This window comes from Rhinolophus hipposideros, assembly GCF_964194185.1.
Source record: "Rhinolophus hipposideros genome assembly, chromosome: 11".
In the NCBI taxonomy this organism is placed as follows: domain Eukaryota; kingdom Metazoa; phylum Chordata; class Mammalia; order Chiroptera; family Rhinolophidae; genus Rhinolophus; species Rhinolophus hipposideros.
This window is the reverse complement of record NC_138057.1, coordinates 64,981,980-65,218,827: the sequence shown is the minus strand read 5'-3', so window position 1 is coordinate 65,218,827 and position 236,848 is coordinate 64,981,980. Positions and strand designations below refer to the sequence as shown.

At 41.9% G+C, this 236,848-nt stretch overlaps 8 protein-coding genes across 27 annotated transcripts; 5 read left to right on the top strand and 3 right to left on the bottom strand.

The window, feature by feature from the left end:
- Positions 1-642: 642 nt before the first annotated feature.
- On the top strand, positions 643-15,711 carry WDR31 (WD repeat domain 31). Of its 7 annotated transcripts, none has more exons than XM_081065585.1 (11): positions 643-779; positions 3,344-3,439; positions 5,903-6,043; positions 6,499-6,631; positions 8,135-8,209; positions 8,904-9,048; positions 9,152-9,252; positions 10,448-10,515; positions 11,489-11,630; positions 13,042-13,204; positions 14,716-15,711. In XM_081065585.1, exons 3-11 carry the CDS (start codon positions 5,931-5,933, stop codon positions 14,874-14,876), a joined length of 1,101 nt encoding a protein of 366 aa, XP_080921711.1. In that variant the 5' UTR covers positions 643-779; positions 3,344-3,439; positions 5,903-5,930; the 3' UTR covers positions 14,877-15,711. The 7 variants fall into 7 exon arrangements, with proteins under 7 accessions (XP_080921711.1, XP_080921710.1, XP_080921712.1 ...); XM_081065584.1 differs by having other exon boundaries at positions 661-779; positions 6,502-6,631; XM_081065586.1 differs by having other exon boundaries at positions 661-779; positions 5,880-6,043.
- An 11,812-nt stretch (positions 15,712-27,523) lies between these two features.
- RNF183 (ring finger protein 183) lies at positions 27,524-37,186 on the top strand. Of its 2 annotated transcripts, none has more exons than XM_081066140.1 (2): positions 27,524-27,568; positions 34,148-37,186. In XM_081066140.1, the coding sequence occupies exon 2, from the start codon at positions 34,171-34,173 to the stop codon at positions 34,744-34,746; it is 576 nt and encodes a 191-aa protein (XP_080922266.1). In that variant the 5' UTR covers positions 27,524-27,568; positions 34,148-34,170; the 3' UTR covers positions 34,747-37,186. The 2 variants fall into 2 exon arrangements, with proteins under 2 accessions (XP_080922266.1, XP_080922265.1); XM_081066139.1 differs by lacking the exon at positions 27,524-27,568 and adding an exon at positions 31,091-31,289 and having other exon boundaries at positions 34,148-35,244.
- On the bottom strand, positions 36,099-52,780 carry PRPF4 (pre-mRNA splicing tri-snRNP complex factor PRPF4). Of its 2 annotated transcripts, none has more exons than XM_081066137.1 (14): positions 52,636-52,780; positions 51,722-51,902; positions 49,364-49,550; positions 47,976-48,063; positions 47,492-47,571; positions 47,223-47,316; positions 46,639-46,733; positions 45,411-45,469; positions 44,904-45,027; positions 43,444-43,533; positions 40,539-40,661; positions 40,321-40,428; positions 40,112-40,230; positions 36,099-39,590 (listed from the first exon to the last, which is right to left on the bottom strand). In XM_081066137.1, the coding sequence occupies exons 1-14, from the start codon at positions 52,660-52,662 to the stop codon at positions 39,397-39,399; spliced, it is 1,569 nt and encodes a 522-aa protein (XP_080922263.1). In that variant the 5' UTR covers positions 52,663-52,780; the 3' UTR covers positions 36,099-39,396. The 2 variants fall into 2 exon arrangements, with proteins under 2 accessions (XP_080922263.1, XP_080922264.1); XM_081066138.1 differs by having other exon boundaries at positions 51,722-51,899.
- Positions 52,781-52,808: 28 nt separating this feature from the next.
- CDC26 (cell division cycle 26) lies at positions 52,809-60,423 on the top strand. Of its 3 annotated transcripts, none has more exons than XM_081066141.1 (4): positions 52,809-52,997; positions 54,689-54,798; positions 55,310-55,403; positions 59,989-60,305. In XM_081066141.1, exons 2-4 carry the CDS (start codon positions 54,746-54,748, stop codon positions 60,163-60,165), a joined length of 324 nt encoding a protein of 107 aa, XP_080922267.1. In that variant the 5' UTR covers positions 52,809-52,997; positions 54,689-54,745; the 3' UTR covers positions 60,166-60,305. The 3 variants fall into 3 exon arrangements, with proteins under 3 accessions (XP_080922267.1, XP_080922269.1, XP_080922268.1); XM_081066143.1 differs by having other exon boundaries at positions 52,980-52,997; positions 55,282-55,403; positions 59,989-60,423; XM_081066142.1 differs by lacking the exon at positions 52,809-52,997 and adding an exon at positions 53,113-53,231.
- Positions 60,424-61,551: 1,128 nt separating this feature from the next.
- SLC31A1 (solute carrier family 31 member 1) lies at positions 61,552-93,078 on the bottom strand. Of its 2 annotated transcripts, none has more exons than XM_081067198.1 (5): positions 93,006-93,078; positions 67,964-68,126; positions 67,390-67,462; positions 66,234-66,402; positions 61,552-64,981 (listed from the first exon to the last, which is right to left on the bottom strand). In XM_081067198.1, exons 2-5 carry the CDS (start codon positions 68,090-68,092, stop codon positions 64,780-64,782), a joined length of 573 nt encoding a protein of 190 aa, XP_080923324.1. In that variant the 5' UTR covers positions 68,093-68,126; positions 93,006-93,078; the 3' UTR covers positions 61,552-64,779. The 2 variants fall into 2 exon arrangements, with proteins under 2 accessions (XP_080923324.1, XP_080923325.1); XM_081067199.1 differs by having other exon boundaries at positions 92,771-93,053.
- FKBP15 (FKBP prolyl isomerase family member 15) lies at positions 92,965-144,123 on the top strand. 8 transcript variants are annotated; one of them, XM_081067196.1, is made up of 29 exons: positions 93,079-93,265; positions 100,681-100,796; positions 106,129-106,213; positions 106,650-106,719; positions 110,078-110,152; positions 110,489-110,587; positions 112,225-112,374; positions 113,518-113,586; positions 115,272-115,418; positions 117,891-118,033; positions 118,538-118,595; positions 119,970-120,077; positions 122,628-122,730; positions 123,200-123,306; positions 124,854-124,959; positions 126,379-126,488; positions 126,792-126,899; positions 127,354-127,448; positions 128,527-128,629; positions 132,262-132,433; positions 134,102-134,238; positions 135,601-135,756; positions 136,645-136,725; positions 137,716-137,841; positions 138,431-138,538; positions 138,810-138,986; positions 139,291-139,480; positions 140,305-140,401; positions 143,003-144,123. In XM_081067196.1, coding segments are annotated over exons 1-29 (3,150 nt in total). In that variant the 5' UTR covers positions 93,079-93,212; the 3' UTR covers positions 143,004-144,123. The 8 variants fall into 8 exon arrangements, with proteins under 8 accessions (XP_080923318.1, XP_080923322.1, XP_080923321.1 ...); XM_081067195.1 differs by having other exon boundaries at positions 136,573-136,725; XM_081067192.1 differs by having other exon boundaries at positions 92,965-93,265; positions 136,573-136,725; positions 138,810-139,480.
- Positions 144,124-145,358: 1,235 nt separating this feature from the next.
- Positions 145,359-154,262, bottom strand: SLC31A2 (solute carrier family 31 member 2). Of its 2 annotated transcripts, none has more exons than XM_081067187.1 (4): positions 154,158-154,262; positions 150,582-150,648; positions 148,033-148,222; positions 145,359-146,930 (listed from the first exon to the last, which is right to left on the bottom strand). In XM_081067187.1, exons 1-4 carry the CDS (start codon positions 154,161-154,163, stop codon positions 146,762-146,764), a joined length of 432 nt encoding a protein of 143 aa, XP_080923313.1. In that variant the 5' UTR covers positions 154,164-154,262; the 3' UTR covers positions 145,359-146,761. The 2 variants fall into 2 exon arrangements, with proteins under 2 accessions (XP_080923313.1, XP_080923314.1); XM_081067188.1 differs by having other exon boundaries at positions 145,769-146,642.
- A 32,994-nt stretch (positions 154,263-187,256) lies between these two features.
- ZFP37 (ZFP37 zinc finger protein) lies at positions 187,257-198,310 on the top strand. The gene is made up of 4 exons (XM_081067463.1): positions 187,257-187,415; positions 189,729-189,855; positions 190,164-190,295; positions 195,555-198,310. Exons 1-4 carry the CDS (start codon positions 187,383-187,385, stop codon positions 197,102-197,104), a joined length of 1,842 nt encoding a protein of 613 aa, XP_080923589.1. The 5' UTR covers positions 187,257-187,382; the 3' UTR covers positions 197,105-198,310.
- Positions 198,311-236,848: the final 38,538 nt, after the last annotated feature.

The window sequence follows — 236,848 nt, the reverse complement described above, 5'->3', positions numbered from 1 at the left end:
ACTAGGGTGCAAAAGAAATGTTGGCTAGGATCCCTGCATTCATTCATTCATTCATTCATTCATTCATTCAACAAACACTCAACAAGCCCCTACTGTACACCAAGTCCTGTGCTATGCACTAGGACTAGAGAGATGAATGGACTCTAGTCTGGAAGCAATGTGACTGAAACTGCAAAAACTTTCTTTTGTAGCTGCTGTTGGTTTCCAGAACTGTCTTTGCATTGGATCGCAAAAAGGTATTAAAATGCTATGGTGGTGGCTGTAAAGGTTTGATGAAAGGAATAGGGGAATGGGGGCTCCGAGGAAGTGTCCAAAGGCGGGCTCTCTGCCTGGGTGGAATCAGGGAAAAGTTCGAAGAAATAAAGCAACACCTTTATCTGGGCGAATAACAATCTAAAAAGGTGACATTTGTTTCTTTTTCCGTGACTATTACGGTGGTACCCGCTTCCTTTCATTATATAGATTCTCTGGCAGCGTGGTCTTGAGCACATCTGCCCTCTTCTCTGGAACCTCATCAAGGCAATATTAACAATAAGAAGCAGGGCGAGGCGCTCTCATCTCGGCCCCTGGCAGACGTCAGGAGAGCGGAACCAAGGTTTCGCAGCAGGCGGGGGCCTCCGGAGGCTTTTCGCCGAGACTCCCACACTAGCAACGCGCGCCTCGTTGCTAGGGGCGGAGGCAAAGGAGGCTGTGGGGCATAGAGGCTGCAGAGGCTGCGGACGCCCTGCGGCTCCGCGACCCCGCCGGCCTCAGCTCCGGGCTGGGCAGCCTGCGGATGGGTATGGAGCCCGACGGGGAGGAGGGGCCCAGCGGGCGGGCGGGAACGGGAGAGTCCTCGCGGTCCAAGCGAGGAGAGAGTTCCGGAGGCCAGCCTTGGGTTGGGTCGCGCTAGATTCCCATCTTGGTCGCCCACCCCCCCAACACACATCAAAAATAAGCTTTGGCGGTCCGCCTGGACAGGGCGAGGGGGGTTTGTGATCTGAAGAACCACAAAGGAAAAACTGAATACAGGTTATCTCCAAAGCTGGTGGCAACGTTGGGATTCTGGCCTAGTGCTGACTCCCTGTACGACTCTGGACGGACCTTATTATTCTCTGGGCCTTGGTTTCACCTATCTGTGCTATTAGAGTGTTGAATCAGATCATCTCCTAGGTGCTTCTGTGATTTTGTGTTTGAGTTTTGGTTATATGCCTTGGTCTCCCAGAGTGTGGGTTAAAAGTGTGCAGAGGGAGATATGGGGAGAGGGGTTGCAACGTGAAATAAGCATTTACATCAACAATGGACCAAGAGACCAGGGAAATAAGGTCCGGTTCCCCAGCTCCGCCTCTGTGTGATCTTTAGCAGCACAACTCTGAGTCCCGGTTTCTTCATGGAAAATAATAGTTGGATCTGTGCTGAAACATATCAGGGAATACGACACTGGAAAGTTAAAAGAGAATTCTCTGAGTTATGTTTAGGGTGATATTGGGTATCTCAAGGTCTTTGGAAAGCAAATTGGGGCAGAAATGGATCCTGGGATTCAGATTTAGGCCCAGTTCCATTAGGAACCAACAAGGATATTCAGAGCCATAATTGAGTTTATGGTTTTCTCAAGTTCTCTCCATCCTTTCCAGGCCTGAAATTGGATGGGGCAGGGTAACTGCTCCATGAAAGATTTGCTGTTGAGCAGTTTTCAAAGACTCTTACCTATATTGTTGGGTCCTTACAAAGCTTCTTGTCGAGGAGACTCTTCACCTTAGAATGCCATTCATTTATTCATCCATTCGACAGACATTTCCTTTGCATCCATTCTCTGAGGCTATGCTTAAAGCACAGATAAAAAAATGAACAAGACGCTATTATTCCCTCCTCTCAAGTATATTACATGTTCACAATATAAACAGTGGAAGATAACTGAATAATATTTTCATTTCTTAGGGTAGTCAACACATAATAAATTACAACATGGACGTTATCGAAGTATATGTACTTTGTTCACGATATTTTTAAATTGCGTTGGTATACAATATAATAAATTCTTAGCCTTAGTGTAATCAATCACTCTGGTCAGGACAAAATTGGCTTCAGTTTAATGTCCTCCCCATTCTCATATATCTGTTTGTGTATTTTCTCTGTGTGTATTTGTTACGTATGTTTAATATATGTGTGTTAAGACCAGTAGTAATAAGGATGAAATTGCTACTTTGAATATTGCAATCACTGTTAATCTAGCAATCATATTAGTAACCATCATTCACTATCAACTGTTCGCCAGGTTGAACCGAGGGCTTTATATACACTACCTTTTGTAGAGGTGCAGTACAGTATGCCGGCCAAGAGCAAGGCCTCTGCTATCAGACTGCCTGGGTTCCAGTTTCAGCCCTGCCACTTTATTTGCAACTTATTTATAAACTTGGGCAAGTTATTTAACATCTCTGTGCCTCACTCTTCTCATCTGCAAAATGAGAATAGTGACTATCTTAGAGGCTATGGAATAGATTAAATGAATTAATAAACATAAAGCACTTAAAATAGTCCTTGGCACATCTTAAGTGCTATTTTTAATCTTCACAGAAGCCCAATTATAGAGTTATTATCCTATTTTACACATAGGAAACTGAGACTTCGAGAGGTTCAACAACTTGCCCAAGGCCACTATAGAACTGTAACTCAGACCTAGCCCTAATAACAATGTCAATGCACTTAGTCAAATGTTATTCTGATTATTCTGTGCTGCTCTTAATTCTTAGAATGCGCTACACTGTTGGTCAATTATTAGAATTTATTTATTTGAATTCTTGAAATAGAGTTGTTAAAATGCAATAAAACTGTTTTCTTTTTTGTGGATGTTTATAATGGAAATTTTGGACTAGAAGTCAAGAGGACTCCCTCGTTAAATTTTGAGTACATGGTGTTTCTGTCCTCATTCTCCAGATTTGACATGTGATTTTGAAAAGTTCTTCCATCTCAAATTCTATGATTCATACTTATTAAAATGTTATTTTAAGCAGGAGAAATTGTCTTTCTCACAAAAACGGTAACCTCTGAAGTAAGAAGTCACGTCTCATGATTTTTTTAACAGAAGTACTATGAATAAAATAAAAATATTTAATGATGCATTTAAACAGACTCTATTTTGCACGTTTAAAAACAGATGTACAATTAACATGGTATAGTTTCCCTAATTATTGAAATATGCAAGTTATAAAATTTTGGAATTTTCCAAGATATCTCTTTGTGAGGGAAAACTACTACGCTTAGTCTTTAATTAATAAGGTCCATTATTTATCTTTTAAATCTTTCATTGCAAACATATTTTAAGACTGAGAAGAGATTAATTTAAGCATCTTTTCATTAATTACAGAGATTAGGAAGTGGCTGCCTGAACTATTTTGCAAAGGATAAACATTACAAAGCATTGAATACAGCAGTTCACCAAGAAGAGCCTGTTGGTTTGGGGGTAAGTTATTCTAAAAGTCATTTTTTCATTAGAATGTCTCATGAATACTGTTCAAGGGGGAAGTATGGCTCTCTGAAGATACCAGCTAAGAATCTCATCAGTTTTTAGCAGAGCTAATCCATTTATAGCATCCGCAATTTCCAGTGACCTAGATCTATGGATGGCATCTGTCCTTAGTTTGATGACAATGTTGAATAATGGGTTAGGCTGGCAGATGGGACACCCTACTATCCTGGAATTTTTCCTGTCAGCACATCTGGTTCTTATTATAGAGAATCCTAGAATGTCTGAACTGGAAGAGACGTTAGAGTCACTACTTCACAGCAAATGTTTTGTCACACTGTGCAAGCCACTTGAGGTACAAAGATGAATATGACAGAGTCCTTACTCTTAGAGAGCACATAGTCTACTAAAATCCATTAGTCTGATGTCACATTGTATCGATGGGGACGCTGAGGAGCAGAGCAGGGAATGGAGGAACTCAAGGACACACAGTGAGATGAGGCAGAGCTGGGGCTAGAGCCCAGGGCTCTTGATGGCCACTCACAGTATTCCTTCCATTGCACTGCACTTCTGTACTGGTTACCTGTTCTTGGCAGGTAGTCAATTCTGGAAACTCCTCATTATGTAGGTTGAAATTCTTCTGGAAAACTCTATTTGTTAATGGTAATGACATGATTGAGAATACCGTGTTTCCCCGGAAATAAGACCAGGTTTTGTACAGTATTTCCTCGAAAATAAGACCGGGTCTCATAATAATTTTTGCTCCAAAAGATGCATTAAGGTGTATTTTCAGGGGATGTCTTATTTTTTCACATACAGCAATCTACATTTATTCAAAGACAGTCATGTCATCTTCTTCTGGAACATCGTCATAGTGTACTAAATGCGTCCATCTGGCTGATGATCTTAACTGGGGCTTATCTTTGGGGTAGGCCTTATTTGCGGGGAAACATGGTAGTTGGTGAGTTTTAGCCGCTGTTCTCCCTGTAGACTGCTCTTTCTAGAACTAGGCTGGTCATGCCCGTAAGAAACTCACTGCCTAGAACTTCTTTAAGCAGAACTCCAGAAGACATGGGACTGATTGCTCCCACCTCCCCAGTTATTTCCCACTACTCTCTGGCATCTCTGGAACGGCTAGTTGCAGAGGACACAGAGTAGCAGAGGTTAGCCCCTAGTCACATACCTTTCATCCCAGCAGATGTCCACATTGCCTACATCTTCCGGTGTCTATTTTTTCTGTCTCTGTTTAACCAGTATAGGACCTACACAAATTAGGTTCAGGATTCCCCATTATCAGATTTGGCCTTTCTGAGCATTTATTGGGTTAATAACACCACTTCTGGCAATGTCAGGGGGTCTCCTTTCTCTGCTCCTTTTCCATCTTTCTCCTCAGCCTGTTTCCTGAATGAGAGTATGGATGAGCACCTGTCTTTCTCTTTAATTCTAGCCTTGTTAATCATTGGGGACAACATAAATAAATCTGGAAAACATTTAAAAATTCTTTGTATTATTACTTTTTTTTTTTTTTCAAAGGATGGTGCAGCTCACAGTGGCCCATGCGGGGATCAAACTGGCAACCCTGGTGTTATCAGCACCACGCTCTAACCAACTGAGCTAACCGGCCACTCCCTCTTTGTATTCTTATATAGAATATCATGCATTATTGACATTATTTCAGTTCTGGGTCAGTGGTTCTCAAAGTTTTTAGCCTCAGGACTGCCTTTCACTCTTAAAAATTATTGGCCACCTCACAGAGCTTTTGTATTAGTTTTGTTTTTGTTTATCTGCTAATGCTTTATTGTAGGGTGCATTCCCAGGGCCATAGCGTGAGAAAGGGAAAGGAGGAAAAGCAGATGTATGCAATTAGTCTTTTTCCAAAAAAGGATGTTTTTACATGACCAGTGTTGTGGAGGAACAAACTTTCCTTTACCTTCAAGGTTCTTTTGGCTGGTTGAATAATCAAATAGACATGCGGCCAATTAGCAAGAGAAAATAACCAAATTTAATACATACACCTGTATAGGAACCCCTTATACACGAGTTAGAGAGCCCACATGCAGAAAGCTTCAGAGAGGTTCAGAAATGGAAAGGAGGATTGAAGTATATAAGACATCCTGAACTAGGAATGAAGTAAGGTGCCTTGGGGGTTTCAAATACTCATTACAGGATGATAAGAAAAGCAGATATTTGGTAAATAGAAATTTGCCCTGCCCTATAGGTAGATCAGAAGAAGTTATCTCTGATAATCTCTCATAGGCAAGACCTCTCATTCAAGTTCTTCTAGGTAGTTAAAGGGAGGGGCAGAAGTTTCTCTTGAACCTGCAGGTAAAGTTGCCTTTTGCTTGGAGTAATCTGCATACCACTGAGGCACATCTTGGGATGGCTCCTCTGAACCCCCATATCATACTACCATCACTGTGCCTAACAAAATGAACAGTTTGTATTCTTTTTACTGAACAGGGAACACAGCTTTCAGCGGCCACAAGGTATGCTGCTACTCAGGTGCCATCTGCAACGAGCTCCTCCTCAGGTTTTGTGTCGGTTCTGTGCTGTGATGGGGAAACTGCAAAGCAAACTGAAACACAGCACTTACAAATACAGGTAACACAGTCCTACCTTGGGATCCCAAGTGTTACCATGCCCCACTGAAATTCTCCACTAAAGAAAGAGAAGGCCCAGAGCAAGTATTGATGACCTTCCCTGAACAGTTACTGGTAGTTTGGTCTGTATTTTTCCGGATAAGAAATAGTCAACTTAGTAGCTAGTGTCTGCAGCCACACAGAGAGGCGTCTTACATCTTTGGAATGATCTTTAAATGAGCAAAGACTCCTGGCTTCTTGGCTTCAGGATTCCCCGTTATCAGATTCGGCCTTTCTGAGCATTTATTGGGTTAATAACACCACTTCTGACAATGTCAGGGGGTCTCCTTTCTCTGTTCCTTTTCCATCTTTCTCCTCAGCCTAGCCTGAATTGCTACCTTGGCTCACACTCTTCTTCCTCTTGCTCCACTGTGCACTCTCATGCCATGGGCCTCTCATTTTCCATCCTCTCTTTAGCAGGCCTGATGGAATTATAGAAGACAGAATTCAAACTAAAGCTTTTCAACAGTATACCCCAGCTCACGTGGATTCCGTCTCTGTTGTTGCTGCTCTGAACTCAGACCTTTGTGTCTCTGGAGGAAAAGATAAGGTGGGGTTTGCAGTACTTCCCAGGGAACCAACTTATTGCAGAGAAGGGAAGATGTGTGGGAAGGAAGTGCTGGTTTTGTATTTCTGGCAGCAGTGTTGAGTAGTGTGAATATGGGCTTAGGGTTAGACAGACTGGGTTTAAGTCCCTGCTCTGTCACTTCCTATCACTTTGGGCAAGTCTTTTAATTTTCTTGCACTTCAGTCTCTTATCTATTAAATGGGTATAATAATGCCAACCTCACAGGACAGTTGTGAGGATTAAATGGTAAGATCCTTAGCTTTATGCCAGGCCACTTACATGCTTTTTATAAATGACAAGTGTTATTCCAGCCAATCCATTTTTACACCTACATACAGACACAGGAGTTATTTGTCAGCAAAAGGAGCCTTCTAGTCTTCTTTTATGCAGCTCTTTTGCCAAAATCTCTACCTCAGTGTGCATCGTGATTCCAACCTTCTCTGTTTTTGTGCTTCCTCCAACTGTCATTTTTTGTCTCACTCATATTTGGATCTATCATAGCTAGGATATTGGTAGCAAAAATGTTGATTCTTTTGTAGTAAATAATGCCTCTCATTTTCAATAGCTTTTTAGAATGTTCAAATTCCATTCTCACACTGTCTTTCACTGATTCTCAGATGCACATGTATTCACATTTTAACACCTCTGAAATCAGTATGTATCTACAAATTGATAATAAAGCATGGTATCATGCTTTATTGGCAGTATTTTATCTTAAAATCCGTATCATCTTAGACATATGAAATTTTATTTATATGTTCCTTAGCTGCTGAGGTAGATGAGCAAAGATTAGCATCTCCATTTTGCAGATTAAGAAACTAGGATTTATGCAGGTCAAGTGCTAACATGCTTCGAGACTGGGCCAGAGAATGGTTTTGAAATCCTGTTTCGGGGGAGAAATGCTTACAACAAAATATTAAAGTATATACCTAGAAAAAGGATGGAAAAGAAATTTTAACAATGGTTCTCTCTGGTAGATGGGATATGGATGAAGTTTTTTGAAATTAAAAAAAAGTGCAGTGAGTTTCACAACATTTTGAATATACCTAACACTAATGAACTGTACACCTAAAAATAATTAAGATGGTAAACTAAAAAAAAACCAAAACTAAAATAAAAGTACGGTATAGTTAGGAGAAAAAACCCTAATCCCATGTAGAATTCTCCTTCAGCACCTACAACCAGAACCTCAAGCTGAATCAATTCTCTTTGTGGAGTGTTATCCCAAACTCATCAGTAAGGCTCAGAGAGGTGGCCCAGGGTAGGAGGAGAGACAGAGGAACAATCAGGAAGAAACAAAGAAACTCTAAGTGGGGGGTGGGGGTATGTGAGAAGGGGTGCAATAGAACCCTAGTACTGATGCAAGTCTCTTGACAGAGAGGGATAAATTAGGTAGAGAATGAAGTAAAGGCTTATTGTTTTCATTAAAGAAAAATATACAAAAATATTTTAGTTCAACTAAAATATACTAATGACTCTCTGCAGACAGTTGTGGCCTACGATTGGAAAACCGGAAACGTGGTAAAAAGGTTCAGAGGACATGAACGTGAAATCACCAAGGTAATTGTCAAATGATTATTATCATGGAGGGAATTTGTAACTGAATAAAGGAATATCCAATAGGTTCAGACAGTAAGAGTGATTGAATATTCAGTCTTAAGGAAAAATGCAACGGCTTTATTTGATACTGTGAAGTCCTACTCCAGGAAGAGCAGAGGCAAACCATTCACTTAGCTATTGGTACAGGTATGTTATTAAGCCCTTAATAAGTCAGGTGGTAGAGAATAACTCTCCCTGACTGATCCTAACTCATCGGGGAGATGTATTGAAGGCTTACTGTGTGTTTACTATAGTTAGAAAAATGACAAAATATCTGTGCTTAGGAATCGTCTAGTCTACTTGGAGACATTTTTTAAAAGCCAGCAATAGTTAACTAAAAATTAATTTGTGAAATAGCTTTACAGAGTAGAGTGAGTTTGCAGGAAATGATAGAGAACGCTATTTTATACGACTCTGCTCTCTGAAGTCCACCTAAATGAACCAAAAATTTGGCTGCGAACTCCATCATAATGAAAGTCTGCATTGGCTACGATCCCACAGCGTGGAATGGGATATTTGCCTGCCAGACGCAGTGCCCACATCGGGCACTTTGAACCACACTTAGAACACCAGGCTCAAACACTTAACCCCCGGTCTTTTTCCCATTTTAAAGTCCAGTCAAGCAGGCACACCGGAGTTTCTTTTTCTTGAGCAGATAGCCTGTGTTCACAAGTCAAACCAGTTCTTCAGCGCCTCTCGGGACAGGATGGTCATGATGTGGGACTTGCACGGTTCTTCACAACCAAGGCAGCAGTTCTCCGGCCATGCCATGGTGGTCACCGGATTGGCTGTGAGTCCAGGTAAAGTACCGCAGAGCTCTTCCCAACGCCATCCATTGTACTTTCTGAAAAGCCCTGTTTCAAGTCCATCTGATGGACCATCTTCCTGCCATTGTTTCCAAAGACTCGTCACAGCTATGCACTGGCTCTCGGGACAACACCCTGCTTCTGTGGGATGTGGGGACCGGACAGTGTGTGGAGAGAGCTTCAGTCTCCAGGAACCTGGTACGAACTCAAACTTGCTACAGAGCAGGGCAGCAGAAGGGAGCATGGGGTGAGGGAAAGGGCCTGGGTGAGAGATCAGGAGACCCACAACCAGGCATTAGAGGCTTGGGTCCTCATTTACTGCTCACCCTTAACTCTCTGTCACACCTGGGCCTCTCAGGCTTATCAGATTAAATGATCTCTTAAGGTCTGTTCCAGAGAACAATTCCACTAGTTGATATTGGAATTTTAAGTTGTGTCCTCACTAAATCCTTCAAAATATAGTTATTCTATTTCCTCTGTGGGCCAGACACTGTGCTAGGAATAGGGTTAATGACTAGGGACACGGTCCCTGTCCTTCAGGAGCCCCCAGTGTATGCTCTGTTCTCTCTATATAAAATTATGCAGAGAAGTAAGTATTACCGTTTGCTTTCTGTATAACTTGCTGTTTATGAAGCCAGCGTTTTCTGGTAGCAGACTGATATGTAAACTCCACAGCCTTTGGGGTCAGTCATACCTGGTTTCAAATCATGGATCCATCACATTTTAGCTGTGTTATGCTGAGAAGTTACTTAGAATCTCAATGTCTTCATTTATAGATGGGGTGAATTATATCACCTGACCTGGTAGCTGTTCCTTTAGTGGTCATCAAATGTCGGTTATAGTCATCTTTTCCAATTTTGAAGACCACTGTCCATGGCAAGATGTGCTTGCCCCATGCCCTCCTTATTTGTGGAGGTTCCTGGAAGAAAAGAAAATCCTGTTACCTTGGGTTGTTTTGAAAACTGTCTCATGCCTGTCCAGCAGGGGGCTGCAGGGATAAAGTGAAAGAACACTTCCTGAACCCTACTTGCCTCTGACTAGGGTTTCAGTGGTCCCACTTTAGAAAAGGGACCACTGCTCCCCTTAGCTGCCACCAGCCAGCAGTTCTCTGCCGCATGTTTGGGGTTCAGGCACTCTTAGAGTATTTGGGTACTGATAGCTGCATTTGGGTACTGATAGCTGGCCCAGTCGCTACCATGGGCGCTGATAATCTAGGAAATGGAAGTAGAACATGACTGGTGGGTATTTGCAAAACATAAAATCCCTCTAAGTCAAATTTCCTAGTTCAGCATCCTTGAAAAGTGGTACAGAGATGCTATTTAGCACAGTTTACAGGAATTCCAGCAGAGGAATGGCTTAGTATGGAGACATTTTGAAATTGTGCTTCTTCGAGGTCACGCACCTGTGCTGGGTCCCCAGAGAACCATATATACTACAGACTTCTGAAGATAAAACCATCAGGTGGGCTCACTGAGCAGCAGTGAAGGTGTTTCTGGTGAAGGTTTGTGGATCCCATGCTTACACCACTCTCTTCCCACTCTGCTTCCCTACACTGCTGTGCCCCTTCCCAGGACCTTCTCCCCTTGCTGGGGCTGCGGCCTCCCTGATCTGGCCCCACAGATCACCTGGGTAGAAGCGGAATGCCAGGAAGTCGGGCCAGGAAAAAAACCCTGTTCTGATTGGTTTCAAAGCAGCTGATTCTGCCCGCCCCTGCTGGGTGAACTGTTCAGATTAACCTCACGATCAGTTACTTGCTCATCCCACCCCTATTGCTGCCAGGCTCCACTTGCTATCCCTGTGCAGCTCCCGATGTTCTCAATCCCCAGCCCTCAGGTGACACTTTCCCTGGGCAAGCAGGGTCAGAGTCACCATGAGGGGGGTCACATGAGTAAATCATTCTTAGACTAGAAAATGCAACTAGAAACTTTGACTCTCAGAAGAGATTCTATTTAGAAAATGGTAGGAAAGAAGCAAGGTGAAATAAAACACTTTCCACTGGACCCCATGGCCCAGGTTGGCCGAGGCCTGTAAATCTTTTGAATCCGATTCTGGAATGATGACTGCTCCTGTATCAAAATAAGTAGCTTAAAACTTTTTTTAAAAATCAGGCACAGAAATATCCTCTTGTCGATTGAAAGCAGTATCCCTAAGGACCAAATTAACAAATTAGCTTGCACAATTAAGATGCTTGGTCTAAATTCCTATTAACTAGATCTCAAAATAGAAAGAATTCAGATGTCATTTGGTTACTTCCTGCCGGCTTAGGAGTCTCTGAGATTGATCTGGTTCATGCTGCTGTTTTTAGGTAAATCATGACTTTCTATTCTGATTGGCTGAAGCAGCAAAGAACCAAGGTGTTTCTGTTCACAGGTGATTACAGGTGTATTTCCAGCACATTTACGACAAACTCATTTCCTGCTGTAATTTCTTTCAGATTATGGGACAGTCGGGGGCTACAGGTGGCTCATATATTTCCCACAAAGCAACACATTCAGACCTACTGCGAGGTCAGTGAGGATGGACACAAGTGTATCTCTTGCAGCAACGGCTTTGGAGGGGAAGGCTGTGAAGCCACGGTGAGAGCGGGCTCCAGGTGTCTGGTTGCTGATGAGCAAATAACTGCCTCTGACCTCATGCCTGCACTGGGCGACACAGGCAGGTCTCCTAATGACTTGGGCCTATTCTATGTACATGCTGGGAGTGATCCTTTGCATTCCAGATGCTTCTTTCAAGAAACATCTATTAGTCTAGGGCTCTTTGAATTAACCACAGGAAAGAGAAATGGGATGAGAGTCTAGATAGGAAGGCCGCTGTCAGAGAAGCAGCCTGCTAATGTCCCTCCTCCCAGCAGAGCTGAGAAAAGTGAAGGACTCTTTGAAGAACCAAGTGTTTCCTGTCGTATGTGTGGTTACAGTAAAGGAGGTTCAAGTTCCTTAGGAAGCTTGGAGTTCCAGGCTTTGTGGAGGGTCCACTGTATCCCTCTCCCATATACCTTTCCTTACAGTTCATGTTGGGATAGATTGCCGAGGCTCCTCCAAAGTACCTTGGATTCCTAATTGTAGAATATCAATTAAAAGGGTAATCTAGTGTCCAAATAGAACCACTACAGCTCCCATTTTATCAAACATGTATTATGTGCTAGGCACTGGGCTAAGCACATTACATGCATTTATCTCATTTACTCCTTAAAACAACCATGTGATTTAACTTCATTATAATTCCCATTTTACAGATGAGGAAATAGAGGCATGGCAAGTTGAAATCTCTTGTACAAGACCACACCTCTAGGAAGTGGTAGGTCAAGGTGTTAAATCCCAGGCTGTTGATATAGCATCTCTTCTCCAAGCTGAGCATTTCCAGCTCTGACGACTGTTCCTTAGATGACATGGGGCTTACAGATTTCGTTATTTTTTGGATACAGTTCAGTTTGCTCTCCTCCCTGAACATTATTCTCCAGGTGTGGTCTGATCTGTATCAGCAGGAGTGGGACAGGCAGACTGGCGCCTTCCTTATGGCAGACTCTAGTCTTCATATATCAAGGTTCAGACTAGTCATTAAATCAGAAGGTCTGTGCCTATATGTACTTATGAGAAGGTGCTTCTAACTCTGGGGTCCCCACAGGACCCACAGATACCAAAAGCTGATATAAAGCAGCTCTGGAGCTGTCACAGAAAGCAGGCTGTACTGTCCCGTCATGTGGCAGGACTTGGAGCTTCACTTCTCTAACCATGAGGGTAATGACAAATGTAACAGGCCTTCTGGCACACCTTAAAGGGTTGTTTGAGACATAGTAAATGCTTAGAATAATCACTGGATGGGGGGATGGTTAGGTGTGTGGACGGTATAGATGAAGAGGTGGCTACATGAGTAGGTAAGTAGAGGCAGCAGGTGGGTCATGAGACGGTGGGGAGATGGATGTCACGGAATGGCGTATGTGTGAAGCTGGAGAGGTGTGTGAATGAGCTAGCCTGTGTCGTTCCTTGGCAGCTGTGGGACCTACGGCAGACACGGACCAGAATATGCGAGTATAAGGGGCATTTCCAGACTATTGCATCCGGCGTCTTTCTCCCCAGAGCATTGGCTCTGATGCCTGTCATTGCTACCTCCTCACATGACAGCAAGGTGAAGATTTGGAACCAGGACACCGGAGGTAAGGAGCTCGCTCTTAGTGCTTCTCAAAGACACATGGAGTCCTAAAGGCTTCCTTAAAACTTCCTTTTTATTGCTCAGCAAAGCCACCCCTGTCCTGCCACTGTCCAGTCCCCTGGTGGTTAAGAGATGATACAAAGGTACCAGGATCTCTGCTTAACCTCTGGCTAGAAGCTATCTCCATGTCACCACTGGTACCATGTTGTACAGACGCGCTCCTGAGAGCTCAAATATATTTAGCTTTTATGTTCTTTCTGCCTGATGCCCCTCCTCAGGTTTAAATGTGTGATGCTCAAAGTGTCTGGGAAAAAGAACAGGAATTGCCATTTTGAATTCCTTTTCCCAGGACTAAAATGAGAGCCTCCACTCTTGGTGGGGTAAGGGGGAGTAAAGACAGCTTCAGAAAGACCCTGGCCTGTTTTCACTGTGCTGCCAAGCTTTGAGATCACAGTTAAACCATGATACTTCAAGCTACCAGAGTAAAAGACGCTTTAAGGAACACAGCTCCCCAGAGTTCTCGATGCACTGTGCTGGATCCAGCTCCTACTGCCTGATTGTTAAATATTTGGGAATATTTAATACGATGACAGTGGGAGTATTTACACCACAAAATTTGGCAAATGCTGTGAATAAAGGTCATTGGTATTTTCTTCCAGAAAGCTGATTTACCAGCACCCCACTGCCTCCATGCTCTTCTGTCCTGGGCATGGGGTTCTGCCACACACAGGAATAGCATTCATTTAGAGAATCTCAAAGCAAATCCCTCCTACAGTAAGCTTCCAGAAACTCAAGTCCCAGCATGGGAGGATATGGTAGCTCCCTCAGAAAAAACGTGGGATCATGTCAAGTGGCACACAAGCCAATCTTTCACAGTGAGGGCAGCCCTGCTGTACCCTCACCTGGCATGGCATTCTCCAGCCGCCCAGGTATAATACTTGTGGGAGATGGGGGAATAGCTTTTTAGATTCAATGATCATAAGCCCGATAGCAGGGAGAGCAAGGTCTGAAGCACTGCCTTGCCCACCAGATGTGTGCCTGTAGTTCTGAGACGGATAGAGGGAGACTGGGTCAGTTGGAATCCCCCAGACTATCCTTTAGATTCCCCCATTGTCTTTTGTCTTGAAGGGAGCAACACAAGGGGTATGCAGCAGCTGAAGATCAGTATCCTTGTCTGTTTTCCTCTGCCCTGGTCCTGCTTTGTTCTGGGGGGAAGTAACAGAGGGCAGCTTGTTAGCATGCCCTTGCTGGTGAGGCCCAAGTGTCTGAACATACTTCCCAGTGACATGTATCCAGCCTGTTTGGTCCGCACGCCATTCTCCATAGTTGCAGTCTTGGGGTTGACCCAAGTTCTGACTTCCCCGCTGGTGCACATTTTTCTGAAGCATGCGCTGCCTCTCTCATCCGGGTTAGACGCATACAGCACATGCTTTAATTACGTGGATTTCTCACAAGGACATTGCATTTCATGATGTCGCACTTTTGGCCTAAGCTGGTTCCCCTTTGCTCCTCTAGCCTGCCTGTTCACCTTGTCGCTGGATGGATCAGGACCTTTGACTTCCCTGGCCGTTGGCGACACCATCTCCTTATTGTGTGCAAGTTTCCGCAGAGGAATTCACTTACTCAGGGTGGACCACAGCCGAGGACTGGAGCTGCGGGAAGTGGCAGCATTCTGAGGCCAAGAGACATTTGCTGGATAATATCATCCCACGGCCCCTCCTTTCTCAGTGTGGCACTGTGTTTTCCCTTATTATCTTGTGGGGAGGGTGATGTGGGGCTCATGTCCCTTGCTTAGGTTCACTTAGAAAGTATATTAGTGTTAGAAATCAATTCAAGTCCAGTGTTTCAAAATCAGGTGCAGAGTTTAGAAACATGGACTAAGCATAAGGTTTTCATTCTAAGTTAAATCCAAATGAAATTTTTAGTGAGCTTTTGGGACTGCTCTTCCAAACAAACAAACAAACAAACAGAAATTTATGGCTCGAAATGATGACCTACAGGTATAAGTGTGATAGGCTTCTGTCTGAGTAGGAATGGTACCAGAGAGTGGGCCCTTCTCGGCATGATGTCCAGGTTCTTGGCGTATCGACCAAAGAATTGAACGAGGTATAAAGGTAACGTAGTGAAAAAGCAGCTTATCAGAAGAAAAAATACAGTTCAAAAAGTGGGCCCGAGCAGAAAGCAGTGGCTCAAGGCCAGTATTAGAAGAGAAAGTACAGTTCAAAGGGTTTGGAGCGGCCCAGAGCAAAGGGAAGGCACAAAGAGGCATGACTTGCAGGGGCCTAGGGATTCTTATCTGGGATGGGCTGTTCCTTTCCAGGTGTGGGACCATTTGATTGACACCTGTGATTGACAAGGGGCCTTATCTCTTCAGACTGCACACGTTATCTGCAGTTTGAAGTTGTTGACTTCAAGCTGATTGGCCCTCACCCCCTACACCTGAGCTGATAGTTTTAGCGGGCTCTGTAGCTTGAATCTATTTTGTTAGCTATTAAAATTATTTGCTCTGGCTTTGTTATGGTCTCTGCCTTAATCCCCTCCACCGTGGCCTTCTCCCTGACGCCTATAATTTTTCTATCTCAGGAACACAGGGACTGAGTTTATTAAACTGACTTTTTTGATGCTTCCGCAACAGAAAAAAATTCAAGGGGAAGAGAATCTCTGTTTTGGTTGCCTCGAAATGATCTAGGTGGAAAAGAATAGTGCAGCTCCATAGAGGAAATAGATTGTAGACATGAGATTAAGCTCCAATCACTGCTCCTCAGCAATGTGAAGAATGGAATTTAGGACAAGAAAGTGAAACCTTGACTTCTACTCAAAGCAGTAGCAGAGAGGGAGGTGGTGAATTCCTGCCAGGTCTTGTGGGGATAGAGCCAGGAGTGCAGTTTCCAGGCTCTTGGCCTCACGTGGAAAGGTGCTGGCTCAGGTAGTAAATGGCCATCAACTGTGATTGGATGGCCATCAGCTGTGGCTAGTTGGCCGTCAGCTGTAACCAGTGAGCCATTGGCCACGAATATAACTGCGGTGGCTACGCTAGCAGCAAATGGGGGCTAGCAAGAAGATGGGGGCTGAACCTGCAAGTGGTGGAATGTGGATTGTGAATTGCAGAGAGGCGGATTGTAGCTAGCAAATGAGTCATCCGTCGGTTGGCAGAAAAGCGGACAGTAGGTCGCGTGTCGTGTGAATCCAGCCTCCGGTGAGACTATAGTGGTGTGACTCCCCTACCTATGGCTCCATGGGTGTTCCTTTTCAGCCTCACCACATCCTGCGTTCTTGTGTGGGGAGCGGGAGCTGAGACACCCCCACACACACACAGGCCGCCCCGCGTGACAAATGGCGCAGAGACACCCCCCTCCCCCCCCCCCCCCCCCGCTGAAAATAGGACCTGATGTGGCTGAAGAGGCTGACAACCACAATTATAGGAGTTACCAAACCAGTTCTGTGGATAAGAAAATATAGAGATAGTGAGATTAAGGCTAAAAAAGGTCATTTGTACATTTTAACATTTTCATTTAGTTTTATGTAAACTTTCTAGGGAATGGCCAGAGTGAGGCAAAGAGAATGTCTACTATAACAATAGAACATACAGAAAAGAGTAGAGGCATGGACTCAATCTTGCCAGCCACTGAGCCCCCACCTCAGTGAGGAGGGGCAGGGTGCTCAGGTCTCCCTGTGTGGCCTCCAGGAAATCAGTCCCCACCTGGTGCTCACATGCCCATTTTCCTCCAGGGAAAATAGAGCCCTCCTGCCTGGAGGCAAGCCCATGTATAAGGTACCTGAGGCCGTGGGATTCCCTTTCTGATGAGTCCCAGCCCAGGAGAGATTTTGCCTTTGTCCTCTCTGGCCCCGGCCTGGCCCGTCAGATACCAGTGGCTGACAGCCATCTTCATGTCTCCCTCCGGCTTCTTTTTAGGCCAGCTTCCTCATGCCATTTCCACTGACTGGGGAGGAGAATCTGAAGCTAATGCAAAGCGTCAGACCTGAGTTTGAATCTCTAGTTAGGTCTCCATTTAGCTGGATGACCTTGGGTAAGATAAAATCTCAGTTTCTTCACTTACTACATGTATGAGGTTTATAACCATGCGTTGCTCACAGGACTGTTCTGAGGACTGCATAGAACTACATTAAATGCCAAAGCAGGGTAGCTTATAAAGGGTAGCCATTGTTGTATACTGCCCCCTCTGTACAGACTAAATGCTCTCCTTTCCCCATGAAACGTTTATCATGCCTTCATCCATTCTTAGATCTTATTTTCTAAGCCTTTAGCCATTGTTCAGCTTCCCTTTGATTCCTTAAGTTATAGATCTTTGCACTCTGGAAGCACAGCAGGTTAGTGGGAGTGGAAGCTACTCCATTGAGCACCTGCAGATGGCTGAATACATGTATTCTCACTATAGTTCTCATTGTTATTCCCATTTCACAGATGAGGAAGCTGAGGCCCAGGGACAGCTAATCCTTTGCCCAAGGTGACGCACATAGGTAGGAAGGGAAAGAACTGAGATTTGAATCTGGGTCTGCCTGATTCCAAGCCGGAATACTTTCCTCCCTTTACCTTTGCCTTTGCATGGTGTCACAAAGTTCGTTTTAGAAATTTATGGACCAGGACATTGTGCATTTTCTAGCCCAGTTACTAACTTTTTGGCTCCAAGGAGCTCCTCCTGGCCAGATAACCAGGAGCAGTAGATGGGTGTCTCAGGGAAAGTCCTAGAGCATCCTGAGCTAGTAGTGCTCCAGCCGACCCTTTCTTCTAGAAGGAAGATGGACAGTGAGTCAGAAAAGCCCGGGGAGTGAGTTGGGAGGGGATTCCAGAGAAGGGGAACAGGCTGCTGTGAGAGGGAACATACCTGGGAGGAAACAGCAGGCCTCTGATGAGTTAGCAGTGTTCTGGTACCGGCAGCACTGTTTCGCTAAACTCTACACACGTGCTTGATGTGCACAGTCCTTATCGGTGCATTTTAAGTGAAAATAGATTAACAAATGCAAATGTTTTTATAGGACTTTTTAATGTTATGCACCCAGAACCCATACTCTCAGGCTGCGAAAATGCACTCATTTGTTCACTGAACACGCCATTTCAGAGGCTGCCCCTCTAAAACCATATTAAGGAATTTTCCAAAGACAGTTGACTTTTCTCCAGAAAAATATATAAGCCTTTGGAACCTGGCCAATTATATATTTAAAATTTAAGTAAATTTGTATATTTACTTATATATTTCTAATTTAAGTGTATTTTTGTATTTAAGGAAATGAGCAATGAGTATTAATGGCCTTTATTTTGACACTGGAATTACAAGTATAACACTTAGGTCACTTGGTGTTTTTAATCTTTTAGCACCGAGAAAAGGGAACTTAGCTAGTTCTGAGTAGCCTTTGAAAATGTAATTATTAAAGGACAGCTTCATCCTAAAAAGTGCAGCAGACTGCTAGTCATTTCCTGAAATTGGCATTTGTTTCTTCTTTGGCACAGGCTGCCAAGCTAAGACTACGTGGCCGGTGAGGCACGGCTGTGAGGAAAGTTCTTGTCGGTGAATGGGGAGGGGCAGTGATATGGGTAACTCCACCTTACTAGCTGGACAGGAACCTACTTGTCCAGGATTACCCCTTTGAGTCCCTTCCCACTGGCCGGAATGCACAGCTTCAACTATTCTGCTGAGGACAAGATAACAAAACAGCAAGAGAGAAGGAACCTGGGGCCCCGGAAAACCTCAAGGAGCTGAGCTGCTCCAACAGCCTGACCAGCGGGCCTACGATCTGAAAGAGAAATGAACTTCATTCTTTTTCATCTATTATATATTTTTTTAACTTTCAATTCAAGTATGCAATCATAAACCGTTTGAGACATCTTATGTTCACAGCTTGCTGAATTTTCATAGACAACACATTTGAGTAACCAGTACCTAGATGAAGAAGTGTAACACATTCAGGAACCCAGATGCCCTCCCTGGTCTGTCTGCCAAGGAATGTGGAACAGCATCAATAGCTTTTGTCTGCTGTTCTACTTTGTAGGAATGGAATCACACTGTGTTGTAGTAGATGGAAAATATGGCCACAAATATCTCCTATCTCTGAATGTCTGACCCTTTGCAATGTGACTTCTCCTAATCTATTTCCCCTCCCCTTGGATCTGAACTGATCTTTTGACTTGTTTTGACAGATAGAATCCAGGGGAATGAACGCTATGCAACTTGGGAGGCTGGGCCTTCAGAGGCCTTGCAGCTTCACTTTTACCCTCTTGGAAGGCTGCCCTGAGACCCCCATGTCAGAGTGGTGGAGCACGGGGGCACGTGGAGAAGAACTGAGCCGCACCAGATGTGTGAACAAGGTCACCTTGGACCTCCAACCCCACCAACTCTGCAGCCAAATGTAGCCATAGATAAAATCAGAAAAGAAACTGCAGCTATGGTACACAATCATAGGCAGTTTGTCAGGCAGCAGTAGATTTGACTGAAACAAGTCCATGCTCTTGTTTTGGTCAGGTTTCTTTTGCTCACCGTGTTTGTGAGATTGATTCATGCTGTTGTATGTAGTTATCATACCTTCTAATTGCTGTATACTATTCTAATGTGACACGATATTATAATTTACCCATCTAACTACTGATGGTCTAGCTTCTAGTTTGGGGCTCTTACAAACAGTGCTGCTATGAACATTCTACTATGTCATATGGTGAATGCATGCATGCATTTGAGTTCATTATGTAACTAGCGGAGGCCTCTTGGGGCTGCTACACAACTTGTACAATCGGCTTTAGCAGATACCACACCTTTTCCAAAAGAGGTTGTCTCAGGTCACATTCCCACCCCTTAGCAGGAGAGTTAGCAGAGTTTCAGTGGTTCCTTGCTAGCACCCTCAGCTTTTTTTTTTTTTTTTTGAATTAAAGTTCATTGGGGTGACAATTGTTAGTAAAGTTACATAGGTTTCGGATGACAATTCTGTATTACATCATCTATATATCACATTGTGTGTTCACCACCCAGAGTCAGTTCTTCCATCATCATATACTGTGTTTCCCCGAAAATAAGACCTAGCCGGACAATCAGCTCTAAAGCATCTTTTGGAGCAAAAATTAATGTGAGACCCAGTATTATACCCAGATTATATTATATATTTATTATATATTAAAGACTCGGTCTTATATTAAAATAAGACCGGGTCTTCTATTAATTTTTGCTTCAAAAGACGCGTTAGAGCTGAGGGTCCGTCTAGGTCTTATTTTCGGGGAAACATGATATTTGACCACAACCCTCAGTTTTAAAGATGAGTATGTACCAGGGAAGTGTTAACCATGAGCCAATGTTATAAAGAAGCTGGACCAACTGGTTTTGATGTCTATCTTCCTGACGCTTCTAGTTAAAAGGCTGGAATTGAATATGCACACAGTGCTCTATATTTTACTTACTACTTTCACAATCATGATTTCATCCGAGTCTTCCAATAAGAAAACACTGTAAAAGAGGCAACGTGGAGATTATTACTTCTGTTCTGCAGAGAAGGAAGGTGACTTGCCAAAGATCACACAGCATGTGGCAGAACCCAGATGGGAGCCCAAGTCTGGACACACAGTAGAAAGCTCTCTACTTTCAACGGCATTGTCCTTGTGGTTTTGGGTACGAAAGCTGGGGGGAGAGGGCGGATCGGAAGTATTTCTCCTAGGGAATAAGTGACATAGCTTAAACATGACAGAAGGAACGTCCAGCCTATTCTCAGATGTTATCTCCCCAGGGCCTGGAACACAGCATCCTGCTTATTCAAGATTTTGCACACAGCACATTGAAAAGTCACGATTTGGGGTGATGGGGATCGGTGTCAGCTAGCACTGTATGTCCACATGCTGGACTGTCTCAGTCCAGCCAGAAATAGCCTTTTGGAAACTGGGCAATTTTACGTGACTGATAACCATGCAGACATTTAAAATGAAGCTACACAGAATGCTGTCCTCAATTCACCCTACGTGAAATATACAGGTAACAAAACGGCCCCGGGCAGCATTGTCCCATTTTGGTAACAATACATCTGCACACACGTTCATAGATAAAGGTCTGGAAGAAACAGAACAAAAATGTTGACGGTGTTTTCTCTGGGTATTAACTTTAAAGATCAATTTATTTTCTACTTGATGCCTTTCTGTATTTATTTTTTGCACTGAGAATGAATCAGTTTCATTTTTAAAATTTACTTATTGTTGAAATAGATAAGGCGTTCACACTGTCACCGTCAAGAGTACAGAGGTAATATTAGGTTGGTGCAAAAGTAATTGCAGTTTTTGTAATTATTTTCAACCTTTTAAACCGCAACGACTTTTGCACCAACCTGATACAGTAACCTCCCCGCCTCTGTCTGGCTCCCTCCAGAGGGAACCAGTGTGGTCAGCATCTAGTGCACGCTTTCAGAGACCTGTGATGCACACATGCGCACACGCATAGATTTATTTCCTTTACGATCAAAAGACAAGACCACTTTCATTAAATTTCTTTTTTCAATTACAGTTCACATTCAATATTAGTTTTGGGTGTACAGCATAGACAACTACCTTCGTTTTGAAGACAAGGTTGTAGAAGACTTCCACAATGTAGAAAGTGGAAAAAAGCTACAAACTACATAGAGTATGACATTTTAAAACAATTTATGAAAAAATATTTTGTACTTAAAATACTGTCCTTATAAGTAAAAGACTGAGAGGCTCTTATCCAAATGTGTCAGCAGTTTTCTCAGCATGCAGGATTTTGGGTGAGTTTACGTTCTCCTTATAGGTGTCAGTATGCCTGACGGTTTAGGGGAAGGACTCTTAACATCAGGCTGCCGGGTTCAAACCCCAGTTTGCCACTTGCTAGCCCTGTGACCTTGGGCAGGTGACTTCATCTCTCTGTGTCTCAGTGTCCTCATCTGTAACATGGAGATGATGATGATTGCATCTACCCATAGAGTTGAGTTGTCATCAGCGATAAGTTATAAAATTCAGATATAGCCCCTGGAATAGTGTGTAAGTGTCATTAATTACATTCATTTGAATTCTCTAATGTTTCTATATTGGACATGTATTCCCATGAAGGTTCGGTAATAAACACCCAGGAGAAGGGAAGCTATGCAGATACAGAGAGGGGCACGGATGAGAGAGTGTGGCCGAAGAGAAGACCCCCCCCCCCCGAGGCCCCAGGAAGAACAGAGAGACCCTGCAGACCCAGAGAGGAGGGAGGTGTCTGGCTTCCTGATTTTGACACTCTAGAAGCCCTGTGAGAGGATCCTTGCCAGTGTTGCCAGCTGAACATTACAAGAGCAGAGATGGATCCTGGCCCAGGAGCCTTCTCGCCTGGCATTTGAAGATGGCCTTGGAGATCTTCATAGAAACTCCCCGGACTTTCCTCGTACAAATAGCCTTCAGCCAGCACTTGGCCACTATCTTCCTGGCAGGGCTCATGTGGAGAAAGCTTTCAGAGTAAGTGTGATGACTCCCCTGGTCGTGCCTGGACCAATTCACACCAAGGTCCTTCTGAGGGTCAATTACTGCCCCCTTGACATCGCTAAACTACTTTATATTTGAAAGAATATCTGGATCTTGTGGTTAGTTCTTGTTAAGTCTGAGGTGAACAAGGGCTGGGAAATAGTACCACATCAGTGTTTCTAACTTGATTCAATTCACACATTCTACAAATAAAATACTTCCTTACCCTTATCCACAATTCTAAAATCCTTACATTCTGCAGTTTTTTCATTGAATTTGGTGCCAAAATTGACCTGACCTTATGGTGTTTATTCTTTTTGGTGTTAATATTTATAAGAAATTGCAGAATATTCATGTGTTTGATAGGGTGCTGCCCCAGATCCCACTGGGAGAGTCACTTAATATATAGTAAATGCAAATTACCTACCTAAAATATGAAAAATTCTGAAACCCATCTGGCCCTACCATTTTTTTTTTAAAGATTTTATTGGGGAAGGGGAACAGGACTTTTTTGGGGAATAGTGTGTACTTCCAGGACTTTTTTTCCAAGTCAAGTTGTTCCAAGTCAAGTTGTCCTTTCAATCTTAGTTTTTTGAGGAACCTCCATGATGTTTTCAATAGTGGCTGCGCCACTTTGAAATCCCACCAACAGTGCATGAGGGTTCCCTTTTCTCCACATTCTGGCCCACATTTGCTCATTGTTGATTTATTAATAACGGCGATTCTGACAGGTGTGAGGTGATTATCTCATTGCGATTTTAATTTGCATTTCTTGGATGATTAGTGATACTGAGCATCTTCTCATGTCTATTGGCCATCTGCATGTCCTCTTTGGAGAAATGTTTATTCAGGTCTTCTACCCATTTCTTAACTGGATTGTTTGTTTTTTTGGTGTTGAGTTGTATGAGTTCTTTATAAATTTTGGATTTTAACCCCTTATCAGATGTATCTTTGGTGACTATCTTCTCCCACTCAGTAGCCTCTCTTTTTGTTTTGTTGATAGTTTCCTTTGTTGTGCAAAAACTTTTTAGTTTGATGTAATCCGATTTGTTTATTTTCTTCTTTTTGTTGCCCTTGACTGAGGAGATATATCAAAAAAAAAAATCACTAAGAGTAATGTCAGAGAGTTTACTGCCTATGTTTTCTTCTAGGAGTTTTATGGTTTTAGTCTTACATTAAAGTCTTTAATCTTTGAGTTTATTCTTGTATATGGTGTAAGAAGGTGGTCTAAGGTATTTTTGTTTTTGTTTTTTTTGTTTTTTTGCATTTATCTGTCCAGCTTTCTCAGCACCATTTACTGAATAAACTGTCTTTATCCCACTGTGTGTTCGCACCTCCGTTATCATAGATTAAATGACCATATAGGCATGTGTTTATTTCTGGGCTCTCTATTCTGTTCCATTGATCTATGTGTGTTTTATGCCAGAGCCATGCTGTTTGGATTACTATGAGTGCTCCTCACATTTTAGTGTGTTTCCTGATCTCTTAGGGATCTTGTAATAATGCAAATTCTGACTCGGTAGGTCTGGAGAGGGCCTGCAGTTCTGCGTCCCTAATACCGTCCAGGTGACACCGGTGGTGCTGGGACGGTCCTGCGCTCTGGAAAGGCCTAAAACAAGGTTCTGAGTAATAAGTGTGGTGCCCCACAGCGGGAGGTGCCCCTTACCCTTGGTGGGGGCACTTGCTAAAACATTGATCATCACCCGACCAAAACCTGACTCCTCATGGCCTTTTCTCCATCCTCCACTGCCTTCTGTGCCTCTTCCGCCCCAGATGGGTTCAACCACCTTGCCCTCCACTCCAGACCTTGGCTGGGCTCCACCAAGTCTCAAGATTCTCACTCACTCAGTTCCAAGGTACTGCTTAGTTGAGGTGCTTTTTCGGCTGGCTGACCTCAGCCCCGAAGCATGAACTAAATTAGTTCAACTCTCAGATTCCTTGGATGACTCACTATCTCTCCTGGGTATCTCCCCCAGAAAATTTTTCCACTGTTTCCACTAGCCTCCATCACCCAGAGATGTGATGATAATGCATTTGCTCACTAAACAATTAGTGACCTGGAAAGGGCCATGGTTTATTTTATTTTTATACCAATGCTTGCAATACCCTGAGAGATTTCTTATACACCCTGCTTTTCTTTTCAAGTTCTAGATTCCCTGGTTGTAGAAACTCAGATTTACGTACGTTCCAAATGAATTTTCCTACTATAAAAGTAATACATATTTGTTAATGGAAATTTAGAAAATATAGATAAGAAGAAAATGGCAACGCCAGTAAGCCCACCATCCAGAGATAACCGTTGTAACATTTGTCTCATGGCTTTTCAGCCTTTATATGTAAATCCTGTTTTACAACATCTGCCTCATACTACACATACCGTTTTGTAGACTGCATTCACCCATTTCCAGTACATTGTGACATTTTCACAAGTCAATCAAAATTCTCCCATACATCATTTTAAATGATTATGTAATTTGCCACTTAATCGATGTGCTACAGTTGGGCTTTCACATTTTTTTCCTCAATCATTTGCGGCTAAAATAAAACTGATGAACGTCCTTACTTAGCAAAAGATATAAGCATGTTCCGATTCTGACACCAAGTCCAAGGTGTGTGTAATTTTCAACACCATTAAGTAATTCTCCAACACTAGCTGGGCGTCCTACCATTTAACTCAATTCTGACACGACTTCCCTGGAGAGAGCATCAGCCCCAGAGGTGACGGGTTCAGTCCCACAAGACTGCCTCTTCCCCACCCACGCTTCAGACACCAAGTGCAAGTCCAGGGTGTCACCTGTGCTTCCCAGCCACTGGCTTAGGTCAGAGGTCCTCACCACCCCCTCTTTGGGCTTGATTAATTTGCTAGAGTAGCTCACAGAACTCAGAGAAACGTGTACTCATGTTTACCAGCTCATTACAAAGGATACAGATGAACAGGCAGATGGAAGAGACGCATGGGGCGGGCGGGCGTGTGGGAAGGGGCGCGGGGCTTCCATGCCCTCCATGCTGGGCGCTCTCCCAGCACTGCCATGTGTCCGTCAACCCGGAAGCTCTCGGAACCCCATCCTTTGGAGTTTTTATGGATGGAGCCTCGTGATACAGGCATGCTAACTGTTCTGTTTCGTTTGGGGGAGGCAGCAAAAGTTATACGCAGGCTGGTTTCTGTCTTCGCCGGCAATGTATTTAGCACATGTTCACTGTGGGAATTATAATTTCATAAGCCAATAGCACACAGGAGCTCTCGTAAGCTGAATAAAGAAATAACATACTCCCAACCAATGACAGTGTAATCACACTATTGTTCCAAGCCAGGGGAGGTGAAGGAATAAAGTCCAAATTTAATAGGAAGTATTCCTTTATATACAAGTAGGAGAGTCAGTGACCAACCAAAGAGCTGATTTCCAGCTGCCAGAGCCAAAGTTCCCTGTTGCTAGAGCACGTTGCTAGGGAACAGAGATGCCAGTGTTGGTGGTGGGCAGGGTGATCCCTTTCCTGGACGCTGCTCCATGTATCACCATGGTCTTTACCAGCAGTCTTTCAGCAACGCCTTGCTAAGGTGGGAGTGAATGCCCCAAGGGTCTTCGGAAAGTTTTTAAGGTTAGAGCAGAGTCCCCTCACCCAAACCCAAACTCTCAAATAGTCCTCACAAACTCTCAGTATTTCTCGTCTACATGTTTCCTTGGTACTATTGCTTCTCCCACATATCGATCAGCCCCCCGACTGCTAATCAACAGCAGATGTAGAATGATGACATCTTGGCATGACATTTCATTCTTGTAACAAAAGCAATTTTTTTCTTTGTCACAAACAAGTGGATTAAAACAACTTCACTTCCGTGATAAGCTGCTGTATGTAAAATCTTATTAAACGTATCTGTACACAACACTAGGTACACAATACTAGCAAGTCCAGACTGGATTCTGAGCGAGACCTTGACTCTGACCTGAAAGTCTGACTTGATTAAGAACCCCGGCTCTGTTAGAGCTCCATGCTCCTAACTCCGAAGACTGCCGGTTCGATTCCCACATGGGCCAGTGGGCTCTCAACCACAAGGTTGTCAGTTCAACTCCTGGAGTCCCCCAAGGGATGGTGGGCTCCGCCCCCTGCAACTAAGATTGAACATGGCACCTTGAGCTGAGCTGCCTCCCGGATGGCTCAGTTGGCTGGAACGTGGGCTCTCAACCACAAGGTTGCCAGTTCAATTCCTCAAGTCCCACAAGGGATGGTAGGCTGCGCCCCCTGCAACTAGAAAACTGGACCTGGAGCTGAGCTGCGCCCTCCACAACTAAGACTGAAAGGACAACAACTTGACTTGGAAAAAAGGCCTGGAAGTACACACTATTCCCCAATAAAGTCCTGTTCCCCTTCCCCAATAAAATCTTCAAAAAGAACCCCGGCTCTTCATGCTATGCTGAAATTCCTCTCCGTGAATGCTTCTCTGTTGCATTATTGGCTTTTTTCACAATATTTTGCAAGAACTCTTTGCATTTTGGTGGTAGGGCTCAGAGTAGGGAAGTGTCTACTTGGGCTGAATAGCAGAAATGGTGTGAACAGATACCCTACCTTCCTGTGAAGGCAGTCAGCGCGTCGAGGGCAACTGCAATCCCAGATGGCGGGCGACCAACCCCACGCAGAACAGAGGCCTGCAAGGTGAATGGGCTTCCACCCTCTTCTGAGAAAAAGCAAGAGCAACTCATAGGAGGAAGATGAAACCAAAACTTCCAGAATGTCCCCTGTAAGCACAGACAGTCCAAAGTCATCAGAAGGAAGAGGAGAACCTGAGATAGAGCTGGCCGGGAGCGGCCTGAAAACTCATGCAAATGAGACCCGCCCACAACTGACTGGAAACCAGTCCAGAAGTCAGAGCACATGCTGCAGAGCCGCACTCCTGAAAGGAGAAGCAGGAGGACGGAAGCTGTGACAGAGAAGGTAAGCAGCCAGGGAAGGCCATGGAGGGCTGGGTCACAGGGTCCCAAGCAGCAGCACAGCCCAGGGGAACACTGGCCTGGGAGACAGGACTCCTGGGATCATTCAAACTCAGCCATTCTTCAGCTGTGAGGCCTTCCAAGCCTTGGCTGCCTCTATAACACAGGTATAAAAATATCGCGCTGACTAGGTGTTACTTCAGTGCCTGCTGTGCCTCGCTGGCCATATTCTGACATTATGCCTTCCTCACAGCAACCCTGTAAAGTGGGACTATTAGCCTATTTGACACAGGAAAATGAAGCTCAGAGAGGTTAAGCCATTAGTTCAAGACCTCGCAGCAAACACATCTGGTTCCAAAGACGGCATACTTTCTCTTCCCCGCCTCCCTCCTTCACAGGGTGGTTTTGAAGAATCAAATGGCCTTATGCAAGTGGAAAAAAAGCTGTAAAAGGCATTTACCATCTATGTGTGAGTCACCACCCTTAGACCCTTAGCAAGAACTGGGGCTCTCTGTAAACGGTGAAGTGCTGTAAAATGCTATCTCTCCAGGTTGAAAATGTTTGGGTGATGCGACAGACAATATCTGGCAAACTGACTTGGTCATAGACAGAGGCGATGCCTTTGGGGTTCTGTTTAGGACTTGCTGTAGCTGAGGTGTCTTTGCTTGGGGGTGAGTGATGGGTGGATACTCCTCCAGAGTCTCCTGCAGAGGCTGGGTTCTGACCAGCTGATCCTGAACCACAGTGGATGCCTGAGGGTACCACAGCAGATAAGGGCTAAGATGTTGATACAACCTTGATCTTCCCTCCAGAAAATATAGCTCGGCTTTGAGGGGAAGAGGAGGTCCTGAAGAGGAGCAATACAAACTTACTGTAGTCAAGTTAGAATTTTCAGATAAGATCATTAAAAAAAAAAAATCACAAACACCCATAATCTTATCCTCAAAGGTAACCATTGTTGACATTTTGATGTTTGTTATTCCAGACATTTTTTCCATTGGGCACATATATGGGAAAATTGTATTATATTCTAACATGGTTTTATTAATAGTTCTTTTCACTTAATGACAAATCATGAACATATTTCCATATGAATAGATGTTTTATCACATTATTTTAAAGGTTGCAGAATGTCTCTGCATATGGATGGAGCAGAATTTATTTAATCAATGTCTATCTATTAGATAATTAAGTAGTTTTCCATTCTTCACCATCAGAGCCTGCTCTGATGGGTATCTCTGCAATGGAATCTTTGCACAGCCCCCTAGTATTTCCATGGGATAGATTCCCAGTGGGGGAACTGCTGAATCAAGGCAACGTACATTTTAAGGCTTTTGATGAAGCACTACAGGTCTGCTTCTGGAATTCTGGGAAGGAGGAAGAGGAGGAGTGGCTCCTCAAAGCTCAGTGCAGAAAACGTTTTATAGCCTCTAAGTTGGCCTTCCCCTTCCTCTTTCTCAAATCTTTTGGCAATGATAATGCCAACCACCTCATATATGGTTGTTCCTGGGTGCCAGGCTCTATCTGAGACCTTTACCCTCTGATGTACTATCATATATTTCTAGCTTCCTTTTCAGAAGAAGAAAAAGAGGTGCGTAATAGTTAAGCAATTCAACTGGAATCGTGGCCCTAGTAAGCAGTGGATTTGGGGTCACGAGCCTTGACAACGAAGTTCCAGAATCTATGCTGTCGAGTTTCTTGGGAAGTGCGTTTGATTCTCTCTCAAAGATATCAATTACCTCATGCCTTTGATCCTCCTGCCATCAGCTGACCTACTCAGGCACCCACATACCATCTTGGAGCACTGCTGGAGACCCACGGCTGGGCTTCTCCTTCCACTCTGTCCCTTCAGTCCGTCCTCTGCTCTGCCATGGAATGAAATGGAAACAGGATCAGGTCGCCCTCCCCCCATGACACCTCCCTGCCCGTCTGGAATAAATCCAGATGCATTCCCCAGCTTGCAGGGCTGGCCTCCTCTCTCTCTGGCTTCATCCGGAGCCACTTTCCCACCCCAGCTCCACTGGTTACACCTCAGTTACGCTGGCCTCATTTCAATCCCTCAATTTGGCAGAACTTTTCTCACCTTATGGCTTCGGTACATGTTGTTCCCTTGACTTAGAATATTCTTCCTCTGCTCTGCACTGCCAGACTCTTCTCATCCTTCAGTCTCAGCGTTCATGTCACTTCTTTGGAAAAATCTTCCCTGGTACTCTAATCTGAGGCAGCCATCCCCTCGCCCACCCAAACTCATTTTCCTTGTTGTCCTTTATAGCAGTCTTTAAACTTATACATTTATTTAGTGCCCTTTAGTCATGAAATGTCTCTTTCCCTCACTAGACTTTAAAGACCATGAGGTCAAAGACCACGTCCATTTTGTTCACCATTATTGACCCCATGCCTCACACAGCACCTGGCATACAGTGAGCACTCAGTAATTCGGTAACTTTATAGAATGGATGAATCGTTCACAGAATAAGGTGTTCATTGGTAAGGATCCTTGGTAAATTATCCCATCTTTGGTCAGAGCTGTTCCATCCTCCTTCTGCGGGTCTTCATTTCCTCTCCCCTATATGGAACGGTAACAGGTCTAGAAGAAAACCAGGAAGCCATACGTGAGAGAGTGCAAGCAGGTTTTGCTTCAGGTATCAACTCAGTCAGGGTAGATAACGTCATAGCAGCGGCACAAGGGAGACTCACTGCCCCCAAGTGCCCCCTGCAGTTCCTGGATTCCTACCACAAGAGACCTGTGGCCAAGAGGAATCTCCTGAGAAAATACAAACACATCTAGTTAATAAGACACATCCAGCATGGTTGCGTGTTCTGCCTTTATGATGGCACATGGTGGTGAACTGGCAGTCCTAGTGTCACTAGCTGGGGGACCTTGGGTGAGAGTCACTTTTTGCCTTCCATCTGCAAAGTGTGTTGTTAGGACAGAGAAGTGGTTTTTAAACTTTTTTTTCTCTCAGCAGTTCAACTCTTCAATTTATTCAAATAATCAATATGAGAAAAGCTAAGTGCTTCTGGTTGAAATGGGGAATTAGGGCCGGAGCCCCCCTCCTTCCTAACTCCCCTTTTAAGTCCCCAAGGGTGGTGGGGTAGCCAATCCTTGGACTCTAAGATCTCAGCGCTCAGTGCCTGCTGGAATGGCTGGCTGTGTTCTGGCTGAAGCTCCTTGGGCATATGAAATGATCAGACTGGACAGGACTTGCTGAATCTGATAGCTGAGATTTTAGACAGTGCAGTAGTGAATTTGAAGAGCAGGGCAGGCAGCCCCTTTGTGCGAAAAGGAGGTTTCAGCCATTTTAGAAAAGGAGGAGGGCCCAGGAGAGAGGAAGCCCAGAAGGCTCAGTAACCCTCTGCACAATCTAGAAAAAGGCAGTTGCCACCTCTACCTTTGCAGCCAGTGATCCCAGGTCTTGAAGGGACCGCCCACATACATAGCTTCCTTGGTTGTATGCCAAGCCCTGGGGGAACTCGCTCCCCCACCTCCCCACCCCACCACCACCTGGGCAGCTCTCTGGCCTTTATTGCAGGCAGGTGTGCTCTAGAGGCTGCAGCCTGGGCCACCTGGCAGCTCCAGGTGCTGCGCTGCCATGGAGATGGGCCCCAGGGTTGGCGGTGAGAAGGCAATCTCCCAAAGCTTTGTGGATTCAGCAGAGGGAAAGACTGGAGCCTCAGGCCTTTCTGGGTAGTCTGCTGACCACATCCCCACCCAGGAAGCCCAGGTGGGTGCCCTGAGGGTTCCCCCCCAACAAAGGGAGGTAGGAGAAGAGGTGTGGGGGAGGCCAAGTAGTGGGAGGAGGCTCTAGAAGGGCTGATCTGGGGACCTGGGCAGGGGAGCCTCTCCAAGCTTCCTGGTCAAGGGGCCCCCTTCAGGCCAATGCAGTGCCCTGCATGAAGACCGGGCAAATGGGCTCTGGAGGGTTGGCCCTGTAGCCCAAAGGGAGAAGAGAAAGAGGGCCTGGCATTTGTTCCCAGAGAGGGGACAGACCATCTCTGCACTAGTCAGGGATTTGCACAGTAGGGAAGGAAATCACTGCCTTCTAGCACAAACCACTGACTGTGTGTGTGGACAAAACCCCAAAAAACAGTTTCCAGGCTCTCGGCCTCACATAGAAAGGTGCTGGCTCGGGTAGTAAATGGCCATCAACTGTGATCAGATGCCAGCAGCTGTGGCTAGTTGGCCGTCAGCTGTAACCCGTAAGCCATTGGCCACTAATATAACGGCTGTGGCTACGCTAGCAGAGAGAGGAATGGGGGCTAGCAAGAAGATGGTGGCTGGCAAGCGCGGACTGCTGTTAGACAGATTATGTAGATCCTGCTTCCTGTGTCTCCAGCCCAGCCGCCAGCGAGAATATATTGGTTTGACTGCCCTACCTATGGCTCCGTGGGTGTTCCTTTTTGGCCTTACCGTGTCCTGCATTCTTGGGCGGGGAGTGGGAGCTGAGACCCTGCACGACAAATGGCGCAGCGAGCAGGGTCCCCCGCACGACACATGGCGTGGTCGGCAGGATACGGTGCTGGCCAAAGCTTTCCGAAGGGCAGTGGAGCAGTTTGTGCGTATGAAAGCTCAGTCTGAGGAAGACCAGGAGGAGCAGCTACCGGAGAGCTCGATTTCCGTGGAGCGGTGGGAAGATGTGGATGGTTCCCCAACCAGCAGAGGCCGGAGAAAGCGGAGAAAGCGAAGGTTGTTGCGGCCCTGTGGGCTGGGAACTGCTTGCTGATGCAGCCTGGATGCAGGACTTTTAGTCCCAGGAGGAAACGCTTGCTGAGTCCTCCTTGGGAGATGACGGTGAGGTCAAGGTCATCCCTCACCCCCAGGACAGCCCTGGTGAATGACTATGGACTATGGGGAATTGCCTTCCATCCCTAATTTATTGGACGCTTGACTGTTTGGGAACATACCACCATGTAGTGGGACTGGTTTGATGTTTGCTTTTGTGTCTTGACTGGCCGCCATTGATAATATGTAAGCACCTTGATGTGAGCCGCTGTTGTTCCAGCACAGTACCCCGAGAGGCCCAGAGAGAGAGTGGCAGTGCCCTGAGAGCCCTGGCTGTGTCCAGGAAGTCTGGCTGTGTCCAGAATGGCAGTGCCCTGAGAGGCCCTGGTTGTGTCCAGGAAGTCTGGCTGTGCCCAGAGAGAGTGGCAATGCCCTGTGAGCCCTGGCTGTGTCCAGGAAGTCTGGCTGTGTCCAGAGAGAGTGGCAGTGCCCTGAGGCCCTGGCTGTGTCCAGGAAGTCTGGCTGTGTCCAGAGAGAGTGGCAGTGCCCTGAGAAACTCTGGCTGTGCCCGGGGAGACAGGTGGTACCCTAAGAAGCCCAGGAAGTCTGGCTGTGCCCAGAAGTACTGTGGTGGTGCCCTGAGAAAAACTGGCTGTGCCCGGGGAAACAGGTGGTACCCTAAGAAGCCCACGATGTCTGGCTGTGCCCAGAAGTACTGGTGGTGCCCTGAGAAACCCTGGCTGTGCCCAGAGAGCCTGGCTGTGTTCAGGATAGTGCATTCACCTCCAGGCTCCTTGCACAGGGCCCCTCGCAGAAGACGCTTGTTGCGTAGATTGTGAGGCGAGACCCTGTAGGGGTGGAGTGTGTGGACAAAACCCCAAAAAACAGTTTCCAGGCTCTCGGCCTCACATAGAAAGGTGCTGGCTCGGGTAGTAAATGGCCATCAACTGTGATCAGATGGCCAGCAGCTGTGGCTATTTGGCCGTCAGCTGTAACCCGTAGGCCATTGGCCACTAATATAACGGCTGTGGCTACGCTAGCAGGAGAGGAATGGGGGCTAGCAAGAAGATGGTGGCTGGCAAGCGCGGACTGCTGTTAGACAGATTATGTAGATCCTGCTTCCTGTGTCTCCAGCCCAGCCGCCAGCGAGAATATATTGGTTTGACTTCCCTACCTATGGCTCCGTGGGTGTTCCTTTTTGGCCTCACCGTGTCCTGCGTTCTTGGGCGGGGAGTGGGAGCTGAGACCCTGCACGACAAATGGCGCAGTGAGCAGGGTCCCCAGCACGACACTGTGGCTCCCCTCCCTCTCCCTGGAGTCAGAATCCAAGGGCAATTGTATGGAGCATAAGGAGCACCTTTATCCTTTCCAAGGCTGGGGTAGTCTCCTCCAATGGCAGCTCATTAATAGTGGGGTGGCTCTGACCTACGCCCCAAGAGAAGGGATACTGCAGGAGCACTGGACAACTATGGCTTAGGACTGAGTGATCTGGAACAAATCACTTCATTTTCTTTTCTTTTTTTAAATTTTTTGTTGGGAAATGTTGGGGAACTGTGTTTCTCCAGGGCCCATTAGCTCCAAGTCGTTGTTCTTCAATCTAGTTGTGGAGGGCGCAGCGCAGCTCCAAGTCCAGTTGCTGTTTTCAATCTTTAGTTGCAGGGGGAGCAGCCCACCATCCCATGGAGGGAATTGAATCAGAAACCTTATTGTAGAGATCTCATGCTCTATCCAACTGAGCCATCTGGCCGCCCTCACTTCATCTTTTCGAACCTAAGTTTTTTTCATCTGTGAAATGTGGGTGATAATACCTTTTAACGGAGCTTCATGAGTGTTCCTTTGCTTCTTTTCCCTCTCTGCCAGGCCTCCTGGCATCTGGTCTGAGGATGGCCGAGAAGCAGCAGGACTGGGAGCCTGAATGCCCTGTCTGCTGGAACCCCTTCAACAACACGTTCCACACCCCCAAAGTGTTGGACTGCTGCCACTCCTTCTGTGTGGAATGCCTGGCCCACCTAAGCCTGATGGCCCCAGCCCGACGCCGGCTGCTGTGCCCCCTCTGTCGCCAGCCCACTGTGCTGGCCTCCGGGCAGCCTGTCACTGACTTGCCCACAGATACGGCTATGCTCTCCCTGCTCCGCCTGGAGCCCCACCATGTCATCCTGGAAGGCCATCATCTCTTTCTCAAGGACCAACCCAAGAGCCACTACTTCCTGCGCCAACCCCGGGTCTACACGCTGGATGTAGGCCCCGAGCCTGGGAGCCAGACTGACACCCGCCAGGCCACGGCCCCCACCAGCACGCCTCTGCCCATTCCCATTTCCAGCCACTACTCTCTGAGGGACTGTTTCCGTAATCCTGAGTTCCGGATGTTTGCCTACCTGATGGCTGTCATCCTCAGCGTCACTCTGTTGCTCATCTTCTCCATCTTTTGGACCAAGCAGTTCCTTTGGGGTGTGGGGTGAGCATCTGTTCTGGACAGAACAAAGACTCTCAGCTGCTGCTGGGCACGGGGCATTCAGAGCCTCGTGGGGTCGTCTTCTTTGTAGTATTGTTCATTTTTACAACCTATGGGTCACTTAGGCCATGTGCTTGCTTCTGAGAAACAGATCCTACTATAACGAGAAGCTCTGAAAGTGAAAGGGCTGGGAAAACATGTGAAGAGACTTCTGGTGTGAACCACAGGGTCATGGAAGGTAGAGCAGATCTGTGATTACAAGTAGCAAGTTGTGCCAAAGGACTGGACACGTCTCCAGGAAGGTGACTAGCCCAAATAGGTGACAAGCTGCATTTCTCCCCGGAGCTGCTTTTGAACTTGGTTCACCTTTTTTGAGTTGTTTTTTTGTGCTGCTAAAAATGTTGGAAAGTGAGCTTCAATTCTGTGATTACGTCTTTCTTCCCCTTGCAGTTTTTTCTTTGGATGTGCTGCTACCAGTCCTAGTAAAAATGGTCTGCATTCATCCATCCCTTCACTTATTCATTTAATCATTTATTTGGCTAGTGCCATGTCAGAACTAGGGGAAGGGAAAGGTAGGATTCTCCAGGGGTGGCAAAGAGCCCTTACTAGCATGGAGGGCGTGCTCTTACAGCACAAGACAACCTCTTGTCAGTATGTAGTTTATGGAGTGTTAAGCGTCTGAAAATTTAAAGGTGAAAAGACAGGTCAGTGGATCAGAAGAAATCTGGGATTTGGAGGAAAAGGTTTTTATTCCTCCTGGTAGGTGCAGAGGCCTTGATGAGAAGACAGTGCAGGGTGGAGCTGACTTCCCACCTCCAAGCATTGAAATTTCTGCCCCGAGAGGTAAGGCAGAAACCCTGGATAGAGTAAAAACCTTAGCTCCCATCTCAAGCAGGGGACTCTGGTTCTCCTTTTACATGAGTCTAGGAACCAAAGAAAACTGGTCAAATTTAGATGCTCGGGCTGCTGCTTGACGAGTTGCCACCTCTTGTGCCTAAAACCCTGAGTCTGCTTCTCCAGTTTTAATATCGTGTTTCCCTGAAATTAAGACCGAGCCAGACCATTAGCTCTAATGTCTTTTGGAGCAAAAATTAATATAAGACCTGGTCTTGTATTATAGTAAAATAAGACCTGGTCTTACATTATAGTAAAATAAGACCGGTCTTATATTAATTTTTGCTCCAAAAGACTCATTAGAGCTGATGGTCTGGCTAGGTCTTATTTTCGGGGAAACACGGTATTGCCTGGTGGCCCAGGGCTCTAAAACAATCTCAAAGTGGTTAACACACAATCACAATTATGAACAGGTAACATTTTGAGTTCCGGTTTCTTTTGATTTGTAGAAGAAGCTTTCAGAAGCCGAAAACAGAGTTGGTTTTATTTGCTCTTAAGTAACATTTTGAGTTCAGTGGAATGAACTTCTATAAATTCTTAGGGATCTTAAAATGTACAAGATATTCCAAAATAGCCAAGACATGTATTTCACATTTAGTAAAACCAAACTGTCTCAAAGACGTGAAGAAAACGTTTTCCAGTACAAAATTGGACAGTCATCTACGTATCCTGCCAGGGGCTAGCATCTACCTTTCCATTGCACCATCAAATAATTCCACTAAAGCCGGGACTCAAGCTCTCCCCACTGACTTCATATCTTTACACATCCTTGCTCTTAACCTTATGGTAGGTAAGTTAGGCAATGAGCTCACCATGTTCTCAGAGCCATGAGAAACAGGAAGAGGAGCTGGGGGAAGCTCGGGAAGGAACACTTGCTTCTGGGCTGAGAAACCTTCATCACTATTCACAGATGAAACCGAGGCTCCACAAGTCTAGCTACCTTGTCCCAGATCACCACACTAGTAAGTGGTGGATTCTCAGTAAAAACAGAAATCAGACTCGTGAAGTGGCTAATACACCATCCAAATAAGATACAGGTTTGAATTTTTGGGAGACAGGGCAACATTTTAGTGTCTTCTATCCTTACATTTAGTAGTTCTAACCTTGGGGCAGTGCCATCCTCCTAGTGGGCACCTAGAAAAGTCTGGGAGCACCTTCGATACTCCAGTGAAGGGAGTGGGTTGTGCTTCTGGCTTTTAGTTCTCCAGAGGTCAGACATGCTGCAATGCTGAAGACCCTTCCACTCAACAAAGTATCACCTATCCGAAAATGCAAATCATTTCCTGTTGGACACTATAGGCTCAGTTAAGTTCATGAGGTAGAAGTGGTGAAATTAACTCTCTCTGGCATCGAGTCAGCCTAAGAGTTGCTGTAACTCATCAAAAAGGCAACGTAGGGTGGCGGCTGGTTAACTCAGCTGGTTAGAGCGCTGTGCTCATAACACTAGGGTTCCTGGTTTGATCCCCGCGTGGGCCACTGTAAGCCGCGCCCTCCACAACTAGATTGAAACAACTATTTGACTTGGAGCTGATGGGTCCTGGAAAAACACACTTAAAATAAATAAAAGTTTAAAACAAAAAAACAAAGAAAAAGGAAGAAAAAAAAGGCAACATAAAACGAGGAGTGATGGAAAAGATCCGGCTTTGTACAGGAAACAGGCCATGCTGGCTGGTCTGATATTTTTGTCTGGCCGGTGCTGACAACGTACTCAGTGAAGCCCTATGAAATCTCTTCATAAGGTCACACACAGACAGGCCAGAATCAGACACTTACTAACTGGGTAACCCTGAGCAAGTTACTTAACTTCTTTAAATTTTAGTTCTCTGTAAAAAAGGAATAATTAACTCCTAAGATTGTGAGGATTAAACGAAATGTCTGAATGTGCCTGGCCCAGTGTCTAGGCAGAGTCAGTGTTGTTAAGCGGAGGCTGCATTTCTCTCACCATAATCGTAAAATGCCACACTTGATTTATGCACCTCAGCTAACTGCTTTCTTACAAAGATGTTTTCAGTGAAGAAATGCATATTCCATGAGGTATTTGTTTTGCCAAAGGTTTAGATAAAATGTTTCCATCCAGTTGTTACTTCTAAATCTCTTGGAACACCCCTTCCCTAACAAAAAAATACAAGGTTAACGGAATAAAATTTAAACTTGAAAGACTAAAACCTTAACACATTATACACATTATACACAAATTGCATGCTAATACACTAACATTCATTATTAGTTTACACATAATGCATAGGTAGTAATGAAAATCATTTCTTTTTGTGGCTAAGTATGGAAGGAGTAAAGCCCGTTAATACTTAACCAACAGTGAAGTGCCCAACAGAGGGTAGAACTGAGAATTCACGAGCTTAACAGGTACACAGGATATGCGACAATTTGCTTATAATTGGAATCAGGGTAAACCGAGTATTCAGCCATATGTCATACAATCACAGTTTGAAGAATACAGCTACACAAGCAACTCTCAGCCTTTCTTGAATAGCAAGTGCAAGTGTTTTAAACATTTAAGAAGTCATCCTATAAGCCCTTCTTGAATTCTCTATACACAATCCTTTATTCTTCTAAATTCCTGTATTTTTGTATGAATTTACTGTGTATTTTCAGAGTTCAGTGGTTGTATACTTAGGGTGGAAAAAGGTAACTGGTGGGAGGCCAATGAGTAAATATTATAGAGTCTCGGGAAGTCTGGCCCACAATGCAATAGCTTTCTATTTTCTATTTTTAAAAAAATTACTAATTATTACGGAGACAGAAATGGGAGTAAGCCATATGTGAGACCATGTGTTGTATCTCAAACCAAAAAAAAGGGACCTCTGTGGATCAAAGCCTGGGATTCAGAAAATACTTAACTATGCAAAGTTAATTCTTTGAAGGAGTTTCTATGATAGGATTTTACTCTGTAGCAAGTGTGTAATAAACAAAAAATAAGTCTTTAGAAATACCCATTATGGATTTTTCCCCGAGTTTCCTTGACATGAAGGGGTACATCCTTTAAATAAACAACAGAAAGGAGGTTGCACAATGGAGACATCATGTTTGCTTTCTGGAAATTTCACTGACTTTTGACACAATGGCCAAGCTTTGTGGTAACATGAAGGATGCCAAACTTCAAAGACATTTTCTGACAAGGCGAATGTTCTGTTCTGAGCTTCCTGATGTTCTCTGATGCAGGCAGCATTCCAAGCGAACCCAACAGGAAGAGGTAAAATCTTCTTTACTGCATAACCCTGAGCGTGGCTGTGGGTCTACCGCTTCACTTCCATTCTCAAGGTAGAGCAAGGGTTCTTGCTCTGTCAGCCACTGTTTGACCAGTGCGTGCTGGACGTGCTTCTTTACTTGAGGGCTTCCAGACTCCAGTCCAGCCACTTTGCTCTCCGGGTCAAATGTAGTCCTGAAGCATGTACGAGTAATGGAAAGCCAAGTTTCAAGAATTAAAAATGGAGTCAGTCACAATCCTGAGTGCTGTGAGGAAGGCAACAGGGCATTTAAACCAAAGATTAATAAAAACAATGTCTACACAGTTCTTGGCAGGGCTTGAAGATGAAATTAAAATTGCAACTATGAAAGGGGTTCGCCAACACCCAGGGAGTGGGCTGCCTGCCTGAAGTGGGGGCTGACACAGAAACCCAATCTACTGAGGGTCTATACATGGTAACTAGAAAAAAACATGATAGAACAAAACTCATCAATTTTTCTTTTGAAAATGGCTCTTAAGGGAGAGCTTGAGGTTAGAGTCCTTTTCCCAGGGTCCTGCCTATTCAGCCATCCAGAGCTTGAAGGTCCTGTCATATGAGCAAGTAGCTATGAGCTGTCCGTCAGCAGAAATGTCTAGGCCCATAACTTTGCCTTCATGGCCAGCCAGAGTCTTCAGCGGGGACCAGCCTGGGTGGGTCCAAATCTTGGCTGTGTTATCATAGGCACCAGTGAGCAAGAAATTCCCATGGATAGCTACGAGAGAAAAGGGGAGTTCAAGTATTCAAAAAAGTATCAGAAAATAAAAGCACATAAATCTGCTAGAACATACTATTTTCAAAAAGAAGGTATTTCCACATTCAGAAAAACCCAATGCTCTGATCTGTATTCCAACTAGGATTCTAGGAAAAAGGGACAACTACAGGAAGGCTTACAGTATTAACAAATAACATTATTAAGATCTTTTGGCTTTCCCCGATAGACAACCTATTCAGAATAACACTAAGGATTCAGTGCTTAGAATTTCTATGAAGAAAAAGATGAAACAAAGCATTCAGGAAATCTTTACTTCCTATCAACGAGAAGCAAGCTGTGCTATAGCTCTGTCTGAAGGCACAGTAGAAGGAAGGAAATTAAAATCTGCTCCTTCAACAGAGTCCAAATTCTCTCCTGTTCCACTTCCACGTTAAGCTAAAGCCGGGCCCACATTCCATGGAAGTGCGAAGCCTGGCCCACATTCTGTATCAAGAGTAGGCCTAAAACTGGAGGAAGCTTACGCTCAAACTTGACACCAGTCACCAAGTTCTGATGGGCGGGGATGGTATAGACACAGCGCCGCTGTCGAAGGTCCCACACTTTGCAGGTGTTGTCACCACTGCCAGTTGCGATGTGGTAGCTGTGGATCAGATGTGGTATTGAGTTAGAAACAAAGAGGACCTCCCGACCAAGAACCCTCTCCACCCCTCATCCAACGAGCTTCTCTTACCCATTGGGAGAGAAATTTACTCCATAGATTTCCTTCAGGTGCCCTTCTAGGAACATGATACAACGTCCTGTGCGCAGGTCCCAAACTCGACCAAATGCATCCAGGCCCCTGATAAAGTAATTCACAAATGAGCAGTTTTGAATTCAGTTGTGTGCAGAAGCAGGCATGTGTGAGGTGAGACCGCGGAGCTGCCCCTGACTGTATGGAAGAAGGCTTACCCAGTGCCAGCCAAAGAGCCATCTTGATGGAAGGCAATGTCATACACACCCATGCTGTGGCCTTCCTGATGCAGGATCTCCTCTTGAGCTTCCAAATCCCATAAGCGCCATGAGCGGTCATAGCTACAAAATCAAACTAATAATTACCCAGAAGAAATTTATTCAGTTTCTACAATGTGCAGGGTATTATATGAATAGCTGTAGTTTCAGTTAGGCTTCTCAAACTATTCATGTAACCATATTAACAAGAAATTCTTTTCTGGCATAAACAATGTCTTAATAACTAAGCATATATATCTTGGGTACTAACTGGGAAACTATCACTTCCTATAAACCTATTTTAGAGGCGATTTTAAGTACAGAATTCCATAAGAATGACTCAGCCAAGATTCTGTTGCCTTCATTCACCGAGTGATTATATACTGGGGGTGCCAAAGAAATGTATACAAGCGGACACTTTGTGGTCAGCGTTGCTCAAGCAGTAGTTCGCAGTAATCAAAAGTGTCTGGATACTGATGGTAACCACTTTGAGCACCTCTTGTAATTGCATGAATCAAATGTGACTTGTATTCATCTTTCGTTATCAGTGCATATTGAGTATTACAATATTAATACTTTTTCCTTTCTTAAAATGTGTACACTTTTTTTTTTTGGCACCCTCTGTATTTACTGGGTCCTACACTGGATGTTGGGGTTACAAAAATCAATCACTGAGAAATAGATCAATGGAACAGAGACTAGAAATAGACCCCCACACATATTACAGTCAAATGGTTTTCAGAGGGTGTCAAAGCAATTTCGACAGGGGAAAGAAAGTGTCTTCCCTAAATGATGGTAGAATTGTCTATGTGCATGGAAATAAAGAGACAAAAAAGGACAAACATTACAAGGGTAAAGGGGGTCAAATATATGGTGACGGAAGGAGATTTGACTTTGGGTGGTGAACACACAATGTAATATACAGATGACGTATTAGAGAATTGTATACTTGAAACCTATGTCATTTTATTAACCAGTCACCCCAATAAATTTAATTTAAAAAAAGGACAAACATTAAAAGATTGGGGAAAAGCACCTGAAAACTGCACAAAGGAGGATACACAAATGGTCAATAAGCATATGACAAAGTCCTCAATACCAACAACAATACCTCAACAGTCTTTAGGTTTTATAACAGTCTTTAGGGTTATAAAAAATGAAATCCATGAGATTTCATTGCACACTTGCTAGACTGGGCGGAATGATAAGACTGACAACACCAAATGTTGGCAAGCATGTGAAGCAACCAGAATTCTGGGAATGTAAAATGATCTGACCACTTTGGAAAACCATATGGAAAATTTTAAAGTTAAATAGATATCTACCCTATGACCTAGCATTCCTAGGTATTTATGTGTAGTCAAGAGAAAAGAAAGAAAAACATGCCCACAAGAAAAGCCCTGTATAAGAATGTTTATGGTAGCTTTATTCTCACTAGCCAAAACTTGGAAACAACCGAACCGTCCACCAAGAGGAAAATGGATAAATAAATGGTGGCACCGTAATACAATTGAATACTCCTCGGCAACGAAAAGGACTATGGATACATGCACCAACATGAATAAATCTTTAAAATGTTGGCTGAGTGAAAGAAGCCAGACACAAATGAGTTCATACAGTAGGAACAGACAGAATTTATGGTGATAGAGACCAGCTCAGTGGTTGCTTTGGAAGGGGAAGCTGATTGGGAAGGGGCATAAAGGAACTCTGTGGGATGATGGAAACGTTCTTTCCATCGAAAGGGATGTGGGTCACACAAGCATATGCCTTTGTCAAGACTGATTGACTAGCACACTTAAAACAAATCCATTCCTCTTCATGTAAATGTGACCTCAGTTAATTAATTCTTTAACAGATTCTGGGCTTATAAAACTTATAGAACCAGAAAGGGGAACCAATTTATAAGCAGAGAGATTATAATACAATATGTAACAAAACAAATACTTCTGGCATTGTTCAAGAAAGAACAGTGTGAAAATTCTAGTTTTCTGGTAATCAGTGATTTTAAAATTTCAGATGAACTAGGGTGGCCAGTTAGCTCAGTTGGTTAGAGCGCAGCGCTCTTAATAACAGGTTGCCGGTTCGATCCCCACATGCGCCACTGTGAGCTGCGCACTCCACAACTAGATTGAAATATCTACTTGACTTGGACCTGATGGGTCCTGGAAAAACACACTTAAAATTAAAAAAAATAATAATAGGGGCTGGCCCGGTGGCTCAGGAGGTTAGAGCTCCATGCTCCTAACTCCGAAGGCTGCCGGTTCGATTCCCACATGGGCCAGTGGGCTCTCAACCACAAGGTTTCCAGTTCAATTCCTTGAGTCCCGCAAGGGATGGTGGGCAGCGACCCCTGCAACTAAAATTGAACACAGCACCTTGAGCTGAGCTGCTGCTGAGCACCCAGATGGCTCAGTTGGTTGGAGTGTGTCCTCTCAACCACAAGGTTGCCAGTTCGATTCCTTGACTCTCGCAAGGGATGGTGGGCTGCGCCCTCTGCAACTAGCAATGGCAAGTGGACCTGGAGCTGAGCTGCACCCTCCACAACTAAGACTGAAAGGACAACAACTTGACTTGGAAAAAAGGCCTGGAAGTACACACTGTTCCCCAATAAAGTCCTGTTCCCCTTCCCCAATCAAATCTTTAAAAAAATAAAATAAAATAAAAAAATAAATTTCAGATTAACTGCAGTTTGAAAACAAATATACTTGGCCCTAACTAGACCATATACTCTTCTGATTCTGATTCATTGCTGTCCAAGAAAATCCTACTTGAAGATCTGTTCTAAAAGTTTACTTGGCAATTAGCCATGAAGGGTTAACAAGATGCCATAAACCCATATGGATAGAACAGGAACAGGAAGGCTTACCAGGTGGTACCCAAGAAACGTCCTGATGGATGCCACATTACACGGGCCACACGTACTGTATGGCCTTCAATATCTGCCACTGGTTCGTCACTGAAAAGCAATCAAATACATGTGAGTTAACTATTTTATACTCATGTAAATATTCATTGAACTTATAAACTGTACACAGATGCACCAATTCTGTATGACTTGAGAAGCCAAATTATAACTAAACTTGTAATTTGTTAAAACTTTAGGGCTAACAAAAATTTAAGTCACTTCCCAAGGATTTAAAAAATTTAGGACTACTTCATGTGCCCACAGAGCAAAACTGCCCATAGTACTTCAATAAACACCCTCTTTGTACTTCAATTCACCATGTTAATAACTTTTTAATGCTGTACCACTTAGAGTTAGAGAAAAATAAAAAATAAGCAAAATAGTCTCTCTGCACGAAAGTAGTGCTGAGATTCCAGAAAGAAAACATACTTTGACAGAGATATGAGGCAATCAGTTTTGGTGCAAATGGATTACAGATAAAATTATCTCAAACTTTAGCTTGTTCAAAGATCCACATGGAAAAAAGAACTAAACATACAGAGGCTTAGCTTTCTTTTGGAGCCATTAAATTCTACCACCCAGCAATCACAGAAAGAAGATCTGAAACACTAGAGGAAGAAAATAAACATGAACCCTAAAGAGGGCAATTAAAAAGGAAACTTTGTCAATGTGCATACATGGAACTAATCAAAGCCCTAGGGGAGCAAATACTGCTAAGTATTACCAAAGCCAATTAAAACTTGCTGTGCTCACAGGTAAGACCCTGTCTAGTCAAGAGCAGAGACACTAATTAGCTCTTTACAAAACCCTAGAATAAAAGCCTCATGTGCTTTCCCAAAGAAAGAAAACGAAGCAATTGAATTCAGATGTCTTTTAACCAACAACATACTTGCAAAAATTTCTTGGAAAACAATAATCATAAACACATTAAAAAGAACAAACCTGTTGTAACTGGAAAATATGGTCTCGGTAAAGGACGATGCTATAGGGAGGAGACCTCACTTCCTTGGCCCTACTGCCAGACAGAACCTCACTTTCCTCTCCCCTGTGGCTGTTTGCTAAGAATCAACATGCTGCCGAGAATATTATCTTTAGTTAATCTACCAAAATGCACTTCTCCAAAGTCAACCTATTGCATAGGAGGTAAAACAGATCTTTCCAGAATAATTGGAGCCAGGAAACAGTGGCCACTATGTTAAAAGCAAAACTCAAGGTCTAAAGTTAACAAACAAGAAGAAACCTGTTACAACTCCTCTGGTGAGAAAAGGTGTAAGACAGAAATCCTCCATTCTATTTTTATACCAAGTTACCTCGACTCTTGGAGCATCTCTGGGGTTAAATGCCAGATTTTTGGGTGCCAAGGCCAACTAACCAACTATTTACTTTAGTGATTACAGTATAAAGAGAATAATAGTGTTCACCTGTCAAGGCTCCAAAGCTTCACAGAACCATCAGCAGCACAAGAAGCTAGATTTACATCTTTTTGGTCCAAGGAGACAGTGGATTTTGGATGAAATACAATTGCTCCTACGTTTGTGTTATGTCCTGAAGGAGTATGAGAGATGAAAGTTAAAGAGTTCCCGCCCCCTTATAACCTATGTGCAAACACAGACTCAATGACTACTATAGGGAGATATTAGGGAATATGTGGACATGTTAATTTAAACAAACATTTTAATCATATTTTAAAAAGCAAAACACAAAAACCTTTGTTTTTTGGTTTAGAGACTGGACATGAGAGAAGAGTGGCATGTGTATGAAGTCGTCATCTTGGAGCTTTGCGGTCAAGAAAACCAAACCAAGTCAAGTCAAGAATTAATCTTGTGTGTACTGGGTCGGAGTACAGGCAGTATTTTGGAGTTGTACTGCTGACACTGACACAGTTTACCCGGGGAAAAGATGAAGATTTACACAAGAGTGTATCTCACCTCGAAGAGTGTGAAGGAGGTTGCAATCAGGAATAGACCAGAGCTTGCAAAGCCCACTCCTGTCAAATACAAAGGAAAGCATGTCAGCCATGTTGGTCTGGGAAGGAAATGGTCCTTGGTAACATTACAGGAGGACAATCTCTTCTCACCCCAAATCCACTTTACAGAGGCAGACAGAAAACGAAAAAGAAAAGGCTGATCATTTCAAGTGTTAGAGAAGAAAGCTGCATGCAGGCCTCATGCAACCAGGGGACTCTACTGGACTATAATTGATGCGGCCCAAGCTGCTGTTCTTCTTAATTTTGGGATCAATTTGTGAGGGAAGGCAGGCCAAATCAAACTCTTCAATAATAATATTAATATCGACACCATCTCCTTAAATATGAAGAGCATTTTGCAGCTTACAAAGTACTTCAATTTTTTAAAAAGACTTTTTATATCAGAAAATCTCCTATCAATTACTTTTACATCTATCGTCTCAAATGATCCTTCATCTGTGAGGACGTAAACTGGGAATAATTTCTGCTTTACAATGAAGGAAACTGAGGCTTGGAGAGGTGGAGAGATTTGTGCAGGTCCTTGGCTTTCTCCTGACCCATGGTCTCAGCTTCGGCCTAGTCAAGTAGTTCCTGTGCATACAATGTAAGGAAGTTTCCCCTCTTACAAGATGGCCATGTCCCATAAAAATAACTAAGTAACGAAATAGAACAAACCGTTATTACATCCTAGGAGTTTTCTGCAAATGTGGTGGTAAGTTAAAAATAAAGATTAAAAACAGTAATTCATGTTTACTGAGTCCTTACCAAACACCAGGCACTATCAAGGCAAAAAGTTTTACAAACATCTCGTCCTACTTTACAGATAAGAAAACTGAAGCTTACCGAGATTAAGTATTTTGCCTAGGTCACATAACTGAAAAAGAAAAGCTATACTGAAGCGTGGATACTAGTTTATAAGCTCACTACGTGACCTGCTCCAAAATACTCATGCCAAGAACATGACACACTGCTACATGTCATGGACCCCTGGGGTCCCTTGTAAACAGTCAGAACTGTTCACCAAGACTTCATTGTATAATAGCATGGGGAAAGCAGTAGCACCTCTAGTTTGGTGTGATCATGAGGAGCAGAGGAAGAGGATATAGAAAGACATCTAAGCCAAATGCTGACTTTTTTCCTGAACTTGTTCCCTATTTAGAAAAAGAAAGTCACAGTAAGATGTAACTTACCAACAAGCTGTGGCCAGCATTTTGGAATTGGGACTAAAATGGCAGTAGGAGATAGGCCGATCATCCCCAATCTGACTGCAGAAATTATTCAAAGACTTAAAAAAAAAAAAGACAAATGGTGATCATCAATGGGCTAATCCAAGAGTTTCTTGGCTTTTCTGCTATAAAAAAGCAACTTTACAGTTTTAATAAAACCCAAAATTCTGTTATGCTTCCCCACCCATTATTAGGAGACAGTTATAGGGATGAATGAATGGAGTTACGGCTGATCTGAAACCCCAGAAGGTTGTCTTCTACAGTTTTAGTATCACTAGCTTCTGTGCCAGCTAAATATAAACAGGAAAACTGGAGAGATCTAAGGCACAACTTTGACACATTAAAAGGAAGAATTAAAGAGGAGAATCACAGGCCTCTGCTGAGTACAAAGTACAGTAGGTTCCTGCCACCTAAACTGAAGACTCCTCCCAAAGGGCAACAGGGAGGAAAAACTGTAACTGCCTTTACCCTCCTAGAGGTGGGCCAAAGGAGCAAATCTAATATTTAAGAACCTTTAAGAGATTGGACAATCGCTGAGAGCGTCTTACCCGGAGAGATTTGTGCAGTTCTTGCACCTGGGAGGTCCTGGTTGTCTCAGGAATCTCTTTATGGAGACGGGCCTCTTCCAAGCGTTTCATTGCCCTGTGACACACGAACATTACCATCATGAGCAAATGGGTTGGAGACAAGGGGTCCACACAAGTACCTTACAATTAAATTTCATTTAACAAACACAGTCATTATAAAGCAGATCCTCAGTCCTTGAGAGGAAGCAAGAACAAATATGATTCTTTCTCCTTCTAGAGGCTCTCCTTACCTGGGCAGTGAAAAATTAGCAATCCACAGTCTAGCAACCTTCAGGCTATTTGGTCCTTCATGGTACCAGGTTTGATGATACTGAAAGTTAAATTAAGAGTAGAAATATTAAGTCTGAAGCATTCTTGCCCCACTGATAGCTGTCAATTCCCTATTCTAACTGCCCAGAAAAAAAGGTGGATTAGTACAATGATAGGATGAAATCAGGCATATATGCTTCCTATTGTGTTTTTTTCTGTGAGGTCTTATTAGATGGTTTCTGGTTCCTTATTATAAGTTATGCAAGGAATGCGATGGTTCTTTCCTGAATGGGAAATTCCCTAATCTCCATTTATACCTACACAGAAGCCACAAACTATCGCCACCAACTACTCCTAAATGGTAGAGTCTTCAAAAACAGCCCTCCACGCCCATCCACATCCTATGAGAGAACTATTCCCTCATTTCCTTCATGTTTATATTATGAAGGCAAAGACGTATCTTACCTCTTCTTTGGACTTCTTAGATTTCTCATCATCTTTTTTGGTCTTTTTTAAAGCATCAGTACCGACCACTGAGAGGATATTTCTTAACCTGTAACAAAAAGATCGAAATTTTAACAGAGTGACATTTTGAAAAGTACATCTAAGAAGGGAGACAAGCTTCCCCTGCTCACTCACCATTCAAACTGCAAGCAACCTTCTTTAAGAGTCAAGATGTCATGCCTACACTTCCAATGTGATTTCTTTCACTCAATCTTTTTTTATTTGAAGATTCCCTAAATTGAACTATACACAATTACCCTATTCAATGTAGCACTAACTAGCCAAAACATTGCTATCCCTCGCTCTGTGGAAAGAGCCAACCTTCACTCAATGCCACACGTGCTGGATACTGATTCAGGTGCTCAACATCAACACTGACTAAGAAAACAGTTTTAGATTTCAAGTAGAAGAGTTCTAGAGAGCGGGGTTAGGGAATGGGGACAGAAAGTAACGGAACCATAATACATTGTGCTAAGTATCATGACAGTGGTTAAGTATAGGGTACTAAGGGCGAACATAAAAGGCGTACCTCGCCTAGGTTTGGAGGGAGGATCAGAGAAGGCTTCACAGAAGTGTTACCTAACCTGAGTAATCATTTAGTTGGGGCAACAGGCCAAGAATGGGAGAGGACTGTTGAGGCAGAGGGTTCAACATACTATGTAAAGATCTGAAGGTAAGAAAAGTGTGTTGAGCTTGGAATCACAAATAGTTCAGTGTGGCTAAAGCATGGCATAGGAAAGAAGTGGTACTTTTCCCCCTGTAATTTAACCAGGCCAAGCATTGTTGGTTCTATTTAACGGACATGAGAGAATGCTAAAGGTTTTGAAGTGATTAAACACACAGACTATGCAAACCAAGAAAACAAAAATGATAATGGGGAGAGTAGGACAGTGGCTAGAAAGACAAGAGAGGGACCTCATAACTACATATGACTAGCCTGTCACCAAGAGCTTTGCAACGTTAAAATCACAAGCGGAGCATTATCTGAATACAATGCCCCTTTTCAGTAATATCCAAAAACCACTTGTCATTATGTTTTATGTCATTGACAAGGAATGCATTTGTTGTCTAAATCTTCAAAGTTCAACTACAAAATTCCACTTTGGGAAGGGGAGAGTGAAACATGTTAACACCCTCTTCGCAGTTTATAAAGGAAAATTAGCAGTGGAGTAAAAATTGGCCTAAGACTCAGATTATGGGTTGAACTATATAAACACAACTTAAAAGATATTCCGTTAACAATAGCTGAGACATTCTATTAAAAGTTTTTGCTACAAATAACAACATGAATTTAGAACTAGAACCCTGTGATCAAAGAAAAGAAGAGAATAGATGTTTAGAAAGGGTACCTTTCTCTTCTTTCAGCAGGACCCTCTCCAAAAAGTGTGATGGGCTCTCCCAAGGCTCTAAGGCAAGCCTTGACCTCTGAGTCATCCGTGGAAACATTGATTTGCCGGGCTCGCTTCCTTCTCTCAAACTCAGCTAACACTTCCGCCTGTCGCTCACTGATGTGCTCTTCAATTTCAAACACTTCTCCTATAAAGAGAATAGGCAACATCAGCATAATCACCAGATCTTCTTCAAATAAAAAAAAAAAGAAATAATTTCTTACAATTGGAGCCTGCGTATGCCCTTAGTGAAAGTTAACTGTCTAATCTATTATACACTTAGTTTCTCAGCTTATTAACTTACGCCACACACAAAAAACTAAATGACACAGCTTTAAAAGGCAGCAAAATGGTTCAAACCATCTTGTTTCCTCTGGCAACCTTAAACCTATAAATACCTATATGAACAAACACATAGCTTAGATGAGATAAAAAAATAAGGAGTATGGGGCATCATTAGCAAATGAGTTAACTAGGCCTTCTATGCAAAACACAAAAGAGAAACATCCTTTTAACAATTGCCAAAGCTATTCTCTAAAACAGTTCCAGTATGGGGACACTTAGAAATGAAACTAGTAAATTGAAAATAATTACCATGTAAATGATATTCCTTGACTAGAAAACTTTTTGGATACTCTAGCAGCTAGTTAAAAAACTCACACTAAACACAAGCATTTGTATGAAAAATGGTAAGTATAGTGGTGATGCAGTCATGCTTAAAAAAGCATAAAAGGTTAAAAAAAGTCACTAAAGTGCATGTGTATAGAAAAAAAAAATCTGTGGAAGGATCAATGAGAAACTTGACAGAAGTCCTTTCTGCGGAGAAGTCTTTTCATTTTATACCCTTCTGTAACTGTTTGAATTTCTTATTATAAACATGTATAATTTTATTTTAAAAATATAGTGGAAGATAGTTACTGACTTGGAAAGATATCCTTAATAGTACAGAATAAAAAAATGTAGCTTACAAAACAATCTGTATATCTTCCTTTATGGAAAAAATTATGTGTTTTTATAGCTTTACTAAATTCTTGGAAAGATACAGATCCAAGTAATAAGTATGAAAGGTTTTACTACTTCACACATTTCTACACTGATTATTTTTCAAAATAAAAATAACTAATATTTTTTTTAATTAAAAAAATATGTTTCCTGGGTCGGCCTGGTGGCTCAGGCGGTTAGAGCTCCATGCTCCTAACTTCAAAGGCTGCCGGTTCGATTCCCACATGGGCCAGTGGGCTCTCAACCACAAGGTTGCCAGTTCAATTCCTGGAGTCCGGCAAGGGATGGTGGGCTCCGCCCCCTGCAACTAAGATTGAACACGGCACCTTGAGCTGAGCTGCCGCTGAGCTCCTGGATGGCTCAGTTGGTTGGAGCACATCCTCTCAACCACAAGGTTGCCAGTTTGATTCCTCGACTCCCGCAAGGGATGGTGGGCTGTGGCCCCTGCAGCTAGAAAATGGCAACTGGACCTGGAGCTGAGCTGCGCCCTCCACAACTAAGATTGAAAGGACAACAACTTGACTTGGAAAAAAGACCTGGAAGTACACACTGTTCCCCAATAAAGTCCTGTTCCCCTTCCCCAATAAAAAAAATCTTAAAAAAAAAAAAGTTTCCTTTTGGGAGAAAAATAATTGGGAAACTAAAAAGAGAATATTATGAACCACAGTAGTTCCAAACCAATGCCAGAGCTGTGCTAGATCTCCAGAAGATAAATGGAATCAATTTGAGTCCAAATATAGTTGACTACTGAACGTCACCGGGTGGGATTGCATTGTGGGGGGAACCCCTTGTGCAGTTGAAAATCCACACAGAACTTTTGACTTCCCACAAATCTTAACTACTAATAGCCTACTGTTGACTGGAAGCCTTACCGATAACATAAACAGTTGATTAGCACATATTTTGTATGTTATGTGTACTCGTACTGTATTCTTGTAATAGTCTGGAGAAGGAAAATGTTATTAAGAAAATCATAAGAAAAATACATTTACAGTATTTATTGAAAAAAACCCTGCATATAAGTGGACCCGGCACAGTTCAAACCTGTGTTGTTCAAGGGTCAGCTATACACACTGAATTAACTCCTGGCAAAATCACTAACAATTCATGGAAGGAAAAACTCTTTAAAAGGTGTTAAGCAAAAGGCTCTCTGGACGATGCTAAGCAGCGTAGGCAACGTATGGCCAGATACAGATGTAAGTTTAAAAACTGAACACTTTGACACATTATTAATAGTGATATTTAAGTCTAGGAAGATAGTCATTGCAGAAAATCTGAGCACCAAAGATAAAGATGGATTCACAATTTGCCTCTTACCAGAGGTTATGTTGATATTTCCTGCTTCAATTCCTGCTTTAAGTCCTTCTTTCCCCAAAATCCCAGACTCTCCTTTGGCCAGCCGCTCCCTCTCCTTCTCTTCCAAACTTCCATAATAGATGTGTGGTTTCTTCACAAGAGGCGCGACTAAGTCATCAGGTCCCTTAGTTTTGGCTGCCTGCTAAATCACAGACCTGGATTAACCTACGGCTCAATCTTGGCAACGTGCTAGGTTTCCCCCAAAGGATGAAGCTCCTCTTGAGCTTCAGTTCTATTCCCCCCCCCCCCGAAAGGACAAGGACAAGGAGGGCACCCGTTAAGATGTGTCTTCACTGATGGGGGTTGGTGTAGGGGTGTTCAGTGTCTCAGACAGAAAGAGGCTGATAAAATTCCTGAATTTCTCTCGGTGATTTTTCTGTCAAAGGTTTGTTTGCTTTGGAATTTAATTCAATTCAATCGGTTGGAAGCGCAATTTCTTGTCGGGTTTTACGAAACTTCCAGGGTTACTGCTCATCACAAGGGAACTATCAGGGATAACTGGAATAACCCACGCGGGGTTAAGGGGAGCAGGTTACCAAGTTACTGGGCTATACGTTTCAAACGTTTTCAGACGAGATGCACGAGATACCCGTGGGTAGTTTGGAGGCCTCGCTACAGTTAAGAGGTCTGACACAGACATCCATCTTGGCCAGGACGCTACTTCCTGGGGCTCCGTTTCTGGACCAGCCGGAAGAGGTGTTTACCACGCGGCGGTACGAGAGGAGAGGTGCAATGGAGCAGGAAAACGCTGCTCGGCTCTCGAAGACCGAGTCTCGCAGCCTTCCTCCTCGGCCCCCCATCGCCTTACCCCACCCCATTCCGCAGGGACCGCCACCCGCTCCGCGCTCCCTGCGAGGCTGAGCTCAGATCTGTACCGTGGAGGTCGCTCGTGAGGAAGACATGCTGGGCTCCGGGGCCGCGAAGTCCCAGCGAAAGCTGCACGCTACGTTTCAGACCATCCAACGCGCGCCCAGCAAAGCGGAAGTGTGTCCCCCACCGGAAGTGGGCCGACGGGACTCAACGTCCGGGGCGGCGTGGAGCATGTTGGGAATCGTAGTAGGGAAGACTGTGGCCGTGTCCGAGCGGTGTGACTCGCACAGCCTCCGAGAAACGCACGCGAAGGTCGAGGTTCTGCGAGGAGAGAGGCTCAGAGCAGTCTGGGAAGTGTAGTCCAGGTGGCATAGATTCGTGGTGGGCACTGAGGTTCCGCGCAGGGGCTGAGCAGGCTTGTAAAGAGGTAGGTGCATCGAGCCGCGCGGCTCCGGGCTGCACTCCGGAGCGAATGGAGGGCTTCCGGGGCCTGCTGTCCCTCCCTCCCGGCCCTACGAGAGGCTTTACGTCGTCCTGGAGCTGGGACGATGTTGCTATGGAAACCTTTGCGGTAGACTTGTGCGTGCTCCCTTGGAGCTGCGGCGGGAGAGCTGTTCTCCTCTGCAGGGCGGTTCTCACCCAGGGGCTCCCTCTGAGCTGGGTGAGTTTGGGCAGCAGCCAGAGATTAAGCTCGAAGAGCCCTCTAGCGCCAAAGTAAAATAAGGACCTGGCGGAGGAGCCACGGCCTGATTTTCTTGTCTTTAGCCTGGTCTTTGTATCAGATTTAGAGAGAGATGATGGATGTGAGTCGTTATGCACGCAAACAACGTTGCCACGGCCCTGTGGTCCGCTGGGTGCTGGGGCATCAGAGACGAACAAGACGAGGTTTTTGCCCTCCTGTCGGGGGGTGGAGATGCTCAAAATCCTGGTGATTCCCAGAGCTGGACAGAGGTGTTTCCTGGCTCTCGCCACAGAACAGTTAAAATAATAATAATGGCTGTTATTTATTGAGCATTTACTGAATGCCAAATTACATTCCAGGAACTTACTTCAATCCGTACAATAACAGGACAAATACGGAAACTAAGATCTAGTGAAAGATGAAGCTAATAGTTTAAAATAAACAGATTATTATTAAAACCTCTGCCCTTTGCCTCAAGAGTAAAGTACCTTTACTCCATACCGCTACCTTGTGACGAGCTTTTCAGTTTGCAGAAAAGATAAGACAGTGCAAAGTAGTGTTTTTCTTTTAAACATCTCCACCTCCCCTGAACTTTGGCTTCCGGTACCATTTATCTACATTGGAATCAAAATAGTATCTGATTTAGTACAAAGCAATTTGAAATGTAATGTGCTAGTGTTTTGGGTTGATCATACCACCTGTACGTATCCCAAGCTTCCTGGGAGGAAGAGGGAAACACTTTCTTTTTATATTTCAGTGCCTAGCTACATCCTTGATACATGTAATAATAATTTATATCTATAAATAAAGGAGTTTTCACTTAGAGTATCATTCTCATTTATTAACCAAACCGAGCAGCTTTGGCTTCACCTGTAAAATGGGTCGTTTTGCCAGCCTCACAGGGTTTCTGTGTTAAAATAAAAGTGTAAAGAATGGGAATGGAAAAGCATACCACAGTGCTCAAGGAAAGTTCATTTCACTTTATTTGGATCTTTGGTTTATTCAACAAAATATTGGCTAGTTATTATACTGCCTAGTTATATTACTGCCTAGTTATTATAGATACACTCTACTGGATTTGGTGGAGAATATAAAGATGTCATCAACAGATTTTAAACTCAGTGCGGGCGTTATATCTGTTTTCTCCAAAAAATGTTTTTGTTAGTGTCAGCATTACCTTGGGTTTTCAGACTGGTGTGGACTCTTGAGCCCCTTTTTATCCTTGTTCTCTCTGCCTGGTAGGCCCTTAATCCCCTTTCCCTACCTGCCATTCCCAAGCCTAGCAAGATATCATCTCCTCCAGGAAATCCTCCATGTCTCCCCCCCATGCTCAGCCCAGAGTGGATTCGGCCTGTGTGATGCCATTGCATTTCCTGCACCAGAGTTCTTAGTACACTATATGCCCTTTTCTTTTTACATGTTTGTTTTCCCCACAGACTGTGACTGTGCCTTTTAACGCTGCAGCTGGAGCACAAGAAGTATTTGTTTAATGAATGCTCCATACATGTAGGACCTACTTTGACCCTCAAGATAACCCTGTGAATTGGTGAGTTAGAGGGAGTTTTCACAAGATTTGGTAAACTGATTTTAGCATTCAGGAGTGATCACAAATCTCTTACAATTCTCATGTAGAGTTGATCAAATTTAATGGCTTGTATGCTCTCCCACTAATAGTACTACATTAAGATGTGATATTTTAATGTTATTCTCTTAGCTAGAATATGTCTTTGAATGTGACTGGAGCATGAGATTAAAGTGACTGTTGCCTAGAATTCTTTTATAGGCAGCTTGCTATTTAAATATTTAAAATTCTTGAAGAAACAGTTTTTTTGAATTACAGAGTTTTGGATCTCCATCATGTAATAAAAATATAATATTCAGACACCTAAAGACTTAGAAGTCTATGTGTGAATCACAATGAGTCTTTTATTTGCCATTCATTTTAGCGTGCGTGCTTACAAATTGATCTGATATTTGTAGCGGAGATTTATCCCCTTCGGGTTTTCCTCCTCTCTGCCATTTGTAACAGCTAAGAGTTCACTGGTTCTGGCTCTTAGTGTTGATTTCAGTATGCTGCGACGAAAACCAACCCGCCTGGAGCTGAAGCTTGATGACATTGAAGAGTTTGAAAACATTCGAAAGGACCTAGAGGTAAGAGTACAACTTTCAAATCCTTAGGAATATTTAAAACAATAACTCTTTTGAACTACAGATTCTTATTCCAACAGCTTACTTGAAATCTCTATTTAGATTCTTTACAGGCATTTCCTATTTATTGTATTAGTTTTCTGTGGCTGCTGTAACAAATTACCACAAACTTGGTGGTTTAAGACAACAGAAACTTATTCTTTCAGTTCTGTAGGTCAGAAATCCGAAATCAGTATCACTGGACCAAAATCAAGGTGTCAGCAGGACCACGCCCCCTCCAGAGGCTCTAGAGGAAAATCTGTTCCTTGACTCTTCCAGCTTCTGGTGGCCCCTGTATCTCAAACCTCTGCCTCCATGATCACACTGCCTTCTTCTCTTATGTCTGTGAAATCTCTCTCTGCCCTCTTATCAGGACACATCTGAGGGCATTTAGGGTAAACTCAGATAATTCAGGATCTCAAGATCCTTAATCACATCTGCAAAGACCCTTTTCCCATATTAGACAACATTTACAGATTTCTAGGATTAGGATCTGATAGCTTTGGGGGTTATCATTCAGCCTCCGACATTTAACAAGTTAAAACAAAATCTCTTGATTTCTTCCTCAAGCCAATTTCACCTGAGTGTTCCCCATGTCAGTATCTATTCAATCACTCAACCCAGAAACACCTAGGAATCATTCTTGAGTTCTCCCTTTCTCTCACCTTTTATATACAAAATGTCTGTAAACCTTTTGATTCTACCTTTTTAAAAAATTTTTTTTTATTGGGGAACAGTGTGTACTTCCAGGACTTTTTCCCAGTCAGTGTTGTTGTCCTTTCAGTTTCAGTTGCAGAGGGCGCAGCCCACCATCCCTTGCAGGAGTTGAACCTGCAACCTTGTGGTTGAGAGGCTCCAACCGACTGAGCCATCCCGGAGTTCAGCGGCATCTCAGCTCAAGGCACCGTGTTCAATCTTAGTTGCAGGGGGTGTAGCCCACCATCCCTTGTGGGAGTGAGGAATCAAATGGCAACCTTGTGGTTGAGAGCCCACTGGCCCATGTGGGAATTGAACCTGCAGCCTTCGGTGTTAGGAGCATGGAACTCCAACCGCCCGAGCCACTGGGCCGGCCCCAGATTATTTCTAGAACCTACCCATACTTTTCATCTCCACTGGTAACAGCGCTAGTCCAATTAACCATCATTTCTCTCTGTATAATTTCAGTAGCATCCTAAGTGGTCTTTCTACTTCCATTTTTGTCTCTTCAATCCATTCTCCATCAGGTATCTAGAATGACTTTAAGAATTTTAAGATCATGTCATTCCCCTGCTTAAACTGTTTCAATGGTTTGCTGCACCGAGAATAAAATCTCAGTTCCTTATTATGGCCCACAAGATTTTGTATTTTCTGACCCCTTTCAGCTTTTATCTCCTGCTACCTGTTGCCTTGCCCTCTCTACCCCAGACATACTGGCTTTCTTACATTTCCTTGAACATGCAAAACTATCAATGACCTTTGCACATACGGTGTTTCCCTAAAAATAAGACCTAGCCGGACAATCAGCTCTAATGTGTCTTTTGGAGCAAAAATTAATATAAGAACCAATCTTATTTTTTGGGAAACACGGTACTCATCTTTTGACTCAGCTCCTTTTAGAAGTCTTCCTTGACTACATGCCCCCAGCTGGTTAGGTTCAACCTCTTCCGCCTGTACTGACCTCTCTCATAGTACCATCTGTCATTTTCTGTTTTTCTGCCCCCCCGCCCCCATATGCTCCTTGAAGTCAGGAATTAGTACATTCTTTTTGCCTCCATATCCTGCAATACCAGGCCCAGTGGAGGTGCTCAACACAAGCCGATTTTCATTTGCTGTCCTATGGTGGTAGATATTTTTTATTGTCTGGCAGAGGACAGTACATCTTGTACACATCCATGAACAGGATGGCTCTACCATGTATTGTATATGCTTCTTCTTCTTCTTTTTTTTAAAGATTTTATTGGGGAAGGGGAACAGGACTTTATTGGGGGAACAGTGTGTACTTCCAGGACTTGTTTTTTAGTTGTGGAGGGCGCAGCTCAGCTCCAGGTCAAGTTGCCGTTTCTAGTTGCAGGGGGCACAGCCCACCATCCCTTATGGGAGTCGAAACCGCAGCCTTGTGGTTGAGAGGACGGGCTCCAACCAACTGAGCCATCCGGGAGCTCAGCGGCAGCTCAGCTCAAGGTGCCATGTTCGATCTTAGTTGCAGGGGGCTGAGCCCACCATCCCTTGCAGGACTTGAGGAGTTGAACTGGCAACCTTGTGGTTGAGAGCCCACTGGCCCATGTGGGAATCGAACCGGCAGCCTTCAGAGTTAGGAGAGTGGAGCACTAACTGCCTGAGCCACGGGGCCGGCCTGTATATGCTTCTTATTAAGACAGATAACTTGTATTTCTTTTCCCTCTTCCTCACCCCAGGAGACTTTAGTGTTCTCTAAGCATCATAATTTTTTGCTTTTTACAAGCTCACATTTGATAGTGTCTTATTAAGGATAAACTTTAAGTATGGTTTAAACTTCGGCTGTAATGAGTCTCATAAAGTGCTCGCATACTGAACTTTGACTCTGCAGAGTCAGCTCGCTTTTGAGTTAGTCTTTCTCCTCAAGGTAGTTGCCCAGTGGGTTTGCTGTTTTAGAGCTACTGAGGAGGGAAGGATAACATTGCCCTAAACTAAAATTAAACCAGTTGAAAACTGGCATTTCATTTGTTATTGAAATTAGTTTGATTGCATTTTGGTGGCTGGATTCTGAAACAGCAGTTGTTCATGCTTGGAAGCCTTTTAAATGATTTCATTTCATTTGGATATTCTCAAGAGTTTCTCATGGCTTTTAAAGGGATAGCAAGCATCTTTTGTCTTTTAGAACTTGTGATCACAAAGTTATTTGGGGAGAACCTTCTAATGTTACTTATTGGTAATGTAGATTAACTGGAAAGTCATTAAGCACGCGCGCGCGCGCACGCACAAAGGTTGGACAATTAAGTTGAACTTTCCACCGTGTGTGTTGTGTGTGTATTTGATTCACTATACCATGTTTCCCTGAAAATAAGACCTAACCAGAAAATAAGCCCTACCATGATTTTTCAGGATGACATCCTCTGAACATAAGCCCTAGTGCGTCTTTTGGAGCAAAAATTAATATAAGACCTGGTCTTATTTTCGGGGAAACACGGTAGTACTTTGACATTGGCATTTAAATGCTCACAGTTCAGTAAGTGGTGAGGTATGGCAGCAATTCCAGTGATGAGTAGTGAGCCATTCTTCTAGTAGGGAGCTCTAGATGAAACATGTTCACGCTCTCCTAGAAAGTTGTCATCATCTAGTATCTTTACAGTTAGGTAGTGGTAGTTATGGGACCTCTTTGTGAAAATGACCAAACTGAGACTTAGATTTTGTGAATTCTGTCGTCACTTGTGATTTAAGAGCCAAACCTTTTATCTGAAAATAAAATGAAACCCCAGTCCTTTGAATAAGACAGCACAAAATCTTCTATTCCTGTTACATTTAATCTCATGGTGTCAGTCAAGCTGTTAATTTTTGGTGGTTATTGTTTTACCAGTCACTTTATTTTTCCGTATGTTCTCTTGAATAATACCCTTCTCTCCCTTTTCTGCCAGCTCTTATTTATCTTTCTAATTGCAGCTTCCTGCTCTGAACCTTCACTCCTCCCCAACTCTTCACCTCTTGTCTCTTTGGCAGTGTGTGCTTTCCTTTGTCATAGCTCTGATCACCCTATGTTGTAATTGTCTATTTACCTGTTTCCTTGGTAGACTGTGACATCTTGAAGGGTAAGGGTTATATCTTTTGTCATTATACAGTAGTCCCCCCTTATCTGAGTGGGATATGTTCCAAGACCCCTACGGGATGCCTGAAACCACGGATAGTGGTGAACCTATATATAGGATGTTTTTTCCTATACATATATACCTATGATAGTTTAATTTACAAATTAAGCACAGTAAGAGATTTGTAACAATAAAATAGAGCAGTTATATCAATATGGTTTCTTTCTTAAAATAATCTTATTGTACTGTACCCACCCTTCTTGTGACGACCTGAGATGATACAATGCCAGCATGAGGTGAAGGGAGGGACACGGCATTGTGACATAGCATTACGCTATTATAAGGGTGACTTGAACACATGCCTCACGATACTGCAGCAATCTGATAACTGAGACGGCTACCAAGTGGGCCGGGAGTGTCTACAGTGTTGGGCCGCTGGACAGAGGTGAGTCATGTTCCAGGTGGGATGGAACCAGATTTCACCACACTACTCAGAACAGCATGCGATTAAAACTTGTGAATTATCTATTCCTAGAATTTTCCATTGACTATTTTTGGACCTCGGTTGACCACGGTAACTGAAACCTTAGAAAGCCAAACTGCGGATAAGGGGGGCTACTGTCAATCCCTTGTATTACTAACCATCGAAACCTAGGATTTCAGTTTATTGTTCTAAAGAGCCTAACCCTTGAGTCTAATCCTTTACACTTTGCTAAGTACACGGTAATGCCAAATAACTATTTGCTAATGCAAAGAATGTTGCCTTAATCCGAAAATGTTTGTACTTTCAGACCCGTAAGAAGCAAAAGGAAGATGTGGATGTCGTAGGAGGCAGTGATGGAGAAGGTGCCCTTGCGCTCAGCAGTGACCCCAAGAGCCGTGAACAGATGATTAACGAGCGAATTGGTTATAAACCCCAAGCCAAGCCCAATAATCGTTCTTCTCAATTTGGCAGTTTTGAATTTTAGAGGTGGATTCTCTTTCGTGCCAGAGCCCTGCCTGGAGTGGAATAAAATGATGGCAGAAGTACAAACAAGATTTAGGGAATTGAGTGCGGTAGTCAAACAAAGGTTTTACCACCTAGAGAAAAAACACCTCTGGGTGAGATTACTGATGGTAACGTTCACTCTAAGCTGAAATGCAAACTCTGGTTTGTCTCTGGAAAATGTGACTCTAAAACGTGTCTGATTTGTTTTTAAAAATAAATATATTTTTGGAAAAGTGTGAGACGTCCTTAATGAAGTATCATAGTACTGTTAACCACCAGACTTCAAAGGTAATTGCTATAAGAGGTGACATTTTCCCCATTTATTAAAAGACCCTGAGCACAGAAAGCTTCCAGTTGATCCTTGTCACTGACTTTCATTTGACCCATTTATTCAGCAAGTATTTATTGAATGCCTGTGTGTTACCATCGTAGGCGCTTAGTAACATCAGTGAACAAAACAAACATCCCTGCCCTTGAGATTAGATTCGAGTGACTTGTGTAAACTTGATCAAGTTGTGGGCCACCAGAATCTGTTTACAGAATGGCTTTGTGACTAGTTTGGGTATAATTTTGGGAGGACAGACAGTGGAGGGAAACATAGTAGGAATGCACCTAACAGTATTATTCCAACTTACTTTCCTTTCTCAACTTGCCAAAGAATTTTTCCCACTAGGCGCCAATCTGAGAGGCAGCACAGAGGGTAGTTTAGAATCAATCGTGTCCTGTTGTTTCCACGATTTAATTCAATTACAGGGAACCACCAATTGTAGAACCTCAGAATCATCTTTTCTAAAGAGAACCCTCAGCAGGGATTTTACCCAGCCTTTTTAGGGCAGTTTAAGTCTGGGGAATAAGAATGTGGGAAAGACGGGTAGAAGAGGATATATAGTTTCTCTTCTTCCTTCAACCATTCCTAAAAAACCCTTATTCCAGATTTACCTAGGACCTTCAATTCTGTTATCTTACAGTCTGAGAAACACTGCAAGAATCAGGCTCTGGATAGGGAATGCTATCTTGAAGCCTGGAAAGGCTGATATGGAAGGGCAAAGACAAAAAGGGAGAAACAAGACTGCCTCAACTTCTGTCACAAGCCTGGGTGATCCGCTGGTGAGGCGGAGGAGGGAGAAGGGAGAGTAAAGCCGACCTCTTGAAGGCTTTCCTAACCGCTCCTGTGTCTAGAGTTCTGCTCTTGAGTAAATTTTCTACTCCCCTTATTTGATCATATAGCAAGTGGTTAAGACCATGGACTCAGAACCAGGCTGGCTGTGGGTTTATTAGTTGAAGCTGAGTGGTAATGGCCAAATCCGTGGACAATGAAGAGACCGTTTATTCTGATGTCACTCTGGGTAGAAAGACATGCATAGAATCACAAAATCAAAATATTTATTTTGTTCTTTTGTACATGATACTGTTAGAATATTCCTACTACAGCAATACTGCTCTCTGGGAGCTTACAATCTAAAAGTCAACATTAATTGTAGACCCCAGTGATTAAGGCATTATATCAAATGTAGACTTTGCATCTTTAGATGTATAGTATTTTCCGAAAGAAGCAGCTGGAGAGGGCAGGATCAAAATTAAATGACATGAAAGTGTACCCCCTGCCCCTTTCAGCTCCTCCTAGAGCATGCTTTGTGGCTAGAACTCAAGACCAGTGCCTCACAGCCCGAAAAGGAACTCTAGACAACCCTATTACAGGAGTAGTGAGGAAACCTTCATCTCTAATTCCCTGGTGGACACAGGATTCCACTTGTGGGCAATAGGGGGCTCTGTGTTCCTCCAACATACACTGGGGAGAGCACCTAAGATTCTGTAACTGCAGATGGTACTTGGTAGCCCTCTACCCAGCTTTACAGAAGTTCCAGTGGGACAACTGCTCCTCGAAATGTGTGTAAGGTCTCTACCAAATTTTACAACTCTAGTTGGTATCTATACCCACCGCATAGTAATGTCCACTGCGTCAGGAGGGCTAGGGAGACTTAATAAACTAGACATACGATATAAAAGACAGTATCTTTTAGATATACGGTAAAAGACAGAAAAAAGGGAAAACAACAGAGTAAGGGGCTAAAGAAATGGGGATACGGGCTTTTAAGAGATTTGAATAGGGAAGGAGGAAAAGAGAAATTTGGATCCAAAAGGAACAAAGTCAGGCAGTAAATTCCAAATGAACAGGGATGCAGAAATGAAAGTCAATGGAATCTATCACAGTCCAAGAGCTCAAGAAAGAAGGAATTTAAGCTTTATTTTTTTTTCTCCTTCACTAGATTCTTCCTTTGGCAACCTAGTCTAAGAATTGCTGGAATTCAGTTTTTTCAGGAGGCGCTATCTTGAATACCTGAAGACATATCCCAAACTGATGTTTCTTGGAGTTTCCAATTCATAGCACTTTTCCTAACTGGCCTTGATTTTTCCTCATGATAAGATCCTGCTCCTGAAAGGGCTATTTGATAGCAGCTCGTGCCAAGAGTCATAGACAGCACCAGGGTCACTACTAAACACTATGTTATTTCTCATGGTTTTATTATTCCTTGGCTTCTAAGACAGCAACAGGCTATTTTCACCTTAATGTTGGACTCTGTCAGTACCTGTCATTTACTCTGCTCATGCTAAGTATCGGCACTTACAAGGGGTTAAAATGAGAGCAAAGCACAAAACTAAATGTTGGTTCTTAGATTTTAACCCAGTCCGGTAGACTCATAACCCTCTCTTGGTTCAGAGCCATGGAAGTACACATTCCTCACTCTCCAATGTTTAACTGTACCCAAAGAGGAAAGTACAAACTTCAAAACCACAACAGAGGCCAACAGGGTAGCTGTGTTATATCTCTTCTGTCCGGAGGCACACTGGAGTCTAGCACCGAGGAGGGCAGGATTTAACAGGCCAGCAGAGAAGAGTCACTTTACAGAGGTAGTTTGGACTGGGAACAAAACTGCAGTGTAGACTAACAACTGAACAGATAAAAATCCAATGTGATTCTTCATTGACAAAAGGTTTGGGTCACTTGTGATCTGATTAAGCCACCAAGAGTACCAAAGATGGTCAAGCAGAAGATGAGACTCTGCCTAGCAAGGGCATGGATGTTGGCGGCTGAGGAAAATCTGGGCAGCAGCAGACGATACCCTAAGCTCCTCCAATGACAGGGCTAGACTTTTGCCATTCTGGCCTCTGACTGGTTGATTTACATTGTAGATCAAAGGTCTTTCTCAACCTTTAAGCTACTTCCAAGAAACTACAGCTCTTTAAAAATAAGGACTGGTGATTTCACAGATGCTGATAAAAGTTACTTTGGCTATAGCCCTTCGTGTGTGTATGCGGGTGGGGGCACACACACAGCTGGGGCTGAATAAATGTTTGTGGAATGATTAAGTGTTGACCAGCAGCATATGGTACATGAGTGAAGCCCAGACATACCACCTACCAATGAGCAATTCGAATTCCTATGTTCACCCCACCAGGTGAAGGTGATGTAAGGTGATACATCCTTAGTTTAAAGCAGAGATTCTCAAAGTGTGGTACTCTGACCATCAGCAGGAGTTTCACCCGGCAACTTGTTAGAAATGCCAATTTTTGGCTCTGGTTCTAGGCCCAGCAACTAGTGTTTTTAACAAGCCCTCGAGGTAATTTTTATGCAGCTAAAGTTTGAAAACCACGAGTTCAGAGGCAGACACATGGAAAGAATAATGGGAGATAATGATTCAAACTCTTCTGCTTCATTCAGCTGTGACAAACCAAGGTACCAAGTCAAAGTAAAATGTCAATGATTTTATTTTAAAATACCTATTTCTATTTTCTCAAACTGATTGTCATCCTTTTTTTTTTTTTTTTTTTTTGCTTAACAAGTTCATTCTAATCAAAATGTTAAGTGGGAACACAGTTGATGAGTCAGCCACTCAAGAATGCATACTTCTGCAAGTTCCAGCCCTGGATTTAATCTCAAACCACCCCCTCTGCCCAGTACAAAGATTTCAATGCAACACATCACACCTAGGGAAAGGCACAATGTATTTCCCACTCACTGAGTCCAAAGACTGGAACTTATTTTTTAATGTTAAGTTTGGGCTCTGGGTTTAGTTGGGCAAGAATTTCCCTCAGCTGCCATATATCCTGGCTGAAGTTAATCCCTTTTCATCTCTGACCCAGGAAAAACCCATCAAATTCACAGATTGTCTGTTAAAAAAATAAAAACAGAAGATTAAGAAAGGAAGCAGGTGATCATCATTGAATAGAAAGCTACCTGGATTAGACCAGAATATACAAGTTGGATCTAAGATGATGGTGGAGGAGGGGACATCTCATGGGTGGCTTCACTTCAAGAGACATGGGAAGCTCAGCTCAGGTAAAAAGAGTCAGGGAGGTTACCACTTTAGCTCAGATACTAAGCTAAACCTCTATTGAGCAGGGGTGGGGTGGGGTGGTGTAGTGTGTGTTTGTGTGTGTATGTGTAAGGAGATAAGGAGTAAGGGAAGATATGAGCAGGTGTGTGTGTGTGTGCGCGTGTGCATGTTTAAGGAGATAAGGAGCCAGAATCATGTCTTCCAGTCTTGAACTGCTTCCCACTGCACCCGATAAGGCCACACCATGGAGCCTGACGTTAATGGCAATGCTCTGTGATGTCCACAACCACTGCCTTTTTCCAGCTGAAGAGAAAGTACCCTGTGCCGGCGCCTGCTGCTACCGCAATGCAGAGGTACCCATTGTAGGTCATGAAGATGAGCATGAGGAAGTAGCTGATGACCACCTGGATGATATGCAGCACTGTTTGCAGGAGGTGAGGAAAGCTCAGCATCTGCTGCCTGCAGAGTAAATAGGGAAACAGTCAGAGACCCCTAGGAAGGCTCAGGCTCCTTTGCAGATCAGGAGAAAGGGGGAACAGTTGTCCTGAGCCCAGCCTGAACCGGACTCGCTCATAGCCACCCTGGCAACTCACAGGTACTTGTGTGTATGTGCACTGTTTCTTGGTCCCTGGAAATGAAACATGATAGGGCTGCCAGGTTTATAAGCAATGGCTAGTTAATGGTTATGTCAGCAGGCATAACCTCTTTGGGAGCTGGGGAGAGAAAGGAGGACTAATACCCTGACTTACCTCCATCTCGAATCCTGAAAGGGAAACCTAAACCCTCCCATACTTATTTGCCAGAACATTTTCAGGCCTTCTACCTTTGCAAAATTCACATTCTGAAAAAAATGGAAATAGAACTGAGGGTTGGGTGGTATAGCAGAAAGTACTTAGTTGGGATCAGGAGACCTGGTATTTATCCCCTCGGTCACTTACTAGTTCTGTCACCTTAGATAAGTAACAATCTGTTTGGGTCTCAATAAGCTCATCAGTACAATGGGAACAAATAATACTGTGTGTGCTTGAGAGCAGGATGTTGGTCTATAGGATTGCTAGAACTCCAATTTAGTTTTAAGACCTATATTTCTATTAAAACCGAATCTCAAAAAGCATTTGTCAAGCTGTGGGAAAAACCAGTTGTTATCCAAACACTTTCTTAGATGGAATATAGACATTTGTACAATCTTATATTGTAAACTGAGACTAGAGCTGGATAGGTACTACTTTTTATAAAATTGGATTCTGCCATTCTTCTATTACCTTACCTGAATTTCTTTGCTTAACTTATTATGTTGGCTAATATTTTACAATATAGATTCCTTATCTTCTTCCAAAGTGACAAATACTTACAATTAAGAACATTCATGTTTGCAAAAGGGTTCCTAGTATTCCTCCCTTGGTCAGCTCATGACCCACAACCCCAAGCCTCCAAAGACAGTTTTGATCAAGGTCATAAAGAATCACTAACTCAAGAAGGTGGCTGTTGCAAATAAAATAATTGCTTTGCTGCTTACTATGTTTCCCTGAAAATAAGACCTCACCGGAAAATAAGTCCTAGCATGATTTTTCAGGATGACATCCCCTGAACATAAGCCCTAATGTGTCTTCTGGAGCAAAAATTAATATAAGACCCGGCCTTATTTTCGGGGAAACAGGGTAGCTAACCCAGGTCTTCAGAACTTCCATCTGGATCTGTTCAATCTTCTTACCCAACAGTTTTGTGTGTCTCCATAAGAATGGTTCCATTTGGCCCTGGGACAGGCATAGAATTGTAGCGAATGCTGACTTGTGACTTGCGAAGCAGGCTCTCTCGGGCTATCTTGAGTCCTTCATAGAACATTGCTAATAAAAACACGCCCACAAAAGCTCCAGCCATTTCTAAGTAGGGAAGAAAACGATGGTGGTACGGTTAAACATGTGCAAAAATATTAGCTGGTGTGCTGTCCAAGCTAGAAAGACAACATAGAAAAGGTGCTACTCTCAGTTTCTTAGTCCATTATGCAAAAGGGGAATGAAACACCTTACTTTTAAGTACTGACTCTATTTCTTGAACAGGTACTTCAATTCTAAGCCTTTCACACTGGGAAGCACTGGTAATGCTATGAATGTATTCAAATGTCTGATTTAATACACTACCTGAAATAAGTGCGCCCTTGCTTCCCAGAACAAATTGATTTTGTGGATCCAAAGATACAACAGCATCCAAAGCAGTTCCAACTGACTGTTGAGCGTCTGCAATCTGAACTTAAGGCACAGCAACTCACCATCACAAAGAAATGGTTGACTGGTTATCCAAAATCTAGGGCTGACACTAAGATGGGCCATGCCAAGAATCAGGAGTGACGTAGAGCACAGTCGTACACCAAAAACAGCACTGGACTAGGCAGGTGGAGAAGGTCTGGGTGACTGTCCTAGCTCTGACATAGTCACTGTGTGATTTAGGGCTAATCGTTTTACTATTTGAAGCTTCACTTATCTGTAAAATGGCAGCACTGCACTAGATCAATAGCTTTTAGCCTAGGGTTTTTTGTGGTATGTATATATAAAATGCTTCTTCTGTTATTTTAACTTGACTATAGTCTTATATTCTGACCAATAACTTATCAAAGAGGGAAACACTCTAGAAAAGGATGAAAGGAAATAGATTACAAAAGACTCCTATCTGTTACCCAAATTATTTTTCAGAAACTCAAAATTAAGCATCGTGTATCCTTACCTCCTATGTAGGGAATAGGAAGCAGATGGTTATGTATCATAACCAGAATGAGTCAGTGATTACGACAAAAGCAGGTGCTGGGTCTCCAGATTCTTGTCACTGTCTCTCATGTGACTATCACCTTCAGACACTACCTGATGCTTACTCACCTCCAGCTGTATTGATCACCAGGCCAGAAAACAATAGTTCCACATTCTTAAAGCCAAAGTAGAAGGTCATGTGCTGTCAGAAAACCAAAACAAGTCAGTTAGAGATGACTGAAGATTCTAAATGAGAATTTCAGATAAAGAAGCTTAGAACACTTAAAAGGAGCAAGATCTGGATAACATCACACATTCACTGTAGCAGGAAGCTGTCGCCCTCATTTTAGCATTATCACCACAGGCACTCTCCACAAGTACTCTCCTTTGTCCCCACCATCAACCTTTGTCTTTTTCTCTTTTCTACACAAAGCATCAAGACTAGAACTTAACTCAGAAAAGGGTCAATTTTGAAAGTAAGGAATACACAAGTATGGACCCTGGAAATCTTGGTTCTGGTGTGGCTTTGTAATTAACCTGCCACGTGATCTTGGGCAAATCACTTGCCTTGTCTAACTCAGTCTTAGTTTTCCTCATCGGTAAACTGACCTTTAAATAACAACCTTCTGGTCCTAAAATGCAATGATTTCTACTACCCAAGTGGGTGGGAAAGGGCCTGGGCTGCCTCTCCCATGGCACTCACCATCATCATCATGTCGCCAGCTCCCCCGCCATGGGAGTGGGAGGCTGATGTCGTCGGGTGGTGGTGAGACGGTGGCACGGTATTGTTGTGGTCCACATAGCTCATCCCCCCATGGTGGGAATGGCTCATTTTTCCAAGAAAGGTGGAGAGTCAGCAGTCGATTCTAGGAAAAAGGAGTATATATAACAAGGGTATAAAATCTTGACTCTTGATAAATATTTCATCTTTGTGGGACTTCATCCTAGCAGCTTTACTTAGAATTATTTTTCATAACCTACAGATAAAAGAGAAGTAACTGTGTTCATAGGGATCAGCTTTGGAGATTGTGGCGGAAGAGATGTACACCTGAAGTTTCAGAAACCTAACACTTATTTTGCAGAATTGTTCCTTGAATAGTTATGTTCAAATTTAAATATGAGGTAAGGAGAAGAACAGTAACTTCTTTGGATTGCAGGAAACAGACAATTTGTGTAATGATGGACAAATTGATGCCATTAATGAAATTGAACTGCTCTTGGGCTTTCTAATCATAAATGTCGTAATATAAAAAGCAAGCATTTCAGGTAGTTTACCTAATTGGGTGACCTGTGTTCCATCAGGATATTAAGAATACATTTTCAGATATAGAACAACCAGCCTTCAGCTAATTTGAATTTGAAGGAAAGGTCTGCTACTGCCCTAGGCAAGTAGTGTTCTCAGAATTTAGACACAATTTCAATCCTAGCAGGGCAGGAGAGCTCAGAAAACCGAAAACAAGGTATAAATTGATTATTCTATATTAAATCAAGTCTAGACAAGGCATTTCAACCTCGTATCTTTAGTATCACGTCACTGCTTTACTCCAAAAGTCCATCTGGTACATACACGAAGGAGCGAAAACTCCTGTAGCTGGGGTGTGGGTGGGGGTGGGGGTGGGGAGTGGGAAGCTGAAGAGGGTGCTGGGGGGGGGCGCTGATGGATTCTCTTTCTGTGTCCCTCAACTCCAGTTTGTGGAAGAAAGAATGCATTAGAAATTCCAAGTAGGTATTCATGAGCCTGAGTATGCCTCTCATTCATGCAATCAACAAACATTTATAAAGCTCCTACTATGTGCTGGTAATTTAACAGTGAATAAGACACGCAAGGTATCTGATATAGAGACAAATAAGTAAAAGGAATCAATTTCATGGTGTGATTAGTGCTGTAAAAGAAATAAACAGGGTAACATGACAGTATTACTTAGAGGTAGAGAAAAGGCATACTTTAGATAGACAGGAAATTTATATAGATTCAGGGAGTCATGTATATCTAACTTAAAAGCACAAATATTCAGCTTTGATCTTAAATAACTTTCATGTGATACACTATATTTAGTTATATTATAGAGCTTGACAATCTGGTATTAGTAATGCCATTGCCATAAAGGGATTAGATTTGAGGTACAACTCGATACATAACAAAATCTTTGTCTGCAGAGTTTTTATATTAGACAGTAAAGAACAACATACCCAAAAGTAATCAACACAGCACACACAAAGTTTCAACGAAGGGACAAATGGTACGGGGGTAGCCATTTTCAGATAGAGTCATGGTAGGATGGAGAGATCACTGCTATCTGAGTAATCATAAATTATGATTTTGAACCAAGCAAATGAAGTGAAATAAGAATGAAATGACTACTGCCAGCCAGGAAGACTAATAACATATCCTCATATGAGACTGAGGAAGAAGTCACAAATTTTGTTCTCTTCTAGTAAGAGTCTGGAAAATGTTTAGAGCATAAGAAAACCATGAAGGGTAATTCCATTCCATATTATCAACATGAATTGTAGCCATTGATTTGGTGTATATTTGCAGAGTGCCTTCTGGGGTAAGAAACTGAGGGAGACACAGAGATGAACCAGTCAGTCTTTCCTGAAGGAGCTTTAAGGCTAAAAAGCTAGAAGGGAAAACTGAACAGTCATAATTTTCATTTTGGGGAATAAGATGACAAGTAAATGAGAGTTCAAAAAGCAAGAACATAACATTACAAACTACTTAAGATCAGTACCCTTGATTTCCTTGACCTTTTACATCTTCTTCTCATCAATATTTATTGAAGATCCGTAAGTTCCTAATTGTTCATGTACCTCATTACCAATTAGAGCAAAACCTGTACCATGAAGATATGTAATCAGATATCTTTAGACATATCAGTGACCCAGTAATCCATGTCCAAACCTCAAGAACTTTCAAAATATGCACCTGTTTTGAAGTGTCATCATTGTAGGATACATTTCACATTCACATACACTAGAAAGTAGAGCAAGAACAGAATCTGTTTCCTTTCATTATCAGTGGACAATGTATTTCTTGTAATGGAATACGAAGCAAGGCTTGCTCAATAGTATATGAATTAGAAGGTACAATTCTGGTGGAAATTAACCTACAAACATATATTGTAAGCAAAACTCAAGCCAATCCTGACAAGTTCTTAAGCTCACTAAAAGTGTTGTTCTAGGAAAAATCCCATGGGAATATGCCAAACTCAAATGATATCAAAAAGGAAAAACTCAGGAATTTATTATTAAAGCATAATCAATAAAAGCAATTAAATGTTTATTCTTTTGTCTAGCTACTTGGTTTTTCAGTGATGTGCCATATTTATTTGGATAACTCATCTTCTAAAGGAATCAAACATACCTAACCCATTCTCCTCAGAAGAGAAATTTTACTTACAGGAGTTAAACGGGCAGTTGTTTAGTGTTAGTCTGTTTCCTTTGATAGCGCTAATCTAAAAAGATCTAAGCTCAGCTTCTTCCAGAATAAAAATGGTACTAAAGTAAGACTCACCCAAAGAACAGCAATACCATTTTTTGTCTCAATTTATAATCTGAAATGGTTTAACGATGAGCTGTGCTGTTTTGTCTTTGGTTTATTCAAGTTTCTCTAAACTCCACAGCCAACTTCAACGACTTGCTTTTCAAGAACTGTTTTCTCTAATTTAGCTCCACCCCACTGTCTCTTTCTAAGAACTGGGTTCAAGGTCCACACAGCAGCTGTACTGTACTTTTATGAAATCAAGTTTTTTGATTTGTAAAGTAATTACAATGAATGGCGCTTGTGGAAGGGTTAGTAATGATGAGTGGAACCAGAGCAAAGTTTGTTTACTTACTGATTCACTAGATTTCTGGTTTTAGGGCAATCTAAGTGTATATGTTAATTCCTGGCTAACTCGACTGTTCTTGTTTAAAACCTCCACTGTTCACTTTTCTTCTTATCTTTATTCTTTCACTTCATCAAACTTGCAAATTATTTAAAGAAGAATACTAACAAAAATATCTGAATATAGAATTCAAGAGTAGAGCTGAAAACAACAAAAAAATCTTAGGATTCCTAGCTTTCAATTTATGAAAATATCTATCTACAATATTTTATTTACCAAGTTGAGTTTACAATAAGGTAGAAAGATTAGGAATACTATACTTCCGTTTACATTTTTGCCCATTCAGGCAAATAGTTTTCTCTAACAGAATCCAAGAGGGACCCATATTGGAGATCACCTTTGCACTACATAATGGAGTGACGAGCTCAACTGTGTCTCTGGAAAACATCTGTCAAAGAACTTGGAAGGTGCTCTGATTGGATGACTTGGGAAAATTACTTAGCCTCTCTGGAGCTGGTGTCTTGCCAGTAGACTTCAAGGGCTGCTGAGAGGCGGAAATGAGAGAACAGACATAAGCACCTAGCAAAGTGGCTGACACATGGTTAACTATTATCGTTATGTGGAATATGAGGCAATAAAAGATCTTAGATAGTGAAAATCCAATGAATAAACTTTGTGGGAGAAGACATTACTCAAAATATTAGCTTTCTGTTAGCTTCGCTCCTGCCGAGACCACTGGCAAGCCTTTTTCTGCCTATCCTGTCTCCTGAGACCACAAGTGGTTATCAACACTCATATGGATAGTTCATAATGGCTTCTACCATAGAAAACTTCTTGGATCTTTAAAGAAATACAAGAGAGATGGTCTAGGAATTGACTATAGGAAAAACATCAAGCATGAGTTTCTACAAAATAGTTAAGAAGTTTATTTCTTAGGAAGGCTTGTTACACGATTATTTATCTTATCTTCAGTTGGATACTTGAACAAGTTGCCTATATGCCAACTTGTTTCTATTGCATTGAATGCTATTAGATATGGGAAATGAAATGGCACATTTGACATTGAATGTCATATAGCTTTGCATTTCTTTCTGCTTTCCCCCATTTAATAAGTATGGTGCAGTATTTATACAAATGGGTTTCAACACTTTCTTGTATTCAGGGTCTAATTCTCAGTCTACTTCTGAGAATCATCAAAAAATAAGTTTCCTCTATTCCTGTCCACCCTTCCCCCAAACACAGATACACTGTAAAGCTTAACTAGAGGGCCAGATTCTTTGCAAAATCTAGCATCTCTAGCAAAATAAACATGAATTTATGGACAGAAGTTAGGAAATTAGTGAGGCTAAATTCTGATGCCTATTCTGAGTCTTAGCACTGACATTACTTCTACCAGGTTTGGTTTAAACTTCAAATTCTTTTTTATTTTCCTGGTATTGCATAATAATGGTAAGAAACAATAATCCATAAAGACTATGGAGATTAGATAACAAATAGATAGCAAAAAATAGATAGCAAAAAGATGACACAGAAGTGGCCATATATCTGCCACATGGTCCCTCTTCTCCAGCTCAGACAGATGTAATCTGTCTTCACACAATTCTTTGAGACTGCCTGCAGTCTTTCCTGACTTCCAAGATAAGGAAGATAAGGAAGAAGTTTTCATTCTTAAACCGATTAGGGTCAGGTTCCTTTTTAGGTTTTTAAAAACAGTAAACAAAGAAAAGTCTATCTAGTTGGGCTTCTGCTTTCTGCAGTCATTATTTATGATTGGTGACATAAGCTTTAAGCAAGCACAAATACGGGAAATTCAAGGTCAAAGATAGTAAATTACTACCATAAACAGAGATTCATGCTAATGGACTACGTCCACATGATCACGCAACCAGTTTAACTGGACTATTCCTGGCTTTCAACGACCTGTGTGGGGTCAGCAGATATTCTGAGAAATGGCTCTGGCTGTTTCAAGTGCCCCTCCCTCTAGGTGCACTTTACAATTCTCTGGAGAGCTTTATGAATTCCACATTTATGTTGGCCTTTTGGGGAGGAGAGAGGAGGTAAAGGAGAGGTAGGAATAAAGGGGAGACCTTGATATAATGGAACAATAATTAGGGCTTAGGTGTCACTCCATAACTTAACATTCCAGGTCAATATACTGGAGTTGTTTGGAAAAAAACCCAAAATGTAGCAGTTCCTAGTAAACAGGAGCAGGAAATACTCCTGAATAAAGAGGGGAAATGAATGAATAAAGATGAATAAAGAGGGGAAAGATTCTTCCCCTTAAAGGCTATGTTGTTCCACTCATCCCTTAGGTCCTGGCTTCACATTTCGATACCAAGTTGAATGATAGAAATGTGACTGGTAGAAACTGTACGAATAGAACCAGACAACCCTTTGGATATTTTAGCTGCCTTTCCTTGGCCTGTGTCCTTGAGGTGCAGTGATGATAAGGATCCTTAATTTTACCAGTTCACTCACAGAGAGTATTAGGCTTGAGTACCTCATAGGTTTACATAGGCTCTCACCCAGAACTAGCAAAAACAGTATTGCCAAAGTTCTGCCATGTCAATGTACTAAAAATAGTTAAGTGAAATGATGCAGTGGAAGTAGAGAAAAAATAGGTCCTGTCAATAAGGAAAAAAATGTAAAAGATCTAAAAATTTCATACACAGAATTCCCCCCGTATTAAGTCTGGCAGGTAATGGGAGTTGGGGCACTTACTACAATTGTAGGTTTGTAAAGATAGTCAGAACTCAGGAGAATTGCCAAAAATCTACCATAAAAAAAAAGAAAAAAGCTTAGATTTTATTTTTTTAAAAATTCTTCAATAAAACAAAGGCTACTGTTTTTCTTTCTAACTTTTTGCCTTTGCTGATACTAAAAATAACTCCAAGGGATCATCTATGACAAATTCTCACTTGCTTTTTCTTCATGGCAATGGTTGGGCTAAGATGAGAAAAAGATGAATAGAACAGGCAGGAAATTAATTTAGTGATTATTTGCAAATTTCTGTATTATTTTCTCTTTCTTCACCATATACCAAAGTGAGCTCTACTATTTCAGACAATCTGCACAGGATTTCCTGAAAGCACTTTTCATGGAAAGAAACCAAACTATGCAGAGTCTGCATACCCAAGTAACAGCAGAGTTTATGTGGCTGAATTACTCATACATCAGACTAATGGGCTGCATCAAAAGTAACCAGCTGCCAGAGACATAAAGGGGAAAACCACTTCAAACAGTTACACTTAAAATTCAGAAAGCCTTCATTTATGAATGGCCAGTGCTCTGGGCAAACAAGAAATGCTGCATGGACTGACAAGTTTTTAGAAGAATAAAAGAGCAGCTATGAATTAGTGGGAGTAGCTCTTTTCCTCAAACCGTCTTGACTAAGAATATCTATTTTAGTAAAAAGGACAACACAGGAGCTGCTGTGAGAATAATTCTAACTACGGAAAAGACAAAAAGCAAACCTGTGATTTGATTCTAATCAACAGTTTCCAGATACTGGTTCAAGGTTACCCCCCTCTATCATCAATTTCATCTTTCCACATCTCTACTCCACCTTACTAAGCTGCTCAGGCTAAGCAAAGAAGATGAGGAACCTGTTGGGGCAAAACAGATCCTGGAGGAACTGATTACAAGGAGAATTATACAGCCATGGAGGGCTATCATTTTCAAGAGGAAACATACTAAAGACAAACTTAATTTTTTAAATGCTCACTGTCTAACTTCTAGATCACCTCTGCCTTCTGGGCAAACATGAATAGACCATGCTATTACCATATGAGTAATAAAATATAAAGGACAGAGAACTCGTTTAAACGTGAAAGAGATGCAGGTGATAAACAGTATACTGGGCAAGCCATTTTATATGTTAGAGCTTTATTTCCCTTAACTGTAAAACACTGAATTATATGATTAATAAAGTCCTACCCAGAGCGAAAACTTAATTCTACATTTTTTTTCAGTTTAGTTTCCAGGAGAACAGAATATTTCTCTACGCTCTTCCTTAGTACTGGACTGTAAATTCTTTAAGGACCCTGTCTTATTTATCTATGAATGGCCTGCATTTTCTAATACCCTGCACATAGTAATAGATTACAGTAAGTGTCTGCTGAAATAAATTCCTTTTCTCTGCATTTCTCCTTTGGCAATTGGGACATAAAAACAAACTAATTCCTTAATCTGTTATTGACACACTGGGCAAGCCTGAGTAAGTCTGAAATGCTATACGATATATTTGATAGGTATGCTTAGAAATTACTCAATACTTCTATGTCAACAAGTAGAAAATGTAGCTGGTATAGAAGCAACATAGACAAATTGAATTTTTTAAGAGTTGGAAGGCATCACAAATTCATCTAGTTCTACCTATTCATTTCACAGAAGCCTACAGTATAAAACCACAAAGTTCTTGGGAGAATCTAACCTTTACATTTTCTGGGCTAATTTGCCTTTATAAATACTTTTGTAAAAATATCTGTTTTGTGACAAATGTGAGGAGACCGTAAACAAAACTCACACTTGTTTCTAAAAGTAGAAGGAAGAGAACAGACTAGCTGTGACTGACCTTTAAGCGGTCAGAGATGCCAGATTCAGATCCTTTATATAAAGTAAGTCTCTAGGGCACTGAACCTTGACAAGTGCCACATAAAAGGACAGTAGAGAAAACAGAGCAAACTGTAAGACAAGAGTAACTTAAAAACATTTTTACTCTGTACATCTACCAAATGAATCATTGCATGGAACCTGAACAAATGACATGGTATGAAACAATGGCATTTCCTTGGTGTAAATCCAACTCTATTATCTTATTCTATCCTCATAGTATCTCTTCTTGGTTCAGAGGAACTAAGGCACAGAGAGCTTAAGCAACCTGTTCAATGTTATACTAGAAAGCTGTGGCGGTACCTTGGCTAGAACCTAAGTATCCTCTTTCCCCACTCTGGGTTTACTCTCTATTAAACTTTCCTTACTATTAACCCAATGTCACAATTTTGTATACATAAATGTTACAACGTTGGTCACTTTTCCTAATCCCAAGTAAATTAGAAGATTCATCCAGCCTGCCTCTGGTTTTCACTATCAGCAGCTCTATTAGAAACATGGGTTTTCCTATCAGTACCCCTGCCCTCTGTTCATTCTATATGATACATCAATGACAAATGAATCTACCGAAGGCATGGTTCTACGCATCTGCTCAAAAAATTCCACTGTCTACTGACCTCTCCACTTTCTCTTAACCTCCTTGTTCTGAGAACACACAGATCTTTAAAATAAAGGCCCCCAACCCTACCTTTCAGCCTACATGTACTTTGTGTTCCAGCCAAATAAGCCCAACTGCCAAAGTTTCTACTGTTCCTAGGGCATATCCCACACTTTCCTGTCTGGTGTTTTTGTTCACGTTGTTTCTTCAATCTGGAATGCCCAGCCTTACAATCTCTAATGCAACAAATCCTCATCTTCCAAAGTCTAGTTCTAACATCTCTGAACATTCATAGCACATTTTGCCTTTCCCAGTAACTCCCAAAATACCCTAAAGGTCTAGGTCTCACAAAATACCCTAAAATATTTTTATAACCTTTTCAATCTGTGCCTATTTCTGTCACTTATGCTGATAGAAGGAGAGGTTGGAGAAACAGTTGAATGGAGATATTTCTCCAAAATTCCTTCTCATCTTTATCAACTGCAGATATTTAATAAGCTCCTCTTGGATACTTCTTGACCTAGCTAAGGAAAAAAGGTTGGCTCCTACAATTGACCTGAAAAGAGCCATTTCTTCATCTACATGCAGACCACGTGAAATGGAAACCTGAGTGCCCGTCTCAAGTTATGCGTCATAAAAACCTCACTAAGACTTGGAAGGACTTTAGAAGTCATTGCATGGAGCTCCTGAGTAAAATACAAATTCTGTAATAACTGTTCAAATACCCCTCGGGCGTTGTCAGGCTAGTGTGTTGTTCCCTTCCAGGAAAATAAGGAAAACACTCTTTCCAGCCAAGCCAAGTACAGGAATCTTGCTATTTGATGGTGATGATGTTGATAATAGAACCAGTCCTCCAAGCTGAACCAGATGCCATCCTCATGTATTTCTCAAGCTATAATTTGCATTTCAGGTTGTACTCCCAGAAACTAATTTCAGTCTGCAAAGAGAAACCTAATCAAATTCATATGTAACTTCTGATACTGATAACACTTATTTTATGCTCACTATCTTGCATTTATGTCTGTCCAGACTTTACTTTCCAACCTTATCTCAATCTAACCATCTTCACATTCAAATATTCCACTGAAACTAATTTTACTTTTCCTGAATAAATTTAGCACTTTGACATGTATGCCTCTTTGGCTTGTCATTCCTTCCCTGTCTCCTCTATCATTTTCTGTATATGTGCAAATCCTGCCATTATTTACTCAACATCTACCATGACTTAAAATATGTCAGAATTAGGATAAAGTTAAAACATGGCCATTTGCTCTTTTGAATGTATAGTCTAGCTCATTCTTTAAGGTTTAGTTAAAATGCTACCTTTTGCATGAATTCTTGACAGAAGAAATCTATTTCCTTAGTAATCTTTTCTTACAGCAATTTTGACTTAACAATTCTTAAAATATGATATAAAGTGCCACATATACACAGCAAGTAACAAATTTCTACCTCCTTCATGCATCTGGAAGAACACTCGATATTTATTCATTCAAAAAGTATTTAATTATTAGAAAATCCATGAAGATTTCAATATCTACTTATGAGTCAGGTACAAACAAACAAGATTCTTGCCTTTGTGGATCTTAATCTAGAGGAAACCCTCATTAAATATGTAAACAAATAAATATATGTAGGTACATATAATTACAAACTGTGATAGTGGTATGAAGGAAGTAAACAGGGTGCTGTGATAGAGGATAAGAGTAAAAGAACTAACTTAGATGGAGGGGGGCAGGTAGAGAAAGAGAGAGGCCCTCTCTAAGGAGGTAACATTTAGACAGACTGATACATTATTGGAGTTGGGTAGAAGGGCAGGGAACAGCATCCCTGAGGCAAGAGAAGAATCAAGGCCATTTGAGGTCAGTATGAACAAAACACATTGAGAGGAAAAGAGGCCAATGAAGTTTAAGAGAGAGGCAGAAGGGATATCAATTAAGAAGGTTTTAAAGATCTACTTAAGGAGACTAAATCTTATTCCAAAGGCAACTGGAAGTTGTTTATGGGTAATAAGGGAAGTGATACGGTCAGCTTATATTTTAATAAAGGACTTTAGCTGCTGTGTAGCATAACTGGCCTTTATTTGTTTTTCCCTAATATTTCCTGCTCAAGTTCTCTGTGAGCTATTGACAGAAGAAAAAAAAAAAAAATCCTTACGGAGCCATGGGCTATAATCCTTTAACTTGCCAGAATCCAGAAACACATCTGTTAAAACTTTAGGATTAGGAGAAACTTCTAACTTCTGGGTTACAAAATGGCTTGAAGGGCAAAACTAAAGAATATTCTACAAGAACTATCCTGGATTGTAAGAGCTTCTAAAGTCACATGCCACCCTTTGTAGATGAGTTACATGTAAGCTTACAGAATACTATTAAGAGCATGAGTTTGGAGTCAGATGGTACAAAGTTCTAGCTCTGCTAATTTCTAGCGGAGTGTCCTGGTGACGTTTCCTATACAATTCCATAGGTCTTTAGATTGGCAGTAGGTACTTTGTATGGAGGCTGCTAAAAGGGCTGTGCCCAGATTTCAACAGAACTTGGGTAAAAGACTCAAATTTGTTAGTTGCTCAATAAATAAAAAAAGTATGATGAAAGTAGAATATGCTCCCTGCGGGACATGGAGAGCAGACTGAAAGACACACAAATACTTAATAGATTTTTATTGGATTATACAATCTGTACTAGTCATGGAAACCTTCAACAGTGGTATTAACAAATCCCACTTTTCATTCATACTTCCTCGAAACATTAGCAATAAATCCAGAATTTATGTGACCGCATTTTTTAAAGCCCTGTTTTAGGTATATTAGACTGAATCCAAGATCTGGTCTATCCAACTCCATCCCTTAGTATTCTTTTGGGTAAAACACCTATGTCAGAATTTCTTAAATCTTAGCATTGTTGACATTTGAGGCTGAATAACTCTTTGCTGTACGAGCTAGCCTGTACACTGTAAAATGTTTAACAGTATCCCAAGCCTTTAGCACCATCCCAGTTGTGAGTACCAAAAATGTCTCCAGACATTGCAAAACGTCCTGTGGGAGTCAAAATCACCCCCACCTAATTGAGAACCACTTTTGATCTGAGTTTCAGTGTCTCTCATCTGAAACTCAGGGAAACATGGAGATAATATCTGTCTTGTTCTCCTTCAGGGTTGTTAAATGATTCAAATCAAGTAATGAATGGGAAGAAATATTGAGGGGAAAAAAGGCTATGTCCAGTCTAACATACCTTTTAGGTGGGTATTCAATAAATAACTTGTTGATTGATTCTATGTATGGGTCCAATAGTAACTTCATTTACTTTTGTGGCATGTTCTCAGGTTTTTCTGCTGAGCTACAACAATGTAATGTGTTTCCAACCCTAAGAACGTACTTGAAGGACAGGCGTGGATTACACAAGAATGGCTCTTCATTTTACAGATGGAGAATCGATGTACAGAAGGGTAAACGACTAGCTAAGGTAACGTGGCACTCAGTCTAACAGCACTCTGCACTTAGAATCCGAATTCTGACTTGAAGTCCCGTGCTCTTCCTATTTCTTGTATCACGATACTTTTCATCCAACCACCTTACGTCCCTGTCTCTTCACACAAAGTTAGTTATTTTGCTTTCTGGGGACAACCCCAAAATACCGAGATAAGGAAACAGAGTTGCAGATTTGAGAGAAGTGTAGAAAGAAATGTAGACCTGTTTCACCTGGGAGGCACAAGTGGCTATTCCCTACATTTGGGGTAAACCAATGGCGGTATCCAAGTGCCCTGTCAAGTCTCTGTATGAAGTCCGTGCCTATTAAGTTGTCCAGGAGGAGCTCAATCTACTTGGTACCTACCTCCAGAGAAGTTGTGTCTTGCAATGCTTTGTACCACGTTATGGCATACAATTTGTGCTAAAACTGTTACCTGCAGTATTTGGGGCTGTTTCACCTCTAGATGGCTCTGAGTAAGGTGAGAATGGACTTCCATATAGCCTGAGCTCCAGGCTGTTTCAGCATTTTGTTAAAATTTACAAAAGCCCCAAATACATTTCTGCTACATATTTTCAGTGTTAGAAAGAGAACTTTTTAAGAATAACATAAAAATGTCACCATTTATTCTATTCGTTTAAAATGCTACATCACCTGGATTGTGCCTCTGTGTGAACTTTCAAATTCTGAATGTGGTCATGGAGGGTCATCATTTCCAATCACTGATTCAACAGTCTTTTGGATAATTCTTAGGCAACATGTGGGTTTGGAGTCTATCTTAACCTTTATCATTATTACAGTTTGAAAGAACATAAGACTAGAAATCAGGAAATTTTGGTTCTAGCCTGGTTTTTCCAATACATTAGGTAATTGAATCTTTATGGTCAATTTCCTTAGTGAAGAGCTAGAATAATTCATCTTTGAGGTCTATTTCAATTAGAAAAGTTTAGGTGTGTATAATATGGTTTCAATAAGAAACAAAATCCATATGCTTGTCTTTTATAAACACATTTTAGTATTAATTGATATGCTTTCAACATTCTAACATTTCATTGGCTTTAACACTTGCTTATCAAATACATTTCAGAGCATTCTGTTCATATCACTTTCTAACAATTTTCAAATTACCAACTTTAAAACAGTTATCTCTACTGAGAGATACCTCGCCAAAGCAGAAACAGCCAGAGCAAGCGCCCTCCTGGTTCTTGGGAGTCAGACTGTCATAAGGCTATGCCATCTTTGGAACTCAGAACAAGTTGCTAAAACTTTTGGGGGATAATATATACCCACAAAACTAGAATAACAAAATGTCACAGTATTTTGAATATGAAATGTGAAAGCGACTGGCACATTAATAACAGATTATAAACAATACGTGTTAATTACTTTGCTCTCAGCTTAAGGGTTTCTCAAAGTGTGGCCGGCCCAAGGACCGCTTGAATCAGAATCATCTGAGATGTTTGGCTAAAAGTAAAAATTATGGACACTACTCCAGACTACTGAATCTCCTCTCAGAATGGGGCCTCAGAATCTAGACATTTATCAAATTATATAGGCAATTCTTATGCACTCTAAAATTTGAGACCCCCAGTTCTGAATGAAAACAACGTACAACGTAGATATGTAGTACAAAGAATTTAAAAACTGGATGTTTAACAAGGAGAGCTTAAAAAAAAGAAAGAAAAAGTCAAGATTCAACCAGGATTTAAAATAAAACATTTTTTTGATATTCCAAAAGGACACAGAGCCAGCATAGTCTCACTTAACGTTTACATATACCACCACATAATAATCAAAGAAACTTCTGGACTAACACTGAATTACCAACGGCTCATCTTTGGTATTGAGAGACGTTTTTTTCACCTAGTTAGTGTGTGAATAAAATCTCTTGAGTTCCTGATGAAGGGGAAATTACGTGTCTTCTTAGTTTTGTTTTTCTAGATTAGTTACGAAATACAGGAATTGAACTACCAGAAAGACAAACCTTAAAATGCACTGTTTGTATGAAGAAATTGCTGGATGTTAGTTCCCAACATGATTAATGAAATTAAGATTTGCTCTCAGTTTAGCACTCTAGGGACTGTCCCTAACTATCAACTCCTACCTTTTTGAGACTGGGAGTTCAGTTTGAGATCCTGAATAAGTCACCAAAACAAACAAACAAAAAAAAACATGAGGAAGCTGTGGGCAGAAAAGATATTTCCCCATTCTTTTTTATGGCGACTCTCCAGGTACACAGGGTCCTATGCTCATTCTCTAACTGGTAAAACTGTCCCTACTGGTTGTGGGCCCTTGGGCAAATTATTTAATATCTCTGTGCCTCAGCTCTAAAATCAGGATAATAAAAGTAGCCAACCTCTTAGGATTGTTTTAAGGATTATTAGGAGTTGACTTAGGCGAGCGTAGTGGTTAAGAGGGCAAGTTAGTTTTCTCTAAAATAGGGACGACAACAGCACCTACTTCGTGACAGTGTGCATCTAAACACTTAGCACAGGGTCACAACATTCATTAATTGTTCCTTTTAATCTACTGTTCTTTCTAAACTTAGCACAGGTACAATTCCCCAAGTCCTTTGATTTCTCCTTCACCCATTACTCCGAAACTAAACTTTCTTTTTAACCTCTGCTGTTCTCAATTTGTGGCTTTTCAGGGTGTGCTAGTGAATCCTATCCACTTCCCTTCACAGGCAGGTATGTCCTTCACCTGTGTTATATCAGGTGGTCAGCAATTGGCTTCAATTTGATTCTGATCTGCATCTATTTTCTTTGAAATGACTCAAACTTTCAGGCTTTTCTCTCCCTCTTTCCTACTTGTGAAAGATACTTTTTGTGGGGGGAGGGTGTTTCCCCACCACCAAGCAATTCTCCAACACCAACTGGGTGTCCTACAGTTCAATGCAATTCTGACACTATCTACCCGGAGACAGCATCAGACTCCACCAGACTGCACAGGTTGAAGACTCAGTCCCACAGGGCTGCTCTCCACTTTGGATGCCACTCAGAAACCCAGGTTGTTACCCTTGCTTCTGAAACACTGACTATAGATCAGAGGTCCCCATGACCCCCTCTCGTTGGGTTCTATTCACTTGCTAGAGCAAATCCACAGAACTCTGGAAACTCATTTACTCACTTGATGACCGACTTATTACAAAGGCTATTAAAGCATACAAATCAACAGTCAGATAAAAAGATACATAGGGCAAGGTCCCAAACAAAGGGGCTTCTGTCTTCCTGAAGCTTGTGGCCCAGCACAGTGGCATGTGGAAGCATTCTGGTTCTCCAATCGGGAAGCTCCCTGAATCCCATCCTTTAGCGTTTTTAGGGAGGCTTCATTACATAGGCCTGATTAATTAAATCACTGGTGACTGAAGTCAATTTCCAGCCCCGCCCCAACACCTCAGAGGTTAGGGTGGGACTGAACATTTCAACCCTCTAATCACTTGGGAGGCTTCACTGGCCACCAGCCCCCATCCTTAGGAGGAGACCCTGGGGGCTTTCCAAGCATTGCTCTCTTCACTAAGGAAATCCCAAGAGTTTTAGGAGCTGTGCCAGAAATGGGATAAAGACCAAATATATATTTTTATTATAAATCATAATATCACTTTTTTATATTTATAGTCATTTCCTTAGGATTTTGGAAAAGAGATGTACTCAAAATGCCATCTTGAAATGGAAATATGACACATTATATTGTTTTTGCCCATTTTATCTTTCCTACATTTTAGATTCTTAAGAGTAGATAAGGGGTAGTAGTAATTATACACCCTTAATTCTAAGCCGTAACATGGCACTGTGCACCTTGTGGTATTTCTGAAACAATAGTAAAGGAAACTCTTTTCATGGTCATTTTCTAGAAAGTGCATGGGCCTTTTACAAGTTGTCTAAATAACAGGTAGAAAGAAGCCTAGTGAAGCATCTAGTTTGAGCCACTCAGCAGTAATTTTCCCTGGGAATCTGGCATTGAAGAACGCTTGCATTTGGAAAGGTGGGACTTAACTAGGTGAGCTGTATGTTAAACCCTATAATCCTGTCATCTATAACTAGGAGTTATAGCCCACAAGTGGGCCTGGTTTTCTCCTATCCCAGAGTTTATTAGACCTATTCCACAGAGAGTCTATACATGCTTAAAGCATGGTACATAGACAAATTTCTTTATTCTAAAATCAAAGAAGCCAACACTAATCAAATTGTCTCTTCTGAATGTACAACATTTGGTTATAAGCTGGAATTTCTATTAATCTAATATTCACTATGATCTTTATGACTTCATACATAAAATGAGATTTGTGGGAACTAAAAGGAACATGTTTGTTTTTAACTGCATCTTCCTAGGTTATTCCTACTGAGTATGTCTAACTCCATAGCTACCACTAATGTGTAGCTAAATAAATAAAGTTCCAAATTTTTAACTGCAGCACAAAGAATGGCAATGGGAGCCAGAAAGATATGTGTGTGAATATTTACTTAAACATACACAGACACATACTCCTTTTCAAGATAATTTACTTGGCCTTTTGCCCCTTCCTGAATCACATTAGGTGGGCATAGGGGTGGGTTGGAAGGTGTGCCATGCTGTGCAGGGAAAAGGAAGGATATGTCTGTCACCTGAGAGAGCAGCCAAGTAGAGGCTAGAGCACTTGGACATCTACCCAAACGCAATTCAACAAGTATTTATTAAGTGCCCTGTATTCCAGGGGCTATAGGGAATTTGCTGATGAAAAGGTGGAGGCTCTGGCTGAAACCTGCTATTTACAGAGCACATTACACAAATGGCTTGATGCACTTACAGAGAGAATGATGGAGGTGAGAAAGGGAGGGAAGGAAGCTTAGGAGGCATGGTAAAAAAAAGTATGAGGGGCTGATGTTAATTCTCATCTGCTTATGGCCCCTAGCTCCTCAAAAAGACAAGTGATTGTTATGGTATCACCCATTTCACAAAATTATCATGCATACCAGTCATCCAAAACCCGGGGAAGCCAGTAAACACCACACATAAACAGGTATCAGTGAGGCTCTCTTTATCATTCCATTTTCATTTCCTACATGGACTGTAACAACCAGCTCATCTTCCAAATCCTTTATGTGGTAAGTACTGGTAAAAGTAGTTGGGAGACAGTCCTTTTTTGTCCTAAGTTTATAACATTCACCTTACAAATTAGGTCCTGAGTAATATCACACTGAACAACGCTAGACAAATCTATAGGCTCACGCTGGAGGTGACTTTTGTCAAGTTTGCGATTCAACATCATTTGGGTGAGGTTGCCTATGCTTGGCATTTATTTAAGATGTAGTCTCTGAATAACAAGAGATGAAAATTAAGATGTTTTCAAGAAAATAATACCTTCTCGTCTTCTTCACTGTTCATTTACAATTAAAACCTCATAGAATATGAGAACTAGAAGAGTCTTTAATTATCAGTCCGACACACAAACCCTCTGAGCCAGCGATTCCACTGCTAAATATCTATCCTACAGACAACTGACACATATGTGAAACGTTATATGAACAGTTATTTGTTGTAACATATTGAAAAGACAACCTAAATATTCATTGATGGAGCATTGATGAAATCAATTACATGTCCATAAAATAGAATACTTTGCCGCCATAAACAAGAAAGAAGGAGCTCTTTCTGTAACTGACATGGGATGATCTCCAAGGTGTATTATGAGGTGAAAAAGCAGGTGAATCCTATGCTACCATTTGTAAAAAAATTTTAAAGGGAAGAAAGTATACACGTGTTGTTTGTTAACACCTGTACTACCTCTGGGCATGGGGACGGACACAGGAAAGTGGTAACACTGTGATCCCCAGGAGGGGAATTGGTCAGAGGTGGTTTAGGAGTAGAAGGAACATTTTTCACTAACATCCTGTGTACCTTGTGACTTCTGAACCACGTACATGTATTTCCTATTTTAAAAAATTAAACTTTTAACACCAACTACATTACAGATGGGGAAACTGAGGCCCATGTTATTGAATAATGATACTAATACACTCTTTAGTCAACTGAACCTATAACATTTGCTTGTCATGTAAGGCTTCTGTAACACTAGGCTAATAACCACTTTGCCCAACCCTCCCATTTGTCCAGATGGTTTGCGGGGAAGCAGCGAAGCAGGAGGGGTTTCTGAGCTTTACAAATCCTGGTTTAGTGGCAAATAAAACAGAAGCTCCTGTTTCTCTTGTCACTCTCACCTTTCTGTACAAAGAAGATCAAGTGTACAACTACATTTTTCACAAGGGCTTTAGAAAAGCTTTTACTTGCCTGGTGTGAATAGGACAACTCAAATTTGATATGTCAAGCAAACAAAGTGAAAAGAGACTTTTCGTTATGCAATGACAGAAGGGCCTAAGTCCAGTAGGGAGTGGATCTCCCAGCTATTACACTCCATTTCTCTGATTCCTTTTGTTGCTGGTTAAGTCACATACTGGAATAAAGCAATCACGAGATGTACCCTTTCACAATCCTTTTACTGGATCCTTTTGTAGTCTTGACCCCTTTCCAATTTGTTAACCATGAGTGCTTTAGTATGATTTACATAATGAGTGTTTTACAGAGAGTGTGGTAAGAGTGTAGAAAGGACTGGACTAGGCATCAGAAGCTCCACGCTACAGACACAAGTTTACCATGATTGGTCATGTGATGTTAAGCAAATCACCTGAATCCTACAAGTACTAGTCTATTTATTGCAAAATGGATATAAAAATACCTACTCTGCCAATCTCACAGGTTTGCGAGGATCAAATAAAATGTCAAATACTTTCTAATTCTAAGGTATAGTAAGTATGAAATATTATCAATAATAGCTTACTTACTCATTACATGATGCAATTAATCTCTGAAAGGAGATCCAAGTCCCACATAGGGATCACTTTCACGTCACTTAAAATATACAGCCTGTCAGAGTTTGCCTGAAAGAACACTACCTGATCAGACACATATATACAGCTGACCCTTGAACAACGGGGGGATTAGGTGCACCAACCCCTCGCAGTAGAAAATCTGCGTATAACTTTTGACTCCCCCAAAACTTAACTACAGTTGTTCCTTGGTATCTGCGGGGGATTGGTTCCAGGAACCCCAGTGAATACCAAACTCCAAGGATGCTCAAGTCCTTCATATAAAATGGTGTAGAACAATGCGTACAGTCAGCCCTCTGCATCCATGAAAATACTGTTTTCCACCGGAAGTTGGTTGCAACTGCGGACGCAAAACACAGGGATATGGAGGGCTGACTGTATATTTATTGAAAACAATCCCCTGTAAGTGGACTCACGTAGTTCAAACCCATGCTGTTCAAGGGTCAGCTGTACTGGGAAAGCATTGCTTTAACTGCCTTGTTATAATTAAAGGCAGGCAAAAGCACCTTTGCTTACACTTTTCTTTAGTTATATTATAGATTTTAATCGTCTAGATCACAATGTTGTTGGTTGGCCTGTGAAGAGTACTGGGAATTAATATGGTGCGAGGCAGAAACTAGAAACCATTATAACTGTTCCTTTTTTACTCCTCCGTCTCTTTAATTAAGAAAGGATGATTTAATGAAAATACATAGAGAATCTAAATGAATATGAGAAAAGTTGTTCAATACCCCAGATAGAAGCTTCATGGTATGGTGGAAAAGTACTGGGCTAGGAATCAGAAGATTTGAGTTCTAGATTTGGCTCTTGGGGCTTATTATCTGTATGACCCCGAGGAACTCAGTATCTTCACTCACTCACTCATTCATTCATTCATTCATGCATTCAAATCTGTCGTGTACCTATTGAGTGAAAGTACTATGATGAACCCCTATCCTCAAGAAGCCCGGCCTGGTAGAGGACGGATACATACAAATAATTAAAATCCATAAGATGTGCTAAGGTATAGACTATGCACAGGGATGTGGGAGCTGATAAAAAGCCGTCAGAAAAGGTAGGAAAGGAATGGGGGCGTGGGGGAACAGTCAGCAGCTTTCCTTTGCCTTTCATTTCATACACTGAACGACGAGTTCTAGGTGCTCTAAAGAAGTTCAAAATTGTATAGACACTCAGCATAGTTCTATAATAACTACTACTTACTTAGGGAAAGATTCAATCTGAATAAAAGGGTCCTCTAATATTTCACTTGTTGCTCGAGTTTTGCTCTCAATCAGGTCCCTCCAAATCATTCCTCACACTTACTTTTGCAATGCAGGTTTCTATCTCATTATGCTGTATTGCATAATGTCCTCAGCCTACAAAAACAGGTTGTATACAGAAGTCTTTGTGTAAAGGAAAAGAGGTAGGGTGGACCCTTCTCAACCCTTTCCTTCTCTGCAGGGCTTTGCATTCCTAAGGATGGGCCCCTCCTCTGCTTGGGGGATGGTACCTAAATAATGAAATATTACTCAAAGCAGTGGAACTTCAAAAGCATTTCCTTCCTAGTCCCTACTATAAGATTTCTTTTGGCATAAGCTGCTCATTTTAATATATAATAGTATCAGACTCTTGATGACTTCTCATACTCAATCACAAACTGCAGAAAACTTCTGATTTTTTAACTGGGTTACTATGCTAAAAGCTACGTGTGGGAGTGGAGGCATCAGCAACCTACCTGCCCTCTCTCCTCCCTCCCTTTTCCCCAATCATGCCTGGCTTGCCAACTTTAAATGGCATAGTTATTTGGGTGCTACCTGGTCATTGAATTATCTGACATCTTTCACTAGTTGAGGTGATTTTGTCCCTGTAAACACTTGCTTTTTTCCAATGCTAATTGTCATCTTTTTCTCTTTTGTAGCACTTCTGGTGAGGAAGGCACAAAAAGGAATCAACAGCTCAGGCAAAGTAGAACAAGGAGAGGAACACCTTAAGAATCAGAGACTCTTAAGGCTATGGTATAAATCATCACCTTCAGGATGGTCATTTAATTTTGTTCACAGTCTAGAACCTTTATTTTCCTCAATCCAAAATTGAGATTATAATCCAAAGAAAAACTGGATTGAGGTTTTTAACAGATTAATATTAGTGTCCCAAGTAGTGGTTACCATGCTTTCTCTCATTAAATCCTCAGAACTCCACAGTCTAAGGACTATTAGAAAAATGAAGTGGCTCCTCATATGGAGTGGGGCTAGGGAAACTTTTACTTTTTATTTCATACACTCCTAAGCCAGTTGAATTTTTCTTTTTTTATTATTATTATTTTTTGAATTTTTCTTACATCACTACGTCATTTAGAATAAAAAGTTCCATTTCCTACTGGGCCATGTACAAACCTGTCACCTTGCCCTTCAAGGTATTTGACAAATATGGCCCTGGTCTCCTTTTCAATTTTAATCTTCTACTTTCTTATACATACTGTTGTCTTATACTCTTAGCAAACTATCCCACAGAAGTCTCTTAACCAACTTAACCAATAACACACTAGCGAGGCTATTTTCCAATGTCAAGGGAGCAAGACTTCTGCTCTCCCTTTCAGTGAAGTTGTGTACTAATAAAGGGTGTCAGTTGTGTTTGTTCACAAACCAACTCATGCCAGTTGTGCTTATTATTGTATATATATAATTTAATAAAGTATCATGTGAAGCAATGAAGTATAAATGAGAAGAAAAAATAACAGCAACATCTAGTATTGAGTACTTACTACCTGCAGGCACTGTTTGTTCTAAGTGCTTTACATGAATTAACTCAAAGAATCTTCACAAGAACACTAGCAACCAGATACTATTACTGTCTCTATTTTACAAAGCCGGAAACTGAACAACTTGCCCAAGGCCTATACAACTAATAAGTGGCAAAATAATTTGGCTCCAGAGCTTAAGAATTTAACTAATATACTGCACAGGTTCTCTAGTAGTCATTTCTATGAAAACTAACTTGAAAGCTTTGGAAGGACTAGGGAAAGATGATACACACAACTCTCAACTCTACCTTGCATGTGAAAGTAGCCATACATAATATGTAAATCAATGTATGTGGCTGTGTTCCGATAAAACTTTATTTACAGAAACAGGCAGCAGGTTAGGATAAGATTTGGCCCTGATGCTGTGATTTGGAGATCCCTGAGCCCCTCACTCCAAGAAAAGGCTTAGGTTAAAAGAATGGCAGAAAGATGTTTATGTTTCATGTTTAAATAAAACGTTTAAAGTTTGTGTGTAACTAACTAATAAAGCAGGATTCCCTGTTTTAACTAACTTACTTTTTCAGTTAACAGACTACTAGCCCTAATTGCATCAGAGAAGAGGGCAACTCTTATTTTGTAAGAAATTTGTGTCTTCTGTCCTGCCTTTGTGCTTTCACCAAAGCACCAAAGCCACCCTTCAACCAGGGAAGTCTCACTTTCTCACGTCCACCTGGAATCCCACTCAACTTCAAAGCCCATTATCTAACCCCACACCCTCCTCCAAACTACATCTCTTCTTCCTTTGAAACCCCACAATAATTATCTTCTACTTATGGGATTTACTTTACTGCGTCTTCTATTATGGTTATTTGTATACTTCAATTATCCTCACTACTCAACTATTAAGCACTTTGAGAACGTGGAGAATGGTGACATTTTCCTGTCCTAGGCAACACGTAGCACGGTGCCTTCCATGGGTTTTCAGATAATACTCCTTGAATTGTGTTCTAACATTCTTCTGTTTTCAGTGACTGAACAGAAAGAACAGTATACTGACCGCCCCCTCCAATCTATATGTAATTCATCTCCCTATCGCCGTACCTGTGATCTAACTGGGTTATAACTTTATTAATTTTTTTACTCTAAAGTGGTTTATTTTATTTTTTAATTGCTCTCACCAGTACAGAATAGTGTGGGTGTATCTGTACGTACGTAAAAATTGTCATTTCTGTAGCAAAATCGCTCATTTTGAAAGGAATTATTAAAACTGCTGCTTCCTGGTTAATCTCCCGAGGGCAATACATGTTATAAATACATCTAAAAGCTGTGTGCTGAAGCAAAACAAACAAAAATGCTTAATTTAAACTTGAGATCAAGGGTTGTGCCGTACCTCCGTGCTCCCACTTAACAGATGCCTGGGCCTAATGCACTCCTTTCACAAAGTGTTTAGGGAGCCTGCCCCAAGCTCAAGGTTAGAAGGGCTTGCAACAGGAATTCAGGTTTCCTGATTCCTATAGTTCAATAGTCTAATTCAGGAAGACAGTGGCTTTTTTGGTGCCCCAGTCCCGCAGTTGAAAGACTGAGGAAGCCTCCCCACTATCTTCCACTTCCTTATGCTGCCAGTCAGAACCAGAACTCTGTTCCCATGGTGGTGAGCGAGGCCGGCATATTTGTGGTGCTCCAATCACCAAGGAGGCTGATTCAGATTTTAGGATTCCTGCCTGTCTAAAAAGGTTATTTAAACAAACCCCAGATAAAAAACACCTCTGCTCAAGAATACAAGAGAAACACTGTCATTCTTTTATTTCCCGAGAAGGAGCCACATTCACATTCTAAACAGAGTGACGGAAAAGGGTTCCCGTTCTAGCGCTTCACTGCTTTAACAGTGGCAGCCTTCACTGCTTTAACCATCTTAATCTGCAGAATACACACAGGAAGCAGACAACAGCCTTATCCCTCAGTTCAACAGAGGAGTACTTTACCAACAAAAACTACAGTTGCATCTATTTCTGGCTGTCTTATCCTCCTCTCTCCCCTCCCCGAGACCTCTGAAATCGTCGAATCACCTTCAGTTAACAAGAGACCAAGCGGCCCAGACGGTTCACAGCTAGAACAGCGTTTGCATCTTTCTGGAAGCTGCCAATAAAAGGCCACTGGCTGTGCCCCCTGGGTCACCCAGGAGGACCATCCTGGGAGAGTAAATTAGGGAGCAAGGGAATAAGGATGGACTCCGTTACTCAATGTGACAAAGCATTAACAAGAACCCCTTACGGGCAAGAAGGCATACTGCCCGGGGACACAGGAGACACCAAGGCGAAGAAAACGGCCCCTGTCCTGCAGGCGCTGACCGTTTGGTACAAGTACACACACAGCACCACAGAGCCCAACAAGGGACGCGCCAAGAGAGGCCAAGCTCTGTGGGAGGGAGACACCGCTTACTTCATCCCAATGGCATGCTAACAACAGACGGAAACACTCGGGGAAGGGACACCTGTCTGTCGTCCTAAGCTGATTAAGAAAAGCCCGGCGGGAAAGAACTCCGAGCGAGCTACGGAAATGGACGGTACCGCGCGTGAGATCCAGGCCCACCTGAAGATTGGTCCAAGAAGGACACCAGCTTAACCAAAGGAAAACGCGCGTGAAGGACAGACAGGGCGGACACGAGAGGCGGAGAAGTCGGCAACCACGGATGCCGCCTTAGGAAGACGGAGGGAAGGAGGCAGACTCGGGAAACGCCGGCCAGGGCGGGGCCGGGGCCTCTCCGCCCCCGCAGTGGCCTCCCTCCCATCACCGCCCCGGGTACCCCGCTCCCCTGCCCGCCACCTGCGCGGCTGGGCGGGAGACAGGCCTTGTCTCCAGACGCGAACGCCCGCCCGTCTAGCGACCACCCCCCCGCGAGCGCACGCCGGCTCCTCCGCCGGAGGCTCCCGTCCACCCATCAGCTCGCGAAGTCCCGCAGCCAGAGACCAAGGGTCCAGCCCCGGCGTGCCCTTTACTCCGTGTGACCTCGGACTCATTCAAGTGCTGAGTTCCTCATTTTCCTTATCGGCAAATTCAGGGATTACGAGGAGACTTGGATTGCACTCGGCGGCATCTGAGGTCTACAAGCTCCTCGGCGAGCCGGCACACAGAAGCACTGGATCCCGAGGCCGTCGGATAAGTAGCGAGGTCGGCCACGGGGGACGAGCGGTAGGGGCGTCAGACCCATTTTATAGACAGGGAGACTGAGGCCCCGAACCTCCTGCCTCAAGGTCACTCCAGCTACGGCACGGGAGGGGCCGGGCCGAAAGCTCAGGTCCTCAGCTCGCCAATCCCGGGCCCTGTTAGCCTTTCGCCGAGCTGCGGAGAGTGGCGTGCAGGGTCCCGGTCCCGGAGGGGAAAGGACTGTGAACGCGCCAGGGTTGAGAGACGGGCGAGGGAGGCCTTACCTTCCCAGATCGAGTGCCTCAACCGGCGCCTCCCTTTCAGAAAATTAACTCGTCACCCCCCTCACGACTCTTCAGAAGCCCCCTCCACTTCTGCCCGGCTCGACGTGTCCGAGACCGCCACCGAGGCCGCCGATTCCCGCCCCTGCCCCGCCCCCCTGCCTCGCGGGCCAATCCCTGCGCAGGACTTCGGAGCTCCCGCGGATTTCACCGCCTCGGCGAGCTGGGGCAGACGTACGTCACGCGGCGCGCGTGCCCCCGAGGTCCTCCCCTTGGCCTTTGCTCCACCTCCTCCGGAGCCCAGTGTCTCCTCTCGGCCTAGGAACCGTGCGAGAGTTCGTTCTGCCGGAAAGCAGCGCGCCGCTGCGGCATTTCACGACGGCGGCGGCTAAAGGCGCAGGAAGCGCTCGGCTTCCCTCCCGGCAGCCCGGCGAAAGCCAGAGCGATGTTCGGTGCGGGCGATGAAGATGACACCGACTTCCTCTCGCCTAGCGGCGGGTGAGTGACTGAGACGTGTGGGACCGAGGGCTTGGCTGAGGAAGCCCGGCAAATGGTTGGAGGGGTCGCTCTCTTAGCAGACCTCTTCCCAACTTCCGGGTGCAGACCCCTGTCACGTTCCGAAGGTGCTCAACAGGTCGGAGAATTCTGGCAGAGCTCCAAAGTGTGCTCAGTTAGCCCACCTGCCTGCTGTACCTGGCATCTCCCCTGCCTCTGGGTGACAGTTGTGCTTTCTGGGTCATACTTTCTCCTGTGAGGGGGGGGTGATTGCTCATGGGAACACCTGCCTCAGAGTTTTTATAGGAGCCACCTGGGGCCAAACATGAGACTTTTTCTTCTCCGTGGATAAGGTGCTGACACTTAATAATTGGCCCCGGTAGCTCAGCTCCAGCGTCCTTCAAGGTCCTGCTCGGATGTCGCCTTTTTCGTGCTTTCTCTTCTCCCACGTCCCCGGACAGAAAAACTTGCTTTCTCTTCCTAATTCCCACAGCTAGGCGTGTTCACCTCTATCCTTGCCTACCGAGCCTAGTAGATTATGAGCCGTGGCAGGACATGGACCTCTTACGTTGTCCATCTCTGCCGAGCGCTCAGCACGGTACCCGGCGCATAATGAGTGCTCAGGAAGTGTCTGTTAAATACAGAATAGCTGTGAAGTTGCACTCTAAAGGTGAAAACCAATCCGAGAGTGCTGTCGCTATCCCCTGCCCCCCCAGTCACTGTATATAGGAGCCTGGGGTACACGTCTTCAAGAGGCAGGGCTTTGTCTCTTCCGGTGATCAGTTTAGCCATTTCCCCGGGGTGTGTCAGACAGCTTGACTCCCTTCTAACTTGTGAGTTGCCAAGTTTTGATCCTTGCAGAGCCTTTCTTTGAACATCTATTTAACAAACTTAAGAATGTACTAAAGTGATGACTACACCAACATCTATTCCTCATTCTACTAAATGCTAAGAGTTCGCAAAGATGGTTAACTTGCTGTGCCTGCCCTCCAGTGGCTTCCAGTCCTGGTGGAGAGTTCAATACATGAAGGACCATAAAATGACACTGGCCGTCTTTTGATCTTAAATAGGATCTTTTGACTTATACTGTGACTAGCTCTATGTTACCTATACTTAAGTCCTCTTTTCACTCGCATCACCCTGTTCCACCCCACCCCCACTTTAGATGGCCTGTGTTTACTTAGTTCCATGTTGGGTGCTTTCAGTTGCTCAGTTATTTTAGAGTTAAGCTGTGCTTTGGTTCTTTTTTTTCCTCTATCTCACCCAGAGCTGTCAATAAAATTTCCAGAGTCTAGCTTGCTGCTTTTGACTGTGTGGTAAGCCCTTTGAATTAATCTTTTTTCATACAAAACATTTGTATATGGCTGTGCCTTGTGAAAGTTTATCAGATATACTTTAAATTCACATTCTTCACTAGGCGAAAGTGTTTGGGGAAGTCTGTAAATGACTGTTAGGGATCCCAACTTTCGTGCAACAAAGAATCCACTGCTGACTGAAAATTACAGGGTAAATAGTGACAGTCATGTGCTCTTTTCCAGGTTTCGGGCCTAAGATGAGGTCTTGGTGGCTCAGCTATGCTGCTTTCCTGAGCTGGCTCATCAAGGACCTAACAGGCTTTAGTTCTGGGCATGTGACTGTGCTCTTAAACGCAGACAACAGCTAATTGAATTATAAAAGGCTTAGTAAACAAAGATAACTTATTTTTGTTTCCAGTCATAACCAGAAAAACCAAATCAAATTTAAGCTTGAGACTATAGAAAGTTTCACCAACATTCTCTGATTGAACTATTCCTTCTTTGGTTTCTCTAAGGAAGTAGAACATGTGACAGTAAGCCCTGCAGCTGCTTTTCACTTCCTCTTTTATAACTAAATTACTGTAACTATATTTGCTTATTAATTTTTAAGTGTCTTGACTGAAATATATGAATTAGTTAATTCCCTTTAGGATATTCAAGCCTATTAGAAAGTGCCTGGGATGGCTGTCTAGATGGTTGATAATCTATGTTCCAAGGTTCCAGGCCTCCTAAAGTCCATAGTTAACATAGAAATGGTAAGTACAGTGGTACCTCGGTTTTCGAATGTAATCCACGAGTTCTGAAACGTTCAAAAACAGCCGACAGCTGGCCTCAGGATCTTGCACTCAGCGGAAGCCGTGTGACTTGTTCAACTTCTGAGTTGTGTTCGAAAACCGAAGCGTTTACTTCTGGGTTTACAGCGTTCATAAACCAAAATGTTCGTCAACAGAGACATTCGAAAACCGAGATACTGTAATCAGGAGGTTTGCATTTATGTATACATGTATGTATGTATGTACATACGTGTGTCTCAGAGCTTTCCCTGCCATAGTGACTTTGAAATGAAGAAATTTGTGAATGCCTGCTAAATATATGGTACTTGGCTTCAGCTAATACAGATAAAAATAATGCACAATTCCTGCCCCTAGGAAATCGCCAATTAAGCAGCAGCATGAAACCAATCCAGTGTTAATAATCACAAAACATTTTTAAGGGGCCAGTTATAATATTATATACTTGTGTTTTAGATTATATAAAAGGTATATGAAGGCGAATCTGATTAGCATAGTAAAGATAAATCACCAGTATAGAAATAGGAAAAGATAAATCTCGGGTGACTAGTTTGTCTAGTGGTTAGAGCGCGGTGCTTACAACACCAAGGTCGCCGGTTCGCATCCCACATGGGCCAGTTAGCTGCACCCTCCACAGTTAGATTGAAAAACAATGACTTGACTTGGAGCTGAGCTGCGCCCTCCACAACTAGATTGAAAAACAACGACTTGACATTGTGGAAAAACACACTGTTCCCCTATATCCCCCAATTGAAAAAAAAGATAAATCTGGAAATGATCATCAGAGAGCATTTTTTTTTTAATTGGGGGATATTGGGGAATATTGGGGAACAGTGTGTTTTTCCAGGACACACTGCTCCAAGTCAAGCTTCAAGTCAAGGACACGTGTTCCAAGTCAAGTAATTGCCCTTCAATCTAGGTGTGGAGGGCGCAGCTCAGCTCCAAGTCCAGTCGCTGTTTTCAGTCTTTAGTTGCAGGGGGCGCAGCCCACCATCCCATGTGGGAATTGAACCGACAACCTTGTTGTTAAGAGATCATGCTCTAACCAACTGTCTGCCCACAGAAAGCATTTTTAAATTCCATAAAAGATACAGATAAGCCTAGATTCTAATGTTGATTCTGCCCCTAGTTAGGAGTGTGACCAATTCTCATCCTTTGGACAAATCAATTCTCATCCTTGGCTCTCCATATCTCAGTCTATTAAATAGTGAGGTTTGCCCTAGATGATCTTGGAGACCTTTCCCTTCTTCTATAGTTGTGTATTCATGTTAATACAGTTTATCGTTGCAGGTCAGTTTGTGTATCGATTAAGCATGCTTTCTCCCTTACAGGGTTATCTGAGTTGAATCAACATTTTAAGGTAATAGGATTTGTGCACATGTATGTAAAACGTATGGTGTACTTAGTGCCAGGCACTGTACTAACTAATATGTATACATTATCGTATTTACTTCTCCCCCACTACTCTGTGAAGTAGTAATTACTATTATACTCATTTCACAAATGAGAAATTAAGGCTCAGAGAGGTGAGTTGCCCACGATCACACAGCTAAAAAGTAAAAAGAGCCTGGATTTGAAATCAGGCAAGTAGATAGCCACCAGGCTGCCCATGTGCCATTTTCATTATTGTAGAAGTAAATGATGTCACAACTCATAAAACAAGTACTTTAACAACAAAAACTCCCATTTATTAAATATATTATGTAGCATAAATACATGTGCTACTGTTTTTAATGAGAAAAGGAAGGGAGTATAAAATTAAAGTTAGATTAAGGACTTTGGCAACTTAGTGCATTGGCTAACATTTGTTTTTAAAATGTAATTAATGTTGTAATGACTTTTCCCATGAATTATAAACATAGAGACTCAAGTCCAGAGTTAACAAGCCCATACTTGCTAACATAGTTAGGGAGATGTGTACATTTGAAAACACTTTAGAAGTGGAAAATATAATAATTGTAAGAAGCTTATGTATAGAGTTCGTTTTAAAATATTAATAGAAAATAGAACTAATCCAAAAGATAATAGAGTTGACGTGGATTTTGGATTGATTTTGCAATCATTAATTGTGTGGCCATTAGAGCATCTGTGGAAATAGTTTACCCATGACACTTGTTTTTCCCTTGAGAAAAAACCCCACATACCTGCAAAATTAAAATTGCAAAACCAATATGCATAGTTTACCGAAGCTAACGAGAACATTCTTATGAACTATCTGTGCACAAGCTATTATATCTTAACTAGGATCTACACTTTATAAATTTTTCACTATGTTAAAGGCATTGCTCAACTCTCTCAGAATCTTATTCTTTTAGGGAATTGGCCCAGATTGCCCTGGCTAAAAGGAGAAATCTTAGTCTCTTCTAAATTTTATTAGCATTTTTCTTTTTTAAACTTTTTATTTATATTAAGTGTGTTTTTCCAGGACCCATCAGCTCCAAGTCAAGTAGTTGTTTCAATCTAGTTGTGGAGGGTGCAGCTCACAGTGGCCCATGTGGGGATTGAACCGGCAACCTTGTTGTTAAAAGCACCGTGCTCTAACCAACTGAGCTAACCGGCCGCCCCTATTAGCATTGGTTAATGTCTTATTTAGGCTAGCACTGCTCACTACTCATTTAAACCTCTTAGTCCTTTTAAATAGGCATTGCTGGCCCCATTTACAGGAAACTGAAAGAAAGCTAGTAGTACATTACCTTGACAAAACAAGGTAATACTTTCAGATAATATTAAATTTATTTTGCAAAATGTTAGTATATGTTATACATAAAATTAGTGGAAAAAAGACCAAAAGAAATTGTTGGGAAGTTCCAGTAATCACCTAACTAAGAATGCCTTTGAAGAAGAGACGCTCAGAGCTAGACTGGACTGGAAGTTCATTTATTGAGCCAGCCTATTACATACATACCAGACCCTGGGCAGAATATAAAGTCAAGTGGTGATTATAATAAATAATCAGCTACCATGTTATATGATAAATGACTGAATAACTTTTATTAATCTCTGTTGAGTATAATTCCATACAACAGCTACCGGTTATATATCTCATTACAGTTTGTAGTTATATATTACATAATACAGAATTTTCTCATTAAGAGTATATATGCTCCTTGAAAAGAGAACCCAGTTTTGCTGACCAGTGGATACCCAGCACTTAGCACAATGTCTGACACACATTTCTTGAATAAATGAAGTATGGAGTTCTATGGGAGCCTCTAGGAAGGAAGATCATCTAACCTAGACTTTGAGATTAGGGACGTCTTCCAGGGGAGAGGAGGAACAGGAAGAATGTTTCATGCAGAAGGAACAGCATGTCCAAAGGCTGGAGATTAGAAAGTTCTTGCCTTATTTAAGAAACTAAAAGTTCCTCAGTGTGGCTGTAGGACACAGTTGGAGATGAGAAATGGCCAGTCAGGAAGCTGGGGAAATGAGAGGTCAGGTCTTAAGAGGCCTTGTAAAGCTGTGTTGTAGAATTTGGATTTTTATCTTGCTAATATTGAGGTGTCCTTAAGGGTTTTTAGATTGCTGTGGGTGCACTGGGAACAATGGCTAAAAAGCAGGCAAGGCCAAGGCAGGGAGATGAGTCACTTCTAGCTAGGTAGATGTGATGGTGGCCTGAACTAGGGGAGGGGCAGTGAGGATGGGGAGAAGTACATGAGTTTGAGAAGTGTTAAGCAAGTAAAACCAAACGGACTCGGGGATTAGTTATGAACACCAGGGGGGAGAATCAAGCATGATGCCCAGATTTCAGTTTGGTTGTGGATGTTTGCAGAAAGGAGTTAACATACTGGTAGACCTGAGACCGTTATCCTTAGGGAGTCCTGCTTACAAGATTGGCACTTGGCAGACATCTGGCAACGTCATTGGTAAACAGTTCCCAGCACTGATAAGCTTTCTGTAAATGATAAGAGTGGCTCACTTGTATAAACTGTTTGTGCAAACAATATGATTTATGACCCTTGCCTTCCTTGTGGGAGTCTAGAATTTTGGTACTTGCTAGAGGGTTTCTATTTATCAGCCCTCAATAAAACCCTTGGGCACTGAGTCTCTAATGAGCTTCCCTGCTAGACCACACTTCACACATGTTGTTACACCTCATTACTGGAGGAATCAAATGTGTCCTGTGTCACTCCACCGGAAGTGGACTCTTGGAAGCTTCCTCCTGGTTTCCTCTGGACTTTGCGCCAATGTGCCTTTTCCCTTTGCTAATGTTACTGTGGGTCCTCTCGTTGTGATAGATCTTAGAGCCACGAGTACAATTCCGTGCAGAGTCTGTGAGTCCTTCTCACAAATCACTGAACCTGGGGGCAGTCTTGGGGACCCAGACACAAAATGTCATTCACCAAGAGAGGGAGCACAAGAGTAGAAACAGGTTTTACTGGGGCGGTGGGGATTGGAAGATCTAGTTTGGATATGTTGCATTTGTGTTTTCTTGGGATACCTGTGTTGTCTGCCGCTCAGGAGCAAATTCTGGGCTGGGGGTACAGATTTGAGCATCAGCATTTGGATAGCACTTGATACCAAGGTAAATTAAGTAGGTTGCCGAAGGGGAGAGAGTATAAAATCTTGGGGGCATGGACTTTTAAAGATTGGACGAAAGAAGAACAGTCCAAGAAGTTAAATGAGGAGCCAGGGAGATGGGAAGCCAACAAGAAATGGATCCATTTAGCATTTATCAATGTCTTATTTGGGCCAGTTTTTCTTCCTACTCCCTCAGGTATCCCCACAAAAGTCAAGGGAAGAGTATGTTTGAAGAAGAACAAATCAGTTGGCAGTGTAAAAAGGCGGCATATAGGCCAAAAAAACATAAGGACTGATAAACTGTGTGTAGTAACAAAAAGGTTGTTGGTGACCTAAGCAAGAGCAGTTTCTGTGGAGTGGTTGGGGCATAAGATTCTTTGCAAAGGATGGTGAAAGAGGGGTTCTGCCTGTTAGATGAAATGATAGATAGGGCCATGTTTGATGAAGTTAGTAGTACAGTTTTATTTAGATTTAATAAGCTAGTAAAAAGTAGGAAACTATGACTTGCTCAAGGCAAGGATTTATAGTTTGAAGAGACCATGTGGATCAACCACCTCATTTTACAGATGCATAAACAGAGGTCTACGAAGAAGAAATGCCTGGCTAAGTCCAGTGTACAGGTAAGGTCAGCTGATGCTGTCAGATCAGAAATACAATCTTGATTTCGAAGACACTTAGCTACCACTTCCAGCATTGAATGGTGGGATATATAGTCAAGGAGGTATTTGTTCAAGGTTGGAGGTGAGCAGCATTTATAATGTTTCCAGGTTTGAGATATATCAAATGAAATGTCATTTTCATTTTCTACTGACAGTGCCAGATTGGCTTCTCTTTTTGGACTGGATCAGGCAGCTGCCGGCCATGGAAATGAATTCTTCCAGTACACAGCCCCCAAACAGCCTAAGAAAGGCCAGGGAACAGCGGCAACAGGTAAGTTAAGAGGTTAGGACTGGCCCCTACTAAGTTAGTTGAAGGGATAAAGAGCCTTCTCAAAGTGACATGCCAGGTTGTTCATTCTTAATCAGTCTGGCCAAGCTCACCACCAGTGGTACTTACCTCTCTAAGCTCTGAGATATGACTTCTGGCAGCTAGATGGTGTGCCCTTTGTTGAAAACTGATGGAAGAAGATTGCAGTTAAGCTGTTCTGCCCCATGTGGATACCACTCAAAACAACTGCCCAGGGCACTATAAGTAAGTACTCTAGTGTTTTGGTGAGAAGGAAAAGCTGCTTTTTACCTGAATGGGTTAGATGTATGGTGACTGAATTTTTCCCAACTAGATAACGATGCTTGGTTCTATATCTCCTGTACCTTTCATCATGATGGACACAAGAAAATGGAATGGACATTTGTTGAATAAAAGGAGAGAAGGGGGACTGATATTTTTTAAATGCCTGCTATGTGTCTGGTCTCAGGTGCTTTACTTAGATTTTCTTATTTTAATTGTCACAACAATTCTGTGAAACAGGTGAGGCTACCACCATTTTAGAGGCTCAGAGAGGTTTAGAGACTCGCTCAAGGTCGTACAGCAGTGAGTGACAGAGTTGAAATTTGAACTTCGACCTGATTCACTCCAAAGGTTTTCTTCCCTCCCCTACACTTTGCTTTCTTTGTGTAAGAACCAGAAGAGGAGTGAAGGACTGAGAGAAACAGTCCTGAGCTGCTAGCCCTGAACAGGTGATGAGGGACATTAAGTATTTGTTGCATGAAGATGAAAGTATAGAGTGCCTTTTACATGCCAGGCACAATGCTAGCAGTGAGGACATTGTTAGGGTATTCAGAGTCGAATAGTTACAACAGGTACCATGTGGACCATAAAGTCTAAAATAGTTTAGTTTGGCCCTTTACAGAAAATGCTTGCTGATCCCTGCTCTAAATTTTACCTGTCACTTTTGGCATCTTTGCTGTGGATTGCTAGTCCTGTTCTCCAAGCCCTAACCTGGCCAGATTTCTAGTAGGCTATGCCTTTACACTTCCTCTGGCACATCTCTTCATCAGCAGTGTGTTTCTGACTCAATTTAAAGTAGTTGAGTTAATGGATGTGGATAAAAATATACAACCTCAGTCCCCACCCAATGAAGTAACTTGATTTTTTTTTAAACCAGAAAACAACTATGAGTTAATTATACTTTCAAAGAGGAATTATAGAAGCATTTCAACTTAAAAATTACCTGTACAATCTTATGTAGGTATTTACAAATAAAAGATAAAGTAGCAATACAGGAGACCCTTTCGTTCAAGGGATATTTATATAAGAAGGCTTTGTGGAGAAGATGTCTGCAGCATAGTTCTTGAATCTCTTCAGATTTCAGTATAAAAACAGAGCAACTAGATTTAAAGGGCAAACCTATGGGTAATAGTTACATCGAAACCAATTGAGATATCCTTGTGAACCCCCACATATAAGCAGGTGTGGGCAAACCACTAAGAGCCACAAGGTTTGCATGGTAAAACAGGAACGCGGTTGGAGACTATCTGAATCTGAGAATGGGAGAACCCCAAATAGCCAGTAGGTGTTCATGGGAAATATGGCAAGCCATGCACAAACTGGAAATGGTTTTTTACTCACTCTAGTTGGTTGGTGATGGGGACTAAAAGAACTGGGGCACGCTCGCCTATAGGAACTTGTGAAACTCACCTACTGGTGACCTTCCAGGACAGGTCCCCACCGTGAGAAGAACCTGCTGGGAGCAGAATTAAAATGAAGGAGGATAGAGCTATTAGAAGTGAAGGAGAGAAGATCCACGTAAGAATAGGGCTAGCAGTAGAGTCAGGAAGTCTCAGGAGGAAGCTGCCCTATTTTTGAACTTTCTGTGGAAAGAACAGAAGAGGGAGCTCTGTGACATTAGGAAAGCCACCCTGAAGCCCCCGAAAGTTCAGAAAAGCAAATTTCACATAAAAATGAACAATAGTAAAGCATCAGAGTCAAATTCCATGCAAAGTTATTATAAGAACAAAGAGAGCAAGGAACAGAATAGTATCCCTACAAACAGAGAGAGCTCTCTTCCATGAGTGTTTCTTACTGAAGAGATCAAAACTATAACCTCTTACTAACAATAAGAAGGTAACGTAAGACGAGAGGAGAACATAAATGTGAACTGGAAAATCTCAGAAGTGAGTGACAGGACTCCGGCAAGAATTAGAGATGTAAGAAAAATTATTTCAGAAATGAAGACTAAATTAGAAGGAACATGAGAATGAACAAACAACAGATTATACCTCAAGAGAAACAGGTAAATAGGAGGAGAGTTTTGAAATAAAAAAATGAAGATAACATTTCAAAAGAAAGTGACAAATATTGAAGATAGCAAAGAAGATCCAACGTATAGAATATATGTATATTGTGTGTATATATACTTTGTCCCTGAAGAAGGGGAAGAATAAAACCGGGGGGTGGGGAAGAACACACTAAAAGCAAGAAAGCTTTTCTCAAAAAAAAAAAAAAAAAGGGATTTGAAACTACACACTATTAAAGTCCTTGTGAGTGGGGAATTCAAGAATCTGTACAATGCTGATTTCAGAGAGGAAATAATGCTAAGCCAATGAGGTCACATGATTGTGAAGCTCTCTCTCTCTCTCACTTATTCCTCTAGCAAATCCAGGAACAACCTCCATTTCCAGAGCATTAGGTAGGAGATAAGAGGGTATTGGAAGAAGTTAAACTAACCCGAGGAAGATGGGGAGACAGTCATTTTTCTCAGTGGTTCAGACATCTCCTGATAACCTAACTCTGGTCTTAGTTCCTTTTTTCCTGTCATACCCTGCTTACTGGGAGAAAAAGTTTACCGTCGGATTACATACAGCTGGAAAGTGCTGATTGAATTCAAAACTGTACCAAATAATAAGAAAAACATGAACACCAGACTAGGAAAACAAGCACACAATACAAATGGACAACTCATCAAAATAAAACAAATGGGCAATATAAATCCATAGAAAATGTTAAATTTCTGCTTCCCTGTGATCGATAAACGCAAATGAAAGCAACAGTGAGATGGCATTGCCCTTTCCCTACTGCCCCCCTCCCATTGGTGAGGACTTAAAAAGGTAATTCCCTCTTCTTGGCAGAGATGCAAAGGTAGCCGACTCAAATACGGTGAGAGCGTAAACTGGCGTGGCATTCTCAAGGGCACGCCAGGAACAAAACGTTAAAATGTTTCACACGCTTTTACCCCTCACTACCATTTGTAGAAATTTATTCTAAAAATAACTAGAGGTACACACAAAAATGGGTGTTTTAAGGATGTTCACCATACATTACTTATAATAGAGAAAAAAATGGAGACAGCCCCAAGAAATATCAAACAATAGGAAATTGGATACATTTTGGTAGTCATAATGTAGTATTTTATGAAGCCCCTAAAAACATTTTTAGGACGATTGGTTCTTTGTTTTGGAGACTATTTTGAAGAGTATAAGGAAATGCCTATACTTTGTGAGAAAAGGAGGTTGTCAAATCATTATCATTAAAAAGATACGATTTTTTTGTTTTAAAAATAAAAAAAACTGTAAAGTATATATACGTGTAGAAAAAGAGTAGGAATAAAAACATCAAATTATTACTGTTAATTTTTGGATGGTGAGATTATAGGTCATTTTTCTTTTCTTTTTCTTTTTTTAAAGATTTTATTGGGGAAGGGGAACAGGACTTTATTGGGGAACAGTGTGTACTTCCAGGCCTTTTTTCCAAGTCAAGTCGTTGTCCTTTCAATCTTAGTTGTGGAGGGCGCAGCTCAGTTTCAAGTTGTTGTCCTTTCAGTTTTAGTTGTGGAGGGCACAGCTCATCCCCAGGTCCAGTTGCCGTTTTTCTAGTTGCAGGGGGCGGAGCCCACCATCCCTTGCGGGACTTGAGGAGTTGAACCAGCAACCTTGTGGTTGAGAGCCCACTGGCCCATGTGGAAATTGAACCGGCAGCCTTCGGAGTTAGGAGCACGGAGCTCTAACTGCCTGAGCCACCGGCCAGCCCTTTTTTATTTTCTTTATGTGACAGGACTCAGGCAAGAATTAGAGATGTAAGATGTATTTTCTTTATATCTACTATGTGACATGTACTTTACAGTCAGGAAACAAATGTCAATACTGTTAAAAACTAAAATTAACTGAGTAAATTTTAAAAGATCTTATTGGCTTTATTCAACAGTTCACATATCAAGCAGCCTCCAATCTAGCAGTTAGAAAGGAACTCCAAGGAACTGTACAAGATGAAAGACTTTTATTGGCAGAAGGGAGCAGGAATATGAAAGTTAGGTTAGGCAAAAAAGCAGGTTGGTTATTGCAAGGTCACCTTCCTTCCGGGGGTGGCAAGGGTCTCTTAGGCAGATAACCTAACTAGTGCTGATCAGGCAATTCCTGGTTTAAGATTCCATTTCTGGGAGAGCCAAAACTAATTCAGTCTCCGTTTGGTGAGGGTGGAGCTTAGTATAAGCGACTTTATTTGGGGTCTGTTGTCTTGTTTTTACCAATACAAAATTAAAAAATAAACAAGGATGCTTTTGAAAATAAGTTCTTGGTTGCTGTGTCCACTCTAATGTTCTCACTAGTCTTCCAACAAACCATACATGTGATGAGTATAAATATGTGATTTACTCTAAATGTACTATTTTCAAATATTGGTGTTACTCTGTACCTCTGTGTGAGTTACGTAATGGGTGTGATCTGAATATCATACATTTTCTACTCCAGAAGTAAGGGAAGGGAAATAACATTATTTTTACTTCTTATAGCTGTGGAAGTATTGGAGGGAGAAAAGAAAGTAGATGGAATATGACCTCACTTTCTAGAGAATGCTTCTTGTCCGGCTCACAGACTTGTTTGGAGTGGAGTTGGAGTCCTAGGTTCGAGTCCTAGGCGTGCTGCTGTCATCCTGGAAGCACTTGGGTGCTTAGAGCCTCACTTTTCTCATCCCCAGATGAGGTCACAGGGCTGTTTCATGGATCAAACAAGGATAATGGTCATGAAAACATTGTGGTACTAACTACCAACTGTAAAGTACAAAGGAGAATTTTGAAACTGCTTTAATGTTTAAAAATCAGTTTCAAGCAAGAAATGAATGACAAGCAGAGAACAGCATTAGGAATAGAGACAGTGGAAATGTAATGGCTGTGTGTGATGTCAGAGGGGTCGTGGATGGGGGGAGAGGGGTTGTCACTGTGTGGGGGATATAAATGATAAATGTCTATTACATTGTTTTGTGCACCTGAAACTAATAAAAAAAATGTTAAAAAAAAAAAAGAAATGAATGACAACTTTGTTTGCCTCTTCAGGAAACCAGGCGACATCAAAACCAGCACCCGCCACAACAGGCACGTCCACAGTATTGGTTGCAACAGCAGTCCACGCATATCGATAGTAAGTAGCCGAGAAGGAATGCTTCCTGAAGTTGGGTAGGTTAAGTGCCTGTCTTTTCTCAGTAAGCCTCTGTTCTTTGCAGAATGGTTACTCAGCCTTTCCATAGAGAAAGTATCAGTAATGCTTTTTAACTTTCATTTGGAGAATTTTACTCATAAAACTTTGAAGATCCATTATCTTCTCTCTCTTGGATGTGCTTATACCCTTAGCAACTGCCTTTCCAAGTGATCAAAGAACGCTACTCCACCGAGATATGAGTAGTAGATATTTAAAGGATAAAGTAGTTGTGTGAGAGCTTTACATTATAAACTGCTTGCCTCCATTCCTTTCTAGAAGCTGAATGCATTGATTCCCTACTTTTATATGGCAGAAAAGAAAGCTGGCTCTGCTTAGTTTAAAGAAGGATTAATACCTTTTTTTTCCTTTGCTTCTGTAGCACAAATGGTCAATATATAAAGCAGGGCAAATTTGGTGCTGCAGTCCTGGGGAATCACATAGCCAAAGAGGTGAGATTTGCCCCTACGTTTCACGTATATTCAAGTGTCCCAGATCATACTGATGCGATGGATTTGATCTGGGCTTGCCCAAGGTATCGTGTATCAGAGGATTAGAATGATTGATTGTATTGAATGTAAATTTTAATATTAGGTATATAGTAACATTTGTAGTCACATTTTGTTTTATTCTTGTGCATTAAAACAAATCCAACCAGTCAATATCTTTAAGTTTGACCTTTGTGATGTGGACCTAGCTTAAGAATTTGTAGAGTTTTAGAGTAAACCATTTACTAAGGACATCCCTTTGTTATGTGATGAACACTTGGTGTACTACTTAGAGCAGTATGTCTTTGTGCCTGCATTAATGACCGGTGTTTATCCTTCAAAAATTTGACAATGAGGTGGACAGCTGATCACACAGTAAAGTATTGGTTTGGGTCAAAAAAAAGATGTGGCTGGAAGCTCCGAGACTGATTTTCTTGTGTGGGTTGTATCCAGTTTCATGTTCTGCTCCAGAAGGTTTTGAATATTGGTGAACTAAGCATAAGAAATTATAGAATCTTAGCGGTGCAGAGAGCATGAAAGCCATGTTTCTCAGAGACTCTCAGGCATAGAGAGGTAAGATGACCTGTGAGGGTACCTAATATAATAGACAACACTCGTTTATACCAAAAACACACACACAGAATCTTAATTATGGAAATTTGGAAACACATGTAAAAATAGTGGAACCCCTAGATACCTATTACTACACTCTAAGAGTTAATAATTTTGTTTCACCTTAACCCCAGCCTGTCTTCTTTCTTCCCCTGCTCAGATTATTTTGAATAAATTTCCAGCGTGCAATTTTATCGATAAATATCTTAGGATTTATCTCTGAAAGATGAGGATTTTTCCCCCCATTTTTTTATTGTGGAATATTGGGGAATGGTGTGTTTCTCCAGGGCCCATCAGCTCTAAGTCATTGTCCTTCAATCTAGTTGTGGAGGACGCAGCTCAGCTCTATGTTCAATCGCCGTTTTCAGTCTCAGTTACAGGGGGCGCAGCCCACCATCCCATGCGGGAATTGAACTGACAACCTTGTTGTTGAGAGCATGCATTTTAACCAACTGAGCCATCGCTGTCCCAAGATGAGGATCTTTTCAAAACATAACCATTATGCCATATCACACCTTAAAAAAACCCCACAGTAATTCTTTGATGTCATTCACTACCATCTAGTATTCACATTTCCCTGATTGTTTCTTCTTTCTTTTTTTAAATTTGTTTTAATCAGGATCTAATAAGGTTCATTTATTGTAGCTGGTAGTAAATGTCCCTTAAATCTGTTTCATTGTACATCTCAAGGTAAATAAAGTCTGGTTGGCTCTCATTTTGTTATGCTAGCAGCCATGCAGGATTCTTATCTAGCTCTATCATTGGGGGTTGCCATTTGGATTGTAAAAATCTGGTATTGGAATTTTACCACCCTTTAGTATCAGATGGGATGTAGTAGTTTGTGGCAGGTAACATTCCCACTGTAACAATTGTAAAAAAAAAAGGAGATAAATTGCAAAAATTGTATTTTGAAATTCATTGGACAGCTGTGGAAATGGTGAGGACTTCGATGACCTAAAATTTCAGAGAGGGAAGAACCAATGAACAGAGTGTTTCCTTCCCTTGAGACTTGTGCTGATGAATAAGAGTAGACCAAACATTGGGTATGGCCCAAGCAGAGAGACAGGGCAAGAGACATTGGCACGACCTGGAGGAGTTCCAAACACAAGCTTGGTTTGTCCCCATGGGACAGTGCCGAGTTCTGGGGTGGTGCAGAAGTCCAGGGGCTATGCCAGAAAGGCAGAGGGGAAGCTTCTGCAGTCTTGTGGTACATTGGAAATAGTCCTGCTATAGAGCGGGGATCCATAATACGCAATAAACAACTACCTTCCTTTCAATACGTGGGCTAGATTTTGAACTTCATGGGGAGGAGGCTTAAGAGCTCAGCTCAGAATCTCTGATGAGCAGAACTTTCAGGACTGAGAAATCACAGACCTTCCAGGCTCTCAATCAAAAGCTTACGAAGATAATGCTTGAAACAGGGACAATCCAGAAGTGGAGTTACTCTTAGTAAATCTGGTCCTTCCCTGACCCGCTGAGTCTGTAATTGGATGCATTGGGGTGATTGGCCCCTCCTCGCTCTCTGCCTAACAGAGGATACGGAAAGAACTTCCTGGTGCAAGGCTGTGTATGTGCCCCCATCTCTCCCTCTCCTCTGGGGTTGAATTTTAATCATTTGTTTAATGATGGTTATATGTGTGTGTGTTTGTGTGTGGTTGATATATGTGTATAGTAAATATATGTAACATAAAATTTGCCATTTTAACCATTTTCGAGTGTGTAATTCAGTGGCATTAATTACATTCACAATATTGAGCAACCATAACCACTATTCATTTCCAGTTTTTCATTACCCCAGACAAAATCTGTGACCATTATGCAATAACTCCCCATCCTTCTTTCCCTTATCTTCTCGTAACCCCTGCTCTATTTCCTGTGTCTAGGACGTTGCGTATTCTAGATATTTCACAGAAGTGGAATCATACAGTATTTGTCTTTTTGTGTCTGGTTTATATCACTTAGCATAATGTTTTCAAGATTCATCCATGTTGTAGAATGTGTCAGAACGTCATTCCTTTTTACGGCTGAAGAATATTCCATTGTATGTATGTAATACATTTTGTTTATTCATCAGTTGATGGTCACTTGGTTGTTTCCACCTTTTGGCTGTTATGAGTAATGGTGCAGTGAACATGGCATACAAGTACATGTTTGAGTCCGTGTTTTCAACTTCTCTGGGTATATAGTAGCAGTGAAATTGCTGGGTCATATGATAATTCTGTCTTTAGCTTTTCGAGGAACTCCCACAATACCATTTTACATTCCCATAAACAATATATGAGGGTTCCAATTTCTCCTCTACCTTGCCAAGACTTCATATTTTTCCATTTTTTATAGTTATTTTATAGTAGGTGTGATGTGGTACCTATTGTGGTTTTAATTTGCATTTCCCTAAACGACTAGTGATGTTGACATCTTTTCATGTACCTGTTGGCCATTTGTATTTCCCGTAGTCACCCCTCATGCAAATGAAAACACCAACAGAATAAAGACACTGCTAATTATAGTTACAGAGTAAGGCCAAACTGAAAAGAGATTAAAGTGGATAGTGAGAAGATATAATTTAAAATCTAAGCTTGAAGGGATAAACTGACTTTTGAGTTTTAATGCCTGTGTGAAGCACAACCTCTGACATCTAACAGCTGATTTTTGTGTTGCTTTTTAACTTCTGTTCTCTCTCTTTTTTCTGCCCATCTTTGCTTGAGTACAGTATAAGATTCTTCTTTATATCAGTCAACAGCAGCCGGTTACTGTTGCCAGGATTCATCCGAATTTTGAGCTAATGGTAAGACTTCTTTCCATACTAGAATCATTGGTTTCTTTGGGGTAGGTTTGTAGGAGAGATTAGTCTGTGCATACCTGGCGGGAATCAGATCTACTGCTTCAGTCCTGGACGTCAGAGTGGGTATCTTAACAGAGACTCTTGGAAAGGTCTCCAGGCTGCCTTCTGGGAATATGGACTAAAGGATGATTGGTGGAGGTTGGGAGGGAATAAGAAAGTTCCCTGACATCTCTCTTTGGGTCCATCTGAGTGAAGGCCCTTCTATATGAGTTCAGGCAGTCAAATTTATCTTCTGTGCCGCCTTTGGTTGAGTTATTCCAACATTTCTCCTTTCCCTAGGTTCGGCCCAATAACTATAGCACCTTTTATGATGACCAGAGACAAAACTGGTCCATCATGTTTGAGTTGGAAAAGGCTGCCGTGGAGTTCAATAAACAGGTAATGCCATCTTATTCTTCCTGTGAATTGCCAAACACTAGTTTGGATTGCCCTTGATTTGGGGAAATTATATGGAAAACCCATAACCTGCTCTATTTTGTTAGTGGCAAGCATAAAAAAACCCCACTAAATGTTACTTGCGCTTATTGTATTTCAGGGAAATAAGAAGAATGTTATTGAAATTGTTTGAAAATGAGACTTTAAGAGAAAAAAGGTTAATATAAACTTAGTTCTTTAAAACATTTCCACTTCATAAATTAAGGAATGAATAAAACTGTTTTTTAAAAGTTGTGTTTTTTAAAAGGAATTTAAAAATTTTTGGCTCATTATCACTGTAGAAAATTTAGAAAAACATTTTTAAAAAAATTACTCATAGTCCTACTACCCAAGGAAACCACTATTAATATGTTTCTTTTCTTTCTACACATAATATATGTAAGTAGGTATGGTCCTTAAGTGTTCTGTATTTTGCTTGTTTTATTTAACAATATATGATGCATCTTTCCCCTCCACATGAATAATTAGTTGGAAACATTTTTGAAAGCTGCATAATATGAATGTTCCTTAATTTATTTAGTCCTTTCCTTGCTTTTAGGCATTTAGATTGTTTTCAGTCTCTGAAATAAATGATAACTGTACATTTTTGTATATAAGTCTGTGATTCCTGCCCCCCCCCCCCCATTTTTTCCTTATGCTAGCTTTCTACAAGTGAAAGATTGGGAAAGGCTTTGGATATTTTTAGGTTCTGTGTAGACTTTGGCACACTGCTTTCAGAGAGACTGTACCACTTCACATTCTTGTCAGTTCTCACTATACCTTTGCTGACATTTAGAATTATTATCTTTTTTCCTTTTAGTCTTATTTGCTTGGTAAAAAAAAAGGTATCTCATTGTTTCAGTTAGCATTTATTTGATTACAACAATGAAACATTTTAAAGAAAATGAGTAGCAAGTTTCTATGTATGCTATGTTAAAACATTGACTAAAATGCAAAAAAAACACTGACTATAGAATAATTATTCATAAGATGTGTCTGATTTTATCTAAGATCTATGCTAAGATAATGTGGCTAAATCTGTAGGAGGTAGAGAGATGAATTCTGGGAATGAAACATGGTTTTGTAAAGGGCTTTTTTTTCTAGTTTATTGTCTTTAAAAATGCTTTTAGAAATTTGTTTAGACTCTCTCTTTCTTTCTAGGTTCCCAAATAGTGAAGCAGTAAATCAGTATGGTGATGATAGCTAATGTTTCTTGTATACTTACTATTAATTGCCAAGTACTCTACTTATATTAGCTCAGTCTTCATAACTACCTAGGAGATATGCAAAGCTTTTATCTCCATTTTACAAAAAACCTCTATGAAATAAGGTTCACAGAGGTTAAGTTACTTGGCCGAGGTCATAAGTTAATAAGTGGCAGTTAATAAACCCAGTTCTGTACCCAGACAGTCTGACTCCAAAACTATACTCTTAGAAACTTTGATTCCTGGCACGATGACTGACTTTGGAATGGTGTACTTCTAAACATGTGATCTGTTTTACTGGTGGACATCACTGTTCGGAAAACAACATTAGCAATAATGGAGTGAGTACGTACTGAGTTTAAACTAAGTTTATGCTGCTTTGATTTCGGCTCGCAGGTGTGCATTGCCAAGTGCAACAGCACTTCCTCCCTGGATGCAGTGCTCTCACAGGACCTCATTGTAGCAGAGGGCCCTGCTGTAGAAGTTGGAGATTCTTTGGAAGTGGCCTATACCAGCTGGCTCTTCCAAAATCATGCACTGGGCCAGGTAAGAAAGGGTACCTTGCAAATTCTTTTGTAATTTAAATAGCATGAGGGTATTCAAATGTAAGGTAGTGTTACTATAACTTTCTCCTGTTGGAAGATAGAAATCTTTAGGAACCCTGCTTTAGTCACTACGACTGCTTTGGGGGCATAGTCATGTCCTGCTAATGCATAAAATCTGCTCCATGCCACTATGTCACTCCTACTTAGAGAAAATGGAAACCAGTTTCCTAAGTATTCTTTTTGGTAATTGTGCACTTGTATGTATGTCTTGTCCTCCTATACCAGTTTTAAAGTTGAATGTGTTCTTATGGGATTAGGTCTTCAAACTTCTTTCTAGACCTTCCTCATAGTTTCTGTTTTTCTTATAGCAGTTACTGTAAAATAGGTGGTGTTTGTTGTGTTTTAATATTATTAAGACTACAAAAGCGGTATGGTATGACAGAAAAAACTTTATGAGCCAAAAAAGTGGATTCAAATCCCAATTTTATCCTAACGTCACCTTGTCAAGTCTTTTAAGCTCTTATATTTATTTTGCCCCTCACTGGTGGATGGAGGTCAGTGGTTAGTAGCAGGATTGGTGTCAGCATTAAATGAGATAATTTATTTGAAAATTCTTCATAGATGAAAAATGCTTTTAAATACATGGTGGTAGAGGTTAACTTTTTTTTCTAAACCTGGAAAATCAGTGCCTCAGAGATACTCAGTGTGATAACACCCTTTAGCCATGATGTTGTCCCGTCTTTTCAAGTCTCTTAACTATTTTCCCAGTATATTTAACATTCCCTATTCTAGAAATACTGTGTTGGTACCGTGTTTCCCTGAAAATAAGATCTAGCCGGACCATCAGCTCTAATGTGTCTTTTGGAGAAAAAAATTAATATAACACCCGGTCTTATTTTAATGTAACATAAGACCAAGTCTTATATAATACATCATATCATATAATATAATACCAGGTATAATATAATATAATATAATATAATATAATAATATAATATAATATAGTGTAAAATACTGTCTTATATTAATTTTTGCTCCAAAAGACTCATTAGAGCTGATTGTATGTATTGAGTTGCATATCATAATAATTATTATTTTTGAAATTGGTTGGCCTCATTTATCATTTACTTTGACCAAATTGCAGGTTTTGGGTTCCACTGCTAACAAAGATAAGCTGCTTCGCCTGAAATTAGGCTCAGGAAAAGTCATCAAGGTAAAGGCTTCACTGTGTTCTTACATGGTTTCATAAATTATAGTGGGATTAATTTAGATTGAATTTTGTGAAATTTCTAACCTGGATATCCTCTGAGAGTCTGGAAAGGTTTGGTTAAAAAGTAAGAGGGGAAAATATGTTATGTTATCTGCATTTGGGGGATTTTTACCTATGAGACAGTAGTCTCTTCTCCTCCCCCATCCTGTTTCACTTTCCATGGTTTTGATTAACTGTGGTCTGAAAATATTAAATGGAAAATTCCAGAAGTAAACAGTCATAAGTTTTAAATTACTTGCCCTTCTGAGAAGTGTGATGAAATCTCCGTCCGTCCTGCCCTGGATGTGAATCATCCCTTCATCCAGCATATCCACACTCTAAACACTGTCTGCCCTGTAGCCAGTGAGTAGCCATCTTGGTTATCAGAGCGACTGTCACAGTATTGCAGTGTTTGTGTTCAAGTGACCTTTATTTTATTTAATAATGTCCCCAAAGCCATTCACATAACCTTTATTATATATAGTATATTGCTATAATTGTTCTATTATTAGTTACTATTGTTAATCTCTTACTGTGCCCAATTTATAAGTTAAACTTTATCATAGGTATGTATGTATAGGAAAAAACATAGTATATACACGGTTTGGTACTATCCGTGGTTTCAGGCATCTGCTGGGGATCTTGGAACATATCCCCCATAGGTAAGGTGGGGACTACCGTATTGAAAATGGGTACATTTTTTCCCCTGTATTTCCTACCCTTTCTTTTTCATCCTGTGACTCTGAAGATATTTTTAAATCCTTCATGTATAGCCTAATAGGGAAAGCGGTGAAACTTTCTTCTTGAAGTGTGTCATATGGGTTGAGCCTTACCTGTCTGGGATACTTAATCAGTACTTCCCAATCATTGTGGGGAGGCACACCTATAACATAGCAGGAGGAATACTGGGATTGGAATCTGAGGACCCAGGTTCATGTTGTGAATATTTTCTTTACCAACTGTGCAAGTGTGTTATAACATAACGTGTATTTTACATATGTGGGGTATTGTTGTCAGGGCATACTGATGCATTGTAAAGTACTCATTCATCCATGTGGCAAAAAGGTTTTCTCCATAGCTTTGTTTGATGACTCTTCCCAGAATCCTTTGGAGACTTTTTCCTATAGATCATAGAAGTTAAGACATGACTCTTGAAACTAGACTGATGTGGTGTTGAATCTTGGCTTAATGATTTCCTGTCTGATCTTGAGCTAGTTACTTAACTTCCCTAAGCCTCTGTCTTCTCATTTGTAAAATGGGGATAATGCCACTAACCTTATGAGGTTATTTTGGACGATAAAAAACATAATGCGAGTAAGGCACTTGCCAGAGTGTGTTTAATAAATGGTAGCTTTTATTTCTCTTTTAATGACATTCTTCTATTCTTCCCAGTTTCTCTCATCATCTAAGACAAATATATTTCATCCGTCTGTCGATAGGCTGGCTTTTACAAATGAATTTAGAAGCAGCATTCTAGATACTTTTATAACCAGTATGGAGGTGGGGGAAGATGGTAGTTGAATTTGAGCTTGCTCCAGAGGTCCAGACCTGAAAGTATAGATGAGTGAAACTTGATGATCCGGTACTTCATTTTTTCTTATGAGGAGATTTGTGTCTGATGAGCTTTTCGCCTTCTCTGATTTCTAAAGGGCTGGGAGGATGGAATGCTGGGCATGAGAAAAGGAGGGAAGCGGTTGCTTATCATCCCTCCGGCCTGTGCTGCTGGCTCTGAAGGGGTAATAGGATGGACTCAGTCAACGGACTCAATCCTGGTATTTGAGGTGGAGATTAGGCGGGTGAGTAAAATTGTGCTGTGTTGTGTTTGATGAGTCCTCTTTGCTAGTTAAGTGCAATGAATAAGTGTGTTTGAAAACCAGGTTCTAAAGATTTATTTTTAAAGTAGATATGATATAGTTGGAAAGAACAACAGCTTTGGAATCTAAAGATGAAGGTTTATGTCCTTCCTGGCTGTCTATTCAGAGTTTAGATAAGGTCGTGACTGAGCAAATCACTTCTCTACACTAACTTTTAAATTTTGTTCTTAAAATAGTGATTCCTACCCAATGCGCTTACCTTTTGACATAATAATTCCTTGGCTACAAATTTATCCTATCAGCATATTCACATAAGTATGTAAATATATCTATGTGTTGATAGGTATACATATATATATATATATATATCTATCTATATATATATATATATAGATAGATAGATATATATATATACATGTACGTAGATACATAGTTTCCTCCCTCTGCCACATTGTAACAGTAAAAAACTGGAAACAAGAAAGTGTCCATTATTAAGAGACTGGTTATGATTTTTTTCATAGAGTATACTTATATAGCTCTTAAAGAATACCCAAAATCTAGTATTAAGTGAAAGAAGGAAGTTGCAAAACAGGGTGTATAGTATGGTCTTGTGTGTGTGTACACATAGATATGTACACAAATATATTTATTTGTGTACATATAGATATGTACACAAGCTATGTACACAAATATATTTACACAGCCCTACATATGGACATATATGTCTATGTATATGTTATGTATATGTGCCCGTATATTCATAGATAATTTCTGGAAGCACTAAAAGGACTGATTCAAAGTGATTTTCTCTGGAGAATGGAAATGGAGTTCAACTTTTTCTTTTTTACAATCTACACTTTTGTACCATTTACAACTCTTTTTTTTAATTGGGAAATATTGGGGAACTGTGTGTTTTTCCAGGACCCATGAGCTCCATGTCAAGTCGTTTTTTTTCAATCTAGTTGTGGGGAGGTGCAGCTCAGCTCCAAGTCGAGTCATTGTTTTCAATCTAGTTGTGGAGGGTGCAGCTCAGCTCCATCCAGGTCAAGTTGTTGTTTTCAGTCTAGTTGTGAAGGAGGGCGCAGCTCACTGGCCCATGTGAGAATTGAACCGGTGACCTTGGTATTATGAGCACTGCGCTCTAAGCACTGAGCCAACTGGCCGCCCACCATTTACAATTTTTATCATGAATATGGATGATGTCTATGATAAAATGTGTAACAAATTGTGATTAATTAATGCTACCCTCCTCCCCTTCAGGAAAAAAAAGACCCTGTTTGCTTTACACTGATTTTTAGGTCCAAATGTGATAGTGTTTGTGACCATAAACTATAAAATACAACACAAATAACAAATATTATGGCCATCTTTACTGTGTCTATTATTCCTGATACAACGGAGAAAGGATATGCTTTTCTTCTCAGTGACTCTTTCCTAACTGGAAACCTTTGTCTACTGGGTCATTTCAGCCCTTTTTCACTGACATGCTTCCAGCTGCCTTTTTTTACAGCTGTTATATTCTCTCAGTTTTCCTTCGAGTTTGAAGAAATCATGGCAGGTAATAGATAACAAACCAATTTATATCCATCAAGACTAGCATTTTTGTAAAAGTAAGAAAAAAGGGGTTTTTTTGTGTGTGGTTTTTTTTTACCAATGATCAATTACAAATTGATATGCTTATTAAATTGACAGGGCAGATACAAAATGATTATGCGCAGTGTGACAAGAATGTTGAGAAAGATTTTACGTTACTTATAGTGTATAAAGTAGTTCGCCCTGGCTGGTGTGAAACTGAATGGTATATATCAGAAGTCTTAAAAATGAGCATACCTTTTATCCAACAGTTTAATTTCAGGGAGTTTATACTTTGGAAATATTTAAGATTATGTGCAAAGATACAGATAGAAAGCTATTCATAATATTGTTTGTAATAGGAAAAATTAGAAATAAACTGAATGTCCAACAGCTAGGGATTGGTGAAATATATTTTGTAATAGCATAGATATTTATGTCTTCTGTTCTCAAAATCCTTTGGAGATTTTTCTTTTTTTGAAGTAATAACAGTTAAGGGCATGACCCTTGAAATTAGACATGCTCTAGTAGTTAAAAAGTGATGTTATCGGTCAATAATTTCCATTTACATGGATATATGTAAATACATCAGAGAGTGAGCAAAGCAGATTACAAAACAGTATGGCCCCATTTTTGTAAAAAATACATACGTACACACACATAGATAATATAAATGTGAAATACTACATCCAAAATCCTTAGATGTTGTTGCTGTAGTTGGATTGCAGGTGATTCTTTTTTTTCTTATCTATATTTTCTGATTTGCTTACAGTGAACAGGTAGTGATTTGTGTAATGAAGAATAAGTAAAATGCAAGAAGGATGGAAGGGGAAGGGTGCCCTTTTTGGTGGCCTATATTCCACCTATGAGTTCTTTCCTTAGGTGAAGTTTGCCAGAGATTTTGGCTCTGATGGGCACAGTGTTAGTTCCCGGGATTCTGTGGCCCCTTCTCCCATACCTGGTGCTGACAGCCTCCCTGCTGATCCTGTTGTGTCACCACCCACGTCTGTGCCTTTCAAATCAGGGTAAGATACTGATGTTGTATCAGGCTCTTTTATTGTCCATGAAAATTATTCTTAAGAGGGGGGTTCAGAAATAGAGGTATAGTTGAAAACTACAAAAAAAAAAAAAAGAAGAAGAAAAGAAAAAAAAGTAAATAACCGGGAAAAAATGGGATGAAGGAAATGGGGAAATACATCAGATTTTTCTGATAAAGGATTAATATTCATAGTCTGTAAAAGCACTAACTCAGATATTTAAGAATACCTGCCAAACCCTGGAATAAATTTGGGCAAAGGCATAATCACAAAATATTTACCGAAGGAAAGAAATGTAGATAATAAGCATTTAGATAGAAAATGATTAATCTTCACTAGCTTTCAGAGATTATGCAAACTAAAGAGTTAAAATTCTGTTTTACAGCTATTAAATTGACAAACATTTTCAAAAACATTTTGTTTATCCAGTATAACCTGGACTCATGATTAGGGATTTTATTTTCATCTCTGGATATGTCTACTTGTTTTCAGGGAGCCGGCTCTTCGTGCCAAATCTAACTCCCTCAGTGAACAGCTTACGATAAATACAGTAAGTATACGAGTATGTCTCCCTCACCCCCAGTTTACTTTTGTTGCCTATTTCTAAGCTTCAGTAACTTCTAGTAGACTATTGGTCTCCAGCCTTTCTCTTTTCTGTTCTTTTTTTATAGTTCTTTTTTTCTGATTGAGGCAAAATTCACATAGCATAAAATTAATCATTTTTCTTTTGTTTTTACATTTAAATTTTATTTTTTGTTTTGAATAGGTAATTACATTCATATGGTATAGTTATCAAAACAATATAACAAGGTATACACTGAGAAGACTCACTCTCACTCCTGTCCCCATCTACCCCATTCCATCTTACCCCCATTGGTAATTGCTTTTATTAGTTTCTTATATATTCTTTCAATGTTTCTTTATGTAGACGCAAGCATATAGGAATGTATATTTTATTTCTGCCCCTTCTTCCACAAAAAATAGCATACTGTATATATTACCTACCTTGCTTTTTACATATTACAACATATAACAGTGTCTTTCCGTGTTAGTATATAGAAAGTTTTCTCAGTCTTATTTTGTCTCTAGATCACAATATTCCATTGTGTGGATATGATTATATAATTAATTAGTCCTCTCTTGATTGATCCAACTTTTTTGGATTATATGCCTCCATCAGTTAAGAAAAAAATGAGCACACATTCCCAGTCTATGTCTATTTACAAATTATATACATAAAGTACTGGCTACCACTGTAACCAGGCTTAATGTCTTGTTACTGTAGGTTAAAAAGAATTGAAAAATAGAGGTTATGATCATTTTTTTTTGTACTCAATGGATCACCTTGTGCCCCTCAGAGGTATGCACTCTCCACTCTGAAAGCTGGACTTTGAACCAGATAATGGATCCAGAGGCTTCTAGCACAGGGGCTAGTGTGTAGTCAGTGTGACTACACTGGGGTGTAGCGTGGAGTCAGTGCCAGCTCAGAGTTCAGTGAACCACAGTGTAGAACAAAGAGCTCCTGTTTCCTTCTCTCCCCAAATCTCTTCTGAATATCTACTGAATTGGTCCCAGCCTTTTGAGAGGCATTATCATCTAAAATACCTCCCTCTCTTAATCTGTACCTTAGTTTTTCATCTGTAAAATGAGAATAATTATGCCTGGTGGGAGACTTGAGTGAAATGAAGTAGTACATATGAAACCACTTTGTCCATTCCAAATATATTGGGAATTATTGTTACTACTATTAGTATATATGACCCATGTATGCTTCTAGGCAACCAAACTCATTTTCTAGAAGAAATGGTTTGAAATAGATATGGCACGGGTACTTGTTGGATATGATACAAGAGCTAAAGACAGAGCTGACTGAAATTAGTGAACCTTGATTACAGTGATTTTTATGATTTTCTCCTTATTTTAGAATCCAGATACAGTCAAGGCCAAGTTGATCTCTCGGATGGCTAAAATGGGCCAGCCTATGCTGCCCATCCTTCCACCACAGCTGGATTCCAATGACTCGGAAATCGAAGTATGTTCCCTTGGCTGTATTAGAATGAATACTGCAGATGTTGCTGTCTTCTGTTCCTTTGGTTTGAATTATTGCTTTTTCTGTCTCTAACCCAGAATCATTATTTAGAGAGCTTATATTCAAAACAATACAGGTTGGTATTAGTACATGTATTTCTTTTTTCCTTTTTTAAGATTTTATTAGAGAAGGGGAACAGGACTTTATTGGGGAACAGTGTGTACTTCCAGGCCTTTTTTCCAAGTCAAGTTGTTGTCCTTTCAGTCTTAGTTGTGGAGGGCGCAGCTCAGCTCCAGGTCCAGTTGCCGTTTCTAGTCACAGGGGGCACAGCCCACCATTCCTTGTGGGAGTCGAACCAGCAACCTTGTGGTTAAGAGGACGCACTTCAACCAACTGAGCCATCTGGGAGCTCAGTGGCAGCTCAGCTCAAGGTGCCGTGTTAAATTTTAGTTGCAGGGGGCGCTGCCCACCATCCCTTGCGGGAGTCGAGGAATTGAACTGGCAACCTTGTGGTTGAGAGGATGCACTTCAACCAACTGAGCCATTGGCGAGGCAGCTCAGTTCAAGGTGCCGTGTTCAATCTTAGTTGCAGGGGCGGAACCCACCATCCCTTGCGGGACTCGAGGAGTTGAACCAGCAACTTTGTGGTTGAGAGCCCACTGGCTCATGTGGGAATCGAACCGGCAGCCTTCGGAGTTAGGAGCGTGGCGCTCTAACCGCCTGAGCCACCGGGCCAGCCCAGTACATGTATTTCTACTGTGATTAACACTTCCTCTGAGACATGGAAGCAATTTCATACCTCTACCACAAGAACTGGGCAGTTTTAAGTAGGTAGTTTAGCCTTCTACTGGAAGAAACTCTGTTGTCAGTAAAAATTCTTTAGGCAGCCTGATGCCCAACCCATAAAGATGCTTAGCTCCTATGGATTGAATGTTTAGGTCCTCTTGGGAAATGTTGGTCTTCCCACTGATGTTACCTGTTACTAAAGATCACACTGTTGTGTTACTTGGCATTGTATGTAGTGTGATTTTTTTTGAAGGTCTAAGAACTTCATTACAATTGAATCACTTTTTCTTTTTTTTGCTTTTGACTTTATGCTTTCCCACTTTCAAATACAAACATCATGTATTATTAAGAAATGTTTATTTTATATTTAGATCTAAAATTTTTATCCATCTGGAATGTGATGTGTGATAATGAAATAACATTTCTAACTTAATTCTTTTCTATTGATTAGTTCTTATTGAATCAAACCATCCTTTCTCAATTGAATTGAAATGCTTAATAGAGATTGATTTTTAGGACTCTTTCACTTTGATGTAAAACAAAGCAAAGGTCATATTCCTAAGAAAATCTTTCTGGAATAAGCTTCATTTTCACAATTTTGTATTATTTATTTTTGGAAAAGCTCTAAGTAGATTTAAAATTTAAAGGAGGATAGGATTTCTGTGGCCTGTTGTTATAAGATTTTTACCTGTTGTCTGGAAATGAAATTTGGATAATCTTATTAAAAATTTTAAGTGCTACTTATTCTTTATTATAAAGAAAGAAGAAACGTATTTAACAAAAGGCCGTTCTTTTTTATGTATTGCTTAGTAACCTGATTTTTTTTAATTGATGTCATATCAAAACATTTGTGTTACTATGAATAGTATAAATACTGTAAATAAGTAAAGCAAAGCATTTTTCTCTTGAAAGGCAACCCAGTGCTCTGTAATTTCTTTCACTCTATTTTTATACTTTTAGGTTAATTTAGAGCTGTAGCGATGTAAAACTGGGGTGCTTTTCCAGAAATGCATAATACATTTCTGAGAATATCAGGCACAATAGGAAGTTCCAAAGTGAAAGAATGTTAAAGAGATTTTAACCCTTGAACCGTAATGCATAGCAGATCACAGTGACTGTATGTTGTGCCTCAGGTTTTTCTTTTCCTTCCAAACATAAGGAAGATGTTAGTAAGATAACTTTGTTTAGAGTTACAGGAGGGACCAACATTGCTTTGATTTTCATGAAAAGAAAGAATGGGTGAGAAAAACACTGTAAAACTATATTATCCCAAAATAATGATAATGAGTTACAGAGAATCCTACTCTTGTCTGATTTTCATTGAGTACCTTGAGGTCTGTGGAGATTATTTGGCATAAAAGAAGAGGCTGGATTATTCCCTGGGTTTCCTTGCAAGAGACCCCTCTTCTGTGGGAATAGACTAGGTCACTCTTAAGGTAACTTCTGGTTTGGTAAATGATACATTCTAGAGAGCAGCCACTTTAGCCGCTTCAGAGAACAAAACATCAACCACTTAGAATGTGTGAGGAAATTATATTTAATTATTTGATATGATTTATAGAGAGGGAGAAGGGATCTTACTGTATTGCATAATAGAATGCTTTGTCCCCACAGCCCGTGCCCTAAACTCTTGCCTTCCTGCTTGCTGTTCCTTCCTCTTCTTTGCCTCGAAATCCTGTGTTGTAAGCAGGTTTAGGGTGGACAGTCAGCCTTAGTCTTCAATTAAGGACCCATACATAGTAACCAAAATGCCTGTGCCTGTTTCAGGAATTGAGTGCTCTTCAAGGAGCCGGCCATCCCGTGGCGACTCCATCAATCCAGCCCTCTTTTCAGCCAGCCCATCCAGTGCTACCACAGATGACCTCACAAGGTAAGGAAGCGCTCTGAGGCTCCGTGGCCTTGAATTGAGTCAGCACCAAAGTTACCATCACTGTTCCTTATGTTGGTAGGCTGCATCGTTTCAGTACTGAGAACTGGACTAGAGTGTAGAACTTACCAGTTCGGCCCTGGGTAGGGCCTTTTCAGACCTGTAGATGAGTTTGCTGTGTCCTCCAATGCGTGGCCTTGTCAGTTTTGGAAGTCTACACTCAGCTAATGTGATATCTCCCTCTGTGTAATTCTGTACTTCCTGTCAGCTGATGGGATTGTCAGTCTGAGTAATAAGCACCTAAGAACACTCACTTTCCTTCAGCCCCCTGCTGAGACTTCAGTAGAGTTGATTTTAGGAGATTATGTGAGGAGAGGGATCAAGTCTAAAGCCGCAGTGTGTAAGGTGCTAGTCCAGATTGGTACCTAGAAGCGAAGGCAGGTAATGGTGAAAACTTCTCGCTTTATCTTAGCACCTCAGCCGTCTGTCTCTGGGCTCCAAGCACCCCCTGCTGCCTCAATGCAAGTTGCATCTCTTGAGTCCCACTCAGCTGTATCTGGAAATGGCCAGTCCTTTCAGGTAACAACATTTTAAAATTATCAGTTATAGCTATAACTTATTATGGTTCTAGTCAGTCTCTTTTCTTCCTGCACAATTTGTACAGTAACAGCTCTCCATAATCAGAGATTATAATTTTTCTCCTTCCTAAACCACCACTTTTTTATCTCTAAACCAGTCAAAGGATTACCTACCGTATGGGTTGTTGTAAAGATTAAAATGCAAGAATAAGCAAAGCACCTGGAACAAGGCCTGGCACCTAGTCAAGGCACAATCCAGGTTTGTTTCCTTTTTTCCCACACCTGTCTAGTTGATGGGGATATATTTATGTCTTCTGTGTTCTTTTCTGTCATATAGCTGATAGGTTAAGATTCTGCAGTATACTCAGTACAGTGGTCATAGGTAGAGCGTGGAGGCTGCGTAGAAAATACAGCTGTTTTTGTACCGAGCGATCCCTTAGGGGCGGCTGGTTAGCTCAGATGGTTAGAGCACGGTGCTAATAACACCAGGGTTGCCTGTTCGATCCCCACATGGGCTGCTGTGAGCTGTGCCCTCCTTAAAAACAAAAAAATAAAAGCGATCCCTTAAAGTAGGTTTTTTCAGGTTTTACAAAAGGCAGTGGTAGCAGCTTCTCTGGCTTTGCTAACTGTTTGCCAGCATAGTGGACTCTTTCTTCTGCCTCAGTATATTTGATGGATAAGATATACTCCCAATGATAATGGGCCTCACTGCTTTGGAGGAGTGGGAGTGATGGTTGGTGTCACATTAGGACGGGGTGTATCAGAATTTAACAATGTCCTACTTGTCCTCTCTCCACTCCCTGATGGACAATTACTATCCTATCGATGAAGATTTTCTTTTTAAATATAATGATTGGGTACTTACATCTATTCCTGAAAATGAGCTGGATTTCCTTAATTCAAGGAAGAATAACCATCATCATTAAAATGATAGCTGCGGTTTATTGAGCATTTAATGTGCCAGGCACTTAACTTACCAGGTTTTAGGAACTTAACCTGTGTATCACTTCACTTAGTCCGCACAACAACCTTAAGAAATGGTATTATTATTGTTTTATAGTTGAGGTGACTGAGGCTCAGAGGAAAATGAGATCTCTTGGTTACACAGATAAGCATTTAAATCTAGCAGGGAAGAGGCACCCTTTGGACACTGGTGGATTTAGTTTGACATCTCAGTGAACACCGCTCCTTTTACCTCAGTGGAAACTTTTCTTAGTTTTAACATTTCTGAGACCATCAATAAGACCAATGGTTGGGGAATGAATTCCTATTTAATTAAATCATATCACCAAAGGACTGGGAAATAATCTGAGACACCCTTCCCTCACTTTCTGGGTAGGACTTAAGTGACCGGGTACCACCGGGCTGCATAGCTAACACTCCTGCTGCAGTTCTTACCTAATACCAAACTCTGATTTCATTCATCTCCAGCTTCAGTAAGTTTGAGCCTCCTCTCAGCTTATCCAATTTATTCCACCAAAGACAAATTAAGCGGAAAAGAGAGACATGAATGTTTTTTAAACCGGCTATAACTTGGCATTTTCTCAGCCCTATGCAGGTGTGCCAGCCTACGCTTATCCCCAGGCATCAACCCAGCTGCAGCCTGTTCGCCCCTTGTACCCAGCACCGCTCTCACACTCTCCCCATTTTCAAGGTAGGGAGTGATCCCCTCAGTTTCTCGTCTTTTGCTCTTCCTGTGCTGTTCTTCCTCCCACCCCTTTTCCATGTTCACTCCAATAGATCTCTGCCCTTTTGTTATTCTTTCTTTAAACAGCTTTGTTGAGGTATCATTTACACACTGTACAATTCACTCATTTTAAGTGTATAATTTAATGTTTTTTTAATAAGTTTACAGAGTTGTGCAATCATCACCACAGTCCAATTTTAGAATATGTCCATCACCTCCCCCAAAACCCTCATCCCACTTTGTGGATTTTGTTTCTTGCATTTTTTTCCTGGCCGCCTTTTTTAATTCCTCTGTCAGAGTGATTCTGTAGAGTTTATAGAAAATACTAAGACATTGGAGGAAATTGGGATAAAGCATGATGACTGTGGATGTTCAATATGTCAGAGCTACTTCGTTAAAATTTTTCAATGATGGAAATAATATACTTTCATTAAAAAGTCAACACAAAAGGGTGTAAAGTGAAAAGTACTGTCCTTCATTATTAAAACCTCCTGACTATAGGAAACTGTTATTAACAGTTACTTGGGTAACTTTTCAGATCTCTTGTATGCATGTGCAAGAGGTTATCTTCTGTAGAAAACAAAACAAAATAAAATGCAGGCAGCTGGGATGGCGTCCTGCCTTATTCTGCAGCCTGTCTTTTGCATAGTAATCACCTTTGGTCTTAGGACACTGGTAGGAAGAAGCAAGTACATCCTCCAACATAATTTATGGTCCTGGGGTGGTAAGGGTTTCCTGGATGGAACCTCTGTCTGGATGTCCTGCCCCTTCTCCATCTAGGAAACCATCAAGTCTGTCATCTCCTCTGTGTAGCCTCCCCTGATTGCTGCCATCCCTCCCTCCTCTCTTCCCAGAGACATAATTGGGTATATGTGTCACCAAAGAGTTAATCTTGCTTTTCTCTCTGCTCCTTTTGTACCTGGTACATGGTCCACTTTTTGCATTTAAAACACTCTGTTGTAATAATCTATTTACATGTGAGTCTCCCCTCACCAGACTGTGACCTCACCAAGGATAGGAACCATATTTTATTTATTGCTGTATCTCTGGTACCTGGTACAATGCCTGGCATGCAGTTAGACGACTGGAGAAGAATTGTGAGCTGCTAGTGCTGTGGCAGACCCAAGTGGGCACTTGTGTGCCCTGGGACCAGTCTGTACTCCCGATGCAGTTTGCAGGAGTGTAACTTGGTTCCTGTTAGCTCTGAAGCCCTCTGCCTCTGTCTGCTCTACACCGTCTCCTAACAGTGTGAATTATGCACAGTATTTGCTAGTACTTGGAAATGTGAATTTCTTTCTTTCCGCTGCTGAAGGAGCTGTTGGTTTTCCTCATGCAGTATTCTCTGCTCCAGTTTCCTAAGTTTCTTTTTGGATTATTTCTGTTTAGGATCAGGTGACATGGCTTCGTTTCTCATGAGTGAAGCCCGACAACATAACACGGAAATTCGAATGGCCGTCAGCAAGGTGGCTGATAAAATGGATCATCTCATGACTAAGGTAACCGAGTTGGGGTGGGAGCTATGTTGAAAATGGGGTACAAGCAGGGGATATAAACAGGGAGCAACCAGAGCTACAGGTAAACTCTCACTTGGTTTCCTGTATTTATTGTAGTTAGTAGTTATTTCCCTAGAAGGATAGTTTTTATTTTGGGATCCAGTTAGCAGAAGAAAACTCTAGCTTACATTAGAGATTGTCTCAAAAACTCATTAACCCCCTCAAAAAAAGTGGTCCTACCTTGGGTACATTACAGTTCTCCGTTTAAAAGTTTCTCACCAAGTCTCCCTGCCATCCCTTTTGCAGGTTGAAGAGTTACAGAAGCATAGTGCCAGCAATTCCGGGCTCATTCCTAGCCTGTCGGTTACTATGGAAACAAGCATGATTATGAGCAACATCCAGCGAATTATTCAGGTGAAGAGTGACTGAAAACAGAACGCTCCACCTGGGGGTCTTACTCCAGTTTCTCTAGATGTATTTACCCTTTAAAACTTCCACTCCAGAAATCGAGAGCATGTGATAAATGCTATACTGAGTTGGGAAAATCTGGAAAATCCATTATAGCTTCATTTGGTCCAAGTGATTTATCACCACATAGCAGGAGGAAACAGTTCTTTTTGACCACATTTCAGAATTTCGCTTCATTTTATAGTCATTTATGTGGTGAATCTATTGGGCATAGTGATTTGTGTTCATCGGGTATAATTTGACAATGTTGTTTTAAGTGTTATATCTATATAGACATAATTTTTAGTTTTTTGTCTCAAAATACATAATAATGTATATGTGACAGTTCAGGTTGATTCCCTTTTATCTAGCACTTTTCTCTTGAAAACTTAAGTTACATATCATAGATTTTTGAATTTAGGAAAATGAAAGATTGAAGCAAGAGATCCTTGAAAAGAGCAGTCGGATAGAAGAGCAGAATGACAAGATTAGTGAACTAATTGAACGAAATCAGAGGTAATGACAGGTACGGGGCACTGGCTTGGTTGGACAAAAGGGTTTAATTTGTAAATGCCCAAGTTAAATAAATATGTTTGTTTAGGGCAGTTTATCTGTGTTTTTGCCATTTCTGTTTCCTGCCTGTCATGTGAAATATTGCTTGTTTTCTGAGAAGCATTTTAGTAGAAAGAGCTCAGTAGACCTGTGTTTGAATCCTGGCTCTACTCGGTTGTTACCTACCGTATTTCCCCGAAAATGAGACCTAGCTGGACAATCAGCTCTAATGCGTCTTTTGGAGCAAAAATTAATATAAGACCATGTGATGTGATGTGGGGTGGGGTGGGGTGGGGAGTGGGTGTGGTATGGTGATGTGAAAGACCTGGTCTTATGTTATAGTAAAATAAGACCGGGTCTTATATTAATTTTTGCTCCAAAAGATGCATTAGAGCTGATTGTCCGGCTAGGTCTTATTTTTGGGGAGACACGGTAGCTTTGGGCACTTTGTTTATTCTTGCTGGCCCTAGTTTCCTCATCTATGAAAGTAGTGTTAATACTTAGAAAACTGGTATCAGCTCTTCTTTTCTTCTTTGTAGGCTGACTAATCAGCCAGAACTTCACTGATTTCCATATTGAACTCAAGCATTTTGTAATTTTGCTAGACCCTCTGAAGATTTGGGGGGCATGTTCAGGGGTACATGTCATAGCATAGTAGTAGCATTTCACTTAAAAAATCGTTCTCCCATATTTCTCTTCTCTAGTGTATCTTGTCTCTCACGTGAAAGGACGCAGGAAGTGGCCTTCTTTTCTTCCCTCCTTGCAACCTTCTTACTCCAGTCTCTTTTCCCTTTCATTCCCCCTCACTACACACCCTTCCCCTTAGAAGTCATTTCCTTTTCGTCATGCAAATTCGGAGCAATCACCTCTAGTCCAGGTTCCTGCCTCCAGTCTTGGTTATTGCAGATCTAAGGGAAACAAAGTACTTTCGGATTGTTTTTCATGGAGGTTATAGAGCAATGTTGTGAGGACTGAATGTGCACTGGGTTGCACTGGTACATTTGGTGCTTGATAAATGTCTTTTTCCCTATTTATTTCATAGGTATGTTGAGCAAAGTAACCTGATGATGGAGAAGAGGAACAACTCACTTCAAACAGCCACAGAAAACACACAGGCAAGAGTATTGCATGCTGAGCAAGAGAAGGTAAAGTAATTGGGGAGAGAAAAGCCCAAGTCAGGATGTGTAAGAGCTAAGGACTGGTCCTGTGTATGTACTTCCCAGTCTGCTTTTCAGCAGAATTTTTGCCATCATTGGGAAGAGAACTAGAAATCTTCCAACAGATTTCAGTATATCCATCATCCAGATTTCAGTATATCCATCATCCAGATTGCTGTTTTGTAATATGCCTTGCAATAAGTTGACTCAAAAATAATCACTGGTCTTAGTAATTTAAGGTAAGAATTACACAGCTTATTAGAAACTAAATTTTTTCTGTTGACAAAATCAACAGAAAATGCCTATTATGCCATGTAACAAATGTTTTTGGTGAAATTTAAGATTGTTTCGTTTGCTTCCTCTTCTGTGTTTAGTGTGCTCCAGAGCATTTATAGCACTGATGTTTGACTTTAGTTAGGTCAGAATTAGGAATTTGAAACTGTTCCTGGAGTAGCTACAAGGAAGACTCCAGTGGGTCTTGTGTTGGGATCGACTGATTCTGAAGCCCATCGTCCCATCCTTGCTTCAGTGACACTGTTTATCCAGAATGGATTCTTTTTTGTTTGGGCAGCTGGGAGACCTCAACCCTTTCTTCTGCTATTTTCTCAGAGGTTTAAGAAGTAGTTTAGATTTTATATTTGAATGTTTCTTAAAAACACGAACATTTGAATGGAATGAACTTTATCATTTGTGGCCTTTACTCACTTTCTCACATTCTGATAATGATGAGGATTCCTTACTTATGTCTCATGCTACCACTTCTTTGTGTTCTCTTAGCGATAGCATTGTGGAGAAATGTCTTTGACCCTTTATCCTCAGATAAGCAGTGCCTTGCCCTGCATAGCCCTGTCCAGTCCTGACCCTGATTCTTTCCCATTGCTACTTTTCACCCTCCCTTGTATGTTGTGGCCAACTCCTAATGCCTGGACAGATCAAGTTCATAGCCTGTGACATTGATATCATTAAACAGTGCTAGAGTCACTTTTTACTATGTCTCCTTCCTCAACGTTTATTTTCTCTCTTTCCTTTACTCTTTCTTTTTTTTAGTCCTTAGGCCTCACAAGAGACACCCAGATAAATTGTTTGGTCTCACAATTCAGGTGTAAAATGATTGCTGTAATTTTTTCTAGCTCAGTGGTTCCCAGACTTTATTTACAAAAACAGATAGCAGGTCAGTCTGGCCTAGAGGTCATAGTTTGCCAACACCTGAATTAGCTTATTAATCCACTCAAATGTTTCATATTGATAAACCCCAAAAATGTCTGGCACAGTGTATCCATCCTGGTAGATACTCTATTTATAATAACAAAACCAGTAATAGCAGCTAATATCTGTCAAATACCTACTAGTTTCTAGGCACCACACTTTACACAGATCTGTTTGAGGGCATCTCCTCAGCCAGCTGTCAACTGTTCTTGATGTGTCAGGTACCAAACACCATATGCTTCACTTGGTCACCTTTTTTTCAGTGAAACTTTTCAAGCTTTGAGTCTCCCCTGTTTTTCTTTTGTTCCACTTCTTTCTTATTTAACAGTCTTCCCTATGATATCTCCCTTCTTAAAGGGAGATAATCAAGGTCCTTTCATCCCTGGAGACAGTGCCTTCAGACAGCTCTGAACGTTAACAGTTACATGCTCAGTGATTATTTGGTAAACTAAATTAATTATTTTTCTCTAGGACAGTATTAATATAGCCAAATAAAACCATGGAATAATGGTAACACTGAAAGAACTATGAGAGGTCCTCTCATTAACCTTCTCATTTTACAAGAGCAGACTGAAGCCCAAGGAGAGTAAAAGACTTGCCCAGCGTCTCATTTCCAGTCAGCTCTGTTCTCTTTCCTTTGCCAAATTGCCATTTCTCTTTGTACCATTTTCCTCCTTCTATAACTTGAATGTTTTTTTCATTTGTTTTTCTGAAATCTTGGTTCTTCCTGTCATTGCTTTCTTTTCCCAGCTCTCCATGTCAACAGCAGAATTTGATTCAGGGTTTGTAACCAGGGAGCCATCCCATCCACTATATAGGTTTTTGATGTTTTCCTTTCTCACTTGATATTGCAAACCCTTACTTAAAAAAAAAAATAAAACTTTAATTATATACACACATATATACATACATACATATGTGTATTCACACATACTTTTCTCTGATAACAAAAGTTGCATCTGTTCATTCTAGAAAATTTTGAAAATACTGATAAGCCAGCATAAAATAGGACTCACCCATAGTCTTCCCACTCAAAGATAACCATTGGTAATGCATTATTCATTCCTCACTATATCTCTGTGCAGGTGTGTGTGTGTGTTTGGGTGAGAGTATTACTTTGTATGCTTCCAGTAGGCCTTTCTGTATAAGGTCCTGAGATAAAAAGAGCTTTTTAGTGAGCGTCCACTCTGCTTGTCCTTTGCTGAGAGAGTGACCATCCTTCCCACTGCCTCTCCTCCCGTCGTCTTAGCTGCTGCAGGGTTTGTGCAAGCGGTCGTCATTTTAATGTTAGTGAACTCTTGAGCCACAGACATAAGGAGGACGAGTGATAATAAGAAAGCAAACAACTGGAAAAATGCACGTAAAGTATAGCAGTATAAGAGGAGTAATGGCAGTAGCAGTGTGCTAGTGCAGAGGTGGTCCAACCCCATAAATATGCTGTTGTCCAAACCTCAAGGCTAGTCACCAGCACAGCAACCACTTGCTGCCTTTCTTATCCTCTGATTGCTCCTAATTTTTATAGGAGCACATCAGTTCAGGTGAAATTAATGTGGTATTTTTGTCGTTTGTTTACCATTCCTTTTTATTGACCTCCTTTTAATCATGTTCATCATCACCCTTAACAAACAGAACATCATTAGAGGGTTTTCCAGGGTAGTCATTTTGGTTTCATCAAAATAGTTGAAAATATTTTGCTCCCGTTTGGCTAGTACTGAGCACCATTCAAAGTGCATTGAAAAGTCAAAAATGTTGCAGTGTCTCCTTCCTTATTAGCTCTTTTGTTCCAAGAGCCCCCGAAGCAGTAACTCTCCTGGGACTGATATTTACGTTATAGTACTACTAGTAGTACAGTACTACTGGAGAAAACTTGTAGACTTAGGAATTGATTGCCATTGAAAACATTCAGTTTAAATTTTAAAATATCCTTTTTTATTTAAAAAAATACATATTTATCTTAGAAAAAGTTAGAAAATGGCAGGAATACCATCTCTGGTGTCAGATTGGTAACATTTAACAACAGGTTGTGACTATATCCCATGCCACTAAGTATCCTTTCATAACACCATTCTTAATAGTTGCATACAGGATAGGTAGTATAATTTGCATAATCAAGCCCATTTTTTAGCATTTTATTTTTTCATTCTTTTGCAACTATAAACAATGCTGCGTTAGACATCGTTGTAGCAAAATTTTTGTAATCTTGTGTATTTCCTAAGGAGAAATTTCTGCAAGGGAATTTCTGAGTCACAGACTTTGCACATTTTGAAGGCTTGATTTTGGTTTAATGTAGGTTGAAGGTGGGTTTAGCTCCCTTCCTACCAGGTCAGTCAGCATAGAGGATGTGAGATTGACTCATCACTTAGAGGCAGAGTACACCCTAGTTTAAAATGATGTCATACTTTGTTACCATTCAGGCCAAGGTGACGGAAGAGTTAGCAGCAGCCACTGCCCAGATCTCTCATCTACAGCTGAAAATGACTGCTCACCAGAAGAAAGAAACAGAGCTGCAGGTACAGCTGACAGAAAGCTTAAAGGAGACAGACGTCCTCAGGAGCCAGCTCACCAAACTGCAGGCAGAGCTCTCAGGTTTGTCCTTGGTGGAGAGGGCTGGGACTTTGACCATTCAGACTTAAGGAGTTAAACTATGTCCTTCCTCCGAGTACATTTGGCATTATGCTCATGAAGTTCATGAAGGACTGAGCCAAAAATTAAGGTGGACCAGTATAAATCCACGTGATTGTCTTACATGAAGTACAACAAAAGAACTGACTATTCATTTAGCTAATCAGTGGTCACCATTCCACTTTGTTTGGGCAAGTGTTGCCTTTAGTATCTTTGGTACTTAACGCTTGGCCTCAGAGGCCTGGAAGCGTTAATGTGTTCCTCTAACTAATGACACAGAGGTGGTCTGTGGAAGAGGTGCTTCCTGTACTGGTTGCCTCTTTCATAGAGGACGGATTCCAACTCCAGCCAGCACTCAAGGCCCCTGCCGCCTGGCTTATATCCCATGATGCTCATCCTGGCTTTGGACACACCAGCCAGCCTGCTACTGCTACTCTTTAGCCTGTCCTGTAGGTTTTGTCTTGCTTTTTACCCATGCTGTTCTCTGGACTTGGTATGTCCACCATCACCAATGTTTGCCTCCAGTTCTTTCCAAAATCTGCTTCTTCCAGAAGCTTTCCTGTTTTTTTCTAGAACATTTGATCTCTTTAAAATTCTTTATCTCTGAGTACATTATTATGACCATTATCGCATGTTGCTTTTGATCAGCACTGTTTATATACCTGTTTTCCCCTCTAGAATGCGAGCCCCTGGAGGGCAAGGATGGTGTCTTGCTCATCTTTGTAAAATCCTTTCCTCCAAATTAGTGTCAGCTAAGTGCCTGGCATAAAGGTGGTACTCAAGACATGGTGACTTGTATAGAAGATTTGGGAGGACCAGCATGTTGACTCATCCACTTCAGTGTATGGAAACAAACGTGGAAGGCACAGATGGGACCAGTGTGTGGGATGTAGCTGGAGCAACAGCAGAGTAGGGAAGAAACTACGTTTACTTGTCCGATAGAGGCTGAAAATCACTGATGTCAGTTAGGAAAGGGATACCTTGAAGGTAAATCCCTTTTCTGTTAGAGCAGAATCTGGGCACACGTAAGAGACATTCTTAGTTTTGAATGTCATAAAGATACCCTCTTTTCTTCTTTTATGATACCCAATGACAATTACCTCAAGAGTGCCATAGGGTCTCAAAAGTTTTCCAAACAGAATAAATTTTGATGCATTATTTTTTTAAAAAAATACACCAAATAGCTTTATTTGAGAAGGGATGTTTTGAAAGCAAGGTCTTGGTACAATGTCCCAGCTACCAAGAAAATTGAGAACATCTTACCCAGGCAGTGAGAAAAGGCTGGACCAATACCAAACAAAGATCTGTCCACGGTGTTGAGATGGTGACTGAAATGGAATTGTGGGAGTGATACATTTTGCAGGTGGGCTGTGACTGCCTGGAACTTTACTTTTCCATTCTGTGTGTGTGGAAAGTGACATACACGTACAGAGAGAAGTCTGGGTTGGGAGGGGGCGGGTCAGTTTATGGCTTGAATCAATTGTTGGTGCTGCTGAAAGAAGGGAAGGGAAGATGCTTCTGTGTTTGGATTGGGAGGTCACAGGATGCAGCTTCGAAGAAGCTTCTGGGATGCCAAATAGTCCACTGCAGCTCTGGTTCTGCAGCCAAGTCTCTTCTGCTGTTACATCCCAGAGCTCCAAGAGACTTCTGAGCAAGCACAGTCCAAATTCAAAAGTGAAAAGCAGAGCCGGAGGCAACTGGAACTCAAGGTGACAGCGCTGGAGGAAGAGCTGACTGACCTTCGAGCTGAGAAGGAGTCTCTGGAAAAGGTAAGTTTTATAACTGAAGTTTCTCTGTCGAACCCAAAGGGCCAGGATTCGCTGTTTAATAAACATTTTAATTTTCCTTTTAAAGAGTGCACTAGTATGTGCTCATTGTAACAAATACAAATACGACAGAAAAGTATAAAATAAAAAATAAAATTTATCTTTTTCTTTTCTCTAATCTCATGCATTAGAGGTAACCACCTGTAAACAATGTATGGTTATCCTTCCAGATTATTTTCTGTGTGTATAAAACATACCTGCACACTCACTTACACACACACATAGCTACACTGATATCATTTTGTAACAATGATGTTTAATGGTTTTTAAAAATATCGTGGACATTGCACTAATAACAATGAGAACTTTCTCATTCTTTTTAACTACTGTGTTAGTAGTTCACTATGAGACTGTACCATAATTTATTTAACTGTCTCCCATTGATGGGTTCTATGTTTCTGTTTTTTCACTATTTCAAGTATTGTTGCTTTGGACATCCTTGTACTATACAGCTATTTTTGTGAATTTGTTTGAGCATGCCCATAAAATGGATTGTCTGGATTAGAGGAAATGCTACACATGTACATTTTTTAAGTAAAGATTGCCAGATTATCCAAAAGAGGAGTGTGCTGGCTTATACTTCTAGCACTATTTGAGCAAGCTCATTTCTCCATTGCTTTTTTCAACTCTGCATATATCAGTTTTTCTAATCTTTATAGTCTGATAGGTGAAATATACTATCTTGTTTTAATCTGTATTTTTTTTTTAGTTATTTATTTTTAAATTAGTTTCAGGGGCACAAAACAAAGTAATACTTAGACGTTTATCATTTGTATCCCTCACACTGTGTCAACCCCTCTCCCCCATCCACTATCCCTCTGACATCGCACACAGCCATTACGTTTCCACTGTCTCTATTCCTAAAGCTGTACTCCGCTTCTTGTAAGTATATACATATATACATATATAAACTTGTAGTTGACGTTCATTATTGTTCAGCTTCAGCTTCAGGTGTACAGTGCAGTGATCAGGCATCTACATCATCCCTGAGGTGGTCTCTACCAGCAGGGTGTGAAAGTGTCCACTTCCCTGTACCCTCACCACTGTTAAGATGTTCCTCATCTCTTAATAGAGTGGTAGATAAAGCTTTTCTTTTTTTAAAAAAAAGTTTTTCTTGTTTTCCATCTTATCACAGTTTTTCCCACCCTGTAGCCAAGAATGTGAAATATATAGGGAAAATTAAACTTTAAAAATGGCAGTTTACAGAAATGAAGTAAGGACTCGGTGAGGTCACTCACTACCTCCACCATCCTCTTCATTTCTTCTCAAATAGCTAGAGCTGATGGTGATTCTCTTGTTCCTAAGAACCTCACAGAAAGGAAAAAGAAGTCAGCTCAAGAGCGCTGTCAGGCTGAGGAGGAGATAGATGAAATTCGCAAGTCACACCAGGAGGAATTAGACAAACTTCGACAGCTTTTGAAAAAGGCTCGGTTGTCCACAGACCAAACAGCTGCAGAGCAGGTAATGGGAAACTGAACACTTTGGAAATAAAAGAAAGGCGAAGGCTTGAAGGACTCAGAAAATCTTCTAGTTTCTTCCTTATCCCTTATGGTAACATTTCTCATAATTGATGCTCTCACTTTGGAGAAAGATGGAAGAATGCAATCCAAATATATGCAGAAAAGCCAGGAGTCAAATGACAAGTCTTTCCTTTTTTAAAGCTTAGTAAAAATTTAACTATATAAGTAAAATTTGAAAAAAAGGTCTTTATTAAAAAATTCCCAGCATAATAAGGCCAAAGTCCTTGACCACCAGACACCATCTTCCAGACATAGTATCGCCCTTGAAAAGAAGGGATTTACTTAAGTAATCAGACAGGAAACCAGGGATGGTGGCAGGACACAGCTGGTTCTGTAGTCCATTTGACAGGAATCATTTTCCTTGTAAGTTCATATTTGTTTGTCTGTTTAGAGTGAATTGGTGCCTAATTTGATCACCTCGGAATTTTGACAAAAATAAGTTTCTTCTGAACCTATAAAGTTCAGGGCCTGGACTCTGAAAAGCATGATTACATTATGGCCCTGCCCTCTAGGAACCTGTCTGGTCAGTCATAGCTCTCCGTGGTTGGAGTATTATTTAGAGTCCTGACAACCAATAACAGCTCCTACCTACCTTAAAAAAGTAAATTTACTTTCATAGTAATCAGGGTCTTTCAAACAGTCGTTTCCCTATGAAGCCGGGCTGTTAGCTTATTCTTTTTGCCTTATATAAGATGGACTACCCTAGATGCAACTGGACCCCCCTCTCCAGGGTACGGTGATTACTTTTTCTTGGCAGCTGTCTCTAGTACAGGCTGAGCTACAGACCCAGTGGGAAGCAAAATGTGAACATCTGTTGGCCTCTGCTAAGGATGAACACCTGCAACAATATCAGGAGGCGTGTGCCCAGAGAGATGCCAACCAGCAGAAGCTGCTCCAGCTGCAGGAAAAGGTAGGCGTTCTCCTTGGGTCAGGTAACTTAGGTAGCCCAGTTAATTTGAGGCAAGCAGGTTGTTTGAGTCTCGCAGGTTCTTTTGAACCTAAAAGATGCTAATAGCTTGAAAACAACCACTCTTGTTCAACTCTCCACAGTAAGCTTTCACATACTTATTTGGGATGACAGGCGAGTGACCTAGGGGGAGAAAAAAGCAGCACTTGGAGTGTTCTTGGAACATGTTTTCCATTATTATTTGATCCTTCATTTATTAAGCAGGTGTTTATTGAGTGGCAGTTGTGTTCCAGACACTGTTAGGGGAAGGGCTTGCAAAGAATTCTGCGCTTAAGAATCTCACAGTCAAGAAAGGGAGACCAAGAGAAACAAAGATGAGCATTAAGTGCTATGAGGCCCAGAAGAGCAAGTGCCTAGGGGAGCAGAGCCAGGAAGGAGAAGTAGCTTGGTACGAAGAGGCAACAGAACACCCTGGGAAAAGGCACTGAGATGGGACAGAGCGTGGGTGTGGTAGAATCATCTGACAAGAAAATGAGATATAGGACATGGCTTAGGGTCATGATATGAGAGTCCCCATAGCTGGAGATCAGTTTCTCTCCTTAAAGGATCCAGTTGAAAATCTGTCACTCAAAGATGGTGAAGGCATTCGTGTATGTGAATAGGTTGTGTTTGTCAACATTGTGTCCAATGTTCATATGTCTGTGGCTAGAGTTATACCTCCATTTTCTCATTATATTCTTGACCTGATTAGGAACAAGGCAAATGACCTTGCTGGGAAAGAGGAGGCGAAGTTGTCAGTTGAGATTGAGCGATGAGGAAATTGATGCTTTGAATCAGCAGGCCTGGGGGTGGGGGTGGAGGGTGTGGACACCAGCAGGCCAACATGAGGTTGCCCCTTGATGCTTAGGGTGGTTCTCCTGCGACTGGGTTCTCTGACTTTTACGTCACAGAGCAGGTCCCCGAGCCCCCAGCCATAGTCTGTTGGTTTTGCAGTGTTTGACCCTCCAAGCTCAAGTCACAGCCCTGACAGAGCAAAACGAACAGCACATCAAGGACTTGGAGGAAAACAAGTCCCAGATGTCTGGGGTCGAAGCTGCTGCCACTGACCCATCAGAGAAGGTGAGCTGGTAACTGAAGAAGCAAACCATCTCATATCGGCGTTTAGAAAGGATATGACCAATTTGTTGAATCAATAGCTTTTTTCCTGACTGGAGCGGTGCACCACTTGTCTGACTTAAGTAAAAATTAACCCTTTGTGGAACTGGTCACTTGGGTGGCAAACCCAGAGGGCCCTATCCTGAGGTTTGGGCAGGTAGGGGAAGTGCCTCTGAATCCCAGGAGAGGAGAGTGGAGTGTGCTCAGCATCGGCCAGCCTGGTGGCCCCGGGCAGCTCTACTGGTGGTCACGGTGGGGGGAGGGGGGGCGGCACAGTAAACAGTCTTTCAGCAGTCCTGGGTACACATACCAGTTTACTCCTCCTCGGTGGCCCTTCCGTCAGGTGCAGCACATTATTTTACATTGTCGTCTCTATAGCGAGAAGCTGCCCTCAGTGTGAGTCCATGGCCAGCTGTGTCTCGCTGTAGGCTTCTAAGAGGGCTTCATGTTAGCCTCCCACGCCCTTCCCTGGAATTGACGTGCATCCCTTAATCACTTGATTTCGGCAGCATACGTTCGGATACTGTTTTACTCTCCTTACGTCTTCACGCAGGTCAAGAAGATCATGAACCAGGTGTTCCAGTCCTTGCGAGGAGAGTTTGAGCTGGACGCCTCTTACAGTGGCAGGACCATTCTGGGGACCATTATGAACACCATCAAGGTACAGTGGGCGGTTGGTGGTCTCGTTGAAATGTGTATATTGTTGCTTAAGTACCTTGTAAGGAGTCATGAGTAAAATATTATTCAATACCGTTCATCAGTAGTGTGGCTACCTGGCATGACTTTTATCTGGACAGATCCGGGCAGCCTCCTACGAGAGGAAGAAGCAAAGTCCTTTAAACTAGATGACAGTGGGGTTAATAAGGACTGAGGAGCTCGGAGTGCCTGCTGTTTTCCTCTCAGTGACCGTCACCTCCTTGACTTTTGAACAGATGGTGACTCTTCAGCTGTTAAACCAACACGAGCGAGAGAGCAGCAGTGAAGAGGAGGAGGAAGAAGAGCGACCTCGGAGACCTTCCCAGGAACAGTCAGTCTCGGCCAGGTCTGGACCGTCTGAAGCACCTCTGAGTAGGGAGAGGCAGGAGGCCCCCACGATGCCATCGGAGCAGGTAGTCCAGGAAGCTGACCCATTGCCTCCTCAGGCCCTCCCCACCCCCCAGGATGGCATACAGACAAGGGAAGGGGAGCCCGCAGAAGCGGAGGCACTATCAGAAATAGAAGGTGATTCCCTCCCACCCAAACTGGCTTGTATCCCTTCCCAAAGAGCTCTGGAGCCCCCAACTTCAGTTCCCCCAAAGCCTCCGGGCCCTGTACCTGTGGACTCTGAGTGTGAGGAGACACTTGCTGCCAGCCCATTGGAAAATGCCAGTGTTGGGGAGCAAGAAAGTTCCACTAGACTGTCCCTGACTTTAGACCCTGAGAAAGGGAACCCACTTGCTTTGGGGCCTGAAAGTCCAGGAGGAGAGCCTCAGCCTCCAGAGCTCAAGAAAGACGAAGATGTCACTACCTCCACTGCTCCCTCCAAGGAGCTGTCAAGCACAGAGGCGGGTTCTACAGCTGCAGAAGCAGTGCTTGGACCCACGCACTGTTCTCAGCGTTCCAGGTATGCCCCCTTGAGCAGAATTTCAGGGACCAGGTGGCGGCATGTGGCGGTTGTCTGGTTTTTCCAAGGCAGGAAACTCATCCCTCAGAGACTGACTGACTGACTCATTGCTTCCTCCCTTCCTTCAGTGATACCTAGTACGTAAAAGGCTCTTTTGTGGGCACTGATAGTGTGGTAGGCAAGACAGATTTGGTTCTTGAGGTAAGGCGCTTACAGTCTAGTGGGACTGTTATTAAAGTGTTATAAAATTATGATAAGCACTAAAAAAGAAAGAGAAAAGAAATAGGGTGTATAACAGAGACTAAAGGGAGAGTTATTCTACTTTAGATAGGGTGATTAGGGAAGGATTCTAGAAGGTAACATTTAAACTGAGACCTGAAGGGTCGAAAGGGGACTTTTACGCCAAGAGTGGGAGGAAGAGGTTGCAGAAGGCAGCACACGCAAAGGCCCTGTGGTTGGAGGGGACATGACACAATTAAGGAACTAAAAGAAAGCACAGTAATTAGGAATAGAGGGGTATTACGCTGATGTTGGGAAACTAGGTAGTGGCCGAGTCATTCGAGCTTTTGTGTCAGTTAGAAATTTGGACTTGGAAGTACAGTGAGAAGCTATTAACGGGATTTAAGCAGAAGAGTGACTTGGTCTGATTTATTAGTTTTAAATAATGGCTCTAGGTTCTGGAAGGAGTCAGGAGTGTTAGGAGGCCAATGTGGATATGGGAGGGATTCCAGGGTGTTCCCACACGGGCTGGATTCGCACCCCGGAGCCTGTGATACTGTAGTCTGGAGCAGGAATAACATTTTCTGTCTTGATTTTTCTTTCAGTTTCGTTGGGGATGAAGAGAGTGAACTGTTTAAAGGGGCTACTCCGAAAGTTCCGAGGCCCAAAGTGCAGTCTGAGGAAGAGGATGAAGACGAGGTGGTAAGGAGATCTCAGGCACTGCCAAGTCCTCACACCACTACCTGGGGGCCCCTCCCCGCTGGCTCTGAGAAGAGAAATGGAGTCTGTTGGTGGCCCACTCCCTGGGCTCTGTGTGCAAGGCCCTGTGGGAGCAGGCTTGGGGCTGGGAGGGAGCAGTTCTGTAAGCGTGGTGGGGATGGTCAGGTACCACTTTATTCTTAGAAAAGGACTACAGTCTCTGTCCATGCAGAAAGGATTTTTACTTGAAGTGAAGAAAGGTGGGCTGGTGAGTCCTACATTAGAATGCTAAAGCCTCAGGTTCCCTCAAATCGGCTAGGCTATTACTTACATTTTAGAATTGGAAAGGACTTGGAAGATTGTCTTATCTGGCATCCTTATTCATAGACCAACTCAGGCTCAGAAGGATGATTTACCTAGCGCCACAGAGTGAGTTACTGGCAGAGCTAGGACTAAACCCTCAAGCTCCTACTAAGAGCTATAGGGGTTGGGCGTTCTCTGCCCCCTCAGCCTGCTTTCCAACTCTCTACCTTGTTTTGTCCTCACCTCATCCCTGGGCCAAAAATGGGTTAAGTGCTGATGGCGTAGCCTCGTTTTACAAAGCCCCAGAGTGAGGGCCAGGAGGGCGAGTTATAGCCTGGATGAGAGCCCTGATTCTTGCATCTGCTGTCCCTACTGTGCTAAGTTAAAGCATTCTTGGCTGTCACTGGGACATTTGACTGCTGTGATGGGAATTTCACTAGAGTGGAATATTGGTGGAGAACAGATCAGCTTCAGACTCAGTCTATGCCAGGGACAGAAATATGAGGTGAATGGGTGGAAATTCTCTCCCCTCATGTATCAATCAGAGTGGGTTTTGCCTTTTGCCAAAACCTTGGGGAAATGGCTATGACAGAGCTGGGATCCGGCTCCTGTGTACAAGAACTCTTCCCCTTGCCAGCATTCCTCTGGGGAAAGTGCATTAGTTCCTTCCATTAACCCTTCTTCCCAAGAATTACATTTTCATTTGAGAATTCTGAACATAAATTCTGCACTTAAAAAAAACCAACAAAAATCCACAATTGAGGTTTCCAAGTGACTGCCCTAAATAGAGTTGCAATTTTTTTGTTTTTCCAACTATACTCTAAGCAGTATAGGTATCAATACTAATACAATCAAGTTGGGTATTCTGAAAACTACTTTGTAGACATTCTCATTTAATCCTCTGCTAATCCAGTAGGGTAGGCACTTTTATCCCATTTTATAGAAAAGAGGACTAAGGCTCAGGAAGATTAAGTGACAAGTACGAGGTTATATAGCTGGTCCAAGGTTATACCGTGTTTCCCCAAAAATAAGACCTACCCCGAAAATAAGCCCATTAAGATCGTCAGCCGGATGGACCCATTTAATACGTCATGACGATGTTCCGAAAGAAGATGACATGACTATATTTGGATAAATGTAGATTGTTGTACGTGAAAAATAAGACACCCCCTGAAAATGCGCCCGAATGCGTCTTTTGGAGCAAAAATTAATATAAAATCCGGTCTTATTTTTGGGGAAATACAGTATACAACCTGGTCTTATTTTGGGGGAAACACGGTATAACTGGTAAATGTAGAGCCAGAATTTAGCCAGAACAAAACAGAAGCAGTGAGCCTCACTTTGAAATCACTTGATCAGTACCCAGGGAGAGGTATAAAGCCTGTTCGTCGGTCGTGGGGGTGGGATTAGCCCAGGGACCTCTGACTACATCACACTGCCTTCCCTTTGGCCGGTCCTGTGAAGTCTGATCTTGGGCCAGGGTAGCTCTCCAGGGCAGAAGGTACCTTGACAGAGAAGACTCAATGTGTGCCTGTCTCTAGCGTCAGTCCCTGCTGTCCCCATGGGACCTGTTCCCTGCCAATCCAGAAGAAAAAGGCCAGGAGCTCCAGCCATGAAAAGGAGGCCCATCAATCTTCCATGGCCTGTCAATCTCCCTTACTCTCCTGGTCAGAGAGAGTTGAAGGAGGGGCCCGTGAGACCAGGGGTGTGAGAGGCTGTAGCCCTGTGTTCCTGGATTTCTTTGTCTCTTGGGATTCTCCATGTGGGAATGTGGCCAAACCTCTAAATTTGACTCTCTCAGACAGGGCCGTGTTCAGAGCCAGACAGGACACCTTAAGCAGTAACAATGTGTTTTCAAACGTGCCTGTATTCTTTCCTACCTGCCTCCATCCTCCTGCATCCTCTCTCCCCGTAGGGCCGCTCTACTTCTGTTTCTTTCTCCTACTCCCAGCTCTCCCCTTCGACCCTTCTTTCCCCACATGAAATATGTACGTTACCACATGAGAGGAAACCTGTCAAATCAATACGTGTGTTTCACAAATAAATGACAAAATCAACCAAACTAAGTTGGTCTTCTTGTCTCTGTTGAAGGATTGCCTCTCTTCTCTGCCTTCTTGTCTCAGCTTTATCTGGAAGCCTAGGTTAACCGGCCTCAGGGGTAGTCCTTGCAGTGAAACCCTAACCAGCCGCCACCTTTCCAGCCCAGAGCCAGAGCACGTTAGCTGACTCACCTTGCACAGGTGGGAAGTCCATCTGGAGCGGGAACAAGTGAGGACTGACTACTCTTTCCTGTTTTGTCAGAGCATGAAGGGACGCCCGCCCCCAACACCCCTTTTCGGAGATGATGACGATGATGATGACATTGACTGGCTGGGATGAAGACCCAGGAAACTGATGCAAAGGAGTCTCTACTGACCCCTCTCCCTAAGCATGATTTTGCACAGGCAGCCCTGGGTCTAGGGGAGCCACAGGGTGAGGCGAAGGGGAGCTTTCCGAGGACAGTAGTTCAGCCGTCTGAGCTAGCCCGCTTCTGAGCCCCACCCGGCCGGGTGAAGAGGAGTGGGGGCCTGTCTTCAGAACGCTGGGGTTGTCAGCAGCTGATCCTGTTCCTGCCTCAGAAGCCCATTTGGAGGAAGGGCTGGTAGGTTCCCCGCTAGCCAGTCACCTACAAGAGTCCTGCCCTCTTTGAAGCCTTTTATTCTCTTCACTAACTCTCACACTGATGTGGGGAGCCCTTCTCCACCTGCCTCCCAATGCTCAGCTGTGCCCCAGCAAAAGGACCTGTCACCAGGGGTGAGGTCTCCCTGGTAGAACCGAGGGTGGATTACACCGACTGAACCCCAGTTAACAGCCTTGCCTGAGTCCTGGCACATGTATCTTTTCTCTGCCTTAAATCTTTGAAATTAACAAAACTAAAATAAACACCTGTAATGAAACGACTCAAGATCTTGGGGAGACACTGAATTTGGTTCTAAGGGCTGTGTGTGCTCCTCTCTGGGAGTTTACGGGTAGGAGTTGTAACAGCTCTGGGTCAGTTAACATGCATAAAATCATTGTGACATATTCCCTGTGGTACCCAACCCTGGAACTTGCGGCATTCAAAGGAAGTCCCCACCCTGCTATTCTAGCTCGTCGCGGTTGCATTAAGGCTTAGTGCATTGTGGTTGTCTGAGCACCGGTCCTGTTGTCCACTTGCTCCTGCAGTCTTTGTCCTACACCCTGGGAAGCCATGCAGAGAAGGTGGGAGGGTCGCTACGTTCCATTCTCACCTGTCATGGTACCTAAGCGGGTCTTCACTTTGAGAGCAACTGCCATTCCCTCTGAACTCAGAGCCAGGACTAGTGAAGAAAACAGTAGTGAGAAAATGTCTGTGGTCATTTTACATCTTCCAGGATCTTCCAAAGACCATGTAACCAGCCTTCAAAAAGTAAAATAATTCTAACAAAAATGTTCCTGATTTAAAATGTTGATAAGACAGGAACCCGAATTCCACTTGATGTGGCCTGACGTCCTCCTCTGAGCCTGTCACTATGTGGGGCTGGGAGGCGGGCACAACTACCAGTGGCTAAACTTGTTTAACAAATAGGCACTATTGTCAAGCACTTTACACAGACTGTCTCATCTCCAGCAACCCTTGCGGAAGACAGTTGTCCCCATTTAGACAGGCAGCCGGGCTGCCTGGCTCTTGCACCTGTTAGGGTGACTTAACTTCTCTGCACCTCAGTTTCTTCATCTCTAAGACAAGGACAGCAATAGTTTCTGCCTTGTGGGGATTAACTAAGTTAAAATTGTACAGTGCTTAGAACACTGCATGGCAAATAATAAGCACTATATAGGTGTTTATTACATTTTTAAAAAATTAAGTAGAGAAAATACCAGCCTTTTGTGATATGGCTCTGAAGAATGCTGAAATGCCTGCTGAGTCTAACCATGTCATCAGTCTCTAGAGCACAGATTTTTTTTTTAAGCTCTCTCTGTATTACATATGTAAAGCCTTAAATGTATTACATATGTAAAGAGACTATCAAACTGAAGAGGTGGTAGGACATCCCTGGAGAAGCTCATCTCAGTGGTGCCCCAGGGGAGGGAGCCTTAGCTGGTCAGGGCATATAAATGGATGCTTGAGGCTCCATCAGTAAGAGTACACTGGACGTTTGAAATCTTAAACCTGTTGTGACGTTCAGCAGCTTTCCAATTCCCTGCATATGGGGAGAGTGTACTGATCAATCCTGAAGGTGTTGTCACATAGTGTTACACTTACTGTTACAGGTCCTTCTTCTTGTAAATTAAAACGTGGTTTTGATACATTTTTGCTTCTGCCCTCAGGGAGAGAAGGTGCCAATAATTGTGCCAACCCAAGTATTTATAGTTCGTGTGACAGTTATTTTTCTCATAGCACCCAATCAATATTTGTTACATGAACAAAAGAATGACTTGATTAGGCTGGTATTGTGGAGTGCCTGCCTGTGGGCACAGTGTTTCAGGGCCAGATTTCCCTGACCACAGAGTTGTCCTCTTTATAGCAGATGGACAGACTCAGTCTTCAGACAGCCCTACAGCCAGCACTACCAGCTCCATTCGACCCATTCAGCTCCTGCAGGTGTTATAAAGGTTATGTGTGCTTGCTACTTGAATGAGGAGAAACAGAACAGCCACACTGTTTAAAAATATATATTTATTAAAATGTATTTCTTTTTTAATTTCAGAGCTTAAGACCATCTTTCATCTAGTCCATGAGGTACTTGAGCATAGATATTACATTACACAGCAGTGTTTTTTTCTCCCTGGGTCTCTTGTTTCCTTTTCTGTAAAGGGAAGAGGTTCAAATATCTGGAGAGTCACATCTACTGTGTTTCCCTGAAAATAAGACCTAGCGGATATTAAGTTCTAAAGCATCTTTTTGGAGCAAAAATTAAGACAAGACCCGGTCTTATTTTACTATAAGACCCGGTCCTATATTAATTTTTGCTCCAAAAGATGCATTAGAGCTGATTGTCCGGCTAGGTCTTATTTTCAGGGAAACAGGGTAACTCTACAAATGTAATGCTTTGGTTTATTGGTTTATTTGGTTTATTATACAATGGCTTAATTGCATCTTCAATCAATACCCCCTGTGGCTTAGTCAGTATTTTAGTGAATGAATCATGTTTGTTACGGGTGAGCAGTAAGTAATAAATAGAAAACATTAAGTATTGAATGTCATTCAGTGCAGTTCTCTGTTTTGCATAAAAGAAGGATCAGGATAAAAGGGGGCGTTAAGGCCAGGACAAGCTCCCAGACACCCAAATCTTCCTCCTGCAGTCGGTGCAGTCTGATGGGAGGACCTCCCTCCATCCAGAAGAGCCTTGATAACAGTCCTTCTCTGCCTTTAACCTGTCACTTACCCCCCGCACCCCAAAAAAGGGAAACAGGTCCCAGAAGATGCTGCCGTCCATCATGAATAAAATGAAGTCATTTCATTAAAAATTTTGTGTTGTGCAAAATTGCCAAGTGGGAGTTCAGTGGGAAAAAATGAAAAATCTTAGTTTGTCAGCATGATCCATAGAAGGGACAATCTTCACATGTTCCCAAGGCAGAAAAAGAGAAAAAGAAGCCAGCTTGGTCTGTGTCCCCCAAAAGACAGAAGAGGTCAGGAAGTCCAATAGAAGATGCTCCTCTAAATAAGGCACAAATCAGGAGAGCAAAGGGTATCCAGGGTCTGTTCCCTTCACCCAGAACCCATCTCCCTATCCTGAAGATCTTGGAAATTCTTATGTTTTGAGTCAACACAGTTAAGTCATGGGCTCAACAATCCTTCTCCCAGGTGCTGTTCTCTCCATTCTCCTGCTGGTCACAGCAGCCTTCCAAGGTACAAGACTAGGCCTGGGCTGTCTCTCTGAGGAGAGGTAGCGGCAAAGGCCTCTGAACTCCAGGGGTGGCTTCAGCTGGAAGCTCCCAGGAGCTGAGAGGGAGGCGAGGAAGAGCCATCAGAAGAGAAAAGACTTGGGGCTGGAAGTACAATGTGTGGAAGAGGAGGCCCCAGCTTTCTGCAGCTCTCAGTGCCTGCACAGCCCTCTCCGGCTAATCCATGCTGAGAAGTGGGTAGGCTAGGTAGTAGCCCACAGCTGAGCCCAGGACCACACCGAGGAAAATCCAGGTGTTATAGGACATTACAGCCAGCATCAAGAAGTAGCCGAGGACCACCTGAGCGACATGGATTAGAGACTGGCCACAGTGACACAAAAACCACCTAAATACAAAGGAGAGGCAAGTTAATGCTGGTAATGAGCTGAAAACTAGGCGTTGGTGTCAGAAAGGAGGAAGAGCAGATGAGTTTCAGAACCTGCTTATTTATCATTTGTATGCTTAACCCAGGAGAGATTTCTTTTTATTTTATTTATTTTAAATTTTTTTTTTTTTTTTTTTACAATGTTACTTGTGCAAGTCAGAATCTGATACCAATTAAATGGTGACAGCTTTGCCAATAAACAAGAATATGCTCTTCCATGGCTAGGGAGACTGCCACAGTTGACAGGTCCCACAGAGAGAGATTTCTTTTCAAAGAGACGTATCAGAAACCACTGATAGGAGAGAGGAACTTGTACAAGGAACCTAGAACAACCACCACTTTTAGCTCTGAGCTTCCTGGTATCGTAGGCAAAAAGAGAAAATGAGATCTGTAATCTATGTCTGATAAAGGATAATAAAAAATCAGTAAGGCAGTATTACAATGGGAAGAACATAGGCTTTGGTGATAGATCAGTTCCTAGTTCTCTCACTGTGTCTTAGCACAAATGTCTTAACTTCTCTGAACTTAAATTTCTCATCTGTAAAACATAAATACAAATACCTCCCTTGCAGGATGGTTGTGAATATTCGAGACACCCATGTAAGGAGCAGGCAGGCTCGTTATACACACAGCGGGAGTTGGAGAGAGGGCAGAATTGGGGCCCCAAATGGGAAGGAAAAAAAGAGGCTGTTCCCCGACCGAGTTGGATACATTGCTGACAGCGATTCTTAGCATTTGTGTAAGGACAGCTGCAGATCCCATCCTGGATTTAGAAGCCTTTGTCACCTAAGGAAGTCTGCTGAGACTTAGGGGAGGGCTGGCTGCACCTCCGTGTTGCTAGCCTGAGGCCTGCACCAGAATTCTGAAGATCTGAGCCTCCCAAGTGCTCTGGCCTGGGCATCAGGAGACCTGAGCTCTAGTTCACTTCACTTTGGCAAGTCCTGGTCCTTCCCTGGGCCTCGATTTCCTTTCTGTGAAGTGGGGTTAATGCCCTTTCGGCCCAGCCGACCTCTCGGGGTGAATGTGAGTATTCTGCCCATTCCCCCCGTCCGGTGCCTGTTACCTGAGGTAGGTGCTGTTGATTGGGGGTGACTCTGAGCTTGAAGAATCCTGGTCTGTCTCCTCAATGAGCTGTTGGCTGGTGGGAATGGGCATGTGCACCAGAGCCTGGTGGAGCAGCTTGGCTTTACCAAACTTGATGCTTTCATACAACACAGCCAGGAGCAGAACCACCAACACCGAAAGAGCCATGCCTGTCAAGGGAAGCTGAGTTGCAGAGACTTTGGCCAGGCAAGTACCGCTCCCCTTCCAGCAACTCCCCTGGGACCTGGCACAGGTGGCAGAAGAGCATCTCCACCCACTCCCTCTGAATCCACTCCATCTCTCTCTCTCTCTTGCTTCTTCCCCATCTTCGTGGGGCTTAGAACTTCCTCACTGTCTCTTTCCCCTTCTAGCACTTTCTTGGTAGGGTTGGCCTACTGGAGTGTGGCTTTGAGATCAGGAAGAGTAACTGCCTTGAAAAGCCAGAAGCCATATACGATGGCTCCCAACTGCTCCCCCTGCAGGTGGCACAAATCAGTCATGACTTATTGTTAAGGGAAGGACATATATCACCAGGTCCTGTTTACGTGTACATACACAGAAAAGTCTGGAAGGAAGGAGATACAGCAAAGGACTCATAATTATCAGCAAATTCAGATACAGGACGTTTTTATTTTCTTCTCACCTAATTTTCCAAAGTTTCTACTGTGTATTACTTTTATAATGAGGAAAAAAACAGTAAGTTATTTTACAGAAAATATTAAGTGCTTATTAGAGCTGTTGTGTAAAAGTAACTGCTAATTGTTACTTCTGTTTTACGAGTAAATGGATACTAAATGGTCCAACTATAGTATTTTATTGGGCTCCCAGGCAGAAATCATCTCAACAGAGACAGGTTTTTAAAATACAAAATTACAGGTAATTGCATGCATTTGGTACAAATGCAAACAGTACACAAAGGTATGCAGTGAAAAGTACCGTGTTTCCCTGAAAATAAGACCTACCCAGAAAATAAGCCCCAGTTAAGATTGTTGGCCAGACAGACGCATTTAGTACATTATGACGATGTTCCAGAAGATGACATGACTGTATTTGAATAAATGTAGATTGTTGTACATGAAAAAATAAGACATCCCCTGAAAATACGCCTCAATGTGTCTTTTGGAGCAAAAATTAAAATGACACCTGGTCTTTTTTTTGGGGAAACACAGTAAATCTGTTTCCCAGTCCAGTCTCCTAAACCCCAGTTCCCTCCCCAGAGCGGCCTCTGGTAGCAATTCCCTTTATAGCCTTCTTGGCGTGCTCAATGTATAGATAAGCCTTTATGTGTCCGAGTGACAGCATCCTATCTATGCTTACCCTTCTGCATCTGATGTCACCATCCAACTGTACATGGGTTCATAATGGGTTCCCCTTAGTTCACACAGATCTGCCTTATTTCTGTGGCTTCACAGTATCTGTGCTAGTTTTTATTTTCCAAAGATGGCCACCTCACTGTATCCCACCTCCATATGCTCTTCTTACAATGTGAACACTCCTGTCATCAAGTGGTGGGTCCATGTTCCCTCCCCTTTAACCTGAAAAGACTTTTGTGACTTCCTCAGTCAATGAAGGGGAAGTGATGCTATGTGACTTCCATGGCGGTCTTAAAACTCGCATGCACTTCCCCTTTGTTCTCCCGGAACACTCACTTGTTCTTGGAACCCAGCCACCCTGCCACAAGGAAGCCCAGGCGATAGAAGACACCACCCAGCCAACACCCCCTGCTGAGGTCCTAGCTAACAACTAGCACCAATCAGTAGACATGAGAGGAAGTCTTCAGGATAACTCCAGTTCTGGCCACTCACTATACTTGCAGGTGAGACTTTGAGGATTGCTGAGCTGAGTCCAGTCAACTGAGAACCGTGAGGAAGTACAATAAAATGACTGCTGTTGTTTTAAGCCACTAGGTTTACTCTGCAATGATTACTGGAATGGTAACCTACTGTAGGGATGACCATAATTTATTTGATCAGCACCTGCCATGATGGGCATCTGGGTCGGTCCCAGTCTATTTTTAAGATGCAGTTATTTACATTGAAACATAACACCATCATGAATTAGTGCCAAACTGCCTTTTTCAAGTCAAAGGAATACCCTTCTCTTTCAAATTGGTGTCTCATTTCAGGTCCAAGGCTGCAGCAGCTGCTCTGGACTTCTGAGCTGATGCTGGACAGTGAACCATGGATGAGGGAGGTGCTAGGAGGCTTTAATCTAGTTTCGGCTCTGATCCTTACTCTTTACTTGCTGTGTGAGCCTAGACAAGTCTCTTCCCCTCTGTGGGTGTCAGTTGCTTTCCCTGTAATAGAGGGAAAAGCTGCATCCCATCCTCTCGCTGGGCCTTTGTGAGGATCCGTGAGCTAATGGAACCATGTGCAATCGGCAGTGGTTCCAAATGGAATCATAAATGCAGAGTTCCTATTCAATGTTTACGCAAGAGGAGCCGGGCTCACTTAAATGCCCACAAAGCTCACCAATAGAGAGAACCCAGATTCTCTACTGCCTGAAGCTACAAAGCCTCCCAATTCTTACCTGCAGGACTGTGGACACTCCAGAAATCAAACAGAAGCACCACCTTATCTGAGAAGAAGAAATGCATCTGAAAGAGAAGGGAATCTGCATCACAGGGGAGCTTAGGGCAGTGGGACCTGTGGTCCCTAATGCTCTCCAGCAGCCTCCTCTAAAGACTCAGAAAACCGGGGTCACTGGACTTAAAGGCTGGAAGGGCCGGCCACTAGTGGTCATCAAGGCCAGCTGAAGCCAGACCGGGCAGGGACTTGCCCAATATCCCACAGTGGGTCAGAAGCAGAGTTGTAATTAAGCTGCTCCAGGTGGAAGTGAGGTGTTGGAGTGCCCATCCTCATTGGGCCAACCAGGTCACAGCACTCTCAGGTCATGCTGAGATGTCCCCTCCATGCCCTCCAAACCCAATGGGGAAGCACTACACTAAGGAATGACTGCCTCTTCTTACGCCCAGGACCCCCAGCCTCTCTGCTCTAGTGGTGTGTGTCTTGGAGGGGCCCAGGAGCAGCTGTCTTTAATGGGCACTCCACATCTGTTCACTTGTTTACCACACATCTGCTGAACCCAGTTCTGTGCCCAGCATTATGGACAATGGTTACTGTCTCTGCCCTCGATGAGCTCACAGCCCTATAGAAAGAATGAAGGTAGATGCCATAAACATGCAGTGCTTGAATGCTCTTCTCAGAGAGCGCCTGTGTTCGACATGGCCATCATCTCATTTCACAAGTCTTCTGTGTGACAGGGACAATTAGGCCCCTCTCAGAGGAAGAAAAATGGGGAAACTAGGCTCAGGAAAGTTAAGTAATTTGCTGAAGTCTGCAAAGCCATGAAGTTGACAGAGCTGGGATTCAAACCCAGGTCTCGCTGGATGCCAAGCTGGGTGTGCTGCCTGTTGTAGGATGGGACCTGGACGGTGATTCTACATGGCCACGCCAGGCGTAATGGCTGTTTGGCAAAATTAAAGCCAGATGGATCAATCCGTTAGCTCACCCTCTCAGGGCAGGAGCGGTCCTCCTCTCCTCACCAGGTAAGACCTCAGCCAGCAGAAGCAGCTCTGCAAACACTGTCAATGCTCACCCAGCTAAAGAGACCCTGGCTGACTTGGGGTCAGCTGGGAAGCCTTTGCCTTCTAAGACAATGGCCAATGCAAACGTCAGTGCTACAAGTATCCTCAGAGTTTTTTAAATTGAGACATGATTGACATGCTACATTATATTAGTTTCAGGTATACATAATGATTCAATGTATGTATATATCACAAAGTAATCACCACAGTAAGTCTAACACCCATTACCCGACGCAGTTACAATTTTTTTTTTTGGTGATGAGAACTTTTAAGAATGATTTTATTTATTTTCTCAGAGATCTTTTTCCCCAGGGAACACTGGCAAATAAAATCTTCCTTATAATCCCACTATATAAAACACAGGACTCTGGGTGTAGAGGACAGAAAGGGCCGAGTTCTGTTGAAACTCAGTGTGAAAAATACTGATCTGGTTCAACTGCAGCCCTTCTCTACCCTCATTTCATTTCCCGATGGGGAAAATGAGTCCCAAGAGGGGAAGGGATTTGTTCAAGACCTCATAAGAAGAAAATGGCAGTCTTAAAAATCAGGTGGAAGAATTTTAAAATAAAACTGGCGTTTTATCCCTGTCATATGAAAGTAGTACTTTTTCAGTGTAAAAAGCTGGAACAGTACTAAAAAGAAATGAAAAATCATTTTGAGTCCTACTATGCCCTGATATCCTTTATTAAGACTTCAAAAAGACTATTGTTGACATGGCAAAATGTGCACAGAAGATACACAAAAACAGGTACAAATATTCCTGCGAAACTCCGTTTATACTGGAGTTGCACTCATTCAACTTCAGGAGAAGTGTTAACATCATCTCTGCAGTGGGGTCAGCAGAAACCCCTGGCACTGGCTCTGCAGTGAGGGTGGGGGGAGCTGTGGCACCATTCCCCCTTGTCTGAGTTCACCTGATCAAGCAGTTGGCATGACTGGAATGTGCCCGATGGCTAATTAATCAGAGAGGTTCCCTAGCTGGGTTCCTTCTGTCAGCCTTGGGCCTGGGCCAGCTATCTCAGCGGCCCCAAACAGCTTTTGCTATAGACCTGAACACCTACAAAACAGTCCAATTAGTTCAACCAACCAACATAGACTTTTGTTGTGCTGGGGGCGGGGGGGGGGGGCAGATGCTAGAGACACAGAGATGAGAGAGACAAGTCCTTGGCCCTGGAGCTAAAGGTCTATTAGGGGAGAGGGAAGTGAACAGGTCATTACACAGGGTTTATGGAGTCAGGGGAGCCTCCCGGGTGGTGCTGGGGAAGACCCCTCGGAGACACCTATCCCAGCCAGGGAGGCCGCTGGCTAGTGTCTTCTGAAGCACAAGGAGCAGGAGGCAGCCGGGGGAAGATGGACAGTCCAGTATGTTCCAAGCTGGAAGTGCCCACCCCGAGGGTCTGGTTCCACCTCAGAGGGTCTGGTGAGGAGTGAGGAGCCCAGGAGGGGCAACGCCTCACCTACTCGTGCCTTTTCGCTGGAGAAAGAGATTCAAATGAACACACTCTGACTTGGGGCTGCAGTGCTTCATTAGAGGGCCCTGTGCTCAGATACCCAAGGGGCAGGGCTCTAATCTTGTCTCCCATTTAGGATGAATCTCAGTCTCTAGCAGCTGAGTTGAACTTTTATCTGTGTGGTATTCAGAGCCCCACGCCCAGCAGGGAGGGACTGTGACGGAGAGAGCGATCGGGGTACTGGTTTTCTTTTTTTCTCCTTTGGGGTTACTTACGCTTGGAGAAAAGCTCCGTCATTGATAAACCAAAGAGTTTGGGGGGAGGTTGAGGCCCCTATTCTGCAGGGGACTGGCTGGGGAAACTTTCACAAACCTTTGCCGTTTATTTCCCCTTTGAAAGGACCGGCAGGAGGTGGGGGAGGGCGTTTGACTAAAACTGCACTGCCTTCCTGTATCTTCAAGCCTACGACACTCTTCAAGGGATGAAGAAAAGGATGATTAATTCCAAGACCAAAGAGTCTTGCAAGCTCATGCTCTTCAGCCCAGGTGAACGAACTCTTAGCTGATCTGAAACGCGATTTCGGACTCAAATGTAGGGAAAGTAGCTCGGTCTTTTTTTTTTTTTTTTTTTTTTCTTCCTTAAAAAGAATCACACCGCGAACTTGCCGAGACAGGGAACCTGCCCGGGGGGGGGGGGGGTGTGCCCGGTGTGTGAGCAGCCGGCCGCGGGCTCGCAGGCTCCGAGCCTTCCTCCTTCCTGGGAGCCTGCCCGGAGTCTCCCCAAGTCACTGTGCCCCGGGCAGGGGACCCCCGGGTTGTCCTGTCTTCATCCACCGCGCCCCGCACCTGCTCGTTCAGCCGGACTGACACCCAGCAGGAGGGACAAATAGAAGGAAAATCCCAACGCCGGCGCAGGTCTGCCTCCCGCGTCCCCGCAAGCCCGTTCCCACTGCCGACAGTGCTGCCCACACACCTCCCCATCAGCCCGAGGGCACCGCGGGGGGGGGCCGGAGCCGCTGCCCCAGCCGCCAAGCCTGCGCCCGTGGCTCTCGGCGGCGCCCTCACTCACCTCCATGGTGCGCGCCCAGGAGGGCGCCGGCCCAGGTCCGCTCGCTCGGGACTCCAGGCTCCGAGTCCGCCCCGCAGCCGCCGGGATCACGACTCGGGCCGCGCGGTCACGTGGTCGCGGCGAGGCGGGCGCGCGGGCGCCTGGGAGTTGTGGTCCCCACGGCGCGCCCCACTCCCCGCGGCCAGGGGCCGACCCACGGGCCCGCACCCAGCGCGGAGCCCCACGTCCCCAGCGGAGCGGCGCCGCGGGGCTGGAGCGACCAGCAAGGTGGGGCTACCTCCCGCGTTCCGTTTGGCCCTTTACTGTTTCGCACTTGCCTTCACAATTGTCATACAATGTTTATTGCTCCTTGTGATGAACCGTGCCACCTTAACCCGTGCTGAGTTGAAAAACGAAAAGTCCATCTAGTGGAGACAATAGCTACAAATTAAGAGGAAATTAAAGAAATGATGCCCCAGGCTTTTAATATAACTATTTACAAAAAAAATCTTTTCCATTCTGATGAGCAAAAAGCAATGCACAGTTGTTGTTTCAATTTGTATTCCTTTGGATTACTAAGGTGGTAAACTTTTTTTCTTGTTGGTATTTCTGTTTCTGTGTATTGTTTGTCCATTTCATCCATCCACTCTTGTGGGGGGAGGAAAGAAAAGGGGTTGTTTTCTGCCAGATGAGGAACTCGTAATAGTGTTTAATTTTTAAATATATTTAGTAATCCTTTGCCAGTCCCCTTCGGAGAAACCTTACCAGAGATAGTAGTAGTGGACCTTGAGCCTGGAGGATGACTTCAGTTCAAATCCTGAGCCAGCAAGTGTTGGCTATGGGACCTCAGGCAAATGGCTTTATATTTCTGAGCTTCAGTTTCCTGGTCAGTAAGATGAAAATAACAGGATCTATGTCATGGGGTCTTTCTTGTAAGGCTTACACGAAGACTTAGGTGTTCAATTCTCAGCACAGAAACTGGCAGGGGGAGCTTGCTCAGTAAATGGTAGTCACTGTCATCATTAGCAGCAAATATTTTCGTTCTAAGAGAGGAAAGTGACTGTAAAATGTCAAGCCACTTGCTCAGGGTCACCCAGCTTCTTAGAATCTCAATCTGAAGAATAGTGGGAGTTAGAAGGAAGTCAGGGACTGGGGAAGTTCCAGAGAAAGATCAGGGGGTCTGGGCACTGTGAGAAGGTCTGGAAGGGAGGCCGCTCCTGTCTGGAATATGCTAGGCTGTGGAAGAAGCAATGGGAAGAAGGATTATGGGTTTCTTGAAGCATCTGGTCCCCAAGAGCTTGGGAAAGGTTTGGTGATCTGGGTACACTTTTTCACTCTCGGCCTCACTTGGAAATAGATATAAGAAGACATGAACTTCACATAAGCAGGCTCCCCGGCGTCCCCCACCTACCCCACCCCCATCATCTCTGGTCAAAGGATTTGCAACACAGCTGTATTCATTTGACTGTTTTTGTTGGCCTTGTCCCCATCTGATGATCTTCACACTTAGTTCTCACTTCCTGATGTATGTTACGGTTTAGAACTAAGGCCTAAAGTTCTAAAGTGCCCTCCCTGTTCTTTCTGATCCACCAGAGATTGCCCTCCTCCAGCTCCCAGGCAGAGTGACCTGGGCACCTACCACAGAATCCCACCCAGCTCATAAGATCTCACCACGGCCGGCCAACCTTGGTCCATGGCAAGAGATTGTTTCTGAATTTTGTATTTTGACAGCCCGTGGACTTCCTTTCTCTCCAGGAACAACAGAGAGTCAGCCCTTGTCCTTCCAGCACACACCTAGAGCCCCCAGACAGAATCTGCAGGCGGAAAGATGGTGTTGCTTTGGGTTTCACAGAGATAGGTAAGGGGCCCGTTAACTTGGGTGCTCAGTTCATTTATGGTCATTTGGTGGAGGGGAAATCCAAACACTCATTTCTCCTTCTGAGGCTCAATAGAGGAACTTGAGGTCTCATGAAGAGATCACATGCACAAACTATTATTCCTGCAGAACACGTGGAATTGATGTACAGATAAGGCTGTGTGACTCCAAGATGCCACTATCCCTCTCTGGGCCACAGTGAGGGGTGGAATGGATGACCTCTAACTGTCCTTTCACATACGGATGATCTGCAATTATACGTGAGCTTGAGGTTGGAGTTGAAGACTTTATGGCTAGGACTTCTGCATGTTTTCCATGTGGCTCCATTCAGCTTGACTACCCATGTTCTTCCATAAACCTCGATTATTTTATATTAATGCTATGAGTGACATTATGTACTTGCTGTGTGGGTGGCACAGGGAGAGTGAGCACATTCCAGGTTGGTCAGAGTGAGTGTGTGTGTGTGTGTGTGTGTGTGTGTGTGTGTGTGTTGGACTTTGTGCTGGTGAGGCTGGAAAAAGCAGGAGCCAGGAAATGAACAACCCAACGGCCATGCTCAAAGTCAGGAATTTATTTTGGGACAAAAAAGAGCATTAAAACATTAAAAACCAAAGGGTTTTTAATGTATGTTATTCTCCCTGCATTTCCCCTTTTTCTATTCCAAATGACACTGTCTTGGTGAGGTATCCCCTGACCACTCTGTTTAAAACTTCAGCCCCCTTTGTTTCCCTTGTCCTGCCTACTCTGCTTTATTGGTTTTCCATAGAATGTATCACCTTGTAGCACTCTATTTAATCTGGTTATTCTTTATTCCTTTCCACTCACATGGAAGTTCAAAGACAACGGAGATTTCTGTGTTTTTGTTCAGAAAGGCACGCCCAGTCCCCAGAATAGTTCATGCCACAAAGCAGACTTTCAAGAACCATTTGTTGAATGTATGAACGAAGCCAAGCGGGCAAACACTCTGTGCTTCATTGCTTCAGAGGAAGGAAGTGGCGGAAACAGAAGCAATCTCTGAGATGGGGTGCGTTTTGTTTTTCATGAGAATTGTGGCAAGTTTTAGGGGGTTTGCGAGAGAAGTGAGAAAATAATTTATGACGAAGCATGAGGGAAAGCTGGGCTGTCCTCCCACTCCCCTCAACCAAATACCATGGCCTGGAAGAGAAAGTGAGACCTGAGGGGCCTGGAGCAAGGGGCCCAGGTGAGGGTGGGGGTAGTGGCAGCAGGTGGCACTAAGCAAACTGGACAGAGGCTCCTTGCCCTCGGGTGGGGAAGGAGCAGCTGAGACACCAAGAGGTCTTGCAGCCTGGGACAAAGATAGCAAACCCAAGCATGGCCCTGCCTCCTGAACTCACAGACCCTGGGCAAGAGACCACCAATCACACAAATAAACATACAATTCACTTAGAGGGAGTTTAAAAATAAAAATGTGAGGGCTCCTTCAGAAAGCCCTGGTCTTGAGTTGTGAGATCTTGGGAAAACCTAAACAGAGGACAGGCAGGTGGGTGACAATATCCAGGAGGGCACTCTACCCTTCAGCCCTCTTCCTTTTCACTATCTGGGCTGTGAATACCTTTCCCTGATCACCTAGGGAGTTTAGATCCACCTGATTCCTCTTGTGTAAACGTCTAGCTGGGTCCCCTTTGACAATTCCCCATACCACTTTCCCTCTCTTTGCAAAGGCTCTAGTTATCTCCCTGGATTCCTGCAACAAGGGGCCAGGAGGGTCATAAAATATAGTTTTGCAAGATGGAAAGAGTTCTGGAGATTGGTTACACAACAATGTAGATGTACTTAACACTTCTGAACTGTGCACTTAAAAATGGTTCAGGTGGTGAATTTCATGTCGTGTTTTTTATCACAATTTAAAAAAAAATCAAGCACATTTATACATTGGAATATTATTTAGCAATAAAAAGGAATGAAGTACTGATACATGCTACATGTTTGAAACTTGAAAATGCTATGCTAAATGAAAGAAGCCAGTCACAAAAGGCCACATTTTATATGATTGCAGGTAAATGAAATGTTCGGAATACGCAAAACTATGGATCTGGGAAATAGACCATTAGTTGTCAGGGGCTGGAGGAAAGGAGGAATGGGTATGAGATTTATTTTTGAGTGACGAAAATGTTCTGAAATTACAGTAGTCCCCCATTATCTGTGGGTTCAGTGGTCTGAAAATATTAAGTGGAAAGTTCCAGAAATTAGCAATTCTAAATTGAACGTTGTTCTGCGTAGCATGATGTGATCTCGTTGTGTCCTGGTCCTTCCCACTTGGGACATGACTCATCCCTTTGTCCAGCATCTCCATGCTGTATATGCTCCCTGCCCATTAGTCACGTAGTAGCCATAATGGCCCCAAAGCACAAGAGCAGTGATGCTGGCAATTCACATATACCAAAGAGAAGCCGTAAGGTGCTTCCTTTAAGTGCAAAGGCAAGTATGTATCAGAAAGGTAGGTGGTTTCAGACATCCGCTGGAAGTCTTGGAACATACCCCCCAGGATAGAAGGGGACGACAGTAAATAGTGGTGATGGTTGCACAACTCTGTGACTATACTAAAATTGTACAGTTTAAAAGGGTGAATTTTGTGGTAAGTGAATTGTATCCTTGAGGTCCAGTCCAATGGAGGCCATCAGTTGTCTGCTGCCTCAGTGGACGGCTCAGTGAAGTCGCATGAGAGACTCTAAGCAAGAACTGTCCAGCCAAGTCCTTCCCAAATTCTTGTCCCACAAGATCTTGAGCAAAATAAAATGACTGCTCGTTTGGAGGTAGTCTGTTAAGCATTAATAGAAACAAGAACACTTATAATCCAGCTGATTTCTCCTTCATCCCACAGGCTCATCGGTGGAGGTGAGGTGAGTCCAGGGGTGGAGTGTGTCCGTAACATTTTCTTTTTCTGAAGGTGTTGTTGGTGGTTGTTTTCCAATTAGCCATTTGTTTATTTATTTATGCGTCCTGCTCTCACACAAAGCCTTGTGTGAGGCAGCTCACAGAGAGGCAGTCAATAAAAGATAAAAAATGAAGTAAGTGAGGGGAAGAGTTCCAATGATCAGGGAAGAAAAGCAATGAAGTTAGAAAGGCCCCTGAGGATAGTGAGGCTAGCCTGAGCACATAGGGGTTGCTCACGAGTGGCAGCCACGTCAGGCTTGTGGTATGGGGTTCCTAGGCCCTGTTGGGGCCCATCCCAGTGTGGGCTCTCAGGGCAACCCCAGGAAATGTGCTAGGAGGAGTCACATGTAGGCAGTTTTACGTTATCTTCAACGCTGGGTCGTTGTCCCTTTCGGAGGCTGGGCGTTTGGGTTCTGGGCTCTGTTCTTCCTAAGAAAGATGGTCAAGGCCCAAGGTCCTCCCTGCCTGAGACCTCTCCGCACTGGCTCTGCCACCACCAGGACCCTAAGGTTTTTCTTTGCTCCTGAACATGACCCTTCTTACCCTGGGTTGTTGAGCACCCAGCAGGCAGCTCCTTGGGTTCCTGTAGCCTGTTTCCTAGTTGTCAGGGATCTAGGACTATGCTGCTACTCTTTCTCCCTGCTGCATCCCTCCAGGTTTACCCCCCATGTTCCAGTAGAGAGCCCAAAGAAATGCAGGGTGCTCTTAAGTGCCTCTAGACCCTGCATCCATCCCCCTTGAAGCCTGCTGGAACGAAGGCCAGCATGGGCCAGCCAGACTGCCATGGGGGTATATTACTTTCCTACGACTGCTATAACAAATTACCGCAAATGTGGTGGAGTTAAAACAACACATATTTATTCTCTTACAGTTCTGGCATATTTATTCTCTTACAGTTAGAAGTCTGAAATCAGTTTTACTGGGATGAAAGCAAAGATGCTTCCAGCATCTCTAGGGGAGAGTCCCTTCCTTGCCCTTTCCAGCCTCTGCAGCTGCATTCCTTGGCTTTCAGGCACCTTCCTTTATCACCAAAGCCCTCAGTGTAGCATCTTCAAATCTCTCTTCCAATCTCACAAGGCCTTCTCTCTTCTGTGTCAAGTCTCTGCCTGCCTCTCTCTTTGAAAGACATGTCATGAAAGACATTTAGGGCCTACTCAGATAATCCAGAATATGCTCCCCATCTCGAAACCCTTAACTTAATCACATGTGCAAAAGTCTCCTGGGCCATTTAAATTAATATTCACAGGTTCCAGGAACTAGGACCTGGATTTTTTTTTTTTTAAGATTTTATTGGGGAAGGGGAACAGTTCTTTATTGGGGAACAGTGTGTACTTTCAGGACCTTTTTCCAAGTCAAGTTGTTGTCCTTTCAATCTTAGTTGTGGAGGGTGCCATTCAGCTTCAAGTTGTTGTCTTTTCAGTCTTAGTTGTGGAGGGCGCAGCTCAGTTCCAGGTCAGGTTGCCGTTGCTAGTTGCAGGGGGCGCAGCCCACCATCCCTTGCGGGACTCGAGAAATTGAACTGGCAACCTTGTGGCTGAGAGTCCACTGGCCCATGTGGGAATCTAACCAGCAGCCTTCAGAGTTAGGAGCATGGAGCTCTAACCGCCTGAGCCACCAGGTCCGGCCCGGACCTGGATATTTTGAAGGGCCATTATTCAGCCTGTCGTAGGGGTCACCAACATGTACACCTTTCTTGTCTAGAAGGGCCTTTAGCCAAACCAGAGCAAGCAATAGAACTACCGACAGCTGAGAAAGAAAAGAATAGTCTGTTTGAGACTCACTGGGAAGAAAGTTCTGTGTAGACCCATTCATTCTGGCAGCCAAGGTGGAGGAAGGTGACACCGCTAAGACCTCTTAGGACAGGCTCCCTACCTGACTTCATGGGCACTTAGGATTTGAGTTGTCTTGACAAGCTTCTCGCACACCTGTTGTGAGGTTGTCCACTCCAGCGGCCAGGCCCTGCACACAGGCCTCCTGCAGGAAGACTGGGGGGCTTTAAAGAGTTCCCATCAAAACTTCATTGAGCTCTGCAGGCCAGCCCCTCCGACTGTTCCGCATTTTAGAGTAAAAACGTCTGAAAAATAGAGTTCAGCTGATGACAACAGATTCACAAATGCTTTTTAAAAAAATTGTGGTAAAATACACATGACATAAAACTTGCCATCTTAACCATTTTTAAGTATTAACTACATTCATGTTGTTGTGCAACCAATCTCCAGAATTTTTCAAATTGCAGAACTGAAACTCAATCTATTAAACAACTCTCCATTCCCCTCTGCCCTCAGCTGGCAGCCACCATTCTACTTTCTGTTTCTATGAATTTGACTACTCTAGGTACATCATATAAATGGAATCACAACATTTGCTTTGGTGAATGGCTTATTCCATGGAGCATAATGTTCTAATGTTCTATCCATGTTGTAACGTGTTGGAATTTCCTTCCTTTTTAAGGTTGAATAATGTTCCATTGTATGTAAATGCCACATTTTACTTATCCATTCGTCTGTTGATGGATACTTGGGTTGTTTCCACCTTTTGTCTATTATGAATAGCGATGCTTTGAACATGGGTGTACAAACACAAATGTCTTTTAAAAGTGAGTGCTTATCAAGACTCTTGATCCTGCACTACCAGTTCTTAGGGAAAGAAGGTGTGAACTGACCCCCATCCCAGCCCTTCCCTGTGTAGGGTCCATGCTCCAGGCAGCATCCTGCACGTGTCCCTAAAAATCTCAACCTGACCCTGACTGTACATTATTTCTTAATCTTAGGGAAGATTGGGCAAAGCAGGTTTCAGCTTGTGTATGGAAATTTTCCTGTGCAGCAGGTTTCTCTCCAGTTGGTAAGAAATCAACTGATTTTCAACCCTGGTAACCTTAAAACAAGCCAAACAGGCATCTTGTTAAAATCCACTTGTTTATCTACTATGTATGTTTTGGCTCCTAATATATTATAAATCAAATGACAATGTGATACTGGAGGAAGAACCCAACTGGGAAAAAGAAAATGTTCTGATTTGTTTACCTTATCTCTTGAGGTACGATAGAGTACTCATTTGAACCAGATGGACTACGGACATTTGACTACTTTTAACTGACAAGAAACCTCGGCAATGTTATACAGGTCAACCCATAGCTGAGCCAATTGTAAGTAAAACTCTTTCCTCTGTCTGGGTCTGAGGGGGAAGGGAGCCAATGCAGCACCAACCACCTGGCTCTGACACAATTGCCTTGGGAGAGACGGAAGCTTGTTCTGTTCTGATGTAAAAGTTGTTTTTCTGGTTGGGGGCAGGGGTGTGGGGCCTTATAAAGGACTGAGCTCTGGCCACAGTCCAGGCAGCAGTGGTTAGTATTACATGCACCCTTCAGGATAATAGCTTTGAGACGCCGTCCGATCCCTTCAGCTGTCTGGAAAATGTGACCCCGCTAAGAAGTTAGTGGCTCAGGAGGAGCCCATTTATGTCATGTATGTTTTGAGCAGCCTCCATCTAGCGTGCACAGACTTCCACACTGTCCCTACGCATCAGGGCTTGGGGTGGCGTGGGGGCTGGACAATCAGTGCTGTTTCTATTTTTTATTTGTGGTTGATATTCCCCATGTATAAGGTTTTGTCTTTTAAGTGAGTAGTATTAAAGAATACTTAGTTGAACCGAACCAAGGACGTGTGTCAATTTGGCAGCGAATAGTTGAAGTTAGCTCACGGATGTCACATCGCAACCGTGACTCGGGCAAATCCAGAGAATCAGATGAGAAGTAGTTGATGCTTCATCTGACACCCTGAACTGTTTGGGTCCCAGATAGTTTAGGACAAGAAACCACACGGAGATTTAGAGGTCAGGGAGACGGTTTGCTCTGAGTACCCAGAGGGGCAGGCATTTTTCCCAAACCTGCCCTGTTAGCCCTTTCTGAGAAATTGCAAGTGGTTGGCAGGGAGAGATCAGCCAAGCATCATGGATGAGGGGCCTCCTGCGTGTGTATGACAATGTGGATATATGTATGGTGAGTGTGTGTACAAGTCAGAGTATGTATGAATGTGTGTGTGCGTGACTAAGCATGTGTGTTTGGTGGGTTTACGATTGTATACTTGGGAGTCAGAGTGAGTGGTGAGTCTGAGTTTGTGTGAGCGTGTTGAGAGTAAATGTTGGAATGGTGTGTGTGTGTGTGTACATACAGGTCTATGTGAGTATGGTATTTCAGGTGTAGAGGGAAAGGAGGGACGGGTGGATGTTCACTGTCGGCCACGAGAAAGCCCCCAGGAGGTAAGTCTGGGACATGAATGCTGCAGGATTAATGGGCAGTCCACAGCCCTTAGTCCCTTACTTGGCAAAACCGCTTCTGGCTCTGCTTCTAAGGGGAGCCAGTGTTGATTACAACATGTCTTCCTAGACCCAGAGCCAGCCTGTCTGGGTTCTTACTCTCCGACAAGCTCCTGAAAGTCCTCCTTCCCTTTAGAGGAGGGGTCCTCTACAGACTGTCTCTGCAGGCCTCGCCTGGTTTGCAGAGAGGGAGATGGGGTTGTCACATTCCAGAAAGCAACCTAGAGATGCTTCTGTAAAATGGATTGAGCACAAGAAGCAGGCCTGTTTCTGCAGTCACTGAGAAATAGCTGTTTTCAGAAAACTATTGGAGTTGGAGAGAATTTAAAGACATGAACACATGTATTTCTCTTTCAGAGGGATAAATAGTAATGGATGTTCCCCCCCCGCAACCTACACCCCCTCCACCCCAGCCCCGGACTGAGACTCAGGAGGCCTGTGCTATTGCCCCAAATTCTGGCATATATTAAGGATGGCGATAGCAATAATGGTATCTAACAATTATCGCACATTTACTCTGCATCTGATTCTATGCTAACAACTTCACATGGATTATCTTTTCTAATCAGCCCAATAACTGATGCCATGATGACCCTCATCTTTTAAGAGAGGCCAAGTAGTTTGCTCAGGGCACGCAGCTGGTAAAGGACAGACCCCAAGCTGTCTGATTCCAGAGCCCCCCCTTAGGGGTAAACAAAATGGCCTTCCTTAGGGGGCATATCAAGGTGCTCAATAAGTGAGGATTATATATTGGTTGAGTGGAAGAAGTGGTTCCCTGTAATTGAAAGCCCTCCCCTTCTCAGTCTGTCAACCCCATTTCAGAGCTCAGTTTCCCTGACCCACAGTTAGGACACTGCACTGTCTTATGGATACTTTTTTGAACGATTTTTGGTACTTTATTCTCATTCTTGCTTTAGCCATTCTTGACTTCCTTCCATTGTGGGCTCCTCCAGCACAGGCCTGTGCCCTTTCACTTCTGTATTTCCAATCCACTACCTCTAGACGTTTCCAGGCATATGGTAGATACTCAATCAAAGCTGGGTGGAGGGAATAGCAAAAAGCCAAAGATCATTTCTGAAAATTCCTCCCAAAGTGACCGCATAATGTATAGATATATGAGAGATATAGAAAATCATTTACCTATGGAACCATATATGCAGAAAAAAATGTGTGAGTGAGTGAAGTTATGGGGAAAATACATTTTCCCAAAATGACTCTTACCCTTCCCTCAATTTTGACTTCGAAATAGGAGGTATAATTTAATAAGGTATTATTAATTTGCTCACTTAATGAAGTATAAGGTACACTTTGGTGAGTTTTGATAAATGTATATACCTGTAAAACCATCACCCCAAACAAGACATACATTTTTCCATCACCCCTTTCTAGTCAATTTTCCCCATCACCCTTCTTGTTCTCTACAACAACAGTTGTTCTGTTTTTCTATCATTATAGTTTATTTTGTCTGTTTTAGGACATCGTCTAAGTAGAATCATATAGTATACAGTCTTGTGTCTGGCTCCTTTTGGTAAATCCAATGTCTCTGAGATTTATTCATGTCTGTAGTTTATTTTTTCTTTTTATTTCTGAGTAATGTTCTATTGTATGGATATATTGTTTCCTGTCGATATATATTTGGGTGTGTCCCGCTACAATGCACTCTCATGTACAAAGGATTCTGTGGACATATACTTTCATTTTTCTTGGGTAGTGGAACTGCTGCGTCAGACTATTTTCTTTGAGAATAGAGGTCCTTTGTAAGTGTTAGAAAAAAAATTTTTTTTTCAGAAATGTGACCACTTCACATGTCACTTCATCATCGTAGGTCCTGGGGATTTCCTGGAGCACAAACGCTTTGACTATGTTGAGGGGTCCATCCTAGCACACTAGGCAGTGATTCAGGACTCAGAGTAGGCACAGAAAAAGGGAGAACAAAGAAAGAGTATGACCCTCACACAGAACTGTATGAAGCACCTCTGAGGATTTCTGGTTTGAGCAAAGCAGTACAAGATTCTCAAATCACTTGGTCAGTGTAGTCCTTTGGAGTAAAGACTTGGCCAGAACTAAACAGGGTCTCGAAGACCATAGTTAGGTCTTCGCTGAGCTGTGTCCTAGCTGTGTGACCTTACATAAAGGTGCACAACCATCTCTGCATCTCAATGTCTAGCTTGCAGATGGAGATGTGAGCCTCGTGAAAAGAAGACAAACATTCTCTGCCTCATGCACAGCGATTCTGTAAGGATAAACTAAGATAAAATCTGCCTGAGTTTCACCTTGACCAACTGTAAGGTGCAACGTGAGATAGCACCACGGGAGAGAGGTGGGAACACATACAGGGCCTGTTTTGTGCTCTGATCACTGGCACTTCTTGCTATGAGGACTCAGCTGCCCTTCTTTCAGAGGACTTTGGGCAAGGTCCGACACAAGGGACAATAACCCTTTGTGACCTGCCAGCTGGGCCTGGCTGTCCTTCTTCACTGTGTTCATCGCTGCACTGGGGGACTGTCAGGCTCTCTGGTACTTTACACCTGCAGGAGCGTCATTCTCCAAATCACAGCCCCTTCCCCACCCTCCACACAATGTACCCTCAACTTGTTGGCTCTCACTAATCTTTATCACCCAAGTCATTCTCCGGCCACTACTGCAGATGGCAAAAGGGTGAATATTTTGTGAAAAGTCCATTTGGGGTGGTTCTAGCCAAAGAGGTCACGGATAAATCTTAAAGAGACATAAAAGGTGAGTGCAGGCAGCGTTAGAGAATAGCTCCTTATTGAGTAGCTATAAATGCTCACAACCACCTTATGAGTTGGGCACTATCGTTATCCTTACTTTACAGATGAGGAAACTGAGGCACAGTTTAAAGGGAAGAACACAGGACTAAGAGTCTTGGAACCTGATGGTTCCACTGTTGTCACTCCATGGCTACTGCCTAGTCACATGATCTTGGGTCTCAGTTTCCCTATCAGTAAAATGACAGTGGGATGATTTTCCTTTAAACTTTGACATCTTTTCCAGCATTAACATCCTGCGAATCCATGTCTGACTCTAGGTGAAGCATATATCCTCTCTGAAACTGTTTTCTCGTCTGTAAAATGGGGCGAACCATTACCATCTGGGTAGTCTTCCTGCAAGGCTGTTATGACAGCATCCTGGGAAGAGGGAATTATGCTGAGATGCTGAGTGAGTGTCTCTCTGTTGTCTCTTCAAGCACCCCTGAGCCTCTGGGAAATGGTGGGAACTTGTAAAAAGCAAGCAATCAGGCACTCCCTTACAGTCTTCCCTATTCTCTTGGTCAGGAGTGGGCAGAAGAAACAACAGAGATGATGGGACATTTTGACCTGATAGGGCCTTAAGATCATCTTGTGAACTACTTTCCATTTGACAGAAGAGAAAGCTGATGCCAGTAAGGCTAGTGCTTTCTCTGAGGACACCTAGAGAGGGAGGGAAGAGCTGGAACTGCAGCCCCGGCTTGCGTATTCCAGGTCAATTCTTCTGTCAGCATCAAGATGCTCAGTGTGCAGAAGAGAATGCTGTATCGCTCCCTGGGCCTCATTCTCTGCCTGGGTTTGATTCCTGTCTAGCTACATTTCAGGTAATTAATAGTCACGTGTGGGCCGGCCTGGTGGCTCAGGCAGTTGGAGCTCCATGCTCCTAACTCCGAAGGCTGCTGGTTCAATTCCCGCATGAGCCAGTGGACTCTCAACCACAAGGTTGCCGGTTCAACTCCTCAACTCCTGCAAGGGATGGTGGGCTGTGCCCCCTGCAACTAGCTACGGCAACTGGACCTGGAGCTGAGCTGCGCCTTCCACAACTAAGACTGAAAGGACAACAACTTGAAGCTGAATGGCACCCTCCACAACTAAGATTGAAAGGACAACAACTTGACTTGGAAAAAAAGTCCTGGAAGTACACACTGTTCCCCAATAAAATCCTATATTAAAAAAAAAGTCATGTGTGATTGCTGGCTACCATCCTAGACAATTGCAGCTCCACAGAGAAGTGATGCTGTTTTAATGGGGATTGGCCACTGAGTGGAGCTGGTATTCATTTTTGATCAGCTCTTGAGAAAAGTCTCAGACACAGGAACAAGATAACGTATTACCCCTGTCCTTACCTCACCTTACCCCGCCTTCAGAAGACCCATTACAAAGAGCTGTAACTTGGTCCGGGCACAGACTTCCTGGAGCGTCGTCGGTGATCTCTTTTACCCCCACAGGCAGCCGTGGCATTGCGGTGGTTCAGCTGAGCCAGATGGTGGGTAGAGAGGCCAGCTGGAACCAAATGCCCTCCAATCCTGTTTGGCTTCCAGATTATACAAGGGGAGGTGTTGTCTTACAGTGCCCAAGGGAAATTTGTGCAGAATTTTGCAAAGAAGTTTGGATAGCCGAGCCGATGTTATCAAAGCTTTACTAGGAAAAGGCAGAATATACGCCTGTGACCCATTTCTTAAAAAAAAACATTTGAAAAGAAGGCAGAAGCTAAATAATCTGGTAGGAAATTCTAGCTAACCCTGAGTTCTCTGGCCACTGCCTATTCCTCTTCTGTTTAAGAAACACATAGGACACCTGCCAGCACCTGTGAAAGAAAGCACATCGTGAGCTCCTACAACCCGCACTGTGACCCTTCTTTGAGCTTCTTGGGTTTGCTGGGAGCCCCTGAACAAGCTGGGTTCTTTCCTAGGAGGCAGCCTATTACCTGAGTGTGACCTTCTCGGTGTGGCCCTGCAGGTGGCCCTGCAGGGCAGTGGTACAGCAGAGGGAGGGAGAAGTGCCTATCAGGGATCTTGGGACCAGGCTTGCCAAGTACAAAAATACTATTTGTTTGAACATCACACAAATTAATCTCTGCCTCGTATAACACCCAAACATAGGCTTTCAAAGATCAAGTGACTCTGCTTGTTGCTTTCTCCCCAACAATGATTCAGGGACCCAGGTACCATCTATTTTGTGGGTTTCCCATTGACAGTATGTGGCTTCAAAAATCTGGCTACAGTGTTTGGGCCTCTGCCACTCGTAAGGGGTGAAAAACCATGTCACCTCATGTGGGGGTGTTTCCATGGACCAGGCTGGTATGGGGCAGATGCTATTCCTAGCTGCATACACGTGGCCTGAACTCATTCACATGGCCATACCTAAGAATAAAGAAGCTGTGAAATGGACTCTAAATTTGTGATGAAGAATAAGGGGAGACAAGTTTGGTGAATAAGAACACTGTTGATTTGTATACTATGTGCATTAATGCTGTTTTTAGAACGAATGTATTCTTGCTTGTGCACGTTTTATCCAATAAAACTGACTCAAATATCTGGTTCCGTATATTAAACCCAGAAAGCCGGCTTGAACGAAGAAGGCAAGGATGGCAATCAATAAGTTCAAGTGTGTGGAAGGCTATATCTCCCATCTCAGGGTGGCTATTATAATTATTTGGGTCCCAGTGTTTGGAAATAAATCTTCTAATTGTGACCATGGTGACTGGCCCAGGTGTAAGTAGTCTTCCTGAAGTATATATGAATATGTATGTACATACGTATTTTTCTTCTTGAAGTTTTAAAACCCAGTGTGGTTCCAAAAACCCGTTCATCTGGGAAGTCAGTTTTTTTTTTTATAATTTTGCTCAAAATCACAAATTTCATACCCCAAGCCCTATCTTTAGTGGGCACATAATTTAGATCCCAAGAGATCACAGGTGAAAACATTAAGTGGATTATTACTGACTTGTACTCAGTGAAGGTGCTGTGCTCTCCACTTGTGATATTATGATTTACAATAAGAAATACAGAGGGCGCCAAAAAACATGTATACACATCTTAAGAAAGGAAAAAACTATAAAATTGTAATACTCAATATATGCCGATAACAAAGTATGAATACAAGTCCCGTTTGACTTCTGCAATTACAAGAGGTGCTCAAAGTGGTTACCATCAGCGTCCAGACCCTTCTGATGACGGTGGCGAAGTACTGCTTGAGCAACGTGGAGTAAAGTGTCTACTTGTACACATTTTTTTGGCACCCCCCCCACCACCACCCGTATGTCTTTGGTCTTGGCCCCATTTGTGGCATAGAGCTCCTAAAACAATTGTTGTTTCCTAAGTGATGAGAGTGATAAAGGTGTCTTGTTATGTTAATGAGATGATTTGGGAAAGCACTTAGGTGGGGGCTGGTTGCCAGGGGACTCTACCTTCTCCAGGTAGGGGAGAAGGGCTGGAGGTTTAATCCATCGCCAATGATTTAATCAATTATGCCTATGTAATGAAGCCTCCATAAAAACCCAAAAGGAGGGTGTTGGGAGAGCTTCCATGTTGGTAAACACGTGGAGATTCAAGGAGAGTGGATCTCTTCCATCTAGCTGTTCCTGAGCTATATAGCCTTTTATAATGTATGGTAATCTAGTGAGTAATATTTTTCTCTGAGTTCTGTGAACCTCTCTAACAATTAATTGAACCCAAGATGGGATCGTTGGAACCTTCAAATCTATAGCTGGTTGGTCAAAAGCACAGGTGACAACATAGACTTGTGTGCGATTGGTGCCTGGAGTGGGGGCAGTCTTGTAAGGTTGACCCTATAAAGCTGTGGGGTCTGATGCTATCTCTAGGTAGTGTCCGAATTGAGTTGAATTGTAGGACACTCAGCTGGTGTCAGAGAATTGCTTGGTGAGGTGGGGAAAAACATACCCACACATTGGAATTGGTAGTAGAATCTTACCACTTTTAACTCTGCTCTTATCACGACCTCCTGCACATTCGTGGCCCTGCACTAGTGCCAACCCTCTGGGTTTCAGAATGGCCAAGATGGGGAAGTACTGTGGGCTCCAAGGAAACCAGAACAGTAGCAAGTATAGCTAGTATGACCCCCAACATCTCTTTATCTGCCAAACATTTATATTTCCCAATTGTGGAAAGTATAATTGGATCATTTACCATCATTCATTCAGGAATTTCCTGTCTTTCAGAGTTTGTGTCCACAACATTGTGTCCCATTGCTTTTGCTGTGTTGCTTTCACTCAACTACATGTTATGAGCACTAGAAATCCTAAAAAAAAAAAAAATCTTTGACTACTTTCCTTAACAGGCAATTGCATGGGAGCATCTGGAGTTTGTTTGTGTGCTTGTTTTTAATTATAATAGTCTCTACATACTGTTACTAAGTAAAAAAATTGCTGTCTAATCTATGCTAATATGAAGAGAGAGAAAATTGTCCTTTCCAAATGTCTCCTGTCTGGGATGCTTACTTCTATCCAGGTACCAGAGGCCCATGTGAGATGAGTAACCTCAAGAAACTGTGCCTCTGTCTTTTAACTTCTACCAACTGGGGAGAGAGCTTCTCAAAGTGTGGTCACAAGACCAGCAGCATTAGCATTTGGGAACTTGTTGAAAATGCAAATATCTGTCCCAGAGTCCCAGCCTGGATACTATTGGGTCAGAGCAATAGAGGCGGGGCCATGCAATCTGTGTCTCAGTGAGCTCCCCAAGGGATTCTGATGCAGGTTCAGGTTTAAAAAGCACTGAAGCATGATATTCAGGTGGACGTGGGATAGGTGATAAGCATCCTAACACAAAGCTCTGGGAGTGGGTCATTTTATTATCATTTTTTAAAATGTCAACATAAAATAATTTGGGGGTTTATATTAATATTGGTTTTAGAAAAAACAGCCAATTTTCTTGTTTGTATACATTGTATCCTAAAAATATCTTACTCCACATGTGAATTCAAACATTAAACACATAGAGGGGAACTGAAGCATTCCAGTCATTCCTCATACTGAAACATTGTCAATACTTTTTTTTTATTTTTTTAAATTTTAAGACTGTTTTTATAGGGCAGTTTAAGGTTCAGAGCAAAAACTAGAAGAAGGTACAGAGATTTCTCATATACCTCTTCCCCCATCCCCACATGCACAACAGCCTCCCCGTTATCAACACCAGAGTGGTCCATTTGTTACAATTGAGGAAACTACATTGCCATGTCATTATCACCCAAAGTCCATAATTACTTCTTGATTCTGTCGTGGTTGTGCATTCTGTGGGTGAGGAGCTTATTTTTCAATCGTAATGCTTTGTGAGGGTAAAGGTTATATCCCCTTAATAAGTGACGACCGTTTAACGGGGCGCGCGTGACGACCGCTAAACCGTAGGCCCGGAGCACCGTTCACTGCTTCTCAACGGCCAGCAGAGGGCGCCCAAGTGGCGTCTCTCATCCTGGGTCCGGGTGGATGAGGGGGTGGGGGCGTCGCCCTCATCCTGGGTCCTGGCCAGGTGGCGCCACTTTCAGAGTGAGAAGTTGAGTTGGGTTTTGCCGCAAAGGTCTGGAGTTGCCCAGGCTTCTCCAACCCCTGGGGGCTGCGGAAATAGTGAGTAAAAAGCTGCCTTTCTGGGCACTGACTGCCTGCGGCGTACTTGGCGGGGCTGAGATCTCCCACAAGATTTTCTGAAATACTGAGCATAGAACCTCCGGTTTCCTGGACTTTTCCCATCCTTTTATTCTTGACTGTCTAATAGAACATTTTAGCGAGACTTATTTTTACAAAAATATCACTTATTGAAGCGTTTGGAGACTCACACCATCGCGTGCTGTACTAATTTTTCATATATAGGACTGTCCTGGGGAGAAATACCAACACAAAATCAGAGCAAGGGAAAACGTCACCTACAATATATAAATATTGGGACCTTCCATTTGTAACCTATTTTTTTTTTTTTTTTTTTTTTTTTTGGTTGAGAGCCCACTGGCCCATGTGGGAATCGAACCGGCAGCTTTCGGAGTTAGGAGCATGGAGCTCCAACCACCTGCGCCACCCGGCCAGCCCCTGGGACCTTCCATTTGAATGAGATGGGGACACGGCCTGTGCCTAGGAGAACCATGTGACAGAATCACTTTTTTGGTGGAAATAAGGGAGTTTACAAACTTGTGTCCACCGGCCACGGTTGTTCCTTATCACATAGCTGGCCACTGGCATTTTTATGTCAATATCTTTTCCCAATTTATAATAATTTTATAAGCTAGATCATATCCAAATGTTTCTTTCATTTCAATAATGTCAATGTAATTTTCTTCTGTCATTTAACACATCATTTTATGGCAAACATGCCAAAAAATCAGACACATGAGCTCATGATGGGGGTCCATCTGTCATACAATTAAAAAATAAAGAGAGGAGTTCTGCTCCTTAATTCACAGTGGTATTTCAGATCTAACATGATTTCCCAGTCGCATTGTGTATTCATTTTGTTATGCAAATTTTGTTACACGAATAAGACACAAATGCCTTTGTATCATTTACTATACGATTAGCTCTATAGATTTTATATCTTCTTGTACAACTTTTTGGAACATTTCAGCATTGAGGTCAAACAATTTCTTGTGATCTTCTAAGAAGTAAATCATGTTTGGCACGAAACATGACATCTGAAATTACTCGCACTTTTTCTGCTATTTTTGTTTCTCGGATGTTAGCGTTTTTGCAAGGCATCATTTATTAAAATACTAGGTTGGATACTTAAAAAGCCTCCTGTTTTAGAACAGCATGATGAAACAAGGGCCTGTAATGGCTGGTGGTCTTTTGACCTGTGGTAATGCTTCCCTTCTCAGGGTTCGGAATCAGCAGGGAGACCTTACTGTCCAATTCAAAGTTAAAATGGAGACATAACAGGTAAATATCTATGGCCTCTCCTGTTTCTCGGCCCCACACTGATCAGCACAGGAAGATCACAGAGGACTCTTCCACCCCGAAGGCCAACTGTGTCCACCGAGAGCGAGATCCTGCACAATGGCGTACAGAATTGTGTAAGGAGGGCACAGGACACTTACCAAAGAGAGACATTCCAGCCTGAAAACCTCCCTGCAGCCACTGCCCTTCTGCTCTAAGAGACAATCTACACTCCCTCCACCAGGATGCGACCCTGCATTTCATAGTCTCCTTGTCATGCACCAGCAGGAGACCTGGCCACCCAAAACCTTTTCCTCACTCTCTGCCTCATTTCCCCAAGGTGCTCTGTGTGGATGCAAGGGGAACATTCTCCCCAGTGATGGCTGCCTGACTCTTTGACCTGTCGTAACACCATGGAGCCATCCAATGCGAAGTCTGCATGGCAGGGGCTTCCCTTCCTCAAGGTACACACTCAGTGGGGAGACCTCATGGTCAAGTTCACAGACATGGAGATACTCACACCGCAGTTGGCCTGATTCTGGGACGTGGTCGGGTCAGCTCAGGACCCCCCACAGCAATACTCACATCCCACTCAGTGCTCAGCCAGAACTGGGTCCATGTGGCACTGGACACTGTTCCTGTTCCCGACACCCTTCTGGGATGAGGTTAGTGGGAGATGTGCCTGGCGCAGAGGTCTGATATTGAGTCGCTAGCTTTGAAGTAAGTCCCCATTGTGGTAGCTGGAAAGTAACCTGAATTTCTCGTGCGTACATTGTGATTCCTCATTTAAAGCTGTAAATGCCATGTGTCTCTCCCTCTCAGTTTCGCTAATAAGACTTTTTCTGATCTCCCTTCTCTTTGCCTTCTCGTCAGGTAGAGGAAGAGGAGGAAAGGGTCCTGCCTTATCTTCCTCCAGCTGGCGCTGGTTACTCCACACATAGTCACACCCTCTGCCCCTCACACTGGGTGTCTGAGCCCTCTCTGGGGTTGGGTGACAAAGAATATTCTGGAACGTTAAATAAGCTGTTGAGTAAGAGATACTTGCCAGGTGGGAAGGAGCTTCACATCTACCTTCCTGTCTGTTCCCCACTTCACACCACAGAGCTGGTGTTTCTGGTCTCTTCTGTGTAGAGTATATGAGGGTGGAGGAGGGAGACCTATTGCAGGTGGGCCCCACCTTCAGCAGGAATGGGTGAGGGCTCTCAGGGACAATTGGCCTCTGTTCCTCACCACTGGGTTCCCCTTCTCCCACCAATGTGAATGCAGGGTCCAGCCGCCCCAAACTCCCACCTCCAAATTGTGTGAAATAAGAAGCTACTTGTCCCTCCCCCATACTGAAATCCAGTTGTGTCCTCCTTTGTAATCTCATTACACATACACCCCATTCGCACAGCTGTATGAAGTTAAAGGTGGTGAGGGAGCAGGACAAGGTCTGGTTTATCTATGTCTTTGGGTGGAGTTATTCTTCTCACAAAGAGAAGCTTTGGAATGTTTTCTAGTATTCTCGATTGTTCTTATATAAATGTATTAAGAAGAATGAAAATTTTAAGGAATGGGATCTCTGAGCAGGTACAATGAAGACTAGAGATGGATAGGTGAGGAAGACCCCTGTCACCCGCTCCCCCTGGTCATGTGTGAGCAGTAAAGCAGGCCTCAGGAAGACTGAAAGGGACCCTTCCAGGCCCTGAGCCCAGATCTGAGGATCCCCTGAATGTATACCCCCATACTGAGCCCAGGCAATCCATCACACGTGGCCGCTAGAAGACACCAATATTGCAAAGAATCCCTGCTGATGAACAGGGCTGCTTCTCTTCAGAGGATTGCCAGCATGAGGGTCAATAGAGTTTGTTACAGGGGTGCAAATGCTGCTTCTAGAGATGCAAGCCCTGGGTGGATGGGTGGAGGATGATTAATTTAGATGATGAAAGCAAAGCATCCTTCAAACCCATCAGGTGAAGATGGGGCAGCTGAGGGCTTCCTTGGTCTGTTGCCCACAGAGGCAGCTCTGATTTCTAATGGTCTGGGGCTCCCTGCACATCCTGACGTGTTTCAGTTTGGACCACGGCTCTTTTTGTCCTTCGTTTTGTTCAGTGGATGAAAACCCCGACACAAATGACTCATCCCGTTTTATTTTACCCTTGGATAGAAACTATGTCAAACGCCCATGAGTTTCTGCTGATTTCTTATCCTGGTCTCTGAGGCAATCAGCCAGAGAGATAGTTGCCTAAAACACGGGTTGATCGTGGAATCTCAGAGTTCCTGGCATTTGTGACTCTGTTTTTGACCTTCCCGTTGCCTGTTGGGGCATTCTGAGCTCAAGCCTGCTTGTGTCAGCAGAATGTGGAATTCATGCCTTTCCCCTGGGTAGGGAAGCAGGGAGCCTTGTAATGACCTCAACTTTATTTGGTCCCCATCTGTGTCGTGATGACATTCCTGGATGGGCTTTCCTCATTGCATTAGCTCTATCAATCACTTGAGTTTTGTGTGTAGGATCTGGTCGTAGCTGACTTGTTTTTCAGATTTAGTATCTGCCTTGTCCTAGAAACACTCCTGGTTTCTGATGAGTCGCATACGCCTTTGGCCCCGTGCTGCCATCTTCTGCACCCTGTCCTGCTTTCCAGTGGAACAAAGGCCTCCTTGCATTTTAAATGTGCTCTTTAGTGGAGCATCTGACAGGTACTGGGGCACCTTTTCCCAGGATTCTCTGCTAATCCCCTGTCCTGGGCAGAGGGCTATTCCCGCTGAGTCCCCAGTCCTGTCTCCCCTCTTTGAGCTTTTCCTGCTAAGAATCTCCTGGGGTCTCTCTCTCTCTCTCTCTCTCTTGAATTGGTGAGAGATTCTTGACCTGTCTGCTGTCCTTCTAGTCAAAGGACCCTCTCATGGCCGTGGAATCCTTGAGATGGGTAAATTGTAGGAAGTTGGGTCTTGAAAGAAGAAGGCATATAGTGAAGAGAGAGGGCCCAAGGATAAAGTGGGGTGTACATGAGGGTTGGTTCCAGAATCCGGTTGTGGTCTGAGGGTAGAAGGGAAAGGGCAAGTAGAGAGTACGGGTGACAAGTGGCTCCTGACCAGTGCAGGACCCAATGATAAAAATGGATCTGGCACAGAGGGAGATGATGGAGGGGAAAGTAAAGGGATGTGTGATGCAGGTGGAGGGTGGAGGTCAGAGTGAGTGATGACGCGGTGGGTGCTGAGGTGACAAAGATAGAGTCCACTCTTCCCCTGCTCCCCACAGACAATGTCTACTTCCGTGGCTGCTCTGTCACACCCCTCAGAGAAGAGATCTTGCTGTAATTGGTCCGAGGCTTGTGCTGGTGTGTAATGGGGATGGGTGGTTCGTGTGTCCAGGAGTACAATGGGGGCAGGCAAACCTGGCACGGGTCCCATGCCCCCATTTTCCTGCCTGCATGACACCCCTGATCCCTCACCCAAGTCTTGCTTCCACAGCCCCTTACCGATGGTTCTGCCATTCACGACAAGGCCAGGCTGCACCTGGAGTTCGGTGGGCCAGCTAGTAAGAGGGACACCTGAGGTTAGAGAAGAGAAAGATTACCTTTCCCAAGAGAAAGTTGGTCCTGTGCCTCCATAGGGCCTCTCAGGGAGCTCTCCAAGGTGGGGAGATCTGACCCAGGTGCAGTGGTGAAGGCAGGAGCAGGGGTATTTCAGTAGCTTTGGTATCTGTGGCATTTGGGTAATAGTCCTCTGCACATTCACACTGTTTCGGAGGTGACCAATCCAGTTATCCACCTACAGCTACACTGTCTTCAATTAGAAACATACACATGTCTATGACGTGCTTGAGTCAGTCATCATGGGCCAGTGTTGTCAGAAAGTGCTGTGTTTTAAGAAGTCTGTCAGAATCCTGTTACGCGGTTTTGCAGCATAAGGTCCAAGCTGGAAATCTGAGTATTAACCATACCCAATACAAAAGAAAGAGGAGCAAGAGAACAACTTTTTAAAAAATGGAATGAAAAGTAAAAGGTATTAAATTGTCCATTTTTTCATACTTCATGAAAAAGAGAGAACCAGGTACTTGATTTCTGTACCTGGTTTGAGGCAGTAATAGGATGGTTGGCATACCTCCTACATTGCCCACCGTGTTCCTTTCATGTTTGTTTTGCTCCTCTGTTGGCCACCCTTCTTTCCATGGTCTTATTTCCTGGACGTTCTCCTAGTTTTTTTTTTTTAAAGGGACCTGAGGTTGGTTACATGGGTAACAAGGCTTGAGAGAGGAAGCTATTTTGCAGATGACTTAGAAATTTGGGAGAAGAGAGATGTTCAAAAGGAAATGCTGCAGGAATTCTGTGTAATCATCCCATCCAACTTCCATGGACTTTTCTTAAGGAAACGGGCAAAGTTGTACTTAGTTCTTCATGCAGTGTGGGCCAAGAATGGAACCATAGATATTTGACTATAAATATAAATCTAGTCATGTTATTTCCATGATTCAGTTGTTACTTGTAATTCTATAAATAAAATGCAACACTTTGGCATTTAAATGCTGATAATTTTCTTGTTTTGTTAAAAGTTGTACTATTTAATACCACAAATTGTCCACATTAAGTATACAATGACTTTTAGTAAATTTATATCATTGTGCAGCCATCACCCTGATTCAGTTTTAGGATACTTTCATCACCCTGAAAAGTTCCCTCATGTCTGTTTATAATCCATTCTCACTCCCACCCCCAGATCCAAGCAAACACTAATCCAATTTGTCTATACTCATAGTTTTGAGTTTTCCCAAAATTTCATGTAAATAAAATCAGATAATATGTAGCTTTTTCTGTCTAGGTTCTTCCACTTAAGAAATTGTTTTAGAGCCATCCATGATATTGCATGTATCAGTGGCCCATTGCTTTTTTATTGCTGGGGAGTGTTATACTGTAAGGATATCCTACATTCACCAGTTGTGGACACTTGGGTTGTTTCCAGGTGGGTTTTGCTTGTTTGTTTGTTTGTTTGTTTTACTATTGTTGTTATTCATGTTTTTCAATGTTGTACATTCAAGGGGCTAAAAAATTGCCAGTATATATATTATTATTATTCATGTTTTTCAATGTTGTACATTGAAAGTGCTAAAAAGTTGCCAGTATAATCTTTGTGGTCTGAAACAATACCTTCCATGACCTTTCTAAATTACAAGAGTTTGTGTGGGGTTTTAATTTTATTTCTTCCACTTAATTCTCAGGAATAATACAAATTCTCAAGAGTCAATAGTAAGTATATCCATTCAATTTTTGTAGACAAAATTACTAGAATACACTTCTCTTCCAGGAAAAATTGTTATAAGGTAGTTTATTTATCTTTTTAATATTTAATTACTTTGTGAAGAAAGGAAGTCAACAGTCCTATGTGGGAACACAAGAGATTGGGGGATGGAAAAAGGAGGAAACTCCAGAAAACATGATCTCTATACCCCAATGATGGTGGGCAAAAGCCGAGATTCAGTCAAGATCCATGTGTCAATGGCTCTACTAGCTGAGTCATCCTCTGGGTCTGGACTTAAAGGAACGTTTGTGGGAGCATGAAGACATCTTAGGTATATCAACAGTCACCACAGAGGACGGCCCCTGGAGACTGCCCTTGGAGGCTGGTGGCAGCTGGAAGAAGATCGGCACTTAGAGGTGGGACCATTATTGCCTTGGGACTCCTCTTGGAGCCTGATCTACTCGATTTCACCCTGGCTTCCAGAGACAGGTCAGGGACACTCACTTTCTCCAGAGACAATCTGAAGGAAGGGATAGCCATCCAATGGAAAACACTCCTTTTCTTCTGAGGGTTCAGATTATTGGGCACTTGAATGGAATTGGACCTTTTCAGCAATAGCTGTTTTCATGTTTCATTTGGTTAAAAAAGCCCTTACAAAGATATATAGAGATATATAAAATAATATATTTTTAGGGTGGACAAGTGGTTCAGTTGGTTAGAGCATGAGCTCTGGGCAACGGGGCTGCCGGTTCAATACCCACATGGGCCAGTGAGCTGCACCCTCTGCAACTAGAATGAAGTCAATGAGCTGCCGCTGAGCTCCTGGGTGGCCAGATGGCTCAGTTGGTTGGAGGGCGGGCTCTCAACCACAAGGTTGGCAGTTTGACTCTCTGGGCTGCGCCCCATGCAACTAACAATGGCTACTGGACCTGGAGCTGAGCTGTACCCTCCACAACTAAGACTGAAAGGACAACAACTTGAAGCTGAATAGCACCCTCCACAACTAAGATTGAAAGGACAACTTGACTTGGATGGAGCTGATGAGTCCTGGGAAAAACACACTACTGTTCCCCAATAAAAAGTCCTGGAAATACACACTGTTCCCCAATAAAGTCCTGTTCCCCTTCCCCAATAAGATCTTTAACTATATATATATATATATATATGTATATATATATATATATATATAATATTTCATATGCATTTTATTATATTTTATACATATGTGTATTTTTTTCCTGCCTTGGCCTGCACAGTAAAGAGCAGTGGTGGTTTTGTGGGTTTTACTTGAGGTTAGATTTCTTCAAGGTGAACGCTTAGGTACAGTTACGAGCTAAATTGTGTTCCCCCCCCAAATTCATCTGCTGAAGTCCTTACCCTCCCGTAACTTCAGAATGTGACTTTATTTGGAGACAGAATCTTTAAAGAGGTAATCAAGTTCAAATGAGTTCGTTCGGGTGGCTCCTACTCCCACATGACTGGAGTCCTTACAAGAAGAGGAAATTTGGACACAAACACAGAGAGGAAGGATGATATGAAGACACAGGAAGAAGATGACCATGTATAAGCCAAGGAGAAGCCTGAAAAGAAGTCAACCTTGAGGACAAATAGCTCTAGAAATTTTAGTCTCTAGAACTCCAAGACAATAAGTTCCTGTTTAAGCTATCCAGTTTGTGGTACTTTCTTATGGCAGTTCTAATACAGAACTAAACTAATACAGAAACCTGCCTGCCTTTAAACCAAACGAGCAAACTTGATTACTTGGTAGAAGGGATGTAATATTTTAGTGTTGAAAGTAAAACCACACGTTTTTGATTCATGGTCCATTAGCTTCTACGGGTACCCCGATAAATTTCTTTAGTATTTCAAACCTTTACTACATGATTAAGTCAATGTCCTTGCTATTGTTCAGATACCTCTTGAATCGGTTATTCATTTATTTCCCTGTTTCAGTTATTCTTTTTTTCTATTGTTGTTCCTCATCGTATCAACTTTATAAATTTGACTTACAGGCCATGCACACAGGTCTAAAGCTGATGACACATCAATAAAATGCTTAGCCATGTGTACACACCCCTGTGATCACCACTCCAGGCAAAACAGAATATTTCTATCGTGTCATTTGGCAATGCCTCCACACCACTGCCGACACACTGACTCTATGGCTCTTATTTTAAAGGCATGCACTGTTAGCATTATATTGAGGTATAAATTTAATTTTCTGTGCCTACGTTTATTACCAAAGTTTTCTCTTCCATTGCACACCAATCTTTCTTGTATTTCACTTCTTTAATTAACGTACCCTTAATGATAAGAATGACTTGGTAAAGCTACACTTTTTTTTTTAATATGACTATCATTGCGCTTAAGCTGTGGACATGGGAGCCCCCTTGGTCCCTCTTACAGGGAATACGAAGGTTATTAGCTCCAAGGAAAACCTGTCTTTGAAGAAAAGTGAGAAGATTGACTTCTCCATGAAAAATGGAGAAGGGAATAGTCGAGACCCAGAAGGGCTCCCAAAGGAGATGAGGTAGGTTTCCAAATTCTACTTTTTCTGAGATTCATCGTGGTACATGGTTATATGGATTTATGAAACAAAAGAGATTGGAGTAGAGATGGGATTAACAGGAGACCCCAGAAGACTTGACATTCACTCAGGTAACGAAAACCCAACGTGAACGCCAGAATCCTTGTGGTTCTGCCAGCTGAGCCTCCTCTGGGTCTGGATTAAAGTATTTGTAAGACCATGCCAGGAATCTTGGAGTGTAAACAGACACAAGACAAAGGCTAGTTCATACAGAGATACACTTGAAAACAAGAGTACCTATAGGAATACAGGCCCTTGGGGGTGGGGTCATTAATTACATTGCATATCAATGGAGCCTGGTATAATTAACTCACCCCACATTCCAGACATAGCACAGAGACTACTCACTACTGTCCTCCTGATAACCCACAGTAATCAGGCATAGCTAGGTGGCTAATGGTAGAGGCACACATGGTAGAGAAGCTCCCAGGGCACTCCTTGCAGACAGCAAAAAGGAAATGTAGACCATGAAGAGAAGATGAAGTCACCACCATCCCCGGCACAAGGTAGAAAAAAAAATTAGCCTGACTCAGCCAGATCTGAACCTAAGGGGAAAGGGGCAGATTTAAAGCTGGGTGTTTGGAGAAGTTGAGACGTAGGGACCAGGCCTGAGTGGCAAACCAAGCACTCAGTGGAAGACAGTCAATGACCTGGGTGAAATGTGTAAAAACCTAAAGGACTTGCACTGGTTCCCTAGACAGCCATTGTCTGGCCCCCAGAGCCACCAATGATGGTAAGCTGAAGGGGTGGAGATGGGGGTGGGGTAACTATGGAATTTAGGTCATTTTGCAGAAGAAGGTGGACGGGCAATACTTCCAGAGTGTCTCGAACACCGCTTTCTTTCTGATGAAGAGATACAGGATGGAGATAATCTATCCAGCCCTCTGTTTATGACGGGTGACACTTAGGTAGGCAGCATGGGATCATGAGGGCCATCAGTGTTATAGAAGAAATCCTGTCTGGAATGTAAAAGCGCCATTTGGAAACAGCCTGGGATTTTGATGAAATCATCCAGACTGTGCATCAATTTAGTCGAAACCGGTCCATTAGCTGTGACATTTCCCCTTAAGTGAGATTACAAACCCTTGAAGATGGAGCGACTTAGATATGTCTTTTATGTTGTGTGAGAGGTGGGACTCACAAATCTAATCCTACTGTCTAATGATTTTTCACGAGTTGTGTCCTTTTGGTTACCCTGACCAGCGAGTCAGGCAGGAGGTTTTTTTAAAACATCCGTGTTGACAGCACAGCCCAGCAGGATTGTCATGAGCCTATGGCAGTACTTGTTTGATGGAGAAGAGTGAAGAGAAAATGAGAAAGATGTGAATAATAAATTACAACTTGATCTGTTGTAAAGGTCCTCCTCCACTATGGCTCTCTGAATGTGTGCCGCTGCCAGTTTTGTAAAACACCTTAATTGGGAGCCTAACCACACCCTTTCTTTCTGTAGACTCCATGGTGGCATTCCTGCCATGACGGTAGAACTGAAGCGTGGCCACAGAGAATGCATACCCAAAAAAACTCAAAGGTTTTCTCGTGTTTTACACCAACACTTTGCTGCCCCTGGGCATACCTAGCATGTCCCATGCCGATACACACGCACACATGTAGAGCTATAGAAATAAACAGGAGTAAAAGAAACTAGAAACAAATGACAAAAGAGTGAGTGTACTTTTTTGAGATCCACATTCAGCACAGAACGAATTGCCTCTGCTCGCTGCCACGCAGGAAAAATGCTCTGAAATTAGCAGCTAAAGAGTCAGGGACCAAGAGAGAGGGCTGCATACCCAATGTGTGCCTCATCCAATCAAGCCACTTACAATGTTTTGGGAGTTGTCTTCCCTCCATTGCCACCCCCGCAGCAGTGGTATGACCCAGCAGGGAACCCTGGGGAGCATAAAAAGCCAAGCCCTCTGCCCAGCTGGTCATTGCCAGGTCCACTCCTCAGACCTCCAGACTCCTGACTCAGGCAGGAGACATGGACAGAATGGAAGGGGCAACAAATGGCAGAAGGACTCTCAAGGATCATTCAGGAAGATCAAGTCGCTCCCACAGGGAATCTGAAAGGACTTACTCCATGGGAAATCTGTCCTTTGGAGAGAAAGGAGAAGATTGGCATCCCTGTGAGAAACAGAGAAAGATCACGGAGACCACAAAAGGCTCCAACAGCAGAGGAGGTAGGATAATAAATTCCTTTTTTTCTTTTTTTGTGGGGATTGTTTTGAACAATGGTTGGGAGAATTCAGGAGACACCAGAGATTGGCTGGGGTGGGCAAAGCAGCAGGCCTGAGAAGGTTTAACCTTTACTGAAAATGGTGAGGGAAATCCAAGGTGAAGATCAGATTCCTTGTGGTCACGGGCTCTGCCAGCTGAGCCACCATTGGGATCTGGACGTGAGGGAGGGATTCCTGGAGCAGGCATGCCAAGAAAGTGAGGCACATGCATAGCGGCGGGAAAAGCTGCGCCCTGGGCAGCTGCCCTTAGAGACAGTGAGCATCTGGAACTAACCAGCATTTGGGGATGGGGCCCTTAGGGATCCACTCTTCTAATCCACTCTCCCCCAGACTTCCAGAAATAGGTCTGGGACCATTCACTCACTAGTGTCCTCTTCTCCACCGACAGTGATCACCAGGCAGAGCCAGGTAGCCATGGGCTCCAGGCACAAGCGGGCAAGAAGTCCCAATGGCTCCCCTTGCAGTGGTTGCAAAGAAAATGGATACCCAGAAACGAAGGTGAAGGGCCGACCAGCCCGAGGGAGAGGGAAGGACAAGCCCAACTCCAACAGAGCAGGACATCAGGACAAAGGAGGTAGGTTTGTGGGCTGTGCCTTTGCAGAGATAGGGCAAACCTTGAATGGCAAACCAGCACCCAAACGGAGGGGACAGACACTGACCCTGGTGCAATGCTCCGAAAGCTGTAAAGGGCTGAAAGAGGCCACCAGAATCAGGGGTGGTGGGGAATGGGAGGTGAAGTTGGGGGGTGGTGAAGTGGGACTGGGAAGGGGCCCTGGTGACCTTGGCCAGGCCGCGCACACTCACGGAAACAACGTGTTTTTCTCTCCCCGCAGGCTTTGCCCACCCTTTCCCGCAACTCAAGGACAGGACGACCCTGCCGAGAAGGCCAGCGAGGACCACGGGTCGGGGACGCTGCCAGGACAACCCGGAGGCCGGGCCCGCCTCCCCAAAGCGCCACCGCCGCCACCTGTCGCCCGAAGCCCGCGAGCCCCTGGCAGTCCTCATGTCCAGGTTTTTCAACCAAGTGGATGCGCTGGAGGTGGCCCTGGACGAGCTGCGGGCTCCCGGGGGCGCCTTCCTGCCGGTGCCCGCCCGCGGCACGCAGCCCGCGGCCTCGCAGCGCGCCTGGCTCAGCTGGCAGCTGACGCACGCGGGAGCGAACCTGCACTGGGCGCTGGCTTCGCTCGACACCTTGCTCGCTGCGAATCCTGGGCTCACCTGCCAGCAGCCTTGCCTGCCCGATGCTCCATGGCGTTAACGGACCCGCGCCCAGCCAGCGTCCTCGCTTAGTCCTTTCTGTCCCGGAGTCAATCCCGCCTCTGCACTCCCAAGTCCCGGCGCAAGGGGCCCCGGCAGCATCTTGCACGCCCAGGCGACTGGCTTCCCACAGTGAGGCAGAAATTCACCTGCCCTGGAAACAGGTTAGGCACTGTGAAGAGCATATAAAATATACTATAAACAAGGTTGTTATTGGATTGAGGCTTGCAGAACAAGTTGTTTACTAGTAGTGTGAGACTGATGACAGAGAAACGAAAGTAAACATGTTTCTGTTTATGTGTCAAACTGAGCATAACAAAATTGAATGGTTAACACATTCACCAAAACAACCTAAGAAGTAAACAAGTCCAAGGAAAAGAGGATAAAAGCAGAGCTCAAGAGCAGTGCAGTGAGTAGTCTCTCTGGGCGCTTTAGCTAAGACCCTCTGTGAGGGGCAAACTGAGATACTCCAGCACTCTCCCCAAGTTCTTCCTTGCAAGACCAGCTGGACTCAGAGCATTGGGGGCCCAGTCATCTCTCCCAGATCAGGGACCTTCTCCATCTCAATTGACTCTGGGACTTTGTTATTCAATTCTGTTTTATCTTGTATAACCTGTGGTCTTACCAGAGCACTGGCCTCTGGAAGGACATTGATTCCCAAATAAAGCTGTGTTACTCACTCTATTTAAACCTGTGTGTTGGGATTTTGTTCCCTACTCGCGTCACAAGTACCATGCAGGGATGTAGGGCCCTGCCGAGGGGTTAACGTCCCCTTGACTTTCAGGAAGAGACTGAAATGTGGCAACTGCTCTTCCAGGCACTCACAACAGGTAAGGACCAGACATCTGCTCCTAAGGGATCCCAGCTCAGCGATCCATGGGTCCAGGTTTTCAGCAGACGGCTAGAGGGAGAGCATACAGAAGAAAACACTTCTTTCCTTCTAGGGACTCAGACTACTGGGACAGTCATTGATTGGGACATTTCCCCCAATGAATGTTTTCCTGTTTTATAAGAAAAATAAAACCCGTTTAAAGAAACGTAGGTGTGTGTATTCATTTACTTATTTTCATCACAGCCTGTACCTCAAAGATAGCTGTATCTTTTCCACTTTTATCTGAGAATGAATTTCTTTAAGGTGAACGTATAGAAACAAACCCACATGGAAGCAAGCCTGAACACAGTGGGTGATTTGGGGGATGTGCTATCATAGAACATGTCTTTGGTTCTCAGTCCATTGTGTCTACTTAATTCACAGTGAATTTCCAGAATATTTCTAACCTTTTCCACTGTGAATCAGCAGATACTCTTGTGACTTGTTAGCCTCTCGAATCTCTTATTTATGTAGTGATTCTTCTATTTTAATAATTCTTGTTTTTACCCTATGCTTTGGCACCGTATCAAGTTGACAGATATTCATTGACACCGACAAGGCACACGGTCAAAGTTCACATACACATCAACCTGCAGGTAGGCTAATTCTACCATGCCCCTGGGCACACTACCTCCACCCCACTGCCAAAACACTCTGATGCTTCTTTCAACGGAATTCCTTTTCACAGTTGCAGTGAGCATTAGATCTCACTTTCTCATTTTGCTATGACTACTCTTTTTTCTACTTTCATTACACACCTCCAATCCTCTGTGTTTCACTGACATATTAGAGTAGAATCAATGAGCAAAGCTGTGTTCTCCCTTTTTAACCCCTTAGTGTTGAAAACACATAAAGTCTTTTTTTGTTTCTGGCTTTAACCACTTCCTCAACAGATGTTCTCCCAAAATATAATGGAGAAAATAAACTCTGTGAAGTATCTACATGCCAAAAGTGATAGGAAAAGGAATACAGAATTGAGGTCAGGCACTCTTCATTTCCAAAACCTCTTTATCTACTGTTTTTCTCAAATCACCATTACTTACCTGTCAATGACAACAATAAGGTGTGATGTGTAGAATATGATATCAGCTGTTGCCCGGGGAACAGAGATAATGGGGGCCATGTTGGAATTCTGCTTATCACAATATTTATAACATACTTTGACAGCCCCTTGAGCTGATGATGATGGAAGAGTAGGGAAAGCATTTTGGGATTGTTTGAGAATAAATGGGAAACATACCCTTGTGACTTGTCGAACGAAAAAAAATTGTTGTTAAAAAATAAAAAAATTCAGTACTAGGATAGGGAGACTAGGCAGAAAGTGTCCTGAAATTAGGTGCCCTAGGGAATAGTTCTTTATGAGTTCAGCAAAATACACTGAAAATCTATTTAGACAAAGATTGAGAGAGGAAAGAGAACAGCTGCAACCCCTTCTGAGTGCGGGATAACTCATCGTTTATTCGCCTAAGTGGATCGTGCAAAACAGGATATGTTTGATTCTGGAAAAAGGAACAACACATTTTTACCAGCCTTCTGCCCCATTGTGAATTGCAACAGGGTGAAGAAAAGTATGTCTGCCCGAGTCTCCACTCTTTCCCCATTACCTAGCATGGCACAGCCACCTAGTCTGCACATAATAAAAGCTCAACAAATAATTATTAAATGAATGACGCTGATACGTGAAATAGTACGTTGAAAAATTATTTCTTCTCCAGTGGCTTGATTTTTTGCGTGAAACATCTCCATCAAACCTCGGTTCTCACTGAGGAGTCTTCCCTTAACCGGCTGTTTCCTTTTTTCCCCTGGTTCTTATATCATAAATGAAAACACTTCATAGATAAGTCTCCTATTCCTATAAAACAATGGTATCTGCCTGATCGGTATCTCCTTTCTCCCTCCAGTTTCTCTTCTTAGCAGAGCTGTTTGGAGTCCGCGCCAGGCGTTTCCTTTCCCGGCAGTCGGCTGCACTAACTGATTCAGAAAAGCAACTGCAAATTCTGCATTCATGTGGCGAAGCCTCCGGGCGCCGGCGGCGGGGTGTCAGGCACAGTGAAGCACTCTGCCCTGAGTAACCGAGCTCGCGTCTCATCACTCCAGGATGCTCCAAGGAAACCACCGACCATCCGCCCTCAAGCCCGCGGGGAGCCCGGCTGTCCGCTGTACGGCGGAGCCTTGGTCAAGATGGCGGCGCCCGCGAGCGATACTGGGGCGCCGCCATCGCAGCTGCGGGATCCTCTGCGGCCGCGCTCAGGTTAGACGTCATGTCGGCCTCCGCCTGAGACTCGGTTCTGACAAAGCCAGAGGCCGCGGGCCGGAGGAGGAGTGCGAAGACGCCAAAGAGGCCGGGTGTCCCCCCGACATGGCTGAGTCAGCACCTGGGGAGAGCGCGGCGGTATGAGCGACGATGGGGCGGGGGCCGTCTGGTGGTCAGAGATGGTCTAATTGGGGGTCAGTGAGGGGAACGTTACTGTAGGCTGTGAACATAGGTGATTTGGGAATTGGAGTCGATGGTTGGAGAGCCTTTTGGGGGGTTAGCGTTCTGAGGGATCTGTGGAGTAGTGATGGAGGGGGTCTGTGCGGTCCTTGGGGGCTACAGTTTAAGGAATAAGTGTTTGGAGGGATCTGCCGTGACAGTGATGGGGGTGGGGTGGGATTGTGTCTGTGGCAGTAACTGAAAAGTCAGTTTGGAAGGCTATAGGGATCAGAAATGAGGTTTTGTGGTATGTCAGAGATTGGGGAGCTCTTTGAGGGTCCGCAATTTGGGATGTCTGTGGGAGCCAGCGATTATGGTGGCTGTGGTGGTTAGAGACTGAATGACTCCTTTCTGTTTACAGAGGTTCAGGAAGGCCGGCTAGGAGAGTGTACTGTAACAGTTAAAGGGTAGAGATGATGCTTTGGAAAAGGGGTGTAGCAGTGAGATGAAAAATCACATTCAGAATGCATCCGGAGATGAGCCGACAGGACTTACTGCTGAATTGATATGGAACGTGAGGGAAGAGAAGAATCAAGACTTACATACATCTGGACTTTTGGCCTGAAGAACTGGATAAAATTCCATTTTCTGAGAAAAGGTTGTGTTGGAGAAGATCAGATTTGGTGGCTGTAAATGGGAGCCAGGGTAGAGGACAGTGGTTCTGTTTTGGCCATGTCAAGATGCCCATTGCATGTCCAAGTAGAGATGTTGAGTACTCGTAGGATATATGAATGTAGAGCTTAGGAGAGGTCTGAGCTTGGGAATCCATATTTGAAAGGCATCAGCACAAAGATTGGAATGTGTATTAATATCTAAATTGTCCAACAGCTGTCATCCTCCTCTCACCTGCCTAATAAGAGAACTTTAACATGCTATAATTTCTCCCCTGTGCCCAATCATTACCAGTTATACTTCTGCTTATTTTTCTTACCTTATACCTCTTGATGTTAGGGATACTTTTATAACAATCGCACAAGAACATTTTATCTAGTTACTTGGATATAACTAGACATTTGACTGATTTTATTATTCACAGTATATTATTAACTCTTTCCCAATCTTGAAATCTTTATTTTGATTCAGTTTCCCTTCTTTGAAAAATAACTTCTTTTCTTCTTCTCTTCCTTTCCTCCCCCAACCCCAGCTTTCTCCCTCCCTCTCTCTTTCTCTTTATTTCTAAAGTACATAGGTAACATATTTTGAGCCCTTACATGGCTAAAATACCTTTTGCTTCCAAACACAAACGATTTTTTTTTTTAAATAGAATTTATTTTTTTTAAAGCAGTTTTGGGTTAACAGCAAAATTGAGCAGAAAGTACAGAGATTTCTCATATCCCCCATGCATTCATAGCCTAGCCATCATCAATATCCCTTATCAGAGTGGTACATTTGTTATAATTGATGAATTTACATTGACATATCATTATTACCCAAAGTCTGTAGTTTACATTAGGGTTTACTCTTGATGTTGTATCTTCTATGGGTTCACAAATGATTTTTTGACTGGTTATAAAAATCAAGGGTCTCAATTCTTCTACCTCAGAACTCTATAAACACTACCCCCGTAGTTTTTTGTTGTAGAAGAAAAGACTTTTTTTTTTGGGGGGGGGTAATTGTCTTTCTGATAATTGTATGATTTTCTTTTTATATTCTCTTGAATAAACAAATTTACAATAGGGCCTGACTTAATACCAACAAAGTACCATAGACTCAGTGGCTTATAAACAACAGAAATTTATTTCTGACAGTTCTGGAGGCTAGAAGTCCAAGATCAGGGTGCCAGCTTGGTGGGGGTCTGGTGAGGACCGTCTTCCAGGTTATAGACTTCTCGTATCCTCACGTGGCATAAAAAGCAAAGAGAGGAAGCAAGGTCTCTTGAGACTCTTACATAAGGGCACTAATCCCATTCATAAAGATTTCACCCTCATGACTTCATTTAATCCTAATCACCTCTCAAAGGCGCTATGTCTTAATACCATCATATTGGAGGGTAGGGTTTCAGCATATGAATTGGGGGGGGGGACACAAATATTCAGTCCATGATAGGGACATTTCTTAATATGATTTTTGTTTCTCAAAAAAAAACACAACAAAATTGGGTAGAGAATAGGTATCCTATATAATATCACTGAATATCAGTGAATGATCAAGGTAAGAACAAGTCATTATTACCATGTCCAAATCACTCACTAATGTGGATACATTAGACTAAACAGGAATATACCATTACAGGGACTGGTGACATTCAACGATGTGACTATGGCCTTTACCCAGAAGGAATGGGAGCAACTAGATCCTGCTCAGAGGAGCCTATACAAGGATGTGATGTTGGAGAACTACAGCAACCTTGCTTCAATGGGTAAGAACAATTCCTTCGTAATCCAAAATATGTCTACTGTGATACCTTCTCTCTGAAGTCCTTGAGATGTTTGGCTTTGATTTTTGAGTCAAGGAGTTTTAATCCCTTTTGGTACTTGGCAGGATATTTGTGCCCTTGCCTTCAAAATAGAAGGTATACTCAGATAGGGTACATGGATATCTGCATTATGAAATTTCAGAAGCCATATATTCTTTATCCTTCAAAGGCTCTGAAGCTCACATATTGGGGTTTGATTTCTGGGATGTTTGTTGTTCCAACATTCAGTTGCTACCATTTCTCATGAGCAGGGTATCAAGCTGCCAAACCAGACGTGATTTCCAAATTGGAGAAAGAAGAGCCATGGTTGGGGAAGGGGAAAAGACCCAGACAAGGTGGTCCAAGTGCAATAGCAACACCCACGCAAACAGGAGCCAGTGGAAGTAAGTTCTAGTTTCTTGGCAGTAACTTTGGAATTATTCAAAGAATAATTTATTCTTAAATTCTTCTTAAAGATCCCAGGTCCTTCTTTCTTAACCAGGAGGTAGCAATAGAAAAATATCTGAATCTCCTGTAGGAAGAGGAGTTCGAACTACAAAGATTCTTTAACCTTGGAGATTCTAATATTTGTTCCTTCTATGCACCTGTCCATGTGTGAGAGGCTCTCATTTGAGGGTCACTGTAGTCATAAAGCCACTGTTACTTATGGGACTTTGCTTATATGCTTGTGTCAGTCAGCTTAGGCTGAGTTATGCTCCATTAAGGAATAACCCCTGTTCTTAGTGACTTACAAGAAAGATTTGTTTCTCACTCAGGCTGTGGCCCATTTCCACATTATCTTGTGGGCCTACATGGAAAGAGCAGTCCCTGTTTGGCAAATTCTGGTCTCATGACCGAGGGAAAGAAGAGTGAGTGATTGGAAATTGGTAGATATCTCTTCCTGCTCACATTTCATTGGTTAATTGGTTAGAGCCTATCACGTGGCCACTTCTGAGTTCAACAGGGTAGGAACGTATAATCCTTCCACAGGAAGGATTCAAATGGCCATGCACTGGGGTTGGGAGATGTAATCCTCCCACAGGGAACAATAGTACAGCCGGCCACAACGCTCAGGCTGTGGTAGGAAGAAAGGTGAAAACCTGGGCTCTAAACCTTAGGTACCAGTGCCTCAGATGCCTAACTGACCCTTCTCTATAGCCGTCTTTCCTCATCTGTGCTTCCCACTGCTCAGCTTTCAGAAGGATCAATGACCCCTTTTTGCTGTTCTCAGAATCACATTCCTGCTTACCTTAGTTAAAGCAGTGCTTTTAAAAATTATCCTCCCTTTTCCTAATATCCTCAGTTTTTCTCCCTTCCTATACTCACACTCCAAGACCCCGTGATATGAAATTTCTCTCCTTATGTATTCAGACATTCTTAGGTCTGTCCTCTTTCCAAATCTCTGACGTGGTGCTCCTGACCCTAATTATATTCTGTTTCCCTTCTTTCACTGGAAATGCTCTAAACCTGTGGTCTATAATGCATCAACATTTCCATTTTTTCCTTAACCTCTGCAGTCAAATGCCATAGAATTCATGTCTCTATTTAAATTTCTGATGTTAAAATGACCACCACTTTTTCATATTTTAATAGTTTTGGTCAGCCTGAAATTCTTGCTCACCCAGCTTGAATTATACCACTTGAATCTGATTTTATCCTCTAAATGCTTCTTTACAATTTTTTTTTTTTTTTACCAGTTTCTCTTCCTTCTCACTTTGCTGAAGTGTCCCTAAGGTTTTGTCTTCTACTATCTGTTCTCTTTCTATTGTATTTCCCTCAAAGGAATCATCTATTGTGCAAATACAAGCTTTTTATTTTACACTGGTGACTTCTAAGATAAATATATCTTGTCCACATAAATCTCCAATTCCTTTTTGTTACACTTGTGTTTTACTTGCTTACAGGACAGCTCATTCTCAGAGTGTCAGAAAGTGAAAGCTTTGTCTTTCTTTCTACATTAGCGCTTCCTCTCACCTTCCCTATTTTTATCAAGGTCTGCTCTAATTTTAGGCCTGTATACTGTGGAGTTCCTTTGAATCTTTCCTCTGTTCCTTCTCTCTTATTATTCTCTCCTCAGTTCCTACTTTTTGTTTTCCTCGGTTCTCGCTGACATCACTCAAATCGAGTTCCTATTATTACATACCTAAATTGCTGCAATTCTTAGATAGAGTTGTTGAATCCCTTTAAAAAAAATTCATCTTAGATGTTGCCACCAAACATTAAAATATTCAGTTATTATTTACGTCACTACAGTCCCCAAATTAGCAGAATGTATACAATATCTTTTTAAGTTTCTGACCCCGAATATTCCAAGACTCCATGAATTTCTTGAGACTAGAGGGACCAGTTTTTCCAATGACAAATGAAGAGACCTCATGGAGTTTTTGATCCATTCATTGTTTGGCTATCTTTACTTTTCTCTCTGATACTTAGTACTACAACTAATAAACAATCCTGAGTCATTTAATACATCTGTGTCATTGCTACAGTGACTCCCTTCTTGGTTTAGGTTCTGATATATACTTGGAGGATCTTCAAAGAAGGACTGTTCTATTCCCTTCAATGAGTTACTGGGTCTAGTTGGTGCCATGCTTCAGTTTCTGGAGTTACAGTCATTTTAGTTTAAAATTCAAGGCCGCCCCAGTTGCTCAGGCAGTTAGAGCTCCATGCTTCTAACTCCGAAGGCTGCCGGTTCGATTCCCACATGGGCCAGTGGGCTCTCAACCACAAGGTTGCCAGTTCAACTCCTCGACTCCCGCAAGGGATGGTGGGCTGCTCCCCCTGTAACTAGCAACGGCAACTGGACCTGGAGCTGAGCTGCGCCCTCCACAACTAAGACTGAAAGGACAACAACTTGAAGCTGAACGGCACCCTCCACAAATAAGATTGAAAGGACAACTTGACTTGGAAAAAAAAAAAAAAGTCCTGGAAGCACACACTTTTCCCCAATAAAGTCCTGTACCCCTTCCCCAATTAAAAAATCTTAAAAAAAAATAAAATAAATAAAATAAAATTTATGTTTTAGTTCCCCATTCAGAACAAGCTCATAGACTTAGTCACATGCTCTGCTACACCCAGCTCTCCCCCTTGTATTACTCTGTTGTATGCCAGTTCACTAATTCAGGTTCTTTTCCTGCTGGCCATTGTCAGTTGGGACCAGCCCAAACCGTTATTATAAGAGGTTCTTTATAATATTATATTCTTTATAATATTATATTACCCCACAAGGGGAAAGGTTTGAGTTTTGATCCCTTTTTTCCCCAGAAGGAAATTTGCCTCTATCCTTCCCAGCATCCTTGGGCATCGGAAGATGCAGCCTTTGACATGCTACATAAAGGTTCTTTCTATACAATTTCTCTGAGGGTGTTTGCATCACTTAAAATTTCCTAAATGAAAAAGCAGCTAGCAGCTCCACTTCTCCATGCTGTATCTATATCACTGTACTTATAAAAGTTGATCTACCTCAGGGGAACTCATCTCTTAAAAGTTCTCCATAAAAGTAATAGTATTTCCTAGATGTATGTTCAAATACCATAACTCTTTTCTGTTCGAGCCCACTTTTCACTTTATCCATGTAATGTTCCGTTACCACCAATACAGCTATTTACTTTTTATCTTTTTTTCTGAAGTCATGGAGACTTTTTTACCTGTTTCTCTCTTTGAGCCTGTTTAATTCCCACCCTGAAATCTTTTCAGTTGTTTCATGTAGATAGCTGAAAAGGGCCACCCCAAAATGGTAATCCCAGCTCCTAAGTTTTTAGGCTTTGACATGTGTAGCATCCATCTCTAGCTAATAGAAGTCTTTGAGTTTCAATTCTAAATTCTTAGGAGAGAGAATATTCTTGGACTAGCTCAGACCTGCTGTTTACCACTGTTCAATTAATTGTTTTCAACCAGAAGTTGGATTGTATAGAACAAATATGGCTTCCTACATCTGTCAGTTGTGGGGAGCCAGCCGCCACGAGTCGAACAGTACCCGAAGGGGGGAGTGGGAATGAAAAAGAGACACTCACACAAATGATGATGCGGCCGGTCTTCAGTGATGCTGAAGCGCCTGGTTTATTTACCTTCACCATTTTCTATCCTTTGGGTACGTGCAGTTTAACACTCACGGGCATGTATTACCTCACAGAAAGTAAATTTTTAACTTCTACAAAGAAACTACAAAATCACTACAAAACTCCCCAAAGTAATTAACATTACAAAGTCTACCAATTATCCTGATAGCCATCAGTTATCTCTATCCGGGAAACCGGCCACTCCCACCTCATTCCTCAGCAACTTGTAAGCACCCTCAAGGTTTTTTGCAGAGATAACACCTTAGGAGCCGAAACAAGTTAATTGTAAACTGAGCCAGCTCACAAGGCTCTAAAGCAACAAGAAATCATGGCTCCCCACAGTCAGTGTGGGTGGTCGTCTCAGAGAAGGGAAGCATCTGAGAAGATATCTCAAGACATATAATTGCATAGTTTGTGGAGGAAAGAATGTGAGCAATCACTTAGTGCTGGGGATAAGCTTAAAATTTATAATTGGCAATTAGTAGAATGACCTGACAGGAACAAAGGTCTGCTCCATAGCAAACTATTGAAAACAAGTGTGTGTGTTGCACTGTAAATCCAAATGGTGTAAAGTTTGTTTGCCAATCTCATTACTATGAATTTTATCACATGGCAAAAACATGAAGGAATTCAGGGAAACTGTAGGGTTCTTTTTAGTAGGGGAATGTCATTATTATATTGACAATGGTTGTAGCCATGGAACATCCTTTCCTGCGTATTCCCTCCAGTGAGCTGTTTAGTACTCCTTGGTGGACTTACTTTATTTTCTCTATTTTGGATCTTCAGGGTGCAATAACAAAAATTTACTTGAGCCTAGCCTAAGTAAATAGAGGAATCTGTTATAAGGACATTGGTATATCTCTTGTAACCTAAAGGAAGATACTTCAGCTAGATCTTACTAGGGGCTAGAACCAGGACTGCAAAGTAATTAGGAATTGGGATTATGGAAGTGGTCTTTCTGAAGACATGTTATCGTCATACATCTCTACTTTTCTTTGGATGTATGCTTCATTCTTTGTACTGATGAATTTTCTGTTTACAAGGGGAAAATATGGCTTTATAGGACTTGTCTTATATTTAAGAATCCAGTGGAGACTAACTAGAGTCTAAAGTTTTAGGAGGGAGACTCTCATTGGACATCTTGGCTTGAACCAGATGTGTCACCAACTGTGACTGTGAAGGGTTGGATTAACATAGTACAGTCAATGGGAGCCTGGGTGGGTTTGGAGTTATTAAAGCTGGAGAGCTTGGGCAGAGGAAAGACTTCAAAAAGTGTCAACTACGCTCACAAACTCTTTTAACTTCATCTATTCCCTATTCACTGCTCCTTGTTTGTGTTTCGTCTTCTATTCCAGGTTGCATATTTATAAACAGTCAAAGCTTTTTCTAATCACTATTGTCAGTTTTCTTTTCCTGTTTTTACTACAGCACTTTCCCCCTCAAGTCCAAGAGGATAGGGACATTTGTGCTTGATACTTCATTCACTTTGGGATACTAGGCTTGAATAAAGATTCAACCTTACAACAGGGCATTTCTTTATAACTTGTATTCTAAAATATGACAGTGCAAAGATTCACAACAATATGTCATTGAATTCCATTTTAGAAGAAGTCCAGCAAGATGATGACCAGCTACAGAATCACCAGGAATCTCAAAACCAACTCCTTAGGGAAGTTGCATTCAAGAAAAAAAAACTGACTAAGAAGACAGGCCATGAATGTAGTTCATTAGGGGGGAAAAATGCGAGTACAACACCTGTTTCTTCCAAAAAAAAGTTTCTTAAATTTGATTCACAGGGAAAGAGTTTGAAACAGAATTTAGACTTACCTGGTCATATAAGAAACTCTGCAAAAAGGAAACCTGGTGTAGCTGAAGAGCACAGGAAATCATTCAGCCATAGCTTATCTGATACAAAGAAAGATAAAAGTCAAACTGGAAAGAAACAGAAAGTATCCCACCATAGTTCATCGAATAGGTGTGACAAAACTCAAACTGGCAAGAAACAGGAGAAACTAGTTCTTTGTGGATCATCCCATACTAAACGGGACAAAATTAAAACTGGAGAGAAACATGAGAAATCATCCAGACATAGCTCCTCTCCTACTGAGAGTGATACAACTCAAGCTAAAGTGAAACCGTTTGAATGCAATCAATGTGGAAAGGTTCTCAGCCATAAACAAGGACTCATTGACCATCAGAGAACTCATACTGGAGAGAAACCATACGAATGTAATGAATGTGGGATAGCCTTTAGCCAAAAGTCACACCTCGTTGTACATCAAAGAACTCACACTGGAGAAAAACCATATGAATGTATTCAGTGTGGCAAAGCCCATGGTCATAAACATGCTCTCACTGACCATCTAAGAGTTCATACCGGGGAAAAACCCTATGAATGTACTGAGTGTGGGAAAACCTTCAGACACAGCTCAAATCTTATTCAACATGTGAGATCTCATACAGGTGAGAAGCCCTATGAATGTAAGGAATGTGGTAAATCCTTTAGGTATAACTCATCTCTTACGGAACACGTGAGAACTCACACAGGTGAAATACCATATGAATGTAATGAATGTGGAAAAGCCTTCAAATATAGCTCATCCCTTACTAAACACATGAGAATTCATACAGGTGAGAAACCTTTTGAATGTAATGAATGTGGGAAAGCATTCAGCAAGAAGTCACACCTCATTATACATCAAAGAACTCATACTAAGGAGAAACCCTATACATGTAATGAATGTGGAAAAGCCTTTGGACATAGCTCATCTCTGACTTACCACATGAGAACTCATACAGGTGAAAGTCCCTTTGAATGTAATCAATGTGGGAAGGCCTTTAAACAAATCGAAGGCCTTACTCAACATCAGAGAGTTCATAGTGGAGAGAAACCATATGAATGTAATGAATGCGGGAAAGCCTTTAGCCAAAAGTCACACCTCGTTGTACATCAGAGAACTCATACTGGGGAGAAACCCTATGAATGTAATGAATGTGGAAAAGCCTTCAATGCAAAGTCACAACTTGTTATACATCAGAGATCCCACACTGGAGAGAAACCTTATGAGTGTAATGAGTGTGGGAAAGCCTTCAAACAAAATGCATCCCTTACAAAACATGTGAAAACTCATTCAGAACAGAAATCTCATGAATGAAATAAATGTGGGAAATCTTTTAACTGAACTGAAGGTTTTATTTAACCTTAGAAGTATTCTGAATTTAAAGGCTATTAGAAAGCCTCTAACAAGAAGTTACACTTCACTATACATGAGAGAATTTGAAAATGAATCTTCACATGGAAGCAATGGATGGAGAGTTTAAATTTGATACTAAACCTTTTAATAGAAAATACTGTTTTAAAAATAATTATTGTAAATGATTCTGTATGTTCAGATTGAAATATAACGGTTTTTAAATTGTTAATAACTTGAGTAATCAGAGCACTAGAAACATTACATATGCTGACAACTCCTGAGTTGCTTGAGTGTTGTGTACTTAAGCAGCCCATTCATGTGAGAATTGAATTTGGCTATCTGTTTATTGCCATGTATAAATGTGTATGGCCACAGGCATGAGCCTCATTTTTGATATTATCACCTAGCTCTTTCATAATATCTTTGTTACCTTCCACATCAGCAGAAAATTTTATACAAAGGTTATTTATGTTAAAAATATTAACACAAAATTAAGAGAAAATGAAAGAAAACAGCTGAGAATACACAGGTGCTGCTAAAAAGTGATGGTCAAGATATACTGTTTGTAGTCACACAGCAACCTAGCAGTCTGTCCCCTCCAATCTTTCCTTAGGGAAAGGTGACCCTGTGGGATTGTCCCTCATTGGGGTTGAGTTTATGCTACTCTAAGTCTCCATGTTTGGTCCTTGTAAGCAGGGTCTGCAGTCAAAGACGGGTAAGATTTCTCACAGGAGAAACAACCTAAGCCAGACGGGACCCCCCTAGGACCCCCATGAGCTAATGTAAAGTTAGGAGGTAGCTGTGCCCCTCCTTCTGAGAGGCTGCTGACGCATGCCTCAGCTGTTGTCCTTTACCCTCAGGAACAATAGCATCTCGCCCCTCCTGTTTGGCTCATGGGATAATCTTAATCTTATCTTGTGAGACTTGCTCCCCCCAGGGATTGTATGTACCACACCTTGGTCATTTGGGGGATGATATGCATCGGTTGCTTTGGGACGATTATGGGATTATGGGATAAGGATTATTGTGTGGTGTAAGAGTTTCACAGACCCTGCCCCTAATCATGTGATCTCTATTGTGAAAGATCAATAAATACCCATGGTGACCCGATTCAGGGCTCCAGTCCTTTGAGGCTGTGAGTCCCTTGGTCCTCTGTGATTTAACTACATTTGAGTCTCTGTCTCTTTATGAGAGTTTAACCCTCGCCGCCTCCCTCGCCTTCCCACGGCTTGTGTTGTGCAGGACACAACATCTGGCGCCCAACGTGGGGCCCAAGGAGAGAAGAACGACTAAGAGTCGAAGGGTCTGCAGATAACGGTTGAAGGGTCTCTGAGCATCTGCTGCGCAGCAACTACCCGATAAGGAGGTGGTTTTATGGACTTAGAGAAATTAAACCAAGGTAAAAAAGAGGAATCAACAGAGACATTACTAACATTTTCGTGTGAAAGAGTGTGAGCGTGTGTGTGAATGCTTATAGTCCCACGATCTTCGTGATTACGGGGCTTGAGTGGGCTCGTCACCGCGGTTCCGTCACACCGTCATAAGACATAACGGCGACTCGGGGGTCTCCCTCGACCAGGACTGGGGTTTATACGGTCGCGTCTTAGTCAAGACGGTTGCTAAGTCTCCACAAGGGGAACGGCCGGCCGAGCATCTGAGTGGACATTGAGTGGACATTTCTTTTCTTTCCTGTTCCTTAAACTAACATGGGTAATTCAGAAAGCAAGTATAGACCTTGCATTAGTTTGCTTAATCAGTTACTCAAAAAGGGAAAGTATAAAACCTCAGAGAAAAAATTAGAGGAACTTTTTAAAGTCATTGAGACTCATTGTTTCTGGTTTCCCAGCCAAGGAACTTTGGATTTAGATAAGTGGGATGCAGTTGGCCAAAATCTCTGTGATCTACATGCCAACGGGATGTCTTTCCCTGGCTCAATCTGGGAGACGTTCGAGCAGGTCCGATCAGTTCTGGAACTGCTCCAAACAGATTCAGAAGAAGAGAGGGAAGATAGAGAAGACAATGGAGATTCACCAATAAGAATAAGAAAGGAGTTAAAGAAACCTCCTCAGATAACACCCAAACAGTTTGATTTTAAATTGTCAGCTTTAGAACAAAGCATACATCAGGCAAAACTGAAAGGAGATAAAGATGCTCTCACTTGTCCTGTAATCTTCAGGCAAGTTGGACAGGCTGATGCTAATCACCCTGATGGGGTCTATGAAGCAGTTTATGAGCCTTTTCCTTTCAAATTACTCAAAGAACTAAAACAGGCAGTATTGCAGTTTGGAACTTCTCCCTATACTGTAGGCCTCCTTAAAGGCATTGCCGATGGCAATAGAATGATTCCAGCAGATTGGAATGCCTTGGCTCAGACATGTCTCACTCCTTCTCAATTCCTCCAATTTAAAACCTGGTGGATTGAAGGAGCAGAAAATAAGGAAAGACAAAATCTGGCTCGTAATGTAAACATTACTGCTGATCAGTTGTTGGGAAAAGGATTTTGGGCTACAACTCATAATCAGTTAGATATGGAAGGATTAGCCGTTGAACAATTAAAACAAGTCTGCTTAACAGCATGGGAAAAAATTGAGGTAGAGGGTAAAACCCATTCCTCTTTTCAAAAAATTCTTCAAGGACCTCAAGAGCCTTATGCTGATTTTTTGGCACGTCTACGGGAAGCTATTAATAAACAGATAAATAATCCTGTAGCTGCTGATGTTATTTTACAAATTATGGCTTTTGAAAATGCTAATAAAGATTGTCAGAGAGTTATCGGAGCTCAAAAAGGAAAGACAGATGCCATGGGCTATTTACGCTTGTGTCAAGAAGTAGGGACAGAGGATCATAAGGCAGCATTGTTAGCTAACGCAATTACAGGAGCCTTTCAAAAGAAAGATAAATTTTCTGGCATTTGCCATAATTGTGGAAAAACAGGACATACTAAAAAGAATTGCAGAGTTAAGAGTAAAAACAATTCTCAGCTACAACAGCCTGCTTTTCCCCAAGACATAAGACAGCCTGGGTTATGTCCCCGCTGTAAAAAGGGAAATCATTGGGCTTCAGTATGTAGATCTAAATATCATAAAGACGGCACCCTGCTTCAGGGAAATGGGAAGCAGGGCCAGCCTCAGGCCCAGACAACACCGGGGCATTTGTGAGCCAGCCATTCCCTCAATTGGGGATGTCTGCCAACCCAGCGGTACCACAGAATTACCAATCGGTACTGCTCCCTCAAAATTACCAGTTGAGCAATTAACTTCTGCCACTGAAGAAAGTGCCGCAGTTGATGTTTGTACTGCTCAGGACATTTTATTACTTCCCGGAGAGACGCCTCTCCATGTGCCTACAGGCATAATTGGACCAATTCCTAAAAACACGGTTGGACTTCTCCTTGGTCGTTCAAGCTTAACATCAAAAGGGGTTACAGTCCACACTGGAATAATAGACCCAGATTTTAAAGGGGAAATTCAAATTGTTATGTCCTCCACAGTTCCTTGGTCAGCTAAAAAAGGAGAGAGTGTTGCTCAGCTTCTTTTAATTCCTTATATTCCACCTAATTTACGGGGAACTCAAAAGAGGACTGGAGGATTTGGAAGTACCAGCTCTGCAGGTACATTCCTGGCAGAAAAAATTTCTAATATTCGTCCCTTGTGTCATGTTAAACTTCAACATAGAAAATTTTTAGGACTTATGGATACTGGAGCTGATATTTTTATAATTTGTTCTCGAGATTGGCCTGCTAATTGGCCTACCCAACAGGCCAACATTAATGTTGTCGGGATAGGTGAAATCAAAAAATTACTCCAAAGTACTCATATCCTCCCGTGCCTTGGGCCGGAAGGACAAAAAGGATTTTTACAGCCATATGTTGCTGATATTCCAGTAAGTTTGTGGGGTAGAGATTTGCTTTCGCAATGGAGAGCTGAGATTGTAATTCCCCCTGGACAGTATAAGCCCACAAAGTCAAAAAATAATGAAACAAATGGGATACCAATCAGGACAAGGTTTGGGTAAATTTAATCAAGGCATTACCCAGCCCCTCCAGCCTGTATTGCAGGTGGGACGGGGAGGATTAGGATTTCATTCACAAGACCAACAGCCTTTTTGTTAAGGGCCGCTGTTGCTGAGCTGAAAACTCCTTTGGCTCTTAAATGGATTAGTGATAAACCTCACTGGATTGAACAGTGGCCCCTTTCTAAAGAAAAATTAGAGGCATTGACAGAGTTAGTACAATTTCAGTTAGAACAAGATCATATAGAGTCTTCCGCCAGTCCGTGGAATTCCCCTGTGTTTGTTATAAGAAAGAGATCAGGGAAATGGAGAATGCTCACAGATTTGAGAGCAGTTAACTCTTTAATTGAGCCTATGGGTCCACTTCAACCTGGACTCCCTCAACCATCTATGATTCCAAAAAATGGGCCATTAGTAGTTATAGATCTACAGGATTGCTTTTATTCAATTCCTTTGCATCCTGAGGATTGCCCTAAATTTGCATTTTCAGTACCCTCTTTAAATAATAAAGAGCCAATTAAGAGATATCAGTGGAAGGTACTCCCTCAGGGCATGCTAAATAGTCCTACAATTTGTCAATTTTATGTGGCTAGAGCTGTTTCTCCGGTTAGAGAAAAATTTCCAAACTGTTACATTATTCACTATATGGATGATATTCTCTGTGCCGCAGCCTCTCCACAAGTTTTAGCTGATTGTTTCAAATCATTACAAAAACAACTTGAATTGGCAGGACTTTGTATTGCTCCCGATAAAATTCAGACCACAACTCCTATAAAATATCTTGGCGCTATTCTGGATAGACAGACAATTAGACCTCAAAGGTACAAATTAGAAGAGATCAGATCTCTACTTTAAATGATTTACAAAAGTTGTTGGGAGATATTAATTGGCTACGTCCCACTCTGGGAATCCCAACCTATGCGCTCAGGAATTTGTTTGGTCTCTTGCGGGGGTCCTTCTCAATTAGATAGTCCCCGTACTTTGACTCCTCAAGCATGTCAGGAGTTAGAATTGGTGGAAAAGAAAATTCAAGAAGCACAAATTCAGCGCATAGATCCATTTCCTGCACCTGGGCTGGTATCTTGGCTGACTCTGCAGTGTGTCTGCTGCGGTAGCCCCTCCCATCTAGTTACCTTTTCTACATTTTTTTTTGCTAGCAGCTGCTGTTCTCTTTGGCCTTGAGGTCCTCCGTCGTGAGTCCCGACTGCCCACGATTTCCCCATCTCACGCTGAGATTGTTTGGGCTTTCATGTCCTCCACACGGTCCTGTCCTTTACTGTCTCTGACTTTCCTATCTCACAATATCAACTTCAAGTAGACTGTGAAAGTCAAGGATGTATAGAGAAACCACTAAAGAGTGAAGCAAAAAGATATAGCCAAAAACACAACAGATAAATTTAAATGAAGCTCTTCAAAGTATTTTTAAATTCCTTATTTTAAAATAATAAGATGATGGACCTAAATCCAACCATAGCAATAATTACATTAAGAGTTAATGGACAAAACACTCTAAGATTATAAAATCTCATAATGGATAAAAAAGCAAGACCGAATTTTACGCTGTCTACAAGATCCAGGCTTTAAAAAAAAGACACAGATAAGTTAAAATTAAATGGATTGAAAATTATATACCATACAAATAGTAAGCATACAAGGGCTGGCATGGCTATATTAATAATAGGTAAAACAGACTTCTCAATAAAGAGTATTAACAGAGATAAAGAGGGCCACTTTTAGATGTATTTTGGTTGTATTTGATTGACTGAAGGCAATACTTGGATCATAAATTTGTAATGAAGTAAGTAGAATGTCACACATCTGCAGAGAATACGATTCTACACTTTTTTTTCTCATGTGCATAATGCCAGTTCCATGAATTGTCCCGTCCATCACGCCTCCTCTCACTTTATAAGTCAGCTGAGAACAGAATGGAATATTGAACAGAACATCACCCTCCGAATGATTAACCTGGAGTATTTGGACAGTAAGAATTATTTTCATTGTTTAAAGTAAGACAGGTATTATAATTTAATGGGAATAAAATAAAAATTCACCAGAAAGTATTCTTATCTTAATGTATATGTGTGTGAGTATGCTTATCTGGCTTATGAAATAAAGCGTTTTTCTTAATTCTATCTATTTTACGTATCCCTGTTCTTATAGAGTGACTACACGTCCCAGATTGCCTAGGACACGTTTTATGACTGTTGTCCAGTTATAGTTATTAATAGCACCTCTTTCACAATCAAAACTCTCCTGGATTGAATGACAAATTATATTTATATCATTACCTCTTTACAAAAAGAAATTAATTGGCATTCAAAAGACATTCATTGAAGTGTAGTGGTCAGGAGCATAAGCTCCGAGTCAGACTTTGGGAGTTTACATCTTGGTTGCATCACTAACAATCTGTGTGACCGTTTGGTTCCTCAGATTCTGCCTCTGTATAAATAATAAATAAATAAATACATAAATAAATAAATAAGGTTTCTCTCTCAGCATTAGATCACGAGCCAGCAAACTTTTTATGTAAAGGGATAGACAGTAAATATTCTAGACTTTGCAGGCCTTATGGTGTCACAACTACTCAAGTCTGCCATTAAAGCACAAAGGCAACCATAGACAATATGTAAATGAATGAGCACAGCTCTGTTACAATAAACATTTGTGAAAACAGACAGCAGGCCAGATTTCCCCAAGGACTGTAGATTGTGGACCCTTGAATTACATTATACATACTTGTAAAAGAACTATTAATTTAGGGTCTCGCTAGGCAAAGGAGAGTCCCCTAATCTTTGGCAAGGAATTTGCTCCCAAACCAGGAGTATGTAGGCATACCCAACACAGGGAACCACCTCAATTGAACAAAGATGTTGAGGTGGGATGAGTCTGTGCTAAGGTACGTGAGAAATGGCTTATACCAACTGTTGTGTTGACTTCCCTTCTTTACCTTGTTTTCCTGATAAACTGCTCCTCTTCCAAGACTCAGTTTTAAAAACCACGTCCTAAACCTTCCTAAGAGACCCTTACTGCACCCCCAACTTGACAGAGTTAGCCACCTCTTACTGTGCCCACTCAGCACCAGTCATGCCCCAGTCAGATCACTGATCACATTGCGTTGTCACCATCAGACTCAGCTCTTCATTTTCATTACCAATTATGGCAATAATAAATGTGTGTGACTGCAGGAACGAATGAGCTTTACATTTAAGGAGGAAGAATCAGTAGACATAAATATGTATCTAACAAAAAAGGCAGGGAAACTAAGCTGATTCTGACGAAGTCTTGCTCTGAGTAATTGTCAGACACAAACACTGGAAATCCCAGTGTCAAGCAACAATGGCTGTGATAAAGGAAGGCTTATGAAACTGTGCCCATTAAATGGAACAGATGGCTGGGAGTTCTGGGAGAAAACTAGAGAGAAGAGGATGTTGAGGTGTAAAAGTCAGGATGGATCACTATTTGCCCAGCTTTGAAGCATGAATAGTAATTTTCCTGGCATATGGTTGGGGACGATATTCCAGAAACATGAAGTCCACTGTATCTGGCTTTAAAGAGCTGAGTGAACCCTGAGAATTAATGCGTAGTGTCAAAAGGCATCAGTTTGAGCTAGATATTCAGTAGCAATGTTAAAAGATAAATTGGGGCATATTGAAAGTTTTAAGAGTTTGAGTAAAAATTGATTTGAATTGGGCAGCACCAAATGGGCAGTGGTTAGCAGTCCTCCACGGACAGGAGCTAGGGGCAAGACTTTTATAGAGAATACCCAGAAGCACAGCAAGGAAAGTATTGGATCAGCTATAGCTTAAACCGTTGCCTTATTTGGGAAAGCCTTGGCTGTTTGTGATTGGTTGTCCATAGGTTTTTATTGCTTAACTTTGAGGCATTTACAGGCTTAGGTTTTGGTTTTCTTATGAACTGCTAAGGCACTGGAAGCGTCTTAGTTTAATGAACTCCTTGTTCAATTAATTTAACACTAATGGTATTTATTACAAAGTACTGTATGGATTCTAAAGTGCTTTTCACTGACATTGATGTTGAAACTGTTTTCTTTACGTCAGCAAACACTGAAATATCCAAATGAGTATTTCACATCCTTTCTCTACAAAGGAGAGAACGGAGGGAAAGTGGTTGGTTCAGGAGCAAGTTCAAGATCAGGTTGAGAGGAGAATCTAGAGGTTCTGAATTATCCTTCAGAATTTATCCCCAAACACTTGCCCTCTGCTGCTATTTGGCATGTCTTTCGCAGGGACAGAGTTTTCCCATCCCAGTCAGGCAAAGCGTTTCCAGGAGAGAGCATCTGAATTTCATTTTCCAGAATGCTTAGCTGGAGTTCACCAAATTAAAAGTCCTTCTGACTTACACTCTCCCAGAGCTATCTCCCCTGGAGAATACTGCTCCATCTTGATTTCTCCACATCATTTAAAACATAAATTAAAAATAAGTGCTCAATGAACATTTACTATACTACTAAACCTCAGATTGAGAAAATGAGGCAATGTCATATAGATAAACCGACTTGGGCTCTCTGAGACTCATTCTCCTCATTTGCTTAATAACAGGAGTGGCTTCCCCTACTTCCCAACTCCACATCCCCATCTTTGCACATTCCACTGTTTATTCATTTTTCTACACATCTTAGCTGAATTGGTTTCCCGATTCCATCTTCAGATACCTGGAATTCTTTCCTAGTTAATGTCGTTGCTCCCGCATTGTTCCGGCACACCTTTTCGGTGGCTACCATATCCCAGTCCTCACCTCCTTTGCTCTTCAGAATTCTTTGCTGTAAGGCGCCAACACCTATTCGAAATAGGGCGCCACCCTTTCTGTCATGCAGGCTGCTCAATGGACGCGGCCATGTTAATCCTCTGCTCGGGCCGACTAACAACCCGTAAAGTATCGCGATAGAGGGCAGTCGGAGGGTGCGCCAACTTCCGCCGGAACTCGGAATGCCCCTCAGACCTACTAGTGGTGGGGGACCAGTCGTAGCCCCCGTCGTCTGAGGGTCTTGGCGAAGAGGCGGGAAGTTGAGGGGTCCGGTTTCAGAAAAGAAGGTTCCAGTCCCTGGCTGCGGTATTGGCAGTAACGGCGTGCTGTACGATCAGAGATCGAGCGTGTGTAGCGGTCCGTCATTTCCGGTCCTGTTGCGGTTAGTAATTAGGGGGACCGGGCCGAGGCAGGGACTGCCGCCCTGCGGAGCTCGGGATTTAGTGGTGCTGCTGGTAGTGGACTCTGAGGAGGGGAGGCCACTGGTTGAAGATTCGTGGGGCTAGTGACTGGGCGTGTCTGTGAGTAAGTCAGCGTCTCTCAGGGTCACGGGTTGGGGTCCCATAGAAGTAAGTGGTTGGGGGCCTGAAGGGGCGTATCCGTCATGAGGCTTATTTTGGGTCAGTGAGTAGGGGCTGCCATGGGCAAAGGAGCCTGTGTGATGGCCTGGCAGCCGGGCGTCTCGTGACCAATGACTGGGGCTCCAGCCCTGAATTACTCGAGTCTGCATCCAAGCTGCACTCCACACGTGTCACTGCGTGCTGGGTGTTCTTGGGTGGGTTTACGCCTGTACGGATGTGAGGGTAGGGGAAGAGTTCTCCTCCTTGCCCTCGACGTTCAGTTCCCATCCTTGGATCTAGCTGGTGAACAGACTTCAGGCAGTGTATATTCTCGGCTACGAGCCTGTAGCTGCACGCTAGGTCTCTCTTCCAAACCCGTTCTCAGAGCTCCTTTGTCTTCTCCGTGTCCCTCAATCTGTGCGTCGTCCTTGGACTGTTTCAGTCACCCTCATTGGATCAGCGTCCGCCGTTAAAGGCATGACTTGACCATCAGTAGCCCCAGCCCAGACATTTCCAACAAGCTCCAGGTTCACAGTAGTCGTCTGTCTCCTACTCTCTCTGGGAGGTTCCCTCTCGGACACCTCTATCTTAGCGTACTGAAGTAGGGTTTATCATCTTCCTTCTCCAGACCTTTGCCTGCTTGTTCCGTATGCTACATGATTATGAGTGGCATCACTCTTCAAACGGACGTCCATAGTAAAAGTCCTGGAGACATCTAGTTCTCTCCCCAGATCCAATCAGTCTTCTGAGCCTGATGATTTTGCCTCCCTGACATCTCTCCGGTTTGTCCTCCCTATTCCTACTGCCCTGTCTTAGTTCAGGATGCATCATCCCTTGTCTTAAACCTGTATCAGGAAAACCCTGCATCAGAGTGTTGGACACGCTGGAAAAGTCAGAGGAAGGAATGGCTGATTCTCTCAGGGAGGCATCTGGAAAAGCTTCCTAGGGAAGGTGACATTTGAACTGATCCTATAACTCTGAGGATGAGAGTGACTGTTACAGCTTATTGAACCCCTCTTTATTTCCTTTCAGCCAAACTGCCTCATGACTTGTGCCCTTTAAAACTTCCTTGGTATGAGCTTAGGTTAAGAGCTCAGTAGGACAATAGCTGCTTAAAAGATAACCATCATCTTTTTGTATTTAAAAAAATAAGTTAATTCTAGAAAAATTGGAAACTGAAAATGCTAAATGCAACTCAGTAGAAGTCACTTGTAATCCTACCACCTATTTTTCTTGCTTGGTAATACAACAAGAACATGTTTCCAAGTTTGTAAATACTTTTCTAAGAGGTTTTTAATGACTGTAATATCCTATCCTTTCGATAATTGGTTTAACCAACCTCTACTGTCGGAACATTTAGGTGGTTTCTATATTTTAGTGATAAAGGAGGATCATGATGAATATCCTTGCAGATATATCTTTGTGTATATCCATGCTTTTTTTTTTTTTTTAATTGGGGAAGGGGAACAGGACTTTATTGGGGAACAGTGTGTACTTCCAGGCCTTTTTTCCAAATTAAGTTGTTGTCCTTTCAATCTTAGTTGTAGAGGGTGCTGTTCAGCTTCAAGTTTTTGTCCTTTCAGTCTTAGTTGTGGAGGGCGCAGCTCAGCTCCAGGTCCAGTTGCCATTGCTAGTTGCAGGGGGCACTGCCCACCATCCCTTGCGGGAGTCAAACCGGCAACCTTGTGGTTGAGAGGACGCGCTCCAACCAACTGAGCCATCCAGGAGCTCAGCGGCAGCTCAGCGGCAGCTCAGCTCAAGGTGCCGTGTTCAATCTTTAGTTGCAGAGGGGGCTGCTCACCATCCCTTGCGGGACTCGAGGACTTGAACTGGCAACCTTGTGTTTGAGAGCCCACTGGCCCACGTGGGAATCGAACCGGCAGCCTTCGGAGTTAGGAGCACGGAGCTCCAACATCCTGAGCCACTGGGCCGGCCCCATGCTTATTTTTTTTTTTTAAATAAATATCTAATAATAGATTTGTCAGGTCAAGGAGGATAAAGTATTTTTTTGGTGTATAATTGACTTACAATATCCTTAGTTTCTGGTTTATATCATAGTGATTCGATAGTTATATACATTATGAAGTTATTCCCACAATCAGTAACCATATGAAGTTATTCCATATTATTGACTATGTTCCCTATGCTGTACATTATATCCCCATGATTTATTTATTTTATAACTGGAAATTTGTACTTCTTAATCCTCTCCACCAGTTTCTCCTCCCCTTCCTAAACCCTCTCCTCTCTGGTAACCACCAATTTGTTTCCTGTTTCTATGAGTCACTTTCTGTTTTGTTTGTTAGTTTTTTGTTTGTTTGTATTAGATTCCACATATAAATGAAATCTTATGGTATTTGTTTTTCTCTGACTTATTTCACTTAGCATAATATCCTCTAGGTCCATCCATGTTTTTGCAAATGGCAAGATTTCATTCTTAATGGCTGAGTAATATTTCATTTTATACACACACACACACACACACACACACACACACATATATGCCATATCTTTATCCATTCATGTATCTGTGGACGCTTAGGTTGCTTCCATATCTTGGCTATTGTAAATAATGTTGAAGTGAACATAGGGTGCATATATCTCTTTGAATTAGTGTTTTAGTTATCAATGGATAAATGCCTAGAAGTGGAATCGCTGGGTTATATAATAGTTCTATTTTTAATTTTTTGAGGAATCTCCATATTGTTTTTCATAGTGGCTGCACAATTTTACATTCCTTCCAACAGCGTATACAGGTTCCCTTTTCTCTACATCTTTGCCAACAATTATTATTTTTTGTCTTTTTGATAATAGCCATTCTCACAGGTATGAGGTGATACTTCATTGTAGTTTTGATTTGCATTTCTTTGATGATTAGTGATGTTGAGCATCTTTTCATGTGCCTGTTGGCCATCTGTATGTTTTCTTTGGAAAAATGTCTATTCAATTATTCTGCCAATTTTTCAACTGGGTTGTTTGTTTTTTGATATTAACTTGTGTAAGTTCTTTATACATTTCAGATATTAACCCCTTATTGAATGTATGATTTACAGATACGTTCTCCCATTCAGTAAGTTGCCTTTTTATTTTTTGGATGGTTTCCTTCTTTGTGCAAATACTTTTTACTTTGATGTAATTCCATTTGTTTCTTTTTGCTTTTGTTGCCTTTGAAGAGATTGGACCAAAAGAAATATTGCTAAGACTGACGATGTCAGAGAGCTTACTGCCTACGTTTTCTTCTAGGAGTTTTATGGTTTCACGTCTTACATGCAAATCTTTAATCCATTTTGAGTATATTTTTGTATATGGTATAAGAGAGTGGTGCAGTTTCATTCTTTTGAATGTATCTGTCCAGTTTTCACAACACTGTTTATTGAAGAGGTTGTTTACACCCCATATGTTCTTGCCTTCTTTGTCATAGATTCATAGATTAATTGACAATATATGCATGCATAGGCTTGTTTCTGGGCTCTCTATTCCATTCCATTGATCTCTGTGTCTGTTATTGTGTCAGTACCACTGTTTTGATTACTATAGCTTTGTAGTATAGTTTGAAATCAGGGAATGTCATACTTCCAGCGTTGTTTTTCTTTCTCAAGATTGCATTGGCTATTTTTGGCCTTTTGTGGTTCCATAAACATTTTAGGTGTCTTTCTTATAGTTCTGTGAAAAATGCCATTGGTATTTTGATGGGGATTGCATTGAGTCTGTAGATTACTTTGGATGGTATTGACCTTTTAATAATATTAGTTCTTCTAGTCCCCGAGCATGGTATATCTTTTCATTTATTTGTGTCAGCTTCAGTTTCTTTTCATCAGTGTCTTACAGTTTTCAGAGTACAGGTTTTTCACCTCCTTGCTTAAGTTTATTGCTAGGTATTTTATTTTCTTTGATGCAATTATAAATAGGATTGTTTTCTTAATTTCTTTTTCTGAAAGCTCATTGTTAGTGTATAGAAATGCAACTGAAGTCTGTATATTAATTTTGTATCCTGTGACTTTACTGAATTCATTCATTAGCTGTAAGGTTTTTGGTGAAGTCTTTAGGGTTTTTTACATATTGTATGCCATGTGCATATAGTAACAGTTTTACTTTTTCCTTTCCAATTTGAACGCCTTTTATTTCCCTTTCTTGCTGAATTGCTGTGGCTAAGACTTCCAATACTATGTTGAATAAAAGTGGTAAGAGTGTACATCTTGGTCTTGTTACTGATCTTAAAGGAACAGTTTTCATCTTTTCACGGTTAAGTATGATGTTAGCTGTGGGTTTGTCTTATATGGCCATTATTATGTTGAGGTACATTCCTTAATACCCACTTTAAGAGTTTTTATGATAAATAGATGTTGAAGGAAGAAAAAAATGTAAACATAATGGAATATAAACATTCACATTCTCAAAGGAAAAACATATCATGTCTGTATCTTTTCAGAACTATAAGGAAATAGGTTGATGTTAATTACAGCATAATCCTCTGGGGTCTCTCTGAAAGGAGACTTTGACAGGAGCAGTGTCCAAAGGGTAGCCTTTTATGTAGTCAACCAAAAGAATGTCTAGGCTCGTGATTCTGGGAATTGCAGGGCAGACCCAGACTCTCAAGGCTATCTTTTTCTTTTTTTTAATCCCCTCCCTACTCATCCAAGCTCTGTCTTTACAGATATATGCCCCTTCTGAAGAGCAACCGAAAATGACTACGTCTCAGGTAAGTGAGCTGTTTATACCCCATTTTGTTTTCCACTGTATTTGAGGCATTTTTAAATAATTAATTCAATTAATGAAAACAAATGTAAATAGAGATCAGGGGAAATAAAGTAGAAGATCCAGACCAAGGAAACTTGGAACATAGTCATACAAGTTATAGAATCTTTCAGGGTCAATTAAAGTGGAGCATATAATCTGCAATTATGTGGTTTGTATTATACATTAAATGTGATAATTTCTTGAGGGAAGTCAAGATTTTTTGGCGTTTAGGTTTGAAGTTATTCTCTTTATGGGTCTGTATATGTATGATGTAGTAGGCAGTGTTCTTACAATTACCAGCACATGATAAATTCCATAGCTGTTTCAAAATAAATATAGGGCATAATAACAAGGTAGCATTCAATTTCTAGGCAATAAAGTCATGAAGTTCAAGTACACAGCTGTCAAACAGTCTGCCTTGATCTATAAATAAAATCTATAATGTTTGGAGCAGCATTTCTCAACCTTGGGAGTTTTTGAAATCTGTTGAGGAGATTCATGTCATTAATGGTAATGATAATATCAATTTTAATTTGCAGAGCTTTTAACCAACAAATAATGCAATTAGGTATTTTTCCTTTAAAATGCAACAGGTTGAGAGCCTCATAGAGTATATCAAGTGAGCATGCTTGGTAAATACTGGAGATCAAGTCAATTTGCTCATTTTTATTGGTTTATCACTCAGCTAAGTACTGCTAGCCAGTTTCTTAGTGGTTGTGATTGCCACACAGTTTTAGATGTTTTTATTTGAAGGTCTATATTTTTTAATTTTTATGTATAACGTTCTATTGGTTACACCCACTATGTAGCATATAGCTTCAGTATAGTCGTCTTCATGGTGGGGAGCATACATTCCTTAGATGTGGAAGATGATCCACTGAGGTATGGGATGAAAAGATGAGAATTTCAACATATACATATTTTTTAAGGTACATATTACTGATGTGCATGATTTTGTTTTTAACTGAAAAATTTCGCACCAAGAATCACCTCATTAGAACAAAAGAGACTCCTAACACCCAGGAAATTCCAAGGATTTTAGGAGCTCTTGTGTCAGAAACCAGAGTCAAAGACCAAATATTAGAAGAAAAGAAACTCCTAGCTTCTTTATTACTTAGGAAATTACTGAAGTTTAGGAACTCTAAGCCGTGGACAAAGACCTAAATATATATTTCTTATTATATTACAATGTCACAGTTGGAATTTCAAAGTTTGGGGACTATTGTGTTATGTACCTGTAATTCTACACTGAATTCCAATGTGTCGGGTTTTTTTCACCATACCGTCAAGCAATCCTTCAACACCAGCTGGGTGTTCTACAATTCAGCTCACTTTGACACTACATACCTGGAGATAGTGTCAGATCCTACAGGTTAAGAGCTCCATCCCGAACTGACTCTGGGTGGTGAACACACAATGGGATGCAGAGATGATGTATTACAGAATTGTACACCTGAAATCTGTGTAATTTTACTAACAATTGTCACTCCAATAAATTTTAATTGAAAAAAAAAACACCCAAAAAAACCTCCATCCCACAAGATTGACACACACACACACACACACACACACTTCAGAAGCCAATCGCAAGGCCAGGTTATAACCTGTGCTTCTGACTGACTATAAATCAGAGGTTCCTATGGCCCCCTCCTTTGGTTTGATTAATTTGCTGGAGCGGCTCACAGGACTCGGGAAATCAGTTTATTTGCTAGATTACCAGTTTATTACAAACGATATTAAAAGATACAATTCAACAGCTAGGTGAAGAGATATATAGGGTGAGGTCTAGAACAAAGGAGCTTCTGTGCTCCTGGCATGTAGCATTCTGGATTGTTCTGATTCACCAAACTGGAAGCTCTCTGAGCTCCCTCCTCTTCGGTCTATCTTTAAGGCTTCATTGCATAGGAGTGATTGATTAAGTTATTGGCCTTTGGTGATTGATTCATCCTATAGCCCCACTCCTGTCCCCGGAAATCAGGGAATGGGACTGAAAGTTCCATCCCTCTATTCATGGTTGGTTCCCTTGGCAACCAACCCCCATTCTTAGGCGTTTTCCAAAAGTTTCCTCCTTAACATAGCAAAAGACATCTTTATCTCTTTAGCCAGAGGAAATTCCTAGGGTTTTAACAGCTCTATGCTAGGAACCAGGATCCAGGACAAAGACCAAGTACATATTTTTCATTATAAGTGAAGATCACAGTACCGTGGTATCAAGTGTACCTCCTCATTTCCAGAGATCATTTTTGTCTACCCCATCTCAGCCACCACTCCCATAGTCATATTCTAGATTTATAATTGCCTATAAGAGTACCACGTCCAAGCATTTAACTGTCTGGCCAATATTTTTGTTTCTAGCTCGTGTACTTTAGTACCTTGATTCCAGCAGTTCTTCAGTTCCATTCAGACCTCTGGCCCACCGACCCTCCATTTTTTCACTATCCACACACCTCTCCCTGCTTCTTACTTTTCTCTTTTTTTCAGCTTCAATTCCATGTTTCTTGGTTTTTGTTCTGAGCAGCCATCATCCCACTGAAGTCCAATTGCCTACTTATTACTGCCACTTGGATATTTATATTAATAAATATCTTCAACTTAACTTGGACAACTAGAATTTTTTTGCATGGTAAAATATATATAACAAAATTTTCCATTTTTAAGTGTACAATTAATTGTACTCACAATTTGTGTGTCCATCACCACTATGTATTTCCAAACTTTTTCATCAACCCAAACAGAAACTGTACCTGTTGAGCAACAACTCCCCATTCTTTCCTCCCACCCACACACAGCCTGTGGTAACCTCAAAACTAATTTCTAACTTTATGAATTTGCCTATTTAGATATTACATATAAGTGGAATCATACAATATTTGTCCTTTCGCATCTAACTTATTTCACTTAGCATGTTTTTAAGGTTTATGCTGTAGTATGTATCAGAACTTCATTCCTTTTTATGGCTGAATAATATTCCATTATGTAGATGTACCACATTTTGTTCATCCATTCATCTGCTGATGGACACTTGGGTTGTTTCTACCTTTAGTCTGTGAAAGTTGGCATACAAGTATGTGAATATGTGTTTTCAGATCTTTTGGGTATATACCTAGGAGTGGAATTGTTGGGTCATATGTTTACCTTTTGTAGGAACTTCGAGTATTTTGGCACAGAGCTGCACCATTTTAAATTCCCACTAGCAATGTGTGAGGGTTCCAATTTCTCCACATCTTTGCTAACACTTATATTTTCCATTTTGTTGATTGTAATCATCCTGTTAGACGGAAAGTGGTATCTCAGTGTGGTTTTGATTTATATTTATTTCTCGAATGATGAATGAGGTTGAGCATCTTTTCATGCATTTATTTTCTTTTGCATAACTTTTTTTGAGAAATGCCCATTCAAGTTATTTGCCCATTTTTAATAAAATTGTTTGTCTTTTATAGTTAGACAAATAGAATTCTTAATTACACCTCTTCCCTCCACCCAAACTTGCTCTTGTCTTCTGGATTTTAGTGGGATGCTAGTTCCTTAAACGAAAAAGCAAGGCCTCTTCATTGATTCCTCTCCTTTTCTTATACACTATCTTTCAGAGATATCTTGGTTGGATTTGATTAATATCAAATTTAAAAATAGAATTCTCTTACTGAGGTAGAACGTAATAATGGTTTGAAAAGTAGCAACAATGAGCTCAGTAGTACTTTATTACTAACTGGTCGTAAATTAATTCTATTATCATTATTTATAGGCACACATTTAAAAAATAAATTGATTAGATTAAATATTGCTTACATTTTATTGGTTTTTAAATTTTAAAAACAGTTTTTGTTATATTTGGTTTTTAAAAGTTTTTTAGTGGAAAAATTCAAACCTACATAAAAACTTAGAGACCAGTGTAATGAACCCATTAACATTCTTATGTATGATGTCCTCATGTAAAATATCATTATTTTACCAATCTCACATCTCTTCTCTCATCCTTTATTTGTTCTCGGGATCATTTTCAAGCAAATCGCATACATGACATTTCCCTAGTATATACTTGCTTTACGGATTTTTGTTGTTACCTTCATTTCTCTTTAGTGGTTTCCTTTCAAAATACATTTATTTAAGTAAAAAAGCTGAGTTAAAACTATTAAGTCAGTAATAATACCGGTGATATGCAGATATGGTAAAAATCTTGAATGTGATACATGAATAAATGATGTTTGAGCACATTACATTGAGGTACTCACAGTTCTTGAATTTACCATGTTCTTTATCATGTCCTCATGCCTTTTTCCTTACTCCTCCCTCAATCTGGAATGATCTGTCTCCTTTCTCTACATCGTACCAGAGAATACACTATTCATTTTTTATTTTTCAATAAAAATTTTTTATCTTTACTTTTTTTGATCTTATGTTTACATTGTCCATTATTTATTTGCATCTTCTACAAAGTCCAACTCAATGTCCCAAAATAGAATTACTCTTTCCTATATCTATCATAACCTATTTAACACGTCACAGTATTTATATATTTACTTGTTTGCCTCCATGTACTAGTCTGTAAATTTCCTGTGTTTTATTTATATTTGTATTCTGATCACCAAATGATGCTGGCCACGTAGGTGCTTAATAAATGCTTATGGATGGGAAGATAGGATGGGTGATTCTCAATCCAAAGTTTTTATAGTGGGAGTTTTGCTCCTCTCACCTAGTGGAAATCAAAATTGGCCTGATAGTAACATCTTCTTTAATGTATTATGATGAACTCTATGTGATTGAAACAGCAGTACTTTCTCATAGCTTATTTATACGCCACCAGTGCATTTCACTTTAGCTTGAACAGGAATGTCCTGTTACAGGGGTTTGTGTCATTCAAGGACGTGACGGTGGACTTTACCCAGGAGGAGTGGCAGCAGCTGGACTCTGCTCAGAGAGACCTGTACAGGGATGTGATGCTAGAGACCTATAGCAACCTCGTGTCAGTGGGTAAGGACGTCTTCCCTCAGAAAGTACTGGTGTTAGTTACCTATTGCTGCCTAATAATCACTCCAAAATTGAGTGGCTTGAAATAAACATTTCTTACTAACAATTTCTGTAGGTCAGGAATTTGGAAAGCCGTAGCTGGATGGTTCTGGCTTGTGTTCTCCCTTGTGGTGGTCGTCAGGTGTTGGCAAGGGCTTCAGCCATCTGAAAGCCTGACTGGGAGTGTAGGATCCATTTCCAAGATGACTCACTCACGTGGTCACTGACAAGGAGCCCTCAGCCCTTGCTGTTCGGTGGCAGGTGATCTCAGTTCCTCACTGTGTGGGTTTGTTCCCCAGACAGAGTGATCTGGGAGCAAGGAGGAAGTCACAGTGCCTTTTATGACCAAGTCTCCAAAATCTCCCACTGTCACTTTTGCCTTCTTGTGTTTAGTAAAAGTGAGTTACTAAGTCTAGCCCATGCTCGCGGGGAGGAGAATTAAACTCTGTCTCTAGCAGGGAAGAGTGTCAAAGAATTTATGGACGTTTATTATACCTACCATAGTACCCAAGTGACGGCCTTTGCTTTCTTGTTTGCTAAAAGCTGTTCGTTGTCAAAATGCTTAATGAGCTTCATTTCAAGCTGTAAGTGTCCAAAGAATATTAAGTTTGAGTACCAAATACTGTGCTTCTACCTCTCCAGTGAACTTGGATGAAAAGACAAGGGATACTGCATCTTTCTCATTCTTTGGAGACTAAAGACAATGGGCTAGGCCCAAGTTCTTAGTTTTTATAAATTGAGATATAATGTGTCTAGTAAAGTGTTCAAATCTTAAGTATACAGCTTAATGTGTTTTTCATATGTATGCACTTCTTAACCATTACCCACATCAAGCTATGGAACATTTCCAGCACCCAGGCAGTCTCCTTTGAACCCCTTGCCATTTACCTCCTTTAGAGATAAAAACTTGTGGCTTCCATCACCATTAATTTTGTCTGGTCTTGAATTTCATGTAAGTGGAATCACACAGTATGTAAATTTTTGTTGTCTGGCATCTTTTATTTAACATAATATCTGAAATTCAACCATGTTTTTGCATGTGACAGTAGTTTGATCCTTATTATTGCATCATATTCCACTTAATAACTGTACAGTAATTCATCAATTTATCCATGCTACTATTTATGGTTATTTGGGTTGTTTCATGTTTGGGCTAATAAGAATAAAGTTGTGATGAACATTCTTCTACATGTTCCACTTCTGGTGGAAATAAAGATTTCATTTCTGTCGAGTATATACCTAAGAGTGGAATTTCTGGGTCATAAGGCATATGTATATTTAGCTTTAATAAATACTGCCTGACAGTTTTCCAAAGAGATTCTACTAGCAATGTATGAGTTCCATCAAGCATTCATAATGTCAGTCTTTTTAACTTTAGCCATTCTGGTACATAATGCAGTGGGCCTGAGTTCTAGGATGGTTGGTTGTCCACTAATGCCCAAGTTCTGTATCATTTCCCATAAACAGGGTACCAGTCTCTGAAGTCAGATAAAATCTTATTGTTGAAGCAAGGAGGACCATGGTTGGAGAAGGGCAAAATCTCAAGTTGGGCCTATCCAGGTAAGTGAGAACCTGGCATAGGGGAGGGAGTGCAGTAAGATTCGTATTGATTAGTAAGATGTCTATCTTTGAAATATGTTTTAGGAAATCATTTTCTAAGTCCATAGATATTTAGAAATAGCTGAAGACAGTTGATTGCAATGGGATTGTTAAATATCTAAAGGACATTGCTATGTGTCAAACACCTACGGGACCTTTTTTCTTTGATTGAATTTAGATCTTAATATATGTTCACATCATTTAGGACATTTCTTAATTAGCTTCTTGTTGGCTAACGTCCTTAGCATCCATTCTTCCAAAATAGGCTTATATTCCTCTCCTTACCCATCCAGGCATTCTTAGCTATGCTCTCTTTCAAAGTTACTTACTGAGTGATATTCATATTCTTTCTAATTGCCTTCTGTTTTCCTCACCTTTTCAGCGTGAAATGGCTTAGAGTTATAATCTTTTGTTTTTTAAAAAATATTCAAGACTCTGGTAATAGAAATATTATTCCTTATTTGCCTATTTTCCTTTTCCACTACTTTCTTTGTGACCATTTTTACCTGATTGTTTATTGTCTTGGTTGTTTTCCTGCTTTTCTTCAATGCTGCTAATTAAATTTTTATTTGACTGTTATTCCCCCCTACCTGCGTCTTGTAATTTAATCGTTCACTTTTTCCCCCTTGAGTTTAATCAATTCATTTTCATCCCCTGCCCCCCTTTTTTTGTTAAATTCTTCAAAAGTTGTGTTTCATGGGGTTTTCCATATCTTCAAACGCTTTTCAGTGTATTTAATTCTGTTTGGAGTTCAGACAAAATTTTCTTCCTGGCTAGTTTTGTTTTGTTTTTTTTTCTTTTAAATTTTATTGGGGAATATTGGGGACAGTGTGTTTCTCCAGGGCCCATCAGCTCCAAGTCATTGTCTTTCAATCCTTCAATCTAGTTGTGGAGGGCGCAGCTCATCTCCAAGTCCAGTCTCCATTTTCAATTTTTAGTTGCAGGGGCACAGCCCACCATCCCATGCTGGAATTGAACCTGCAACCTTGTCGTTGAGAGCTCGCGCTTTAACCAACTGAGCCATTCGGCCACCCCTCTGGCTAGTCTTTTTGGTTTTGTTTTTACAGGGGATAATGTCCTCTGTTGATTTCTATATAAATTCATTTCCTGATTTTCTGTAATAGTTCACTATGAACTTTCCTTTTTTCTGTTCACTTTTATCATATAATGGTGTGTTTATAAGATTCTAACTTTATGGAGTTCTTTTCTGTTAATATAGCAAAGTCCAGGTACTTGAACAGCATCTGTCTTCCCTTCCTTCCTTTCTTCCTTTTTGTGACTTGGGAGGAGTTTTGAGTTTCCTGGTTCTTCTCTTTATTTCTGGGGCCCTAAATTTTTCTCTTTTTTTTCTTTTCCCCATCACCACCACCCAATTACCAAAAGCCTTCTTTTTTTTGCCTTTTTTCTTCCTTTGAAGTGGTCTGTTCTTCTAACTCAGCATTGCCCCATTTAAATAGAGCCAGCCCCATCCCAAGCCTTTTTATGTCATCTGACCCTTTAAGATGCATGTACTTTGAAATGCCTTTCCTGCAGTTGTGCTTTAATCTGCCTGGTTACTTATACAGTAGTTTTATATTTAGTGTAGATTTACTCTTTCTGCTGGTCACTTTAACTTACTCTCAGCTTTTTTTTTGCTATCATTCTTTCTCTGTCTTTCCTGGATTTATTTTTTTGGTCTGCCTTTGCTCTTCACAGAGCCTTGTGGTCGAGTGAGGGGGGTCAGACAAAGTGTGGGGAATCATATGGGGAATCATACTGAGCTCATCAACTCTTCTTTTTCCATTTTCCCCCTGCTCACTTCTTTTTATGTCTGTTTCTTCTTTGGTCTTTGGGTTTTAAGATCATATTCTTAAATTTCAAATCTGACCATGCTTATTATCAGATTTTTCTCTATTTCCATTAAATGAAGAACTTTATTTGGGTTTTGTTTTCTAGTCATAAAAGCTCAAGAGCAAAGTAACATCATTTATACTTGGGCTTTCTTTCAGACTTTGAGATTAGATCCAAGATGAAAGAATTAACTCCACAGAAGAGCATTTCTGAAGAAGTGATACTCCATAACATGATAGTATTCTCAATTTTTGAAGACTGGAAACTTGGAGGTGCGGTAAATAACCAGGAAAACCAAGACAAGTTTTTGAATCAAGTTTCATGTGTTAACAATGAATCACTGACTAAGGAGACAGACCATGAAGGTAATACACTGGGGAAAGTATTTCATCTGAACATAATATCCAATGAACACATCAGAGCCTTCATGCAGAAGTCACACCTCTTTGCACAACCCAAAATTGTAACCAGTGAGAAATCATATAAGTGTATTCAGTGTGGAAAAGCCTTCAGTGGAAAGTCAGGACTCATTGTACATCGGAGAATTCATACTGGGGAGAAACCATATAAATGCAATGAATGTGAAAAAGCCTTTATTCAGAAGTCACAGCTCACTGTACATCAGAAAACTCATACAGGAGAGAAACCCTATGAATGTTGTGAATGTGGGAAAGCATTCACCCAGAAGTCAAACCTCATTATTCATCAGAGAATTCACACAGGGGAGAAACCCTTTGAATGCAGTGAATGTGGGAAAGCTTTCATCAAAAAGTCAATACTTAGTGTACATCAAAGAGGTCATACTGGGGAGAAACCCTATGAATGCAGTGAATGTGGGAAAGCCTTCATCAGGCAGTCACAGTTCATTGAACATCAGAGAATTCATACAGGAGAGAAACCCTATAGATGTAATGAATGTGGGAAAGCCTTCATCAGGCAGTCACAGCTCACTGTACATCAGAGAATTCATACAGGAGAGAAACCCTATAGATGTAATGAATGTGGGAAAGCCTTCATCTGGCCATCACAGCTCACTGTACATCAGAGAATTCATACAGGAGAGAAACCCTATAGATGTAATGAATGTGGGAAAGCCTTCATCAGGCAGTCACAGCTCACTGTACATCAGAGAATTCATACTGGGGAGAAACCCTATGAATGCAGTGCATGCAGGAAAGCTTTTATCAAAAAATCACAACTCATTTTGCATCAGAGAATCCATACTGGGATGAAACCATATGAATGCACTGAGTGTGGAAAAGCCTTTAGCAAGAAGTCACACCTCACTGTGCATCATAGAATACATACTGGAGAGAAACCCTATGAGTGCAATGAATGTAGAAAATCTTTCAGCAAGAAACCTACTCTCATTGTTCATCAAAGAAAGCATATTGAACAGAAAAAAACCCTTTCAATTGAATGAGAAAACTTAGTACAGTGATCAAAATTTAGAATTTTAGAATTTATCATAGAATTTATATAGGCTAGAAATTATATGAATTTACTAAACATGGGAAGCCTTCAATAATAGCTCCAGAACTATTAAGCACTAGAAAATTCACACTAAGAAGTAAGTTTGAAAAAATCATGTTTCAAAAACCACGACTATATTGGATATCTTGGTTCACACCTAACGGTAAAAGATTTTTGAACTCTCCTAGAAAAATCTCAGTTACACGTGATTGACTTACTCACTGTGAAGGACAATTATTTTAAATGTGTACTCGTAAAAAAATTGAATGATCAGGACAACAATGGGACAACCATATATAATTATTCTGCAAGCGATGTAGAAATGGTATTCAAATCCAAATTATCTGTTAGTTAGAAGTGAATATGAATATTTACACCTGCCTTTTTCCCCCCACACTAAATGACAATATTCCCCCACATCTTAAAACACAAAGTGTAAAAGGATAAATTGTAGCTGCAAAGGCAATATGTAAAAAGTATTACATACAATTTTCCCTCTACTCTTCCTCGATGTGTATAGAATGAAGAGAGGATAAAGCCAATGCATTTTTAAAGACTTCAAAATTCAGTGGTAGACTTAAGGAATATTGTTTGATGTAAAGCATACAGAGGTAAAAAGGACACTGAATAACATAAGACTGAAACAGGGCAAAAAAGTGGCTGTTTTTTTATGCCAACAAAAAAGTGTTGGCATACTCAACACATGACAAAACTAGTTCTGCACAAGGAATTTCTGTTCATACTCCTGTTAGTTTTCAACTCAGTGCAGTATTAACACAAGCATAGTTATGCATTGCTTAGGATCTTTGTACTCTTGTGATGATCAGAATTAAAGTTTTTTTTAAAGCTTCCTTTATTAGATGTTTCTGCCACACAGACATTCTACTAGCATTTGATGTACTTATTTAATCATTGCAGCAAACATATGAGCCTGGCTTTATCACTATTTTATAGATGAGGCAAGTTAAGACCACATCGCTAGGAAGTGGAGGGTTGGGATTCAGACCAACCTTTAGCACCTACACTATTCTGTCCCACTAGGGACATAATGGCTGGGTGCCATGTCACTTCAGCTGTGTCACATCCAGCGCAACACGGTCAGTGAGGGTGTGAGAAGGGGTGGTTTGGGTTAAGTTTTTAAGAAAGAAACAAACAGACTTAATGCTGTTAAATCTCTCAGAAGGCCAGGGGTCTCTCAGTCTCAGAGGACTGGAGTCCCGAACAAAGCCGACTGGAGGCTTTTATTGACCAGTGTATAAGGGAGTAACAGTGTTTTATGGCACGGTCTGTGAGACTCATTCATCATATAAACATCCCAAGCCAATTTATCTTAGTCTTTAAACAGCCGAGGTACAATGTCCCACTATATCTTAATTAAGGTAAATATCTTCTCAGTGTTAAGTCTCTCAGATATAAGAGATAACTGGTCTTCGTTCTCCTCATTACTTTTCTAACTGACAGCTGTTAGGGAAAAGCCAGAGCCCGGCAACAGAATTTCCCAAGCAGGGGGAAGGGGAGGCAAGGCCCTTTCCCATACTTGTTTAAGGCAGCTTATTGTGGGTCCCCACTCGGTTCCGCCTGGCTTAGGTTGTATCTCCCGTGAGATATCTTACCCGTCTTTGGCTGCAAACCGTCTTTTGGGGATCAGACAGAGAGACATAAGGTGTAAGCACAAGGATAGAACAGAGTCCCAGAAAGGCACAATCTCACAGACTCTTCTTTCCTTAAGGAAAGACATGGAGGGACAGTTGGCTAGGCTGTTGTGCGACTACACAGCTGCATACAGAATTGAATTTAATTTGATTGTATATCATACAGTGTTCTATATTCTGTCCCTATGTTACATTGAATAAATTCACAAGAAGCATGCATTTTAAAGGGGTTATTAGATTCCAATTTCTTACATGTAGAAGCTGTTGGAGATACTATGGTTTTTGAGGTACTGATTTAGGGATATCTGTTTTGCTGCCTTGTAAATTTCCTTGTGACCATCCTAAATATTACAAATTAATTATTTTTTAGTTTGAAAAAAATTAAGTCTTTGTTTTGTTGATCTGTCATTTTATTTCCACAAATTATATATATGTATATATAACAAATTCTGTCATTACCCAAGGGATGCTTTCCTTTTAAAAAATACAATAACCCAACCTTATACAAGTTACAAATGTTTATTGTCAGGTGAAATTATGAAAAGAGGTATTGATATCGAAAATTCTTTTAAGCCTTTTCTTGAATGAAGGTGAAACTGATACATCATTTTGAGCTTGATCCTAAACTTTTTAAGATAAAATGTTTCTTAGATTTTAATGTTTAGAATTGAAAATAGTGAATAACAACCATAGTTAAATTTAAAAATTTTAAACTTTCAAATAATGATTTTAAACTAAAGTGAATTGCAGTCATGCAGTTCTTTTATTAGTCATTTCTGAAAATGAATGTTGAGCTGGGATGTGAATGTGTGAGATTTTCTAAACAAACATATCAGAAACTACAATATCCATGTGCCTTGCCCTTCAATGGTGTTATATTAGAAACTATATGACAATGTAAGTTGCAGTCACACCAATAATTTGTAGAACTCTTTTAGAATTTCCTTCAGTTCCAGCTTACCTATTATGTCTCACATGAAACCAAGTAATATTATCAGAGAGCCTTCAATCATTAGAATTCATATATTTCTAGGAATTACCACTCCCACTATCAATCCATTAATTCTGTACGTGATTTCAACAAGAAGAAAGCTCTTTAAACAACTGGAATTTGAGAGACTACACAAGAAACCATGACTGATTCCCAGGGACTTTGAAACATTACAATATACATAAACTTTTAGCTATTTCAAAGTTTTTAGGCACAGTTAAAAGTTGAAACAAATGGAAGTACATAATAATGCTGAAAATATGCCTTAAGTTGGTTTGCAAATTAAATGATTAAAATGTTAATGTCTGCCATTGATATCCTAATGTTTGTTTAAAGTTTATATGCCGATGGTCACACAGTTGCTTGTGTATCATATTTATTTCAAGTTCTTATCACAGTTGGGCACTTCACAGTTGAATATACCCTATTTCAGATATTCTTAGGGTATAACAGATCAAAAGAAAATTTTACAGCTTTAAATGTTTTATTTGAAAAGAAATATCTAAAATCAATCTTCTAAGCTTCTACCTGTGAAGATAGAAAGATATGAGTGAAGAAATGCAAAATAAGTAGGAGAATATAAGTAAGTAATGTAAGAACACAAATCAGTGCTCTAGAACAGGCAAAATCTGGCTAGTTGCCTTTTTCCATATAGCCCTTAAACTAAATCATTTTTGTTTAAAGATTTTATTGGGGAAGGGCAACAGGACTTTATTGGGGAACAGTGTGTACTTCCAGGACTCTTTTTCCAAGTTGAGTTGTTGTCCCTTAAATCTTAGTTGTGGAGGGTGCCATTCAGCTTCAACTTGTTGTCCTTTCAATCTTAGTTGTGGAGGATGCAGCTGAGCTCCAGGTCCAGTTGCCGTTGTTAATGGCTGAGGGTGAAGCCCACCGTCCCTGCGGGAATTGAACCGGCAACCTTGTGGTTGAGAGCCTGCGCTCCAACCAACTGAGCCATCTGGGAGCTCAGCGGCAGCTTAGCTCAAGGTACCTGTTCAATCTTAGTTGTGGGGGCAGAGCCCATCATCCCTTGCAGGACTCGAGATGTTGAACCGGCAACCTTGTGGTTGAGAACCCATTGGCCCATGTGGGAATGAACCGCAGCCTTCAGCATTAGGAGCATGGAGCTCTAACCGCCTGAGCCACTGGGCCGGCCCAACAATCATTTTTAATGGGTCATAAGACAAAACAAAAGCTAATAAAAACTATGCAACGGAGACCATATATGACCCACAAAACTGTGATGTTTTACCAGAAGTGTTTGCCAATCCATGAACTGGAACATACACAGACAGTAGAGAATAGTTAACAAAAACATCAGGTGGTTTGTTGAAATGACCAATATAATTGATAAGTCTTTGGATAGAGTGATCAAGGAAAAGAGAAGACAGAAATTACTAACAAGAGTAAAAGAGGTGACACCACTGTCCTAGAATCAAAAAGATAAGAAAATTAATTCTATTTTTAAAATTTGCCAACTTAGATGAAATGGAAGATATTTTTGAAATACGTAAGTTACCAAAACTAAGTAAAGAAGAGAATGCTCACAAATAGCCCTATGACAAAGAAATTATAATTTAAAATCATCTGTAAAAGAACAATCCATGTCTTCATGGCTTCACTGCTTCCATTCTGTCAAATTAAAGAAAAAAATATTAATCCTACTTGAAAACTTTCAGAAAGTAGAGGACAATGAACATTTTCAAATTCATCATATTGGATTAGTTTTATCCTGAAACCAAAACCAGATAAAGACAGTATAAGTAAAGGAAATTATAAGCCAATTTCCATGATGACTATAGGTGTAAAAATTATTTAAAAATTTGTATATTGAATCCAACAATACATAAAAAGTGAAATGTGTCCTGATTTATTGGAATTTATTCCAGTAATGCTAATTTTTATTTAAACATCTGATTATCAATCCAGGTAATTCACCATGTTAAAAGCATGAAGGGGAAAATGCCGATGATCATCTCCATAGACATAGAAAACCATTTAACAAAATTCAGCATCCATTTATGATGAAAACTCAACAAGCGAGCAACAGATGGTAACTTCTACTTCTAAAAGTTTTATGATTAGTGCTTTCAAAACTTATAGCAGAGAACTTAACCAAGATTGGACTCCAGAGGGTCTGTGGGAGGAGCTCTCAAACCCTATGTTGGTTGCAAAAGCCCTACTGGAAGAAAGCTCTAAGGTTACAACAGCTCTATGGTTATGCTCTCCCTTCCCCTTATATTCTTCCCCCTGTAAGAGAACTTCCTGCTTTTCCTTGCTGCACTTTTGTGCACATGGCTCACCATGTCTGCATATACCAATTGCAGTCCTTTTTCCAGAATAAGTCTATTTTGCTGATAGACTACCTAGTCAACTGTTTGGTCAACACTGCTTTCTACATAACATCAGAAACAAAGCAAAAATATCTGTTCTCATTTTTATTCAACAAAGTAATAGAAGCCCTGCCCAATGTAGTAGAAGAAGAAGAAAAAAAGAAAGGCATAGAAATTGGGAAGAAAGAAGTAAAAGTTTCTTTATTCACAGTAAATGTGATTTTATACATAGAAAATCCTTTAAAAAAATCTACAAATATTAACTAATGTAAAAATGAATTTTGCAAGGCCCAGAATAAAAGGCCAATGTACAAAAAGATTGTATTTCTACATGTTAACAACCAAACATTGAAAAGTGAAATTTCAGGATCCATTTACAATAACATCATAAACCATAAAAACTGAGGAATAAATTAACCAAATATAGGCGCTGAAAACTGCAAAATATTGCTGAGAGAAATTTTAAAACTAAATAAATGGAGAGATTGATCATTTTCATGGATTGTAATACCCAATAATGTTATGTCATTTGTCCCCACATTGATTTACTTATTTCTAATTAGAAACCCAACAGACTTTTTTTTGTTTAAAGAATAACTTGATGAGCTGATTCCAAACTTATGTCTTATATGGAAGTGCAAAAACAGAAGAGCCAAATAATTTGGAAAATGAACAAACTTGAAGGACTTACACTATCGGATTTCAACTCACTGTAAGTATTGGCCTACTGTAGGTGTAAAGACAGTGTGGTATTGGCCTAAGCATAGACTTAGATCAATGGAATAGAGAGAAGAGAATGTCCAGAAATATATCCACACATACATGGTCAATGGATTTTTTAATAAACTTTTTTTGGGGGAATAATTTTAGATTTTAAAAAGTTGCAAAGGTAGTGGAGAGTTCCCATATGCCTCTCAGCCAGTTTCCCCTAATGTTCACAGCTTACATTACCATAGTACATTTGCGAAAACACTCCAACATACATACATTAACATTCCAGGCTTTATTTGAATTTCGCTATCCTTTTTCTATGCCAGAATCGAGTCCAGGATATTATATAGCGTTTAGTTATCATGTCTCTTTAGTCTCCTCTGCTTTGTGACAGTGTCGAGAGTGTTTAAAATTACTCCATAATATTGCTGCCTTTCCATCCATTTTGTGGCTAAGTGGCCTGCAGGGACCTTGAACTGACACCAGCTCCTTTATAGAGTGTGTGCCCAAGATAACAGCCCACAGAGTCACGAGTAAGTGTAAGATCCTGTTCTGTTGTGATAAACAGTCTTTCCTCCCTCCCTTCTCCTTCCCCTTGTAGCCGCTTAGGTAAGACCCCCAGAGCTAACCAAAACCCCACTTTTAACATTTGAATTGATCAATCCAGCTTTAGTCCAGGAACCTCAAAGCACTCCACCCTCAGACCCTAATAAAGGCATAAGCTTCAGGTCTTGCAGCTCACTCTGCTTGTATCTTGTCTTGACTATCCTGTGTGGCCCCTTGAGAACTTCCTCTAGAACCTCTGAGCAGTAAACTTTATTCACTTTCTCCCGTCATCTTTGTTGAACCTTGGCTCACCATCCCACATCCGGGGGCTACTTACCAAATTTTAATGTAACAAAAATCACATAATAGATAGCTTCCTAGTCTTTCCTTGTTTTTCCTAATCTTGACTGTTTTGAGAAGTACTTTTCAGGTATTTTGTAGAATTTCCCTCAAATTTTTTTTTTTTTTTTAGCCATTCTAGGAGGTGTGAAATGGTATCCCATTGTGGTTTTAATTTTCATTTCCCTAATATTAATGATGCTGCGCATCTTTACATCTGCTTATTGGCAAATTGTTTACTTTGGTGAAAGTTCCAAATCTTATGCTCATTTTTAAAAATCAAATTATTCATCTTTTTATTATGGAGTAGTAATAGTTCCTTCTGTGTTCTGGATACAAGTTCTCTATCAGATATATTTTGCAAAAGTTTTCTCTTAGTCTGTGGTTTTCTCACTTTCTAAGCAGTCTGTTTAGAGAAGAAAAGTGTTCAATTTTCATAGGTACAATTATCAATTTGTCCTTTTGTGGTTTGTGCTTTTTGTATCCTCTTTAAGAAATCTTTGCCTAAAGTCACAAAGATTATTTTCTGTTTTCTTCTAGATATTTTGTAACTTTAGCTCTTACATTTATGTGTAAGAGCCCTATTCATTTATGTGCAAAGCCCTATTCATTTATATACATTTATGTGCAAAGAGCCCTATTTGCATGCTTGCAAATTAAAGTTGAGGCACATGTTTTTCATGTATGGATGTAGAATTGGTCTACACCAGTTTTTCAGAAAGATTATCCATCTTTATTGCATTATCATGATACCTCTTTCAGAAATTAAATATATATATGTATATATATTTGATTTTCTTTTTTTCCATTGATGCTTACGTTGATGTTTACCACATTGTCTTTATTAAGTCTTGAAATCAACTTTATTCTTTTCTCAGAATTCTTATGACTATTCTAAATCCCTTGCATTTCCACATCAGTTTAGAATCAGCTTGTCAATTTTTACAAAGAAAACTGAAGGGATTTGATTGAGATTTTATTGGACCTATAAATCAATTTGGAGATAATTAACATCTTAGCAAGTTGAATTTTCCTTTCCACAAGTATGATATATCTGTTTATTTAGATCTTATTTAATTTCTTTCAGTGTTTTGTGGTATTCAATGTACAGGCCTTATGCATGTTTTGTTAAAATTTCTCTAATAACTTCATATGTTTAGGTTACTACTGTAAATGGTATTTTATTTTCATTTCAATTCAAATTTTTCATTGTTAATATATAAAATACAATTATTTACTGAATTAATTTTGTAACCTTACTAAATTCACTTACTGAATTTATTTGTTTTTGTTTTTTTTTTTGTAGATTCCTTAGGATCTTGTATGTGTAAATTTTCTATGTGCAAATAAAAACTAGTTTTATTTACTCCTTTCTAATTTGTATGCCTTTAAAAACTTGTTTCTTGTCCTATCACACATTACACTGGCTAGTACATATAGCAATGTTTAATAAAAGTGAGAAGAGCGGACCTCTTTGCTTTTTTCTGTCTCTTAGGAAGAAAGCAGTTTTCACCATAAAAGATAATGGTAGCACTAACTTTTTTTGTAAATACCCCTTATTGATTTCAGAAAGTCCCTTCTATTTCTAGTATTTAAGAGGTTTTTTGTTCTATTTTGATTTGTTTTTCATGAATAGATATTAAATTCTGTCAAATGCTTTTTTTACATCTGTAGATTGAGTGTATGATTTTTCCTTTTTGTTCTGTTAATATTCAGTTTTATTTCTTGATTTAAATGTTAATTCAGTTTTACATTCCTGAGGCAAACCCTATTTTTTCATGGTACATTATTATTTTTACATATTACTGTACTAGTCACACTTCTCAAGTACCCTGGCCTTGGCCTCCCTGATGTCTGCTTTCTTTCTCTTTAATTCAGTGAACCATTGGAGTGAGTCTCTTTGAGATATTCCTCCTTGAGGATTTATCCTGGAGGCTTCCACCAGGTTGCAAACTGGGGCAGTCATAGAACTTATCTCATTAGTTTTTCTCTTTACTTAAGGATCACAATTCTGTGCTATCTGATATTCAATGTTTGAAATCCAATGTTTTATATGTTTTGCCCAGTTTTCTAGTTGTTTAAGGTAAGGGGGTGGTAAGTCTGCTCTCCTTTTCCATCATGGATGGTTGTGGAATTCTTTTCTCCACCCCACCCTCACCCCTAATAGGTCTTTTAAAAATAGAGTTGTCGTGTTTATTTTCAACTTCATCTCAAAATGAAAATGCAAAAAATGGTCCAAAATTTCTTGGCAAAGTACATTTACAGGAGAATTACCCTACTTGATAAACTTATTTACAAAGCTATAATAAAGTATTATGTTATTGGCACAGGAGTACAAAATGGACAGCCAAATGTATATATACATAAATATTTGGCATTTCAAATCTGAAGCCATAAAAGTGAGATTGATAGATTTGAATAAATAAATAAAAATACTGTATTCAAAGTTAGAAAAACAAGAGACAGACTTGGGGAGAAATATTTGCAATGCATACAGAAAATATATTAATATTCAGAATATAGCAAAAGTCTATAAATAAAACATAACTATAACCTATCTAAAATAAAAAAATTAAATGATAAAACAAGAAATTGACCAAATAAAACATAAATGATACCTAACTTTACTAGTAATCAAGGAAACAAATAAGATGAAGAAGACATCAGATAGACAAAAATCATTTTTTAAATTGATATATGTCAGGTCCCAGTCAGGAAAACAGAACCTATGCTACAGAGTTCAATAGAGGGACTTTAATACAGAGAAGTTGTTGCGAAGGTGTAAAAATACCTAAAAAGTTCAAGAGGACAATGAGACACACCAAACATTAGCAATAGTAGGCCCTTTCATGATGCCAGAGAGTGAATATGTCCTCCCAAAATTCACATGTTGAAACCTAATCCCCAATGTGATGGTACTTAGAGATGGGGCCTTTGGGAGGTGATTAGTCATGAGGCCAGAATCCTCATAAATGGGATTAGTATCCTTATAAAAGATACCTTAATTGTATGTGTAAATTTTCTGTGTGCAAATAAAAACTAGTTTTATTTACTTCTTTCTAATTTGTACACCTTGAAAAACTTGAAGAGCTCCTTTTCCCCTTACACCAAGTGAGGACTTGGAATAAGAGGGCTTGTCTATGAGCCAGAAAATGGACCCTCACTAGACAAGTACTATATCTCCTGGCACCTTAATTTTGGACTTCCCAGCCTCCAGAATGAGAAATTCTGTTGTTTATAGCCAGCCAGTCTATGGTATGTATCCTGTTACAAGAGCCCACATGGAGTAAGACATGAGCCCTGCTGGTGAGGGGATAAATCATTACAGCCTTTAGAAAGATAGTTTGACAATATCCAAAATGCATTAGTCCTCTGTGATTTTGCCCTACCAAATAAGGGTGTGAATAAAGATCTAGCTATAAGCATATTTATTTAATATTTGTTTATAATAGCAAACCTGGAAACAATATGCCACTGTTGAAATATTTAGACTTGGTTTGATGGAAAACTATGCTACCATTACAATAATAATGAAGAATATGTAAAGTCATGAAAGAAAATTTACAAAAAATTAAGTTAAAAAGCATTTTCAATACATTACATTGCTCTACTTTTAATTTTAAAGTATATATAATACATATTCAAGCATATGTAATTATATAACATTTATGCATAGAAATACCCTAGATATTAAAATAAATATCGTGGGTAGCTTAAGAGTGGGCTTTTATCTGATTTTAATTTTGTTATTTTTCCTTTTTATTCTCTATTTTCTGCAATCCATACATATTCTTTCTATAGATAAAAGGTATGTACATTCACTGTTAATTAAATTCAATTGTTGGATTTTTTTCTCAAGAATAGGTGTAGAGGAGGGCACAAATTTATCTACAAGGACTCATCAAAGCACTATTTTTGGTAGCATTAAGGTGAAAATAACCTAAATTCCTAACAGAAACACATAAAAAACCGCTAGAAAAAATTTTTGTCCCCCTTCCCAACACGAAGTCATGTTGAAGAATGAAGCTATCAGATTGATTTTTAGAATGCTATTTGTACACCACGGAGTCAATAATGATTATCTCTTTGTTATTGAATTCCGTCTAGTTTGAATTTTTTTGAGGTCCTCTTTTGCTTGTCCGTTGAATAAAAGGTTATTTATAAATCATCTATTGATATCTTGTTATCGTGGATAGGCGTTACGTTTGTGTAAGGGAAAAAATTAAACGAAAAATTTGCATGTCTTTGGATTCGTATTTGTCTACAGCAAGGAAAATAGGCTTTTATTTTCTTTAACAAAAGAGCAACTCAGATTTGCAACTTGCAATGCGACGGAAGGCAACTCAGTAGCGGGTAGGAGACGCTGCTCCCGGCCGCTCTGTCTTTGCAGAGCACGCTGGGAAATGTAGTTCCAGGCGGTCGCTTGCGCAGGCGCACTTCCTGGTTTGCGGGGCTCTGGATACCCTGACAGTGTCCTTTTTTCGTGGAGATGGTGAGTTTGTTCTTTCCCTGACTCTTGCACAAGAGTGGGAGGGGGCTGGGGAAGGAGCTCAGTTCAGGACTGCCCCAACCTCGGGGATGGGGCGGGGCGAGAGGGGCCAGAGAGAGTGCATTGGCCGGGCTTGGAGACGGCGGGGGAGGAGCGGGGGAAGAAAGGCGGAGATTAGGAGACCGGGGTTGGGGTTTGGTTCGCGTTGGAGTGAAGTGTGGAGTGGTAACCTGAATCCCGTATCCCGATTATGCAGGCATAAGGCTCTTCTTGGGTTAGGGGCTGGCAGAGTCCTGGCTGTGCATCTCCAGCCTTAAGGGTTAGGGTTTGGGCTGTAACTTCTGGGTTGGGCGGCGGGGAGAGTACCAGGACAGAGCTTGGGGCTTTTGGGCCTTTGGCTGTTGATGGGATCAGTCGGGCAGATACTCAAAGGGGAGGAGTCGCCACTCCAGACCTTGGCAGGGAATTGCAGAAAAACTGATCTAGGATCTTACTGGCCCTAGAATTTAGGTTTCCTAATGTCCAGTTCTTTTGCCTTTCCTCTTAAACGCACGTCCTCTAGAAGTAGCTTTTTGTTTGTTTTGTTTTGTTGGTGAATTTCTGATGCCTCTTCTATAAAGAGCTGTAGAATTGGTTCTTTACTTTCTGTGGGCTATGAAGAACAGTCGATCTTTGTCCTGTGACATGGCATTTGTGAGTGCACTTTGAAAATCTTAAAATGCTTTACATGTGTTATTTATGATTTTTATTAATAAACATGGAGGGGGCTGGTGTACTCGATGTCGCCCATTATGGGAGGGCCAGAGCTTTACAGTTAACCCTGTATCTGGATGTCCAGATTGGAGCTGTGTCCCTGAACACTGCAGTGACCATAGAGACAGGGCCAGAGCTCCAGACAGCAATGTCCATGGCCTTTCCCTTTGTACTTTGCAGGGAAGGAATCTGTTCTTAGATTCATTCAGACCTTAGTTTTAGGGAGAGTGTGGGTTACAGCCAGGTAGTCAGAGAGGGTTCCCATTAAGACAATATTCCTGATCTCTCAAGGCCCCTTCTCTTTTACAGCTCTGCCTTCCCAGGTCTCTACTTGGTTAGGTAAGATGGCATTAAAAAGGAGGACCTGACCGTTGGCTCCTGACTACATTGTCTTTGTTGAGCAAAAGTTTTCAAGGCGTTTGTACCCTAAGCTAGGTTTAATTTCTAAACTTACCACCTGAAGTTTGAAAAATCACATGTAGTTAAATATTACATGTAGTTAAATATCCCTTGAAAATGTCTTAAATTGCTCATAATTTATATGTACATGTTACATGTGTACAACTATGCAGTAATATATGTATAAATGTACCCAAATATGTTCTAAACCAGCTGTCCACAGATTATGTATTGAATTTCCATCTTTCCCCAAATATTTGAAATGCTACCTTTATCATATATTAAATCCCTACTAAAAGAAAGGACCTACTATTAGAATCTTTATTCTTTTTTATTATTTGTTCTGTCTACCCTTGTGTCAGTACTACCCTGTTTTAATTAACATAGCTGTGTAATACGTATTTACTGGCATCTAATATGGACAAATCCCTTCTCATCATCTTTTTTCAAAAAATATAGAGAGATTAACTTGGGGGCATATTAGTTTCATAGTGCTACTGTGACAAAGTACCCAAAGTACCACACACTGGGTGACTTTATTGTCTCACAGTTCTAGAGGTCAGAAATTTGAAATCCAGGAGTCAGCAGGGCCATGCTGCCTCTGAAACCTGTAGCTTCCTGGTGGTTTGCCCAGTCTTTGACATTCCTTGATTTACAGCTGCATAACTTTAATCTCTGCTTTCACTGTCACATGGTCTTCACCGGGTGTGTCTCTGTGTCATCCCATGACCATCTTATAAGGCCACCAGTCATACTGGATTAGGGTCCCACCCTACTCCAGTATAACTTCATTTTAACTAATAATATGCAAGTTATGGGCCGGCCCAGTGGCTCAGGCGGTTAGAGCTCCATGCTCCTAACTCCGAAGGCTGCTGGTTCGATTCCCACATGGGCCAGTGGGCTCTCAACACACACACACACACACACACACACACACACACACACACACACAAAGGCAAAAGCAAATGTAAAAATATATAAAAAAAAAATGCAAGTTATATACAGGAAATAATATCCCTATTTCCAAATAAGGTCATATTCTGATGTACTGGGGATAGGACTTCAACATATTATTGGGGGGCCTGGCACACTCAACTCACAACAGGAAAGAACTAGCATCTTTAAAATATTGAATCTAAAAAAAATATATTGAATCTTTTCACTCAAAAACAGATTTTTCAGTTGATTCTCAACAACAGAATTGCTGTTTTCAAGTTACTGTGCCTGTTCTTTAGACTGCTTTTAAGATTGTTCTCTTTGTCTCTGACTTTCAGAAGTTTGACTTTGATATCCTGGGTGGGCTTTTCTTTGTATTATGCTTTCTTACGGTTTGGGGCTTCCTAAATCTATGAGTCATCAGTTGGGAAAATCTTTCATCCTATTTCCTTCAAATATTATATCATTACTGTTCTCTCATCTTGTTTTGAGACTCCAGTTATATTTATGGTTAGACATTTTGAGTAAGACTCATAGGTCTCTTTTGCTGTAATCTTTTTAAAAAAGAGATAACCTTATATGAAAATATATATGAAAAGAACTATATAAACTGTGTAATCATGAAGTAAAACATAAAACAAGACTAAATGGTGCTCAAAAGAAAAACATGAGTTGTGGGAAAATAGTTGAGGTAAATAGATTAACTGAAATGTAGTGAGGTGTCTTTTTGTTTTTATTGGTAAACTTTATTTTAGAAGCGGGTCTCGATTTACAGAAAAATTACAAAGATGATACAGAAAGTCCCCATATATCCCATAGCCAGTTTTCCTTATTATGATTTATGACAAAAAAATATGTATTTGGCTTTAGTCCTGGTTTCTGACACAGAGCTCCTAAAACTCTTGGGATTTCCTAAGTGATGAGAGCAATAAAAATTGTCTATTGTTTTGTTAATGAGGTGACTTTTGGCCTTCACCTAAGATGGGGGATGGTTGCCAGGAGAACCAACCATATGATTAGAAGGTTGGAACTTTTAGTCCCATCCCCCTGACCTCCTGGGAGGGAGAGGGGCTGGAGGTTGAGTTCAATCCTCAATGTCCAATGATTGAATCAGTTGTGTCCACCTAATGAAGCCTCCAAAAAAACCTAAAAGGATGGGGTTGGGAGAGCTTCTGGGTTAGTGAACAGTGGAGATTTGGGGAGAGTGGCGGGCTCACAGAAGGCATGGAATCTTCCTGCCCTTTCCCCATACCCCATAATCATTATTTTCTCTTGGCAAGCATGAAATTATACCAAAAGGAGTTAAAGGTATGATGCAAATGTGATCAGTTAGTGGGAACAACATCAATTTCCTTTCTACATATCTTTATCCATCTTCTCACTTATCTCTGATCTCAGAGAAAGAGATGGCCCTCTTTTATTGTTAATTAATCTCTCCATCTGTACTCCAGATTTCATTCTTTTCCACTTGTTTTAGGACCTTGATTTAATGATTAGTTAATGATTCAATTTCTCCCTGTTCTAATTTCAGACATTCAAAGTTTTTCTTGCTTTTAAAAGAACACATTGCACAATAGTTTAATTTTTACTTTCTGCAATTTTCTTCTTTCCTTTCATTACCAACCTTTTCATATTTGTAGCCAATAGCCTCAATGCCTATTCTGTTTCAGTCTTTTTTTTTTTTTTTTAAGATTTTATTGGGGAAGGGGAACAGTGTGTGCTTCCAGGACTTTTTTTCCCCAAGTCAAGTTGTTGTCCTTTCAATCTTAGTTGTGGAGGGTGCCGTTCAGCTTCAAGTTGTCCTTTCAGTCTTAGTTGTGGAGGGCGCAGCTCAGCTCCAGGTCCGGTAGCCGTTGCTAGTTGTAGGGGGCACAGCTCACCATCCCTTGCGGGAGTCAAACCACCAACCTTGTGGTTGAGAGGATGCGCTCCAACCAACTGAGCCATCCGGGAGCTCAGCAGCAGCTCAGCTCAAGGTGCCCTATTCAATCTTAGTTGCAGGGGGCGGAGCCCACCATCCCTTGCGGGACTCGAGGAATTGAACTGGCAACTTTGTGGTTGAGAGCCCACTGGCCCATGTGGGAATCGAACCGGCAGCCTTCAGAGTTAGGAGCATGGAGCTCTAACCGCCTGAGCCACCGGCCCCTCTGATATCTTTCATGTAATTAGTTACCTGGTATATGTTTTCAGCCCATATATCTCATTTGCACTCTGTTCCTGAAGTTTCCCCAGCTTAGAGTCTATTTCCACTTGAATGTCCCACTTCACTTTAAATCACTTCAAATTCAATATGGTGAAAAATGAATTCAACTCTCCCAAAGTAACCTCTACTCTTCTTCAAAATTTTTGTCATTAGTACCACTAGCTAGTTCTATTAGTCCTATTGTTACTTCCAGCCTTCTTGATTAGAAACCATTGTATTTTTATGAATTTCATTTTGTAAAAATTCCCTGTAGTCAATGTCCATATTTTTTTGTTTCTTTCTTCCTTTTTTATGTTTTAGATTTACTTGTGTACTAAATTCTTAACTAGGATTTTCCTAATCCCGGCCCTTTTTATATTACTATTTCTTGCT

Bases quoted from the DNA above. Each gene is read 5' to 3' on its own strand.
- SLC31A1 (XM_081067198.1), bottom strand. From the start codon at position 68,092: ATGAGCCATTCCCACCATGGGGGGATGAGCTATGTGGACCACAACAAT. The intron at 66,403-67,389 runs GTGAGTAAGCAT...TTCCCTACTTAG, and splicing joins GGTGATCAATACAGCTGGAG to AAATGGCTGGAGCTTTTGTG. The intron at 64,982-66,233 runs GTAAGAAGATTG...TTTACTCTGCAG, and splicing joins GAGACACACAAAACTGTTGG to GCAGCAGATGCTGAGCTTTC.
- PRPF4 (XM_081066137.1), bottom strand. From the start codon at position 52,662: ATGTCTTCCTCACGAGCGACCTCCACG. The intron at 47,572-47,975 runs GTAAGATACGTC...TTTAACTTTCAG, and splicing joins CTAAGAAGTCCAAAGAAGAG to TATCATCAAACCTGGTACCA. The intron at 40,231-40,320 runs GTAAGAGAAGCT...TCTGATCCACAG, and splicing joins GTAAATTTCTCTCCCAATGG to CTACCACATCGCAACTGGCA.
- CDC26 (XM_081066141.1), top strand. From the start codon at position 54,746: ATGCTCCATACATGTAGGACCTACTTTGACCCTCAAGATAACCCTGTG. The intron at 54,799-55,309 runs GTGAGTTAGAGG...TCTGGCTCTTAG, and splicing joins CAAGATAACCCTGTGAATTG to TGTTGATTTCAGTATGCTGC. The intron at 55,404-59,988 runs GTAAGAGTACAA...TTGTACTTTCAG, and splicing joins ACATTCGAAAGGACCTAGAG to ACCCGTAAGAAGCAAAAGGA.
- FKBP15 (XM_081067189.1), top strand. From the start codon at position 93,213: ATGTTCGGTGCGGGCGATGAAGATGACACCGACTTCCTCTCGCCTAGC. The intron at 126,489-126,791 runs GTAACCGAGTTG...TCCCTTTTGCAG, and splicing joins TGGATCATCTCATGACTAAG to GTTGAAGAGTTACAGAAGCA. The intron at 127,449-128,526 runs GTAATGACAGGT...TTTATTTCATAG, and splicing joins CTAATTGAACGAAATCAGAG to GTATGTTGAGCAAAGTAACC.
- ZFP37 (XM_081067463.1), top strand. From the start codon at position 187,383: ATGGCTGAGTCAGCACCTGGGGAGAGCGCGGCG. The intron at 187,416-189,728 runs GTATGAGCGACG...ATACCATTACAG, and splicing joins CACCTGGGGAGAGCGCGGCG to GGACTGGTGACATTCAACGA. The intron at 189,856-190,163 runs GTAAGAACAATT...TCTCATGAGCAG, and splicing joins CAGCAACCTTGCTTCAATGG to GGTATCAAGCTGCCAAACCA.
- SLC31A2 (XM_081067187.1), bottom strand. The intron at 148,223-150,581 runs GTAAGAATTGGG...TTCCCTTGACAG, and splicing joins GAGTGTCCACAGTCCTGCAG to GCATGGCTCTTTCGGTGTTG. The intron at 146,931-148,032 runs GTAACAGGCACC...CTTTGTATTTAG, and splicing joins ATCAACAGCACCTACCTCAG to GTGGTTTTTGTGTCACTGTG.
- RNF183 (XM_081066140.1), top strand. From the start codon at position 34,171: ATGGCCGAGAAGCAGCAGGACTGGGAGCCTGAATGCCCTGTCTGCTGG.
- WDR31 (XM_081065585.1), top strand. From the start codon at position 5,931: ATGCTGCTACTCAGGTGCCATCTGCAACGAGCTCCTCCTCAGGTTTTG. The intron at 6,632-8,134 runs GTGGGGTTTGCA...GACTCTCTGCAG, and splicing joins TCTCTGGAGGAAAAGATAAG to ACAGTTGTGGCCTACGATTG. The intron at 9,049-9,151 runs GTAAAGTACCGC...TTGTTTCCAAAG, and splicing joins CGGATTGGCTGTGAGTCCAG to ACTCGTCACAGCTATGCACT.